At 43.3% G+C, this 288,358-nt stretch overlaps 2 protein-coding genes across 4 annotated transcripts in view; one reads left to right on the top strand and one right to left on the bottom strand.

Moving 5' to 3' along the window:
* The window catches only part of LOC142049907 (junction-mediating and -regulatory protein-like), a 107,461-nt gene extending 18,230 nt beyond the window's left edge, over nucleotides 1-89,231 (top strand). The window contains exons 3-10 of the mRNA XM_075078099.1: nucleotides 29,564-29,714; nucleotides 31,930-32,099; nucleotides 47,930-48,095; nucleotides 62,123-62,310; nucleotides 76,390-76,476; nucleotides 78,184-78,279; nucleotides 79,585-80,131; nucleotides 82,532-89,231. Coding sequence (XP_074934200.1) covers nucleotides 29,564-29,714; nucleotides 31,930-32,099; nucleotides 47,930-48,095; nucleotides 62,123-62,310; nucleotides 76,390-76,476; nucleotides 78,184-78,279; nucleotides 79,585-80,131; nucleotides 82,532-82,839 — 1,713 coding nt within the window. The 3' untranslated portion in view covers nucleotides 82,840-89,231. The remainder of the gene's footprint in view (nucleotides 1-29,563; nucleotides 29,715-31,929; nucleotides 32,100-47,929; nucleotides 48,096-62,122; nucleotides 62,311-76,389; nucleotides 76,477-78,183; nucleotides 78,280-79,584; nucleotides 80,132-82,531) is intronic.
* Nucleotides 89,232-111,407: 22,176 nt separating this feature from the next.
* LOC142049403 (homer protein homolog 1-like) lies at nucleotides 111,408-238,367 on the bottom strand. 3 transcript variants are annotated; one of them, XM_075077097.1, is made up of 9 exons: nucleotides 237,543-238,367; nucleotides 226,652-226,808; nucleotides 186,963-187,094; nucleotides 183,234-183,326; nucleotides 158,817-158,959; nucleotides 139,815-139,971; nucleotides 122,161-122,271; nucleotides 120,466-120,546; nucleotides 111,408-115,065 (listed from the first exon to the last, which is right to left on the bottom strand). In XM_075077097.1, exons 1-9 carry the CDS (start codon nucleotides 237,545-237,547, stop codon nucleotides 114,877-114,879), a joined length of 1,068 nt encoding a protein of 355 aa, XP_074933198.1. In that variant the 5' UTR covers nucleotides 237,548-238,367; the 3' UTR covers nucleotides 111,408-114,876. The 3 variants fall into 3 exon arrangements, with proteins under 3 accessions (XP_074933198.1, XP_074933199.1, XP_074933200.1); XM_075077098.1 differs by lacking the exons at nucleotides 111,408-115,065; nucleotides 120,466-120,546; nucleotides 122,161-122,271 and adding an exon at nucleotides 125,581-126,278; XM_075077099.1 differs by lacking the exons at nucleotides 111,408-115,065; nucleotides 120,466-120,546; nucleotides 122,161-122,271 and adding an exon at nucleotides 126,212-127,152.
* Between the last annotated feature and the right edge of the window lie 49,991 nt (nucleotides 238,368-288,358).

The raw sequence follows: 288,358 nt of genomic DNA, 5'->3' as shown, positions 1-288,358 counted from the left end.
ATTGCAGCGCACGTTTCACATTCGTGGATAACCTGCGCAATAGCGTCCATGGTCAAGTCCACCCCTCGATCACGAGCCCATCTGTATGTTGCATTTCTCCCTTGATGGCCTGTGGTGTCATGGGCCCACCGAGCTAGAAATAATTCACCCTTATGTCGGCAGTCCAGATGCACCTCAGCCACTTCAATCTTGGCAGCCTGATCTACCTGCTGGTTGTTCCGATGTTCTTCAGTGGCCCGACTCCTGGGGACGTGAGCATCCACATGATGTACTTTTACAACCAGGTCCTCTATCCGGGCAGCAATATCTTGCCACAATGTGGCAGCCCAGATGGGTTTGCCTCTGCGCTGCCAGTTGTTCTGCTTCCATGGCTGTAACCAGCCCCACAGGGTATTTGCCACCATCCAGGAGTCAGTATAGAGATAGAGCACTGGCCACTTTTCCCGTTCAGCGATGTCTAAGGCCAGCTGGATGGCCTTTAGCTCTGCAAACTGACTTGATTCACCTTGTCCTTCAGCAGTTTCTGCAACTTGCCATATAGGACTCGATACAGCAGCCTTCCATCTCCGGTGCTTTCCCACAAGGCATACTGCTTTTCATCTTCTGGCAGTTTGTTATACAGTGGGGCTTCTTCAGCACGTGTCACCTCCTCCTTTGGCAATATTCCAAAATCTTTGCCTCCTGGCCAGTCCATGATCACTTCCAAGATTCCTGGGTGACTGGGGTTTCCTATTCGAGCCCATTGGGAGATCAGTACGATTCTTCTACTCCACGTAGCATCAGTTGCATGTTGTGTAGAGGGGCTGTTTCCTTTGAACATCCAGCCCAGCACTGGCAGTCGGGGTGCCAGGAGCAGCTGTGCTTCAGTACCAACCACTTCTGGAGCAGCTCGGACCCCTTCCAATATCTCTTTTTCAGTTGCAGTATAGCAGGCTCTGGACCCTCTGTATCCCTGACTCTTAAAACCCTAGGGGTCGACCTCGGGTCTCCCCATGTGCTTTCTGCCAGAGGCTCCAGGTAGGGCCATTCTCCCTGGCTGCAGTGTAGAGCACATTTTTTGCATCTTGTCCTGCCTGGACTGGCCCATGGGCTGCTGCATGAACTATTTCCTGTTTAATCTGTTCAAAGGCTTGTCGTTGCTCAGGGACCCATTGGAAATCATTCTTCTTCCGGGTCACTTGATAGAGAGGGCTTACGATCAGACTGTAATGTGGAATATGCATTCTCCAAAAACCTACAACACCTAAAAAAGCTTGTGTTTCCTTTTTTCTAGTTGGTGGAGACATGGCTGCTATTTTGTTGATCACATCCATTGGAATCTGACAACGTCCAACTTGCCATTTGATTCCTAAGAACTGCATCTCTTGTGTGGGTCCCTTCACTTTACTTTGTTTTATGGCAAAACTGGCCTTGAGAAGGATTTGGACTATTTTATCTGCTTTCTCAAAAACTTCTTCCTCTGTATTGCCCCACACGATGGTGTCATCAATGTATTGAAGGTGTTCTGGAGCTTCTCCCTGTTCCAAAGCATTATGGATCAGTCCATGGCAAATGGTAGGGCTGTGTTTCCACCCCAGGGCAGTTGATTCCAGGTGTACTGGACACCCCTCCAAGTGAAAGCAAACTGTGGCCTGCACTCTGCTGCCAGAGGGATGGAGAAGAATGCATTAGTGATATCAATTGTGGCATACCACTTGGCTGTCCTTGACTCCAGTTTGTATTGAAGCTCTAGCATGTCTGGCAAAGCAGCACTCAACGGTGGAGTGACTTCGTTCAGGCTACAGTAGTGTACTGTGAGTCTCCACTCTCCGTTTAGATTTCCGCACTGGCCATATCGGACTGTTAAAGGGTGAGTGGGTCTTACTGATGACTCCTTGGCTCTCCCGTCAGTGAATGAGCTCATGGATGGGGATCAGGGAGTCTCGGTTGGTGCGATATTGCCGCCAGTGCACTGTTGTGGTGGCGATCGGAACCTGTTGTTCTTCGACCTTTAGCAACCCTTCAGTACAAGGGTCCTTCTAGAGGCCAGGCAAGGTAGACAGCTGTTTAATTTCCTCCATCTCCAAGGCAGCTACGCCAAAAGCCCACTTGTACACTTTTGGGTCCTTGAAATACCCTCTCCTGAGGTAGTCTATGTCAAGGATGCACAGAGCCTTGGGGCCAGTCACAATGGGGTGCTTTTGCCACTCATTCCGGGTTAGGCTCACTTAGCCTCCAATACAGTTAGCTCTTGGGATCCCCCTGTCACTCCAGCAATGCTGATGGGTTCTGCCCCTATATAGTTTGATGGCATTAGGGTGCACTGTGCACCAGTGTCCACTAAAGCTTTATACTCCTGCGGGTCGGATGTGCCAGGCCATCGGGTCCACACAGTCCAGTAAACCCAGTTATCCCTTTCCTCCACCTGGCTGGAGGCAGGGCCCCTCTAGTCCTGATCGTAGTATTTGTTACTCACTTCCTGTAAATATGAATCACACGTGTCTCTATTAAGATCAGACAGAAAATCAGCGCTTCTGCTCTTCTGTCTGAGGAATTGCTTCCTGGAAACTGGAGCAGCAGCTCTCCTAGAGAAACTCCCCTGTGTGATTGTTTTCCCTTGCAGCCTTCCCGTGCCTCTAGGGCTGAGGTAGGTTTTCCATCCCACTTCTTCATGTCCTCTCCGTGGTCACGCAGGTAAAACCATAGGGTGCCCTGTGGTATGTATCCCTTCTCTTGAGCAAAGGGACACTTTGTCCTAATGGCTGAGATACTGGTCTGTACTGGTGGGGAGGAGAACATAGCGTCTTTGAATTGCTGGACCTCTCGGGATAGTTTCTAAACAGCAGAGACGAGCAAGGAAGAGAGATTTGCTTCATACTCCTGGAGTTTATCAATCAACTTCGCCCCCATTGGTGTCTCGTCATCTTTCCAAGACATTACTGCCAATGAGTTTGCATACGAGGATGGTGCGCTCCGTACAAGCTTCTGCCACATGGGTCGTGTGCACTGGGCTTCATCTGGATCTTTGGATGACTGTTGATCGTCCAGGTCACTATAAATCACCTCAAGAATTTCTAGTTCCCTCAGGTATTGGATACCTTTCTCCATCGTTGTCCATTTTCCTAGGCGAAATACAGTATATCTTTCTTGAAGGGGTACCTTTCTCTCACACCTGACAGGAGTCGCCTCCAGAGGCTGAGGGCTTGTGTTCCTTTTCCAATTGCTTTGTCAATGCTCCCTTCCCTGGAGTGGGATCCCAGTTGTTTGGCTTCCTTCCCCTCTAATTCCAGAATACTTGCCCCGTTATCCCAGCATCGGAGCAGCCAGGTGACAATGTGCTCACCTGAACGACGGCTGAAATCTTTTCGCATATCTCGCAACTCACTCAAGGATAGGGATCGGGTACTTTCTGTTTCTTGTACGAGTTCTTCCTCCTCCTGTTCTTGTGATGGCCCTGGTTCTTCATAATCTCTTTCTAAACGAGTTGACTTTCTCTTCCAAGATTTCTTCTTGAGTATAGGGGTAACTGATACTGGCACAGGTTGGTCCTCTGATTTAGCTGCTGTCGTGGTTTAGCCGGCAACTCAGCCCCACACAGTCACTCGCTCACTCCCCCACCAGTGGGATGGGGGAGAGAATCAGAAGGGTAACACTCGTGGGTTGGGATAAGAACAGTTTAATAATTAAAATAAAAAAAACCACAACAGCAAAAATGCAGTGGGAAGGAAAAAAATGAGAGGCGTGAAAACCGGGAGGGGGGAGGAGAAGAGAGGGGGGAGGGGGATGAACCACCAAAACAAACCACATGCAGCACAGTCACTCACCAACCTGATGCTGCACCTCCCCGAGCCATAATTGCCCCCCTTAATATACTGGTTATGGTGTCACATGGTATGGAATGAACATCCCATTGGCCAGTTGGGGTCAGCTGCCCTGGCCGTGGCCCCGCCTCTCCCAGCCTCCCTCTGACGCAGCAGAATGTGGGAAGCTGGAAAGGTCCCTGACCACCACAGTCACCACAGTGAACTAACCCCTTCTCAGCCAAAACCAGCATGCTGCAACACTTGTCACCAGGGCTTGAGTAGCTGCAGTGTCTGTCATGGTGGTTTGAGTGGCCGCAGTTCTTGTCGCTTTACTTGTCTTTGTCTTATTAGGTACAGAGGCCTTCTCTTCCTCTTGGGGGTAGTGAATGTTGTTAAATAGGGCTTGATAGGCATGGGCCAGGCCCCAGCATATTGCAGTGATTTGTATCTCCCTGGAATTGCCAGGGTAACAACATACTTCCTCCAAATATTCTGCAAATCTTTCAGTATTCTGCACTTGTTCAGGGGTGAAGTCCCACAACACTGGGGGTGCCCACCATCTTAGGCACTTGCCCATACTATCCCACATACCCTGCCACGCATAGCTATCGAGCCTTGGGGCAGATCTCTGGATTATATTCTTAACTTGCTTACTAACCTTAGACAGAACTGACACCGTCTGCCAAAGCAATACCAACAGATGTAACTTAACTACCCAAGGATGTTCAAGATACTGAAAAGTTGTTGTAATGAAGGAGGAGACATTATATAAGATGGTAGCTAAGGTGCCATTCTGTATTTCCTCCATAAAAAGCCTCTCAGAGGAGGAGGTCTAATTGCTTATTGTCTCCATGATGTGGTAGCCGACGTACAGTAATGGCTTCCATGCAAGTCCCAAATAACCGATAACGGTCAAGGCCAGTGTTTTAATAACAAATCTCCTAGGCAAAACATCTCTAATCACTGCAGAGCACAGCAAAGTACAAAAACCAACAGCAATTTTTAACATGTACTTTACAATCAGCATGGTGTAGTCTGGACAAACTAATATTGAGAGCTGATGAATCAGTCCTGTGACCAGCAACTGTTATTATCTCAAACCCTTCATGCCCTACGTTGGGCACCAAAATGGACTGTCGTGGTTCAGCCTCAGTCGGCAACTGAACACCACGCAGCTGCTCACTCACTCCCCCCACCCCTGTGGGACGGGGGAGAGAGTTGGAAGAGCAAAAGAACTTGTGGGTTGAGATAAGCACAGTTTAATAATTACAGTAAAATAATAATTATAATAATGATTATTGTAATAATAATGATAATATAATAAAATGGAAAAGGAAAAAAAAGGAATAAAACAGAAACACAAACGATACAACCGCTCACCACCTGCCGACCGACGCTGCCTGTCCCCGAGCCGCGATTGCTTCCTCTTTCCCCGGCCAGCTCTTCCCAGTTAACATACTGGGCATGACGTTACATGATATGGAATATCCCTTTGGCCAGTTTGAATCTGCTCTCTTAGCTGTGCCCCCTCCCCTCCTGGCTTCTTGTGCACCCAGCAGAGCATGGGAAGCTAGAAAAGTCCTTGACTAGTACAAGCACTACCCAGCAACAACTAAAACATCTGTGTGTTATCTCAACGTTTTCTTTTTTATACTAAGTTCAAAGCACAGCACTATGCCAGCTAGAGTGAAGAAAATGAACTCTATCCCAGCTAAAACCATGACAGTGGTGTATCCTGAGGTGCAAGTGGTATGGTAAAAAACCAGTCCTTTAAATCAACCACTGTAATATACCACATTTGTGGTATCATTGTTGGGGAGGGGACTCTGGGTTGTACGGCTCCCATATCTTTGATGACTTCATTTACTTTTCTTAAGTAAGTCATGTAATAGTCTCCAAGAATTGTTTTTGTTTCGGATCACAAAAACTGGTGTATTCCATGGGCTTGTGGTAGGGCTGATATGGCCATCTTCCTGCTGTTCATTTACTAGTTTGTGCAGTTGCAGCAGCTTTTCTTTTGGGAGGGGCCACTGATCTACCCACACCGGTGTATTAGTTTTCCAAGTCATTGGTGGAACCTGCTGCTGAACAGTGGCCCCTATGAAAAATCCATGCTTAGCTGCATGCCCCATTGACTTAGTTCCTTCCCCAAAGGGTAACAGATCCAGGCAACACAAAAGGCCTTATAGTGGCTCTTCTGCCTTCTGGTCCAATGATATTAATGAGTATTTGGCTCTGTTTGGGTGATGTCTGCCCACCAATTCCCGATAGGGAGGCCTGAGCATCCATTAATGGCCAAATATCAGGCCACAGGGATGCAGGAATGATTAATATCTGCGCCACTATCTATAATCCCTCGTACAGTGAGTCTCGTTCCTCTTGCCTGTAGAGTACATGATAATTGCAGTCGACTCACTGTCAATTGTTGGGTCCAATAAATTTCAGGCATCTCTGTAGATCCAAAACAGCCTGTACCCTGCACAACTTGACTTGCATTTGGTGTCTGGGGTGAAAGATAAACTAATTGTGCGATTTTACTTCCTGCAGGTATGGTATATGGTGGCACTGGAGTCCATGCCATTATTTTAATTTTGCCTTTGTAATTGGCATCAATAATTCCGGGTGATACAAAAAGCCCTCTTAATGTTGTGGAGGACCGCCCGATTAATAATGCTGTCATTTCATGACCCAAAGGTCCATAAGTGCCAGTTGGAATTAGCACAACTGAGGTGTCGCTAATTATTGTTTCTGCTGAGGTGGCCAATTCCACTCTGGTGCTGCCAGCGGTGCTGGCGCATAAGCGGCGGCAGCTCCTTGAGGGGGCCACTCTGAGGGGTGACTTCTTGTCATAGCATGTCCCCTCCTTGCGCTTTGCTTGGGGTTTCCCTGCAAGGTCAGTGACTGACTGGTTTTTTTCAAATTTGGATCGACATCGGTTGGCTTAATATCATCCTTTACGACAGCGTGGACAAATACCCAGTGCTCTACCCTTATTTGTATTTGCCTTGGGGTAATTTTTTTTTAAATGCCCATATTGGCCATAGGAATAGCATTGTTGCAACTTCACTGTCATTGCCGCAAACACCTCAGCGAGTAAAGACAATTCATGCTGTCTGGAGCCTATATTCATACATGCAGTAATCATATCATCAATGCTAGGGTTTTTCAAAGGTCGTAAAATCTTTTGACAGTCTGGGTTAGCATTTTCAATTGCAGGTTATTTTAAAATATAATCCCAAGCAGCCTCATTCTCAACTTGTTTCTGTAGAGCATCATTAAGTCTATCCAAAAATTTCATAAATGGCTCCCCTGATTCCTACTTTATACGAACAAAAGGTTGTCTTTGTTTTCCAGCTTCTGGAACACATTTAAGAGCGTGGAGCGCAAGTTGTTTGATCTGCTGCAAGCCTTTGGGAGGGATTTTAGCTTGAGCTGCAGCTGTGCCATGATCACCCTCTTCCATTAACATATTCACATCAACACCTTGCAAAGGGTTTCACTGACCCAGCGCCAGGTTTTCTGCAGCTTGAGTTCTAGCAAGCTGTCTCATTTTTGATTCCCACAGTGTATTGCATATCAGTCATAATAAGCTGAAACATAGTTTTGAAATCATGTGGGGTAAAAATAGAAGTATCACGAAGAGACTGGTACGCAACAGTGATCTATCCTATCTTTCAAATATCCACAAACCCCACGTTCTTTTAACAAAAGCATGTCTAGGGCCATTCTGTTTTGTAATGTCATTGTAGACATCGCTTGTAGCTGCAAATTTAATTGTTTAAATCCCTTTTTTGTGGCATTTGCTAGGCGTTCAACTTGGCCTGTTAATTTATATAGCCAAGCTCTATTTCTGTATGTAGATAATGGAGCTAACAGTGATTCTAAAGCTCAACCAATCTTTACCCCAGTTGATGGTTCATTCCAATCTTCATCTTCAATTTGGGACCTCTTGACTTGTTTAAGTTTTAAACTTTCTAAGTTTCATTTAAAGGGGGCCTTTTTCCAAATGGGACATAATGTAGGCATTCCCAATGTAATCTGTTTAATTTTCCATCTAACTGCAAATGAGTGGTCCAAGTTCCGTCACTCATTGCCCAAACTAAATGTCCTGGACTCAGAATTGTAGATTTCTCACAGCTTATTATTGTCCCTTTCTTAGGTTCATATAAGTCAGATTTAAATGGTTTTTCAACCCTCTACACAAGCAGCTGTATTTTAATGCTGCTGCTAAAGGCGGGACATCCTGGATTGCTTTGCTTATTATACTACAATTGTATATCTTCTCGCAACTCCACCAAGGCACTGTAATCTCTTTTTCTCGAGATGTAGTCTCTTTGTCTTTTACTGCTAGAGAATTTTCAAGGGTCATTCCATTTCAAGCAAAACACCAAGAGGCATTTGCCATATATTGGAATTGGGATAGAATGGCCATTGACCAAATCAACTCCCATGTTTCTTCTTTCTGTTTGGTCCGATTATCCTTTCTACATTTCCATTCCATTATCATCCAGCTGACATTTGTTTTAATTGATTTGAGATAAAGATAGAGTCCTCTCCCAAAAGGTCTCCAAGGGTTATAGTAACCACTTGGATTACATTGAGGATAATTTTGTGGTTTTATTCCCAATTTATCACATTCTTCCTTATTGTTTACATATTTCTGCTCTGGCTTTGGTTTAGGGGTTATTTTATCTACCCATTCAATTTTAGGAACTTGTTCACAGTAAATACTGTCATTATCAGGTTTTGTCTTATTCAAATTTGTTGTCAAAATTCCCCATGGGTTTGATTCACCTACAGCTCTCGGAATTGGAAGGCATGCAGTAATTTGGGTCACATTTTGCAAATTAGCAAACTCTTTTATCAATCCAATCATCAAATTTTCCTCTGGGATTTTCTGTGGGATTTCGACCGTTTGTTCTACAGTTGAAATTTCTGAATCCTTTGTATCCACAGTTCTGATCATCAACATGATCAGTATCCATTTCCCTGTCATCTTGTAAAGGTAACTACCTCTTCTCGATATTCTACATCTATTTCCCCATTTCTTATAAAAGAATTTCCACATTAAAACAAACACCCATTTACAATAAAACTTATACATATTTTAGAGTAAATTTAGCAGTTTCAGGGTCTCTATTGATGATTTTCCATGATGGTGCTCTCTTCACTCGCGTATAGTGTATCCAAGGTTCAATTCCTTCTACCTTGACTGCAGCGTAAGTTGTTAACAGCGCTTGAAAAGGTCCTTTCCACTTCTCTTGTAAGGGTTCAGAGTTCCAAGTTTTTATGTACACAAGGTCACCCGGTTGATATTGGTGAACTGGTGTGTCCAAAGCAGGTGATCTGGTCAGCACAATATATTTTCGGAGAGCATAAAGAGTTTTTCCTAGAGAAATCAAATATAATTTTAAATCTGTTTCCCCTACAATTTTTATCTCACCTGGGATTTTAGAAGTTTGGTATGGTTTTCCATACAAAATTTCATATGGACTTACATTACTCTTAGACTTTGGTTGAACTCTAATTCTCAGAAGTGCTAATGGCAAAGCCTGCGGCCATTTTATAGACACTTCTTGACATATTTTGCTAATTTGTCTTTTCAGAGTCTGATTCATTCTTTCAATCTTTCCACTTGACTGTGGTCTCCAGGGAGTGTATAAGTCCCATTTTATTCCCAAAATTCTACTTACTTGTTGAACTACTTCTGCTATAAAATGCGGTCCTCTATCTGAGGACATACCCAATGGTACCCCAAATCTCAGTATTATTTCTTTTAACAATATTTTCACTGCTTCCCTTGCTTTGTTGGTGTGACATGGAAAAGCTTCTGGCCATCCAGAAAAGGTATCAACTAGTACCAATAAGTATCTATATCCATTTTGTCTAGGTAACTCGGAAAAATCAATTTGCCAGTAGTCCCCTGGAGAATTGCCCTGCTTAGTTACCCCTAAAGGTGCTTTCTTCTGATGTAAAGGGTTATTTTTAAGACAAATCGGACATTTTGCTATTACAGATTTGATTATCCCTATCATTCCTACACATAATACAGAGGATTTTAAACTAGACACCATAGCATCGATTCCCCAATGTGTTTGAACGTGTTTTTCTTTCGCTAATTCTACCATAACTTGGGGAGTTACAATTACCTGTCTTTCTGGTGTTGCCCACCATCCTTCTTTATTCTGTGATGCCTTTAATTGTTCTGCCAATTGTTCATCCAATTTATTATACTTAGGTTTTAAATTTGGAATTTCCAGTTGTTTTACCAGTACCAATGTGAGAATACCTTTTTCTGCAGCCTCCTTTGCGGCTTTATCTGCCAACCGGTTACCTGTGTTCACAGCTGTTTGTCCGAACTGGTGAGCTTTACAATGCATTACCGCCACTTCCTTTGGTTTCTGCATGGCTTCCAAGAGTTGGAGTATTTCTTTCTTGTATTTTATTGGTGATCCTTGAGCAGATAACAATCCTCTTTCTTTCCATATAGCTCCATGGGCATGGATTACACCGAATGCATACTTAGAGTCAGTCCATATGTTTGCTCTTTTTCCTTCCGCCTTTTTCAGGGCCTGTGTTAATGCCACCAACTCCGCTTTCTGTGCTGATGTATTTGTTGGGAGTGTTCCGGATTCCAATACCTTAGTGGTAGTAACGACAGCATATCCAGCCATCCATCTCCCTTCTTGTATAAAACTATAAAACTGCTTCCATCCGTAAACAGCTCCAGGTCAGGATTGGACAAAGGTTCATCCTTTAAATCAGGCCTGCTGGAATAAACTTTTTCAGCAGTTAGCAGACAATCATGTTCTAAATTGTCCATAGGATTTTCTGTTGTCAAAAACATAGCTGGATTCACTATGGCAGTGGTTTTCAATTCCACATCATCTTGTTCTAATAGAACATCTTGGTACTTCAACATTCTACTAGGGGATAGCCAATGACCCCCCTTTTGTTCTAAAAAAGTCACCACCATGTGCGGGACATATACTGTGATCTTTTGTCCCATTGTCAGTTTTCGGTCTTCTTGAATCAGCAGTACTGTTGCTGCTACTGCTCGTAGGCATCCAGGCCATCCCTTACTCACATTGTCAAGCTGTTTGGAAAAGTAACCCACGGGTCTCTTCCAGGCTCCCAGTTGTTGTGCCAGTACTCCAAGTGCTAAATGTTGTCTTTCATGGACAAACAACTCAAAAGGTTTTTTAAATCAGGTAGGCCTAATGCAGGGGCCATCATCAAGGCTTTTTTAAGTTCCTTAAATGCTGTCTGGCATTCGGGTGTCCAGGTTAAATACTTGTCCTTTGATTCTTTCAGTGCCTCATAAAATGGTTTCACATATAGTCCATAATTCAAAATCCAAAGTCGGCACCACCCAATCATACCCAAAAAGGTTCTCAATTCCTTTGGGCTACTTGGTTCAGGGATTTGGCAAATAGCTTCTTTTCTTTCACTGTCTAATTGTCTTTGCCCTTGGGATATTCGGAATCCCAAATAATTCACTGCTTCTTTTCCAATTTGGGCCTTACTTTTAGAAACCCTGTATCCTCCTTGGCCCAAAAAGTTCAATAGGTCAATAGTAATTTCAAAACATTTTTCTTTACTTTCTGCCGCTACTAAGATATCATCAACATACTGCAGCAGCACACCTTCCCCTTGATTTTGCTTCTTCCAGACTTCTAATTCTTTTGCCAACTGGTTTCCAAATATTGTAGGACTATTTTTAAATCCTTGTGGTAACACAGTCCATGTTAACTGAGTTTTTTGTCCTGTAGTGGGACTTTCCCATTCAAAAGCAAATATATTCTGGCTGTCTTTATCTAGAGGTATGCAGAAAAAGGCATCTTTCAAATCTAGTACGGTAAACCACTTATGTTCTTCCTTTAGGGCTGTTAATAATGTATATGGATTTGCTACTACTGGATGTATATCCTGTACAATTTGATTTATAGCCCTTAAAGCCTGGACTATTTGATATTCCTTGCCTCCAGATTTCTTTACTGGCAATATAGGAGTATTATATTCTGATTCACATTCTACCAATAATCTGTACTCCAAAAATCTTATAATCAACCCTTCCAGCCCTTTCCGGGCCTCCCATTTGATTGGGTATTGCTTTTGTCTTACCGGTTTTGCTCCTGGCTTCAAACTCACTCTTACTGGTTCTGCTAATTTAGATCGTCCAGGCACTCCATCTGCCCATACCAAGGGGGTTACAGCATTTTCCACTTCTTCAGGAATCTGGGATTCTTCAAACGTATGCTGTAAAATAAATGTTCTTGCCTCTACGGCTTTTGACTCTGATACTAATAATTTAATTTCCCCGTCTTTAAAGTTATTTCAGCCTCTAATTTACTCAACAGATCTCGTCCTAACAGTGGCAATGGACATTCTGGCATATACAAAAATTGGTGAGTTATCCATTGTTTTCCTACTTTAAATTTTAAGGGCTTTAAAAATGGTCGATTTTCTTTTTGCCCTGTCGCACCAACAACATTTACAGATTTATGACTCAATTTTCCTTTACATATATTTAACACCGAATATGTAGCCCCTGTATCTACTAAAAATTCTATTTCTTCATCCCCTAGCTTTAATGTAACCAGGGGTTCAGCTAGGGTTGATTCCCCCGGTCCCCTTCACAACATCTCATCCAAAGTCATCAGTTTTATTGCCTGCAGTGAAGGGTCCAATTCCCTTAATTTGGGACATTCCTTTTTCCAATGTCCCCGTCCTTTGCACACTGCACATTGATCAGCTGCCAATTTAAACACTCTTCTTCTGTCATCTGAATGTATCTCTTGACCTCTTCCTCTGTCCCTTTGATTATTTTCAGCTAAAACTGCCAGCAATTTTCCATCCCTTCCGGATTGTCTTGTTTCTTTTTCTTTCTCCCTATTATTATACACTGTCCAGGCTATTTCAAGCATTTTCCCCAAATCCCTGGACTCGGGTCCTTCCAATTTCTGTAATTTTTTTCTAATATCTGATTGCACAGCCTCTTCTGGTTTTTCTGGATCCAGATTAGTATATTTTCTGGCAGTCACCTTCAGCCTTTCCATAAAAGCCAAAGGGGACTCATTCAAATCTTGTCTCACTTCATAAATTTTAGACCAATTTATAGCTTTTGGCATAGCATGTCTTACCCCCAACAAAACCCACTTTTGATATCGGGTTAGCATTGCCCTTCCTCCTGATTGGTTCGGATCCCACCCAGGATTTGTGGATGGAAAATTCTGGTCTATCGTTCCTTGCAAATCTCCGTTTGCATGTGCTCCTTCCACCTGTTTCCTAGCAGTATGCACTACCATCTTTTTCTCAGTGTCATCCAATAGAGTATCCAGTATTACTTGTAAATCATTCCAATCAGGATCTTGTGTTCTAATTATTGTTTCAACTACTTTTGCCACCCTTTCAGGGTCTTCCCAATAGATACCTGCAGTTTCTTTCCATGATCTTAAATCAGTTATTGAGAAGGGGACTTTTACCACTACTGGGCCATCGTTTCCCACAGCCTCTCGGAGAGGGGCTTGTAGAAATGTGGGTTCAGTTCCTCCCTTTCTCCTTCGGGTTCACCCTGAGATTGGACTGAATCCTCCTACTTCTTCCTCCGGGGGAGGAGTGGAAGCACCCTCTTCCTTATCTCCCCATTTTTGCTAGGGTGCAACCAATAAATCATTATCTTCTTCTTCTGGCTCCTCTCTCAAACACTTTTTCCCCAGATTACAATTAGAACCACACTTGTTATCTCTTTTTAGGGCCATCATTGTTATACTTTTTGTGCTGTCATGTGGATGTATTCCACACTGTTTCTGCCATTCTGGATGGTTTCGCAGTGTAAAGAACAAATCCACATTAGCCATTTCATCCCATTTTCCTTCCCGCTTACAAAACAGCATTAATTGCAAGATGTTATTATATTTTAATGTTCCGTTTTCAGGCCATTTCTCTTCATCCTCTAGCTTACACACTGGCCACCAATGATTACAATATTCAATTAATTGTTTTTGAGTCAACGGGTCACCACCCCCAATGTCTTTCCAATGCTTTAAAATGCATCCCAAAGGTGTTCTTTGTGGGATAGGTTTCTTACTCAAAAATGCTCCCGTCTCCCAATCGACCAGTAGTTGTGATTGTGCACTATCACAAGTACTAGTCAGAGGGACTCCAACCTCCGTTAGAGCTCCTTCTGGGATTCCACTCTCACTGGAAATCCCCCACTGGGATTTCTAGCCCCCTGTTAGATATCCCTGGAGATTTCAACCCCCTGTTGAAGACTCCCCTACCCTTGGGCCCCACTCCACAGGCTTTCGCCTAGCAGAGACTTACCAACCGAGGTACCTCTTGGCCTCAACCCTGCGTAGCTTTCGCCACACCTTACAGGCAGGCCTGTGGGACTCTAACCCACTATCCTATCCTATCCTATCCTATCCTATCCTATCCTATCCTATCCTATCCTATCCTATCCTATGTGGGAAGCTAACCCCACGAATTATTCTATCTAAATTTCTTCTTAAAAGAATGCCTTGTTTACCTTAATCCAGGGGAACTTGATCAGAATTCTCTGGTCTGGGGATCAGAAGTTCTCCCCGAGAATCCCTCGGTGCCGGCTGGAGGTCCCACGATCCCGCAGATCCGTCGATATTCAAAAGCAGGGTCCCATCTGGGTCGCCAAAACTGTTACTGAAAACGCGGTAAAGTCGGAAATAACTCTTTAATACCAATTTAGTGTTAAAGAGCAGGCATTCTTTATTGCAGCGCTGGATGCACAGGGGATCGCTCCTCCAAGCGTGCATACCTTACACACTCTTCTCATGTGATTTATAGATCAAAAATATACATATTCATTTTATCCATACATATTCAATATTATTCTCTTTGGTGATTGGTACAAACTTGCTCATTCCATATGTAAATTACTGCGCAGGCTCAGTTGTCCTTTCCCGTTGTTCTCTTTTGAGTAGGTGGTATTACTTGGGTCGGTGGTCTGTGAGTCGGTGATTGCGATCTCCCCCAGCCGGAATTACCTTTTACCTACTTGGCTTTTAATCTTGGCAGTCCTGGCCAGTTTTCTCAGTCTGCTACACGAAACCACATTTTGTCATCCTTTTCTGACAGCAACACATTCCTCTACTGGCAAAAAACACATTGTCTATTGTTTTGTTCACATAAATGATTACCTAGATACTAAAATGCAGATCAACAGATACACTGATTCGTACACTCCATGCTCCTATAATATAGCAACATCCCTGGTTGACTAATTTCATCACTTTGGTTACAAATTCATCCCCATAGTTCTCAGCTGCTTACCTTCGTCCTTTGAAAGGTAATTGAGCGCACACTTAACACTTCCTTGCAGCATCCTGTCCCGAAGTTCAGCTGAGGTACGCCACCGGATCGACAGCTAGTTGTTTAAGGGTCCCACATTGGGCACCATTTGTGGTGTATTAAAAGGCACAGACTCCGACTGTGGTGAATCAAAGACAACTTTATTAAAGCTAAGCAAGCTTTTATACCCTCTAGCTGGCTGAGGCAACAGCCTGTAGTCGTGCTTCAGTACTTTTCCATTGTTATAAAGAAATACCTTATACATGATAAGTAACTTCTTTATCTACAAGATGAGGGTTTAATTGCTAACAGGACACCTGGGTACAAAACCCACAACATTCTATGCATTCATTCTTGTGTGTTACTGCTTTATCTCTTCCTCCCAGGGCCTTCTTCCAACAAGCATAATTGTGTCTTTTTCCCAGGGTCGTTCTTTGTTTGGTAAACTTGCTCCAGAGATATCCACACCCTTCAGATATCTATAAGCATTGATTAGATCCCCCCTCAGTCTTCTCTTCTCCAGGCTGAACAAACCCAGGCCTCTCAGCCTTTCCTCATAAGGGAGATGCTCCAGTCCCCTGATCATCTTGGTAGCTCTCCACTGGACTCTCTCCAGTAGTTCCCTGTCTTTCTTGAACTGGGGGGCCCAGAACTGGACACAGTACTCCAGATGTGGCCTCACTAGGGCAGAGTAGAGGGATAGGAGAGCCTCCCTCGACCTGCTGGCCACACTCCTTTTTATGCAACCCAGGATACCATTGGCCTTCTTGGCCACAAGGGCACAGTGGTGGCTCATGGTCAGTTTGTTGTCCACCAGCGCTCCAAGGTCCTTCTCAGCAGAGCTGCTTTCCAGCAGGTCAACCCCCAACCTGTATGGGTGCATGGGGTTGTTCCTTCCAGATGTAGGACCTTACACTTGCTTTTGTTGAATTTCATGAGGTTCCCCTTGGCCCAGCTCTCCAGCCTGTCCACTTCTTGATGAATGGCAGTGCAGCCTTCAGGCATATCAGCCCCTCCTACCAGTTTTGTATCATCAGCAAACTTGCTGAGGGTACACTCTGTCCCTTTGTCCAGGTAATTAATGAATATGTTGAACAGGACTGGACGCAGCACAGACCCCTGGGGAACACCGCTAGTTACGGGCATCCAAACAGACTCTGCCCCGTTGATCACAACCCTCTGAACTCTGGCGTTACACCAGTTCTCAATCCACCTCACTGTCCTCTCACCTAACCCACAATTCCTAAGCTTGTCCGTGAGGATGTTATGGGAGACAGTGTCAAAAGCCTTGCTGAAGTTGAGGTAAACAACATCCACTGCTCTGCATTCATCTACCTGGCCAGTCATGCCATCATAGAAGGCTATCAGGTTGGTCAAGTATGATCTCTCCTTGGTGAATCCATGTTGACTGTTTCTGATAACCTTCTTTTCCTCTACATGCCTGGAGATGATCTCCAGGATGAACTGCTCCATCACCTTTCCCCAGGGGTGGAGGTGAGGCTGACTGGCCTATAGTTTCCCGGGTCCTCCTCCTTGCCCTTTTTGAAGACTGGTGTGACATTGGCTACCTTCCAGTCCTCAGGCACCTCTCCTGTCCTCCATGACCTTTCAAAGATGATGGAGAGTGGCTTGGCAAGAACATAAGCAGCAAAGCAAACAACATGTGATGCAACCGCTCACCTCCTGCTGACCTGACACTGCCCATCCCTGAGCCGCTATCATTCCGCACCCCGGGCCAGCTCCCCCAGTTAATATACTGGTCATGATGTCATATGATATGGAATATCCCTTTGGCCAGTTTGGGTCAGAGTGACTTGGCTGTGGCCCCTTCTCTCCCAGCATCTTGTGCAGGTAGCAGAGCATCGGAAGCTGGAAAAGTCCCTTAATTAGTATAGGCACTACTTTGGAACACTTAGCAGCTACTTAACAATAATTAAAACATCCATGTCCCATCAGGACTATATCAGCTACAGGGAAGAAAATTAACTCTATCCCAGCCAAAACCAGCACAACCTTATAGCTAATTTGACTTTGATTTGTGTAAAATTAAATACTTTGAAATAAAATGTTCAGTGCAACATAATTTAAATTTTGGTTAAAAAAAAGTTTTCAGAAAGTATGAAAAAAATTCAAAGGAGAACATAAGTTTAGTGATGAGGATAGCTTGCAAAATAGAGAGAATTACTTAAAAATACTTAAAGAGAAGTACTTGGGAAAAAAAAAACTCTGAGTTCACTGAAGATGTTTTTGGGAAGGGACTGAACATCAGTGCTTCAGACTCTTAATTTGGAGCCTTGCTCCCATACATCAAATGGATGATTTCTGTATTACTAAATCCATGTTTTTATCATTGGCTCTAGAATAACTGATGTTTTAGTGAGCCAGTTTTTGAAATGTTGTTATCCCAAAAAGCGGGTTTGTTCGCCTGGTGTGCAAAATGCCAAACTACACACAGAGCAGAGGTATTTTATTCAAGCCATTTTTGTGTAAAGATTGGTGCTAGGTGGTAACCCACAAAGCTAGCACCCCACACCGAGAAACTACAAGGCTTTTATACAGTTAAATATGTCAGTCACAGCTAATATTCACACACCTCAGCTAATAACTGGTTACTTTTTTTCTTGCTTGGATGTAACAGTACAACTCACTTTAATTTACTGCACATGCTCAGGGAGTAAAGGACTTACTAGAGGGGGGGCAGTTCCTGGCCTATGGGCCTGATTTTCAGTATTATCACAAGGATAGTTCCCCTCCTGGGCATTTTGTTTTAGTTCTTATCTACATTCCAATTAGTTGTTCTCCTTGACTATGCACTTTATCACCCCTTCTCAGTGGCTTCTGAGGTGGGATGTTTGCTTTCATCCGTCTCTCAGCTCTCCTCAAGGATATAGTCATGAAACAGGTGCTTCCCTATCTCTCTCTGTTTCTGTCTCTGGCCCTCAACTTCTGTTTTGCCAGGCTCATATAGTTCATTGTTATGTCTTTAGCAGACAGTTTCAAAAATTCCGTTTTCTTAGGGATATCACTGTGCGGGGTTTTTTTGTTTGAGTTTTTTTTTTTATTAAGAGGTCCCAGATGACTGGAGGCTTGCCAATGTGACGCCCATCTACAAAAAGGGCTGGAAGGAGGATCCGGGGAACTAAAGGCCTGTCAGCCTGACCTCGGTACCAGGGAAGGTTATGGAGCAGTTCATGTTGAGTGAGCTTACCAGGCAAGTGCAGGGCAACCAGGGGATCAGGCCCAGTCAGCATGGCTTCATGAAAGGCAGGTCCTGCCTGACCAACCTGAGCTCCTTCTGTGACAGGGTGACCCACCTTGTAGATGAGGGAAAGGCTGTGGATGGTGTCTACCTGGACTTTAGCAAAGCCTTTGACACTGTCTCCCACAGTATCCTCATAGAGAAGCTGGCAGCTCATGGCTTGGATGGGTGTACTCTTCGCTGGGTAAAAAACTGGCTGGATGGCTGAGCCCAGAGAGCTGTGGTGAATGGAGCTAAATCCAGTTGGTGGCTGGTCACGAGTGGTGTTCACCAGCGATCAGTGTTGGGGCCAGTTCTGTTTAATACTTTTATCAATGATCTGGATGAGGGGGTTGAGTGTACCCTCAGGAAGTTTGCAGATGACACCAAGTTGGGTGGGAGTGTTGATCTGCTTGAGGGTAGGAAGGCTCTGCAGTGGGGTCTGGGCAGTCTGGATTGATGGGCCAAGGCCAATTTTATGAGGTTTAACAAGGCCAAGTGCCGGGTCCTGCACTTGGGTCACAACAACCCCATGCAATGCTAGAGGCTTGGGGAAGAGTGGCTGGAAAGCTGCCCGGTGGCGAAGGATGTGGGGGTGTTGGTTGACAGCAGGATGAACATGAGCCAGCAGCGTGCCCAGGTGGCCAAGAAGGCCAACAGCATCCTGGCTTGTATCAGGAATAGTGTGGCCAGCAGGACTAGGGAAGTGATCGTGCCCCTGTACTCATCACTGGTGAGGCCACACCTCGAATATTGTGTTCAGTTTTGGGCCCCTCAGTACAAGAAGGACATCAAGTTGCTGGAGCATGTACAAAAAAGGGCAATGAAGCTGGTGAAGGTTCTAGAGAACAAGTCTTATGAGGAGCGGCTGGGGGAACTGGGGTTGTTTAGTCTGGAGAAGAGGAGGCTGAGGGGAGACCTTATCTCTCTCTACAACTACCTGTGAGGAGGTTGTAGTGAGGTGGATATTGGTCTCTTCTCCCAAGTTACTAGCAATAGAAGGAGAGGAAATGGCTTCAAGCTGTGTCTTGGGAGGTTTAGATTGGATATTTGGAAAAATTTCTTTACTGAAAGAGTGGTCAGGCATTGGAACAGGCTGCCCAGAGAGGTGGTGGAGTGTCACCATCCCTGGAGGTGTTCAAAAAACCTGTAGACGTGGCACTTGAGGGCATGGTTTAGGCAGCATGGTAGTGTTGGTTTGACGGTTGGACTTGATCCTAGAGGTCTTTTCCAACCTTAATGATTCTGTGATTCTATGATAATATTTTCGAGTGCATGATGGTCTTGCAGTGAAAAAGATGAAAACAAAGCTACATAAAGTGCATTAGAGAACACTAAAGCAACGATGATTTAAAATGTATAGATTACTTGCCTGGCAGTCAGCTCAACTTTGTTCCTAAGTTGCTTTTTGTATATATGTAGCTTAAGATATGTCTTCACATCATCAGAAATCATAGATAAGCATGCCTTTTGAAAAACCTGTAAAGTAGGGAATCAATGGTAATCTAAGTTTATGCAAAATGGCTAGATTTGCAAATGAAGGTAGTAAACTTCGTTGAAACTATTGCTTTCTTGTTTGAGGAACTGCTATAATATGCTGAATTATGCTGTGATAGTCATTATAGTCTCAAAGTCTGTTTAGGATGGGCTGTATGCCAGTTTCTGTTTGCGTTCTAAACTATAAATCCTGCAAATTTATGACATAGCTTTTCTTTATGTGAACTCATACCAAAATGTTTTGCTGACTGAAAAACAGGATTTTATGGTGTTTTAGTTTAGCCCCAGTCAGGAACTAAGCGCCACACAGCCAGTCGCTCACTCCCCGCACAGTGGGATGGGGGAGAGAATCAGAAGAGTAAAAGCGAGAAAACTCATGGTTTGAGATAAAGACAGTATAACAGGTAAAGCAAAAGCTGCAAAAACAAGCAAAGCAAAAGGAATTCATTCACTGCTTTCCATCGGCAGGCAGCTGTTCAGCCATCACCAGGAAAGCAGGGCTCCATCACACATAACAGTTACTTGGGAAGACAAACGCCATCACTCTGAATGTCCCCACTTCCTTTTTCTTCCTCCAGCTTTATATGCTGAGCATGACATCATATGGTCTGGAATATCCAATATCCCTTTGGTCAGTTGGGGTCAGGTGTTACAGCTGTGTCCCCTCTGAAATTCTTGTGCACCTGGCAGAGTACGGGAAGCTGAAAAAGTCCTTGACTAGTGTAAGCGCTACATAGCAACCACTATAACATCTCCGCATTACCACCAATGTTTCCAGCACAAATCCGAAACAGAGCCCCATACTTGGTACTACAAAGAAAATTAACTCTATCCCAGCTGAAACCAGGACAGTATCTACCCCTTATTCTATACCAGTTATGTCATGCTCAGGTACCACACTATCCAATAGAACCTCATTACCCACCACCCCTCTTCCCATCCTTTGATATAATACACTGTGCTGGTTTTGGCTGAGAAGGGGTTAATTCTCTTCACTGTAGTGCCTGTGGTGGTCAGGGACCTTTCCAGCTTCCCGTCAGCGGGAGGCTGGGAGGGGCGGGGCCACGGCCGGGGCAGCTGACCCTGACTGGCCAATGGGATGTTCATTCCATACCATGTGACACCATGACCAGTATATTAAGGGGGGAGTTGCGGCTTGGGAAGGTGTGGCTGTTGGGTCAGTGGGTGGTGAGTGGCTGTGTTGTGTGCGGTTTGTTTTGGTGGTTCATCCCCCTCCCCCCCTGGGTTTCACGCCTCTCGTTGTTTTCCTTTCCATTGCTTTTTTGTTGTTGGGGTTTTTTTTAATTTAATTATTAAACTGTTCTTATCTCAACCCACGAGCATTACCCTTCTGATTCTCTCCCCCATCCCACTGGTGGGGGAGTGAGCGAGCGGCTGTGTGGGGCTGAGTTGCTGGCTAAACCACAACACAGGGGAACAAGAAGCCAGGAGGGGAGGGGGCACAGCTGGGACAGTTTATCCAAACTGGCCAAAGGTATATGCCATATCATATGACATCATGCCCAGTATATTAACCGGGGGGAGTTGGCCAGGGGAAGCAGCGATCATGCCTCGGGGACTGATGGCGTCTATTGGTGGGTGGTGAGTGGTTGCATAATTTGTTTGTTTGTTTCTCCCTGGGTTTCATTTCAGTCTCTGTTATTTTCATTTGTTATTATTATTATAATCATCCTTATAATTACTTTTTTTATTATTACTATTTTAACTATTAAACTGTTCTTGTCTCAACCCACGAGTGTTCTTGCTTTTGCTCTTCCGATTCTCTCCCCGATTCCACAGGGGTAGGGGGATTGAGTGAGTGGCTGTGTGTCGCTTAGTTGCTGACTGGGGCTAAACCATGACTTGAACTTAGATTATAAAAATGACATTAATTACTTGCGGAAAGGTTGCTAGCACTATTATCTTTTACACTGGTTTTGGTTTGGGGTTGTTTTGTTTTTTTAATAACTCACTTTTTCTTTTTTATATTTCTTGATGGAGAAACTGAATCAGATGGAATGCACTGGCTGGATGGGAAGAGATTGCTTTTCCCCTGGGGAGTGCTGTAGCATGTTCAGGTCAATGGAGAGGCTCTCAGAGACCACAGAGTGTGTATGTCAGGCAAGCCCAGAAAAGGAAGCCTTGAGCTTGGGCAGGAACACCACTTTGGTACCTTGGAAGTTGCAGTCTCTATTCTGTTCTATTAGGTCAATGACTTTCTGAGTGGTTTGCAACTTCCAAGGTACCAAAGTGGTTTGCTGCCACTCAGAAAGTCATTGACCTAATAGAAACAAAGATGGGAATCAAGGACCTGCCTTTAAAGACACATTGCAGAGTGGGTTCTTTGAATACCTTTCTGGAGTCTCCTTCTGACAGTCTGCTTTCTACAAAATGAGATTGTCTCATGAAGTAAAATACTAAGGTAACTTGTTTGCTTTCCTTCCCCTTGCATGAGAATATCTCTGGCTGCTCAAGGTAAGACTATTTATGTTTGTAATAAACAATGTCAAGCTTCTGGTGTGCTGATAAACACTTAACTTCCCTGAATTTTGTTTGATTCATTTGACTCCTGCTGCCCCATGAGTGGTCTGAGATGCCTTCTGCTGGCAGTAAGTGGCCACAGTATGTTACCCTGAACTTAACTAGACTATCCAAAGAGTGTCAAAGGTCTCTGTGGCTGAGGACTCTTACTCCAGGAATCAGGCCAGGAGCCTGGATCTTCTGAGCATTTGCAGCTCTTGATTTCCAGGACTCTTGTCCCTTATTCTTGAACTTTCTCATTCTGAATTTGTCACCTTGAACCTCAGTTGCCTCTGGCTGGCATATCTGTTAAATGGTTGTTGGGACAAGCAGTGTACTCTGGTCTCTGGTCATGGATATCCTAAACAATAGCAGTAAGGACTAAACTTAGCATTTCTTAGTGGTCAAATGGTCCAGGTTCTTTTCCTAGTAACCTAGGCTACTTGTCAGATGTGAAGGAAACAAGCTTTTCAGTTTAAAGTTCATCCTCAGCTCCTACCTGGCCACCTTTCTTAAGGAAGCAGCTGGGGTTTTTCACCTGGCAAAGACTGTTACCCACTGGTACTTAGATTCTGTCTTCATTTGTTGAATGGACATTCCCTTTTGAAACAACGAGAGCCTGCTCCTTCCTTCATCATTTCATGGCTTTGGAGTCAGGAAGTTAACATTGTGTGTGTGTGTACGCGCACACGTGTGCGCCTTATCCAAGTTGCAGAATGCAAAGGCTGAAGTGTCCCTCTGTATTGTCCTTGCATATCATGAACAGTAGATGTGCTTTGATCTTTTGCTTGTACTACAAGACACTTGAAGAATCCTCATCTATTCATGTTTACGGTCAATAATTCTAAGCGTTTGACTCTCTTGCTAGATAACAAGCTGTGTAGGTATAGGCTATAAGACTGCTAAGCATCAGTGCAGGTCAGCTCAAGCAGCACTAGGGAAATGCTTCTGTCCTGTGGTATCTTTCTGGGGCTCTGTTCAGGCTTTTGTTAAGCATGCCACTATTGCTGCAGCCTCAAGGCATGATGTTGGTCTGTTCTTGTTCATGCAACTACTTGGGGGCTCCCTTCCAGACAGTAGTCATTTGTGAAGTATGCTGCTCAGTGTCTTTTAAATGTGAATGTGTATATGAACAGATGCATAAAGGGAAACGTAAGGTATTCATCAGTAATTGTATCACCTTGAACTGGTCCATCCTCATAAATGTTTACAGCTCCATTATCTTCCTTCTTTCCACAGTTTCTAAAGCTTTGCAGGACTGTGATCATCTGCTTAAGGTCGCACATAAATATGCATACTTGTATGGTTATTGCTAAAACAAAAGGTTCTTGGGTTTTCTGTGCCTTGCCATATGAATGACTGCATATGAATGACAGCATGAATGACTGTATGGATGACATACTCGTCATTGCAGTTCTTAAAAAGCTGCTTCCGTTTTTTGTTACTTGTAAATACTTGCTCTAGAAAACAAAGATACAATTGTATTGTGCTTTCATAAATCTCTCTAGCATGCACTGTGTATGAATGATGTTTTGGCAGGCAAAGCTTTATTAAGGACTGTTACTTTGAGGCTTCTTATGCTCTTAGAAATGATGCCTAACAAGAATGTTAGCTGGACACGCTAGAAGTGCAATATGAACTGGAGTCAAAGGCAGCCAAGTGGTATGCCACAACTGATATCGCTAATGCATTCTTCTCAATCCCTCTGGCAGCAGAGTGCAGGCCACAGTTTGCCTTCACTTGGAGGTTGTGTCCAGTACACCTGGAATTGACTGCCCCAGGGGTGGAAACACAGCCCTACACCATTTGCCATGGACTGATTCAGCCTGTACTGGAACAGGGAGAAGCTCCCGAACACCTTCAATACATTGATGACACCATCGTGTGGGGCAATACAGAAGAAGTTTTTGAGAAAGGAGAGAAAATAGTCCAAATCCTTCTCAAGGCCAGTTTTGCCATAAAACAAAGTAAGGTGAAGGGACCCACACAAGAGATCCAGTTCTTAGGAATCAAATGGCAAGATGGTCGTAGTCAGATCCCAATGGAGGTGATCAACAAAATAGCAGCCATGTCTCCACCAACTAGCAAAAAGGAAACACAAGCTTTCTTGGGCGTTGTGGGTTTTTGGAGAATGCATATTCCACACTACAGTCTGATCGTAAGCCCTCTCTATCAAGTGACCCGGACAAAGAATGATTTCAAATGGGGCCCTGAGCAACGACAAGCCTTTGAACAGATTAAACAGGAAATAGTTCATGCAGCAGCCCTTGGGCCAGTCCAGGCAGGACAAGATGTAAAAAATGTGCTCTACACTGCAGCCGGGGAGAATGGCCCTACCTGGAGCCTCTGGCAGAAAGCTCCAGGGGATACCTGAGGTCGACCCCTAGGGTTTTGGAGTCGTGGATACAGAGGGTCCAGAGCCTGCTATACTCCAACTGAAAAAGAGATATTGGCAGCATATGAAAGGGTTCGAGCTGCATCACAAGTTGTTGGTACAGAAGCACAGCTGCTCCTGGCACCCCGACTGTTGGTGCTAGGTTGGATGTTCAAAGGAAATGTCCACTCTGCACATCATACAACTGATGCTACGTGGAGTAGAAGAATCGTACTGATCTCCCAATGGGCTCGAATAGGAAACCCCAGTCGCCCAGGAATCTTGGAAGTGATCATGGACTGGCCAGAAGGCAAAGCTTTTGGAATATTGCCAGAGGAGGAGGTGACACATGCTGAAGAAGCCCCACTGTATAACAAACTGCCAGAAGATGAGAAGCAGTATGCCCTGTTCACTGATGGGTCCTGTCGCCTTGTGGGAAAGCACCGGAGATGGAAGGCTGCTGTATGGAGTCCTACATGACAAGTAGCAGAAACTGCTGAAGGAGAAGGAGAATCAAGCCAGTTTGCAGAGGTAAAGGCCATCCAGCTGGCCTTAGACATTGCTGAATGGGAGAAGTGACCAGTGCTCTATCTCTATACTGACTCATGGATGGTGGCGAATGCCCTGTGGGGCTGGTTACAGCAATGGAAGCAAAACAACTGGCAGCGCAGAGGCAAACCCATCTGGGCTGCCCCATTGTGGCAAGATATTGCTGCCCGGATAGAGAACCTGGTTGTAAAAGTACATCATGTGGATGCTCACATTCCCAAGTGTCTGGCCACTGAAGAACATCGAAACAACCAGCAGGTAGATCAGGCTGCCAAGATTGAAGTGGCTGAGGTGGATCTGGACTGGCAACATAAGGGTGAACTATTTCTAGCTCGGTGGGCCCATGACACCTCAGGCCATCAAGGGAGAGATGCAACATACAGATGGGCTCGTGATCGAGGGGTGGACTTGACCATGGACGCTATTGCGCAGGTTATCCATGAATGTGAAACGTGCGCTGCAATCAAGCAAGCGAAGCGGGTAAAGCCTCTGTGGTATGGAGGATGATGGCTGAAATATAAATATGGGCAGGCTTGGCAGATTGATTATATCACGCTCCCACAAACCTGCCAAGGCAAGCGCCATGTGCTTACAATGGTAGAAACAATGACTGGCTGGCTGGAAACATATCCTGTGCCCCATGCCACAGCCTGGAACACTATCCTGGGCCTTGAATAACAAATCTTATGGCGACATGGCACCCCAGAGAGAATTGAGTCAGACAACAGGACTCATTTACAAAATAATCTCATGGACAGCTGGGCCAAAGAGCATGGCATTGAGTGGGTGTGTCACATCCCCTATCATTCATTTGTCTCTGGGAAAATCGAAAGATACAATGGACTGTTAAAAACTACACTGAGAGCAATGGGGGGTGAAACCTTTAAACACTAGGATACACATTTAGCAAAGGCCACCTGGTTAGTCAACACAAGGGGATCTGCTAGGCAAGCTGGCCTTACCCAGTCAGAACTCTTACGTACTGTGGAAAGGGATAGAGTCCCTGTAGTCCAAGTTCAGAAATATGCTGGGCAAAACAGTCTGTGTTATTCCTGCCTCAGGCAAAGGCAAACCCATTTGTGGGATTGCTTTTGTTCGAGGACCTGGTTTAAGTTTTTAGGTCGTTCGTGGGGATAGAGGAGTCCGGTGTGTACCCAAGGAGTATTTGATTTTGGGTGAAAACAGCCAATGAACTGAATGGTATGCTGTTAATTGCTATATAATGTTCTATGTCATCACTAGTGTGGTTGCTGTATGTCATATCAATGGTATCATAGTAGTAATCTCCCAAATTAATGAAAAATGGACTTTGATTGAACCAAGCAAAGTGCAGCAGTGAATGGAACAATAACTGACATTGCATCAGTGATGGAACGAGGAATCACTTCAGCATGCAACAATCCAACACCACACACACCATTTTTCCAGGACTGAAAGACTGTTATGACAGATGGAGCCCAAAGTCATGGACTAAATTAACTCAATGGACACTTTCTGGACAACTGTGGATATCTTACAGACATTTTACAGGGGTGGTCCATAATTTAAGGGGATGATAAATGATATCTATGTATTTTATGAAAGGATGGGAAGACGGGTGGTGGTTGTTGTGGTTGTATTGGATAGTATGTGACTTGAGCATGACGTAAATGGTATGGAATAAGGGGAGGATACTGTCATGGTTTTAGCTGGGATAGATTTAATTTTTTTTCACTGTAGCTGGTACAGTGCTGTGCTTTGGACTTAATATGAGAGTAATAGTGATAACACACTGATGTTTCACTTTTTGCTAGGTAGTGCTTGTACTAGTCAAGGACTTTTCCAGCACAAGAAGCCAGGAGGGGATGGGGACAGCCAAAATAGCTGATCCAAACTGACCAAAGGGATATTCCATATCATATGACGTCATGCTCAGTATATTAACTGGGTGGAGTTGGCCGGGGAAAGCAGCAATCACGGCTTGGGGACTGGCGGTGTCAGTCAGCAGGTGGTTAGCGGTTGCATCACTTGTTTTCTGTTTTTTTTCCCCCCCCGAGGTTTTGCCTCCCTCCCTCTCTCTCGTTATTTTCCTTTTTACTATATTATTATTATTATTATTACTGTTAGTGTTCTGTTTTAATAATTAAACTGTTCTTATCTCAACCCACGAATTTTCTTTTGCCCTTCCAATTCTCTCCCCCATCCCACTAGGGTTGGGGGAGTGATCGAGTGGCTGTGTGTTGCTTAGTTGCTGACTGGGGCTAAGCCTTGACAGTTACTCCCATTACTCAGTTATCCCATGTCAACTGTAGTATCAAATTACCTCATCTTTACTAAGGAAAATGAATAATTTAGCTGCATTTTTTTTATCCTCCTTCTCAAAGGAACTTGCTGTTTCAGTTTTGCGTAAATGGAAAGCATTAACTTCACCAGTCATCACTCCCTGGTACATACATACAGTTTGATGTTTATTTGAAAATTCTTTTCTTTCCATTCATAAGCATTCCCTGTGGAAATCACGGTACATATGTGCTTCATCAAATTACATGTTACAACCTATCTAGTAAAATTATTTTTCACTTATCATTTGTTCACTTTTTTTTTTTTTTCTGGCCTGTTGCCTTTCAAAGGGTTTTGGAAATATATAAGTAGATTCGAATATATTATTAAACAACTTCAAACATTTTTCAAGAAAAGAACAATTACATGGAAAGCATCTATATATTTTTACTTTTATAAGTCATTCCTCTAAGAAATGGAGTAAGTGGATATGCAGAGGTAGATCCTGAACAGTCACTTAAAAACCTACTGTTTGTAGTTTAACTAGGGAGTGGAATGGCTCGCTGAGACCGGATTGAAGCTTTGTGAAATGAAGATGAATATTTGAGGTATTAGTACTTCAAGTTATATAATATCTGGTGACATAGAAGATTGTGAGCACTTTTGGGTTTGGGGGTTTTTGTTTATGCTAGTGAGGTGTCGTCTTGACTGATGTAAATGAAAAATATTAAAAATTAAGGCTTTGGTGCAGGAGCAGGCTTGAGTACTTCATTATTATATATATAGTCTGTTATCTGCAGTGGGACTACTTAATGTATTAACTTTTAAAAAGTGTGTAAAAAGTTTTCAGTTTTGGGAGAGAAAGCTATATTTTTAAAATTAATTTTTACAAGAAACTCCAAATCTTTTACTGGCTTCAGATAGTTGTCTTTTCAAAATAAAATTGATTTGGTCTTAGCAATGAAAAGATATTTGAACTCCAGTCACCAGGAAAATATGTTTTAAAAAGTCGTCTATAACAAAGGAAAACTACTAAAATGTTGATGACTACTTCCCATTATCCCAGCACATCTCCCTGTTTCCAGCTTCATTCTGACTAAAGAGCATTCATTTACTTCAGAATGGAATCATAGAATCATAGAGTACCTCAAGATGGAAGGGACCCATAAGGATCATCGAGTCCAACTCCCTGCTTCTTGCAGGACTAACACTAACCTACTTAACACTAAACCATATGACTAAGAGCATCCAGGTGCTCCTTGAACTCTGACAGGCTTGGTGCCATGACCACTTTCCTGGCGAGCCTGTTCCAGTGACCAGCCACCCTCTCAGTGAAGAACCTTTTCCTAATGTCCAGTCTGAACTTCCCCTGACACAGATTCATTCCACTTCCTCATATCCTGTCGCTGGTCACCAGAGAGAGGAGCTCAGCACCTTCCCCTCCACTGCCCCCCTTGAGGAAGCTGTAGACTGCGATGAAGTCACCCCTAAGCCTTCTCCAAGCTGAACAAGCCAAGTGACCTCAGCCACTCCTCATAAGTCTTGCCCTTGAGACCTTTCACCCTCTTGGTCACCCTCCTCTGGACACACTCTAATAGTTTTATATCCTTCTTATACTGAGGCACCCAAAACTGCACACAGTACTTGAGGTGGAGCCCCACTAGTCCAGCGTAGAGGGGCACAATTGCCTCCCAAGTGAATATTTCAGGCTGGAAGAAAGCCTGGATGAAGCATACTTGTTATCTGGAAATAATAAGATGTTTAACAGAAAGACTGGCAGATGAAATTTACATTTTAGTTTGTTGTGCTTCCAGTAAGAATAGTAATGAAACCGTGGATGTACTTTTTCAACAGAAAGGAGCACTTCAAAGAGGTTTTTCTGTTGAATGGAAGCCATGGTGATTTGCTGGTAGTTTTTTCTCCTTTATGTTTTTCTTTTTTAGCCACCCTAAAACTGGTTGCTGTTGGGAAAATAGCAATGATTGTGTTGTTGATTATGGTCTGATTTATTTTCAGATCTCTGTAGAGAATGACTACCTAGGCCCCAGAAGAATTGAGAGTCTGCAAAAAGAAGATGCTGATTGGCAGAGAAAAGCCCACATGGCTGTGCTTTCTATTCAAGATCTTACAGTTAAATACTTTGAAATAACAGCTAAAGCACAGAAAGGTAGCTATTTTCTACCTATCCTATACTTCAAATAACAAATCTTTAAAAGTGTATTTAATGTTTACCATGTTCTGTATTGTACTGTGTGATTGATTTATATTTTCATCAGTCCTCAGTGAGGAAAATGGAGTCATCATTCCCATTTGTTTTTTTCTTCTGTGTCTATTTGAATTTTTCACAAATAAGCCTTTTCTGCTCATCATCAGAAGCAGGCAGAATAGAAATTTTTAAATATAGTTTCACAACCACCTTCTCCACATGACTATATTAGCTGCACTGTACATTTGCAAAGGATTTAGGGAGCATAGAGTCCCTGATGGATTCTGTCTTCTATACTGGATATGGCAGACCACCATAGTAAGTGTTTATTACCTTTCAATTAATTTCCTTTTTCTGTCTCCCCTGCCTTTCAGTAATTTTTTTCATAGCTCTAAATATTAATCAACAACTAATTTTAACTACTCAGTGAAAGCTGCTCTGTTCAGAAATCTTCATGGATATAACCATGTCATTTCTATACTTGAAGAATGCAGCAGTTTTACTAAAGAGTTGGTGCAGTTAAACCAGATCATATGACTTGCATATTCATCTGTGCTCTCATCCTTGTACTATTTTAACCTAAATAATCAGTTTATTAGGGCAAACAAACCTGAGGATGTGGTTTCATGTCACCTCTTAATTTGACTGTGGGCTACCACTGACAGTTTGTCCCACTTTCTTCCCTGCCTGAGTGTGGGTTCCTGTTTATTTCATTGCCTTGGTGATAGTGACTATGCAACCACATAAATGATCTGTACCCCTGGGAGAAAATATTTTTTGATGGGTAGGTTTCCTGTCCTCTCCCTGCATGACTGCTATATCTGTCTCAAGAGAAGCAGTCACTGCAAAATGATTCAGTGACAACCCAAGTTAAGGATAACATGAAACTCTACCTTATTTTGAAAAAGTGACTAAACCAGTTCAAGCATGTTGTAATGAATTTAATTAGAGCAAATTCTAAATGTCTTTAATCAATTTAGTGCCTTTACTAGTATGGCAAAGGCAAGTAAAATACCCTATTAGTTGATAGAGAATGTATATTTACAGTTACTTAGTTTTCATTTTGTTTACATGCTCTGTTTATGTACAGCAGTCAGGATTGTGGGGAAAAACAGTGGGAAATGAAACACCTGGAGACTGTTGATAACTGTAGACCTTTGGTGTACAGATTGCTTGCCTTTTTTGTTATGTTTTGGGGTTTTTTGGCCTCCTGCTGATCACAGGGTGGTCTTACATACCAAAATATTAACAGATGACAGAGGAAAAACACATGAGAACAAAAAGGTAGGTATTTTTTATTACCTAACAACAGCATGTAATATCTTCTAGCACCTAGGGACTGAATGCTACCCCTTTGGTTCTGTGACTCTCATGACTTTTGCTTTGTAAAGCTTAGTGTGCAGTATCATGTGATTGTTCTGTATATTAAAAATGGTGAAAATCTTACATGTGTCAGCCTAGATGATGTCTGGGGCTCAAGAAGAGAAAGTCTGAATCAAGCAAGGGACTACTGCTACTCTGAACTCTTACTGAAAAGATTCTCATTCACCTCTGCATATTAAGGGCAGATTGTACTTTGCTTATTTAATTTGAATTAATTTTGTAAAGCAACCTGCATTTTGAGGAAGAAAATAGATGTTATTATTTAAATTCAGTATTCTTTCAGAATTGCACTTGAGGTCAAGCTGAAATTCTTGTTTTAAATTGAAATTCTTATTTCACTCTGCAAATTTGTGTTAAACTTCTGACTGCATTTTACAAGTTATCAAGGGAGACTTTAGTAGCTGATGATTGGGGCTTTCAGAAGCAGGGAAAATTTGGGATGTAGTTTAAGGCCCCATGGTAAAATTAACCAGATATTTTTATTAAGTCAAGAGTTGTGAATGTGTGGTTCAAGCGTTCAAGTACTGTGTATTCAGAATGGTTCCTCTGCGGGTAACAAAAATTGGAATTATAATGATAAAATTATCAACAAATAGCTAATTGCATATTTACACAAATCCTAAGGATACTTACATCTTGAATGTGAAGGTTAATACTCTATAGAATGACTACTCTCTGCTAAGAGAACTTTGTATGGTTTTGGATACAAATGTGTGCATAGGCTCTACAGTAGAATCACTAGTGATCTGAAGAGTAGACTGGTAAGCTGTCTGCTTTTTCTTCCCTTCTCTAGCTGTGTATGATCGAATGCGAGCAGACCAGAAAAAATTTGGTAAGGCAGCATGGGCAGCAGCAGTGGAACGTATGGAAAAGCTTCAGTATGCAGTTTCTAAGGAGACTTTGCAGTTGATGCGTGCTAAAGAAATCTGTTTGGAACAGAAGAAACATGCACTGAAGGAAGAGGTAATTTTTCATACCAATTAATAGAAAAGTAAAACATGCAGAAAGAAACAAACTTTGAAGAATGCTGATTTACTTGGGGTGGGGGGGAACCAAAAAACCCAACAGATTTGAAAGTCATTATTTTTCAGCTTTTAATAATAAAAGTCTGTATTTTAACTTTTAGCATATTCTACCATGCTAGGCAAATGGAGTTGCAGTGTAGGTGTGGTGGTTTTTGTGCCACTTATATTTTCTGTTCACCTTTTCCTGGTTAGTCAACCAGGAAGACAGTTTTTACTGTTAATGTTTACAGCTATCCACTGAGATGAATAAAATGAAGAGAAGGGATAGGAACAGAAATCTGCTGCTATGTAGTCTCCACACTTCAGCTCTTGGAGGCATGATCACCTTTTTAGAGTAGTTTTGACATTCTACATGGAAGGTATCTGAACATTAGTAAATATACAGATAACTAGACTGTTGTACTGCACTCTCTTTGTCTCTGCTTACCCTAATTATTAAGGCAGTCTTCCAGAGGGGGTTGTGCTAGCTACAGTTTTCCTGAGGAAAGAGTGCATATATTAAACTGTGTTTAAATGTCTTAGCAGAAAATCCCCCACACTTAATGGATTTTATGACACCTCCTCAAAAGAAAAAATGCTACAAATCCTCTTTTAAAATTTGCTATCATATGGATATTCCGTGCTAACAGCTTTCTGTCATACTAATGTTAATTTACATTTTATCCAATCAGTTACTTTTTTAAGGCACTTTTCAAATCTTTCAGCAAAATTTGACTAAACTGGTGGCTCTGTTATGAAAAGGTTATCCAGAGAACTCACAACTTTAGCACTGTATAGATTGGTAGGTTTCCAAGCCTGATAGACTATGTACCTATTTTAGGAGCTTCTGTAGAAGACAGCTTGATCTGCAAGGAAGAGAGAGTACATGCAAGACCCAGAGCACAAAAATAAGTAGTTTGCTTCATTTCAATGCTCTTTATATTTAGAAAGCCAACAGTTGTCTGGAAACCTGAGTTTATCAGGATGCTGCCATCCTTGGCTAAGAGTTGATGAGACAATCCAGCAGTATCAATTGTAAATATTATATTTATGTTCAGATGTTTAGGGCAGCCATGCATTGTCTTTTCCCTAGCACATCTTATTTTTCTCCCAGTGGAGTCCTTCTGTGAATTTTTGTTGAATGAGATCTCAGTCTGGTAAATGAATGATTGTTTATTTTGATGTGCAAAAGCATTAGGGGTTGGACAGAAAAAGGAGAGATTTGTTGCAGTATAGTGAGGATGGAGGGCTCTGGATGCAGAGTTGGATGTGACAAAAGTGACTCAGAATCCCATATTGGAGAAGAAGGGTTGCAGTCTTATCATAAAGAAAATATTTGGTGATTACATTAGCTGATGTATTTGGAAGAGATGACAGTAAAAAAAAAAGTGATACAGTTTCTCCTTTTAAGCTTAAGAATTGAAGACCTTCCTGCTGTGCTTGTTCATATAAATTTGCCTCCACTGAGTAGGAAAGGGAGACACATGGGAAATAATATACTTGTTTCTCTTGCACTTAATAATTCCCTCTTTTCCAAACCTAAAGCCACCTTGCTGATTGATTTTTTTTAAATTGTTTTTATTTTTTTCAAGATGGACAATAAAAATGTCCTTGTTTCTGTAGTTTTTAATCAGTATGTTAATTGGGCACTTTTTTTGTTTCCTAAAATGTGTTCACACTGCAAATATCTAGAAAGCTACTACATTTTCCAAGTTATGATATGCAAATCACCTCTCTCTCACCTGAGCAGTAATAAAATGGATTTCTCTGTGTAATATTGAAAAAAAAACTTCTATGAATAATTGCCTGTGCAGGAACAGCATCTTCTGGTTTTTATTTCAATACAGAGTTTTCCAAATGCTGTGTTAGTTTAGTTGGAGAAGATGGAGATAAGCACAAAAATTTGCAACTTTGATAAAGCCTATGTAAGCTGGAGTTAAGGGAAGGCTGTGTTGGAAGGAGCACTGTTGGATCAGAATGCAGGCCATTTGTTAGTGTAGCACAGCAAGGATCAATCTCGGAATTGTTCTTTGTGTTTATTAGTGATTATCTCTGTGTTGGTGTGAATGTATCTTTTGGATTAAAACTTAAGGAGCCGTATTGGATATCGTGTCACCCCTGACTCTTGACAGGCCTACAGAGACCTAGTACCACCTGTTCTTCTACCTTCCACTTATATCAGCAAGTATCTGTATCACTATGACAATCTGGGACCAAAATTTCCTAAAGCCATTAAAGCTGTACCTCTGCTGGACATGCTACAGCATCTCTTCTGCTCTGTGCGCCTGTTCAGTACAGAAAATATTTGGTCTGCCAACTAGCTGTACTGGGTGTGTACGCTTCAGGGAGACTCAGTCCTTCTGTTTGGAGGGAATAGATACCTGTGATGTAAAAGAAACCCTGCTAGAAAGTAATGTGCAAAGTCTCATTAAAGGGTTATATTGATTATAAAGTTATTTGCTTGGAATTACCTGTAGTTTTTAGGGAAGAACAGCTGGTCTGCTGCTATTTGATTCTTTTGAATCTTCATGGATGTTATTAAGTGGATAAGATAATATAAAACTGCTGAAGTTGGCAGCTGAACTTAAAGAAGAGTCTCTTTTTAATAGTTCACTTAATTTATTTGTCATTGTGACAAGCTCTTATAAAAAGTAAACCAAATAAATGTGTCATGGTTTTAGCTGGGACAGAGTTAATTTTCTTCACTCTAGCTGGCATAGTGCTGTGCTTTGAACTTAGTATAAAAAAGAAAATGTTGAGATAACACACAGATGTTTTGGGCTGTTGCTGGGTAGCACTTGTACTAGTCAAGGACTCCTCTAGCTTCCCATGCTCTTCTGGGTGCACAAGAAGCCAGGAGGGGAGGGGGCACAGCTAAGAGAGCGGATTCAAACTGACCAAAGGGGTATTCCATATCATGTAACGTCATGCCCAGTATGTTAACTGGGAGGAGCTGGCCGGGGGAGGGAGGCAGCAATCGTGGCTTGAGGACAGGCAGCGTCAGTCGGTGGGTGGTGAGCGGCTGTATCATTTGTGTTTCTGTGGGTTTTTTTTCTTTTTTTTTCCTTCCTTTTCCATTTTATTATGTTAACATTATTATCATTATTATCATAATGATTATTATAATTCTTTTATTGTAATTCTTAAACTGTGCTTATCTCAACCCACAAGTTCTTTTGCTCTTCCAATTCTCTCCCCCGTCCCACAGGGGTGGGGGGAGTGAGCGAGCGGCTGCATGGTGTTTAGTTGCAAGCTGAGGCTGAACCACGACAGTCCATTTTGGCACCCAACGTGGGGCATGAAGGGTTTGACATAATAACAGTTGCTGGACACAGCATTGATTCATCTGCTCTCAATATTAGTTTGTCCAGTCTATACCATGCTGATTGTAAAGTACGTGTTAAAAATTGCTGTTGGTTTTTGTACTTTGCTGTGCTCTGCAGTGATTAGAGATGTTTTGCCTAGGAGATTTGTTATTAAAACACTGGCCTTAACTGTTATCGGTTATTTAGGTCTTGCATGGAAGCCGTTACTGTACGTTGGGTACCACCTTATGGAGACAATAAGCAATTAGACCTCCTCCTCTGAGAGGCTTTTTATGGAGGAAATACAGAATGGCACCTTAGCTACCATCTTATATGATGTCTCCTCCTTCATTACAACAACTTTTCAGTATCTTGAACGTCCTTGTGTAGTTAAGATACATCTGCTGGTATTGCTTTGGCAGACGGTGTCAGTTCTGTCTAAGGTTAATAAGCAAGTTAAGAATATAATCCAGAGATCTGCCCCAAGGCTTGATAGCTATGAGTGGCAGGGTATGTGGGATAGAATGGGCAAATGCCTAAGATGGTGGGCACCCCCAGTGTTGTGGGACCCCTGAACAAGTGCAGAATCCTGAAAGATTTGCAGAATATTTGGAGGAAGTATGTTGTTACCCTGGCAATTCCAGAGAGATACAAATCACTGCAATGCGCTGGGGCCTGGCCCATGCCTATCAAGGCCTATTTAACAAAATTCACTTCCTGCAAGGGGAAGAGAAGGTCTCTGGATCTAAAAAGACAAAGACAAGGAAAGTGACAAGCACTGCGGCCACTCAAACCACCATGACAGACACTGCAGCTACTCCAACCCCAGTGACAAGCGTTGCAGCCAAATCAGAGGACCAACCCATGCCAGTATCAGTCGCCCCTATACTCAAGAAGAAATCTTGGAAGAGAAAGTCAACTCATTTAGAAAGAGATTATGAAGAACCAGGGCCATCACAAGAACAGGAGAAGGAAGAGGAAGAATGTGTACAAGAAACAGAAACTACCCGATCCCTATCCTTGAGTGAGTTGCGGGATATACGGAAAGATTTCAGGTGTCATTCAGGTGAGCACATTGTCACCTGGCTGCTCTGATGCTGGGATAATGGGGCCAGTAGTCTCGAATTAGAGGGGAAGGAAGCCAAACAACTGGGAACCCTCTCTAGGGAAGGGAGCATTGACAAAGCAATTGGAAAAGGAACACAAGCCCTCAGCCTCTGGAGGCGACTCCTGTCAGGTGTGAGAGAAAGGTACCCCTTCAAGGAAGATATATTGTATTTCACCTAGGAAAATGGATGACCATGGAGAAAGGTATCCAATACCTGAGGGAACTAGCCGTGCTTGCGGTGATTTACAGTGACCTGGACGATCAACAGTCATCCAAAGATCGAGATGAAGCCGAGTGCACACGACCCATGTGGCAGAAGCTTGTACGGAGCGCACCATCCTTGTATGCAAACTCATTGGCAGTAATGTCTTGGAAAGATGACGAGATGCCAACGCTGGCTGAGTTGATGGATAAACTCCGGCAGCATGAAGCAAATCTCTCTTCCTTGCTCATCTCTGCTGTTGAGAAACTGTCCCGAGAGGTCCAGCAACTGAAAGAAGATATGTCCTACTCCCCACCAGTATGGACCAGTATCTCAGCCATTAGGCGTAAGCATCCCTTTGCTCAAGAGAAAGGATACACACCACAGGGCACCCTATGGTTTTACCTGCCTGACCACCGAGAGGACAGGAAGAAGTGGGATGGAAAACCTACCTCAGCCCTAGAGGCACGGGTACGTGAGCTACAAGAGAAAACAATCACACAGGGGAGTTTCTGCAGGAGAGCTGCTGCTCCAGTTTCCAGGAAGCAATTCCCCAGACAGAGGAGCAGAAGCGCTGATTTTCTGTCTGATCTTAACAGAGACATTTATGATTCATATTTACCGGAAGTGAGTGATTCATACTATGATCAGGACTAGAGGGGCCCTGCCTCCAGCCAGGTGGAGGAAAGGGATAACTGGGTTTACTGGACTGTGTGGATCCGATGGCCTGGCACATCCAACCCACAGGAGTATAAAGCTTTAGTGGACACCGGTGCACAGTGCACCCTAATGCCATCAAACTATATAGGAGCAGAACCCATCAGCATTGCTGGAGTGACAGGGGGATCCCAAGAGCTAACTGTATTGGAGGCCGAAGTGAGCCTCACTGGGAATGAGTGGCAAAAGCACCCCATTGTGACTGGCCCAGAGGCTCTGTGCATCCTTGGCATAGACTACCTCAGGAGAGGGTATTTCAAGGACCCAAAAGGGTACAGGTGGGCTTTTGTTGTAGCTGCCTTGGAGACGGCGGAAATTAAACAGCTGTCTACCTTGCCTGGCCTCTCGAAGGACCCTTCTGTTGTGGGGTTGCTGAGGGTCAAAGAACAACAGGTGCCGATCGCCACCACAACAGTGCACCGGTGGCAATATCCCACCAACAGAGACTCTCTGATTCCATCCATGAGCTCATTCACTGACTAGAGAGCCAAGGAGTCATCAGTAAGACCCACTCACCCTTTAACAGTCCCATATGGCCAGTGCGGAAATCTAAACGGAGAGTGGAGACTCACAGTACACTATTGTAGCCTGAACGAAGTCACTCCACCATTGAGTGCTGCTTTGCCAGACATGCTAGAGCTTCAATACGAACTGGAGTCAAAGGCGGCCAAGTGGTATGCCGCAACTGATATCGCTAGCGCATTCTTCTCAATCCTTCTGGCAGCAGAATGCAGGCCACAGTTTGCTTTTACTTGGAGGGACGTCCAGTACACCTGGAATCGACTGCCCCAGGGGTGGAAACACAGCCCTACCATTTGCCATGGACTGATTCAGCCTGTACTGGAACAGGGAGAAGCTCCCGAACACCTTCAATACATTGATGACACCATCGTGTGGGGCAATACAGAAGAAGTTTTTGAGAAAGGAGAGAAAATAGTCCAAATCCTTCTCAAGGCCGGTTTTGCCATAAAACAAAGTAAGGTGAAAGGACCCACACAAGAGATCCAGTTCTTAGGAATTGTCGTGGTTTAGCCGGCAGCTCAGCCCCACACAGTCGCTCGCTCACTCCCCCACCGGTAGATGGGGGAGAGAATCAGAAGGGTAACGCTCGTGGGTTGGGATAAGAACAGTTTAATAATTAAAATTAAAAGAAACAACAGTACAAATGCAATGTAAAGGAGAACAACGAGAGGCGCAAAGCCCCGGGGGAGGGGGGAAGGGAGGGGGGAAGGGAGGGGAGAGGGGGAACGAACCGCCGAAACAAACCGCACGCGCCGCCTCCGCGCTGCCGCTGCCCCCCCTCAATATACTGGTCACGGTGTCACATGGTATGGAATGAACCTGCCATTGGCCAGTCGGGGTCAGCCGCCCCCACCATGGCCCTGCCCCTCCCAGCCCCCCCCCGCCACGCGGCAGAGCACGGGAAGCTGGAAAGGTAGCCGCCCCCCCACAGTGAGGAGAATTAACCCCTTCTCAGCCAAAACCAGCACAGGAATCAAATGGCAAGATGGTCGTAGTCAGATCCCAATGGAGGTGATCAACAAAATAGCAGCCATGTCTCCACCAACTAGCAAAAAGGAAACACAAGCTTTCTTGGGCGTTGTGGGTTTTTGGAGAATGCATATTCCACATTACAGTCTGATCGTAAGCCCTCTCTATCAAGTGACCTGGAAGAAGAATGATTTCAAATGGGGCCCTGAGCAACAACAAGCCTTTGAACAAATTAAATAGGAAATATTTCATGCAGTAGCCCTTGGGCCACCATGGGCAGGACAAGATGAAAAGAATGTGCCCTACACCGCAGCCAGGGAGAATGGCCCTACCTGGAGCCTCTGGCAGAAAGCGCCAGAGAAAACCTAAGGTTGACACCTAGGGTTTTGGAGTCGTGGATACAGAGGGTCCGAAGCCCACAATACTCCAAGTGAAAAGGAGATATTGGCAGCATATGAAGGGGTTTGAGCTGATTCAGAAGTGGTTGGTACTGAAGCACAGCTGCTCCTGGCACCCCGACTGCCAGTGCTGGGCTGGATGTTCAAAGGAAAAGTCCCCTCTATACACCATGCAACTGATGCTACATGGACTGAATGGGTCACCCAACGGGCTCGAGTAGGAAACCCCAGTCGCCCAGGAATCTTGGAAGTGATTATGGACTGGCCAGAAGGCAAAGACTTTGGAATATTGCCAGAGGAGGAGGTGACACATGCTGAAGAAGCCCCACTGTATAACAAACTATCAGAAAATGAGAAGCAGTACGCCCTGTTCACTGATGGGTCCGTTTTGCCTTGTGGGAAAGCACCGGAGATGGAAGGCTGCTGTATGGAGTCCTACATGACAAGTAGCAGAAACTGCTGAAGGAGAAGGAGAATCGAGCCAGTTTGCAGAGGTAAAGGCCATCCAGCTGGCCTTAGACATTGCTGAACGAGAAAAGTGGCCAGTGCTCTATCTCTATACTGACTCATGGATGGTGGCGAATGCCCTGTGGGGATGGTTACTAGCAATGGAAGCAAAGCAACTGGCAGCGCAGAGGCAAACCCATCTGGGCTGCCGCACTGTGGCAAGATATTGCTGCCCGGGTAGAGAACCTGGTTGAGAAAGTACATTGTGTGGATGCTCACGTCCCTAAGTGTCGGGCCACTGAAGAACATCGAAATAACCAGCAGGTGGATCAGGCTGCCAAGATTGAAGTGGCTGAGGTGGATCTGGACTGGCAACATAAGGGTGAACTATTTCTAGCTCGGTGGGCCCATGACACCTCAGGCCATCAAGGGAGAGATGCAACATAGGGATGGGCTCGTGATCGAGGGGTGGACTTGACCATGGACGCTATTGCGCAGGTTATCCACGAATGTGAAACGTGCGCTGCAATCAAGCAAGCGAAGCGGGTAAAGCCTCTGTGGTATGGGGGACGATGGCTGAAATATAAATATGGGGAGGCCTGGCAAATTGACTATATCACACTCCCACAAACCCATCAAGGCAAGCACCATGTCCTTATAATGGTAAAAGCAACCACCGGCTGGCTGGAAACATATCCCGTACCCCTTGCCACTGCCCGGAACACTATCCTGAGTCTCAAAAAACAAGTCCTGTGGCGACATGGCACCCCAGAGAGAATTGAGTCAGACGACGGGACTCATTTCCAAAACAACCTCATAGACACCTGGGCCAAAGAGCACGGTATTGAGTGGGTGTATCACATCCCCTATCACGCACCAGCCTCTGGGAAAATCGAAAGATACAATGGACTATTAAAGACTAAATTGAGAGCAATGCGGGGTGGAACATTTAAACACTGGGATACACATTTAGGAAAGGCCACCTGGTTACTCAACACAAGGAGATCTGCCAATCGAGCTGGCCCTGCCCAATCAGAACCCTTACGTACTGTGGAAGGGGATAGAGTCCCTGTAGTGCACGTAAAAAATATGTTAGGCAAAACAGTGTGGGTTCTTCCTGCCTCAGGAAAAGGCAAACCCACTCGTGGGATTGCGTTTGCTCGAGGACCTGGGTGCACTTTGTGGGTGATGCGGGAGGATGGAGGAGTCCGGTGTGTGGTGTGTGCCTCAAGGGGATTTAATTTTGGGTGAAAACAGCCAATGAACTGAATAATATTCTGTTAATTGCTATATAATGTTGTATGTCATCACTACTATGGTTGCTATATGCCATGTGTATGGTATCATGGTGGGAATCTCCAATTAATAATAATAAAACAAGAACTTTAAATCGAACCAAGCAAAGTGGAGCAGTGAGAGAACAAGCACTAACATTGCAGCGGTGATGGAAGAAGGACTGACTTCAGTATGCAACAATCCGACACCACACACAGCACCTCTCTGAAAGACTCTTACAATAGATGAAACCCAAAGTGATGGACTAAATGAACTCAATGGACATTTCATAGACAATTTACAGGGGTGGTCCATAGACTAGGGAATGATAAATGAAATCTGTATATTCTGTTAAAGGATGAGAAGGTGGGTAGGGATTATTGAAATTGTATTGGATAGTATGGGACCTAAGCATGATGTAAATGATATGGAATAAGGGGTGGATACTGTCCTGGTTTTAGCTGGGATAGAGTTAATTTTCTTCACTCTAACTGGCATAGTGCTGTGCTTTGAAATTAGTATGAAAAAGAAAATGTTGAGATAACACACAGATGTTTTGGGCTGTTGCTGGGTAGTGCTTGTACTAGTCAAGGACATTTCCATCTTCCCATGCTCTGCCAGGTGCACAAGAAGCTGGGAGGGGAGGGGGCACAGCTAAGAGAGCGGATTCAAACTGACCAAAGGGATATTCCATATCATGTAACGTCATGCCCAGTATGTTAACTGGGAGGAGCTGGCCAGGGGAGGGAAGGCAGCAGTCGTGGCTCGGGGATGGGCATCGTCGGTCGGCGGGTGGTGAGCAGCTGTATCATTTGTATTTCTGTGGGGTTTTTTTCCTTTTTTTCCCTCCCTTTTCCATTTTATTATATTAACATTATTGTCATTATGATCATAGTTATTATTATAATTCTTTTATTGTAATTATTAAACTGTGCTTATCTCAACCCACAAGTTCTTTTGCTCTTCCAATTCTCTCCCCCGTCCCACACGGGTGGGGGGAGTGAGCGAGCGGCTGCGTGGTGTTTAGTTGCCAGCTGAGGCTGAACCACGACAAAATGTATTTCCTTTTTTCGTTTATGGGTTGTTTGAAGACTACTCCAGTCACACATCAAAAACTGCTTGCAGAAGCTGTCCATGTCAATTATGGTGTCTTTTAAATAGTGATAGTGTCTTCTAAATTTTAATAAAATGACAGTTTTAATATTTTGATTTATATAGGAAAACTAGAGATTCTAATATATCACTAATGTATCTCCATGATGTGGAAGGAGGGCAATAGCAAGTATACTGTGATAAGGGATTTAAGCAATTCAGGTACAGTAGGAGGAGCTGCATATGGGCTGTAACTTTGCATACGTAGATACTTGAAATTTGAGCAACATCTGTGAAGTCTGAATTGAAGAGAAAATTAGGTTAGTTATAATTTTTTAAATTTTATTTTTGTTAGCCCTATGCTTATGTTTTTTTAAAAATTTAAAGAAATGACACAAATTACATATTGCGCTTTTATATTTTCCTGATTTGTACCTCTTAAGTACCATCTGTTATTGTTCTAAATTTTGTTTGGTCTAACTCAGAAGGAAAGTTTTCATCGTTCCCATCTCCCTCAGAGTGCTTTCATGGATTGGTTGTGGAGTCTTGTCCTCATGACAGTAAACGGAAACATGAAATCACAGTGAGAATCCTTTGTAATTCTCTAATCATGTAGAAATGTTTGGACAAATGGAAGTGAGTGACTGGACACTTAAATTCCAACAAGCCCCTTCTTGCATATATAGGATTCAGTAACTAGTTTTCTCTTTTTTTCCTTTTAGAAGTGTATAGTTGAGTTCTAAAGATACACTTCAAAAACAATTTTTAATTTACATAAATGTTCTGTGATATTTTCATAAAATCATATTCCAACAAAGTACTGCTCAGGATTTTTAAGAATGTTTTCCATAGTTTCATAATTCTAAGAGTACTTTCCTGTACATTAAGCATGAATCAAAGATGTATTTGCTTCCAATGACTTTGAGTATTTAAGCATATCTTGGATTTCATGACTGTCATTTTACTTTTGTCTGAGTTGGATGCATCGGCAAAAATAAGAATTTTATTAAGGATTCTATTCAAGAAGGCATGAATAGCTATTTTTTGAAAATTAATCTTCTGTAAGAAATGGACAGTGATTTTGGTAAAGATGCAACATTATATTTTTCAGAAAAGTATGTTTCACTTTGGTAGCTTTCCTTGTCTTTTTTTAACTTTTTATTTCTGTGACAGCTTTTTGGAAAGGCTAAGTAAGAAACTGAAATTGTGAAATCTTTGAAAATTTATTTAAACATAATTATATTTTTTAATAACAGATTAGTAATGCTTTTGCTTTCTTCTCTTTAAGTGTTCAAATTGGCAAACTAAAATTGGCAGTAAAAATGAAAATTTTATTCTTTAACCTTACATTAAATATTTGTGTAATATTCTCCAGTTCAATCAAAAGTTAAAAAACCTTTGAAATAAAAACTATTTTAAGTGGCCATTGTGTTTTAAAGAAAATAAAAAGCAGACGGTTTTAAGGACCTCAGGTCAAGTAATGGGGTGCATTCTATAGACAAAACTTGTAGTCATAGTTAGGCTTTCAATAATGGAGTAAGAAATTATTAGAAAATGACTCATAAAATTATAACCTACTTTGGATATAATTAATAAAATCCCACATAAGTTTTTTTAAATACCATAAATACAATAATTTATATTTTATATTTATATTTTTATACTGTGTTTCCCAGAGAATGACTGGGTAATCTAATTTAAAGACTATTAAAGAGGGCAAACCCTAGCATTTGAAGATACTTTTTTTGTTTGAAGGATTTCATGCATCACTGATGTTTAGTTCCCATTTGCCAAGAGAAAGAAAAAGATCAGATATTTATGGTCACTTAAAACTGACTCACTGTAGTGTTAGAAAATCAAAACCGAAATACCTTCTCAGGCAAACCATTTAGCTAATGTTCTAGGCATAGAAAATATTCTTTTAAAAATATTAAAATGCTCAAGAAACTAATTTATAAGAGTTTGAGTTGAGAATTAATAGACTGAAAGAATGAAAATTCAGAGCAAAGACCAGATCTGACTGAGAACACTGTTGGTGTTTAGTAGGTTGTCTATGGATTTTTTGAACACTTAGCCTTGGAAAAAAGTGTTTCTAAAAATAGTGGTACACCCTTTTCATGGGGGGAAAGATGTTTCTTTTAGTGTCTGAAATTTTTCTGATTGCCCAGGATACTAATTGTGAGTGATCATCTTAACCTCATTTTTTATAATATTATATCCTGTACTATGGCCTGACTATAATTGACTCCTGATGCTTAACTGGTTCAAGGAATACTTCTGTTTCACAAGTTGCTAGATATGAGCCTTTTATCAGTGGTCAGAGTGCTCCTTGTTTCCCATAAAATAATTTAGAAATTCTTTAAAGTTATTTTCTGTTGGTTTTGAGGATGAGCTTCCATATTCACACTTAAAGACCCGAGCTTTTTTGTGAATTTTACTCCCTTCTGAGATTTCTCAGACAGTGATGGTGATGAATTAAAATTAACATTTGAATTAGAGAACAGTTAGGATTCACGAGATGGATTGAAACATGACTTTTTATTCTATTTAAACAATAACAGATTATTTAAAAGACTGGATAATAGCTATTATTAAATTTTCTATTAATATGTATTGCTAGGGAAGAGTATTACAATTTTTTTACCATGAATTACTTTGTAAATGACAGCACATGAGAATGACCATAGTCTTATAACTTGGTAGCAACATGACTGAGCCACCAATGCAACAGGGTTGTACAGCAGCAGATGCTCTCCAGTCTGTCAAATCAGGTATTTCCAGCAAAAGGAGAGGTGTTAGTGTCTGCACATGGACTTGTGAGATTTCTTTTATACCTTTCTTCCATGTGTTTCTGATTACCCAAGAAAGATCAGTTCTAACTGGAGCGGTTGCAGGGAGGGCTATCACGATGATGCCAGGAACAGGTCTACTTTACGAGAGGATTTGAAGTTGTTTCAACAAATAAAGGCTGAGATGATACAAAATTTCTCTCCACAAATATACTAAAGGGAATAAATATTAGTCAAGAAGAGCAATGCATGTTGCTGTTCAGTACTGGCACAAGAACAAATGTTATTATTTGATTGTGAATACATTGGAAATATGGAAGAAGTTTTCTGGCAGTTAGGAGGGAGTATCTGGAACAGACTTCCAGTGGGAGTAACAAGCAGAGTTTTGTGGAAGCTTTTTGTTTTGTTTTTACAAAAGCAGAATAAGAACAACAGTAACATAGAAATTATTTTAAGAACTCAGTTTATGAAAGCAGTTAACTTTAGATTAGTCTAAAAGCATTCCATGGTGGTGGAAAGCCGGATTTGATGGCCCTCAGTTCTGTATTCCATGTTTGGCTATTTTTCTATTAATTTTGACACTTGTCCTTTTATTATATGTGTTTATCGTTCTTGTCAGAGGCTTTCTGTTTTAATCCATTATATCTTTGTTTACCTGTGTGTGTGTTTACAGATTAGACTTTTCTGCCATAGAACTATTAAGAAAGCTAAGTTCCTGCTTAAATTCTTCTCATTCATAGTAAGTGACAACAAAGACCTTAAACACTGTTACTTGAATTAGGGCCAGAGAGATTAAATTATTTGCTTGAGTTAATGCAGTAAATTGTGGCATAGCAGGAAATTGAACTCAGATCTCAGTTATTTGTCCAACTGCAAAATGTTTCTTTCCTATAATTACATTCTCACTTTAAAGTTCTTCATGTTGCTTTCACTGTGTTGATCAGCCTGAGACCTCTTTTACATGCATATCTTTCCTACCAAGGATGCAGCAAATTACTAGTACAGATTAGATAGCAATTTGTAACATGAAGAATTGAACCACTCTTAAATTTTTAACAATGCTGAAACTTTCCTAAAAGTGATAATGTTGGTTTGAATTATCACACATATATAGTATCTCACATAAAGTTTTAACATAAATGGTTGAAATTAAAGGTCCCCATTTTTCTTTTTTATGAGGGGCTTTTAAGTAGCTAGGATATCTGGCTGAGGACCATACAACAATATTAATTTCCCATTAATTACTGTTGCACCTGAAAATGGAATACAGTGATGTACCCCTAAAACAGACCAGGTAGCTTGTAGCATCTGTAATGTACACTTGTAGGGCTAAGATTTGGTTGTCAGACAGGTCCTTTATCACACAGATACTAGTACGGCTGAATGAAATTTTGAGCTGCTATAACATGATTAGCTGATACTTCTGAAGACAGCCCATTTATGTCTCTGTGCAGTCATTATGCAAAGTCTGTGGACTTAAATTCAGAAACATTTTTTAAAGAAAAAAAATTTATAAATTTATGTGAATTTCACAGTCTACTGACAAAACAAAAGTGTGGTAGAAGTTTGAATGATGTTGCATTAATTTGAAAAAAAAATTTTCCTATGATTGTTTTTTACAATGAGAAAATCCTTTAAAAATGCCAAAACCCAGGATACCCTACCTGACAAATGAACATTATAACTCTCATATGAAAAACTGGAAGGTTCTAGAGAATCAGTCCTTTTGTCTTGAAAACTAGCCTCTAATTCACTCCAAATATCCTATCATCGTGCCACATACTGTTTTGGACACAATTAGTAATTTAATATGGATGCAGAGTAATAGAATGGCATAGCAAGACATTTTAGTGTCACACTGGGCTGAAACAAATTATACATTATTGATTGTAAGATTTAGGATATTCACCTAAAGACTTATTGATCCTTTCAGGCTAATAATTGATATACAAAAGATGCATTCAGTAAGTATACAGTAAAGTAAAAAAAATTTAAAATAGAAATTACAAAAATTAATTCGTAAGCCTTCCATCTATCAATCTCATATGGAAAGAAGCATAATTTAGAGAATTGTTTCCTTAAGTGTTTAATTAAACCATGAAATCCCTGTATCCCTGTCAAACAATGATGCAGGTGCTAAAAGCTTGCATGCTGTAAAAAAGGGATAGGACAATTTATAAGCACTAAAATATGTATATTTTAATATAGACCTTTTTTTTTCCCCCCTGTGAAAGACTCCAGAAACAACAATACTGTAAAATTCAGTACATTCTGATTAGATAGAACTTGGTGTTTTCTTAAATTTTCTTGTGGTGTTCCTTTCAAACTGCAGTGCTAGATAGAGGTTATGAGAATTTTGGAGGAAAAACTGGGAAAAGTAATATAAAGGCCTGTGGCTTGACAGATGTTCTGCTTTGTTAAGAAGGTTAACTATGCAATAAAATATATAAAACGTGCACTGATTTATCCCCTTCACTTTTTTTTAAAGTAATTTGTTGAGAAACTCCTCAAGTTGTAATGATAAGAGGATCAGTGCATGTAATTTCAAGTTCAACTTAAGTGACAGTTTTATCTGTAGTTTTCTATATGCCATTAGCAAAACAGCTTTTAGTCTTTTTGGATTGAAGACAAGAAAATACTAATTTCATTATCTATGCTCAGAGAATCAAGTAGTAGAGTAAAAGAGCGGTAGGGATGTTTCACACTACTCACTATATGACTTGTCAGTTTGACAGTCAAAGTAATCCAGTGCCATGGATTTTTTTTATTACCATGCAGAAAAAGTGTCAAGTATTAAAGGTGTCTGAAAGTGTGTGGCTGCTCAAAACCTTCTCTTGATGTGTTCAATTTTAACATGGTATATTTGTTGCAGTACCAGACTGTATCTAGCTGTAATCATGAAGTCTGTGGGTTTGTTCTCCTTATTATCCTGGAATTGTGTTTCCTTTTTTCTCTTTCCATTTAGATGCAGAGTCTGAAAGGTGGTACAGAAGCTGTAGCCCATTTGGACCAGTTAGAAGCTGATTATTATGATATACAGCTTCAATTATATGAAGTCCAATTTGAGATCTTGAAATGTGAAGAGCTGCTGCTGACAGCACAACTTGAAAGCATCAGGAGACTGATATCAGGTGCTTTTTATGCATTTTAATTAAGACGTAATCTGTAAAAGATAATTCTCTTCCTAAGATTCTAGTAAAGCCTGTGAGAATGAAATGAGAACAGGGTTATTTTTTTGCCACGTGAAGAGCTGGATCTTCTAACGTAAGTACTGTTAAATTAAAATTTACACTTTGCAGGGATGAATGTCAGACTCCTGACAGATGTTCTGCAGACAACCTTTATTGTCAGCTTTTCACTGCTTATATATCTTTGACACATTCCTCACGCGATCACACGCACAAACAATTTCTGTTATTCATCAGCTAACTCTAAACACACGCCTTATGCTACATTCTAATAGGCTGTTTTATTTGCGCTACCTCATTTGTTTTTGCTTACTTAAATCCTTCTTAGCATTCCCATGCTCCTGTGTTTTTTTACTGCCGCGTTGCTTCAGTTCAAGGACGTGTCAAACAGTGCTAAGTTACTTGCAAATTCATAGAATCGTTAAGGTTGGAAGAGACCCTTAAGATCATCGAGTCCAACCGCTAACCTATCACTGCCAAGTCCACCACTAAACCATATCCTCAAGCACCACATCTACCCTTCTTTTAAATACCTCCAGGGATAGAGACTCCACCACCTCTCTGGGCAGCCTATTCCAATGCCTGACAACCATTTTGTTGAAGAAGTTTTTCCTAATATCCAACCTAAACTTCCCCTGGCGCAGCTTGAGGCCATTTCCTCTCGTCCTATCGCTTGTTACTAGCGAGAAGAGACCGACCCCCGCCTCGCTACAACCTCCTTTCAGGTAGTTGTAGAGAACGATAAGGTCTCCCCTCAGTCTCCTCTTCTCCAGGCTAAACAGCCCCAGTTCCCTCAGCTGCTCCTCATAAGACTTGTTCTCTAGACCCTTCACCAGCTTCATTGCCCTTCTCTGGACACACTCCAGCACCTCGATGTCCTTCTTGTAGTGAGGGGCCCAAAACTGCACACAGTACTCGAGGTGCGGCCTCACCAATGTCAAGTACAGGGGCACGATCACCTCCCTGCTCCTGCTGGCCACACTATTCCTGATACAAGCCAGGATGCCATTGGCCTTCGTGGCCGCCTGAGCACAGTGCCGGCTCATGTTCAGCTGGCTGTCAACCAACACTCCCAGGTCCTTTTCCTCCAGGCAGCTCTCCAGCCACTCCTCCCAAAGCCTGTAGCATTGCATGGGGTTGTTGTGACCCAAGTGCAGGACCCAGCACTTGGCCTTGTTGAATCTCATACCGCTGGCCCCGGCCCAATGATCCAGCCTGTCCAGGTCCCTCTGTAGGGCCTTCCTGCCCTCAAGCAGATCGACACTCCTGACCCAGCTTGGTGTCATCTGCAAACTTACTGAGGGCGCACTCAATCCCCTCATCCAGAGGATCAATGAAGATATTGAGCAGGACTGGCCCCAACACTGAGCCCTGGGGAACACCACTCGTGACTGGCCACCAACTGGATTTGACTCCATTCACCACCACTCTCTGGGCTCAGCTGTCCAGCCAGTTTTTAACCCAGCACAGAGTGCACTTGTCCAAGCCGTGAGCAGCCAGCTTCTCCAGGAGAATGCTGTGGGAGACAGTGTCAAAGGCCTTACTAAAGTCCAGGTAGACAACATCCACAGCCTTCCCCTCATCCACTAAGCAGGTCACCTTATCATAGAAGGAGACCAGGTTAGCGAGACGGGACCTCCCTTTCATAAACCCATGCTGGCTGAGCCCCGTCCCCTGGTTGTCCGGCATGTGCTGCGTAATGGTATTCAAGATGATCTGCTCCATCTTTCCCAGCACTGAGGTCAGGCTGACAGGCCTGTAGTTCCCCAGATCCTCCTTCCAACCCTTCTTGTAGAGGGGCATCATATTTGCTAGTTTCCAGTCATCTGGGACCTCCCCGGTTGACTAGGACTGCTGATAAATGATGGACAGTGGCTTGGCAAGCTCCTCTGCCAGCTCCCTCAGTATCCTCGGGTGGATCCCATCCGGCCCCATGGACTTGTGAACATCCAGGTGAAGGAGCAGGTCAGTGACTGCCACCTCTTCAACACCTGGGACGTCATTCTGCATGCTATCTCCATCTCCCAGCACAGGAGCCTGACAATCCTGAGGATGACCAGTCTGACTATTAAAGACTGAGGCAAAGAAAGCATTAAGTACCTCAGCCTTCTCCTCATCTTTCCTGGCAAGGTTACCTTCCACATCCAACAAAGGAGGGAGATTCTCCCTGGCCCTCCTTTTGTCACCGATGTATTTATAAAAATGATTTTTGTTATCTTTAACGGTGGGAGCCAGTTTAAGTTCCAACTGGGCCTTCACCTTCCTGATCTTTTCCCTGTATAACCTCACAACATCCTTGTAGTCCTGAGTCACCTGCCCCTTCTTCCAAAGGCAGTAAGCACTCCTTTTTTTCTTGATTTCCAGCCAAAGCTTCCTATTCAACCAAGCCAGTCTTCTCCCCTGCCTGCTCGACTTAGAGCACATAGGGACAGCCTGCTCCTGCTCCTTTGAGACATCCTTCTTTAATAACATCCAGCCTTCCTCAACTCCTTTGCCCTTCAGGACTGCCTCCCTGTTGCTGTACACTTCTATGGGAGAACTTATCTTGGGCCGCATATCTCCAGGACACAGGGCTCTACCCACCCTGGGGACAGTGATGCACAGACATCAATATGATGGATACAAAATGTCCGTTTATTTAGCTGCATCACATGCTTATATAGCTCTTGCGCTTCCTGTTCCTGCCACTCCTATGGGGAGGAGTCTATCTTTCTGTCACATCCCATGATCTTCCAGTCGCCGATCCCTGTCTATTCCCCTACATCTCCCCCTCCCCATGCCGCTAAAAGTTCTACAAAGCTACTTGCGTAAGCGGATACATATTGCGGTCAGGTCTATATTCATGTAACTCTTGCAGGCACTCTTTGATTTGTCTTATAACACAGCATAACAATGGCAGCCCACAAGTAACCACGGTTACTACGCACAACAAGATCCCCCCAATTATTACTATCCAATCCCAGTTCATATCTCTCTTTTGCCGCCCTTTCTCAGTGTTGTTCTCGTTGCAATATTGCTTGCGATCTTGTCAAGGAGCTCATTTCTTTTCCCAATGGTACGGCTAGCATGAGGATCCATGTCAGCAGACCCTGCAAAGAGACAACTCAAAGGGATTATTCATTGTACATCCTTGCACAGTTCTGCCTTCACACACTTTGCAGGCACCCACTCTATGCGCCCTTCATTCTCAACCGCAGCGTAGCCCCTCCCCAGGCATCTCAGTTTCCATCCTCTCTCCCATTGCTCACTGCCTGGGAACCTTACTCATACCTGCGGATAGCGCTCGCCTGCTTGAGCTTTGCCAAAGTGCTTCTCCACTGCTGTAACTTGCTCCTGCCCGCGTATAAAATGATTAAGCGAATATAGCGCACGCATTACAATAGTTTGCAGAGCTGCTACGGGTATAGCTCCCTTATACCCCTCCCCCTCCCCAAGCTGTATTATTTTTGCTTTCAAGGTGCGATGAGCGCGTTCAACTATTGCCTGCCCCGTGCTATTGTAAGCAATGCCGTGTTTTAATACAATATTCCAAGCTTTACACCATTCTTCGGTACTTCGAGCCCGAAAGCATGGTCCATTGTCTGTTTTTATCTCGGTGGGCTTTCCAAGCCACGCCATCACCGTGGTCCAATGCGCAGTCAAGTGCGTTGCGGTCTGTTTCCGATGTTGAGTAGCCATGATGACTCCACTATATGTATCAATTGTAATTGCCAGGTGCCGTCCGGGGGCCAACTGTGGACATTCAGTAAAGTCAGTCTGCCAGATAGCATTTGCTTCCAGTCCTCGAGGGTTGACTCCTGCCTCCCACAATGGCAAGTGCTGACAGTAAGGACAGGTGGCTGCTACTTCTCTTGCTGCTCTTATTGAGATGCCACACTCCTTTGCCAAGGCTTTAGCACCCAGGTGCAGTTGTTCATGCAGTTTCTTTGCCTCCGTCAATGTCCAGACTCCCACGGCTGCCTCATCAGCCATGCAATTCCCCTCAATCAGTGGTCCAGGCCCCGTCTGATGACTGCGAATGTGAATTACTGTCACAGTTGCTCCTCGCTGCGATAAAGCAACGTCCAGCATCAAGGCAATTTCCGTGTGTGGTACACCCTCTTGTTTCATGGACGTGACTAATTTATACACATATAAGGAGTCCGTGCACACATTTGTATGCCGATCTATATCCTTTCGCAGGGCCATCTCTAGCGCTTTCGCTTCTAGCCACTGCACACTTTTACCCCGCTCCTCATACATCTGGCACATCCAACTATTCTCTTGTTTCCACACTACCGCCGCTCTGTTCGTCTTCGAGGAAGCGTCTGTGAAATATGTTGGTCCTGGGTGAGGGGTATCCAAAACTCTACTATCCACACTCAAATCCACCACTTTGGCTGTCTCGGCCCACCTCTGTACCGTGCCTGTGACGATTTTCCCTGGGTACGAGTATACCGCCAATTGTATATCCTCTTCACTCTCTACCACCTTCCACCATTTCTCCCCATTCCACGGCACCGTGAGCTTATCTGGCTCCTTCCCAAAGATTCCCTTGCTTTCCCGTCGCAGACGCCAAATCATTCCCCCAGCTACCTTGACTTTTGTGGAGAATGCATCCTTGGGAACCTTCTGATATACCCATTGCAGTGGTTTTTCTTCCCCTGCCCGTATTTGATATAGCAATCCTAATCCTCCACCGGCAGTCAGAATCCAACCTGCAATTAATTCCTCCTGGGGGTCCCACCGCCATACTCCTTCCTTTTGCATTCGACGTTCTATCATCTGCAACTGCTGGACTGTCTCAGGGTCTAAACTCCTGGGCTCCCATGGGTCGGTCCCTTTCAGCAACGCATAGAAAGGTTGCATCTCCTCACCTGTGATGCGCATGAATGTCCACAACCACTGCAGTGCTCCTACCAGCTTCTGTACATCGTGTAAACTTTTAACTTTAGGTGTAAGTTTAATAGGCTGAGCTTGTCTGCAATCCCCTTCTATTCTAGCACCCAGAAATCCACACACTGGTCCTCGCTGTACCTTTGCCTCAGCTACCTTGAGGCCCTGTCCCGCAAGGCCCCTTTGGGTGTCTGAAAAGACTTGTTCACACAATGCCTCGGTGGGCGCAGCTATGAGGACGTCATCCATGTAGTGGATCATGTAGATTCTCTCCTGATACTGTTGCCTTACTTGCTGCAATGCAGAAGCCACATACCTCTGGCAGATCGCTGGAGAATTTTTCATCCCCTGCGGAAGTACTGTCCACTGCCATCTACTACCTGGTTCTGTGCGGTTCACCGCGGGCAGAGTAAAGGCAAATCTCTTTCTATCATCTGGATGTAGTGGAATGCTGAAGAAGCAGTCTTTGATATCTAAAACAATGACTCGCCATCCTTTCGGGACAGCACTCAGATCTGGTAGGCCGGGTTGGAGAGGCCCCATGTCCTCCATTTGCTGATTTACTGCTCTAAGGTCATGCAGCATCCTCCATTGGTTTTTATCTTTCTTTTTTACAGCAAAGATAGGGGTGTTCCACGGGCTCATCGAGGGCTCTAGGTGCCCTGCTTCGTGCTCTCGTTTTACTATAGCTCTTACAGCCTCTGTTTTCTCTGTTCTCAGGGGCCACTGCTCCACCCAGACGGGCTGTTTGGTTTTCCACACTAACTTGTGGTGACGAAGCCCCTCTGAGGCAGTGGCCCTTATGCTAAATTTTTCAACCCGATCCCCATCTGGGCAAGGGCGTCCCGCCCCAGCAAGGGGCTTGCTACCCCATCTGCTACTAGTATGGTCACTACGGCCGTGAGGAGCTTCCCTGCCTCCTCGTCCATGACTTCGAGTTTTACAGGGCAAGTACTAGTCCTCGTCTGTTGTTCTCCTCCTACCCCTATTATACGCTTTCCCATGGCGAGGGGCCAAGTTGGTGGCCACCGTTTGAGTGGCATCACTGTGACATCCGCCCCGGTATCCACTAACATTCCCAGGCATATCCGTGCCGGGCAACTCAGCTCTTGCGGGGTAATCATCACCGCTGCCATGGGTCTCTCGTCACAGCCTATGACCAAGGCCATGCAGGGGCTGTAACCTGCAAATCTTGCTGGTTCTGCTCCCCTGCCTGAAGGTTCACTCCCCCTTGGCCTGCTACGGTGGGCCAAGGTCCTGGCACTGGCACCATGACGGGGGCCATTTGACTCACAGGAAGCGCAAATCCCCCTCGCTTCGCCCTCCTTTGACCGTTTCCCGGCTTTGTGGTTGGACAATCTCTTGCCAGGTGTCCTGGCTTCCCACACACCCAGCACCTCCCTACTGGGCGCGCTCCTCCTCCATTACATCCTCCCCTTTCCCCTAGCGGGCACCCAGCTTTAAAGTGCCCTTGCCGTCCACACAAGTGACATCTCAGCCCCACCCCGGCCACTTGCACCAGCACCCTTTCTTCGCTTCCACAGTCAGGGTTCTAGCAGATGTGCGCTCCCACAGCACCATGCTGATTCAACGTCTCCTGGCGCAAGACATGCCTGATGGTTTGACCCAATGATGCCCCCACCGCCAGGGTGCGGAGGACATCTTGTGTTTGCGGATTTGCTTGACTTTGGAGGCAATCCATAAGGACTGCCTCCTTGGCTGCTTGTGGCAATTCTGATTCTATAATAGCCTTCTGCAACCTGTCACAAAACGTTGTAAATGGCTCTGCTAGTCCTTGCTGTATCTTTTGCCAAGGTTCTGCTTTTTTTTCATACCTGCCCACTCCACTATACGCTCTGTGGGAACTCTCCGTTACCGCTTGCAGCTCCCTGCCCCTCCTCCAGGAGCTATCCGGACAGGGAATATCCCAGGCATCTCTATCCTTACTCCATCGAGGCTACAATCTCTGGCTATCAGCCGCCAGTTAGGTAACTCGACTGACTGTCGCTGGGGCGCACCCTTCGTTAAGAGTCCTGCCTGCCGCCGAGTTACTTCCCCTAGTGCGCCCATAGCCTGCTGCAGCTGCCGCAGCACGTCCTCCGCGGACCCCTCCGGAGCTGCAGCGCTCCGGACCTCCCCTTTTGGCGGTCCCTCTCCTCCCTCACTCTGACTGGTCCTCCGAGTCCCTGCTGCCTTATGCCTCTTTTTTGAGCGCTGCAGGCAATCTGCCCCATCTTCCCACATGTGGACATCGGTTTCTCCCCCAACTTCTGATTCGCTGCTACTCGAGGTTGTTCTATACCCACCCTGTCCTCCCCTCCAGTCACTCCAATCCCCCTCCTCGTCCGACTCCCATCTCAAGGGTTGCCCCGGGAGCCAGTCTCGAGGGTCGGGCAGAGGGCGGTGCCGCTGCCGGCGCTGATAATCTTTCTCCTTCCGCTCCGTCACTCCCGCTGCGCCCGCCGCCACGTCCCCCTCCCCGCGCGCAAGTACCCGCGCCTGCGCCAAATCGTCCCAGGGGTATGCAGGGGGGCGTTCCAAAGGTCCTGCTGGCTCAACAGGGAACACCGCCGCTTCCCGATCCACCTCTTTGGGAGCCTCAGACTGAGTAGTTGGCCAGGCTACTCCGTCCAAACTCTCCGCTTCTTCCCCATCCCCCGCAATGCTTGCCCCTGTCTGCGTCCCCACTGCCCATCCTGGGTCTATTTCCGGGCTACTGTCGCCTGTAGCACCGTGCAGGCACAGCCGCGCCTGCCGCCACGTCTCCTGATCATCCTGAGCTTTCAATAGTAGTCGGTGTATCTTTCTCCAGAGCTGTATGTACTGGGGTTTTCCCATCATAGCCCTTTCGGCTAACTCCTCTTTAATTCTCACCCAATTATCCTTATTAAATATGTCTGCAGGGCTCCGTATGAGCCCCTGCATAATCACCCATTGGATGGCCTTTGAGGTAGGCGCCTTCGAAATCGAAGTTCCATATTCCTTCCCCAATCCCTTCAGTACCTTTACGACTGATTCCATGGCGCGCCCGCCGTCCTGCGGCTCCCCGTCCCGCCCCTGCGTGCCCCAAGCTATCTTTTCCCCCTGGCGAACTTGCCATGCCGCCCCGCTGATCACATCGGGGTCACCACTTGTTGCTGTACGCTTCTACGGGAGAACTTATCTTGGGCCGCATCTCCGGGACACAGGGCTCTACCCACCCTGGGGACAGTGATGCACAGACATCAATATGATGGATACAAAATGTCCGTTTATTTAACTGCGTCACACGCTTATATAGCTCTTGCGCTTCCTGTTCCTGCCACTCCTATGGGGAGGAGTCTATCTTTCTGTCACATCCCGTGATCTTCCAGTCGCCGATCCCTGTCTATTCCCCTACATCTCCCAAGGGACTCTGTTAACCAGACTCCTTAACAATCCAAAGTCTGCCCTTCTGAAGTCCAGGGTAGTGGTTTTGCTGACCCTCTTCCTTACTTCTCCAAGAATCCAGAACTCTATCATGTCATGGTCGCTGAGCCCAAGACAGCCTCCAAGCACCACATCACCCACCAGGCCTTCTCTGTTCGTAAGCAGCAGGTCCAGCAGGGCACCTCCCCGGTTGGCTCACTTACCAGCTGCGTCAGGAAGTTACCTCCCACACACTCCAGGAACCTCCGAGACTGCTTCCTCTCTGCTGTGTTGTATTTCCAGCAGACATCTGGTAAGTTGAAGTCTCCCACGAGAACAAGGGCTAGAGATTGTGAGACTTCAGCCAACTTCTTGTAGAGTACTTCATCTGTCTCCTCATCCTGGTTGGGTGGTCTATAACACTCCCACCAGGATGTCTGCCTTATTGGCCTTCCCCCTCATCCTTACCCATAAGCACTCAACCTTATTACCATCATTAAGTTCTAGACAGTCAAAACACTCTCTAAAATACAAGGCTACCCCTCCACCTCTCCTTCCTTGCCTGTCACTTCTAAAGAGCTTGTAGCCATCCATTGCAGCGCTCCAGTTGTGCGAGTCATCCCACCCTGTTTCCATGATGACAACCACATCATAGTTTCCCTGACGCACGATGGCTTCCAGCTCCTCCTGTTTATTGCCCATTCTGTGTGCATTGGTATAAATGCACTTCAATTGATCTATTGATCTCTTCTCCAACACAGGTATGCCACCCCTAGGCTCATTCCTAGCAAGCCTGGTTTTATCCCCTTCCCCCTTCATATCTAGTTTAAAGCCCTCTCAACAAGGCCTGCTAACTCCTGAGCCAGAATCCTTTTCCCCCTTTGCAACAAGTGAACCCCACCTGTCTCCAAGCAGGCCTGGTGCCATGTAAACTGCCCCATGATCAAAAAAACCCAAAATTCCACCACTGGCACCAGCCTCTGACCCACATGTTAATGAGATGGGACTTCCTTTCCATATGTCTCCCAGCTACCAATAGGATAGAGGAAAACACTACCTGTGCTCCTGATCCTTCAAGCAATCGCCCCAGTTCTCTAAGGTCCCTTTTGATTGTCTTTGCACCTCTCTCAGCTACCTCATCACTGCCGACTTGAGCAACCACTAGCAGATAATAATCAGATCCTTTTACTAGCCTAGGGAGGTTCCTGGTAATGTCTCTTATCCTTGCCCCAGGGAGGCAGACTTCTGTATGGGATGGGTCCAGTTAGCATATCCGGCCCTCTGTCCCCCTCAGAAGGGAGTCACCTCCAACAATTACCCTTCTTTTTTTCTTACCAGTGGCCGTTGTAATGCATGGGGCTGACTGGTTCCCTCTAGTCAACCCCTTGGGTGGATCACTGTATCTTCATCCTCCTGGCCCTCAGGTTCCAGAGCCCCATACCTATTGTATAAGGGCACCTGGGGGGGCAAAGTCAGCCAGGAGAGGATTTGCCTACTGCACCGAGCAGGAATCTGCATCCATCTTGTCTCTTGGGTCCCCTCCCTCTGCCTGGCAGCACGAGGGCAGGGGGGCCACTCCTCTTGATGCTTCTATCTGGTGTGCTTGTCTCAGGGATGGTAGGGAGTGGCTCCTCCAGTCTATCTCCCTCTCGCATTCCCTGATACTCCTCAGTCTCACAACTTCCTCTTTCAGCTCTGCCACCATGCTGAGCAGATCCTCCACCTGCTCACACAGGTCCTGTCTCAGGAGCCCTCCATAACTGGAGGAAGGCTCTGGCACTCCCTGCAGCCAGAGACCTGGGTGGCTGCATGTTTTAGTGGGAGTTCTGTCTGCGTTGCCACATGCCTCCTGGCAATAGCTCTTGCCCGAGAGGAGACCATGGCTAAGTCTATTCCGGGGGAGCATAGACCACGAGGAGAGCTCACCAGCTGCCTGCTCGCCCTGCCTGCACAAACTACCACACCACACCCTGTTCGTCACACTCCTTAGGGAGCCGTTTAAATCTCCCGCCGTTGCCCCAGCAACGCCCAAGCCCCGTCTGCCTCGCTCATCCCCCACAACATCTGTTCATAAGGCATATACATACACATACAGAAGTTTTGGTCTGGTTCTCGTTGTCCACGTTTGGAAGTAAGCATATAAGATACTATGTAAGGTTTGGAAAACTTTAGGGAGGAGGAAATGTTTTAATTACTGGACTTGTCTCATTAAAAAAATTTGCATTGGCATTATTCATTTCTTTGAAGTGATTGGTTTTCAAAAGATATTCCTGCAAATCAGAATCCTTCAGCTAAACTTTGAAGCTTGTTGTATTGCTATGTCATTGATTTAGAACCTACTATATCCTGTGTACTTACAAACTATGGAAATGGTACAGGTAAATCATACAGCATTTTGAATCCAGTTCTGTCCTTTGGACCTTTCTATACTTAATGTTTTTATTCATGCAAGCTCTGTTTTATTGTTTAGTGCATAGGGCTTGCATAGCAAATTTTGTTATGGATAGAAAAGTCACTTAAGAGAGAGATTTGAAGCTGAGTTGTATTGCGAGTTGCCTCTGGAAAAAGAGAAAACATAGGTATCACGGATTCTTCTCAGTGTTCTGTGAATCTCCTCTCAGCCCTGTGATGGCAACATTAACTGCATGTATGGAGGATGAGGACTGAAAGTTCTGTAAATGACTTCAAAGAAATGTGACAGCTTTGCCTCTGTGGAGAGCTAGTTTAGTGCTTTAGAGATAGATGTTTGTACTTGGGAAATCAGACATTTAATTTTGGTACTGAAGACGCTGTATGGTTTTCTTACCTGCAGACCAAAGGAAATCCCTTGAACAGGAGGCTGAGAAAAAATGTGTATCAAAATCCTTTCTCTTTGATGTAGTGATAGTAAAACCTAAGGGCCCTCAGAGATTAAGTTTGCTGTAAAAACACCATAGGTCATTATGACTTGTCACTAATATTTTCCCCAGAAATCTCAAAAGAAACCCCCAATCTGACTGAAAATAAAACCCCCAGTCAGCTAAACAACCAACCCTCTCCTTCCCCCATGGGAACAGAACAGTTCACTGTTCTGGCTTCCTTTGCTGTTTTAAGTTTGTTAATTTAAATTATTCTTTAATATAAAATCTAAAAGGATTTTTTTTTAATCAGTTGTCGATGTTAGATGGAGTTACTGTTTTTTAACAACTCTCAGTTATATCCCATAGGACAGAAAGTGAAAAATACAATTCCTAAATTGTATTTTGCTCAAGGGGTGAAATTATCTCTTCAGACTTTACTCAGGCAGGGGGAATAAAACAATCTTGTGAGGAATGTTACACTGAATTGGCTACATCTCTTCAAAACTGTTCTGTACCTAATCTGAATGAAAGCATCTCCAAAATATAGTGGTCTTTTAATATGTGTTGTTTCCTATGGAGTCAATTAGAAAAGAATGGTCCATTGCATCTTCTGTTATGCTTCTTTTTTAAAGTGTAATTATAGTCAGTAAAGTAATAGCCTTTTAATTGAGCACATCTGTATGATTTTAAATACATGAGTCTTAGTGACTTCTAGAGGCTGTTGCTATTCTTTACTCTTTGACTGTATTGGTTCTGCAGATATATTTCTGAGAGTTTTGGATTCTGTTCTGATTTGAGGAACATCTGCAGAACTACTAATGAAGTCCAAACTGAGAATTTTTTGAGAGCATAATTTGATTTGACTGCCAGTTTGAATTTGCAAGGTCATAAGCTAGAATAAAAACATTTTCTTTTGCAAATTCAGCACATTGGATCTGAAAAGTATCAAATGATAATTGTCATACTATAAACAACAGTACTAGTTTTTTACTGTCATTAACCAAATACCTGCACTGTAATTCACAAAATGTGAATTTACTACGTTAGAATTTTAAAGGGTCTTATCCTATCCGTACAAACTATCCATACATCCTTGTAAGATTTTTTTTTTGTGGTGGATGCATTGCTGTCAACAGAGAATGTGATAGTTGGTTCCTGCTTTGGTTGGGGGGTGGGTTGAACAAGTGCAAATGGTATCTAAAGAGGAACAATTCTAATCTTTTTATTGTAAGTGGTGGAGTCGTTAGGAGCTTAAGCACTTGCCAAATTTATAGGCATTTGAAAAACTCAAAAGCTGTTTGTAGAAAACTCCTGGAATGTTTGATGGAGGTTCCAAAAGAGTTGCCAATGGTTTTTTTTGTTGTCTTGGGTTGTTTTTTTTTCAAACAATAAAACATAAACTAGCATTATATTTTAGAACTGGGAGATTTGACTCATTTGCAGCTGAGCTATTGGGGTTTCACTTGTAAATTCCTATCTTTAACTCTGCATGAAAGTGTTCTAAAATAAAAATTCCATGTAAATTCTTCCATTTTAAGAGTGTGTTGCAAAATATAGTTGTTAGCCATGAGTTTTGTTTTTGCTCACTGTCTCAAAGTGGGTTCTAATGACTTGCCTGTTTTACAAATGGATGAAATTTTATGTATTTCTTTTTTTTAACTGAGAACTAAAGTAAGGACTCAAGTAGGTCTGTTTCTATTAGTTTTTATTTTAGGGTTAACATAGTGATGTTCTGCCATATCCTGTGCTGAGCTGAAATTAGCATGACACAATCAGAATTTTGGTTGTAGCAGAGACCTTACACACAAATAACATGGAGTGACAACAGCTTTTAAAATAGACAGTGTTCTCAAAAAAGCTCTGCCCCTCTCCTCAAATAATCTAGTAGCAGAAGTAGGAGGAAGTTACAGTCTTCCTGAAAGGTATTTGATGAAGGTGAAATTAGAAGGTTTGGTGGTGCTGCAGAGTAGGCACTTGACAGTCATGCCAGCTGTATCTACCTGTTTCAGCCAGCAGTAATGCATATCCCTCTTGGTGTATTACAAAAATATCCTACTTGGTATGCCAGTGAAATAAGGAATAAGAGGTCTTTGCTTCTTCTTTATCCCAACATTCTGCAAGGACTTAAAATAATCACTCTTTCCTTCTTGGCAAGAGATGAGAAGGCAACATTCAGAAATGAGCTCAATGTTATACTGAATGCTTCACTCAGGAGGCTAAAAATGATGAGTGTTGATAGAACTATTAGTAATGACCTCCTTTTCAGGCCTGTAATGCTTTGAAGGATTGCCTTGAAGTTACCCTCCCACTGCAGCCTCTTAGCAGTAGTAATGACTGGGAGGTCAAAAACCTCCGAAGAGGATTTTTGGTGTTTTGTTGTCTAATTCCCCTTTCATTAAATTAATAGTAGGTTTTGGCAGGAGAATCTCATGCCAAAGACTTAAGAGAGTCTGTATATCCCGAACTTTGTAGTGAAGACCAGAGGATATTGCTGCACATTGTGGGTCCCTTGTGTTAGTTAATAGACCCAAAGACATGTGTGGACATTGTGATCGAGTTAGACTACAGACACAAGTGTACATTTACAGTTGCATTTGTTCTTTAATGCTCTGAGCTTACCTGAATACCAGGCTGTGCTTCATTGGTATTGATTTCTGTTCATCATAAAAAATTTAAAGCCCTACAGTGCTTTGCTCTTTAGTGCTTTTCCTCTGACCTTTTGGTTTTGCTCTTCCTCTGAAAGGACTACAGCGTTCTTCTACATTAAATCTTGCAACTCAGTGGGGGGGTTGTTGTTGAACAAAACAAAATGTTAATCAAATACAAACTATTGATTTGACTTTTTCATTGCTGACGTTTTTAAAACAGAGAAGAGAGATGAAGTGGTATATTATGACACTTACGAAAGTATGGAAGCCATGCTTGAAAAAGAAGATATGGCAACATCTGTATGCTTGCAAAAAGAGGAGCTGCAAAAATTACAACAAAAAATCCGCCATCTGGAAGCAAGGCGTGGACGTATTTCAGCCAAGAAAGCCTACCTCAGAAATAAGAAGGTATTATTAAATTGCAAATTCCTAGCATAATTAGCAAATTTATTAAAACTTCAAAAGATTTCATTTCAGATACAACTTCCAAGTCTCAGAATTTTCGTGGATTATATTTGCTACTTACTAAAAGTTGTTTTACAGAGTACCAAGTACAATAGCATGTATTATTAAATTGATATATTTAAGATTCAGTTTACCCTTTATCTTTAAAGGAGCTTTTAATCACTTAGACGTCAACAAATAAGCTTGTTTCTGTTAACTAATTGGAATACTTTCATGTGGAAAGTACATGCTAGAATGCATGTTTTTACAGAGAGTAGTATTTGCGGAAGAGAATCAAGCATGTTTTCTCACTAATGAGTTCTATTTTCATTCTCTCATCTTATCCTTTTAAACTTATGTCATGCGTCATTGATTCTCTATATTCAGGAAATATACACGAAATCCAGTATATATTCTTAATTTATAAAACTAGGTGTGCTATTTAGGGCCACTTTTCTTTGTGTTACATGGTTGGGATGTTGTGCAAAAAATTGTTTTAATATAGCTAATGTTTTGAAATTCTGTATTGAATGTAGGTAAATATGTTCATTCCTTTTTTTCCCAGAATGACTTGTTTACAGTTCCCTACCAGTTTATGGTTACTTCAATACGCATTATTAATAAACAAGATAGATAGCTTAATGAGTAGAATAGATCAAAGTTTTGAGAGAGCAGCGTAATACTTGTTAAAAAATAGGTTTTCACCCCATGCTATATACTATAAGGCAATGTAGATAGACGTCTCAGTTGAGACCTCATTCTAAATTAGGATCAGGGGTTGGGGTGGTTGTATGCTCCCAGTCATGTCACTTGATAAGGGAGATGACACCGTTATGTAAACAGTTCTAGTAGGTTGAGGGTAAAACATTCAGATCTTTCCTCTCCTTCATAAGTAATATATCTATTTTTATACCTATATCTGAAGCAAAACAGTAGTTGATACATCTTATATTTTGGATTTTTATATTTCTTCAGTCACTGTCTTGTCGCTGATTAACACAATATGGAGAAGACTGTAAATAAATTATTATAAAAGAAATCTCTTGTTAGCCAGTTATGGAAAGTAGTTTGCTCAGAGTCATTGAGTATGTTTTATGTGATTTTGTAAAAAGAAAAAAGTATCAAGAAGCTGGGCTTTTTAGTACTTTAAGGAATAGATCCTGTCTGTCATGTTATGCTAATCAATATAGGCTACGTTAGAATAGTTATGCTGTTTTCTCCTGAGTATCAAAAGACAATACTGGCACCTTCTGGAGTACACAAACCTGTTTAAAAGCAAAAGGCTGGTTGCTGTTCCTCACTTAACTTACAGGAGTTAACAAGTTGAGAAGTGACCCTGAAGCAGGAGCAGAGTTGGTTTTTTTTTAGCGTGCCTTCTTAGCTATATAATTAACTAGTCACCTTCAACTGGTTCATTTGTTTCCAGGTTATTCTATGATAAAATACCTTATTTAAGCTGAAGGAATTAGTTGTTCTAGGTTGTATCAATAGTTGCAGCATGCCTACTTGTGCACAGAGACATGATGTAGAGATGTATATGGTAGTAATGCTCATGTGAGTCTGTGTGCAGGTGTGATCTAGTCATGCCTGCTCAACATTCTGCTGGAAGAATGTGGCTATACTGCTTTCAGGACCTGAGGTAATGTGTCTATGTGGAACTTCACTGCTGAACATCACAGCACTCTCAGAACTAGTTCTAGCTCTCTACTGATTTCATTGACCAATGTATCATTATCTGCAGTTGAGGGCTGCAGTGAGATACTTAGCTTTCAGCTAGTAAAGAAACCACAGATTAGAATAACATGTATTTAAACTTGCAGGAGGAAATCAAAGATTCTGATGTGAGCAAAAAGAATAAGCTGAATCAGTTGTGTGCCATTTTGCAGCACTTGTTGGGGAGAAAAGAACATAGCCATTTTGATGGACATTTACATTAGAGATATTTACTGTAGCTGCTCTTAATACTGCTGAATAATGAGGAGCCCTACTAAACTTATGTGGTGGGTTAACCTTGGCTGGATACCAGGTGCCCACCAAGCCCATCTATCACTCCTCCTCCTCAACTGGACGGGGAGAAAAATGTGACAAAAGGCTCGTGGGTCAAGATAAGGACAGGGAGAACACTCAGCAATTGCCATCACAGGCAAAACTTGGAGAAATCAGTTTAATTTATTACCAATCAAATCAGAGTAGGATAATGAGAAATAAAACCAAATCTTAAAACACATTCTCCCCACCCCTCCCTTCTTCCCTGACTCAACTTTACTCCCAAATTCTCTACCTCCCCCCCCCGAGCAGTGCAGGGGCACAGGGAATGGGGGTTGTGGTCAGTTCATCACGTGTTGTCTCTGCTGCTCCTTCCTCCTCATGCTCTTCCCCTGCTCCAGCATGGGGTCCTTCCCACGGGAGACAGTCCTCCACAAACTGCTCCAGTGTGGGTCCTTCCCACAGGCTGCAGTTCTTCACAAACTGCTCCAGCATGGGTCCCCCATGGGGTCACAAGTCCTGCCAGAAAACCTGTTCCAGTGTGGACTCCTCTCTCCATGGGGTCCCAGGTCCTGCCAAGAGCCTGCTCCATCACGGGCTTCCCATGGGGTCACAGCCTCCTTCAGGCACATCCACCTGCTCCCACATGGGGTCCTCCATGGGCTGCAGGTGGATATCTGCTCCACTGTGGACCTCCATGGGCTGCAGGGGGACAGCCTGCCTCACCATGGTCTTCACCATGGGCTGCAGGGGAATCTCTGCTCTGGTGCCTGGAGCACCTCCTCTCCCTCCTTCACTTACACTGGTCTCTGCAGAATTGTTCCTCTCACATATTCTCACTCCTCTCTCTTCCAGCTGCTGTTGCACAACAGCTTTTTCCCCTTCTCTAAATATATTATCACAGAGGCACTACCACCGTTGCTGATGGTCTCAGCTTTGGCTAGCGGTGGGGTCCATCTTGGAGCTGTCTGGAACTGGCTGGAAGCTTCTGGCTTAAGAAACATTTATCGCTGAACTGAGATGAGATTCTGCTTAATGATTTTCAGATTGTATTCCTGACACCACCACTATTCCTCTTCCTCACAACTGAAGACTCCCTTAAGGAGAATGCCTCCTTTCTAGCAGCAGATATTATGATTAAGGAAACAATAGCAAAAAATTCTTTATTGTTGGTTTTTATTTTTTGGAGGAGGTAGTTTCATCATCCAGGTATTTGAAAAATCTTGTCTGTTGAGGTGATAGTGCAGTGAAAGGGAATCAATTACTGTGTGTAGAATAAGATTTTATGTAATATAAATATAATCTTCTGTGACTATAGTCTCTATTTTTCTTTTTTTAAATTCTTTCTCTGTTTTTACAGTTGATGCTTTTATTTTTAATAATGTCATCCAATAATTGTACCAAACCTTTATTTAGAAACTTTTGCTAAAGGTTTGTTAGAAACCTCTTTCAGTTGTGATTCTGAATTACTGAGCCAGAGTTTTTTAAATGTATGGTTTTACTGAGATTGTTGTTCTTTCACTGTACTAACATGATTATAAACTGTTGATTCTCATAATTTTTTTATACAAACCTATTTACATTTGTTAAGCAATCATTTCCTGATGTTCCTTTGTGTTGATGACTTAGTTATTCAAAAATAAGATTATAATAGCAGTCTCAATACTTGAATTTTCTTATTTCTTGAAAGCTAGTTACGGATTTTTCATGCACAATATCTCTCTATTGTTATCCAGGTCTACCCCCAGCTGGCTGCACAATAGTATTAATTAGGTTATCGTATAAAACAAACAGCTGTTTTATTAGGGAGCTAAATTTATAGCAAAGAGTCAAGGTGTAGTGGTTTCGGCCCAGTCAGCAACTAAGCACCACACAGCCGCTCGCTCACTCCCCCAACCCCTGTGGGATGGGGTGAGAATCAGAAGGGCCAAAGTAAGAAAACTCGTGGGTTGAGATAAGAACAATAAGAACAATTTAATAATTAAAATTAAACTGTAATAACACTAATAATAATAATAATATTATGAAAAGGAAAATAACGAGAGAGAGAGGTAGGGAGGGAGGTGAAACTTCTGGAGGAGGGAGGAAAACCAAACAACAAGTGATACAACCACTCACCACCTGCCGACCGATGCCGCTGGTCCCCAAGCCGCAATTGCTGCTTCCCCAAGTTAATATACTGGGCATGACGTCATATGATAAGGAATATCCCTTTGGTCAGTTTGGATCAGCTCTCTTGGCTGTGTCCCCTCCCCTCCCAGCTTCTTGTGCACACGGCAGAGCATGGGAAGCTGGAAAAGTACTTGACTAGTATAAGCGCTAATTAGCAACAACTAAAACATCAATGTGTTATCAACATTATTTTCATACTAAGTCCAAAACACAGCACTATACTAGCTACAGTGAAGAAATTTAACTCTATCCCAGCTAAAACCATTACAGTATCCACCCCTTCTTCCATACCATTTCCATCATGCTCAGGTCCCATACTATCCAATACAACCAGCACCCCGCCTTCCCATCCTTTAATAAAATACACAGATATCATTTATCATCCCCTTAGACTATGGACCACCCCTGTAAAATGTCTGTAAGATATGCACAAATGTCCAGCAAATGTTCATTTAGTCCATGATTTTGGGCTCCAACTATTGTAACAGTTTTTCAAGGCAGGAGAGATAGTGCGTGTGCTGTTGTTGCATACTGACCTCAGGCTTTGTTCTATCACCACTGCACTTTCCTTGGTTCAATCAAAGTCCATTTTTCATTAATTTGGGAGATTACTACTATGATACCATTGATATGACATATAGCAACCACAGATGAGATGACATACATTATTGTGCTGGTTTTGGCTCAGAAGGGGTTAATTCTCTTCACTGCAGTGCCTGTGGTGGTCGTGGACCTTTCCATATTCCTGCGCTCTGCCCCGTCGGCAGGAGGCTGGGAGAGGCGGGGCTATGGCTGGGGCAGCTGACCCCGACTGGCCAATGGGATGTTAATTCTATACCATGTGACACCATGACCAGTATATTAAGGGCGGCAGTTGCAACGCGGGGAGGTGTGGCTGTTGGGTCAGCGGGTGGTGAGCAGCTGTGTTGTGTGCAGCTTGTTTCAGTGGTTCATCCCACTCCGCCCACCCCCCACCCCGGGGTTTCGTGCATCTCATTATTTTCCTTTCCGTTGCATGTTTGTTGTTGTTTTTTTAATTTGAATTATTAAACTATTCTTATCTCAACCCACGAGCATTACCCTTCTGATTCTTCCCCCCCATCCCACCAGTGGGGGAGTGAGCAAGTAACTGTGTGGGGTTGACTTGCCAGCTAAACCACGACAATTATATAGCAATTAACAGCATACCATACAGTTCATTGGCTGTTTTCACCCAAAATCAAATCCCCTTGAGGCACACACCGGACTCCTCCATCCTCCTGCATCACCCACCAAGTGCACCCAGGTACTCGAGCAAACGCAATCCCACGAATTAGTTTGCCTTTGCCTGAGGCAGGAATAACCCAGACTGTTTTGCCCAGCATATTTTTTACGTGCACTACAGGGACTCTATCCCCTTCCACAGTACGTAAGGCTTCTGATTGGGCAGGGCCAGCTCGATTGGCAGATCCCCTTGTGTTGAGTAACCAGGTGGCCTTTGCTAAATGTGTATCCCAGTGTTTAAATGTCCCACCACCCATTGCTCTCAATTTAGTCTTTAACAGTCCATTGTACCGTTCAATTTTCCCAGAGGCTGGTGCATGATAGGGGATGTGATACACCCACTCAATGCTGTGCTCTTTGGCCCAGGTGTCTATGAGGTTCTTTCAGAAATTAGTCCCATTGTCTGACTCAGTTCTCTCTGGGGTGCCATGTCGCCACAGGACTTGTTTTTCAAGGCCCAGAATAGTGTTCCAGGCAGCGGCACGGGGTACGGGATATGTTTCCAGCCAGCCGGTGGTTGCTTCCACCATTGTGAGCACATGGCACTTGCCTTGGCAGGTTTGTGGGAGTGTGATATAGTCAATTTTCCAGGCCTCCCCATATTTATATTTCAGCCATCGTCCCCCATACCACAGAGGCTTTACCCGCTTCGCTTGCTTGATTGCAGCGCACATTTCACATTCGTGGATAACCTGCGCAATAGCGTCCATGGTCAAGTCCACCCCTTGATCACGAGCCCACCTGTATGTTGCATCTCTCCCTTGATGGCCTGAGGTGTCATGGGCCCACCGAGCTACAAATAATTCACCCTTATGTTGCCAGTCCAGATCCACCTCAGCCACTTCAATCTTGGCAGCCTGATCCACCTGCTGGTTGTTTTGATGTACTTCAGGGACGACTGATACTGGCACGGGTTGATTCTCTGATTCAGCTGCAGTGCCTGTTGTTGGGGTTTGAGTGGCTGCAGGATCTGTTTTGGGGGTTGGAGTGGCCGTAGTGCTTGTTGCTTTCCTTTTCTTTGTCTTTTTAGATCCAGAGGCCTTCCCTTCCCCTTGAGGGTACTGAATAGTGTTAAACAGGGCTCAATAGGCATGGGCCAGGCCCCAGCACATTGCAGTGATTTGTATCTCTCTGGAATTGCCAGGGTGACAACATACTTCCTCCAAATATTCTACTAATCTTTCAGGATTCTGCACTTGTTCAGGGGTCCCACAACACTGGGGGCGCCCACCGTCTTAGGCATTTGCCCATACTATCCCACATACCCTGCCACCCATAGCTATGGAGCCTTGGGGCAGATCTCTGGATGATATTCTTAAATTGCTTATTAACCTTAGACAAAATGGCTTCCATGCAAGACCCAAATAACCAGCAAAGCTGAAGGCCAGTGTTTTAATAACAAATCTCCCAGGCAAAACATCTCTAATCACTACAGAGCACAGGAAACTACAAAACCCAACACCAATCTTTAACATGTACTTCAAAATCAGCATAGTATCTATCTGATAAACTAATATTGAGAACAGATGAAGCTCAATATGGGCAAACAGGGTGCTGCTGCAGCCAAGAAGGCCAACAGGATGCTGGGTTGCATCAAAAAGGGCATCACCAGCAGAGAGAAAGAAGTCATTATCCCGCTCTGCTCAGCGCTTGTCAGGCCACACCTGGAGTACTGTGTACAGTTCTGGTCCCTGCTATACAAAAAGAATGTGGACAGGCTGGAAGGGGTCCAGAGAAGGGCCACCAAGATGATCAAAGGACTGGGAAGCCTGCCATACGAGGATAGGCTGGGAGAACTGGGTTTGTTCAGCCTTGAGAAAAGGAGGCTTAGAGGGGATTTCCTTACCATGTACCAGTACTTAAGGGGTAGCTACAAAGAAGATGGAGACTCCCTTTTTACAAGGAGTCCCACGGAGAGGACAAGGGGTAATGGACACAAGTTGCTCTTGGGGAGATTCCGATTGGACATGAGAAGGAAATTTTTCACACTGAGGATAGTCACCATTGGAATAATCTCCCCAGGGAAATGGTTGACTCAGCCACATTGGACACTTCCAAGATTCGTCTGGACAGGGTTCTGGGCCATCTTGTCTAGACTGTGCTCTTCCTAGAAAGGTTGGACTAGATGATCCCTGAGGTCCCTTCCAACCTGGGATTCTGTGATTCTGTGAATCAATGCTGTGACCAGCAACTGTTATTATCTCAAACCCTTTGTGCCCCACGGTGGGTGCCAGAAAAGGACTGTCGTGGTTTAGCCCCAGTCAGCAACTAAATACCACACAGCCGCTCGCTCACTCCCCCTACCCCTGTGGAATCGGGGAGAGAATCGGAAGGGCCAAAGTAAGAAAATTCGTGGGTTGAAATAAGAACAGTTTAATAATTAAAATAAAACAGTAATATTAATAATAATAAGAATAATAATATAATTAAAAGAAAAATTGAGAGAGAAAGAGGTGAAACCTTGGGAGGAGGGAAAAAAGCAAACAAGTGATGCACCTGCTCACCACCTGCTGACCGACACCACTTGTCCCCGAGCCACAATCGCTGCTTCCCCTGGCCAGCTCCCCCCAGTTAATATACTGGGCATGACGTCATATGATATGGAATATAACTTTGGCCAGTTTGGATCAGCTGTCTTGGCTGTGCCCCATACCCTCCCGGCTTCTTCTGCATCTGGCAGAGCATGGGAGGCTGGAAAAGTCCTTGACTAGTATAAGCACTACTTAGCAACAACTAAAACATCAGTGTGTGTCATGGTTTCAGTTGGGATAGAGTTAATTTTCGTCACTGCAGCTGGCATAGTGCTGTGCTTTGGACTTAGCATGAAAACAATGTTGAGCTAACACACAGATGTTTTAGTTGTTGCTGGGTAGTGCTTGTACTAGTCAAGGACTTTCCTAGCTTCCCATGCTCTGCCGGGTGCACAAGAAGCTGGGAGGGGACGGGGCACAGCCAAGAGAGCAGATTCAAACTGACCAAAGGGATATTCCACATCATGTAACGTCATGCCCAGTATGTTAACTGGGAGGAGCTGGCCGGGGGGGGAAGGAAGCAATCGCGGCTCAGGGATGGACAGCATCAATCGGCAGGTGGTGAGCGGTTGTATCGTTTGTTTTCTGATTTTATTTTCCTTCCCCACCCCTTTCCATTTTATTATATTTTTATTGTTATTATTATCCTAATCTTTATTATTATAATTATTATTTTTATTGTAATTATTAAAATGTGCTTATCTCAACCCACAAGTTATTTTGCTCTTCCGATTCTCTCCCCCGTCCCACAGGGGTGAGGGGATTGAGCGAGCGGCTGCGTGGTGTTTAGTTGGCAACTGAGGCTGAACCACGACAGCATGTTAGCAATATTATTCTCATAGTAAGTCGAAAACACAGCACTATACCAACTACAGTGAACAAAATTAACTCTATCCCAGCTAAAAGCATGACACAAGGTTAAAATAAATTATGTGGAAGGCATCTAGAAAAATATCTTTGAAAAAAATTATTATGAAGTAATCAAATTATTTTACATCCAGGAAAAGTATTCCTTATCATGAGCAGACTGGGAGAAGCAACTGGTGGGTGAAACTTTTGCGGGCATGTTCATAACACATGCTTTGATCTAGGAAGCTTCCTCACATGTTGTGTCCATTTAATAGGACACCTTTACTACTTTTCAAGCCCACAGTTTAAAGCATAGCCCATACCAGAACAGGTGTTAATTAGTTGCAGTGACAGCTGATGTAGGGTTACTTGGTGTGCTTGATTATTGTTATTATTATAATATAAGGTCATAACTACATAGAATGCTTATAATAAAATATGGTCTCTGCACATACTGAGCTTACTAAATGAGAAGCTAAGATTTTACTTGAGATGCTTTTCAATCTGAAAGCAAGACTCACTGGAATTAAATATAATACTAATACAGATCTCTTGTACATATACTTCACATAACTAGTCTTAAACATGGTAGTGTATCCAGTGATGAGGGTTGAAATGGTTGCTCAGCTCTTCCTTTCTGTCCTTTCAATAGAAGTACAATTTGATACTACAGAAATCAGTCAGGAGATTAAAAGATAAATGAACATTACTTCTTGATGTTGTCTGAATTCTATACAGTTGGTCAACATCTTTCTTGAACTTTGTCTCTGACTGGACATAATACTCCTGCTTTCCCAGCGCTGAGAAGGAAGGATTAATTCACATGTGTGGCAGGCTGTGTTTCTGCTCATACACCCAATTATGATTTCTTTTTTTGCCAGAATATGAGTTTGTTGGTTTATGTTCAGCTTGTCATCTGCCATAATCATCCAAATAATTTTTTTTTAATGTTGCTACCTAGTTATTTTTTCTTCATCCTTTGTTTGCAGTCACTTAATCTTGTCTACAGGTAGAACCCCATATTTGTCCCTATGAAATTGCAACCTTTTTTTTTTAACCATTTCTGTAATTAGTTAAGAAAATTCAGATGTGCTGCAACATGTTTTCAGCCCCTCCTAGTCTTTTTTATTATTTCAAGTTATAGAGACTTAATTACATTAAAGTAGGTTGTTTCTTCATTAGTGCAAAGAGGTATTGTATCAGGAATAGTGTGGCCAGCAGGACTAGGGAAGTGATCATCCCCCTGTACTCAGTACTGGTGAGGCTGCACCTCAAATACTGTGTTCAGTTTTGGGCCCCTCAGTACAAGAAGGACATAGAGTTGCTGGAGCATGTCCAAAGAAGAGCAACAAAGCTGGTGAAAGGTCTAGAGAACAAGTCCTATGAGGAGCAGCTGAGGGAACTGGGGCTGTTTAGCCTGGAGGAGGCTGAGGGGAGACTTTATGGCTCTCTACAACTACCTGAAAGGAGGTTGCAGTGAGGTGGGTGTTGGACTCTTCTCCCTAGTAACAAGCGATAGGATGAGAGGAAATGGCCTCAAGCTGCACCAGGGGAGGTTGAGACTGGCTATTAGGAAAAATTTCTTCACCAAAAGGATTATCAAACATTGGAACAGGCTGCCCAGGGAAGCGGTTGAGTCACCATCCCTGGAGGTATTTAAAAGACGTGTAGATGTGGTGCTTAGGGAGATGGTTTAGTGGTGGACTTGGCAGTGTTAGGTTTATGGTTGGACTCAATGGTCTTAAAGGTCTTTTCCAACCTAAATGATTCTATGAAAGTCAGCACCAAATATGTTTTGGTCTGGTTTACCCTCTTTCTTTACATGCTTAAAATATCCTTCATTATTGCTCTTAATCAGAAGGATTCAAATATTGATGCTAAAGAGAAAATGTTTCAGAAGAGTGTGTCCCCCAAGTAATACCAAAAACAAATAAAAAAATCCACAAAACCAAACCTAACATATGGTTTTTCTTGTTACCTTAAACATTCTTTTAATCTAACTTAACATGTAAATAGAGAATAAACTACAAAGGTAAATCAGTAGTAGTATTACAATAAGCCTTTCAGATTCTCTAATAATGTTCAAAAATTATTGCTGTCTTCAAGACGCAGAAATTAAGTAGTTTGTAATTTTTCAGTTGCAAATTAAATGGATTAACTTTTCCAGCTATATTAAACTCTTTTCATCAAGGAAAAAACCCCACAAACAAACATAAAATCATTGAATAGAATAGTTTGGGTTGGAAGGGACCTTAAAGGTCATCTAGTTCTAACTCCCCTGCAGTGAGCAGGGACATCTTCAACTAGATCAGGTTGCTCAGAGCCCCATCCAGCCTGACACGTAATGTTTCCAGGGATGTGGGGCATCTACCACCTCTCTGGGCAACCTGTTCCAGTGTTTCACCACCCTCATCGTAAAACATTTCTACTCTAAATCTATGCTTCTTTAGTTTAAAACCATTACCCCTTGTCATATCCAAAAGGCACTGTTAAAAAGTTGGTCCTCACCTTTCTTGTAAGCCCTCTTTAAGTATAGAAAGGCTGCAATAAGGTCTCCCTGGAGCCCAACTCTCTCAGCCTTTCTTCATAGGAGAGGTGTTCCAGCCCTCAGACCATTTTTGTGGCCTTCCTCCTGACCTGCTCCAACAGATCCATGTCTTTCCTGTGCTGAGGGCTCCAGAGCTGGATGCAGTTCTCCAGTTCAGGTCTCACCAGAGTGGAGCAGAGGAGGAGAATCGCCTCCCTCAACCTGCTGGCCATGCTTCTTTTGATGCAGCCCAGGATATGGTTGGTTTTGTGGGCTGCAAGTGCACATTGTTGGCTCACGTCCAGCTTTTCATCCCCCAGTACCCCCAAGTCCTTCTCTGCAGGGCTGCTCTCAATCCCTTCATCCCCCAGCCTATACTGATATCAGGGGTTGCCCTGCCCCAGGTGCAGGACCTTGCACTTGGCCTTGTTGAACCTCATGAGGTTCACATGGGCCCACTTTTCAAGCTTGTCCAGGTCCCTCTGGATGGCATCCCATCCTTCTGGAGTGTCAACTGTACCACTCAGCTTGGTGTCATCTGCAAACGTGTTGAGGGTGCACTCGATCCCACAGTCTATGTCACTGATGAAGATATTCAACAGTACTGGTCCCAGTACAGACCCCTGAGGGACACCACTGGTCACTGATCTCCATCTGGACATCGAGCCATTAACCACTACTCTCTGGATGTGACCATCCAGCCAAGAACAGTTCACCTATCAAATCTCTTCAATTTAGAGAGAAGGGTGTTGTGGGGGACTGTGTCAAAGGCCTTACAGAAGTCTAGATAGATTACATCCGTAGCTCTTCCCACATCCACTGATGTAGTCATTTCACCATAGAAGGCCACTAGGTTGGTCAGGCAGGACTTGCCCTTGGTGAAGCCATGCTGGCTGCCTTGAATCCCCTCCCTGTCCTCCATGTGCATTAGCATAGCTTCTAGGAGGATCTGTTCCATGATCTTCCCAGGCACAGAGGTGAGGCTGACAGGACGGTAGTTCTGAGGGTCCTCCTTTCTACCCTTCTTAAAAATGGGCACAATGTTTCCCTTCTTCCAGTCCCCAGGACTTTGTCTTACTGCCAGAACTTTTCAAATATCATGGAGAGTGGCTTGGTAACTGCATCAGCCAGCTCCTCAGGACTCATCAGGTCCCATAGACTTGTGTATGTGAAGGTTCCTCAGGTGGTCACAACCCTGATCTTCTCTTACAGTGGGAGGGACTTTGCTCACCCAGTCCCTGCCTTGAGGTCCATCCACTTGAGAGGTGTAGGAAGAGAGATTGCCAGTGAAGACTGAGGCAAAGAAGTTGTTGAGTACCTCAGCCTTCTCCTCATCCACTGTTACCAATTTGCCAGTCTTTCTCATTGGGGGAGGTATGCTTTCTTTGACCTTCTCAACCCAGCAGAGTTTATATATATATAGAGATATACACACACTCCCTTCTGATGAAGCTGGGACAGTTTCTACAGAAACTTGTGGTCTTGTTGGAGCATTACCTGTATACAGTAGCAAAATTGATGGTCTTACTCTTTAGAAACATTCCAGACAGCATGGTATTTTTTTCCTTTACAGGAACCCTGATCACAGTACATCCATAGCTTTTAAGAGAACGTAGCTTTTTCTGCAGTTCCCAGTGTCCAAAACTGTGGGCTTTTTAATCCCTCCCCTCCTTGGTTTTTGTGTCTTTCTGCCACTACTGTAGTATCTTGCTTGATGGTTGATACTCCATCAGCTGCTCCAAGCAATGCTTGCAACAGCAAAGCTCCTGTCTGGCTCTACCCAGTAAATCAAGCTGACTGATGCTGGGAAAGCCCATCATTTTGGTTTTCTAGCTGTAGTCATGCTTCAAACTGTTTCCTAACATTGCCCTCTCTTACACAGCCATGAGTCCTGTTTCTAACTGCACATCTGACCTTGTTCTAGTTCTGTCTGGTGCTTGTACCGGGCTTAATTTCATTGCCCATACTGTCTGATTTCTTGGCCCTCGGTCCTATGAGCTTGTCTGTCTCTTTGCTACTATAAATTCCTGCATATGCCTTTTCTTTGCAACTGATACTTAATTCAGTTCTTTTTTATAGAACCTATCTTAACTTTGAGTGTCACTCTTCTTCCTGTCATCCCTTGTAACATGTCCTGTTTTCTTTTTAACCTGTTCTTATTTGCAGGCAATGTAATACATGCTTGTTTTTAAACCAGACATTACAGGCATGACCTTGGTATAATAAGCGAACCTGCTTGTGCATGCATAAAATTTTAACAAGTTTATTAATGTTTGTGCTTGAAAATTGTACATGCAAAAGATGAACTGACACTTGTAAATGGGAAGCTGCCTAGTCACTTAAACAGAAATACATAGCATATTTGAGAGTTAGTTATTATCCATGTATACAAATACATGGAGTTGCACAACAGTTTTCTGAAGTATTTGACAAATTGGTATTTCTTGCCACTTTTGTACTGGTATTGTAGAATAAACTGTTCAAGCAGCTGTTACTTGTGTATATTCTTTTGCCAGTTAAAAGTAATAGGTTTGGGTTTGTTTGTCTTGGTTTTGTTTCCATTTTATGGTTTTCCTGTAAGTTAAATTAGCTTGTCTGAGATGGGCTTTGTAATTTTTATTTTACTCTTAGTGCTGTTTGCTAAATGTGACATCATACACTGTAAATTGATATTTGAAATTTATATTTTATAGATAACATTTTATGTCTCTACAGGAGATCTGTATTGCAAAGCATAATGAAAAGATCCAGCAACATCACCAGAGTGAGGAGGAATACAAAATGCACCATACTGTTCAGCTAGTAAGTTTGAGTTTCCTGCTGTTGAGTTTAGCCTTTAGTTAATAGCTTGCATTCCTCATTATACATTAATTAGTAGAACATTTGGAGTGAGAGCTGTTTTAAAAAGATGGTGTGCATCCTTGACCTTTGGACCATGGATTTCTGTATCATATTATGCTGGTAAGGGGGAGTATATAGCTGTGTTAGGATGACATTAAACCCAAGCAAATAAAACAGTTCATTAATACTAGGTTCACAGTCTAAGTGATTATTGCTAGGGTTAGGCTGCATGCAGTTTGTTATCATGTGCACATAGACGATTCCAGACATCTCTGAGTACAGTGTCAAATATGCTGAAATGAGTAAAGAAACCATGCACATTTATTCTTGAATCTTAATAAGCTTGTTGGTTCTTTTCTTTACAAAAGAAAATGCTTGAATTCTGTTGTATAAAGTATGTATTTCTAGCTGTATGCTCCATGATTCTCTGCACAGTCTCATCACAGAGAATAGGTTAGCTAGTCTGACTATTGTGTTAGACTTTATCTAGTGATAGACTTTATCTTAAAGAATATTCAAATACTGGGCTAGGTCTTGGGAGCTGATATATTATCAATATTTAATAAAGATCACTGACACTTTTCAGACATGTCCTTCTCTTCCTCTCCCTAATGCATCTATACTTATCTCCCTTGAAATCACAGGACTTGGCCCTTTATAAAGGACATAACTTTTTTTAATGATGATGATCATCATCTTTTAAAAGTAATACTTAATGCTGTGAGTCTTTTAAGAATTAAAGCTGCTGTTTCTGCTCAGGAGGTTTGCTTCATAGTCACCTGTTCTATCACTTTTCCTGACAACTTCTGAACTTATGTATACAGTGACTTTTGCGATGTGATAACTAGTGCCCACTTTCAATAAATTTGACTGAAGTGTAGTGTTTTGTTTCAAAGATGTAGTAACTTTGCTGAAGTTTTGTGAAAATGGATGACTATATAAAGGAGGTGGATCCAAATGTGTTTTTTCACTGAGGTAAGATCCCCGAACAAGAAAAAATATAACTGTCTTAGCTGCAAGGAAGAGCTTCAAACCTTTATTTAAAGATTACAGAAAATCAAGTTGGATTAAATAATGACAGCTTAAGTTAATTAAATACAAAACTTTAGTGTACTAATGTAAATTATAATGAAAATGTTTACTTAATTTGCTCAATATTGGCTTCAAAACTTTGTGGCATTGAGTTCTGTGATTTCTTTCACTGTAAAAAATTTTAATATGACTTGTTTTAAATGTGCAGCCTTGCAATTTGAACTGTCATTTTGTTTTTGGAATGAGAGAAAATGGATACTGGTTTGCTGTCTGGTTAATTTATACAAGTTTAAATTTATGAGATTTTTTTTTCAGTATAGTGTTCTGTTACATCTCTATTTATTTATCATCTTTCAAGGTAACAAGTTCTAGTCTTCAAGTACTCCAATTCCAGATTGAAATCTTTATTTATTGAGCTTTGTATTTCTTCAAGGTTATAAAATATGAAATGCATAATATATTTTTAAGGGGAAGACAAAGGCAAAGTTTTGAAGGTCAGAAACATGTTTATTTGAGAAGTAGATTGTTAGGTAATTCCTAACAATTAGTAGAAGAGTTGCTTTAATTAATTTATTTTTATGATGCTAACTATAGTATTGGATGTAATATTTACATGTTTTCCATATATTTTCTCAGAAGCGAGATCACCTACAAGATGAAGAGGAAAGAAAGAGCTCCTGGGTTAGTCAGGAACGACAGAAAACACTGGACAGACTTCGCACATTTAAACAGGTAAAGAACAACTCTTCTGTTTCCACCAATTTCTTTTGCAAAAGAAATTTTCACTTATTCCAAGACTATACTATGCTATTAGATATTCTCTGCCATTTTATAGTTAACTGTTCTTTGGAATATTTACGACAAAATATGGCATTGGTGGTAGCGAATTTCTCTGGCCGTTGCATTCCTGGTGCCGTAATAAGCTTCTGTTTGCTGTCACATCTACACATTGTGACAAGACACATAGCAAACTTTCCGAAAAGAAGTATAATCTAAATGGTATTTCCCGCAAAGACCATTATCATCTGACATACCCCCACTACCACTGACTGGAATAACACCTGTCAATACCTGCCTCTTCCTATGACAATATAAGTATCACAAAATGGATAGAAGATGGAATGAAGGGGAGATAATAAGGAGATGGATGAAAGTGCAAGAAAACAGAGACACTATTAATTGGTGAAGACTTTTTTGTTTTGCTTAGTTTTGCTGAATACATAAAAAATATAGGTATGAGAAGTTTCTTTACTGGAAAGCTGTCTTGCTTAGCAGTACATTCTTCATATCATTATTGTTTGCAAGGCTTTTGAATTGCATAGATTCTCTAAATTAAAGCATATTTTACTTATTTTAACCAGCACCTGTTAATGAACTGACTTTATGTATGAGCACGTTTATATTGACATGTTCTCTATTGCTTTAGGCCTGCCACAATTGCCTAAAATGTTTTAGACCTGCATTTTGGAAGCAGTTTTTACTTTTGCATAAAAATGGCTATGGATGAAGCTAATTTGAAAAGACAGATACTGAAGCAGCAAATTTAAGAACTAAATTAAAAACACTTGGGAAATTCTCAAAATGTTTGATATTTTCAAGAAATACCTTTTTAAGCAGTATGATTCACATCTAAGGCTAGCATATTAGGTCAGAGAGGACTTTGCTGCAGAGCGCACCAGTTTTAGAACAGGGAAGCAAGAGGGAATTTTGAATTTTAGTTTTCAGAAAAAAACAGTTTTGAATGTACAATGTGGTTCTTAGTGAAATCCTAACTTTAACCCATGTGTATCCCTGACTACACAAATCACATGTGAATTATGGCTTAACCATGAAAAAAAGTTATGAAAATGGATCATTTTTGCATAAAGGTGAGGATTGGTTTTATGCCCAGGGCAAAATGAATGAAAATAGTAAATGAAGAAAAAAGAGTCGATTAATTGTACTTGTCATTAGGGTTTGCCTTTCTAATGAGTACTTAGTATCTAAAATAGCGTGTTGCATGTACTTATCTAATTGTAAATAACTTTTTCACTTTAGCGGTACCCTGGGCAAGTAGTACTTAAATCAGCCAGACTACGACTGGCTCATGCAAGAAGAAAATGTGCAGCCAGCTCTGTGTCCTGTGTAGATCAGCCTCAATCTTTGCCAGCAACCATACAAATCCAAGAGAAAAGTGAAGAGGTGGAATTGGAAAATGCCGTTCAGCCTTTGCAAGTGCAGGAATCCACAAGCTTAGAACAACTTCAAGATATCTCGTTACCTCCCAATGGTGTTACCTCTGAACTGCCTCATGTTAGTACTTCTCCACTCACCAGTAATGAGCTTCAAACGGAGACTATTACTGTAGTACCGTTTCCACCCCCTTTGCCTCCACCACCTCCGCTTCCACCTTTGTCCACCAAGGAAGATTACACCAAATACTTAGAGAAAAGCAACAGCTTTGTTAAACATCAGAGTGAGGAGAAGGGAGTCCAGTACTCTTCCAGTATCCCAACAGCACATTTATTTGACAGCAGTCAGCTAGTTAGTGCCAAGAAGAAGCTTAAGAAGACCGGTGATCTAGAGGGTTTACACAGGAGGAGAGGTAATGTTTTAATTTCTGTGTATTTAATTGTAACACACATCAATTCCTATTTTGAATTGCTATATAGAGAAGTGTATGCTGTATTTTATTTATAATTATTAATGGGAAAGTTGTTAAATCTTTTTCAGTTGCCAAATTTTGGCAACTCAGAAAAATGTTAGGACCTGTATGACAGCGTGCGGTATACTTGTTCAGTTAGATAGAAAACACTTGTGAAACTGATCCTATGATATACCACATTAGACTAGCTGGAAAATGGAGCTAAACATTGCCTAAAAGATTCTTTTTTTAACTATCTTGTTTACAGCTAGCACTGCAAATATTATATGCTTCACCTGAGGATGCAGTGGTTTTTTTTTAAGAACAGAATTTTACATAATTTATGGCCTAGTAAAACGAATACTTGTCTTAGAACATAGGAAACCTTGAGAATACTTTCTTCAAGGTTTCTTCAAATTTTCCTACAAAAATCCACAAACTCTCAAGTCCCCTTGAGAGCTGAGTAAGAATGTATACATTTAACTACAATTGAGAATTAAATCTATAATCATTCAGCAAAGCATTTAATAAATAGTTAAAAGATCAAAAACTTTTTTGGAAATTGAGACGAGTGAATAGCGCATAGGGCTGAGCTGGGAGATGTTACAACTTCACTGTGGTTCTGTGCTAGTTGGTTTTAACTGTTTATCCTTTATCCCATATATAAAATGGGGAGAATGGCAGCCATGTTTGAACAAAATAATCTTGATGTTTTGATGAAACATGCTATATTAGAGCAAAGCTTTTATTTGAAAATCAGAGATGGGATTTTCAAAAGCGCTCAGCTGAACTGTTTTACTGGAAGTCACTGAGAAAAAGTATCTCAGGTGGGCCTTGGGTCACACTACTGTAATATGGTTGTAATAACCTTTTAATAAAAGTTCTGTCTGGCTCTGTCAGTTACAACTACAGAAAACATCTCTCAATTGGAATTTTCCCTCATCCAGATAAAATCAAAATTAGAACTGTTTTCATCTATCAGGCAGAAACAAGGAGTGTTTCTTCTAGAATTGTCTTTAAATTACTGAGAAACCTTGAAGCAACTGAATAGTTATAGAATTTTAAGCTCTTACGAGTCTTGCAAGTCACAGGTACAGTGTCTTAAGTTCATTATCAATTTTGATGCGCTGTGCTCCATGTTTATTTTTCTGTAGTCCTACTGTTTATTTTTATTGTGTGTACAATTTGATTATACATCATAAAATGACAAATATAAAATCAAATTATATCCTCCCTCTTAAGAGTATCATTAATATCTGCAGCAGCACTCTACCTGCTGCTCTGTATTCCCTGAGATGTACCAAGTCTCTAAGTGGCTTCAGAAATTTGTGTCTCTGACAAATGAGTATTTTACAATCCTTCCTTCCTCCTTCAAATATGCAGTCCTGTTTTCTTCTTTTATTTCTCTCTTTTCCTTGTGACTATTCCAACTGTCTGGGCCATTAGTTTGATGGACAAAGTCCACTCAAAAATGCAAAACAGGTTTTAAAAATATACAAAAATATAAAAAAACCTGGAGATGGATATTCATCTATTGATTGATATGTGCTGCACGTTGTATGTGCTAGTGTGTGGGAGCTATTTTGGACTATTGTACTTTATTATATTGCATTCTCTGACAGAGATCTTACCTACTTGTAGCTCTTCAAAGAGCCAAAGCCTGATTTTTATTTCTGCAGAGACCTAGTTTCAAATTGGTGATAAAGGAAGGTTTTGTGATAAAGTATTAACTCTTCTCTGTTTTCATTAATTATAAAGGAAGGAAAGGCACGCTGTGACTAGGTGCTGATACATACATGAATCCAGAGAGGCAGGAAAATACATGCTGTTGCAGTTGACTGTACCGCTGCTTCCCTCACTGGCATGTAGTAATAGTCATACAGCAGGTAAAATCAGCCACAAAATGCAAGTTCTGAGAATGTAGGCTCTCCTCTGTGCTTGCATTTTTGTGACTGCACAGTCCAATACTTAAGATGCATACTCATTACCTGAGTTTCAAAGTCAAGAAATATAATGTAATATACACTTTCATTATGTTTTGATTTTCTTGAGTACAAACAGGAAAGCCATCTTGTTCGAAAGGTTCTGCTACCTGCCTGATAGTAGGTTACTTGGTTTCAGAAATTATAATTGTCTGTATAATCCAGTTTTGACCTGGTAATAGGGAATATAACTTTGGAGGCTAAAACAATAATAGAGCTACAGAATGATAAAATTGAAAATGCTACAGTCTCCTTTATACTTATGGTAATGGAACTATCACATTAATTGCACGTGGCTACTTTTTGGTCTGTAGGAAATACAAAATAAGACTGAATTAATCTAGTAAAAATAATACTGAAGGTCTCGATTTTTCTGCAGTGAGTTCCCCAATGGATGAAGTGCTGGCTTCTTTGAAGCGTGGCAGCTTTCACTTAAGAAAAGTTGAGCAGAGAAGTCTCCCTCCTTTTCCCAATGAAGATGATAGCAATAACATCTTGGCACAGATCAGGAAAGGGGTGAAACTGAAGAAAGTGCAGAAAGATGTTTTGAGAGAATCCTTTACAATTCTGCCTGATACTGACCCTCTGACAAGGAGCGTCCATGAAGCATTGCGACGAATTAAGGAAGCATCACCTGAATCAGAGGATGAAGAGGAGAGTTTGCCTTGCACAGACTGGGAAAATTAACCTGTAATTAACCTCCATTAAAAAAAAAAATTTATTCAACACTTTGTGTATAGCAATAGCTGCCAAGACTCAGGTTATGCATTTTAGGAGACTTAGTATGAATGTGACTAAACTGTCTGACATCCAACGTGATAAAACATGCACATATGAATTTAGTATCACTGACTTTTCAGAGAAATTTAAAGTGTATAGTAAGGAAAACTTCTTTTAGGCAACATCTTAGCCTCTTATTGTTTGAATACTTTTGCTGAATAGTGACAGGACTGCTCCTGTAAAAAACTCTATTTAATTTAGTAAATTTGAAGGGACTGTTTGCAGCTTATCAAAATGCTTTAAAAAGCTTTTAAGTAACAAAGCAGCATAATCTCTCTTGGACACACCCTGTACTTATTTTCTAATTACTTCAGGCCTTGTAAAAATTTAGCATGTTTATCACTTCAGACTGAATAGCTCCAAGTGAAGTGAAGGATGATTAGATTTGACTGCTAAACACATTGAAATCTCATTGGTTACCCTGTGTGACTGACACTTTGATAGCTTGGTGTTTCAATCTGTAAATACTCTGATTAATTGAATTTCTAGACTATAAACAGTAAACATACAAATGTAATTTATACTTGTGCTACTCATATGAATCCCGTGAACTTGCATTATACTAAGTTACAGTGCCTGAAAGCACAGATATTAGACTTCAGGAGATGAAATTAATGATTTCAGAACAAATCAGAAACCGGCAAGAGATTAGCTTTCAAAACTAAAGGCTGCTTCAGTACAACAAAGAGATTCGTAATTATAACGCCACCAATACAGCACTAGTCTTCTGTGGTAGTTCTTTTCTGATACAGGCATATGAATGAGCTTAAGTCTGAATAAAATATCCCAGTAAACTTATTTGCAAGTACCTAAATTTGGAGAAAAGAGAGCATCGTGGTTTAGACCCAGTCAGCAACTAAGCACCACACAGCCTCTCGCTCACTCCCCCCACCCCTGTGAGATTGGGGGAGGGGATTGAAAGAGAAAAAGCAAGAAAACTTGTGGGTTGAGACAAGAACAGTTTAATAATTAAAATAAAATACTAATAGTAATAATGGTAAGGATAATGATTATAATAATAACAATAATAATGATGATGACAATATAATGAAAAGAAAAATAACAAGAGAGAGAGAGAAATGAAACCCGGGGGGAAAAAAACCACAAAAAACAAGTGAGGCAACAGCTCACCACTCACTGGCTGACGCTGCCAGTCCCTGAGCCATGATCGCTGCTTCCCCCATCCAACTCCCCCCAGTTAATATACTGGGCATGAAATCATATAATATGGAATATCCCTTTGGCCAGTTTAGATCAGCTGTCTTGGCTGTGCCCCCTCCCCTCCAGGCTTCTTCTGCACCTGGCAGAGCATGGGAAGCTAGAAAAGTCCTTGACTAGTAAAAGCACTACTTAGCAACAACTAAAACATCTGTGTGTTATCAACATTATTTTCATACTAAATACAATACACAGCACTATACCAGCAACAGTGAAGAAAATTAACCCTATCCCACCTCAACCATGACAGTATCCTCCCCTTATACCATTTATGTCATGCTCAGGTCCCATACTATCAATACAGCCACAACAACCACCACCCTGCCTTCCCATCCTTTGAGAAAATACACAGATATTTATCATCCCCTTAATTTATGGACCACCTCTGTAAAATGTCTGTAAGATATGCACAAATGTCGAGAAAATGTCCACTGAGCTCATTTAGTCCATGCCTTCGGCTTCCATCTATCGTAACAGTCTTTCAGGGCCATACAGATGGCGTGTGCTGTTAGATTGTTGCATGCTGAAGTCAGCCCTTGTTCCAGCACTGCTGCACTTTGCTTCGCTTACTCAAAGTTTAGTCTTCATTAATTTGGGAGATTACTGCTATGATACCATTGATATGGCATATAGCAACCATAGTAGTGATGACATACAACATTACATAGCAATTAACAGCATACCATTCAGTTCATTGGCTGTTTTCACCCAAAATCAAATCCCCTTGAGGTACACACCAGAGTCCTCCATGGTCCTGTATCACCCACCAAGTGCACCTAGGTCCTCGAGCAAAAGCAATTCCATGAACGGGTTTCCCTTGCCTGAGGCAGGAATAACCCAGACTGTTTTGCCCAGCATATTTTTTACGTGCACTACAGGGACTCTATCCCCTTCCACAGTACGTAAGGCTTCTGATTGGGCAGGGCCAGCTCGATTGGCAGATCCCCTTGTGTTGAGTAACCAGGTGGCCTTTGCTAAATGTGTATCCCAGTGTTTAAATGTCCCACCACCCATTGCTCTCAATTTAGTCTTTAATATTCCATTGTATCTTTCGATTTTCCCAGAGGCTGGTGCATGATAGGGGATGTGATACACCCACTCAATGCCATGCTCTTTGGCCCAGGCGTCTATGAGGTTCTTTCAGAAATTAGTACCATTGTCAGACTCAGTTCTCTCTGGGGTGCCATGTCGACGTAATACTTGTTTTTCAAGGCCCAGGATAGTGTTCCAGGTGGTGGCATGGGGCACAGGATATGTTTCCAACCAGCCAGTGGTTGCTTCCACCATTGTGAGCACATGGCACTTGCCTTGGCAGGTTTGTGGGAGTGTGATATAGTCAATTTGCCAGGCCTCCCCATATTTATATTTCAGCCATCGTCCCCCATACCACAGAGGCTTTACCTGCTTCGCTTGCTTGATTGCAGCGCACGTTTCACATTCGTGGATAACCTGCGCAATAGCGTCCATGGTCAAGTCCACCCCTCGATCACGAGCCCACCTGTATGTTGCATCTCTCCCTTGATGGCCTGAGGTGTCATGGGCCCACCGAGCTAGAAATAATTCACCCTTATGTTGCCAGTCCAGATCCACCTCAGCCACTTCAATCTTGGCAGCCTGATCCACCTGCTGGTTGTTCCGATGTTCTTCAGTGGCCCGACTCTTGGGGATTTGAGCATCCACATGATGTACTTTTACAACCAGGTTCTCTACCCGGGCAGCAATATCTTGCCACAGTGCAGCAGCTCAGATGGGTTTACCTCTGCGCTGCCAGTTGCTTTGCTTCCATTGCTAGTAACCACCCCCACAGGGTATTTGCCACCATCCATGAGTCAGTATAGAGATAGAGCACTGGTCACTTTTCCCGTTCAGCAATGTCTAAGGCCAGCTGGATGGCCTTTACCTCTGCAAACTGGCTCAATCCACCTTCTCCTTCAGCAGTTTCTGCGACTTGTCGTGTAGGACTCCATATAGCAGCCTTCCATCTCGGATGCTGTTATTTTGTTGATCACATCCATTGGGATCTGATGACATCCATCTTGCCATTTGATTCCTAAGAACTGGATCTCCTGTGCAGGTCCCTTCACCTTACTTTGTTTTATGGCAAAACCGGCCTTCAGAAGGATTTGGACTATTTTCTTCCCTTTCTCAAAAGCAACCTCTGCTGTATTGCCCCACACGACGATGTCATCAATAGACTGAAAGTGTTCTGGAGCTCCAAACTGTTCTAGTGCAGTATGGATCAGTCCATGGCAAATTGTAGGACTGTGTTTCCACTCCTGGGGCAGTCGATTCCAGGTGTACTGGACACCCCTCCATGTGAAAGCAAACTGTGGCCTGCACTCTGCTGCCAGAGGGATTGAGAAGAATGCATTAGCGATATCAGTTGTGGCATACCACTTGGCTGCCTTGGACTCCATTTTGCATTGAAGTTCTAGCATGTCTGGCACAGCAGCACTCAATGGTGGAGTGACTTCATTCAGGCCACAATAGTCTACTGTTAGTCTCCACTCTCCATTAGACTTCCACACTGGCCATATGGGACTGTTAAAGGGTGAGCAAGTCTTGCTGATGACTCCTTGGCTCTCCAGTTGGTGAATGAGCTCATGGATGGGGATCAGCGAGTCTCTGTTGGTGTGGTATTTTGCTGGTGCACTGTTGTGGTGGTGATTGGCACCTGTTGTTCTTTGACCTTCAGCAACCCCACAACAGAAGGGTCTTTTGAGAGACCAGGTGAGGTAGACAGGTGTTTAATTCCCTCCTTATAGTCCTGGGTGTCTGATGTGCCAGGTCATTAGATCCACACAGTCCAGTAAACCTGGTTGTCCCTTTCCTCCACCTGGGTGGAGCCAGGGCCCCTCTAGTCCCGAACATAGTATTTGCTACTCAGTTCATGTAAATGCAAATCAGAGGTCTCTCTTTTAAGATCAAAAATAAAATCAGGGCTTCTACTCCTCTGTCTGGGGACCTGCTCACTGGAAACTGCAGCAGCACCTTTCCTGAAGGAACCCTTCTGTGTGATTGTTCTTCCTTGCAACTCATGTACCTGTGCCTCTAGGGTCGAGGTAGGTTTTCCGTCCTACTTCCTCATGTCCTCGCCATGGTCACACAGGTAAAACCATAGGGCAGACTGGGGTGTTTATCCTCTCTTGTGAGCAAAGGGACACTTACTCCTAATGGCTGAGATACCGGTCCGTACTGCTGGGGAGTAGGACATATCTTCTTTCAGTTGCTGGAGCTCTTGGCACAGTTTCTCCACAGCCAAGACGAGGGAAGAAGAGATATTTGCTTCGTAATCCCCGAGTTTATCAACCGCATTCCCTACTGTTGGTGCCTCATCATCTTTCCAGGACATTACTGCAAATGCGTTCCCATGCGTCGATGGTGCACTCCATACAAACTTCCACCACATGGGTCGTGTGCACTGGGCTTCATCTGGATCTTTGGGTGACTGTTCATTGTCCAGGTCACCGTAAATCACCTCAAGCACGGTTAATTCCCTCAGGTACTGGATACCTTTCTCCATGGTTGTCCATTTCCCTGTGCAATATATAACATCTTCCCTGAAGGGATACCTTTCCTTTACACCGGACAGGAGTCGCCTCCAGAGGCTGAGGGCTTGTGTCCCTTTTCCAATTGCTTTGTCAACACCCCCTTCCCCAGAAAGGGATCCCATTTGCTTTGCTTCTTTTCCCTCTAATTCCAGGCTACTGGCCTCGTTATCCCAGCATCGGAGGAGCCAGGTGACAATGTGCTCACCTAGATGGCAGCCAAAGTATTTTTGCATATCTCAACTCACTCAAGGCCAAGGATCAGGTGGTTTCTGTCTTTTTATGAGTTCTCCCTCTTCTTCCTCCTCTCCTCATGATGGCCCTGCTTTTTCATCATCTCTTCCTAAACACGTTGATTTTCTCTTCCAGGTTTTCCAGGCGACTGATACTGGCATGGGTCGGTTCTCTGGTTCAGCTGCAGTGCCTGTCGTGGGGGTAGGAGTGGCCTCAGTGCTTGTTGCTTTCTTTTTCTTTGTTGATTTAGATCCAGGGGCCTTCCCTTCCTCTTGGGGGCACTGAATAGTGTTAAATAGGGCTCAATAGGCATGGGCCAGGCCCCAGCACATTGCACTGATTTCTATCTCTCTGGAATTGCCAGGGTGACAACATACTTCCTCCAAATATTCTGCAAATCTTTCAGGATTCTGCACTTGTTCCAGGGTGAAGTCCCACAACACTGGGGGTGCCCACCATCTTAGGCATTTGCCCATTCTATCCCACATACCCTGCCACCCATAGCTATGGAGCCTTGGGGCAGATCTCTGGATGATATTCTTAAATTGCTTATTAACCTTGTACAAAAGCAAAACAATATTCCCAAGCGATATCACCAGATGTATCTTAACTACCCAAGGATGGTCAAGATACTGAAAAGTTGTTGTAATGAAGGAGGAAGCATTATAGAAGAAGGTAGCTAAGGTGCTAGTCTTTATTTCCTTCATGAAGAACCTCTCAGAGGAAGAGGTATAATTGCTAATTGTCTCCATGAGGTGGTACCCAAAGTACAGTATCGGCTTCCATGCAAGACCCAAATAACCAGCAAAGCTCAAGACCAGTGTTTTAATAACAAATCTCCCATACAAAACATCTCTAATCACTACAGAGCACAGGAAACTACAAAACCCAACACCAGTCTTTAAAATGTACTTTAAAATCAGCATGGTATCTATCTGATAAACTAATATTGAGAACAGATGAGCCAATGCTGTGACTAGCAACTGTTATTATCTCAAACCCTTTGAGCCTCACGTTGGGCGCCAAAAATACTGTCATGGTTTAGCCCCAGTCAGCAACTAAGCCCCACACATGCTGTCGCTCACTCCCCCCACCCCAGCGGGATGGGGGAGAGAATCAGAAGAGCAAATGCAAGAAACCTTGTGGGTTGGGACAGGAACAGTTTAATAATTAAAATAAAATAGTAATAATGGTGATGATGATGGTAGTAATAATAATAAAATGAAAAGGAAAATAATGAGAGAGAGAAATGAAACCCAGGGAAAAAAAAACAAACCAGGACGTGATGCAACTGTTCACCACCCACCAACGGACACTGCCAGTCTCCGAGCTGTGATTGCTGCTTCCCCCATCCAACTCCCCCTAGTTAATATACTGGGCATGACGTCATATGGTATGGAATATCCCTTTGGCCAGTTTGAATCCGCTCTCTTAGCTGCACCCCCTCCCAGCAGAGCATGGGAAGCTAGAAAAGTCCTTGACTAGTGTAAGCAGTACTTTAACAACAACTAAAACATCGGCGTGTTATCAACATTGTTTTCATAGTAAGTCCAAAGCACAGCACTATGCCAGCTACAGTGAAGAAAATTAACTCTGTCCCACCTAAACCATGACACAGAGTAACTTTGGGATTCAGCTGAGACATCAAACCAACTATAAAGCCTCCCTTTTACTGTACTGAATAACCAATTGAAAAACCAATTAAATAGCTCCTTGCAGAGAAGCTTGATACATAGTAATGTGATGTTCCAGAATGAGCAGAATTCCTAGTTGCACTACAGTAGCTGAAATTCAGTAATGTGCAACTAAGATTTTTTTTCTTCTTAGTTTGAAGTGTATTTCAGTATGAGAAATAATAAGTGACTACAGTGTAATGAAGGATGAGAGTTGAATACAGTACATGTTCAAGTTCGTGTTTGCTTCCAGCGTGGTACATTTAGCAAGATATACTGCAGCACCTTTTTTAGAAGGCTATTTATAGTCTTACACCTTTTTAATGTAGACATTTTCATGCTTTTTAAAAAATAATATTTAGCTATGCTGAACCAAGTTTGTTATACTTTATCATTTGTTATAAGAAGAAATTTTTTGTAATTTCATACTTAAAATTATTTTCTCTTTTGATTTAAAATGGCTTTTGATTACTGTAAACAGCCTTTAAAAAAGATCAAAATACATATACATACTGATACTTCAGTTGTGAAAATCCTACTTCTCTTGCTGCCTTTAGTGGCTGCAAAAATAGTTGTATTTCATACCCAAAAGCCTATTGGCTGAATAAAAAAAAAAAACCCTTTTGATCCTGATGATTTTTTTTCTTAAAGGAGAGTTAGAACTTCCTCTGCAGTGAATACTTGGAAGTAATCCTAAACTGGCTGGACTAGACTGGCTGCAGGCAGATACTCTTATGATATAACAGCACTAAGAGTTATGTCAGTACAGAAATACAAATAGCCTTGTACCATCTAGAAACTCTGTGTGATACTACGGTAAAGTCAGCCTATTACAATTCTAAGAAAACTAAATTTTCACTAGCATTTTATTTTTATTGGCATGACATATGCTGTGTTTGAGAAGTACACAACCCATGTCCTTTGTGTAGCATGTTTGATTCACCATTCCTCTCATGAAAGACAAACTACTATGTGGATTTTTATTTTCTTTTTTTAAGTAGAGTTATGCATTGGTGCTGTGATGTAATAGATCATGTACTGTGTTAACTTTTATAACAGGAGATTTCATGTCTTGCCATTTACTTTTATAAATAGAAACAGGAGAACTTACCTTAGCAGTAGGCTATGTAACCTAAAGGAAGCTCAGCTGTTGGACCCTTCAGCTGTTTTTCTGTGGCTGTCCTGAAATTAAAGCACTATCAAACATCTTGAAAGGATATCACTTTACCCTTGCTATCAACAGGCATTTTCTTAACCTTGTTGCCTTATTTATAAAGTTCGTGAACATTCATTTTCAAAGCACCTGTGAGCAACGTTATTTCAGAGTTGTATTAATTTTGCTGTGTGTATTAGTTGTCAGGTCTGTATTCTGTCCTGAGAAGATCAGCTCTAGGAAACACTTGATACTGGCTTTCCAAGGGCCTAAAACTACATAACGTTTGGGGTTTTTTTTCTTAAACTGCTTCTCTGAACCCTGAGTTACATGGTGTGGTTATAAGCTAATAATGTGTTCACGCAGCAATAACAGCAATCTCAAAGTCTGACATTGCCTATACCATAAGCTGTGGTGCATTTTTGCTCTACATTTGTCTGTACTTCCAGTCACACCACACTTTAAAACCAAGTTAATCAAATTTTTGTCTGTAGCACAAAGCAAAACTATGATGTAGAATGGTAATTCAGATTATACAGTTCATCTGAAACTTAGTGCTAAATTAATAGTGGTGATTGAGCAGCATTTATGTCCATTTTTTCCTATTTTCCAGCCTGCATTTTTATTCCTTATAGTATACATATGGGACACTAAGAAAATTCCAAGCCGAGGAAAAATAGTGTCATTTAAAAATATAGGTGTAATTGTCCTCTTGCACAACATTTGTGTCTACAGTTTACCACTGTGTTATGATTTATCTAAATAGCTCCATGCTGTACTGTACTACAGTTTTCAGATGTTTGCCATGTGATCTGTCAGCTTTGCCTTGAAAATATGTGCATGACTGAGAAAAATTGTCCTTAATCTGTTTTATATTTAGCTGAAATCTTAGATTCCTGTAATAGTTTAGTTTATAGAAATTAAGTTCTCATAGGAACACAAAAAGTGGTTATGCTGAGTATAGCAGTTTATATCAGTTCAAAACTGCCATCTTCAATGTGGAAAATAAATGAGGTTTTCTCCACATACTCCTACAAAAAATAATCCTAGATTGTAATCTCCCATGAGTCACTAGATGTCTCAATTTCACATAATTCACCACTCTTCTATGAAAATTGTGCATATATCATGTACAGGCTAATGCATAAAACTTCCCATCCTCTGTAATGTGAACTTTTGCAATGTGATGGCTGGAGCACCAAATGAGGAAAGTTTAAGTATATCCACAAGAAACTTGTGGAAATTATGACAATCTTGCATTGAGATCGGCGAGAAAAGCTCTAATAATTGTGTTGGTCCTTGAGAAATCTTTGCAATCATCACTACAAAAAACCCACTTATTCTTAAACATATGCAAGGAAACAGAGATATGGCATAAATTTGGGGTTGCCCTGTGCAGGGACGGGAGTTGGACTTGATGACCCTTGTGGGTCTCTTCCAACTCAGGACATGTTTCTGTGATTCTATGAGTATAAACACTATATTCTGTAATGACTAATATTAAAGCAATAACAGGTATGTTATTAAGATGCAACTTATTGAAAAGAGGAAGTAGAAACTATTGGTTAACGTTTACTTTTATTCCATTTGTTGCACTGAATTTCAAGAGTATAATTTGTAAATCAAGCTTGCTCATGTGTGTAATCAGATTTTATTTTCACTGTAATGCTTATGTGATTAACTTACCTGTATATATTTCTGGTAATGATTCCATAAGCATGGACAATATATTGTGTTTAGCACTACATAGTTAATGTAACATGTTAACAAGCGAAGCCTCTTGCAAAGAAAAGGAGTAAACAGAAGCACCTTAATGGGAGAGTGTGTTGCCTAATTTCAGTGCTACCAGAGCTGACAGACGACTGCAAATTGCTCTTTGGTGTAGTGAACATGTTGACATACTGCTATCAGTGCTGTTAAAAGTACGGCAATAGCTGGTTTTAACCTATAAACATACTGCAATTTAAATTTTTACTACAAAATAAATTTATATTTAATTGCTGCCTAATACATGTACTTAGAATTTTAGAAGGGTTGAGAGTGGATGGGCATGCCAGTCTATTTTGAGGAGGGGCTGTTTCTTTGCACTTCCCATTCAGTTTGACTATTGTTGCTGTACGCTTCTATGGGAGAACTTATCTTGGGCCACATATCTCTGGGACACAGGGCTCTACCCACCCTGGGGACAGTGATGCACAGACATCAATATGATGGATACAAAATGTCCGTTTATTTAGCTGCATCACATGCTTATATAGCTCTTGCGCTTCCTGTTCCTGCCACTCCTATGGGGAGGAGTCTATCTTTCCGTCACATCCCATGATCTTCCGGTCGCCGATCCCTGTCTATTCCCCTACATCTCCCCCTCCCCATGCTGCTAAAAGTTCTACAAAGCTACTTGCGTAAGCAGATACATATTGCGGTCAGGTCTATATTCATGTAACTCTTGCAGGCGCTCTGATTTGTCTTATAACACAGCATAACAATGGCAGCCCACAAGTAACCATGGTTACTACGCACAACAAGATCCCCCCAATTATTACTATCCAGTCCCACTTCATATCTCTCTTTTGCCACCCTTTCCCAGTGTCGCTCTCGTTGCAATATTGCTTGCGATCTTGTCAAGGAGCTCATTTCTTTTCCCAATGGTACGGCTAGCATGAGGATCCATGTCAGCAGACCCTGCAAAGAGACAACTTAGAAAGGGATTATTCATTGTACATCCTTGCACAGTTCTGCTTTCACACACACTTTGCAGGCACCCATTCTATGCGCCCTTCATTCTCAACCGCGGCGTAGCCCCTCCCCAGGCATCTCAGTTTCCATCCTCTCTCCCATTGCTCACTGCCTGGGAACCTTACTCGTACCTGCGGATAGCGCTCGCCTGCTTGAGCTTTGCCAAAGTGCTTCTCCACTGCTGTAACTTGCTCCTGCCCGCGTATAAAATGATTAAGCGAATATAATGCACGCATTAAAATAGTTTGCTGAGCTGCTACGGGTATAGCTCCCTTATACCCCTCCCCCTCCCCAAGCTGTATTATTTTTGCTTTCAAGGTGCGATGAGCGCGTTCAACTATTGCCTGCCCCGTGCTATTGTAAGCAATGCCGTGTTTTAATACAATATTCCAAGCTTTACACCATTCTTCGGTACTTCGAGCCCGAAAGCATGGTCCATTGTCTGTTTTTATCTCGGTGGGCTTTCCAAGCCACGCCATTACCGTGGTCCAATGCGCAGTCAAATGCGTTGCGGTCTGCTTCCGGTGTTGAGTAGCCATGATGACTCCACTATATGTATCAATTGTAATTGCCAGGTGCCTTCCGGGGGCCAACTGTGGACATTCAGTAAAGTCAGTCTGCCAGATAGCATTTGCTTCCAGTCCTCGAGGGTTGACTCCTGCCTCCCACAATGGCGAGTGCTGACAGTAAGGACAGGTGGCTACTACTTCTCTTGCTGCTCTTATTGAGATGCCACACTCCTTTGCCAAGGCTTTAGCACCCAGGTGCAGTTGTTCATGCAGTTTCTTTGCCTCCGCCAATGTCCAGACTCCCGCGGCTGCCTCATCAGCCATGCGATTCCCCTCAATCAGTGGTCCAGGCCCCGTCTGATGACTGCGAATGTGAATTACTGTCACAGTTGCTCCTCGCTGCGATAAAGCAACCTCTAGCATCAAGGCAATTTCCGTGTGTGGTACACCCTCTCGTTTCATGGACATGACTAGTTTATACACATATAAGGAGTCTGTGCACACATTTGTATGCCGATCTATATCCTTTCGCAGGGCCATCTCTAGCGCTTTCACTTCTAGCCACTGCACACTTTTACCCCGCTCCTCATACGTCTGGCGCATCCAACTATTCCCTTCTTTCCACACTACCGCCGCTCTGTTCGTCTTCAAGGAAGCATCTGTGAAATATGTTGGTCCTGGGTGAGGGGTATCCAAAACTCTACTATCCACACTCAAATCCACCACTTTGGCTGTCTCGGCCCACCTCTGTACCGTGCCTGTGACGATTTTCCCTGGGTACGAGTATACCGCCAATTGTATATCCTCTTCACTCTCTACCACCTTCCGCCATTTCTCCCCATTCCACGGCACTGTCAGCTTATCTGGCTCCTTCCCAAAGATTCCCTTGCTTTCCCTTCGCAGACGCCAAATCATTCCCCCAGCTACCTTGACTTTTGTGGAGAATGCATCCTTGGGAACCTTCTGATATACCCATTGCAGTGGTTTTTCTTCCCCTGCCCGTATTTGATATAGCAATCCTAATCCTCCACCGGCGGTCAGAATCCAACCTGCTATTAATTCCTCCTGAGGGTCCCACCGCCATACTCCTTCCTTTTGCATTCGACGTTCTATCATCTGCAACTGCTGGACTGTCTCAGGGTCTAAACTCCTGGGCTCCCATGGGTCGGTCCCTTTCAGCAACGCATAGAAAGGTTGCATCTCCTCACCGGTGACGCGCATGAACGTCCACAACCACTGCAGTGCTCCTACCAGCTTCTGTACATCGTGTAAATTTTTAACCTTAGGTGTAAGTTTAATAGACTGAGCTTGTATGCAATCCCCTTCTATTCTAGCACCCAGAAATCCACACACTGGTCCTCGCTGTACCTTTGCCTCAGCTACCTTGAGGCCCTGTCCCGCAAGGCCCCTTTGGGTGTCTGAAAAGACTTGTTCACACAACACCTCGGTGGGCGCAGCTATGAGGACGTCATCCATGTAGTGGATCATGTAGATTCTCTCCTGATACTGTTGCCTTACTTGCTGCAATGCAGAAGCCACATACCTCTGGCAGATCGCTGGAGAATTTTTCATCCCCTGCAGAAGTACTGTCCACTGCCATCTACTACCTGGTTCTGTGCGGTTCACCGCGGGCAGAGTAAAGGCAAATCTCTTTCTATCATCTGGATGTAGTGGAATGCTGAAGAAGCAGTCTTTAATATCTAAAACAATGACTCGCCATCCTTTCGGGACAGCACTCAGATCTGGTAGGCCGGGTTGGAGAGGCCCCATGTCCTCCATTTGCTGATTTACTGCTCTAAGGTCATGCAGTATCCTCCATTGGTTTTTATCTTTCTTTTTTACAGCAAATATAGGGGTGTTCCACAGGCTCATCGAGGGCTCTAGGTGCCCTGCTTCGTGCTCTCGTTTTACTATAGCTCTTACAGCCTCTGTTTTCTCTGTTCTCAGGGGCCACTGCTCCACCCAGACGGGCTGTTTGGTTTTCCACACTAACTTGTGGTGACGAAGCCCCTCTGAGGCAGTGGCCCTTATGCTAAATTTTTCAACCCGATCCCCATCTGGGCAAGGGCGTCCCGCCCCAACAAGGGGCTTGCTACCCCATCTGCTACTAGTATGGTCACTACGGCCGTGAGGAGCTTCCCTGCCTCCTCGTCCATGACTTCGAGTTTTACAGGGCAAGTACTAGTCCTCGTCTGTTGTTCTCCTCCTACCCCTATTATACGTTTTCCCATGGCAAGGGGCCAAGTTGGTGGCCACCGTTCGAGTGGCATCACTGTGACATCCGCCCTGGTATCCATTAACATTCCCAGGCATATCCGTGCCGGGCAACTCGGCTCTTGCGGGGTAATCATCACCACCGCCATGGGTCTCTCGTCACAGCCTATGACCAAGGCCACGCGGGGGCTGTAACCTGCAAATCTTGCTGGTTCTGCTCCCCTGCCTGAAGGTTCACTCCCCCTTGGCCCGCTATGGTGGGCCAAGCTCCTGGCGCTGGCACCATGATGGGGGCCATTTGACTCACAGGAGGCGCAAATCCCCCTCGCTTCGCCCTCCTTTGGCCATTTCCCGGCTTTGTGGTTGGACAATCTCTTGCCAGGTGTCCTGGCTTCCCACACACCCAGCACCTCCCTACTGGGCGCGCTCCTCCTCCATTACATCCTCCCCTTTCCCCTAGCGGGCACCCAGCTTTAAAGTGCCCTTGCCGTCCACACAAATGACATCTCGGCCCCGCCTCGGCCGCTTGCACCAGCACCCTTTCTTCACTTCCACAGTCAGGGTTCTGGCAGATGTGCGCTCCCACAGCACCATGCTGATTCAACGTCTCCTGGCGCAAGACATGCCTGATGGTTTGACCCAATGATGCCCCCACCGCCAGGGTGCGGAGGACATCTTGTGTTTGCGGATTTGCTTGACTTTGGAGGCAATCCATAAGGACTGCCTCCTTGGCTGCTTGTGGCAATTCTGATTCTATAATAGCCTTCTGCAACCTGTCACAAAACGTTGTAAATGGCTCTGCTAGTCCTTGCTGTATCTTTTGCCAAGGTTCTGCTTTTTTTTCATACCTGCCCACTCCACTATACGCTCTGTGGGAACTCTCCGTTACCGCTTGCAGCTCCCTGCCCCTCCTCCAGGAGCTATCCGGACAGGGAATATCCCAGGCATCTCTATCCTTACTCCATCGAGGCTACAATCTCTGGCTATCAGCCGCCAGTTAGGTAACTCGACTGACTGTCGCTGGGGCGCACCCTTCGTTAAGAGTCCTGCCTGCCGCCGAGTTACTTCCCCTAGTGCGCCCATAGCCTGCTGCAGCTGCCGCAGCACGTCCTCCGCGGACCCCTCCGGAGCTGCAGCGCTCCGGACCTCCCCTTTTGGCGGTCCCTCTCCTCCCTCACTCTGACTGGTCCTCCGAGTCCCTGCTGCCTTATGCCTCTTTTTTGAGCGCTGCAGGCAATCTGCCCCATCTTCCCACATGTGGACATCGGTTTCTCCCCCAACTTCTGATTCGCTGCTACTCGAGGTTGTTCTATACCCACCCTGTCCTCCCCTCCAGGCACCCCAATCCCCCTCCTCGTCCGACTCCCATCTCAAGGGTTGCCCCGGGAGCCAGTCTCGAGGGTCGGGCAGAGGGCGGTGCCGCTGCCGGCGCTGCTTCCGGCGCTGAGCATCTTTCTCCTTCCGCTCCGTCACTCCCGCTGCGCCCGCCGCCACGTCCCCCTCCCCGCGCACAAGTACCCGCGCCTGTGCCAAATCGTCCCAGGGGTATGCGGGGGGGGGGGGGGGGCATTCCAAGGGTCCTGCTGGCTCAACAGGGAACACCGCCGCTTCCCGATCCACCTCTTTGGGAGCCTCAGACTGAGTCGCTGGCCAGGCTACTCCGTCCGAACTCTCCGCTTCTTCCCCATCCCCCGCAATGCTTGCCCGTGCCTGTGTCCCCACTGCCCATCCTGGGTCTATTTCTGGGCTACTGTCGCCTGTAGCACCGTGCAGGCACAGCCGCGCCTGCCGCCACGTCTCCTGATCATCCCGAGCTTTCAATAGTAACCGGTGTATCTTTCCCCAGAGCTGTATGTACTGGGGTTTTCCCATCATAGCCCTTTCGGCTAACTCCTCTTTAATTCTCACCCAATTATCCTTATTAAATATGTCTGCGGAGCTCCGTATGAGCCCCTGCGTAATCATCCATTGGATGGCCTTTGAGGTAGGCGCCTTCGAAATCGAAGTACCATATTCCTTCCCCAATCCCTTCAGTACCTTTACGACTGATTCCATGGCGCGCCCGCCGACCTGCGGCTCCCCGTCCCACCCTTGCGTGCCCCAAGCTATCTTTTCCCCCCGGCGAACTTGCCATGTCGCCCCGCCGATCACGTCGGGGTCACCACTTGTAGCTGTACGCTTCTACGGGAGAACTTATCTTGGGCCGCATCTCCGGGACACAGGGCTCTACCCACCCTGGGGACAGTGATGCACAGACATCAATATGATGGATACAAAATGTCCGTTTATTTAGCTGCGTCACACGCTTATATAGCTCTCGCGCTTCCTGTTCCTGCCACTCCTATGGGGAGGAGTCTATCTTTCCGTCACATCCCATGATCTTCCGGTCGCCGATCCCTGTCTATTCCACTACGGGCTATTAAGCCAAAACTCCCAGCTCTGACTGTGGTGAATCTGCAACCTGACATTTATGTATTTTTATTGATTCAGGTATTCTATATTCTTTGGCCCAGACCTTCAGAATTTGACAGAAAAGGTCATCTTTCAATTCTCAAATTTGAATGCTCTGATGTACCTCTAATATGGAAAATAACCAAGCAACGATTTTTACACTGCTGAGTTTCTAATATTAATGTAGAGTATTATTTGAAGCTGATATCTAAGGCTATTAACCAGTAGTGTGTCCATTTGGAAAGAGTAAGAAGGATGATGGCCGTTTTGGTGAGTACAGTCCAAACTCTGCAGAGATTTTATTCCAGAGACTGTCACCTATTCAGTAATTAGTTTGCTATAGACTGGCTTGATTTCTCAGATTCTTTTAGGAACATTTTTTTTATTTCTGAATTGGGAAATAGGTGTTGGGGATTAGGGACACTCACTTAACATCTCCCAGCTGTGTTACAGTGATTGCTGTACATTTTGGATTACATCTTACATATATACAAATACAGCATCATAAGATGAAAGCTCAAAAATACAGATGGCTGCAGATGGTCTCGCATGAATGAAGCCAGTAAAGGTTAATGAAACTAACTTCTTTAAGTTTGCTGAATAAACGAGAACTAATCAAAAGAAAACCAATTTGCCATTCACTAGTTTTGTGAAATATTACTGATAGACTTAAACACTTGCACATTGTGCTCAGCTATAAGAAAGTTCTTTAACTCCATTATATTCAAAAGGACATATTAAATGCATATTTTATTGTAAACAACTTTGTAAATTTACAAGACCTAAAAATGCTCAACATTTTAAAGTATTAAGCAAGTATGTTTGTAAACAAACATTTCTAGCAATATCTAACAACCAAAAAAAGTTTAACTGTCTGCCTTTTTTTCTTTACTGCAGCTTTTCTGCAATGCAAGTTTATTGCTGTGTAGTTCGTGTTTTTTAATATTATGACTCAGAAGTTTAAACCTGTACACAAAGCACTGAACTCACCTTGTCGTAGTTTAGCCCCAGTCAGCAACCAAGCACCACGCAGCCGCTCGCTCACTCCCCGCTGGTGGGACAGGGAAGAGAATCGGAAGGGTAAAACTGAGGCAACTCATGGTTTGAGATAAAGACAGTTTAATAGGTAAAGCAAAAGCTGCGCATGGCACAAAGCAAAACAAGGAATTCATTCGCTACTTCCCATGGGCAGGCAGGTGTTCAGCCATCTCCAGGAAAGCAGGGCACCATTACACATAACAGTTACTTGGGAAGACAAACGCCATCACTCCAAACATGCCCCCCCCTTCTTCTTCCCCCAGCTTTATATACTGAGCATGACATCATATGGTATGGAATATCCCATTGGTCAGTTTGGGTCAGCTGTCCCAGCTGTGTGCCCTCCCAGCTTCTTGTGCACCCAGCAGAGCATGGGGAGCTGAAAAAGTCCTTGACCAGTGTAAGTGCTACTTAGCAACAACTAAAACATCTCTCCATTATCACCACTGTTTCCAGCAAAAATCCAAAACATAGCCCCATACTAGCTACTATGAAGAAATTTAACTCTATCCCAGCTGAAACCAGGTCACAACTTCTTGTACATGCAATGTAACATCATACTTGCAGTGTTGGTGCTTTAAAATTATTTTTTTTAATTAAAGGATATGTATTTGACTGATGTCTTGTTTTAACTTTAAATATGTACCAATGTTAAAAAAAATATTTTTAGCACAGTTTGGTTCCCACAAAAAAAAAATGATATATTGTTTACTTACGTTTCCATTGTTATTCTTTTAATGCCTTGAGCTGCTTATCTGTCAGTGCTTAGTGGCAGATGGTTGTGCCTAAGCTATGTTGCAGCAGTGAATAATTATATTTAGGTAGCATCTTTGTAAACTAAGTCACAAATTATTTAGGTGTTATAGGAGAATCTTGCTCTTAAATAATGCAGGATAGGTGAGCTTAAATACAAATCAAATCCACTTTCCATCTCTTAATCAAAAGACAAAAACACTATGAAAAGATCAGAAATTTAAACCCAGAAATATTAAGAGCTTAGCTCCCTTATTATACTCTCCTACCCTTTTAGAGCTAGCTAGTGGCAATACCATTACATGGAGAGAACAAGCCTCCACCTGCAATTACTTAAAAAGACAAGTAATGATAATAGAAAAGCTCGACTCAAAAACATGTGACTTCTCCACTATTTGCTTTTTTGGTATATGTACAATATAATATTTCAAAAACAAACTAGATTGTATATTAAGAACTTAGATATTTTAGAAGTACCTTTATTATGAGTGTTTTGAAGAGTTAGCTTTTTTTGCGTGTGTGTGTGTAATTAGCCAACCAATTATTTCCCAGACTAGAGTTGCCAGCTGTTTGGTTTGGTTTGTTTCTCCTATAGTCATTTTGCATTGTTATTTATCTAGAAATAAGACTTATGAAAATATTCATGGTGTGCAGAGATATGTTTGTACTGTGTATCTTTTTCCTTTCACTCCTGTGTTTCTGGTACAAGAACTACACTGCATGTAAGTCAGTGTACGCAGGTTCTATGCCCAGATGGTCCCTTAACATACAAGAAAAATAAATCCATGTATTTATGGAACAAGAACTTCTCAGTGCAATTATAATCCTGAGAAAACAAGAAAAAGGTACGCCATGTCTAATAGCAATGTGAAACACAGGTTGCATTTGCAGTGCAAACCTATACTGCAAAGTATCTTACCAAAATCCGAGGCCTGTCTGGCTCAGGTTTTCTAGTATTGTTTTTCACTTCTGGTGATAATGGCATATGCTATTAATTTTGGATTGTGGGAGAACAAGTAGGAAATGTGTTTTGAAATAAGCAAGTTCTTTGATCATCACTGACTTCTCTTTTGAAAGAAGAGGGTTATATTTGTAGCTAGGGTCTGTTCCTAATGCTTTCACTGTGCCTGCAGCAGTGTGCATGCCTCCACACAGTCTGATGTGCAGAACAAACTTCTATTTAAGAATATTTGCTACCATCAACTGGTGTCTACTTTGGCATTGGCTGGCTTGAGTAGTTAAGTAGCTGCTTTTTTATTACTTTTATGGATATTCCTACAGTTTGGAAGTATATTTAATGTATGCATCAGATTTGAAAATTAGTGAATAAATCTGTAGGTACACTTGGAAGGCAGTGATATGCTACTCGGAATAAGGCCTAAATGCTTGTACAACACATAGAAGATGGGAGATGGGTAGAACCATCTTTTTTTTTTTTCATGTCAGATGTAAAGGAAAGGTACACTGTAAGTAAATATTCATTGGGCCACAGTCCTCAAACTTATAGAAATAAAACAACACCTCTTTTTCACAGAAGCCATTGGTATATATAGGGTTTGTTTCTGTCACACCAGTTATTACTCAGCAGATGGGATGTGGGGAAGGGAGAGAAGATAGAAGGTGAGTTTGTCAGATCCCTTTTTCCAAAACCTATGAACTGTTCCTTTTCTCAGCAGTTCTTACTGCTGCTTCCCATCATAGCGAGAAGCTCATTTTACAAGTTTTACTCTTCCTGCCATAGGAGGGAGCTTATGAGAATCTCAGAGTTCTGCAGCAATTCTGAATCACCAAAGCACCAGCATTTTCCCACCACCACCAGAGTCTGAGCTTTATACTCACATCACAGATAGCTTATCTAGGTCTAATGCTATAGAGTTTTGCCATGGTGTTTTTATCTTTTAGGATGGAGGGATGTAATTAATCTAACTATAAAATAGCCTCTGTAAACTTTAGATGTATCATGTAGACTGTTTAACTGTTACAAGCATCACTTTGCTGATACAAACTGCACTATAGCAACTATTCCAACAGTTTTACCAAGTAGCTATAGCAGCATTGCCACATAACCCGCTTTGGTCACAGAAGTGCTGCAAGTTTCTGTCCAACTTTCCATCCTGCAGAACTGTAGACCTGACTCATTCCCACTGAGATGCCTTCCTGCCCTTTCTGCCTTTGCTCTGAGACTCTCAGTTCTGTTACTGTCTCTAAACTTTATGCAAATCTTCACCACTGTCATGCTGACTGTCCAGACTTTCATCAACTCAGTAAAAGACAGCACATCTCTCTCAAAACCTTGCCACAACAGGAAGGGCTGGTGGGTAAAAACAGGCAGAGATTCTTATCCATGCTGTTATAGTTGATGCCTGTCTGCATTAGTGCTGGGGTTCACTCTCTCCTCATTAATCAACCAAAACTGGTAAAACAAAACAAAAATTACATTCAAGATCAGTCCCTGTATCTGCTGCCTTCTCCCTTTGTTCCTACTATATTTGTGTGCTGTCTGTGGGATATGTTTGTTGGAGTCTTGTGCCACAGACTGTCACCTGTATTATCTTCTTTTCACTTTCTCCTCATAACAGAAGGCAGCAAACTTGACTTCTCTGAAACAGCTCACCGTACCCCACATTGCTTATATAACACCAAGTACATTCATGGTCTTTCAAACATAATTCACTGTTTACATCATTCTTTTATCTTAATCTTCTCTAATTTTCATCACACTCCCTCTGTATATTACTGTTTGAAAGTCACAGGAATAAGAAAAAAATTGAAGAATCATGCAATTCATACAAAGAATTTATATTAACTACAACTTTTCTTCCTCTATTTTAAACCCATTAAATTGCAGCAGAAATGTAACTGAGCTCTTAGCATACAAAAAATCATCAATGCATGCTCAAACTGCCATGCATGTTAACTGCACAACTTAATGCAAAAAATGTTTTATGAATCAACTTCATATGAAGCATCATAAAGCGATGTGTGTCCCCCCACTTGCTGGAGTGGACAGAGCCCTGCAAAAGCAATTTGACAAAGAAGCCATTGCAGTCTGCTCTTGGTTTCTAATGACATGTCAAAAAAAAAAAAAAAAAGGCTTGACTAGGCATAAAAAAAATAAAAATCACATAGCCTATCCATTTCTTGCAGGACCAGGTATGTCACTCCCATAATTGTTTTCTGAAAGGTTCTTCTGATGGAAGGTCACAGTTTCTCTAAGTGATCCATTGCAGTGCCTACTGGCTGAAGGCTTCTCTTACTATCTGAAACATAAGGTCATTACTTCTTGTCCTGCCTACTGTCACTGTCTGAACAAATTATTTCCATCCTCTCTGCAATAGCCTTTTACGTGTCCCATCAGCCCCCATCCTACCCTGCCTTAGTCTGTCACGGATCTTTAAACATGGGTCAGCCTGGCACAGGCCATGCAGATGGAGTTCACCTATCTCAAAGGGGGAAAAGGATTCTTGCACATGAGTTGGTGGGGCTCATTGAGAGGGCTTTAAACTAGGTTTGAAGGGGGAAGGGGATGTAGCCAGGCCCACCAGAGAGGAGCCTAGGGGTGGCGTGCCAGGGTTGGGGGTGAAACGAATAGCCCACCTCAAGTGCATCTACACCAATGCACGCAGCATGGACAACAAACAGGAGGAGCTGGAAGCCATTCTGCAGTGGGATAGCTATGACTTAGTTGCCATCACAGAGACATGGTGGGATGACTCTTATGACTGGAGTGCTGCAATGGATGGCTATAAGCTCTTCAGAAGGGATAGGCAAGGAAGGAGAGGTGGTGGGGTGGCTCTGTATGTTAGGGAGTGCTTCGATTGCGTAGAGCTTAGTGACTTTGATGATAAGGTCGAGTGCTTATGGGTAAGGATGAGGGGGAAGGCCAACAAGGCAGATATCCTGCTGGGGGTTTGTTATAGACCACCCAATCAGGAGGAAGAGGTAGATGAAGCGTTCTACAAGCAGCTGGAGGAAGTATCACAATCAGTTCCCCTTGTTCTAGTGGGGGACTTCAATTTACCAGATGCCTGCTGGAAATGCAACACAGCAGAGAAGAAACAGTCTAGGAGGTTCCTGGAGTGTGTGGAAGATAACTTCCTGACACAGCTGGTAAGTGAACCTACCAGGGGAGGTGCCTCGCTTGACCTGCTCTTCACAAACAGAGAAGGACTGGTGGGAGATGTGGCAGTTGGAGGCCATCTTGGGCTTAGTGACCATGTTATGATTGAGTTCTTGATTCTTGGCACAGTAAGAAGAGGGGTCAGCAGAACCACTACTATGGACTTCCGGGGGGCAGACTTTGGCCTGTTCAGGGCACTGGTTGGGAGAGTCCCTTGGGAGGAAGTCCTTGAAGGACAAAGGAGTCCAGGAAGGCTGGGCTTTCTTCAAGAAGGAAGTCTTGCAGGCACAGGAGCAGGCTGTCCCCATGTGCTGCAAGATAAACCGTCGGGGAAGATGACTGGCCTGGCTGAACAGGGAGATTCTGCTGACACTCAGGAAAAAAAAAGAGAGTCTACCACTTTTGGAAGAAGGGGCAGGTAACACAAGAAGTGTACAGAGACCTCGTTAGGTCTTGCAGGGAGAAAGTTAGGCAAGCAAAAGCCCAGGTAGAGCTCAACCTGGCCACTGCTGTAAGGGTTAACAAAAAATGTTTTTACAAACATATCAACAACAAAAAGAGAGTCAAAGAGAATCTCATTCCTTTATTGGACACGGAGGGGAACATTGCAACTGAGGATGAGGAAAAGGCTGAGGTACTAAATGCCGCCTTTGCCTCAGTCTTTAACAGTCAGACCACTTATCCCAAGGGTATTCAACCCCTGGAGCTGGAAGGCAGGGATGGACCACAGAATAAAGCCCCCATAATCCATGAAGAAGTTGTTTACGACCTGCTGCTCCACTTGGACACTCACAAGTCTATGGGGCTGGATGGGATCCACCCAAGAGTACTGAGGGAGCTGGCAGAGGAGCCAGCAGTCCTAGTTAATGGGGGAGGTTCCAGATGACTGGAGGCTTGCCAATGTGACACCCATCTACAAAAAGGGTTGGCGGGAGGATCCGGGGAACTACTTGCCTGTCAGCCTGACCTCGGTACCAGGGAAGATTATGGAGCGGTTCATCATGACTGAGCTCACCAGGCAAGTGCAGGACAGCCAGGGAATCAGGCCCAGTCAGCATGGCTTCATGACAGGCAGGTCCTGCTTCACCAACCTGAGCTCCGTCTATGACAGTGTGAACTGCATACTGGATGAGGGAAAGGCTGTGGATGGTGTCTACCTGGACTTTAGTAAAGCCTTTGATACTGTCTCCCACAGTATCCTCCTAGAGAAGCTGGCGGCTCGTGGCTTGGATGGGTGTACTCTTCGCTGGGTAAAAAACTGGCTGGATGGCCAAGCCCAGAGAGTTGTGGTGAACGGAGCTAAATCCAGTTGGCGGCCAGTCACAAGCAGGGTTCCCCAGGGCTCAGTGTTGGGGCCAGTTCTGTTTAATATCTTTATCAATGACCTAGATGAGGGGATCGAGTGTACCCTCAGTAAGTTTGCAGATGGCACCAAGTTGGGTGGGAGTGTTGATCTGCTTGAGGGTAGGAAGGCTCTGCAGAGGGACCTGGAGAGGCTGAATTGATGGGCCAAGGTCAGTTGTATGAGGTTTAACAAGGCCAAGTGCCGGGTCCTGCACTTGGGTCACAACAACCCCATGCAACGCTAGAGGCTTGGGGAAGAGTGGCTGGAAAGCTGCCCGGCAGAAAAGGACGTGGTGGTGTTCATTGACAGCCAGATGAATATGAGCCAGCAGTGTGCCCAGGTGGCCAAGAAGGCCAACAGCATCCTGGCTTGTATCAGGAATAGTGTGGCCAGCAGGACTAGGGAAGTGATCGTGCCCCTGTACTCGGCACTGGTGAGGCCACACCTCGAATATTGTGTTCAGTTTTGGGCCCCTCACTACAAGAAGGACATTGAGGTGCTGGAGTGTGGCCAAAGAAGGGCAACGAAGCTGGTGAAGGGTCTGGAGAGCAGGTCTTATGAGGAGAGGTTGAGGGAACTGGGGTGGTTTAGTCTGGAGAAGAGGAGGCTGAGGGGAGACCTTATCGCTCTCTACAACTACCTGAAAGGAGGTTGTAGTGAGGTGGGTGTTGGTCTCTTCTCCCAAGTTACTAGCAATAGAAGGAGAGGAAACGGCTTCAAGCTGTGTCTTGGGAGGTTTAGATTGGATATTAGGAAAAATTTCTTTACTGAAAGTGTGGTCAGGCATTGGAACAGGCTGCCCAGAGAGGTGGTGGAGTCGCCATCCCTGGAGGTATATAAAAGAGATGTAGGCGTGGCACTTGAGGGCATGGTTTAGGAGTCATGGTATTGTTGGGTTGACGGTTGGACTTGATGATCCTAGAGGTCTTTTCCAACCTTAATGATTCTATGCTGGGCTGGATTGTGCTATTGAAGCTTCTTTGCGAGATCTGGTCATTTGGCCACTTCCTCTGGTGCTCATGGCCAGCAGACAGAATCAAGAAAATTCCAATGCTAGCAAGTGATGCTTACAGCTTGTCTACTCTCATTTCATCCTTTCCTGGAAAATATGGGAGAAGGGAAGAGTTCAGGGCTTGTCCTCAGTCAAAGGTAGCTTTATTTAAACATGGTTGATTGATACAGTAAATTTCTCTTCAGGAAATTTTGTCACTTTTCTAAAAAAATTTGTGTACTCAGGTTATGTTTTTGGGGAAAACGTTAGCTGCAGGTTGCCTACATGACATGCTTTGTATACTCCCTAACATCTATTACGTCTAAAACACATTTAAATACTCAAAAGCCGTTACAGTCCCAAGTCAGTACTTTGTCCCATTGCACAGAAAATAAAAAAAACAAACCCCTTCAAGTATTTTCCTTTTAGTATCAATTTGCAATAAGAAATATTAAACAGAAATTCTGTCCCCCAGCCAGCATTTGTCAAGGCTGCATTATCAGCCATTTGGGATAAACCTGGATTCTCTTTCAGCCATCAGCTACCCAACAGGTCTAAATCTTTATGCCTTATGAGGCCCAGATACACAAATTTGCTGAAATTTTTAGTGGATACTCAGTTTCAGGGATGCTTCTGAATAAGAAAGCGTTTGGTACTGTCAGTACTGTGGAGTAAGTGAATGTGGCCCCCCATGATCTCATCGCCCTTATTGGATGCAAGCTGTGGGATAGAAAAACAACCCACAAAACCCACAGAACTGAGGCCTTGATATGCGGGACAGAAGGTCAGGGGCACAGCTGGAGCACCGAAGCAGGAGAGCGAGTTTACCTATGTTCATACCATATGTGGAGCTAGTATGATAGAACACATTCAGAGGTGGAGAGAAGGGAAAAATACTAGCTCAGGAGGCAGACTATATTAAGGCTTCTCTTTTGTGAATAAATGGCTTTTTGGCTTTGCTTGTGCATGGATACGGAGTCTGTGTCATGAATCGCCACAAGTACTGGCTTGGTTAAATGATTGAATGCAAAATTTAGCTCCTGCTCCCTTTGGAGCTCATCTAGTGGAAGGGGCCTAGCTGTTTCCAGACTACACTGTTTTCCATTATCCCAGCAACATGTCATTGCAATAAGAAGTCAAGGGGTTTCCTTAAAAAAAAAAATTCTCAATAAAGATACTGAAATTAGAGTAAATTAGAGTAAATTAGAGTTTCTTCACTTATATCTGCCAAGACCTTCCAGATGATGAAGGCCTGAGTCCTTGAAACACCACTGTCACCATTGCTGCCAGTTAACTATTTTCCAAGTAGATATGCTCCAGCTTTTAGCCAATAGAAGACACAGAGCTAGTTTTACAGGGGTCATGGAGGTCAGCTTACAACTTCATCAAATAGTGGCTTCCTTTCCTGGTGCAGTACACTGAGAGTGATATACAATGTCATGGTGAATTCCACAGCCACCTATTAGCTATTCCTGAGCTGTAAATCCAGCTTCAGTGGAAGGTTGATCTGTTGGTGTTTTATCCCATAAGTAAACCCTCCACTCTGCCACAGTTATAGAGGTGATCTCATATGTTTGGCTGTACCAAGAGTCCCTGGTGTGGTTGCTTGCTCAGCCATGGGGCTGACTTCTGCTATGTTCTGTGATGCCTTGATTCCTTTCTAAATTTTAGTTTTAGATACATATGTCCTTGTTACAGCTTCATTGTTGTAATTCGGCCAAAGTGTCACAATTTCCTTAAAAGCCTTTGAACCTACAGCACATTTTGCTACCTACCCCTCCTGCCAGTCCAGACTGGAAGTCTCGTAGCTAGATTTCCCAGTCTGACTCAGGCACATTGCAGCTGCTGCACAGAGCTCTGCTCTCATCTTTGTACAGGTTCTCTTCAGGGAAATTTCCAAATATTTCTTTAATTCTTTTGAAAAATACCTGTCTCCTATCCTTGGTGATGACTGAAATCCTCTGGCTTGACAGGAAGTTTTGCTGCTTGGTATAAGATTCCTTTGTTTTAGCAGGAAAATCAGCTCAGTTTCTTCTGAAAACAGCCTGCCAATCCTGACACATCACTGCATTTTGACTTGAGGAATTAAACACACTTTACATTAATTTTCTATTTCTGAAACTCAGTCATTATCAATAAAGAGCATACAGACTCCTGTATTCTGAAAGTACTTGCATTGGTCACTGCTTTAGCCAGCTTCAAAATACTTCCTGATGCTTCCTTGTTGCCTCATCTCAGCTTCTTTGGCTGACTCCTTCACTGAGGCTAAGAAATGTTCAGACACAACAGGCAGCACCCCATACCTACAGTTGTCTTTTATGTGCTTTTCATTTGGGTTGCTGATGTGCCAGCCTGGTGAGCAGGGCACTGGATTTTTATGTATCTGGTTCCAAAGCAGTATAGCACTTTCTTACATTTATTGTAAACATGTACTTAGCTGTTCTATGTTATGCAGGAGAAAAGAACATAGACACAAAAAGTGAAAAATACAAGAAAAATAGGATTAAAAAGTTTTTACTTTGTAGGTTCAAATTATAATAATAACCACCCCAAATAATGCTTTCATAATTTCTTTTTCTTTCAGAGAGGTGGGGAAAAGGTGCTTATATCAAACCAACACATTATTCTGATTCTCTCAGATCTGTTGAACAAAATTCTCCTCCATTTTTGCACCCTGCATGCAAATCAGCAAATGTGTAGAACACTCCGGAGCAAAAGGGCTACACCATGAACCAGCAGCTTCTGAACAAAGGACAACAAACCCTCTGGGGATGCCTCTAGGACAGACAGCAAGTGCAGCCATATTTGGGCTAGCTTCCACATGGCTAGCAGCATGTAGTAGTGAGGCTGAACAGTAGGGACTTTGGTGCAGGATGCTCATGCTAGCTATTACTTGAATTGCTCAACTACACGTTGCTATTCTAGCTCCTCTCACTAAGTGAAAGTCGAAAAGAGCGCTGTGCCTTTCACTGCTTTTTAAGTCATATTTCTGGTTCCTGAGAAACACTGCTGGAATTATAAAAAAGAACTGTATATTCAGATGCAGAGAAAGTAGATTTAGTTTTCACATTTTTCCATCCACAGTTAAGGGCTGTGATATCTCTCTTGCAGGGAAGTACAAGATCATTTTGCTTTCCATTTCCTTTGTTTTGTTTAGAGAAAACTCCTGTCATCATTTAATAAAATACAATCCAGACTCAGACTTTCAAAGGTCTTGTTCCCTCTCTGAAAAACTTAAGCTTGCAAATATCTGCATGACCATATTTAATTTAACTCAAAAGGGGGAAATCCATACATGAAGATAACACTTAAACATACTTTGTCAGTGTAGGTCTTCCTCTCCCCTTAGCATCTGGATACACGTACTGTTTGTGAAGGTCCATGTAAGGCAATCTTTTTGAAAACTCTACATTTTCCCCCAAAAAACTAAAACATCTTTGATGGTTACTACTCCTTCCCACACCTGCATTTGAAAATGACACAAACTGCCAGATGTATTGTTGCAGCTGAGCTTTGCTTGTGCAAGACCAGGCAATAAGGAAGAAAGTAAGTATAAATTACACTTGTGTTCCTTTGGTCCTAGGATGAGCTACCAACAGTGCAGAGGCAGCTAAAAGGCCCTGAGAGGTTGTGACAGGCAAGCTATGAGACTCCATATGGTGTGAGAACCCATACTACCTAGAGGTATTGCAGGTCTTTTGATACAAACACTTGCACCTGCTTTCCAGCTATGTTGCATGGCCAAAAAACTGGAGATGAGCTGAACTGACTCCAGGATCTAACACAAAACTCTTCATCATTCCCAAACATTTAACATAACAGGGAAAATTAATCCTACTTGTGTGAAGTAAGTGGAGTATAACAAGGAACTAATGCTACTAACCAAAAATGAGAGTTGTTGGGTTTTTTAAAATACCTATTATTCTGTGATATGGTCTCTGCTTAGCACCATTCAGAGGTAGTGCACATATGCAGCATTATTAAGAAAATGTAAACAAGACAATTTGAACATTGCTTTGCAGAGTCAGGTCCATTCCCTGAAAACAAAGTCAGTGTATAGCTGTGCATTTAACTGGCATGTCCAGTTACTGAGACTGAACTACGTGCATTTAGGCATAGTTTCTTGATGGTTAGTTGGGTTTTTTTTTTAATTGTCTTTTGACATTCAGACCTAATCTCTAATCAGATTTATATTTAGCCTCAAGATCCAAGATTTCTGTAATCAACTAAATTAAGTGCTTTTAGCGACATCCACAGTTCTGTAGAGTGTTAAGGTCTGCAAGTTTTCCATTCCTCTTTCCATGTGGTATTTCTGAAAAAGGCTTTGATTTTGCCTTTGAATTAAACCTCCTAATGAATGCAGTGTTCAGAGTGCTGTTCAGTAGCCACTTCAGTACAGAATATAAAAGATGATAAAACAAAATGAAGTTTAGCCTCTTATTGAAAATAAACATGAAGTTAGTCTCTAATTGGTAGAAAAATGAGCAGAAATCAGAAACCTTCCACAACTGACAACTGAAAAGACACATCCCAAAATATTCATCTTTAATTGACACATTGGTCATTCTTGCAGGGTTTTCTTTAAAGGGATTATCCTGGGAATGACACCGATAGCATTAAATGATACTTATTTGTGTTACATCTCATTTAGCCCTTTATACATACATTTATTATACCTGAAAATGTATTTTTTTAGATACCTTATAACAGCATTTCTGCATTATCAGTTCATTTTCTCCTCTTTCCTGGATATATTAGTTAGGAAAAGGAATTCCCAGTTTGTAACAGACAGATTAATTTACATGTTTTACTTTGTCCACATAGAAAAATGCAATTTCTAGATCATTGAGGCATATGGATTATGAACAAGACACTCCAAAAAATGACTATCCAGATGGGGATATAATTGCAAAAATCTTTTATGTCAAAGTCAGGATTTCACAACATAACATGCTAATGAAAAATCCAGTAGCACCTGAAAGATCAAGGTAGCTGCTGCTATCACTTGCACATACTTGAAAAAGATTTAAGAAAAAATTAAAGAGTAAAAGTACATTCTCCAGAGAACAGCAAGTGTATTTCAGAATAAAAAGTGTATTTTTGATTATTTTTTTTTTGGGAGGGGGTGGTATTTTTCTTATTTTTTGGGGTAATTTTTTTTTTACAAGACTGTAGTTGCCATATAACAAGTTATACATGATGTGACTGCTCTCCCCTCCTATGCAAGTTCACATTCATGTTTTCAGGTTATAGTACTCAACACTGTTTTCTGGTATACATATTCCCATAGTTTCATCAAAGATAGATACAATGCATAATACCTGTCTCTGGGAAAAGTAATGTTTCAAACAGGCAAACTCTTATCTTAAAACAGAAGTGAAGAGGCTACAGTAGGTATAACCACCTAAGTATGAACTTTAGGTTGCAATTTCTAAACACTAACCTACTGTAAATAAATATTAGCAATACTCTTTGCAATAGGATTTTATTTATATGTGCACGTATGTCCACCTTAGCCCATATTTATGTTTGACAACTATTTGGGAATTCAAAGGTGCATCCCTCAGTAACAGTATTATTTAAAAAAGGAAAGGAAGGATATCTACAGAGAAAAGAAATTCTCAAATATCAATTTCCAATTTTAAATTTAATTTCAATAGGAAAATATTAAAAATGTGCACATCTAAATTTTTCCATGTTCTGTATATACTTATGTGTGTACATATACATAGAAATACTCATGTACCACACATATTCACAAAATTTAAGTGGAAATATTTCTATCCACTATTTTCCCACATGTAAATGACATCATATCATATAATTTTAAATAATATTACATTTATTCCATCATCAGCTTTCTGTGGTTTTATTCTTTCTTCATCCTTATTATGTCCACTGAGCATTAACAGGACAGATTCTCCTTGCACTTCCACAGATGTTATGCCAACTGAATGTTGCTGACATCACATCAAGGTTTACAGCAGTGCAAGTGACAAGAGAATCAGGCCCAAATGTCCCCAGGTAAATTAAAAACCAGTCATATCTGCTCATCTGGACCTGATGAAGATATACACACCACCATCTAAAATCCACCAAATGAAAAACACATAGCTCACCACAACCAGTAGCATGCTGAACCAAGCTCCCCCCATCCCTTTAATAAATAAATAAATAAATTAGTTGAGAAAATCCCCTAAAAATATGGAGAAAACATAAACATACAGTGTAATACATGATGGTTTAGCATTTGACCTAAACCATTTTTCCTGACTAGTCAGGGGACACCTGATAAATTACTGGCAAAGAAAAAACCCCAGTATTTCAGAAATAAAGCATGTATTTCTGATATAAATGAGAACCTGTGTGTATTATATGGTATATACACAGTACATGCATAAAACCCAAACTTTTCTAGTTTTGAATAGCAGTGTCTAAGTGGAGAAAATTGTGTTGTACAAATTTAATAAGTAGCTAGATTTCATGATTAACATTCAAATTAATTTGGGGAGCAAACAAAGGTTGGTGCATCTTTCAACTTTGAAGCCTGACATTCATACATTTTTATAAAGCCCTCTTCAGCATTACAAGCAATTTATGGAATGTACTTTGATGCAAGACACCTGATACTTGGCTTACCTTTCAAAGAGGGTAAATAAATCTATTATATAAAGAAATGTACATTTGTCAAAAGTCTGTTAAAATTACATCAAAACAACTTTAAAACCTGCTCACTGAGGATAATTAAATTAGATTTCCTGTTTTTAAACATTTAGTTAGCAGTTCACAATATTGCCTGGTGCAGTTTCAATAAAGATGTGATATGAAGACTCATAAAAGAGTAACCATGTTTCCATTTCAATTTGTTATGACAACAAAACTTCTAGAAACAGATTTCTTGGCTGGACAAATTCAGTGTATGAGTAATCCCTTGCAATAACTCTATGCCCTTAATAAACAATGCTCTCCATAAGCCATTTTTCACAAAACCTGAAATTCATGTGACATTCTGAAAAAGTCTCACACAGAATAGGTTAACAGTTAATTGAACATAGATGGTCGATATACGTGTCATGGCCAGAAAAAAAAGCAACTGGCTAGTTCTTGTTGTCTGTGCATGTAAAATTTTACATTTAAAATTCTCAGGGGTTTTTTGTCTTTTTTTTCCTGGGGGACTCACCTGCCATCATTGGTTGGCTTCAAAATATAGTTAAGTGGAAGATAGTATCTCACTGTAATTACATGGAATTCATATGAAAAAGTTAACCTTACATTGGACAATATAGTGGAACATCAGAGTAAGCTCCATAAAGAAATACGATATCTTCCAGTATTCATATATGTGTATACATATATCAAAAAATCCCTCAAAAAACCCAACTAACCAAAAAAAAAATCCCAAAAGGAAGAACTTTATACAAGCTGTTATAGTAACTTTGTTTCAATTAAAGATGCAGCTCTCACTCCTGGCAAGAATAAATTGGTAACGGCACTGCTGCTCCACAGTGGAAAGTATCCTGAGAAATTATTAAGAACAACAAAATACAGGCCTGTCATCACTAAATTCTTGCACAAAACACAGCAATTAAATCTCTTAAATAAAACAGCAGATAACCTATATTGTATCTATCACAAAAAAGGGATGTGACCTGGGACACCTATAATTCTTCCATCACTGATAATGAGAAAAGGATTGCATTCAGTTACTGTTAATATCTTTCAAGTTATCTATGGCCAATAATGTACAAGGAGGAAATTTGTAATTCAAGTTTGTTATTTTTTTCTTCAACTAGCTACAAGCTGAGTTCTAAATTTTACATTGAAAAAGGACTCAAATTTAAAACAAGCCCTCTTAGAGGAGCATTTTCTAATTTTGTGCAACTTTGTTGTAGAGCCCAACACAGTCCTATGAAGAGAGACAGTGCATTTTTAAGCTGATTGGCACTGAAATCCCATTTTCTTTAGCTGCATTCTATTAGCTTGGCCAAGTTATCTCGTAACTCTGTTAGTTCAAATATTTTTCCATCAAGAATATCTAAAAGTGTCTTCAAGTTATTGCGAAAAGCTTCTTGCTCATTCCGACTTTTCTCCAGACGTTGCTCTAGATCAGACAGCTGGCCTTCCAGGTCTTTGTTTCGAATTTCTACTTCCTTCAGAGAAAACACATAACATGTTAATGTGTTGTCTGCAAACAGAAAGCAGTCTAGCCTCCTTCTGGTATTTGTGTGCTATTTTTGTCAACTGGTTTTTGAAACAATTTGTGACCCTTTAGAGTTTCCACTAAGCCAAAGCCTGACCCCAAATTGTTATTAGGATTGCATATGTACTGTCATTTCCTCCATGTTTTTCAGTAATTCATCTGAAGGACAGAAACTTTTGGACAGGGATAAAATTTAGTCAGTGACCAATGGATGTGATATTTAGGTAAGTTATTGCTTCTATCATTCAGAAATATGCCACCTACTGAAAAAAAGCTTCTCAAAGGTTTACTTAAAGTCAAATAGTCCCTTATTTAGACTATATGAATTGCTCAAGTACATAGGCCCCATTAAATGGTCTCATATAGAAGCTCATCTGGAATACTGCTTTATGGATGGAGGAGTACTACCTTACTCCTGTCCCACATTACAAACCTTTTCACCCTGAAAATTAAGACAGAAACATAAACTAGCAAGACTGAAGTCAAAGTGAAATAGATTATAACAAATTTAAACCAGCAAGTGCAAGCTGAATGTCTTGTCTCATTGCACTGTGCCACAGAGCTCACACCTGCAAGCTCTGCAGTAGTGCAGCTGTGGGAGCAGGGAAAGCGCATGAGCCACCAGTGCTGTACAGACAAGCTGTTCCCATACAGTGGGTGGAAAGACAAAGCAGCAGCATGTTACACATAGCTGAGGGGATCCGACCCTGAGCAAGCTCAGCTCTCATTCACGAGGAAGAGAAGCCCCCTCATGCCAGCCAGCAGGAGGGGAGCACTGTCTGCTGGGACCCCTCACAGCTCTGGCTTGTGCATGATGGTAGGGAGGTCACAGCTGCTTTGCTTTGTGCAAACTGGATGCCCTCTCTTTTATCAAATTACTAATGTAGCAGTCACATGGGTCTGGAATAGCATATTGTTATTTGTCTCATTCATTGCGTGTCTCATAAATTCATGCTGAATTTCATAATTTCACTTATGAAAAACAGTCTCAAAGGTAGCACAAGGACAGTGCATTTAATACTCCATACACCCTGTGCAGCCATTCTCTGGAAAAGTGCACAGTAAAATCATATTTACATACATTAACCTTTTTTAAACACCGCTTACCTTTACAGCGTCTTTGTGTCACAAAGCTTTAATGGGCCTGCTCTGAGTTTTTACAACTAGTTTCACACAGCCATAGGGTAGGGGATTTGGCAGCAGCCATTCCTCCCAGCACAAGCTTTCTTTCTGCCCTCCTGCTCTCCCACTGTTTTTGTTATGATTCTTCTGTCTCCCTCAAAGCTAACAAATACATTCATGTTTACATTAGAGAGATCTCAGCTAACCATAAGAAACAACCTGAGCCATACAGAATATGTATTTGGGCAGTCAAGAGTAACAGGTATAACTTGGCAGCTTTGTGTCAAAGTCTGTGGCCTTTCCATCTGTGAGGGGTGTGATGGCAGCATTCAGCACCATCTGCTGCACCCCTGTCCAGAGGAGGATGTGGCCAGAGTTCAGTGTCAGCTCCTAGCCTCTGCAGGGGGGGAGAGCTCTGGGACACCCAGCAGCAGTGCAGGTGGACAAGGCAGAGCCTTGGGGATCTGATCTCCTCATAGCTGTGGTTGCTTGTGCAGCCAAGGGTTGCATCCAAGCTGAACTGGAATACCTTCCTTATTTCTTGTTTGTAAATGAGCAAGTTAAAAATTACAGAATTTTGGCCACTGGCCTTGAACAGCAAAGCTGAGAGCAAGAATTACCCCTTGCTGCCAGGACCAAGAGAAGAATTAATCTGTTTAACACTGAATAATATAGTTGTCAAAGCATTAAAGGAAGCTAACTGAAAAGAGTATTTGTAGAAACAATATAAATTAAAATATATAAATGATTATGTAAGGATTAACTACCCCACCGTTGCTATAAATGAACAAGCTAACTGATTATAACCCAGTCCATACACTCTGTAGACTCTCCTTCATTGACTCCTGCACTCCAAATAGTACTGACAAGCACTACCCAGAGTAATGACTGCATGGGTTCAAGACCCTCTGAGGCTGAGTGACTGTAGTACAAGAAGAAAAGGGAAATTCAGGGTCCTCTCAGCTCTGCAGGAATGACCTAGTCCTTTCTTTAGCTCACACAAAACTGATTGCTGTTTTTCCACGTTTGGTCACGCTTCTTGCTTCTCCTGTCACTGCTCCTCTTCTACTCACCAAATGCATGTGCTCTAGGAAGTCTCCTTGCCACTGCTCTTGCCCCAGAGATAATTAATTTTTGTAAGTAGGCAAGCCAGTGATGAAAGGGATCACTGTGGAACAACTTAATGGATATGTATATGGTTTTATTTCATGACATCTGAGCCTGAAGAGCAGCCCATTGGCCTGTATCTAGCACTGAACATCATCTTTTAGGCCCTCCTCAGACACTCTTAAACTGAGGAATTGTTCTGCTCTGAGCTGTTAGGTGGGAGCACCCAGGTGAAACCAAAAGCTTTATGTTAGATGTAGGAACTTCTACCCATATTCAGCATAAGGTGTTTCCCTTTAACTCTCCATTGCTAGTCCTTGCCTTGTATCTCTTCAAACCAGAAGAGTTCCCTTCTTTTGTTTAAACTTCCAGCTTGCATACTTTATATTCCATTCTTGATATCTCTTTCCTAATCCATATATATTTAGCTTCCCCAAACACTGCCTCAGATATACTTTCTCCCATACTTCCTTCTGTTTTATTTGCCCTAACCTGTGCTTAACATATTTAATGACTTCTGGGTAGTAGAACTAACTGAAATATGCCATGAGCTGTTGCTTTTAATTTCTGGAAAATACTTCTTCTCAAATTTTACATTTGATCCTTTTACATATTTACCCTAGATTAGTATTATTGATTTTCGCAATAGTATTGCATTACAAATTCATGTCCAGCTCATGTGCAGTTTCCTATTACAAGTCAGTGTACCTCAAAACTGTTGCTTCTTGATGGGAAGAAATGGAGAGGTGTCCATGTGATATAATCTATTCCCCTAGTTGTGACATTTAACTTTATTTGCAATTAATCTCATCTCATAATAAACTAACTCTTCTGATACATTCAGGCCCTTTACAAGGTTTATTTTGCATGGTTTTTTTCAAGCTTTTCTTACAGCAGAGACAATCATTTGTCATACATTGTTTTCTTTTAGAAAAGAAATAAATTATTAACAAGTTATGTTTGTTGTTTGCACTGTAATAATCTTTTATAGAATTCAGTGCAAGGATCTGAATAAAATATTCAAACCATACACAACAGCTATATTTAGAAATCAGCCACAGTAATAAAGATAGCCTGACTTACTGTAAGAGTCACACTGATCATAAATCATTGATAGGTCTTCTCTACATTGCTAATGAAATTAAGTAACAAGGGCCCTGATACTTATCCTTCACAGTGATAACATACTGCTCTTCACTGGAATTTGTCAATGATGGATTTCTGATTCATTCCCTGAAATGAGTGTGTCAGAAATGTAATACACCTTGAAATAATAATTTCTTTGCATAGAGTTTTTCATACAGGATATATTAAAAATATTTTAGAGTTACATAATCCATTTGCAAACACAAGAGGGAAAAAATCAAGCAGAAGAAAAAAGAGCAGGATAAACAGATACAGACCCTGGAAACAATCACCCTGAAAACAGATGATGAGTCAACTAAGTGAACAGATGTGAGATGATTAGTCTGGAGCTACAGAAGAAAACACCATTTCACCGATGTCACAGATGTAGGGTGAAGTGGCTCAGAGAAAGTCAGTATTATCAAAGCAGGAAGATTATAGCAAAGCATAGATTCAGTGTCTTTTAGACAGGCTGCATCAGGTCAGTAATAAGCTTTAAGCTGAAGAAAGACAGCTTTTAACTTGGATCCTAAGACAGCTTTAAATTTATTTGAATAGATATCATATAGAACCATTTTCAGAAACTGATCGCCTACAACGTGACATATGGAAATATATACATAATATATCCATTTGGTTACTAAAGATATAAATATACCAAAAGGAAGCTACTGACTTTATAAAGTATAATTTTTAATAAAACCATAGCATTTTCTAATTCTAAAACATCTTCCATCTCTTACTAGTCTCATAATTCTAATGATAGCTAGTTCTCAGCTCATTATTAATTTTCATGTGATCTTATGCTGAAATTATTGCATATGCTAGTGCTAGAACAATTTACAACTTTCATTATAATCTTCCTTTTAAGTCTCTCAGATAAGTTTCTTTTCAGCTGAAAACTCCCATGCTTAGTCTAAAGCCAGCAACAATTTCTGGAATAGTGGAATAGGCAGGCTCATGTATATTCAAAACAGTCTTTAAAGGAACACTGTAGTAGCATACTTTTTCCAAATGATTTGTCTTAAGAATGGGGAAAAATGAATAAACTAATTTTGTTCTTATGTGGTTTATTCTGTAAGTTAAAATGAGATTCAGGGAAGTTCCAATTCATGTAATGCATTTCAAAGAATATCTGCTTAACGATTTTTAAGCTGTGGATAGTCGGACAGGGCTTGTTTTCAGTATGATTTAGGTCAAGCCACAGAACAGCGAGGGTCACCTTTCAGCACTTTGGATTTGGAGCTATTTAATGCTTGAGTTTCCAGTCCTATCAAAACTCTGAAGTCTGAATTCAGAGTTTAAACCCAACTAAGCTTTGGGTCAGCCTCATTCAGAAGACAGGTTTCACAAGGGAAGCATGTCTGTGCTGGCTGGTCAGCCCAGTGACAGAAGGACAGGAGCTCAGATGTAGCAAGTAAGGGTATACTGAGGGCATACTGCTTCCAGTAGGCTGAGGTATCTGGCTTTACGCAAAGTAAAGAAACAACCCAGAAAAAACAAGTAAAACACAATGCTTCTAATTCCAAGAAAATGTCAGCGTGTGTTTTTGAAGTCTGTACTACACAAGAACACTTTAACCTTTACTTTCTCAAAGCACATTTAAAAGCTGAATACAAACTCATCCCAACATGATGATACATGGCCTGACAGTTCAGTGACACACAAGACCTATGGGAAGACACTGCAGTGAAAATGAGACCAGAATTGCCTAGAACATGTATCAGTGAATCACATCTGCTAGCCCAAGTGTATTCTGTGGACTTGTAAATGAAATTTGGGTCTGTCCCCTCGGGAAAAAATAATGACTTACAGCAGGTGGAAATTTTGGTACAAATTCCCAAGGAGCATCCTGACTCACCACCTTGCAACACAATGTAACTTACATATTTATCTGGCACCTTCGGTGAATATAGCACAAGTTGCTGATGTGAACTGATCACTTGATGATCATTTTTCTCTTCTGTCTAAATTAAGATGATACACTATAGCTCACCTGTAACTTCTGGGTCAAAGAATCCCTCTGTGCCTGGAGCTTTCCGACACTGTCAATTTCTTGCTTCAATCTTTCTATTTCCTAGAGGAGAAGAAACAACCTCACTAGCAACACATTACCTGGCTTGGCCTCAGTGCAGGTAAGCTGGCTGCTGCTTCTTCTCCTGAGCAAGCCATTGCAATGATATAAAAACTGGCAGTTAGCTACTGCCCATCATAGCACATGAAGTTTAAGCCCTGCTCCCAATATTCCTGAATCACAGTCCCAAAACAGCAATTCTGTTGTGAATAAACAACAATACAGATAAGGATTTTCTTTGCTATAAAAGTCCAAGTCTTTCTCTCCCACACAAAAGATCTGAAGTAATGTTTTCCTAAAAAATTAAGTCCTTGTAATTAGAGAAACAATGTTATACTTTAAATTCTATTATAATCTATCCTCCATTTTTCCAAGAAAAAAATCCAATTTTCATCTGTGAGCTGCTTATTATGTCACTAGCAGCAGGGCTAAGCATCAAAAAATTGCCTGCTTTAACCATTGATTTCTGTAAAAAGAGAGTATAAGAAAAACCTTTTCTTAGCTTACTTTCAGGATACAAGAATAAAAACAGTTAATGAAACTAAAAGGTATCAAACTTAAAACTAATAAATACTTTTCCCCAGAAGGGCATAGTCACCTACCAGAACTCCTTTCAGAAAGATCTCTTTCCATCCAACAGCTCAGCGTAATTCAAAAGCACATGGGCACCAAAATGGGAAACATTACCAACCTGAGGCTAACCTCTTAAGTATGAGGGAGTTTGGGAGGGTATTCTGTAACTATGGTGCCTCTCACGCATCCTCCTCGGAAACACCTAACAGCAGCCCCATTGGAGGCAAGACCCTGCAAGATACACTGCCCCTCTGAACATGCACACCAGTGCCCACTGTGTCTGTCGTTAAGGACTCAAGGGATCTGGTCTTACATGGGGCAAACAATCCTTCATAAGCAGCTCCTCTTCCACCTCTTTTTTCTCATCCATAAAGGGGCGATTCTCAATCACTCTGTGGCACAAATCTGCTTTCCTCTAGGACCCATTCCCAGCACAGGTGTTACTCCAATTCCTTTTATTTTCCTGCTGCTGGTCCAGTCCAAGGCAGATGGCACAATAAATATCATCAAGTTACAGGCTGGGGGTTTGGCATATATTTAGGGAAAGGGCTGATCTTAGGGATCATAATAAAAGTCAGCTATATTAACATAGCCTGAAAACGACATTGATCTATTACTTGCTCCAAACTCTACTCTCCAGAAAAAGGAAAGCATGCTTATGACTGCTTCCCTTCTTCATGAATTTGGACTGTATCAGTGTGATGACTGCTCTGTAGAAACTACATATGCCTCAATGCAGACTTACTTTTGCAAAGAGAGATGCTTGGTAAAAGCAAACATTTAAAAAACGATACTTTTTTTTGTTGTTCAGATACCCAGCTCTGTATTGGACTGATGTAATTATATACATGGGAAAATATTAATAATTTAATTCAATTAAAAAACAAAAAATAGATTTAATCATTTCAAAGAAGCTGAAAAATGGATTTTACTTTGTAACATCTATAGGAAATAATACAGTATTTACCAGCCATCACAAGTTTAATATTGAAAGCCTTTAGAAATGACGTAACAGAAAAGACAAGAATAAATGTTAGTAAATACCTCTTCTTTTTTCTTCAGCATAGACTCTAACTCCTGTATTGTCTGGTTTAATTCTGTTTTATGTGTGTGGACTGCATTGGCTTGACTGCTCACACACTCTAGCTCAGTCACCTGTTGAAATAAGTAGAAGCAACACATACAGAATTAATTGCAACAAATTCAAGGTATTATTCTTTGCATAAATAGCTGCATTTGAAATATACCTTTAGTTCTGGGTGATTTATGTTGATTAAAATGGTGAAGTTAACATAAAATTCCTTAAAAAATTGTTTTGCATAAAATGGTTGCTATGACTTCTAATGTTTACTGCAATATCTTGGAAACAATAAATTTAGTATGTTGCAGGCTGAAAAAACATTAATTAAAAGTTATACTTACTAATTATTGAAAAATTTATGAAAGAAGCTGAATTACCATTTCAGAAACAGTAATGATTTAACACAGATCTGTCTGCCTAACTAGCCGCTCCATCTGACGCTTTTTAATGTTGAACTATCTTAATCAACTAAGCCACAATGCTCATCTACTTCCTAGCAAGCCAATTAACATTTCACAGCCTCAATTTCTGACTCAGCATCAACAATGAAATAGCAGACACTCGGCCACCAATGTACAGCTGCCAACTTCTTACTTCCTCTACTTTCAGATCTCATCTCTCAGTCACAAAGCCAACAGCTAATGGCACAATTTGGATTTGTACAGTTCCTCCCTCTTTATTAGCAGGCAGTAAACACATACCTGTAAGGATGTCTGCACTAAAACCTTTTTCTTTAGTAACAAACTGTTAAAATATTAAAAATAGAACTAATTTTTTTCCCAGAAGATATGTGCTTGTCAATCTTAGTATATAGTCTTCAACAGAGCTGCATCATCTACCCACAGTAACTAACAAATCTGGCCCCAAAACTCCTTTGAACAAAGTATATTTCTGTTCTACTCAATTCTGCAAGAAAAACCTTAAGGTCTCAATTTACCTTTCTCAGAGAAGTAGCACCTAGACAGAGGGCATGTATTCTCCAGGACAATTTTATTTCTTAGATAAAAGAACATCGGTGCCCCTCCAGCACCGATGTAGTCTAGCTAGTGAAGCCATTGTGATGCCAGTAATTTCAGACTCTGAACTGTTTGTAGGCTAAAAAGGTAGATTACTGAGTGCAGGGAAAAGTCGAAGGAAAGTCAAGATGAAATAGAAGAAAATTTAAACAAAATCCCTATCAGCTTCTCCTTTCTGAGTCACAGAGCATGAACTTCCCCTCTAACAGCTATGACAAGTCTAGTTTCTCCTACTGGAAAACTATGATTAGACATTTTTGCACATCAGGCATATAAATTGAGAGAAACTGAGATTACAGCAAATTCTTGGGAGGGGTAAGGGGAATGAGGGATGAGGAGATAGCTTGGTAACGCAACACCCTACCCCTCACCTCCAAGAACTATCATCTTATTGGTTGGAATTGTCCCAAAAGAAATATCGGTGCTAGTGGCAAAAAAAGTAATAGCAGTTTGCTCAGTTTTATATGCCACTGAGCATTACAACTGAAGTCTTGGATAATTTTCTCAATTCACTTCAATTACACAAAAATATATCTATTTAGATTATTTTTGTCTGCTACCAATTGTGACTATTACAGTATTTGCCACTATAATTACACAAAAAACAAACAAGCATAATTGCAACACACCGACTGGGATAAACCTATATCTAAACAGTGTCTGAACTAACACCTAAATACAGCAAGAATCACAGAGGCATAGAATAACTTCGGCTGGAAGGGGACCCTGGTGGTCATCTGGTCAAAGCCCCCTGCTCAAAATAGGGCCAATTTTGAAGTTACATTTGGTTGCTCAGGGTCTTGTCCAGTCAAGAACCCTTCACCATCTAGCAGAGCTGCCGCAGTTGTATGTAGGTTCCTGTACTTCTGCCAGTGTGGCTTTATGCAGAGCTCTAGTTCATTCCTAAGTTTTTCTGGAACTGTCAAATTCATGCACCTTCACTCCTTCTGAAGTTCAACTTGTTAAACATTTCCATGCTTTTCTGCTGACCTGAGTCTTGGATTGGAGGTGGAAGCCTCTGTGAACCCAGGGCTAGGGTTGTTATGGGAACACAGGGTCAGACCCTCTCCTAGCCATTGGTAAAGACTGGAATGTTGCATGGTAACCTCCAAGAAGGTCAATTTCTCTTTTAAAGCTGTTGCACTTGGCAATACTGGCTGGCTCTTACCAAGTACTGGCACAGTGAATACTCACACAAAGTGGAAGAGCCTCAACACGAGAGACACAAGAAAAGCCGGTCCCTGAACCACCTCTGCCCTAGCACCCAGTGCCCTAGAAGCAGGTACAGAGGTGTCCCATCCTGTGACTAAGGAAGGGCTTGGACCCCACTGCTCTCCACATGGTGTCCTCTGGGCTGCTACACGTGGTGAGGATACACATGTTGGTGAGAGCCTGGGGTCCAATGAGGCTGGTGGATTGAACTGGGGTGGATGAAATGTTATGGCTCTCAGCTGCATGTATTGTTGCTGGCTGAAAACACCTCACACTGCAGCCCTGCCGGCTGCGTGGCTCACATGAACACTCCCCAGTGTACTCCGGTCCATACTAAGTCAAGATACCTATTGAAATTGCTTAAGCAAACACAGCTAATTTTGCTTGAGCATAGAGGGAGTGCTTTCACAAACCTTCTTGCCAGCAGAGGCAACCACCATCAGAAGGGCAATTAATTACCCACACTAAAGGAGCTGTGATGTCTTACTCTGGTCCAGCTTGTCTCTGGGCAAATGTCCATCTCTTACTGCTTATGCAAGAAAATAATGCATTGTTCAACTGTTTTGTTCACTGTTCATTGAAAAATCAGTAACTTGGAAAAAAAGAACAAATTCAATTAAAAAAACCAGGTTTACTTTAATCACAGTCATATTTAAATGCCTGTTCCTACAGAGATCTGAAAAAAAGTCGAATATCTTAATGATGTTCTCTTCTTGAATGTACCTATATAAATGAAAACTGTATTGTGATGCTTTCAAAAAATCTATAGAGTAAGATGGGCTGGAAAATGATGCGATATAAAAAATATGCAATTGAAAACAGAAGCAACAAAACATAAAGATCTAGGCAAAAATCTAGATAGCATTTACTTGTTCTATTTCCTTGTTTCAAATTGAATTTATTTTTGTCATGACCAGTGGACCAAAAGTAATTAAAAATAACTGTTTATGTATTATGCACAGAAGGGAGCTGTCGTGGTTTAGCCCCAGTCAGCAACCAAGCACCACGCAGCCACTCGCTCACTCCCCGCTGGTGGGACGGGGAAGAGAATCGGAAGGGTAAAAGTGAGGCAACTCATGGTTTGAGATAAAGACAGTTTAATAGGTAAAGCAAAAACTGCGCACGGAAACAAAGCAAAACAAGGAATTAATTCACTACTTCCCATGGGCAGGCAGGTGTTCAGCCATCTCCAGGAAATCAGGGCTCCATCATGCATAATGGTTACTTGGGAAGACAAACGCCATTACTCCAAACGTCCCCCCCTTCCTTCTTCTTCCCCCAGCTTTATATACCGAGCATGACGTCATATGGTATGGAATATCCCATTGGTCAGTTTGGGTCAGCTGTCCCGGCTGTGCCCCCTCCCAGCTTCTTGTGCACCCAGCAGAGCACAGGGAGCTGAAAAAGTCCTTGACCAGTGTAAGTGCTACTTAGCAACAACTAAAACATCTCCCCATTATCACCACTGTTTCCAGCAAAACTCCAAAACATAGCCCCATACTAGCTACTACGAAAAAATCTAACTCTATCCCAGCTGAAACCAGGACAGTATCCACCCCTTATTCCATACCATTTACATCATGCTCAGGTTCCACACTATCCAATAAAACCTCATTAACTTCCACCCCCCTTCCCATTCTTTGATAAAATACACAGATATCCTTTAGTCCACGGCTTTGGTCTCCATCTGTTCTTGTGGTCACTCAGGACAGGACAGGTGGTGTGTTGCATGGAGTTATTGGGCACCAAAGCCAGCTCAGGTCAGGTCACTGCTGCACTTGCACTGCTTCTTGAAAGGCTTGTCCTCCATTGATTCGGGTGGTTCCTGCTGTAGTAATGCCTATAACATGCAACTCAAATCACAGGTTACAACAATTTAAAGGTATATCCATTACAATCTCCACCCCTGGCCCCTTTGGGCCAGGTTATAGGTTTTAACATTGCAATGAACTCCTCCCCTTGCTCCCAGCCTAGCTAGCAACAAGTGGTTTCTGCTATAGTAATTTCCATAATAAGTAACTCAAATCCTGGGTTAGAACAATTTAAAGGTATTTCCATTACAATCTCCACCCCTGGTCCATTTGGACCAGACCATCAGGTTTAACATTGTAATGAACTCCTCCCCTTGCCCCTGCTCTGGTTTGGACTTATCCAAAAGACAGTAAAATGCTTTAATCTGATCCTCCCACATGCTTCTTTTCAGGGACATCTCCTCATTCAGTGTTTCATGTTTAAGAGCAAGGCTCAATCAGTCATTCAAGCCTTTGCACAGCAACACTAAGCAATGTACCTGTGATTAAGCCTTTTTTCCAGTACAGAATTCATACTGAAAAAACAGTCTTTGAACAATAACTGATTAAACAAGGTTCTTCTATTGTGCTATCGTAAGACTGCACTGACTTGCATATCTGAAAAAAGTCAATACTGTGGCTTTGTAGTTGAGACTAAAAAAAATATAATTGTTCTTAGCTTCTGCTTCTTTACTTTTCATTTATCATCCAGGTAAGGATTGTACATAGGGAAAAAAATTCTGAAAGGGCTTTTTAGTGACTATTTAATGAGCTAACTGTTCTTGTATATGGCCATTATTATACTTAACTGCATATTTCAGTGTGAAATGCATAAGCTGAAATGAGACAGCAAGGCAACTTCTTCTGGAAGAGCTTAGAACTTCTCAGCAGAGGCCATTCAAGAGTTTTCTGGAAATTTTGATCTAGGGTCAACAGCCTATAAATAGAGGGGGATACCAGGCAGAAGTTTTCATTGTAGCAGATAGCTAGCACATGCTGGGTTGCTGGGAAGACTGGAGGACTGAGACTTTGGGCCCCACATAACACAACAAGGAGTTACAGACTTGATGTGAACTTAAGACCGTGTGCTGGTTTTGGCTGAGAAGGGGCTAATTCTCTTCACTGTGGTGGTTGGGGAACTTTCCAGCTTCTCGCACTCTGCCGCGTCGGCGGGATGCTGGGAGGGACAGGGCCACAGCTGGGGCAGCTGACCCTGACTGGCCAATGGGATGTTAATTCCATACCATGTGACACCATGACCAGTATATTAAGGGGGGCAGTTGCAGCTCAGGGAGGTGTGGTGTTGGGTCAGCTGGTCGTGAGTGGCTGTGTTGTGTGCAGTTTGTTTTGGTGGTTCATTCCCCCCCCCCCCAGGTTTCATACCTCTCATTGCTTTCCTTTCCATTGCATTTTTGTTGCTGTTTTTTAAATTTTAATTATTAAACTGTTCTTATCTCAACCCACGAGCGTTACCCTTCTGATTCTCTCCCCCATCCCACTGGTGGGGGAGTGAGCGAGCGATTGTGTGGGGCTGAGTTGCTGGCTAAACCACGACAGACAGTTACTGCTCAAAGCATCAGAAGACTGAAGAATCTCTCAAAGAACACAAACCAAATCAAAGCATAAAGAAACCAAGAGAGGAGTTTGCACCAAATCTCAACACAGACAACTGCTTCATGAGTGAAATGACAGAAATATTTCTAGTGGTAACCCTCCCTGAGCAATTACAGACGGAATGAATCTGAGCTGTTTGCTGCAGGTTGATTCATTTTTTTAAACCACTTTCTTGAGATAAATTTGTACACTTCTGATCTCAAACAACAATATTTTTTATTCAGCCTCTTAAATTCAGTGCCAGCAGATCATGAAATTCCTTCTAAACTTCATACAGAAAGTACTTCAACTACCACAGAAACACAAAGACAGATTAGAACATATTTTCAGTGTAGCTGTAGCCTATTTTATAGATATACCTGACACTATTAACTTATTCCCTAAAGATATTTTTATCCCTTATATTTATTGTGGAACGCAATATCCAAGGTCTACTAATCCAGGCTACAGTGCAGAACAGGCAGAGTGCTCACATGCAAGACTGAACTTAAGTATTAATTATGTATTTTTATCTGGTTGAGTTACATCCCTAAATGGATCATAACTGTGACTGTGATATTATTATTCCATCAATAATTCAAGATGAACCTCCTACAAAGAAGAAAAAAAGCCCTTTGCTTTCCACAATGAGAAGAGAAATTATGTTTGTGCTGGTTTATATTAACTGGGGAAGTTGGCGTGGCACGGGGCAGCGTGGTTGCAGCTCAGGGACTGGCGGCATCGGGTCGGCGGGTGATGAGCGGCTGCAGCAATTGTTGTTTGTTTTGGTTGTTTATTCCCCCCCCCCCGGGCTTCATATCTCTCTCTCTCATTATTTTCCTTTTTGTTATATTATTGTTGTTGTTGTTATTATTATTATTGTTTTATTTTAATTATTAAACTGTTCTTATCTCAACCCACAAGTTTTCTCACTTTTACCCTTCTGATTCTCTCCCCCATCCCGTCAGTGGGGGAGTGAGCAAGCTGCTGTGTGGGGCTGAGTTGCCAGCTGGGGCTAAACTACAACAATATTGCACAGCTCAGCAAAACTGGGAATAACTGCATAAAGGTTCACATAATTTATGCAGAAGAAGCTTCTCAGTTATTCATGGTGGACAGTAAGATGCAAGACAGCATGCAAACAAGCTGATCATAAAAATACTTTTAGCATAGCTTTCAAGAATAAAAGCTCTGGAAAGATTTTTGGTGCTAAGAAATGTGAAAATGCAGAATACAAGGAAAATTGCTTTTCAAGGTTGCTGTTGAAAGAACAAAAAGTGCACCATAGTATTATTCATATACATCACTTTGACAGCAAATTAATTATTGTAGTTTTCCAAAATTTACCCATAGATAAAATGATAACCTGGGGGCAGGGGGAGTTTTGTGCATTACCAACACTATAGTACTTTTTTCAACTGAGAAAACAGTTAAAGATTTTGCTGAAAAGGACACCTTTTTCTATGTGGGCACTGATGCTTCAAGCCACAGAAATATCAAAATGTTTTCCACAGTTATTCATTCCTACATGGATGAAAGAGGATTAATCCATCATCTGCTTGATTTTTGTGAAGAAAGTAATGAAACTGCAGTTGGAATATTTGAAAATATAAGAAGTGTACCAAAATCGATGCTTTGAGCTTCAGCTATGCCTTATTATTTGCAACTGATAATGCTAATATTAACTTCAGGTGACATCCTTTTCTCCGCAATCTAATTAGCAAATATTTTTTCCAGCTGTCTGGCCAGCTCATGAAATACATGCAATAGCAAACATGATACAGATATGTCATCCTTTAATCCTGAGGATTTAAATCCAGTAATTTCCTCATTCTCCAATGGAGTTTTGGAATTATAGGATATATTTTATTCTACAAAGCTTTGACTACATAAAAATGTTGTGGCATGTTTGTGTATGTTTTTTATAACTTGCAAGTAAAAGGATCTTAAATAATTTCTTAGTTTTTTTAGAAAGATGATTAAGATGGGGGTGAGGGACCCTTCAGTTTGGTTGGTTCTTTTATTTCTTTTCCAAATTATAATCTTGTATATGACACTTTTGTATCACCCCACATTTATTGAAAGTGAATTCCCAGAACAAAAACCCAATTAAATAGTCTTGGGTCCTAAATGCAAATCTGCTCTAAAAACAAATCAAGGCAAACAGAAAAAGACAGAAAGGACTTGCCTTCAGGTCACCATCCATCAAAAAAAGCCAAATTCACATTTTGATTTCAGAAAACAAAACCACCATAACCTGATTCACCTGCTCTGTCTGAAAAGGGGCCATCTTTTCAGTAAGCTGTATTAACTAAGGGGTGAATCTTGATAAAGGCTAGATGTGGATTATTTATATTAGGAATCATGTATAGAAAGGGGGCTGAGAGTACATGCTGGATTTCAAAAATCCTGTTCTAGGAAATGCTCTGATACTCTAACATAAAGACTGACAACATGTACCATTTCAAAATTAATATGGGGCTTATGATATGAAATGGATACTGGAGGAGCAAAAATGTACATCTGAGAGAAAAATACATATCCCCTGAAATAAAATGCTCGTATTTTTTCTTTGGTATCCCCTAATTCCATGCAAAGAAGGTGGCCAGCCTCCACAATGGTTTTTCTTCTCAAGGATTTTTAGAATATTACTCTAGATTTCTTTTTATTAGGAACTAGTTCCGCTGTAAGAAGGATAACGGACCTCATGCAGATAATTACAGCCTGCTCTAAAACATAAACTCTTTTTTAAGGCAAGATTGTAATTTCAAAAATAAATATTAAAAAGTCACTATATTCCCATGTCTTCTAAAAACTCAACTATCAGTTAGAACAATAAGCCTTTCCAGATCTTACTGTGTTGTAGAAAACCCTAATACTCTCCAGAACATCTCTCTCGAACATTTGGTCAGTATTTAACATTATGATCTTACTTGGGCAAGAACTGCCTTTTTTTTTTTTTCCCCTTTTAAGGAGTTTCTAGTGCAACGAGAATTTGCTTACAATTCCAGTTGAGAGAACTGCATATGTAAAAATATGGACTTAGTTGTACATTTTTTTTTTGCACTCAGGATTGGTCCACCTGCACACACATTTGTTTCAATTAAATGCATAGACAAATACAAGCAAAATGGTAATCCCACTGTTTTGATTAAATTGACAAACTAACCATATTTACCCTGCAAAATGCTCATCTATTTTCTTTATTAGACAAATGGTACCAAACTACTATCTAGACACATGCTAATTACAATATCTTAAGAAGGAAGTTATACTTGGATAACTTTTTTCTTTAATGAGTCAAACCAAATTTAAATATGTTTGGATTGTTCAGTGGGAGTAGGAGGGACACAGTCTTAAAGGGAGGATGACAAGAGATAGGCATCACATTAAAAAGGTGCATTGCCAATAAATTTTTGCATCATAACTCCATTAATAAATTTCTTGTTACCACACTTTCTGCCACCTTATTTCATAGTTCCACTTTTAGAAAATATCCTTCCTTGGTCATATAAAACAGTTATTCACAGTAGTCCCACAGTGGTGCTAATAAATTTTTCAATAAGCACTGACTTCTCAGCAAGTAAGAAGCCCACAATACGGGCTCTGATTCAGCAAGCAACTTTATCACACACCTCCATGTTCAAAATTGAGTTTTAGTTATTCAATTATTAATGCATCTGGTGAAAACATGGAGGTGACTGCTAAGGGGTTTGCAAAGATTTTCTGTAGAAATTTTTTTGATAATATGAGCAGATGGCTTATATGGCATCTCGTACTCCTTGTGGACTTTAATAACTGCTTTTATAGATTCTTGTTTTCTTTAAGTAGCACAGAAATAGCCCAGTAAAATTGCCATGGTTTTATTTCTCTATGTTCATGCATTTTTTTAATATCCACTTTAAAATTTCTTTTAACAGGAATGAAATTAGGGTCCATTATTTGTCAGGTGTTTCTGATGACTACATAAGATGTCCTCATACTTATTTGATTCATTGAATGAAAGAACTGGAACATAATAATCTAATTTTAACTTATTTCTTAGGAAATCCTGGTAAACAAACAAGCTAGAATTCAAGAGTTTTCCTCTCTGTTCTTTCAGGAATACCCAAGAGCTTGATCACTTGCCTTAATCTCTTGTTATCTCAGGTTTCTTATCCTGCAGATGAATGATCTTCAGGGACCGCAGCTCTTTTATTATTGCACAGGTGTTATTACTATGCGTTACTGCCCAGTGTCATAGGATGATTTACTTTAGCAGTTAGCATGCAAGAAAAAAATGTATAGTTTTCTTTTTTTTCACAACAAAATTGAAACTTTGGGTTACTTTCCATAATTCATATCACCATACAATCCTTTCCTTTCGATGATATCAGGATTAATGCTAGTACCAATGCTATTCTGTTTGTCTGAAGTAGCTCACTTCAGGTTTTTTTTTTCTGTAACTGAGCTGTTCTAAATTCATGAACCCCTTTTTGACGTCAAAAAGCTATGCAAGGTGTGTTGGAGTGCTCCCCAACCCTGTTTAAGGGAAATCCTTGCTAAACTGCTTCTGAGCAGATTAGAAGAGAGAAGGTTGAGAGCTCTAAGTTAAGCTCTTGACTGGGCATCACATCTCCCCATAATTATTATCTCTTTGTATTTTAGAGGGAAAAATCCATACACTCATTTAGTAAAGTTTTGAAAAATATCATGTCTGATAAAATATCAAAGTGCAGTATTTCTGACTTAAGCTCACAATATATCAGAAGAGAGCACAAATCTTTAATTTATTGAGAACTTTGCACTCAGCCACACTGAATGTGTACTCTGTTTCTTCTCAGCTCTAGGCATTATTAACACAGAGAACAAATGGGAGAAGGAAGATAAAGGCCTCAGAGAAAGCAAATAAATGTAGGTTAATATGAAAAACTGGACTGATGGATGAGGAAATCTTATACTTAATCAGAAATGGCAAATAATAAATGAAATTAATTTTTAAAACTTCAATCAAAATCAGAGGGGGCTTTTTAGGTTTGTTTCTGTATTTTAAAAAGTGTAAACAATGTGATACACAAAAAATATTTCAGTCAAATTTGAAAACAAGTATAGAATAAAAAAATGTTGGGTTTAAAATAATTTAAAACAAATTAAAAAGCAAAGTTTACAAGAAATACTACACAAGCTGAAAGATGGTTTATCACAGTGAATGAGGAAAATAGAAAATAGAAGGGTGAGATATAATGTAAAATCAACAGATATTTATAAATAAAAGATGACAAAGTTCAAACTGTGGAAAAAGGTGCCGTAAGAATTTGACTAAGAAGACAGTATTAGCAATAAAAAATATTTTTTTTAATTTAAAGAGGAAACTATTTATGTAAATAAGGATATTTATAAGGCTATTTATGTAACAAGGAAACTAAAGATGGAAATAATAATGTGTCGTGGTTTAGCCCCAGTCAGCAACCAAGCACCATGCAGCCGCTTGCTCACTCCCCCCTGGTGGGACGGGGGAGAGAATCGGAAGAGTAAAAGTGAGGCACCTCATGGGTTGAGATAAAGACAGTTTAATAGGGAAAGCAAAAGCTGCACACAGAAACAAAGCAAAACAAGGAATTAATTCACTACTTCCCATGGGCAGGCAGATGTTCAGCCGTCTCCAGGAAAGCAGGGCTCCATCACGCATAACAGTTACTTGGGAAGACAACCACCATCACTCCCTATGTATGTATGTATGTATGTATGTATGTATGTCCGTCCGTCCGTCCGTCCGTCCGTCCGTCCGTCCGTCCGTCCGTCCGTCCGTCCGTCCGTCCGTCCGTCCCCTCCCCCCCTTCCTTCTTCTTCCCCCAGCTTTATATACTGAGCATGACGTCATATGGTATGGAATATCCCATTGGTCAGTTTGGGTCAGCTGTCCTGGCTGTGTCCCCTCCCAGCTTCTTGTGCACCTGGCAGAGCACGGGGAGCTGAAAAAGTCCTTGACCAGTGTAAGCGCTACTTAGCAACAACTAAAACATCTCCGCATTATCACCACTGTTTCCAGCAAAACTCCAAAACTTAGCCCCATACTAGCTACTACGAAAAAATGTATCCCAGCTGAAACGAGGACATAATGCAAAGTTTACTAATCAGTATGTACTACTACACCACACTTGACACAGGATACGAGTCTCCTGTAGCTTGCAGACAGATGACTTGGGAACCAAAACTTGTATATAAACCTAAAGCACGTAAGGAGCGAATGCCACAATTATATATAAATCACATAATTCATTATTAAATTGAACTAAATATAGCGGCTAGTGTTGACAGTACCATTGTTCATTTTGGAGGCCGCTCTATTTTATAAAGGACTATGATCTTGTAAGTGAGCGTATCCCTCCAATGCATATGTATCTACACACATTCTTCTTCTCCAGTGGGCAAGATGCTGTGACAGCCAACTTTTCCATATAAAACAAGAACCAAATTAAAATTGAACATGCAAATTAATTTCCAAACTTTTGTTTCTCCTTGAAATATTTTCTTTTCTATGAGCATTTCTATTCAACTTTTCTCAGCAAAGCTTCTTTTGTATCAAAACCTATTTTTCTTTTGAACTAGCAATAGATGCGAGTTGCAGCATGGCAAATTCCAATTAGCTATTAGGAAAAATAATTTGACAAGAAGGGTGGTCAAACATTGGAATAGGTTGCCCAGAGAGGCTGTGGGATCTCCATTTTTCGAGACTTGACTCACAACCCTGGGTAACCTGACCAAACTCTGGAGTTGGCTCTAACTTCAAAGCTGGCCCTGCTTTCAGTGAGGAATTGGACCAGATAACCTCCAAAATTCCCCTCCATGCTAAATTATTTGGTGATTCTGTGAACTAAGGCTGGGGTTCCTTTCATCTGACTATATGTATGTTTCTAAGACTGTCTTGATGATTATCCTATGGAGAAAGACGAGCACTTACAGGAGCAAATTCAACTCAGCACCTTAGTAAATTTTCTTAGACTGGGATACTTATTGTTCATGCTTTTGTCTCTCCATGAATTTCAAGAAAAAAAGATTACCATCTTAGACTCGATGTATAACTTCTACATAATCTCAGGTGAGATGGATTCCAATTTGAGGAACATTTTTTTGATCAGTTGCAGCTATGTGTTTATACTGAGTTTAACAGATAAACCTAACAGAAAGATAACATAATACAGTGACTTAACACTGCTTGCTGCCACATATACCATAACCAACAGTCTCCAGATCTGCCATTTCAAAAGCACATTTTCTATCTGTGTAACAGATGCATCTGAGTCGCATTTTCTTTTTGAATGGGGCACTATTTCAGTTTGAAAGATCAGCCTCCAGCATGTAGGTTGGAACAGCTCTTGTATCATACTGCATGGATAACAGATTTAGATTTATTTTTTTTTTAAACATAATCTGGATACTTTTGCCTAGAGTTAGCCAAGTCTATATTTTTCTAAAAGCAATTCTAATAGAGGGCAATACTCTTGATGAACTGTCCTGTCATAATTTACAGGCATGCCCAGAGAGCCATAGGCACAGAGCATTCCTATATTCTATGTGAGCTATCAACAAGCCCTGAGGTCACAGATTACAGAAACATTTAATAAAGGCATATAAAAGGTGATCAAAAATAGTGCAGATGATCCCATGTTGTAAGATTTTGCAAGCCATCAGCAATACAAAATAATTGCAGGAAATTTGCTGGGCAAAGGTTATAAAAAATAATCAACTCTTAGTGAATGTAGCTGCAAAGACTTGGTTGCTACTTCTGTTAACTGTAGTATCAGGTACAAGCAAAGTGACATGCTAAAAATTCCTTTATTCATTAATTGTATTTTCCAATAACAGATTTTAAATACAATTTTATTAAGAGTGAGAGTAACATCAAGAAAAAGGGAACTTCTACCACAGTGCCTTGCCTGTCTTATCTGATTGGGTCTCCCCACAATAGGGCAGGCAAATAATTCAGCTGCTGTATTGTCTCAGCTTTGCAACAAAAGCTGATAATACATTTTAGTATTAAGAATGCTACCACATTATGTCCACGTTTTAGCAATTTCTTTACTGTAAAACCTGAATCTGGTGATCAAATCCACCTGAAATTTTGCACTACAGTAATTATAATATAAGGTTATAATTTAAATAATTTTATCAACAATGACTACTATAATCTATTCACAAACCTGGAACACAGGTTAGAACTTCCACCCTTCCAGAGGAGAAGTTTAAATGAGATGGTAAAGTGAAAATCTCTATATATACAAACACACATGACAAACTTGTTCCTGACTGGAAAATTTCTGAAGCAAAGCAATTTTGTAAGTAACTGCCAATTTCTTGAAATTAAAGCACTTTGCAAAAAGCACCAGTTTTAATTACACTTCATGCATTTTGTCCAGCCAGCTATGGCACATGCAATTACAGTCCAATGGAAACTGTCATTCTTCCCTATCAACTCATTTAGCTAGGATGTCAACATCCCCATCTGCAAGTCAGTCTAGGTATAGGACAGCCCCAACATCCTGCCATTTCCCTAGGTTTCTCAAGCTCAAAGGAATTCTTGCTTTTCTTCCAGACCTCCAGGTTAGATGCAGCTTGCTGGATTTCTCCTCCTCAGATCAATATGATCCTTGTTCCTGGGACTAGTAGCCTCCAGTTTGAAAGATCCGGCAGATGTCTGAAAGAACCCTTCACACTGTAATTGCCATATATTATTTCATCTAAGAGAGTACAGCATTGTCATGGTTTTAGCTGGGATAGAGTTAATTTTATTCACTCTAGCTGGCATAGTGCTGTGCTTTGAACTTAGTATGAAAACAATGTTGATAACACACAGATGTTTTGGCTGTTGCTGGGTAGCGCTTGTACTAGTCAAGGACTTTTCTAGCTTCCCATGCTCTGCTGGGTGCACAAGAAGCTGGGAGGGGAGGGGGCACAGCCAAGAGAGGGGATTCAAATTGGTCAAAGGGATATTCCATATCATGTAATGCCCAATGTGGGGCCCGAAGGGTTGAGATAATAACAGTTGCTAGTCACAGCATAGACTCTGTTCTCAATATTAGTTTATCCAATCTGCACCATGCTCTTGTATTTGCTGTGTCTGTTAAAGATCGGTGTTGGTTTTTGTGGTCTGCTGTGCTCTGCAGTGATTAGAGATGTTTTGCCTAGGAGATTTGTTATTAAAACATTGGCCTTGAGTTTTATTTGGTATTTGAAGATTATACTGAAGCCGTTACTGTACATCGGGTACCACATCATGGAGACAATAAGCAATTAGACCTCCTCCTCTGAGAGGCTTTTTATGGAGGAAATACAGAATGGCACCTTATCTACCATCTTATATAATGTCTCCTCCTTCATTACAACAACTTTTCAGTATCTTGAACATCCTTGGGTAGTTTAAATACATCTGCTGGTATTGCTTTGGCAGATGGTTTCAGCTCTAAGGTTAATAAGCAAGTTAAGAATATCATCTAGAGATCTGCCCCAAGGCTCCATAGCTATGGGTGGCAGGGTATGTGGGATAGAAAGGGCAAATGGCTAAGACGGTGGGCACCCCCAGTGTTGTGGGACTTCACCCCTGAACAAGTGCAGAATCCTGAAAGATTTGCAGAATATTTGGAGGAAGTATGTTGTCAACCTGGCAATTCCAGAGAGATACAAATCACTGCAATGTGCTGGGGCCTGGCCCATGCCTATTGAGCCCTGTTTAACACTATTCAGTACCCTCAAGGGGAAGGGAAGGCCTCTGGATCTAAAAAGGCAAGGACAAGGAAGGTAACAAACACTGTGGCCACTCAAACCCCCATGACAGACACTGCAGCTACTCAAACCCCGGTGACAAGCGTTGCAGCTGAACCAGAGGATCACCCCATGCCTGTATCAATCGCCCCTATACACAAAAAGAAATCCTGGAAGAAAAAGTCAACTCATTTAGAAAGAGATGATGGAAAAGCAGGGCCATCACAAGAAGAGGAGGAGGAAGAAGAAGAACTCGTAAAAGAAATGGAAACTACCTGACACCTATCCTTGAGTGAGCTGTGAGATATGCGAAAAGATTTGGGCCATCATTCAGGTGAGCACATTGTCACCTGACTCCTCCGATGCTGGGATAATGGGGCCGGTAGTCTGGAGTTAGAGGGGAAGGAAGCCAAACAACTGGGATCCCTTTCTGGGGAAGGGGGAATTGACAAAGCAATTGGAAAAGGGAGACAAGGTCTCAGCCTCTGGAGGCAACTCCTGTCAGGTGTGAAAGGTACCCCTTCAAGGAAGATACTGTGTTTCTCCTAGGAAAATGGATGACTATGGAGAAAGGTATCCAGTACCTGAGGGACCTAGCCGTGCTTGAGGTGATTTACAGTGACCTAGACGATCAAAAGATCCAGATGAAGCCCAGTGCACATGACCCATGTGGCAGAAGTTTGTACCGAGTGCACCATTGATGCATGGGAACTCATTGGCAGTAATGTCCTGGAAAGATGATGAGGCACCAACGGTGGCGGAGTTGATTGATAAACTCCGGGATTACAAAGCAAATATCTCTTCCTCCCTCATCTCTTTTGTTAAATGACAAAACCCATTTCTGTTTCTAACTTTGCTTTGACTGTTCAAGAGAGTGGGGGAGAGACTGAAGAAATTTCAGTTTCATTACCTAGGTGTCATGGTTTTAGCTGGGATAGAGATAATTTTCTTCACTGCAGCTGGCATAGTGCTGTGCTTTGGACTTAGTATGAAAACAATGTTGAGCTAACACACAGATGTTTTAGTTGTTGCTGGGTAGTGCTTGTACTAGTCAAGGACTTTTCTAGCTTCCCATGCTCTGGCGGGTGCACAAGAGGCCGGGAGGGGAGGGGGCACAGCTAAGAGAGTGGATCCAAACTGGCCAAAGGGATATGCCATATCATCTAACATCATGCCCAGTATGTTAACTGGGAGGAGCTGGCCAGGGGAGGAAGGCAGCAATCGCGGCTTGGGGATGGGCAGCGTCGGTCAGTGGGTGGTGAGTGGTTGTATCGTTTGTGTTTCTGGTTTTTTTTCCTTTTTCCCTTTCCCTTTTTGTTATATTATCATTATTATTATTATCACAATCATTATTGTCATTATTATTTTATTTTAATTATTAAACTGTTCTTATCTCAACCCACAAGGGGTTTTTTTTGTGCTTTTGCTCTTCCGATTTTCTCCCCTGTACCATGGAGTGGGGGGAGTGAGCGAGCAGCTGCGTGGTGTTTAGTTGCTGACTGGGGCTGAACCATGACAACTTTGTGCAAAAGTATGTCCTAAACTATGAGAAATTTATATGAATAAAGATTAATAAATTTTACAATATAGAAAGAGTTACATGCAAATAGAGAAGAGAAATAAAAAAATTATATACTTGTTTTCATAATGCAGCCTTCAGCCTTGCAAACACTAGTATTTCTGCCCCCATTGTGCTCTAATTTCTGGATTGCCAAATGACCTCTGCAAACAAAATTTGCAGTGAAGGGAACAAGACCCTGCCCCTCTTTTATGAAACCAGAGGCAGATCTCCAATTTTGTTTAATGAGCTTGATTCTACATTAAGTTTTCTTTAGGGTGCAAGGGTGAAAGAAAGCTATTGGTCTTTATTATATGTGGAAATTACAACAGGGTTCCTTTAACTTACAGATCTGATGTCAAGTTTCTATGGGCTTAAATCCAAGAGGGACTGAAGTGTAATGCTATGAAGAAGGTCCTGAAACATATATGATGCAGCTGGCAGCAAATGAAGAGTGAATGCTGGCAGACATGTCCTAAGTATCACAGGTTAGATAACTGTTCCTGCAACAAAACCCTCTGCAGAAAGGGAACTGCTACAAAAGAAAGAATTTCCCAACTGAGGAACCCTGTGTTCTTTAAAGTCATCATTAATTTCTGTCTCAAAGATTAACCTAAAGCCCCAACAATAAGTTTATTTTACTTCAAAATGAGTGAATACAGTCACCAGTACTTCCACCTCAAGGATCCTGGCCATTTGCTTTGACTTACCCGCTTATGAAGACGTTCTGCTTCCTCCTGATATGCAGCAAGCTGTTGCTTCCATTGTTTTACATTGGCAGTGGACTCCAGCAGGGCTGCTGTGAGTTTAGCATTATTACCCTTGAGCGTGGCCAGTTCTGCCTCCCAATGCTTGCTGATTGTCGAACTGCACAGACAGAATGAAAATGGTCAGAGCCCTCAAATCTCTTCTTTCTCTTTTTTTTTTTAAATCTTAAAATGACTTATAATTTTTTTTTCAAAATAACCAGTAAAAATAGAATTATGAAAAAAATCCTATGACTGAATGTTCAATGAGAATCCAAGTGCTCAAATCATCAAAATTTTAAATTAAAAAAATATTAATCAACAGATTTTTTTAATATAGATATATCATCATTGGAAAAAAACCTCTACCCTCCCAGTTCAACAGGGTACTTCTTTTTAATAAAATGCTAAGGAAATCCATATCAGCTTCCCAAAAGCAACAGTGTGTAATTCTAAAATATGTATATGATTACTCACCATTTTAATATATATATATTGAGAGTGCTTTTTTAATCTACTACTTTATGAAATATATTGCAAAAAAATTTGTCACTAGCTTGATTAGAGAGCTGATGTAGTGCTTTAGACCCACAGTTTAATTGTCTTAATGCAAATCTTCTATGCCTGAGATATACTTTCTTTATTAAATACCATATTTAATTTCTACTTAAAATACAGAAGTCTTGAATTTCAGCACCGTAATACTGTTAATGTGCCTTTCTTCAGTAATATCAGTAAATAGACCAAAGATCAAGGAGCATAGAGGTATTATTGCTTTACTGCAAAGAGGAAGCTGATAGTGGGGTCTCTTGAAGTAGCCTATTCTCTGAGGAAACACAGGGCTTTGTTGGCATTTGTTTGCCAACAAATAATTTGTTTGCCATTTGTATCCTTGTACTCAGTATGCAAGGGAAAAACATCTCAGACACACCTGTGAATGTATTAGTATGCAATTAGTTCATTAATGTTTACTTTTATAATGTCAACAGCATGTGAGGTGCACACCTATATGGAAAATACATATAGACAATAATTCATTTTGTTTAATTAGCTTACTGTTAAAGGCATAATCGAAAATCAATGATCTGTAACTCTGGCCAAAATTATTTTGTATATATGTTTATGGTTAATTACAAGTAATTAGTATAATATAATTATTTATTATAAGAAATATATTTTAGAATCATAGAATCATTAAGGTTGGAAAAGACCTCTAGGATCATCAAGTCCAACCGTCAACCCAACAATACCATGACTCCTAAACCATGCCCTCAAGTGCCACGCCTACATCTCTTTTATATACCTCCAGGGATGGCGACTCCACCACCTCTCTGGGCAGCCTGTTCCAATGCCTGACCACACTTTCAGTAAAGAAATTTTTCCTAATATCCAATCTAAACCTCCCAAGACACAGCTTGAAGCCGTTTCCTCTCCTTCTATTGCTAGTAACTTGGGAGAAGAGACCAACACCCACCTCACTACAACCTCCTCACAGGTAGTTGTAGAGAGAGATAAGGTCTCCCCTCAGCCTCCTCTTCTCCAGACTAAACAACCCCAGTTCCCTCAACCTCTCCTCATAAGACCTGCTCTCCAGACCCTTCACCAGCTTTGTTGCCCTTCTCTGGACACATTCCAGCAACTCAATGTCCTTCTTGTAGTGAGGGGCCCAAAACTGAACACAGTATTCAAGGTGTGGCCTCACCAGTGCCGAGTACAGGGGCACGATCACTTCCCTAGTCCTGCTGGCCACACTATTCCTGATACAAGCCAGGATGCTGTTGGCCTTCTTGGCCACCTGGGCACACTGCTGGCTCATATTCATCTGGCTGTCAATGAACACCACCACGCCCTTTTCCGCCGGGCAGCTTTCCAGCCACTCTTCCCCAAGCCTCTAGCGTTGCATGGGGTTGTTGTGACCCAAGTGCAGGACCCGGCACTTGGCCTTGTTAAACCTCATACAACTGACCTTGGCCCATCAATTCAGCCTCTCCAGGTCCCTCTGCAGAGCCTTCCTACCCTCAAGCAGATCAACACTCCCACCCAGCTTGGTGCCATCTGCAAACTTACTGAGGGTACACTCGATCCCCTCATCTAGGTCATTGATAAAGATATTAAACAGAACTGGCCCCAACACTGAGCCCTGGGGAACCCTGCTTGTGACTGGCCGCCAACTGGATTTAGCTCCATGTTTTATCTTTTATGTTTTTTAATATTGGATTTGCTCCTTGAAATGAATTAATTTTAAAATTGCATTTCTTACTCTATTGTAGTTATGGTTTTAAAGACCTACAGTTGTTACTCAAGAGCACATAAATTCTTTTCTTCAGGTGTCACTGTGATCTGCACTGCAGATGTATGTTGAGCAGTGCTGTCTTGGGATAGCAGAAATGAGGAGGAATTCAGCTGAGTAGAGACCGGAGCACTTTCACTACAAAATTTGGCATCTGGTATAGTAACTAAACCATAGGACTTAACAAATATGAAGAGAGCAGAGTCCCTATAGCTGCTGCACAGATTATAAATAATGGCATGCATTGGAAGCAGACCAAGAATCTGGCAGAGTGAGCGTTACCAATGTCAATCAGCTGGTAACAATACATTAGCTGTGCTGGCAGCAAGGAGTGATCCTTTCTGACAGCCTTGCTGGTTAGCCTTACAGAGCAGGTCTTCATGCTTAAGGAAACAAAGGGGGATTGTGAATGATTTATTCTGTTACAGTAGTATCTGAGAGCTCTAGGGTAGCAGCGTACCTTCTCCACTTTGGAAGTGTAAGGCAAGCATTTGGGTTTATGTAAAACTGGCAAATTTGGGAAGGAATTCTGCACAAGGTCCTTATGAAATCCTCCACAGAAAATAAAGCCACAAAAGTGTTCTTCTACAGTGGCCTTAACAGTCCTGGCTGCAATAATGAAAACTTGAAAATGGTGCTGTGAGAATAAGATGGTAAACTTTAATGGGTTAAAGGGTGCCTTAAGATAGCTCCATAAGCTTCCAATAATGCTGAGGTCCCAGGCTGGAAGGGCAAGATCTCTGCAGCGGCCTATGCTTGCTATTGCTTACACTGGAATGATGTGACTGTCCTCTTAGATGGAGGTGATGACTCTGTTGGCACAGAGGATGAGTACAGCATCCCTCAAGGTATTCCTAAAAGCTCCCAAGAAGCCTCCTCTCTCATTCATGCTGAGAATGAGAGTTAAGCTCCTCACTTCATGGCCTGATTTAGAAGAAATTTTAAACAGGCATTTGGGGAATTTCACCCTTTTTCAGAAATTTCAAAGGCATTTGCTGTGATCATCTATTAAATGTGAAAAATTGCATCATGACAGAAAGGATTTAAACATGATGGTTTTAGAGTTTGTCCTGCTGCTAGTCCAAAGTACCATATGCCCTAGTGTCATGGTTTAGCCCCAGTCAGCAACTAAACACCATGCAGCTGCTTGCTCCCTCCCCTCACCCCTGTGGGATGGGGGAGGGAATCAGAGGAACAAAAGCAAGAAAACTTGTGGGTTGAGATAAGAACAGTTTAAGAATTAAAATAAAATAATAATAGTAATAATGGTAATGATAATAATAATGATGATGATAATATAATAAAAAGGAAAATAACAAGAGAGAGAAATGAAGCCCGGGGAAAAAAAAGGAAAAACAACAAAAAAAACCCACAGGCAATGCAACTGCTCACCATCCACTGACCAATGCTGCTGGTCCCCGAGCCGCGATCGCTGCCTGCCCCCGGCCAGCTCCCCCCAGTTAATATACTAGGCATGATGTCATATGATATGGAATATCCCTTTGGCCAGTTTGGATGCACTCTCTTAGCTGTGCCCCCTCCCGGCTTCTTGTGCACCTGGCAGAACATGGGAAGCTAGAAAAGTCCTTGACTAGTACAACCACTACTTAGCAACAACTAAAACATCGGTGTGTTATCAACACTCTTTTCATACTAAGTCCAAAGCACAGCACTATGCCAGCTGCAGTGAAGAAAATTATCTCTATCCCAGCTAAAACCATGACACCTAGGTAATGAAACTGAAATTTCTTCAGTCTCTCCCCCACTCTCTTGAACAGTCAAAGCAAAGTTAGAAACAGAAATGGGTTTTGTCATTTAATTATACCTAATTAGGAGTCCTGAAGTAAGTGGGAAGCTGAAGAGCGAGCAGTGGAACATATAGCTATCTGGTCCTCTTCCATTCCAGGAAGAGGCAAGAAAGAAGTGTGTTGAGTTGTTCTGCCATTTTAGTCTTCATACAAAGCTGCCTGCTTGTACAGGCCCCATTCAGCCACTCAGACTCTGAACTTATGTGCATGAGGGACAGTCATCTACATTATAAATAATTTAAGTAAAAGACCAGCAAGAGACAGAAAGCTATGGTAAGAATGAAAGCTTTTGTAAGAAGGAAACTTAAGAAACAAAACAAAAATACCTCTTTACAGCTACTATTTATTGTCTTTTTATTTGTAGTTGCGATTAACTGGACACATGCAAAAGGAAATCTTATTTGATAAATTGGAATTTATTAAAAAAGGGTAAGTCCTCTCAGAGCTATAATCAAGACACAATTACTAGGAAATTGCTCTGAGTTACATATTTTGAATGAGGCCAATGAAAAACTAATTAATATTCAAAGAGATCCTTATCCTTAATCAGAGTATTCAAAAGAATTTTTAGCAAAGGAAGATAGCTCCCCTGGGGAGAGGAGTAGAAACGTTAATGGAGCATGAAAGAGCTGTTCTCCCCTTTGGGATAAGGAATATCTACATGATCTCAGTCGAGTTACATCAGCATAAAACCAGGGAAACATAGCTGTGAATCAGCTCTTTAGATTAGAATAATGTGAACAGCTTAAATGACAAATTTGGTCATAGCAAAAAAGATGGAGGCCCTTGAAGCACATTGTATTTAAAGTGCGGTGACTAATAACAAAGCCGAACACACCTACTGGAAAGTGAGAAAGGCAGCTGAATGGCTGAAATCAGCAGGTGAGAGCATGACTTTTCTGATTCTATTGTTTTCTACAAATGTTGAAGGCTTATCCCACTCCAGGATGTATTGTTTTGTTTTGCACACCCCTTTGCTCAACTCAGAGCTACAATGTGCTTGAACACCCAATTCCTATGTCAGTGTAGAAGATAAGAAATGCAGAAGCTTTTTCTGCAAATTTTGGAAGAGGGGTGCTTATGGAGCTATTACAGATTCCTCTTTCAAGGTGTTTCATATATGATCTTTCATTTGCATTTAGCCTTTCAGTTTGACCATGCTCTCAGATTCTGAATCACCCAAAGCACACATGCAGCCTGTGGACAGAAGAGTTGGCTATCCAGTTCTGTTACAGACAGTCCTGTTATTAGGCATCTCTTGTTCTATGCTTTGATCATCAGCTCACTGGGGCAGGGTCCAAATCTTTGCAGACTTGACAGATGAAGCTGACCAAAGAGGTTGAGTAATGGTACAGACTCTTTCCACTATATGGCAGACCACTATGCAATGCAAATAAGTAGCTATATTCTATTTAGATCTACCACCTAAATTCATGTTCTGTATTTTATAATATAGCCTTAATTCATCACAGGGCCCATAGAAACCACCACAACACAAACAGAGACCACCTTTCAATATGAAAGGTTATCACTGAGGAATAGGCTGGAAATTAAATTCTTTTTAAGGAAGGAAAATTCCACAGAAATATTCTCTATGGTAACCCAGCATGGTACTCCTGCAGAAGATAACAAAGCCAGAGAAAAAAAAATGCCTAAGTATGGTGGTGTTTGCTGCTTATTGAAACACTAAGAGCTCTTGAAAGGCACTCCATGGGATGCAGAAGATTGGGTATTAACACAAAATTAATGCTTCAGCTACAGTCCTTATCAATCAGGGATTTAGATCCCAGTCCTGACCCAAGTTAAAGTGGGGAACAAAGAGAAGAGTCACTCTTCTCTACAACAAACAATGAAGTTTCCAAGCTTCTTGTATTGTCCGCTAGTATATGCTGGATGTGTTTACATAGGTGACATTTAAACTCTGTTTCTCATTAAAATGACAGTTAACAACAGTTTTATGCATGTCTTTTATACACTGTATCACACTGCAAATGACCTGTATTTAACCTGAATCATCACAGTAGCACTAAGAAAAAGCCTGATTTCTCTGAAGAGACTCAACTTTTATTTTAATTCTACTCTTTTAAAAAGAGCTCATTTTTGTCTTGTCATTTAATTTTATATAGTAAAGAGACAGTAGGTTATCTCTCTTCATGAAGGCCATATAGCATAAACCAAAACTGATAACTCTGTCTTATAACTTCTAGCTCTTTGCAAGAGCAAGCATAGCTAATTAATTTCTAGCCATACAGTTACTTAGAGTCAATAGCCTATATATAAAGCCCAAACTAAACCATCTATGGAGCTGTCAGAAATGCTTTGAAAAACAAACAGCAAGTTGCATGAACTATGTGATCACAGTAAACCATATATTGACTGCATAGGTTTGAACAAAACAACTTGCTAGTGAGTTGTGACATTTATCAGTGGATACTGCCACTTGGTTTTTTTCTCTCTCAGCTTTTTAAGAGAATGGAAGTAATAAATTTGCCTTGTTTAAATGAAATCTGAATCCAAGACTAAATTTCTTGCACTATGTTGATCCTAGAGTCAAATTTACTAAAAGGAGGTTAAATGGATGGAAAAAAGAGAAATTTGATACATGGGAATTCTCTGATACTCTCTATGAACTACAGATTAACACTCAGAGGAAACAGTTCCTATGTAAGTTTCTCTTTCTTCCCTACTGTAAAAATCACTAGTTTTTCTTTAAGAAATAAACCAAACATGGCACCATCCCTTAATTCACTGGTGGTTGCTAGTTCTTATTTACGTAGTCTAGACTTGTGGGATCTAAGTGATCTTAGGTTTCCTTCAGCTTCTTTTCAGAATAATGCATAGGGCAGATGATTTGCGGTTGAACTCGACAGTCTTAAAGGTCTTTCCCAACCTAAATGATTCTATGATTTGGCTCATAAGTCAGCTGGAAGTTAAAAAAATTAACAACTTATAGACCAGTTCTTCCCAATTCAACACTTAATTGAAGCAACAGTTTCAAAGAAGAATATAAAGCTTTGCTCCCCACTTCTCTTCCCTCCAGTTTACAGAACTCATCACAGACCCAATAGGCATGCCAAGAGTATGAAACTGCATGTGAGTTTTGCTAGTTGTGATTTCACAGACAGCAGAACAGATGCTAAGCTCCCATCCTTTCATGAGGCTATGCCTATGTGCCATGGCACCGTTAGAGCACATTTGTTTTCTAACATTGCGAGCTCTATTACACTTTCCCTGGTAAGGCACCTAGACTAGGAAAAGGGTAGGGCAAACAGCATGATGTGAAGATGTTTAAAAACCAGCTTTCCTGAGCTGAATGCTAAGCCCAGCACAAATGATTCCTAAAGTGTTAAAGTAAAATTAAACAAGAATACTATAATCTCTGGAGAGTACAGAAAGAAGGTGCTATACAATCAGTGTTGTAATGTAATTACATTAGTTATAAATTTCAGAGTATTTCCTAAATAAAGAGAACATGTTAAGTCTCAGTCATACGCAGTGATCAGATCACAATTTGTGTATGCAGGAAACTATTTTAGCTAGCCTCTTAAAATTCAGGCCAATTTAATCTGAATGTATTGCCTACATAAAAAAGCATTTGGCTTCAGACAGTGAACCCATATCTTATTCCTATACCTATTCTTACCATAGTGAAGGAAAAAAAAACCCTTTTATTTTTTTTTTCTTTAGCAAACTACAGAGTTGGATAACTTACTACAAGTATGAAGCTCAATTCAGTTTTAGGGTTTTGGTTTGGTTTGGTTTTTTTGTCTGAGCCATGTTGTTTAAATAAAATTACTTTCTAATTTCCAATGTGGTCACAGTCTTCCAGAAGAATGGTTTCCACTACTCTAGCTTTAATTTAGAAACAGAACCTTTTGCATTTCATGACAGGAAGACAGAACATCATTATATCGCAGTGCCACAGAGTAAAATCTGCAAAGGCAACAACCTTACAATTGATGTTCTTCAGAATGAATGGACCACTAGTAAAATTTCATTATTGTGTACCTGAGAAAACAGAGTCCTAGACATCCCAAACATTTTATTTCAGCACCTTCATCGAGCTCCAGCTTCCTTCATTTGCCAAATATCTTGAGAGCTGATAAAAAACCCAAACCTCTTATATTTTACTTCCTTACTGACAAAACTTGATGGCTGTTTGGTGTCACTATGAAATACTTTGAAGCTGCTTATGAATTGCCAGTTGTCCACATCTCACCAAATTGCTATTCAGCAGCTTGAATTTATCTCAGCAGAGCCCCCTGTTATATGATCAAAACACTGATCAACACAAACTTCTTTCTGTCTGTACTACAAAATCAGTGGCATCTACAGTGATATTAAAGGAACTCAAAAGATGTGACACTTTAGGTACAGAAAGCTCCCCTAAAGCATAAAGCTGATGTAAAATTACAGATGTTGGTCTCCATTTAACTGTATTCCCCATTTTATTCTTCAAGCTAACTCTTCCCTCAGAAAGAAAATATATTAGGTACTTCATATTTTTGACAGACAAAAATATTCCACTTCTGTGTTTATGTGTGCCTGTCCCTAACCTTTACCCATGTCTGCAGGAAGTAGGTCAATGCTATTGAACTTCCACTGCAAGGGGTCTGCCTACCACAATGCAACAGAAAATAATCAACATGACACAATTATTTTCAATAACACAGTTTCTGCAGGTGGAGCCTGAACATTATTTGTGCATTCAAGCACATTCTGAAATGGCTCACAATAAAGCAACTTTGGACTTTTACTTGATCAATGAGCGTTTACTCTAGTCTTCTGGGGGCTTATGCTATCTGGATAGGAACCATCACCTGGAAAGCGGGCTGAGTGAATGAAACAGCCCACCAGGGAGCCACAGCAGGGTGACAGCAATGCCGGGGAACGCGACACTGTGTTGCCTCCATAGAAAACAGGAAACACAACTCTGGATCATGTTGGCAGGAGGTACAATTTAAGGATGGACCTGGTAAAAAGAGCTTAGTGGATGAAATCCATCTTCCCCAGGTTTAGATGTTTAAAAGTTAAGACAAGTAAGTATCCTCAGATGGCACTTCATCTGACCCATCTTGGGTGCCTATCTAGGAAGAAATGCATTAAGCACAATGGAAACCCCTCAGGCGTAATTTTTTTGGTCCCAGTGTCACATGAATGTGGCAGAATTTGCCAGTTCTCCCCCAGAGGACTCAGGCCACAGCATTCTCCAAAGGAATTACTACCTTAACTAGGTTTACTTGTAAAGCCTACCTCTAAATAAGGGAGAGATCATCAACAATCTTAATTCATCTGACAAAAATGACACACTCCAAAGAGTATCATATTAGTAAGACAGCACGGATCTTTTGGATTAGACTTAAACCCAAGCTTTTTACTTCATGTGAAAATTAAGAGCTCCTGGTCCTTGGTCCTACATCTCTTGCAGGGATACAAAGTCAACCCTCAAAGCATACACAGCTACAACAGTTTATGAAATTCAGTCAGCTCTAATCCAGATAAATTCTGGAAAAAAAAATACAAAAAAAAAAAACCTTTGGTGAAAGTTATTTCTCGTATAAGGGTTTAAGTTAAATATGAAACAATCCTTTAAAAAATATATTAAGTTAGTACTTGTGCTATGTATTTTTAATAAAGTTTTCTAAACTGCTTTTCTGTTCTTTGTCAAACTTAAGTTTTAAAATATATGTTCTTTCAAGAAGTGGGCAGAGGTAATCCATTTGGCTGAATCCTATCAATAAACATATAAGATCAGCAAATGGCATCATCAAGATCACCATGATTTCTTTGCACCATGCAGACAACTGTATGTTGGCAATGAATGGGAGAAGTCAACAGACACAGTACAATTAATTCCTAAGCCAGGCTCCACATGTGCCTGGGAGTGAAAAATATTCCAGGGGACAGAAGTGTTCACTCAGCTCTATCCAATCATCCTTTCTGTGTAACTGCTGGAGGAGCCCATATCAGCTGCTCAAGGTACAGTTGCTAATTCTGAAGCTTTAACTATGGCATGAGAGGGGTAGCAAAGGAATAGGAGCTATAGCTACCTCCTAAACTCATGCTCTGTCTCTTCTTCCTTTTAACCCAAGCAGAATTTGGCACAGCAGCACATCTATCTCATACCTTCAACAGGAAGAGAATCCATAACTTAAATATTTCTTGCCAGCTATCATTGGCTCTGACTTCCATGGTCAATCCTCTAGGAGAAAGTTATCCAATTGATTAAAAATTTGCTAATTTGTACGTCCATATGGGCTTCGCTAATACAACCTGAGCACTTTGCAAATGGCAAAACACTCCTCCATGGATCTACATAGCATATTTTAGGTGAATCCACAATTAATAATTCACCAAGATTGAAAGTGGAAACACTCCATGACTTAAGAGGTTTGGCACCTTCTAACTCAGGTCAGATGTAATGTAGATTCCCTTGCTTCATATCTAATAATATCCTTATTAATGCCAGCAGGAATAAAATAAATTATTAATTCTTAAGATCAAATAACTGCAGAGGATGGTGATAGCCAGACTGATTTCTGCTTCCAGAGTGTCCCTCTTCTCCAAGGAGAGGGGGCAGTTAAGAAGGGAGTAATACAGAAAAGACTAAAAAGAATATAGAGATCCATCAATTGTTTCATCTCCAATGTGATTTGTTAAAGGATGAAAGTACATTTATTTATATTCTGCTTGGAAGTTTGAAAAAAAATTAGTTCTACAGTGTTTCAAGAACAGTAACTTTTTAGTCATTAACATTGTCACCATACTTGTATGCTTATCATTAGGCATTCCAGACAGCAGTGATACTGTAACCACACAGTATATAGATACCCAGTTATAAAATCTTCTATCTATATATACGTGCAGCTTCTCATATGAGAAGTCCATGTTTCTCATTATTCACCACTACACCAGGGACAACACAGAAGGCAAGTAACTTGTTGGTATCAATAAAAGGACTAAATTGGTATCAGTCAGATGCATTCAATGGAGCTTCAGCTTCACTAAAATGTACTTGGCTACAGACTTTTCTTTTTTTTCCTCATTTAAAAAAAAAATGTATTCCTCAAGTACTCCACTGGGTTTGGCCCTGCTGCCAAAAAAAGCTTAATATATATCCTTTCTCTTAAAGAGAATAAAGTGGACAGATGAGGTACAGCAACACAGATATCATTCAGAAGAGCAGGTGAGCAGGCAAAACAGACACTACACCCAGTGTAGGGTGCAGGGGCCAAGTGACTTTGAAACACAAAGTGCCTACATTTGAAAAGAACCACTAACTGAAAGGTTTGGGCTTTTCTTTTTGTTTTGCTGGAGGGTTTTTTTTTTTCTTTCAGGTGACTTAATTTTAGCTCCTGTATTCTCAGTGAAGCAGGAAATAATTCCTGATACAGAATCACAGAATGGTTTAGGATGGGAGGGACCTTCAAAGATCATCTAGTTCCAACCCCTCTTCCATGGGCAGGAACATTTTTCACTAGATCAGGTTGCTCAAAGCCCTATCCAACCTGACCTTAAACACTTCCACATCCACAACTTCTTTGGGTAACCTGTTCCAGTGTCTCATATCACACTCATAAAAAAAAAAATTGGGTGAAGTTGAGCAATTGAACAATTGGAGATATTTCTTCATTAAAAACACACACTTTAAAATCATTCAAGCATAGGTTTATGTGGGCTTTAAAAGAATAAAGCTGTATTTTTAAAGTATATCATTATGAGTTGTATACTGCTATGAGTTGTAACAGATTTTAATATACCAAAACTGACAAAAAGCCAAGTTTTCACTTGTTTTCTGAGATTTTTTTTTAAAGCTGTTTTTTAGCTTGTAGACTTTGAACTCAAAATCGTTCAGTAACAATTAATTTTCCTGTACTTCTAAGGAATATGACAGAGGTATTCTACCATGACTACAATCATGACTACTAAGTTACACAAGTTCATCCATGTTCTGTATACTGATTTTACAAAATAATGTAAAGTTGACAATAAGTGAACCTTGAGATGAGTAAAGTACACAAGAATCAAAATAAGATACTGATGCAGATTGTTCTGCAGCATACTTAAAAGTGATCAGAAGGCCACAAATCTTCAATTCTCTTTAATTTCCTTTCTCTAAAACTGTGTAAACTTTTCAATAATTTATATGTGGATGGGAATATGTACCCTGAAACCCAAGTCTAGACTGTTCTCCAGTTTCATAGAACCAGATTATGACTACAGAGTCCATTTAAAGACAGAAAATAATAAATGAACAAGTCTGGAGAAATTTCTGCAGCATTTGTCTAACAAAATAAGCGTAAGTGGACAAAGTCTTGCACTTGAAATGAAGCAGCTACATACCAGCTATGAGGAGCTTTTAATCTTCTAACATTATACTTTTGACTGGCTGTTGGGGCGTAATTTGAAGAGGTCCATTTTTGGAGAGGCAAAGCATGTGTGTGTGCAGATGGGTGCAAACTGTGTGATACTCTTACCTGCAGAACAGACTGCCATAGGAAATTCTTGTTATGAATAGTCAAAATTCCAGACTCTCAAGAAAGCCCCCCATCTCCTCATCAAGAATTAATCCCAAACTGAAGGTATGAGCATGAATTTTTCACATTATCTAGGTCGTGAGATACTTTCACACATCAACTTCCCTAACCAACCAGGATGAGACAGTGAAGTTTGAGCAATCAAGACTTTGTGAAAAATATGTTCATATTTGTTCTGCAAAGCATCTCCTCTGCCTTTGCTTTTCACAAAAGGCTTCTCTTTTCAAGGTCATGACTGTTAGAAGATTCACTCGAGACTCGGGGGATGAATAGCTATGTGGGTTTTTTTTTTCCTGGCAACTTCAGATTATCAGTTATTGGCTTTCTGTTTCTGTAGAAGATTTGTTTTTAAATGGGTGGCTGAAAAATATCTGTAAGTATGCACTGAGGCTTCCAATACAAACAAGGCATGACATTTGTACTTTCAAAGTATTAAGTCTTTCCACAGATTATTTTAAGATATAAAAAACAATTCCACAAAGTGGCTATTTCCTCTCAAAAATTTTCACTGTGCTTTTACTGGAGAACAGTGCATTGAGACCTGTAGCATTTCTTTGGTGTCTGTTCTCTTTGATCCTAATGACACTTCTCAGTTTTGAAAAAAATGTGCAAGAGGTTTCTGTTATAGTTGGAAATGCTGACCTAACTTCAGCAAAATTTACCCAGAGAGATCTCTGGTGTATTAAAGACAACACACCTTGGACTCCTTCATGGTGTCTGGGGAAAGTTCAGTTTGTAGCTTATCCCTGCTTACTGGTTGAAAGGTTTCCTATGATGACTTTCAGCAATAACAAAGACACTGAAAGATGGAAGTATGAGTGAAGAAAACATGAGGTATCAACTGTCTACATAAGATCTCCTATAACTATCATTTTATTTCTTCTTGAAAAGCTCTTGTTTGAGCTTAGAACTAACAAAATGTAAAATATTCTAAATAATATATGTACAAATCATCCCATAAAAGAAACCTCACAGACACTGCTGACAAATTTAAACAAGCATACACACCTGGTATCAAAATGCACACTAGAAAAAGTTCATTATTCAACTAAATTACTAGGAAAATCTAGAATAGAGTAGGTCCTCCGCCAATGCCTAAAGATGACAACAAAAAGTCACTGTGTGCTAAGAGTAGACTCCTAAAAGGAATAACACATTTCAGAAAACTGTATTATTGAAAATACCTAACAAAATTAATGATTGTGAATTAATGGATGCAACAGCAAAAAAAAAAACACACCACAGTACACCCCACAGAATCTGATTTAGTGTTAAGTATCACATGCCCCAATTTATAGAGGCAATGTTTATAGTTGCTGAAGTATTAACACACAATCTTTTAATGTCATCCATATTTTTGATTGGTTGAACACAAGGGATATATTCTTTCAGAAAATGAAAGTTCCTTCCTTAGCAAGACAGTTCCTTTTTTTTTTCATTTTTACTATGCTTTTTAAAATTCTTATGTATGTGATTAAAGGAGGAAAAAAATATGTTACAAGTTGCATCTTTTTAATATAAATTGCATAAGGATTATATTCTAAGAACATACTTGACAGATATGTTAGAAGAGTGCTCACTTGTCCATGAGGATGGTATTTATATATTCTAATTTCAAGCACCCAGCTCACATCTTCTACATCACCCCTTGGAGTTCTCACTAAATAAACAGCAGGAAGTAGGTAACGTGCTCCAAACTAGAACTTCTTTAGATGCACAAAGGAGATGGTGATATTACTCTAAGTGTATTTTTAGTTTTGGCCCTCATCCATTCCCAAGCCATTAAAATTAGCTTTATCAATTGCAGAGTTGCTTCATTTTAAAGAGCTAAGCAACGCATACACAATGACCATTCTTCTAATAGCAGATATGAGTCCTCTCCACCTCTCCTTCCATTACTAGAGATATCTTATGAAAATGTTACAGTATGAGCTGTATTATGCTGTGTTTGACAATACTGGTTTAAAAACATGTAATGGTTTACTATGTACTCCAGAGATTCCCTACAGAATTTTCAGAAATTGTCACAATCAGGAAAATCAGACACATGAAAAAATTTACACAAACACAAGATTTCCCTTTCAAATTAATAGTTTAGTAGCAAGAACTTTTATTTTGAAGGATAGCCTATTTGAGCTAAAGCCCATCAGCTTAGGCAAAAGTGCAGGGGTGCTGGAAGCAGTAAGAATTAGGTCAAGGAGGGAGGGGAGAACAATCTCTTCAGTGTGCTTCTTCCTGGGGCCACCAGGCTCTTACTGGTGGAGCACAAGAGGCAGAACAGCACAGCTAGGACCTTCACAACATCAAACAAATGTTGGTTGAAGTGAAGTCAAGACCTACTTCTAAGTTGCTATATTAACCAGTTCTTTGCTTACACTGTCAGAGGAAACATATCACCTTTGAGTTACTTCTCTTAGTGAATTTACCAGAGGTCCTCCAGTGTGCACAGTCACAGTTCATTATAGTACTGTGCAAAGTGAAGACAGTTATTGCCTTTCATGTTATAGAGAAACCTTTTTAAAAAGCCTAGTTTTATCATGCTCCATTCTAGGAGGTTTTGAAAACCCAACTGGATAAAGCTTAGAGCAGCCTGGTTTGATCTCATAGCTGACCTTATCTGAGTGGAAGCTTGGATTAGAGACTTCTTGAGCTTCCTGTCAACATGAAATTATCCTGTCATCACGCTAAAGAGCATTCAAAAACAAGAATTAAAAAAAAAGAGTAATACACACCCCCAGAAATACTTGGTAAGGAAGCTATGCATAACACTATAAAGAACATTCAAGTACTAGGATTTGAGTATAAATTCAAATTACAAAATGCCACAAAAATTATTAACTCAAAACTTTTCTTTAAAGCCAAATTAACAGATCAGCATGATTCACAAAGTATCTTTACTGCAACATAAGTAAAATATTTAAGCTTCTAGAAGTAAGTAGTTGCAATAAAGTGAAAAATCTGCTAAACAGATTTCTGCATACAACTTAATGAAAACTCAGTGAAGGAACATGAGCTAGCAGCAAGATTTTTGGGTTTTTATTTTATATTACAGCATTGGATTTACTTGCAGCATTATTAAATGGTAAGCTATCTGGACAATAAAATAACTAATATATAAACATCACAAAATAAATCCATTTTCACTAAGGCAATGAGTCAAAATTTCATATTAAAAACTTTTTTGAATACAAAAATAGGAATTTTAATGACCAAGCAACAAACACACACATATATATTGTCTAATCAAAACAATATGCAATAGAAATTCCAAGTTTCATTAAATTTAGATGGAACATCTTTACGTATTACATGAAAAAATGAGGTAAAAGGTACAAGTCACAGTTGACAGAAAGTTGAAGACTTTCAAGATTTGTCCCAGAAGAATCCTCTTATTTTAAGTTTTGTTTCTGAAAGTGTTTTATCCCAGTTTCATGAGGTGCCAAAAATGGAATAAAACTTGTTATAAACAAATGTATTCTCTTCAAAGGCAAAAGAGCAAAATCACCAGTTACCAAAAAGTCCCAAACAGCAGTTGCAGAGCTCACCAGACACACTATTCAACTTTAATATTTGAATTATATTCTAAGGCTAAATAAGGTCAGTATGGTATTTCTTTGGGCTCATTCAGGCCATCAGGAATTGTATATTATGCACTAGCAGGATTAAAACTTACATTTAAAAGCCAGGTGCAGTCACATTGGAAATAGTTACAAATTTTTTAACAATATTTTTCTCCAAACACCTTTTTATGGTCAACTTTTTTTAGATGGGGAGGGAAGAAAATCACATTTTAAAGAATGCGAAAAATATTTTTAAAGAAAGGAAGATGTCTGAGGAAACTAAGATTTAGTTAAGAAAATACACACTTTTTAGTCTTAATTATTTTAAATATTAGATTTCATTAGCTAGCTTTTGTTAGAAAAAAGCCTTCCTGTACTAGCCACTGTTCAGAAAAATCAGACTTGATCAGAGTCTCAGCCAAGATTTTTAAAAATTATAATGCCAGGCTTATGTTACATTTTACTTTCATTTGTTTTGGCAACGTTTACTAATGAGAGCAGTGCTCAGGCTATATTATAAGATGTGGGAGTTCCCAAGTAATATTACTTCATAATTCAACATTAACCATCATAGTTTAAAAAGGTAAGAGGCTTAATTTCAAGAGTTTTTCTTTCTGTGCAAGGCTCATAACCATTTAATATCCTTATCTCTCAACCAGTTGACTAGAGTCACACTACTTGTGAACAGCATTAGGACTTTCCCAATAAGGATAAATTGAACCAACTAGACTTTTGCTCTATTATGCTCATGGGATATGAACTGGACAATGTTCATTTCAATACTTACAATTATGTAAGCAGCTGATTTCCAAACTAAGTTCTGTCATCAACTTGGAAAACGTAATGGTGCCTGGGAAATAACTGGAATCTTTTGGAATATACATTTTTTTTAAATGGTAGTTTCCCTCTGGCTGAGAGTGTTTCTTGACACTCATACGCACACAAAAGGATTTTTTTCTTTCTATATGGAAAAATTGTCATAAAGCACCTGAAAGCATTTTCTGTCTGGGTTAAATAATAATATATAAAAGTCTTCACTTGGCTTTTCAGTATTAAAAAAAAGTAACCTATATGAATCTTCATTTATTTATAATAAAAACCGTATCTAGTCCAAGATTCAATTAATTTCAAAGTGTTTGAAAAAATTTGCATTTTCTTCAGTAATAGCTCATGAACAAACTTGAAGCTACCATTAGCAAGACAAATGATTCTCATAAGAATCATCATGAAAAGTGTCCCTCAAAATGCAGAGTTATTGTTGGAAGACCAATTCTAGCTAGTGGTATTTAATAGGACAATAAACTAAAACCAGGCACCCACACTGCATACGTGAAGTAGATAGAAAAATGCAAAATGTAAAAATTTTGTAACCTCTGTTCTATTCTATACCATCAAAAATTACAACTGGGTAGTTTCAAAAAATATTTTCAGTCATGGTCAATGCAGAGCAAAGCATAGTTACTATACTGGCATACCAGAAAACATATTTATATATGCAAAGCAAGAGGGAAGATTTTGCAGCTGTCATTTAAAAAAAACAAACAACAAACCAACCACTACTACTCTTCTGAGGACTTTATCACAACTCCTTTTCACAAAAATATTGATAGAGAATTCCAGCACACAAACAGCAAGTTTAAATGAACTTGTTACAGAACACTGATGTGCAAAATTTGTAATACTCCTTCAACATGCACAGAGCTCTCTTACAAAGCACCGTTTCTTGTAAAACATGTAATAGATGCACTGGTGACAACTGAAGTATAAAAATAAACACAATCACTCTACTGAAAAAGTATAAATTTTTTCTCATTTGAAAATGAAAATTATTTTTTCCAGATATGTTTAATAGTATTATTCTCTTACATAAAATTAGTCTTGAACAATTCCAATTCCATCTCTGCTCATTCTGAATTATTTGCATGACATATCTGACATCCTAGTGTTCCCCAACCTTTGATCAAGGGCTCTTAAACTCTATTTAAACTTATTCAGACCATGTTTATAAAAAAAAAAATCTTATATTTCTATCCTTGCTCAAAGTTTATTAAATATTTAAGTTACTCTCTTTGGTCTCAGTACATAATGTGTTTTATTGAGTGTCCTGTTTACAATAATTTCTAATAGGTGAGATATACCCATCTTAACTCATCATTTGTATCATTAAATTAAAACTCCTGGTTTTCTTAAAGAACAGAGTACATTATTCCTAATGCAATGAATTATAATTCAGTCTGAAGCAGAACTACACTTGTCTCGTGTTTCAAAAAAAAGTTGAAAAATGTTTTCAACTGTTCAATTAAAGGCTGCTTTAAATTTTATAATCCAAAAGTGTTGTAAGAGTCCCTTTTCTTCCAAAAACTCATCAGTGAAAGGCTGACATCCAATCCTATCAGTCATTTAAAGAAAATTTGTGCAAAAATAATTTAATTGGAATATTCTACGAAGCAGTTAACTTTACTAAGATCTCAAACATTGAAATAATGCTTCCTGTTAAAGGGACACCTGCACTAACCAATGTTCAAGGGCTCGCATCCAGCTGATTAAACTATAAAATAATGCCCCCCAAAATCTCATTTGAAGAAATTTCCTCTTTTTTTTTTTTGTGAAAACAAAGATTACACTGCAAATCTGAAAGCCAGTACTTTTTTTTTTAAATATCACGTAATTTAATTCTTAACTTTGCTAGGTGTAAGCCACGACATGGGAGAAGGTCCCTTTAACAAAGAAGGAAAAAGGTATCACTTAGGATGTGGGAATAGAATCTGTACCTATGGGTAAATGGCAATGCATTCTGGGTTGGTTCAGCCCTTGGTTCTGAGTTCTGCGTCACTTCCGGCATCACTCTTTCGTCATCTGTCCCATTAATACTTTCTGGCGTTAAAGGAGACTGAATATCCCCTCCAGCTGATTCCTTAAGTAAAACAAACAAATGACACATTAGAATTACCAAGTGACCTGCTCAGGAAGGCTATGTGTATATAAGTGCTAACATTATTTCTTAAATGAGATACGAACTTTAGGCAGTATTAATGTGAGGCTCACAGATTTCCAGCATCCCTCATGTGAATGCAATTTAGACGTGTATTACCATAGGATTCACATTATCTTGTGCTAAACACAACTGACCTATGATTTATTTGCAAGTATTCAGCCTCCTGCTTATTACAGATCTCTCCCTCTTACCTGGCTCAGCCAGCTACACAACAGGTGACTACTGACACCCAGGATTGTTATCTCTTACTTTATATTCTAACACAGTGAACCAAACAATTCCGATACTTGTTTTAAAATCTAGCTTTCATTTTGTGTATTAACCAAAGCGAACAGTGGAAGGTGGTACATTCACAGTTTCACCTAATGTGTAAAGAAAACTTGTTTGCACAGTCCTTGCAAAACTTTTGTAGATATGTCAGCCTGCCCTAGCTCTTGCTGGTCATGATATTATCTGGGAAGGAGAATACTTCAGTTATACCCAGGCAGCTACTGCTACGCAACCGGACACCTGAAAAACTTATTGGCTGTCTTCCTAGCAGAAGGCACTGGTGCAGTTTTAATCATCCTTCATCACACCAATATGTACACAGAATCACAGAATGGTAGGGGTTGGAAGGGACCTCTGGAGATCATCTTGTCCAACCCTCCTGCTTGAGCAGGCACACCCAGAGCAGGAGGCACAGGACCACATCCAGGCGGGTTTTGAATGTCTCCAGGGAAGGAGACTCCACAACCTCTCTGGGCAGCCTGTTCCACTGCTCTGTCACCCTCACAGTAAAGAAGTTTTTTCTCATATTGAGGTGGAACTTCCTGTGTTCCATCTTGTGCCCATTGTCCCTTGTCCTGTCATTGGACACCTCTAGAAAGAGTCCAGTCCCATCGTCCTGACACCCACCCTTTAGATATTTATAGGTATTGATGAACTCCCCCCTCAGTCTTCTCTTGTCCAGGCTGAACAAACCCAGGCCTCTCAGCCTTTCCTCATAAGGGAGATGCTCCAGTCCCCTGATCATCTTGGTAGCTCTCCGCAGGACTCTCTCCAGTAGTTCCCTGTCTTTCTTGAACTGGGGGGCCCAGAACTGGACACAGTACACCAAATGTGGCCTCACTAGGGCGGAGTAGAGGGGGAGGATAACCTCCCTCAACCTGCTGGCCACACTCCTTTTTATGCAACCCAGGATACCGTTGGCCTTCTTGGCCACAAGGGCACAGTGCTGGCTCGTGGTACTTCCTTTTTAAAAAACAAAGTACACTGTGTAGCCCACAGCCTAAGATAGAACATTATAGGCTTTTCAGTCCCTGTATGTGGTTTAATTTTAATATTTTCTTTCCTATTATATACTTTTTCAAGTAATGATTTTTGCAGGAGATAAGCAAGTCATATAAGCTAAGTAGCTCATCTTGATTTTTAAATGTCTTAGTAGGCTTTTAGTAATCAAGTGGTAACATTTAACTCCAAGATAGAAGACTTTAATTAATGGAGTTCAATGAATGTCACAGAGGGGTGTCTGTACAGCAGAGAACTGGTTGAATTACAGTATTTCCAAAAGTTAAGCACCTCCTATGGCCACACAGCCTTTTACCATATGCATGAAGAAGAGCTAAACCTGCTATTTAATGTTATTAAACTGAAGCACAAGCACAGTCTCTGGAAGGCCAGCAGCTCCTCTTCCCAGCTCTTTTTGACACTGCATAGAAAGAACAACAATCTCAGAAGAAATTGCAAAGTATCTGAAGATGGTCATGATCTTACAAGAAGAGGGTCTAATTTTGAGCCTCCACTTGTAGCCTTCAACTAGTTTACAAGGATAAGGCTTTTTGAAAGCCAATACTGAATCTGATCCTATATCTATAAGAAATGTTGCCCTTGACTTCAAGACTTGACCAGATGAAAAAACTCAGTTCTTTTAAAGAAAATAAGATCTGGCTGTCATCATCACCTTCCACAAAGCATTGGTGTCACTTAACCAAATATATTGTTGTTCAATGTTTTCATTACACTTAAAATTATATTAAGCATTTGCAGCACAACAACTGTCAAAATTTTGCTTTTATTCTACTGTACTTCTCACATAGTGAGAGACTCTACAACTTGAATTAGTGGGTTACATGGAATTATATTAAAACATTTTAATAATGACTTCAAGTTCTATTATATTTAGCATTCATCAAGTTATACAATACACACGCACAAGTGTCTCCATTCTGCATCTTATTAAATTCCTACTGATTAAGAAGCAGAAAATAATTAGCTTACACTGATTTATTACACAAATATAAACTGTTATTTATAGTATAAATCTAAATTGTTACCTACTTTCAGGAAGAATCCTCTTATTTTATACTCAGAACTATTATCTCCTCAAAACTATTATCTTAAGTGTTAATACTTTAGAAGCCAAAATTAAATGTTGATTTTTACAGAACAACTTTACTGAACTGAAACTGAATTGAAATTAAGTGTCAAAGGAGAGCAGAGTTGGCAAGATAATCAGGCACATGAATTATTTTATACAAATTATGTGGTTTTGTCTATTATTATCCTCTGATTTGATAAAGAGTTTCTACTGCCATTAAATGAAAGGCATTATGGAGCCAAGAATTTCTCTTTTATTTCCTTCTCTTTCCAAACTACACTAGATGTTCTAAAAAACATATAACATCCCAAAAAATCTGGCTTGCTTGTATCTTTAAGCTAAAATTCCTACAACACTATTATTAGATAAACAAAGGCAGAGCTTTATTAAAATATTTTAAGTATGAATGCATAAAAATTATTTCAAGCAGAAGAAAAAAATGCAAGTCCCATCTAGGCTTATTTTTCAGTAAAGTACTTTCATAGACATTTAATTTGAATGAAATTCAAGTGACAAAAATTAATGCAGACAAACATCACAGTCTATGTAATACCTAAAGGTTTACTCCCTGCAAATTCATGAAGGGCTGATCTGTATGTACAAGAGAAGCATCAGATTCTAGTATGTATTTCTTCCACCAATACAGGTTAATCAGTGCTCTCACACACTCACAACTATCCCTGCCTGGTAAATAATTATGAAGCTGGCTATGAATAAAGCACCAAATACAACAGAAAAAGCCACTTACACGGAACAAAACTAAGTTTACAAATAATATATATTATCTTTTTATATTATTTAGACATAATAAAAGAATTCTAGAAACATTTTTGTGAGACAGTCATAAGTAATGAAGTTTTTATTCCATATCATTATAGCTTCACACCTCCACTTCAAATTGTACAGAGTTGGTCAGCTGAAAAAGATTTTCACCCGTCCCTCCTAGCTGTAAGAGCAGGTTAACTAAGATTCAACTGTGTAGACCCTATATGGAAAAAAAACAGTGCTTAAATTGAAAGTCTTCCTGTAAACCAATGATATATTTTAAAGACTGATATTTCCCACTCATGACAGCTACAAATAGATATCTGATACATTTGAGAAGAAAGGTTTAATGGCTCTCCTGTGGTATAAAACCATTATTATAACATATATAGGTTTTTTGAGGATATTGAACTTCAAGTCACTCGCCAGTCCTGGACTTACACATGGACTGAGGATTAATATTTTTCAACGTGACAACTAAATGTGAGAGTCTGCTATTTAAGAGTTTTTCAGAGATCTGTACTGTCTAAAGGAGCCCTGGCCCTACTAATAAGTATCCAGGACTGATGATGTCAAGCAGTATAAAAATGACAGTTGCCCACAATATACAAACTAAGCATAATAGAGGGGAATTCATCAAAAGATGCTTTAAATTTCAAAATCTTATAAACAAAATGAATGCACTCACAAAAGAGTCTCTAAAGTAAAACAAGCAGACTTCACAGCACAGATCAAGCCACGTTTTAATGGTGACTAAATACAGAATAGAAGAAAAGAGGGAATAGGTGATTCCAAAACCATGACCAAACCAAACCAAACCAAATTAAAGCAAAGGCTGCTGGCAAATATGGGGAGAATAAGTAATATTAAAGAAACAGTAAGAATGCGGAGTTTAAATTTAGCAGCAGGATAGCTTAGGGAAAAAAAGGAACTCCTGCTATTAAGTAATTGCAAATTGGGCTATGTATTGTTTTCCTTCTACTATATGTTTCACCAAAAAAAACCAAAAAGAAAAAAACAAAAAAAACCACCCAGTAGCCAAAGAATACACACCATCAAACGAAACAGCATATCCAAAAAATAGCATGGAGCTACTACTTCCTGGCCATAGAGGCACTTTTCTGGTGGAAATATCTAGCTAAATAGTACCAATACTTTGTTAAAGCTCGTAACACATTAGAGCAACAGCCTAACTTCAGTGGACTTATACAAGATTGTTTTCAAGTCTTAATGTGGCTAACTCTGGGAAGTACTCAAACTATAAATACATATTCTATTTATGAGTGTTGTGGTTTAGCCAGTGACTCAGCCCCACACAACCACTCGCTCACTCCCCCACCAGTGGGATGGGGGAGAGAATCAGAAGGGTAAAGCTCGTGGGTTGAAATAAAAACAGTTTAATAGTTAAAATAAAACAACAACAACAAAAATGCAATGGAAAGGAAAACAATGAGAGGCGCGAAACCCGGGGGGAATGAACCACCAAAACAAACTGCACGTGACAACTACAACACCCCCAAGCCGCAACTGCCCCCCTTAATACACTGGTCATGGTGTCACATGGTATGGAATGAACATCCCATTGACTAGCCAGGGTCAGCTGCCCCGGCTGTGGCCCCGCCCCTCCAAGCCTCCGGCCAAAATGGCAGAGCGCAGGAAGCTGGAAAGGTCCCTGACCACTACACTGAAGGGAATTAACCCCTTCTGTGCTGGTTTTGGCTGAGAAGGGGTTAATTTTCCTCACTGTGGGGGGGGGGTCAGCTACACTTCTGATTCTCTCCCCATCTACCGGTGAGGGAGTGAGCGAGCAACTGTGTGGGGCTGAGTTGCCGGCTAAACCACGACAGTCTTTTTGGCGCCCAACGTGGGGCTCAAGGGTTGGAGATAATAACAGCTGCTGGTCACAGCACCATGTTGTCCTTTTTGCAGTTGGTGTTAAAGATCAGTGTTGGTTTGTTTAGTCTGCTGTGTTCTGCTGTGATTAGTAATGTTTTGCCTATGAGATGTGTTATGCAAACACTGGTTTTCAGCTTTATCTGGTATTTGGGGTTTTTGCTGAAACCGTTACTGTACTTTGGATACCACCTTGTTGAGGCAATTAGCAATTATACCTCCTTCTCTGAGAGATTTTATATGGAGGAAATACAGAATAGTATCTTTGCAACTTTTTCTGTGATGTCTCCGCCTTTATTACAACAACCTTCTTGTATCTGGAACATCCTTGGGTGGTTAAGGTGCACTTATTGTTAGTTTTTGGGCACGCTGTTTTGGTTTTGACTAAGCAACTTCAGAATATCACCCAGAAATCTGCCCCAAGGCTTGATAGTTATGAGTGGCAGGGCATGTGGGATAGCATGGGCAAATACCTTGGGCAGTGGGCACCCCCAGTGTTTTGGAGTTTCACCCCCGAACAAGTGCAGAATCCTGAAAAACTAGTAGAATATTTGAAGAAAGTATGTTGCTACGCTGGGAACTCCAGAGAGACACAGATAACTGCAACATGCTGGGGCCTGGCCCATGCATACCGAGCGCTGCTCAACAGTATTCAGTGCCCCCAAGGGGAAGAGAAGGTCTCTGAATTGAAAGGCAAAGTGACATGAAATACGGCCACTCAAACGCCCAGGACAAGCACTGTGGCTACTCAAACTCCCATGACAAGTACTGGAGCTGGCTCAGAAAACCAACACATGCAAGTATCAGTCGCCCCCATACACAAGAAGAAATATTGGAAGCAGACATCAACTCGTTTAGAATGGGATGATGAAGAAGCAGGGCCATCACGAGGAGAGGAGGAAGAAGTCATAAATGAAATAGAGACCATCCAATCCTTATCCATTAGTGAGTTGCAATATATGTGAAAAGATTTCATTCGTCGTTCAGGTGAGCACATTGTCACCTGGCTGCCCCAATGCTGGGATAATGGGGCCAGTAGCCTGGAACTAGAGGAAAAAGAAGCCAAACAATTGGGATCCCTTTCTGGGGAAGGGGATGTTGACAAAGCAATTGGGAAAAAAACACAAGCCCTCAGCCTCTTGAGGCGACTCCTGTCTGGAGTGAAGGAAAGGTATCCCTTCAAAGATGATGTTACATATCGCACAGGAAAATGGACAACTATGGAGAAAGGCATCCAGTATCTAAGGGAAATAGCTGTGCTTGAGGTGATTTATGGTGACCTGGACGATCAACGGTCATCCAAAGATCCAGATGAAGCCGAGCGCACACGACCCATGTGGCGGAAGTTTGTACGGAGTGCACCATCTTCGCATGCAAACTCATTGGCAGTAATGTCCTGGAAAGATGACGAGACACCAATGGTGGCGGAGGTGAGTGATAGACTCTGGGATTACGAAACAAATATCTCTTCCTCGCTCGTCTCTGCTGTGGAGAAACTATCCCAAGAGGTCCAGCAACTCAAAGAAGATATGTCCTACTCCCCACCTCGACAGAGTAGTGTCTCAGCTGTTAGGAATAAGCATCCTTTGGCTCAAAGGAGGGGATACACACCACGGGCCACCCTATGGTTCTACCTGCGTGACCATGGAGAGGACATGATGAGGTGGGATGGCAAGCCTACCTCGACCCTACAGGCACGAGTGCATGAACTGCAAGGAAGAACAGTCACTCAGGGAGGCTCTCCCATGAAAGCTGCTGCTCCAGTTTCCAGTGAGCAAGTCCCCAGACAGAGGAGTAGAAGCGCTGATTATATTTTTGAACATAATAGAGAGACTCCTGATTCAAATTTACAGGAAGTGAGTTGCGAATGCCATGATCAAGGCTAGAGGGGCCCTGCCTCCAGCCAGGTGGAGGAAAGGGATAACCAGCCTCTCCTGGACTGTGTGGATCCGATGGCCTGGCACGTACAACCCACAGTAGTATAAAGCTTTAGTGGACACCAGCGCACAGTGCACCTTAATGCTATCAAACTCTATAGGGGCAGAACCCATCAGCATTGCTGGAGTGACAGGGGGATCCCAAGAGCTAACTGTATTGGAGGCCGAAGTGAGCCTAACTGGGAATGAGTGGCAGAAGCACCCCATTGTGACTGGCCCAGAGGCTCCGTGCATCCTTGGCATAGACTACCTCAGGAGAGGGTATTTCAAGGACCCGAAAGCGTACAGGTGGGCTGTTAGTGTAGCTGCCTTGGAGACAAAGGAAATTAAACAGCTGTCTACCTTGCCTGGTCTCTCGCAGGACCCTTCTGTTGTGGGGCTGCTGAGGGTCAAAGAACAACAGGTGCCGATCGCCACCACAACAGTGTACCAGCAGCAATATCGCACCAACTGAGACTCCCTGCTTCCCATCTATGAGCTCATTCACCAACTGAGGAGCCAAGGAGTCATCCGCAAGACCCACTCACCCTTTAACAGTCCCATATGGCCAGTGCGGAAGTCTAATGTACAGTGGAGGCTAACAGTAGACTATCAAGGCCTGAATGAAGTCACTCCACTGTTGAGTGCTGCTGTGCCAGACATGCTAGAACTTCAATACGAACTGGAGTCAAAGGCGGCCAAGGGGTATGCCACAACTGATATTGCCAATGCATTCTTCTCCATCCCTCTGGCAGCAGAGTGCAGGCCACACTTTCCTTTCACATGGAGGGGCATCCAGTACACCTGGAATCGACTGCCCCAGGGGTGGAAACACAGCCCTACCATTTGCCATGGACTGACTCAGACTGTACTGGAACAGGGAGAAGCTCCAGAACACCTTCAATACATTGATGACATCATTGTGTGGGGTAACACAGTGGAAGAAGTTTTTGAGAAAGGAAAGAAAATAGTCCAAATCCTTCTGAAAGCTGGTTTTGCCATAAAACAAAGTAAAGTTAAGGGACCTGCACAAGAGATCCAGTTCTTAGGAATCAAATGGCAAGATGGATGCCGTCAGATCCCAATGGATGTGATCAACAAAATAGCAGCCATGTCTCCACCAACTAGCAAAAAGGAAACACAAGCTTTCTTGGGTGTTGTGGGTTTTTGGAGAAAGCATATTCCAAATTACAGTATGATTGTAAGCCCTCTCTATCAAGTGACCGGGAAGAAGAATTATTTCAAATGGGGCCCTGAACAACGACAAGCCTTTGAACAGATTAAACAGGAGATAGTTCATGCAGTAGCCCTTGGGCCAGTCCGGGCAGGACAAGATGTAAAAAATGTGCTCTACACTGCAGCCGGGGAGAATGGCCCTACCTGGAGCCTCTGGCAGAAAGCACCAGGGGAGACCCGAGGTCGACCCCTAGGATTTTGGAGTCGGGGATACAGAGGGTCCGAAGCCCGCTATACTCCAACTGAAAAAGAGATATTGGCAGCATATGAAGGGGTTTGAGCTGCATCAGAAGTGGTTGGTTCTGAAGCACAGCTGCTCCTGGCACCCCGACTGCCGGTGCTGGGCTGGATGTTCAAAGGAAATGTCCCCTCTACACACCATGCAACTGATGCTACGTGGAGTAAATGGGTCACACAGATCGCCCAGCAGGCTCGGGTAGGAAACCCCAGTCGTCCAGGAATATTGGAAGTGATTATGGACTGGACAGAAAGCAAAGACTTTGGAATATCACCAGAGGAGGAGGTGACACGTACGGAAGAAACTGCCAGAAAATGAGAAGCAGTATGCCCTGTTCGCTGATGGGTCCTGTCATCTTGTGGGAAAGCATCGGAGATGGAAGGCTGCTGTATGGAGTCCTACACAACAAGTAGCAGAAACTGCTGAAGGAGAAGGTGAATGGAGCCAGTTTGCAGAGGTAAAGGCCATCCAGCTGGCCTTAGACATTGCTGAACGGGAAAAGTGGCCAGTGCTCTATCTCTATACTGACTCCTGGATGGTGGCAAATGCCTTGTGGGGCTGGCTGCAGCAATGGAAGCAGAGCAACTGGCAGCGCAGAGGCAAACCCATCTGGGCTGTCGCATTGTGGCAAGATATTGCTGCCCGGGTAGAGAACCTGGTTGTGAAAGTACGTCATGTGGATGCTCACGTCCCCAAGAGTCGGGCCACTGAAGAACATCGGAACAACCAGCAGGTGGATCAGGTTGCCAAGATTGAAGTGGCTGAGGTGGATCTGGACTGGCAACATAAGGGTGAACTATTTCTAGCTCGGTGGGCCCATGACACCTCAGGCCATCAAGGGAGAGATGCAACATAGGGATGGGCTCGTGACCAAGGGGTGGACTTGACCATGGACGCTATTGCACAGGTTATCCATGAATGTGAAACGTGCGCTGCAATCAAGCAAGCGAAGCGGGTAAAGCCTCTGTGGTATGGGGGACGATGGCTGAAGTATAAATATGGGGAGGCCTGGCAAATTGACTATATTACACTCCCACAAACCCACCAAGGCAAGCGCCGTGTGCTCACAATGGTAAAAGCAACCACCGGCTGGCTGGAAACATATCCCACGTGTCCCACACCACTGCCCGGAACACTATCCTGGGTCTGGAAAAACAAGTCCTGTGGTGACATGGCACCCCAGAGAGAATTGAGTCAGACAGCGGGACTCATTTCCGAAATAACCTCATAGACACCTGGGTTAAAGAGCACAGCATTGAGTGGGTGTATCGCATCCCCTATCATGCACCAGCCTCTGGGAAAATTGAAAGATACAATGGACTACTAAAGACTAAATTGAGAGCAATGGTTGGTGGAACATTTAAACACTGGGCTTCACATTTAGCAAAAGCCACGTGTTTAGTCAACACGACGGGATCTGCCAATCGAGCTGGCCCTGCCCAGTCAGAACCCTTAGGTACTGTGGAAGGGGACAGCGTCCCTGTAGTGCATGTAAAATATATGCTGGGGAAAACAGTGTGGTTTATTCCTGCCTCAGGCAAAGGCAAACCCATTTGTGGGATTGCTTTTGCTCAAGGACCTGGGTGCACTTGGTGGGTGATGCGGGAGGCTGGAGAAATCTGATATGTGCCTCGAGGGGATTTGATTTTGGTCCAAAACAGCCAATGAACTGAATGGCACAATGCGAACTGCTATATAATATTGTGTGTCAGCTCTGTGTTGTGTCATTGATATCAGAGTACAAGCCTCCCAACCCATGGCAGATAAACTGTGAAACAAGGAAATTGCAGCAGTGATGGAACGATGACTGACTTGATATGCAGCAACCCCACGCCACACACACCATCTCTCCCACCCTGAAAGACTGATACAACAGATGGTGCACAGAGTCATGGACCGAGTGAACTTAATGGACATTTTAATGGACATTTTACAGGGAAGGTCCATAGACTAAGGGAATGATGTCTCTGTATTATGTCAAAGGATTGGAAGGGGAGGGGTGGTGATTGGTAAGGTTGTATCGGATGGTATGGGACCTGGGCATGGTGTAAATGGTATGGAATAAGGGGTGGAGAATGTGCTGGTTTTGGCTGAGAAGGGGTTAATTCTCCTCACTGTGGGGTGTCGGCTACCTTTCCAGCTTCCCTTCGCCCTCATTGGCTGGAGGTTGGGAGGGGCAGGGCCATGGTGGGGGCGGCTGACCCCGACTGGCCAATGGCATGTTCATTCCATACCATGTGACACCATGACCAGTATATTAAATGGGGCCAGTTTGCGGCTCGGAAGAGGCGTGGCGTCAGGTCGGCGGGCAGTGAGCGGCTGTGTCACGTGCGGTTTGTTTTGGCGGTTCATTCCCCCTCTCCCCTCCCTTCCCCCACCCCCCCCGGGGTTTCGCGCCTCTCGTCGTTCTCCTTGGCATTGCATTTTTGTTGTTGTGGTTTTTTTGGTTTTTTATTTTAATTATTAAACTGTTCTTATCTCAACCCACGAGCGTTACCCTTCTGATTCTCTCCCCCATCTACCGGTGGGGGAGTGAGCGAGCGACTGTGTGGGGCTGAGTTGCCAGCTAAACCATGACACCTTCTCAGCCAAAACCAGCACAATGAGATATTTTTGTTATCTCTTTTTCTCTATTTCTCCTTAGTTTCATGTCAAGCTTTTGCAGGACATTCAGAATTGAAACTCACACCAGTAATATTTGCAGGGTTACATCAACAGCAAATATCTTGTGCAGGGTTTTTATATACTAGTGGAGATATTTTAATAAAGAGTCAACCTGTAGGGACATACTGAGTGCAGAAAGAAGTGCATGTACTTTTTCTCTTTTTATCTTCTGGAATTGTGTAGCAGAAAGGGTGGGCAATATACCATAGCTGGTAATTTAATTAACTGGTAAATAATGGCTTTTGTTTTTTAAGTAGTACCAAGAGAAATGTAACACACTTTATTTACGTTTTACATGTATATTTTCCAGTTTTGATATGCAGTATCTTTCTACCCATTATTAATTTAAAGCAGAATGATATCTGCAAGTCCAAGACAAGCAGAGGGATTGACACTTGTAGCTAACTGAGCTACTGTTATAGAGGTCACTATTCACACGCTACCTCCCAATGCCTTTCCTGTCAAAGCTTCATAAAAAAGCCAGGTTCCTAAAAAGCCTTGACTGGCCACTGAAAATATCTCTCCTTCCCCTTACTCTCCCTCTCTGCAAAGGATCACTATGCAAAAGGGAAAGAAGAGCTGTAAAATGACTGAGAAAGGCAACACTGAAATTACATGCCTTGCAGTCACTTTTTGGCAGATGATCAAAATGACAGCAAGTGCTCCTTCAAATGTCTCTAGGGTCCCACCTTCCCTCCCTACCAAGAACCTGTCTTCTCCCCAGTCATAAATCTCTTTAAATAAGCCCCAGTGCTACAGAAGCGCTGCAGTCTGCCGTAAAGTCATTGCTTCTCATCTGCTCCCAACTCCCTTCTTTACAGGGGAACTTATGAGAAGCATTAAGTATGTGAAGACTGTTATGCTGATGTGTCAGCACTTGCACCAACTGTACCTTTTGGAATAATACACTAACTTATCAACACAGCTAAAAGCCAAGAGACAAAATGTAAGGCTTGAATATGAAATTATGCCTAAGTGTACAGTAAATAAATCACAGGTCTCAACATACATTATAGAATTATTCTATAAGGTAGAGTAAGGCAAGGTAACATTTCTATAACTGCCTACATATAAAATGTTAGGCTCCATGTATAAAGGAAAATCTGTACCAGAAAATGAGCAATATTAATAATGAATATAAATTAAGAGAAAGCTTTAACCCTGGGCAACTGCTAGACAAAAGCATCTTGTCTCTGAATGAGTAGTTCAAATTTATGTCCAAACCAAATGAGTCACTCCATTCAACAGTGTCAGATTTAACTTCTGAGTGCAGACTATTCATCATCAGGTCAAAATAGAAGCAGAATAATTGCTTTGCATAGAATATTGTGTAACTAGAGGACTGGCTGAAGCACTGCACTCCTTCTAAAGTACAAGTATATACTAAATTATAACATTGAAATACCTACTTCCATTATCTATGTATTTATTAATGGAAATTATTAGAAGTTTAGAGACAGCCAAAAAAAAAAAAAAAAAAAAAAAAGACTGCCTTATCTATCGTAACAGTCCTTCAGGGCTGGAGAGATGGTGTGTGTGGTGTTGCATATTGAATTCAGTCCTTGTTCCATCACCTCTGCACTTTGCTTGGTTTAATCAAACTTCATTCTCCATGAACTGGAAGATTCCTACTGTGATATCATAGATATGGCATATACCAAACACAGAAGAGATGACATATAATATTATATAGCAATTAACATCATACCATTCACTTTTCACCCAAAATCAAATCCCCTTGAATCACAGAATCATAGAATCATAGAATTTATAAGGTTGGAAAAGACCTCTAGGATCATCAAGTCCAACCGTCAACCCAACAATACCATGACTCCTAAACCATGCCCTCAAGTGCCACGTCTACATGTTTTTTGAACACCTCCAGGGATGGTGACTCCACCACCTCTCTGGGCAGCCTGTTCCAATGCCTGACCACTCTTTCAGTGAATAAATTTTTCCTAATATCCAATCTAAACCTCCCCTGATGCAGCTTGAGGCCATTGCCTCTCCTTCTATTGCTAGTGACTTGGGAGAAGAGACCAACACCCACCTCACTACAACCTCCTCACAGGTAGTTGTAGAGAGAGATAAGGTCTCCCCTCAGCCTCCTCTTCTCCAGACTAAACAACCCCAGTTCCCTCAACCTCTCCTCATAAGACCTGCTCTCCAGACCCTTCACCAGCTTTGTTGCCCTTCTCTGGACACACTCCAGCAACTCAATGTCCTTCTTGTAGTGAGGGGCCCAAAACTGAACACAATATTCGAGGTGTGGCCTCACCAGTGCCGAGTACAGGGGCACGATCACTTCCCTAGTCCTGCTGGCCACACTATTCCTGATACAAGCCAGGATGCTGCTGGCCGCCTTGGCCACCTGGGCTGCCAGGCAGTTTTCCAGCCACTCTTCCCCAAGCCTGTAGTGTTGCATGGGGTTGTTGTGACCAAAGTGCAGGACCCAGCACCTGGCCTTGTTAAACCTCATACAACTGACCTTGGCCCATCAGTCCAGCCTGTCCAGGTCCCTCTACAGAGCCTTCCTACACTTGAGCAAATCAACACTCCCACCCAATTTGGTGTGGTCTGCAAATTTACTAAGGGTGCACTCGATCACCTCATCCAGATCATTGATATTTGTGCTGGTTTTGGCTGAGAAGGGGTTAATTCTCTTCACTGTAGTGCCTGTAGTAGTCAGGAACCTTTCCAGCTTCCCATACTCTGCAATGTGGGCAGGAGGCTAGGAGGGGCAGGGCCACGGCCGGGGCAGCTGACCCCAACTGGCCAATGGGACATTCATGCCATACCATGTGACACCATGACCAGTATACTAACAGGGGCAGTTGGCACGAGGGGGGGTATTTGTGGCTCGGGGACTGGCAGCATTGGGTCAGCAGGTGGTGAGCAGCTGCGTCACGTGCGGTTTGTTTTGGTGGTTCATTCCCCCTTCCCCCCAACCCCGCCCCGGGTTTCGTGCCTCTCATTGTTTTCCTTTCCATTGCATTTTTGTTGTTGTTGTTTTATTTTAATTATTAAACTCTTCTTATCTGAACCCACGAGCTTTACCCTTCTGATTCTCTCCCCCGTCCCACCGGTAGGGGAGTGAGCGAGCGACTGTGTGGGGCTGAGTTGCCAGCTAAACCACAACAATATTAAAGACTGGCCCCAGTACTGATCCCTGGGGAACCCCGCTTGTGACCAGCTGCCAACTGGATTTAGCTCCATTCACCACAACTCTCTGGGCTCGACCATCCAGCCAGTTTTTTACCCAGCAAAGAGGACACCTGTCTAAGCCATGAGCCGCCAGCTTCTCTAGGAGGATACTGTGGGAGACAGTATCAAAGGCTTTACTAAAGTCCAGGTAGACAACATCCACAGCCTTTCCCTCATCCAGTATGCAGTTCACACTGTCATAGACGGAGCTCAGGTTGGTGAAGCAGGACCTGCCTGTCATGAAGCCATGCTGACGGGGCCTGATCCCCTGGTTGTCCTGCACTTGCCTGGTGAGATCGCTCAAGAGGAACCGCTCCATAACCTTCCCTGGTACCGAGGTCAGGCTGACAGGCAAGTAGTTCCCCAGATCCTCCTTCCGGCCCATCTTGTAGATGGGCATCACATCGGCAAGCCTCCAGTCATCTGGAACCTCCCCTGTTAACCAGGACTGCTGGTAAATGATGGAGAGTGGCTTGGTGAGCTCCTCTGCCAGCTGTCTCAGTACTCTTGGGTGGATCCCATCCGGCCTCATAGACTTGTGAGTGTCCAGGTGGTGCAGCAGGTCGTAAACTGCTTCCTCCTGGATTATGGGGGGTTTATTCTGCTCCCTGTCCCTGCCTTCCAGCTCCAGGGGCTGAATACCCTGGGGATAACTGGTCTGACTGTTAAAGATTGAGGCAAAGGCGGTATTTACTGCCTCATCCTCAGTAGCAACATTCCCCTCCACGTTCAATAGAGGGTAGAGATTCTCCTTGGTTCTCTATTTGCTGTTAATGTATTTGTAAAAACGTTTTTTGTTATCCCTTACAGCAGTAGCCAGGTTGAGCTCTACCTGGGCTTTTGCTTGCCTAATTTTCTTTCTGCAAGACCTAACAAGACCTCTGTATTCTTCTTGAGTTGCCTGCCCCTTCTTCCAAAAGTGGTAAATTCTCTTTTTCTCCTGAGTGCCAGCAAAAGCTCCCTGTTCAGCCAGGCCTGTTGTCTTTCCCACCGGTTCGTCTTGCAGCACTTTGGGACAGCCTGCTCCTGCACTTGCAAGACTTCCTTCTTGAAGAAAGCCCAGCCTTCCTGGACTCCTTTGCCCTTCAAGGACTTCCTCCCAAGGGACTCTTCCAAACAGGCCAAAGTCTGCCCTCCGGAAGTCCATGGTAGTGGTTCTGCGGACCCCTCTTATTGCGCCAAGAATCAAGAACTCAATCATATCATGGTCGCTAAGCCCAAGATGGCCTCCGACCACCACATCTCCCACCAGTCCTTCTTTGTTTGTGAAGAGCAGGTCAATTGAGGCACCTCTCCTGGTAGGTTCACTTACCAGCTGTGTCAGGAAGTTATCTTCCACACACTCCAGGAACCTCCTAGACTGTTTCTTCTCTGCTGTGTTGTATTTCCAGCAGACGTCTGGTAAATTGAAGTCCCCCACTAGAACAAGGGGAACTGATTGTGATACTTCCTCCAGCTGCTTGTAGAACACTTCATCTACCTCTTCCTCCTGATTGGGTGGTCTATAACAAACCCCCAGCAGGATATCTGCCTTGTTGGCCTTCCCCCTCATCCTTACCCATAAGCACTCAACCTTATCATCAAAGTCACTAAGCTCTACGCAATCGAAGCACTCCCTAACATACAGAGCCACCCCACCACCTCTCCTTCCTTGCCTATCCCTTCTGAAGAGCTTATAGCTATCCATTGCAGCACTCCAGTCATAAGAGTCATCCCACCATGTCTCTGTGATGGCAACTAAGTCATAGCTATCCTGCTGCAGAATGGCTTCCAGCGCCTTCTGTTTGTTGTCCATGCTGCGTGCATTGGTGTAGATGCACTTGAGGTGGGCTATCGGTTTCACCCCCAACCCTGGCACACCACCCCTAGGCTCCTCTCTGGTGGGCCTGGCTACATCCCCTTCCCCCTTGGAACCTAGCTTAAAGCCCTCTCAATGAGCCCCGCCAACTCATGTGCAAGAATCCTTTTCCCCCTTTGAGATAGGTGAACTCCATCTGCCACCAGCAGGCCCGGTGCCATGTAAACCTCCCCATGATCAAAAAAAACAAAATTCCACCAATGGCACCAGCCTCTGAGTCACATGTTAATCAGATGAGTTTTCCTGTTCCTTTCAGTATTCTTCTTCCTTGCCACTGACGGGACTGAGGAAAACACTACCTTCGCTCCCAGTCCTTCAACCAGTCGCCCCAGTGCCCTGAAGTCCCTTTTGATCACTCTTGGGCTTCTCTCTGCCACCTCATCACTGCCCACCTGCACAACCAATAGTGGGTAATAATCAGAGGGCCTTACCAGACTATGGAGTTTCCTAGTAACATCTCTGACCCATGCCCCAGGGAGGTAGCAGAGTTCCCTGTGGGATGGGTCTGGTCAGCATACTGGGGCCTCTGTTCCCCTACAATTACCCTCCTTTTCTTAACAGAGGCGGTCATAATGCATGGGGCTGACCGACTCTCCCTAGGCAACCCCCTGGACGGACCTTCACCTGCATTCTCAGTTGCCTGGCCCTCCAGTTCCAGAGTCCCATATCTGTTGTGTAGGGGAAGCTGGGAAGGTGAGGGAGGCCAGGAGGGGATTCGCCTGCCACCCCAAGCAGGGAACTGTTCCTATTCCCCTCCATTTCTTACATTCCCTCCTTCTGCTTGGTGGCAAGAGGGTAGGGGATCCTCTGCCTCTTGTGGAGCCTCCATCTGCTTCCTTGGCCCCAGGGATGGTAGGGTGCGGCTCCACCAATTTATCTCCCTCTCACACTCCCTGATGCTCCTTAACCTTTCTGCTTCCTCCTTCAGCTCTGCCACCAGGCTGAGTAGATCATCCACCTGGTCACACGGCAAGCAGCTGTTATCTCTGCTGCCCTCTGACGCGAATGCCAGGCTCAGACACTCCCTGCAGCCGGAGACCTGGACAGCTGCGTGTCTGTTCAGGGCCTCCATCTTGGTCACCACATTCCTTCTGGCGAAGGTTCTCAGGTGAGTGGAAACTGTAGCTAAGTCCTCTCCTGGGGGGCAATGACCACTATGTGAGTTACCCTTTAGAGCCTTTAGAGCCAGGAAAGGGACCACGCCCTGCCCGCACACCCTGCCTACATGAACTGCCATGTAAAATGCCGTGCCACACCCTTCTGAGGTGCCATGCCCTATTCCCCCTCCCTGTTTGCTGGGCTCCTGGTCGCTCCCACTCCCTGGGGCCTGCTTTTGCACATGAGAGTGTTTTGCCACCTTTGCTCTTGTCTCTGCCCACGCTGAGTCTGAGCTGCCTCACATCAGGAGCTCACTCCTTCCTGCTCTGGGCGGGGGCTGGGCTACCCTCTCTCTCCTTGCGCTTTTGCATTCACGCTTTTGCCGCGATTTTGCCACTTTAGGAAGGATCCTTTGTCACAACTGTCTGCTCTGAAACCTATCGTCTCGGTGGCTTGAAGTACACACCGGAATTTTCCATCCCCCTGCATCACCCACCAAGTGCACCCAGGTCCTCAAGCAAAACCAATTACATAAATGGGTTTGCCTTTGCCCAAGACAGGAATAATCCAGACTGTTTTACCCAGCATATTTTTCATGTGCACTGCAGGGACTTTATCCCTTTCCACACTACATAAGAGTTCTGACTGGGCAGGGCAAGCTCGACTGGCAGATTCCCTCGTGTTGACTAACCAGGTGGCTTTTGCTAAATATGAAGCCCAGTGTTTAAATGTTCCACCAACCATTGCTCTCAATTTAGTCTTTAATAGTCCATTGTATCTTTCAATTTTCCCAGAGGCTGGTGCATGATAGGGGATGCGATACACCCACTCAATGCTGTGCTCTTTAACCCAGGTGTCTATGAGGTTATTTCGGAAATGAGTCCCGTTGTCTGACTCAATTCTCTCTGGGGTGCCATGTCGCCACAGGACTTGCTTTTCCAGACCCAGGATAGTGTTCCGGGCAGTGGTGTGGGACACGTGGGATATGTTTCCAGCCAGCCGGTGGTTGCTTTTACCATTGTGAGCACACGGCACTTGCCTTGGTGGGTTTGTGGGAGTGTGATATAGTCAATTTGCCAGGCCTCCCCATAATTATACTTCAGCCATCGTCCCCCATACCACAGAGGCTTTACCCACTTTGCTTGCTTGATTGCAGCGCACGGTTCACATTCGTGGATAACCTGTGCAATAGCGTCCATGGTCAAGTCCACCCCTTGGTCACGAGCCCATCCCTATGTTGCATCTCTCCCTTGATGGCCTGAGGTGTCATGGGCCCACCGAGCTAGAAATAGTTCACCCTTATGTTGCTAGTCCAGATCCACCTCAGCCACTTCAGTCTTGGCAGCCTGATCTACCTGCTGGTTGTTTCGATGTTCTTCAGTGGCCTGACTCTTGGGGACGTGAGCATCCACATGACGTACTTTCGCAACCAGGTTCTCTACCCGGGCAGCAATATCTTGCCACAATGTGACAGCCCAGATGGGTTTGCCTCTACGCTGCCAGTTGCTCTGCTTCCATTGCTGTAACCAGCCCCACAGGGCATTTGGACCATCCATGAGTTAGTATAGAAATAGAGCACTGGCCACTTTTCCCGTTCAGCAATGTCTAAGGCCAGCTGGATGGCCTTTACCTCTGCAAACTGGCTCGATTCACCTTCTCCTTCAGCAGTTTCTGCTACTTGTTGTGTAGGACTCCATACAGCAGCCTTCCATCTCCGATGCTTTCCCACAAAAAGACAGGACCCATCAGCGAACAGGGCATACTGCTTCTAATTTTCTGACAGTTTGTTATACAGTGGGGCTTCTTCAGCATGTGTCACCTCCTCCTCTGGTGATAATCCAAAATCTTTGCCTTTTGGCCAGTCCATAATCACTTCCAAGATTCCTGGGCGACTGGGGTTTCCTATTCAAGCCCATTGGGTGATCAGTTTCATAATTGTAATTTTCTTAACCATGTCCATTGGGATCTGATAACGTCAGTCTTGCCATTTTATTCCTAAGAACTGGATCACTTGTGGGGGTCCCTTGACATTACTGTGTTTTATGACAAAACCAGCCTTCAGAAGGATTTGGACTATTTTCTTTCCTTTCTCAAAAACTTCTTCCACTGTGTTACCCCACACAATGATGTCATCAATGTATTGAAGGTGTTCTGGAGCTTCTCCCTGTTCCAGTACAGTCTGAGTCAGTCCATGGCAAATGGTAGGACTGTGTTTCCACCCCTGGGGCAGTCGATTCCAGGTGTACTGGATGCCCCTCCATGTGAAAGGAAAGTGTGGCCTGCACTCTGCTGCCAGAGGGATGGAGAAGAATGCATTGGCAATATCAGTTGTGGCATACCACTTGGCTGCCTTTGACTCCAGTTCGTATTGAAGTTCTAGCATGTCTGGCAAAGCAGCACTCAACAGTTGAGTGACTTTGTTCAGGCCATGGTAGTCTACTGTTAATATCAACTCTCCATTAGAGTTTCCATCAGGTTCTCTCTGATGTCCTTTGCCTTGAAATGCAAGTTTCGGCTACCATTGCATCGTGGTTTAGCCCCAGTCAGCAGCTAAGCACTACACAGCCAATCACTCACTCCCCCCACAGTGGGCTGGGGGAGAGAACTGGAAGAGCCAAAGTACAAAAAGTCATGGGCAGAGATAAGTCTTCTGTTACTCTCCCCATGAGACTTCCACACTGGCCACATGGGACTGTTAAAGGGTGAGTGGGTCTTACTGATGACTCCTTGGCTCCTCGGCTCCTCAGTTGGTGAATGAGGTCATGGATGGGAATCAGGGAGTCTCAGTTGGTGCAATATTGCTGATGATGCACTGTTGTCGTGGCGATCGGCACCTGTTGTTCTTTGACCTTCAGCAACCCCACAACAGAAGGGTCCTTCGAGAGACCAGGCAAGGTAGACAGCTGCTTAATTTCCTCCGTCTCCAAGGCAGCCCACTTGTACCCTTTTGGGTCCTTGAAATACCCTCTCCTGAGGTAGTCTATGCCAAGGATGCATGGAGCCTCTGGGCCAGTCACAATGGGGTGCTTTTGCCACTCATTCCTGGTCAGGCTCACCTCGGCCTCCAATACAGTTAGCTCTTGGGATCCCCCTGTCACTCCAGCAATACTGATGGGTTCTGCCCCTATATAGTTTGATGGCATTAGGGTGCACTGTGCACTAGTGTCCACTAAAGATTTATACTCCTGTGGGTCGGATGTGCCAGGCCATTGGATCCACACAGTCCAGTAAACCTGGTTCTCCCTTTCCTCCACCTGGCTGGAGGCAGGGCCGCTGTAGTCCTGATCATATTATTTGCTACTCACTTCCTGTAAATGTGAATCAGGAGTCCCTCTATTACACTTAGAAATAAAATCAGCGCTTCTGCTCCTGTCTCTGGGGAATTGATTACTGGAAACTGGGGCAGCAGTTTTCCTGGAAGAGCCTCCCTGAGTGACTGTTTTTCCTTGCAGCTCACGTACCCGTGCCTCTAGGGTCAAGGTAGGCTTGCCATCCCACCTCATCATGTCCTCTCTGTGGTCACACAGGTAGAACCACAGGGTGGCCCGTTGTGTTTATCTTCTTTCCTGAACAGAAGGTTGCTTACTCCTAACGGCTGAGATAATGGTCTGTACTTGTGGGGAGTAGGACAGATCGTCTTTGAGTTGCTGGACCTCTCAGGACAGTTTCTCCACAGCCGAGATGAGGGAGGAAAAGGTATTTGCTTCATAATCCCAGAGTTTATCAATCTCATCCCGCACCATGGGTACCTCTTCAACTTTCCAGGACATTACTGCCAATGAATTTACATGCGACGATGGTGCGCTCCGTACAAACATCTGCCACATGGGTCGCATGCACTGGGCTTCTTCTGAATCTTTGGGTGACTGTTCATTATCCAGGTCACCATAAATCACCTCAAGCATGGCTAATTCCCTCGGGTATTGTATACCTTTCTCCATGGTCATCCATTTTCCTGGGTGATATATAACATCTCCCTTGAAGGGATATCTTTCCTTCACATCAGACAGGAGTCGCCTAAATAGGTTGAGGGCTTGTGTCCCTTTTCCAATTGCTCTGTCAACATCCCCTTCCCCAGAAAGGGAAAGTTGTTTGGCTTCTTTTCCCTCTAATTCCAGGCTACTGGCCCCATTATCCCAGCATCGGAGCAGCCAGGTGACAATGTGCTCACCTGAACGACAGCCGAAATCTTCTTGCATATCTTGCAACTCACTCAAGTTCAAGGATCGGGCATTTGCTGTCTGTCTCATTTGTGAGTTCTTCCTCTTCCTCCTCCTCTCTTCATGATGGCCCTGCTCTTCCATCATCTCTTTCTAAATGAGTTGTCTTCCTCTTCCAAGATTTCTTCTTGTGTATTCAGCTGCAGTGCCTGTCATGGGGGTTTGAGTGGCCGCAGTGTTTGTTGCTTTCCTTGTCTTTGTCTTTTTAGATCCAGAGGCCTTCTCTTCCCCTTGAGGGTACTGAATAGTGTTAAACAGGGCTCGATAGGCATGGGCCAGGCCCCAGCACATTGCAGTGATTTGTATCTCTCTGGAATTGCCTGGGTGACAACATACTTCCTCCAAATATTCTACTAATCTTTCAGGATTCTGCACTTGTTCAGGGGTGAAGTCCCACAACACTGGGGGTGCCCACTGTCTTAGGCATTTGCCCATACTATCTCACATACCCTGCCACACAGCTATCAAGCCTTGGGGCAGATGTCTGGATGATATTCTTAAATTGCATACTAGCCTTAGACAAAACCGAAACAACACGCCCAAGAAATACAAAAAAGTATATCTTACCTACCCAAGGATGTTCAAGATGCTGAAAAGTTGTTGTAATGAAGGAGGAAACATCATAGAAGAAGGTAGCTAAGGTGCCATTCTGTATTTCCTCTATAAAAAAAAACTCTCATAGGAGGAGGTATAATTGCTAACTGTCTCCATGGAGTGGTACCCGAAGTATAGTAACAGCTTCCATGCAAGACCCAAATAACCAAGAAAGGTCAAGGCCAGTGTTTTAATAACAAATCTCCCAGGCAAAAAATCTCTAATCATTGCAGAGCACAACAAACTACAAAAACATGTACATGTACATCAAAACCAGCATGGTATAGATTGGATAAACTAATATTGAGAACAGATGAATCAATGCTGTGACCAGCAACTGTTATTATCTCAAACCCTTCGTGCCCTACATTGGGTGCCAAAAAGGATTGTCGTGGTTCATTCCCAGTCCGCAACTAAACACCACACAGCCGCTTGCTCAGTCCCTGCACCCCTGTGGGATGGGGTAGAGAATTGGAAGAGCAAAAGTAAGAAAACTCGCATGGGTTGAGATAAGAACAGTTTAACAGTTAAAATAAAACATTAATGGTAATAGTAATAATAACAATGCTAATATATTGAAAATAATGGGAGAGAGGGAGAGGGAGAGAGGTGGAGACAGAGAGGTGAAACCTTGGGGCGGGGGACGGGAGAAATCAAACAACAAGTGATAAAACCGCTCACCACCCACCGACCAACACCGCTGGTCCCCAAGCCGCGATAGCTGCTTCCCCCCAGCCACCCGCCCCTAGTTAATATACTGAGCATGACATCATATGATATGGAACATCCCTTTGGCCAGTTTGGATCAGCTATCTTAGCTGTGCTCCCTCCCCTCCCAGCTTCTTCTGCACCTGGCAGAGCATGGGAAGCTAGAGAAGTCCTTGACTAGTATAAGAACTACTTAGTAACAACTAAAACATCAGTGTATCAACATTATTCTCATACTAAATCCAAAGCACAGCACTATGCCAGCTGCAGTGAAGAAAATTAACTCTATCCCAGCTAAAACCATGACACCCTTTAATAGCAAAAGCCAACCTAGCACTTGGGCAAAATGCCTACTGGGAAAACAATGTGTGGTTAGTTCATTGTGTATTCTTGTGGTTTCCACTGACTTCTCTTGGAAGGACACCAGATGCAGCTTTCTAGTGGCACTAAACCTATTCATACAGCATGTTGCAAACTGCCTGCCATCCTCGTTCCATCAAAGATCAGGAGCATATTGCAGTGCAAAGCACTCAACAGATGCACTGATTCAATGAATGAAGATGCACTCTCCAGAAAAACAAACAAACAAGCAAACAAAAAACCTCATCTGCATTAATCCTACTCAGCTCTGGAATGCCTGCTGTAGTTTTAAATCTGCTTCATCCTCCAAGAGAAGGAATTAGTTTCATCTTCACTATTGCTTAAAATAAAGAGCTATACACACAGCCAGAATCACTGGAGGGGAGGGGCATAAAGTCTTCATGCAATTTCTCTTTTCAAAGCAAATTCAAAGTATCCATTTTCAAGTAAATTAATTTTAGGCATGACTAATGTAAATATAACTATATTAATTTATCCTGCTGTTAGGCCTATATTATCCCAGTTCATGTTTTGAGATGTCTTTTATAAACTCTTCTTTTACAACATGGCTAACTAAAATAAAACTCCAGAACCCACATGTGAATCTGTCATCTTCCTTTAACACATTTCACAAGTGAATACTACAACAGGAAGAAAAAAGTAAAAATAGTTTGCTCTTTTAACTTCAATTTTTGTTGTAATGATTATTATATAAAGTCCTTTACAGTGCATCACCTGAAGTTTCATAGATTCAAGAAGAAAAAAAACACAAAAGGTCTTTACTACAGATTTACTTACATAACTGCTAACCATCTTTACTCACAACATATTTTCTGAGGAAAGCTCAAAGAAAGGGATGGGAATAAACAAAAGGCCAATTTTATATTAAATCAAGCCCCTTTGAGATATATATCAAAAGCATTCTTAGACTTCTTGACCATTCTTGACACTTCTAGCTGACTGCTGAGAGGATTCAGGGAAACTGTGAAGTACCCTGTTCATTTTTAATACATGTGTGTATAAGATATGGTAAGTAGCAGACTATGAAATACTAGGCTTTAATCAGGCAATAAGACTCACTTGAGAGGGTGTACTTGTTAGCTCCATCTTTTCTTGGGATTTTTCCTTTGCTAGTCGTGCAGCTTCTTTGAATTCCTGAAATTTTTCTGCAAACTGAAGGTACATATGTTTTAAAAAAAAAAAAAAGAAAAAGAGAAAGAGTAGGCGTGAAGTAGTTATATTACATGCAGAACAGAATGCTGTACTTAACATTTTACAAAGTCAAGTTCTGTCAGTAGAATTTTTTTATTTTTCTCCTTATTAGGTATTCATTTAAGAGAGTTACACAGTGACATTACCTTTCAGACATACTGTAATTTGTTTATATGACAGGAAAATTATGATGCAACAAAGCTTGATTTGTTGCTGATAGTGTTAAAAAAACCACCTCATATATGGCTAATAATAGTGATAAGCTGCCTTGCACATCTGCTTTCAGATTCAGGTTTTACTGTCTTCCTGACAACGAATGATCTGGTTCTGAAGCCTACTGTGGTCACTATTAGCCTAGAGCCTTTGATGGGCTTCATTCTTTCATGAATGAAACAATACTAATTTCTTCCCAAATTTTAACAGCATTTATAATTTCAGTAGCTAATTAAGAAAGCAGCAGTGAGAATTTTGAGTCAAGTTCATTTCTTGATTGTTCATTGACATCAATCAAGTTAAAGAACAAATTCATTGAACTAAACATTCACATATACTGAACACTAAATTCAAGAATTTCACATGGAACTGCCATATGAAGCTTGATTTCTCTGTTACATGTATCTCTTCCGGATAATAGCTAAAGCAGCAATTTAGAAATACATGTACCCTTAAACTTGATAGATTAAATCAATTTATTAAGAATAGGGCCTAGATTCTCTGGCTAGAGAAAAATTTGGCTTCAGTGTAGTGTTTGGCTTGACACTACACTAATTGCTATAGTAGCCAAAAATTCATTTTTGCTTGCTACTGATTTTATACAGAACATGATCTTATTATGATCAGCTTAAGACTGAAATAATACTGCAAAAACATTGGAAACATCACCAACAGCTTCTAAATCTCTCTGGCAGCAGCATACAAAGAAAATGCTTTGCACTGCATGCATTTAGAAGGGATGAAGGCTACCTTTGTGTGACACAATCTCCTCAGCTATTTTCAATCAGAACTTCATTTGCTATCCAAGATCTAAAAAAAAACTTATTGTCTTTAAACTACTTCTCCTGATAGCTATTAGTATTTGAGGGAGTAAAATTTCCCTCTGCTGGTATCCTATATTTCAGCTGTCAGGTTATTTAAAAGCATACGCTTCCTGAATATAGAAGGAGACAAAATATACTATCCTGAAACTCTAATTCAGCATCAAAAAAAAGTCTCAGAACAGATAATAAAATTGGCAACAGATCATCAGAACTGGATGATAGTCATTTAAGAGTTGTAGATAGACCTCAAAATCTGATGGATAACCTATTATTTAAATCAGCTTTAGGACCAGAGGATTGGTTAGTGAGAAAACATGATGCTGAGGTTTAGAATGGCTGAAGACATACAAGGCAGTAAATATGATCTTCTGTATCACAGTGGTAGAAACTGTAAAAAAAAATATACATAATGAATAGACAGATAAATAGATAACATTCTAAGAAAAAGCCAACAAGGCTAACATATAGGAAGTTTTCACAAATTTACTGGAATTCCTTGAGGCAGTCAGGTGATAGATAATAGCAATTTCTTGATAAAATTCTTAAATAACAAAGATGAGATCTCATGGTATGAAAGGAAGGGTTCTCTGGAGGATTAATAATTTAAGGAAAAGACAGAAAAATCGTGGAGGGAGACTACAAGAAGATCTCACAAGTAGCTGTGATGGTCCTTTTGGCATCTAGCATACTCAGTTATTTGGAATAAATCAGGCCAACTAATTCAAAGGGATAAAACAGATGGGAATCCTGACAAGGAATATTTCTTCCCATACAGTGGGATACTATCAAAAGCACAGATTTATATGCTGGTTGAGAAATTAGCCTCAGTTTTCTCTGAATATGATGGGACATTCTGTTCCTCCTACTACAGCAGGAAGAAGGACTGTGCTAGGAAATCCTGATTCTGTGAAAGGAATATTCTTCAACATAGGAATCATCTTTTAGGTATCACTGACTTCTGCCTGACTCCTGATGGAACAATCTTGAGGTGAATTTGTGGTCTGACATATTGAGAAAAGGTCTAATGAAGATAAACAAATGTTTAATTAATTTTCTTCTATACTGTTTGCGTGTGAAGTTGATTAGAGTGTCTTTATTTTTATACTGGATAGCCTCACTCCACTAATTCTCACAGTCGCAATAATCATTGAGAAAGAGGTTACCGCTGTTTCACTCTACTCTAGTAATCAGTTTAAGAGGACAAAGGCACATGAACCAAAAAGGAATAGTACAAAAGTCAAACACTTGATGTATGCTTTGGAAAACATCTGCCTGTTTAGAGTGACATAGCTAAGCAGAAAATTATCTGAGAATAACCAGTTTATTAGAACACATGACTTTTATTACCTCTGCTCTGGTTATTTGCTTTATTAACCTGTTGATATCAGTCACAGACTAGTCTAAGTTTTTTTGTGGTTGCAGGCTGTCTTTTGCTCCCTAGAACCTGAAATATTTCATTGGGGCCCAGAGACACTACTGCAAAACAAATTACATACAACAGGGCTGTTCACTTAGGGATTTTGATAAATCAAGTACAGAAAAGAAGTTCCAGAACAAATTTTTAAGGCAACTTTTAGAAGCAACCTGTTTCTGAACAAATACATTAATACAGTTTATTTGTTAGCACTATTACTAATATCCAGTAGTACCTTGAGCTCTAAATTAGATTTCATGTCCTACAATGCTAGGTGTACCGAAGAGCACCCTGGTAAACCTGACTACAATGCCAGTGCACAGAAGTGGGAGTTAGCAATCTGAGCAGAGACACAAGACAAGAAAGAGAAGATAGATGTGATTTCTCTGAAGCTACACAGCAGATTCAGGGTTTCTAAGTCAGATTTTCTGATTCCAAGACCAACATATCTACCAATTCCAGTGACTGAATAGACTGTAATCTAAACAAAAGTCTCTTTTCCCTCCATCAAATATGTTTGCTAATTTTACAATAAGACAAAAAGTTTCACCTTTATGAATTTTAGTAGTAACGATCAGCAATTTTAATTCACATGAAAATCACAATTTGATAATTAAGATATAATACAAGGGAAACGGTTTGCTGAAAAAGTCCTGCAGATTCATCACCATAAGCTTCTGAAAATGTCTGTGACTTGGCATTTTTCTCAACAGATCTGTGTATTCTTCATGAATCACAGCAATCTGAGCAACTGCTAATCAAACGTACATCTGAAGACTACCAAAATTTTTTTCTAGACACAGAGGAAACACTACATAGTCTACTCCTTTAAATTCTATCATAAAAAACTGTAACAGAAGAACAACTTTAAAGAAGAGAAACCTAACAAATGAATACCTAGAAGGCATTAACAACATGCACTGTGATAGCTTAAATCTCCCTCCTTTCCTCAATCATTCATAGGCAACAAAGTGTTATAACAATATTGTCTTGTCTTTTTACATTATAAGGATGGATACAGAACATTTTTTGTAAACTATTTTTAAATAACAACAGTAGTGAGCACTGAGTCAAGATACAACCAGCAGGAATCAAATACTCTTAAGTTGCTTGACTGGCTGAGTACTTGTCATTGGTCATACTTACTTTTGAAAGGTGATGTTCAGATGAAAATCCCAAGCCATAGACTGTATTTGCCCTGCTGTCTGCCCATTGGCCAAACTTCTGGGATGTTTTAGTAAATGTCATGTTGGGGGTGACAGTGCTATTTATTATTGCCTGAAAAAAAAAAGTAATGGTTGTAAAAAAGGGGTTCTGTGGTTTTGATTTTTTTAAAAAAGACTTGAATTGAAAATGTCAGTGTTATAGACAAGTATCTGTGTACACTGAATGAGACAAACTTGCAACTAGGGAACAGTTTTTTTCTAATTAAATCACAGCTAAAATTACAAAAGCATATATTGACATACATTCTTTAAAAGGAGCAATTGCAAGCAGTCATTTAATAGTTACCAAGTCTAAAAAAAAAGTCCTTTAAAGCATCCACATAGGCTAATGAGATCAGAATAGAAGAACTAGCGAAGTCTTTTTTTGTCTCACAAGTGTACTTCTTTGTCCCATAAAGCAATGACTCTCAAGATCCACTGTAAGCTCCACAGTTACATTCCCCCCATTGCGTATGCATTCCTCACTGGAAAACATGCAATAAAACAAGAAGCACAATTTACTTTTAAGTTTCTGTATTGCAGGAATCTCTTTTTCCTTTATACACACACAAACGTGACTAACAGTGACAGGGTCATATACCAACTACAGAAGAAGAGCTACTCTTAGAATAGATTTTTCTTCTCTAGTTCTTGTTACATACAGGATGGAAGAAGCGCATCTTCCAGCATACAACTTCAACTAATGTAAACAAAAAACTACAACTATTCAATTATATGCTGGTTCCACTAAAACCAACTAAAGTTTTACCATGGATTTCAACAGTATTTTCATCACATTAAAGTTTGTCTAACATATTCTAAATCTGTAATGTGGAACTGTCCAGTTGACTTAAAGTATGTCAGGATAAAGTCCTATAATGACATCAAAGGGTTGCATTTAACTAAAAATTTGATGGTTATTACAGTTTATAACCAGACAACATGAACAAGAAAGACCAGCCACAAAACCAGATATGTGTATTGGAAGTGAAATGCAGGCATGCTTTCTCATCTGTCTGGTGCTACTAAGAGTTTCAGCCACATTTGTTAAATAATTCACAGCCCTTCTCATAAAACACTGGTTAGTAAGTAAGTCCTTTGTAACACCCATGTGAAACAGAACGTCTTTAAAAGTTCCCAGAAAATAGCATACACTGTGAGCAGAAGAGTTCAGGAAGAATCCTTCTTGCATGCCAGTTACTGTGCTCCAAATGTTATTGTCTACTAAAATGAGTAGTTATGGAGTTTACTTAGCAACCTTTGCTTCTGCTGAGATTTGGGTAGCACTGGAGCACAGCTACCATCAACATCAAATTTTTTCTGAATTCTACAGGGCAAGCCTCAAAACCGAAACAGCGTGCCGAAGAATTACCAATAAGTATATCTTAACTGCCCAAGGATGTTCAAGATACTGAAAAGTTGTTGTAATGAAGGAGGAGACATCATAGAAGGTAGCTAAGGTGCCATTCTGTATTTCCTCCATAAAAAACCTCTCAGAGGAGGAGGTATAACTGCTAATTTTATCCATGAGGTGGTACCCGAAGTACAGTAACAGTTTCCATGCAAGACCCAAATAACTGATAACACTCAAGGCCAGTGTTTTAATAACAAATCTCCCAGGCAAAACATCGCTAATCACTGCAGAGCACAGCAAACTACAAAACCCAACACCAATCTTGAACATGTACAGCAAAAATAAGAGCATGGTATCTATCTGATAAACTAATATTAATAGATTAATCAGTGCTGTGTGCCCTACATTGGGCGCCAAAAAGGACTGTGAGCTGCTTGCTCACTCCCCTCACCCCTGTGGGATGGGGGAGAGAATCAGAAGAGCAAAAGCAAAAAAAACCAACTTGTGGGTTGAGATAAGAACAGTTTCATAATTAAAATGAAACAGAAATAGTAATAGTGTTACCTCAAATGTATATATATTCTTCTTGGATTAAATGGAATAGTGCAGGAGTTATTAGTAATTAAGAAATGATCACAGTTAGGAGTGGAAACTAACACCTGAGAATTTTAACAAGGTAGTAAATAACATTTAGGCCAGATAAGAGGTTATTAGCAGTGCATGCCTCACTAAGGAGAACCTCCTAAAAGACTGACAGTGGAAACATCCAGTCACAGAGAAGGGTGTGAAGATAAAGGAAGGCCAGATGTGAAGACACCAGTGATAAAAGGGAACATCTTGGCCCAGAAGGCGTCGAAGCACGAAACTGAAGGGGAGATTGCGACCACTGACTCAGTTGAGGGACAAAAGTACTACACCCCACAGTCCTCTTGAGTATGTGCAGTGAATTAAAAACACACGATGGCTTTAAATTTAAGCGAAGAGGATACAGACCAGTGGAAGAAGAGGATGCTTGGTCAGGTCAATGATTATGTATTAGATAGGCGTGGTGTGTTAAATTTCATGTATAAATGTGAAAAAATGAACTCCAGTAGGTGTGCATGTTAGGTGGAAGTGTTGTAAGGGGCCTCAGGCAAGAATGCACTCAAGGATGTAATCTTCACAAGCATGATCGGGACATCCTGGAGGGATGCAAACAACCTAGCAGCAGCAGGCGCCAGTCCAAACCAAGACAAAATGAACTAAGGACATCTCCACCTAGATAAGAGTCAGAACACCAGCTGAAACCAACACACCTTGCAACACACTGTGACAAGGTTACTTGATGGGCCAACTCATGACCATATGTGGAAGAAGGACTCAGAGTTCATGGAAAGGACACACAAAACACCCCTTCAACAAACCACTAGGGACCACCGGAGACCACCTGATACCTCTTCAGGGGCTCCTAAGGGACTTAAAATGCACAGGTAATTAAGATGCAAATAGTATATAATTAGTTCCAAGAAATAGAATTAATATGTATAACCATTCCGGGAAATCTAATGCATATTTATATAACTGAGCAATATAAGCTTTGTCTGTTGTGTCTTGCGGCATGCACGCTAAAAGGAAGTGGAATTATCCCCTGTGCATCTGGCACTGTATTAAAGAATGCTTGCTTCTTAATACTATATTGGTGTACTTAAGAGGTTTAATTCCCAATTTCTGTGACAATAGTAATAATAATAACAACAATAATAATATAATGAAAAGGAAAATAATGAGAGAGAGAGGAAACCCGGGGGGGGGAATAAACAACCAACTAAACAAGTGATGCAACTGCTCACCACCTGCTGACTGACCCTGCCAGTCCGCAAGCTGTGACCACTGCTTCCCTTGGCCAACTCCCCACCAGTTAATATACTAGGCATGATGTTATGATATGGAATATCCCTTTGGTCAGTTTGGATCAGCTGTCTTGGCTGTGCTCCCCCCGCTCCCAGCTTCTTGCGCACCTGGCAGAGCATGGGAAGCTGGAAAAGTCCTAAGTAGTATAAGCACTACTTAGCAACACTTAGCAGCTACTTAACAACAACTAGAACATCAGTGTGTTATCAACACTATTCTCATACCAAATCCAAAACACACTATAGCAGCTACAGTGAAGAAAATTAAACCAGGACACATTGTGAACAACTCTTGGAAAAATTTGGAATGCCTTAAAGCTTACATTTGAATCAACAAGCCTCACGAGGTCAAGGACAAGTTTTGTTGTGTGACTAGACACTGGAGAACCATCTCCAGCATTAATTGTTCACAAAACTTCTCAGAAACTGGTCAGTGAAGTCATTGGTAATTCAGCCATCCTCCTTTCTTCAGGCACGTGGTTGGGGGCCAAAATAAAGCCAGCAGGCTGGCACTTACACCAAGGCCTCCAACTGACCTCATGGGAAACAGCTGTCTATGCCATGTAGGACAGAAGAGATAACATGAGACAGCAGAGGTGGACTTCTTAGAAAGGAGGTGTTCTAGAGCTCTCTTTTTCTTGTATGTTTCTTGTCTTCTTGTGTACTGTTATTGCTTGTAAGCCCTCCTTTTGAAACAACCTGGTGGAAGCCCAGAACAGAGCTCTGCAAGTTCATTTAATGCTCAGTCTCTCTTGGTATGGAAGCCATCAACAGTAACATGTTTAAAATTAATTATCCTGGGGACAGTGTAGAAAAGTCTTCCTCCCAACTCAGGCTCTAGCTATGTTGTCTCCTTGCTTAAGCCCTAGTTCCATCCGTTACTTGATTAATTGGAACTTCTATCACAAATTTGAGTGTGCACATAATTTTGTCATTTTGTCACAGATGTAACTTCCTCAGTGCAGAAGAGGACGCTGAGGACAGGGTCTTATGACCTCCAAGTGTAAAATGTGTTCATCTGATTCGTGTCAATATGGAACTGTTTGTGCTTGTGTAACCAAGGGCCGTTCAATTGACTTGCTAACTGTCTTAATGATTGGAATGTTGATTGGCGATTTGCTGCTAACAGTGGAAGCATCCTGATACAAAGGAGAGTGCCAAGATGGGGAAGGCCACAAATCAGCCAGTGGTGATAACAGGGAACTTCTTGGCTCAGAAGGCACTGAAGCATGAAAACTGGGGGAAAGGTAATTCCGGCAGGGGGAGATTGCGACCACCGACCCAATTCAGGACCAAAAAGACTTGCCCCCCCCCAACCTGTAAAGAGCATGCGTGCTAATCTACATGGCAAGCGTGGCTAATTTAACTACGGCTGACCAACGGCAAGTGGGATGCTTATCACTGACCAATGAGTGTAAACTTAGGCGTGTTTTTACTAATTGTTATTAATTAAGTAACTGAATATAAACCCTGTAGTATTGTATGACGGTATGCACGTTAGGTGGAAGGATCCCCCGTGCATCCAGCGCTGCTTGCTTGTCTCTATTCAATAAATTGTAAACTTTAATTGAAATTCCGTTTAAGGCTAAATTAATTATAACACAAGCAACAGGCAGGTTTAAAGCCTGCAGGACTGGCATTCACTGCACTGACAGTGGCATATCTGGTTGCAAATTAAACCAGCATAAAAACTTGGAGCAACCAACTAGTTCTCAGCTCAGACTGCTCACTGCTTCAGCTGATCACAAGGGCTGGCTGCACAAGAGAGAACCCAGAACAGGCTGTCTGGACCAATTGTTCACCTGTCCTGGTTTCAGCTGGGATGGAGTTAAATTTCTTCATAGTAGCTAGTATGAGACTATGTTTTGGATTTTTGCTGGAAACAGTGGTGATAATGTGGAGATGTTTTAGTTGTTGCTAAGTAGCGCTTACACTGGTCAGGGACTTGTTCAGCTCCCCGTGCTCTGCTGGGTGCACAAGAAGCTGGGAGGGCATACAGCTGGGACAGCTGACCCCAACTGACCAAAGGGATATTCCATACCATATGACATCATGCTCAGTATATAAAGCTGGGGGAAGAAGAAGGAAGGGGGGACGTTTGGAGTGATGGCGTTTGTCTTCCCAAGTAACCGTTATGCATGACACCTTGTCATAAAAGGAAATTAGGTTAAACAGAACTTTCCCTCATGAATCCGTGCTGGCCATGACCAATGGCTGCATACTGTCTCTCCAGTGTTTTTCAATAACTCCCAGCTCTTTCAAGTACCCTGCGATGAATCCCATTAGGCCCTATAGATTTATGTGCATCCAGCTGAAGCAGCAAGTCTTAAACAAGCTCAGAGTCAGCCGGGAGTTTAGAATCATAGAATGTCCTGAGTTGGAAGGGACCCACAAGGATCATCAGGTCCAACTCTTGTCCCTGCACAGGACAACCCCAAATTTACACCATGTCTCTGAAGGCATTGTTCAAGTGCTTCTTGAATACCATCAGGCTTGGTGCTGTGACAACCTCCCTGGGGAGCCTGTTCCAGTGCTCCACCACTCTCTGGGTGAAGAACCTTTTCCTAATACCCAACCTAAACTTCCCCTGGTGCATCTTCCTGCCATTCCCTCGGGTCCTATCATTGGTCACCAGAGAGAAGAGATCAGCACCTGCCCCTCCTCCTCCCCTTGTCAGGAAGCTGTACACTGTGATGACGTCTCCCCTCAGCCTCCTCTTCTCTAGGCTGAACAAACCAAGTGACTTCAGCCGCTCCTTGTATGGTTTCTCCTCTAAACCCTTCACCAACTTCGTGGCCCTCCTCTGGACACTCTCTAGTAGTTTATATCCTTAATGTACCATGGCCAAAAACTGCACACAGTACTGTCGTGGTTCAGCCTCAGCTGGCAACTGAACACCACGCAGCCGCTCGCTCACTCCCCCCACCCCACCCCTGTGGGATGGGGAAGAGAATTGGACGAGCAAAAGAACTTGTGGGTTGAGATAAGCACAGTTTAATGATTACAATATAATAATAATGATTATGATAATAATGACAATAATGTTAATATAATAAAATGGAGAAGGAAGGGAAAGGGAAAAAAAAAGGATAAAAACCCACAGAAACACAAACGATACAACCGCTCACCACCCGCTGACTGACGCTGCCCGTCCCTGAGTCGCGATTGCTTCCTCCCTCCCCCGGCCAGCTCCTCCCAGTTAACATACTGGGCATGACGTTACATGATATGGAATATCCCTTTGGTCAGTTTGAATCCGCTCTCTTAGCTGTGCCCCCTCCCCTCCCGGCTTCTTGTGCACCCAGAAGAGCATGGGAAGCTAGAAATGTCCTTGACTAGTACAAGTGCTACCCAGCAACAACCAAAACATCTGTGTGTTAGCTCAACATTTTTTTTCCATGCTGAGTCCAAAGCACAGCACTATACCAGCTACAGTGAAGAAAATTAACTCTATCCCAGCTAAAACCATGACAGTATCCACCCCTTATTCCATATCATTTACATCATGCTCAGGTCCCATACTATTCAATACCATTTCAATAATCCCTACCCACCTTCTCATCCTTTAACAGGATATACAGAGTTTCATTTATCATTTCCCTAGTCTATGGACCACCCCTGTAAAATGCCGGTGAAATGTCCATTGAGTTCATTTAGTCCATGACTTTGGGTTTCATCTATTGTAAGAGTCTTTCAGAGAGGTGCTGTGTGTGGTGTTGGATTGTTGCATGCTGAAGTCAGTCCTTGTTCCATCACCACTGCACTGGTAGTTCTTGTTCTCTCACTGCTGCACTTTGCTCGGTTCAACTGAAAGTTCATTTTTTATTATTATTAATTGGGAGATTCCCACCATGATACCATTCCATTGATACGGCATATAGCAACCATAGTAGTGATGACATACAACATTATATAGCAATTAACAGCATATTATTCAGTTCATTGGCTGTTTTCACCCAAAATTAAATCCCCCTGAGGTACAGACCGGACTCCTCCATCCTCCCGCATCACCCACCAAGTGCACCCAGGTCCTCGAGCAAAAGCAATCCCACGAGTGGGTTTGCATTTGCCTGAAGCAGGAATAACTCAGACTGTTTTGCCCAACATATTTTTTATGTGCACTACAGGGACTTTATCCCCTTCCACAGTACGTAAGGATTCTGATTGGGCAGGGCCAGCTAGCCTGGCAGATCCCCTCGTGTTGACTAACCACGTGGCTTTTGCTAAATATGAATCCCAGCATTTACATGTTCCACCCCCATGGCTCTCACTTCAGTCTTTAACAGTCCATTGTATCTTTCAATTTTCCCAGAGGCTGGTGCGTGATAGGGGATGTGATACACCCACTCAGTGCCGTGCTCTTCGGCCCAGGTGTCTATGAGGTTATTTCCGAAATGAGTCCCATTGTCTGACTCAATTCTCTCTGGGGTGCCATGTCACCACAGGACTTGTTTTTCCAGACCCAGGATAGTGTTCCGGGCAGTGGCGTGGGACACGTGGGATATGTTTCCAGCCAGCCGGTGGTTGCTTTTACCATTGTGAGCACACGGCGCTTGCCTTGGTGGGTTTGTGGGAGTGTGATATAGTCAATTTGCCAGGCCTCCCCATAATTATACTTCAGCCATCGTCCCCCATACCACAGAGGCTTTACCCACTTTGCTTGCTTGATTGCAGCGCACGTTTCACATTCACGGGTAACCTGCGCAATAGCATCCATGGTCAAGTTCACCCCTCGATCACGAGCCCATCTGTATGTTGCATCTCTCCCTTGATGGCCTGAGGTGTCATGGGCCCACCGAGCTAGAAATAGTTCACACTTATGTTGCCAGTCCAGATCCACCTCAGCCACTTCAGTCTTGGCAGCCTGATCCACCTGCTGGTTGTTTCGATGTTCTTCAGTGGCCTGACTCTTGGGGACGTGAGCATCCATGTGACTTACCTTTACAACCAGGTTCTCTACCCGGGCGGCAATATCTTGCCAAAATGTGGCAGCCCAGATGGGTTTACCTCTGCGCTACCAGTTGCTCTGCTTCCATTGCTGCAGCCAGCCCCACAGGGCATTTGCCACCATCCAGGAGTCAGTATAGAGATAGAGCACTGGCCACTTTTCCCGTTCAGCAATGTCTAAGGCCAGCTGGATGGCCTTTACCTCTGCAAACTGGCTCGATTCACCTTCTCCTTCAGCAGTTTCTGCTACTTGTCATGTAGGACTCCATACAGCAGCCTTCCATCTCCGATGCTCTCCCACAAGGCGACAGGAACCATCGGTGAACAGGGCATACTGCTTTTCATCTTCTAGCACTTTCTTATGAAGTGGGGCTTCTTCAGCATGTGTCACCTCCTCCTTTGGTGATAATCCAAAATCTTTGCCTTCTGGCCAGTCCATAATCACTTCCAAGATTCCTGGGAGACTGGGGTTTCCTACTTGAGCCTGCTGGGTGATCAGTGCAACGCATTTACTCCACGTAGCATCAGTTGCATGGTGTGTAGAGGGGACGTTTGCTTTGAACATCCAGCCCAGCACTGGCAGTCGGGGTGCCAGGAGCAACTGTGCCTCAGTACCAACCACTTCTGAAGCAGCTCGAACCCCTTCATATGCTGCCAATATCTCTTTTTCAGTTGGAGTATAGCGGGCTTCGGACCCTCTGTATCCACGACTCCAAAATCCTAGCGGTTGACCTCGGGTCTCCCCTGGTGCTTTCTGCCAGAGGCTCCAGGTAGGACCATTCTCCCCAGCTGCAGTGTAGAGCACATTCTTTACACCTTGTCCTGCACGGACTGACGCAAGAGCTACTGCACGAAATATATCTCGTTTAATCTGTTCAAAGGCTTGTCGTTGCTCAGGGCCCCATTTGAAATCATTCTTTTTCCGGGTCACTTGATAGAGAGGGCTTACAATCATACTGTAATTTGGAATATGCTTTCTCCAAAAACCCACAACACCCAAGAAAGCTTGTGTTTCTTTTTTGCTAGTTGGTGGAGACATGGCTGCTATTTTGTTGATCACATCCATTGGGATCTGACGGCATCCATCTTGCCATTTGATTCCTAAGAACTGGATCTCTCGTGCAGGTCCCTTGACCTTCCTTTGTTTTATGGCAAAACCAGCTTTCAGAAGGATTTGGACTATTTTCTTTCCTTTCTCAAAAACTTCTTCCACTGTGTTACCCCACACAATGATGTCATCAATGTACTGCAGGAGTTCTGGAGCTTCTCCCTGTTCCAGTCCAGTATGGATCAGACCATGGCAAATGGTAGGACTGTGTTTCCACCCCTGGGGCAGTCAATTCCAGGTGTATTGGATGCCCCTCCATGTGAAATGAAAGTGTGGCCTGCACTCTGCTGCCAGAGGGATGGAGAAGAATGCATTGGCAATATCAGTTGTGGCATACCACTTGGCTGCCTTTGACTCCAGTTGGCATTGAAGTTCTAGCATGTCCGGCACAGCAGCACTCAACGGTGGAGTGACTTCATTCAGGCCACGATAGTCTACTGTTAGTCTCCACTCTCCATTAGACTTCCGCACTGGCCATATGGGACTGTTAAAGGGTGAGTGGGTCTTACTGATGACTCCTTGGCTCCTCAGTTGGTGAATGAGCTCATGGATGGGGATCAGAGAGTCTCTGTTGGTGCGATATTGCCGCCAGTGCACTGTTGTGGTGGCGATCGGCACCTGTTGTTCTTTGACCTTCAGCAACCCCACAACAGAAGGGTCCTTCGAGAGGCCAGGCAAGGTAGACAGCTGTTTAATTTCCTCCATCACCAAGGCAGCTACACCAAAAGCCCACTTGTACGGTTTTGGGTCCTTGAAATACCCTCTCCTGAGGTAGTCTATGCCAAGGATGCACGGAGCCTCTGGGCCAGTCACAATGGGGTGCTTTTGCCACTCATTCCCAGTTAGGATCACTTCGGCCTCCAATACAGTTAGCTCTTGGGATCCCCCTGTCATTCCAGCAATGCTGATGGGTTCTGCCCCTATATAGTTTGATGGCATTAAGGTGCACTGTGCGCTGGTGTCCACTAAAGCTTTATACTACTGTGGGTCAGCCGTGCCAGGCCATCGGATCCACACAGTCCAGTAGAGGCCAGCTATCCCTTTCCTCCACCTGGCTGGAGGCAGGGCCCCTCTAGTCCTGATCATGGCATTCACAACTCACTTCCTGTAAATGTGAATCAGGAGTCCCTCTATTACACTTAGAAATAAAATCGGCGCTTCTACTCCTCTGTCTGGGGACTTGCTCGCTGGAAACTGGAGGAGCAGCATTCATGGAAGAGCCTCCCTGAGTGACTGTTCTTCCTTGCAGTTCATGCACTCGTGTATGTAGGGTCGAGGTAGGCTTGCCATCCCACCTCATCATGTCCTCTCTGTGGTCACGCAGGTAGAACCATAGGGTGTCCCGTGGTGTGTATCCCCTCCTTTGAGCCGAAGGATGCTTATTCCTAACAGCTGAGACACTGCTCTGTCGAGGTGGGGAGTAGGACAGATCTTCTTTGAGTTGCTGGACCTCTTGGGATAGTTTCTCCACAGCAGAGATGAGCGAGGAAGAGATAATTGTTTCATAATCCCAGAGTCTATCAATCACCTCTGCCACCGTGGGTGTCTCGTCATCTTTCCAGGACATTACTGCCAATGAGTTTGCACGCGAAGATGGTGCGCTCTGTACAAACTTCCGCCACATGGGTCGTGTGTGCTCGGCTTCATCTGGATCTTGGGATGACCGTTGATCGTCCAGGTCACCATAAATCACCTCAAGCACAGCTAATTCCCTTAGACACTGGATGCCTTTCTCCATAGTTGTCCATTTTCCTGGGCGATATGTAACATCTTCTTTAAAGGGATACCTTTCCTTCACTCCAGACAGGAGTCGCCTCCAGAGGCTGAGGGCTTGTGTTTTTTTCCCAATTGCTTTGTCAACAACCCCTTCCCCAGAAAGGGATCCCAGTTGTTTGGCTTCTTTTCCCTCTAGTTCCAGGCTACTGGCCCCATTATCCCAGCATTGGGGCAGCCAGGTGACAATGTGCTCGCCTGAACGACTGCTGAAATCTTTTTGCATATCTCGCAACTTGCTCAAGGACAGGGACCAGGTGGTCTCTATTTCATTTATGAGTTCTTCCTCCTCTCCCCTTGAGGGCCCTGCTTTTTCATCATCTCGTTCTAAAAGAGTTGACGTCCGCTTCCAATATTTCGTCTTGTGTATGGGGGCAACTGATACTGGTATGGGTTTATTCTCTGAGCCAGCTCCAGTACTTGTCATGGGGGTTTGAGTGTCTGCAGTGCCTGTCCTCAGGGCTGGAGTGTTTACAGTGCCAGTCACTTTGCCTTTCAATTCAGAGACCTTCTCTTCCCCTTGGGGGCACTGAATACTGTTGAGCAGGGCTCGGTATGCATGGGCCAGGCCCCAGCATGTTGCAGTTATCTGTGTCTCTCTGGAGTTCCCAGCGTAGCAACATACTTTCTTCAAATATTCTACTAGTTTTTCAGGATTCTGCACTTGTTCGGGGGTGAAACTCCAAAACACTGGGGGTGCCCACTGCCCTAGGTATTTGCCCATGCTATCCCACATGCCCTGCCACTCATAACTATCAAGCTTTGCGGCAGATTTCTGGGTGATATTCTTAAGTTGCTTAGTCAAAACCAAAACAACATGGCCAAAAACTAACAATAAGTGCACCTTAACCACCCAAGGATGTTCAGGATACAAAAAGGTTGTTGTAATAGAGGCAGAGACATCATAGAACAAAGTTGCAAAGGTACTATTCTGTATTTCCTCCATATAAAATCTCTCAGAGGAGGTGGTATAATTGCTAATTGCCTCAACAAGGTGGTATCCAAAGTGCAGAAACGGTTTCAGCAAAAACCCCAAATACCAGATAAAGCTGAAAATGAGTGTTTGCATAACAAATCTCATAGGCAAAACATTACTAATCACAGCAGAACACAGCAGACTAAACAAACCAACACCAATCTTTAACACCAACTGCAAAAAGGACAACATGGTGCTGTGACCAGCAGCTGTTATTATCTCCAACCCTTGAGCCCCACGTTGGGCGCCAAAAAGACTGTCGTGGTTTAGCCGGCAGCTCAACCCCACACAGTCGCTCGCTCACTCCCCCACTGGTAGATGGGGGAGAGAATCAGAAGGGTAACGCTCGTGGGTTGGGATAAGAACAGTTTAATAATTAGAATTAAAAGCAACAACAACAACAGAAATGCAATGTAAAGGAGAACAACGAGAGGCGCAAAGCCCCGGGGGAGGGGGGAAGGGAGGGGAGAGGGGGAACGAACCCCCGAAACAAACCGCACGCGACACAGCCACCCACCAACCTGAGCCCACCGACCCGATGCCGCACCGCTCCCGAGCCGCAAACTGCCCCCCCTTAATATACTGGTCATGGTGTCACATGGTATGGATGAACATGCCATTGGCCAGTCGGGGTCAGCCGCCCCCACCATGGCCCTGCCCCTCCCAGCCCCCCCTCCCGCCACGCGGCAGAGCGTGGGAAGCTAGAAAGGTAGCCAAGCCCCACAGTGAGGAGAATTAACCCCTTCTCAGCCAAAACCAGCACAACTGTTCTTATCTCAACCCATGAGTTTTCTTACCTTTGCCCTTCCAATTGTCTCCCCCATCCCACTGGGGTGGGGGAGTGAGTGAGTGGATGTGTAGTGCTTAGTTTCTGACTGGGGCTAAACCATGACACCTGGCAACACATAAATGGGTGTCCTGAATGCTATGGGGGATGATTTCCATGCTGATCCAGTGAAGGTATTCATAATACCTTAAGGTTGTGACTGATTTTTTTCAGTATTTCCATGCATTATAAAGATTGTATAGACCAGCTCTCTGTGTGAAATCCTTGTTCTGCTGAAAATAAACATTTCAGTTATTCATATTCACCATGTTGAGATTGTTTTTATTCTCAATGTCTCGAGGCAAGCATCAGATGAATGTTTTGTGTGTGTACATGTGATTTCTCCCTCCCAAACAGTGCTTACCCTACCACAATTCCTGTTATCTTGGCAGATGTTGAGCCAGTACATGAGGAAGTATTCAGTCTCAAAGGCATAGAGACTGCAGTAGCTTGAAATACTGTAACAGGCCATCACTTCTAATCGGGGGAGGCAATGACACCTAACTCGCTTTAGAGCATTTCTGCTTGCTAATTAGTATAAGTAATAAGTAGAATTCAGATATCACTTTTATGGGAATTTTGTTCAAAAACATTTTTCCTTTATGATAGTCTCTTAAGACTGTAACTTGATTTAAAGCTCTTAGCTGATCACTCTTTAAATCGCAGCTTTCCAAATCTATGTCTACATGTTGGTGTACTACAAAGAGAAGAGCATTATCTCATGATGTAACACTAATTTGCTTCTAATTTCTCATTAGTATGGGTGCCTGGGACATGATTTTAGCTGAGCCTATGGTTTTCCAATGTATTCCAGATCAGTGACCATCTAAACATTGCAAACACTTCATATAGATTAGAAACTTAGCTCTTTCACTCTTTTAGGTATCTTTAATTCTGAAGCTGCTTAGGGCTAAAGTAATTGAAAAGAAATGATGGCTCTTCTAGTCCAGTAGTTATAGTTTAAGAGGCATCTGGCAAGGGAGTGAGTGTGGTGTTGAGATATCTAATGAGGTTGAGACCAGAACTGGAACTCGCATGAGTATATGTGTGTATATATATATACACACACAGAAATTCAGTGTGCCTGTGTTTTAATAATGTGCCCTTTGTATCAGAGACAACCCTGCATGCTCTCAAGAGAAAAATCTTAGGCTTCCCCGTGTGTGTGGTTATAGTCTTAGTAACAGGAAACTAACAATGAACAAAGGGACAAAGTATTCTGTATTTAAATTAAAAGTAAAAATCGGAGTACTCAGACCATCTTTTTCTTAAGATATCACATTAAGTTTAAATGTTTACTTAAAGGCCCTACTTATGTGAAAGCCCTCTGTAAAAAATTTTGCAAGAACATAGTTTCTAGTTCAGGGTTTTGTGCTGCTCTCCCTGCAAGGCTTTTTCATATGTATTCAGTTTTAAAGGTAAGGTGCAGTGGGTGTGGAAGCATTGCACTATGAAAAAAGAATCTGCTTTTCGATCTAATTTTGATAACAGGTTTCTCTTCCCCATTCTGTCGTGAGTATCTTAATTTTTATTTTTTCCAAGGCTGGGCCATTTGGAATCCACCAAAATTAGTATTGTGCTCAGAACAGGGAGGTTAGAGGGAGCTGTGGTTTTATTTCACCTGGGCCTTGCACATGTGGTGTTGGGCTCTTGCATCTACACAGAGCTGTGGTAGTAGTATTAATGTCATCTACTCCATTCTGCAAAGTAGTGGAACTGTGGATACTGTACTGATTTTCTGGAACTGCATGACAAATATGCTTCTGGCAACACACTGCATTCTGACACATTTTTCTGGTGGCAAGTAGTGGTGAATGACTGGCATCATTAAAAAAATTAGTCTAGGGAGACACTGTTTAAACATGCAATAGATCATGCTAGATTGTGAGATAAAAGCATATATTGACATTTCCAGTATCTTGTAATGATTTTTTTCCCCCAGTTATAGATATCAAGTTAGCTAACTTAAGCAGTCAGTATCACTGGTTTTGACTAATGACTTCTACCTGAATAAAGAGGGAAGAACTTGAAATGCATAGTTCCTCTTGGGTTTTTCTTCTTCCTCCATATACTTGCAAATGATTCACAGGCACTGTCTTGTCCATCTTTGTGGTTGTATGCTTTGTCAACATCTTGATCATGAAGTTTTCACTGAGCTTGCCAGCAAAAAGTGGAGACAAGATGGGGGCTGCTTTTTTCTGCTGTCTGTACTGCAGCACAAACATTTGACTATGCAGTGAGCTACATAAGTACTGTAACCTAGATGACTGCGTGGCTGTACAAATGCAGGGTTGACACAAGGGAAGTGTCATTACAGGTGGGATAGATCTACCTTTTGCTACAGCAGTCTGTTTATCTCAACAGAAAGTGTTTAAAAAAAAATCCAGTTTCATAGCTATTCCTCTCTGAGTTTGCTCCTCAGTTTTGAAGCTGAAGTCTGGAAAGTTTCTTTTGAGACTGTCAACTAAGTTGAGTCTCAGCTGTTTGAGAAATGGCATTTTTTCCCCCTTTCATAGTGTCTTTCATAGTAAAAACCATAATAGGTAATATTGCCATGGTTTTAGAATTTGGGGTTTTAAAATGCTTTTGAATGACTTATTCTGTAAACAGTATGCTATAGTCTCGAATCCATAGTTAATCACAGAATGGTAGGGGTTGGAAGGGACCTCTGGAGATTATCTTGTCCAAACCCCCTGCTTGAGCAGGTACACCTAGAGCAGGGGGCACAGGACTGCATCCACAACCTCTCTGGGCAGCCTGTTCCACTGCTCTGTCACCCTCACAGTAAAGAAGTTTTTCCTCATGTTTAGGTGGAACTTCCTGTGTTCCAACTTGTGCCCATTGCCCCATGTCCTGTCGTTGGGCACCTCTAGAAAGAGTCTGGCCCCATCCTCTTGATACCTACCCTTTAGTTATTTATAAGCATTGATGAGATCCCCACCTCAGTCTTCTCCAGGCTGAACAAACCCAGGTCTCTCAGCCTTTCCTCATAAGGGAGATGCTCCAGTCCCCTGATCATCTTGGTAGCTTTCTGCTGGACTCTCCAGTAGTTCCCTGTCTTTCTTGAACTGGGGAGCCCAGAACTGGACACAGTACTCCAAATGTGGCCTCACTAGGGCAGAGTAGAGGGGGAGGATAACCTCCCTTGACCTGCTGGCCAAACTCCTTTTAATGCAACCCATTGGCTTTCTTGGCCACAAGGGCACAGTGGTGGCTCATGATCAGCCTGCTGTCCACCAACACTCCCAGGTCCTTCTCAGTGGAGCTGCTTTCCAGTAGGTCAGCTCCCAACCTGTACTGGTGCATGGGGTTGTTCCTCCCCAGGTGCAGGACCTTGCACTTGCTCTTGTAATAGGACATATAATGAGTTCTTCCTTGAATTTTGAAAACTGAAGAATGACCTTTAAATAGTCAACACTTCACAGTGAAGTGTTGGTGAAATAAAGCATCTTTGACATGTGTTCCTGCAATTTCTACTTTTTGTGTCTATTCATTTCCAGTAGTCTGCTAGCCCTGGCTTGTCTGTACAAAAAGCTAAAAGAATGTACTGTGTGATATATGAAAAAAGACTCCCAGGATCTTTGGGAAGTTTTCTGGGAAAAGACGCAGGTGCTGAAGCACATGGTTAAGTAATGATACATTTTGATGGGATTTCTGTGAAATGTGATCGCTAAACTCTAGATTCTGCAGTTACTTCACATCTGAATGCAAATGCTGTCCACATCTCTTACAATAGATCTTAATGGGCCACCCAAGATCTGAGATAATTTTTACTGATAATTATGTATTTGGTGACCTTCAATGTGAGATACAGCGCTTTGAAAAAAAAATAAATCCTCCCTTGTTGTCCACATTAGCTATTAATTTTTAAAATCAGGTTGGAGCAAAAGCTAGAATATGTCTATTATTGGGATGGATTAGAGGGTATTATAGGGACCTTTTCTATAACATCTATGACTGACATCATTGGCAGGATTTGAGAATTAATATAACTCTGGAGCTAAGTTCTTAGACAAAGGAAAATGCTCTGCTTCTTCCCCAATTGTTCTTAAAGTATTACCTTTACTTAGCATGAAAATAAGTTTAAAGAGTCCTTCTCGTCTGCTCCTCAGTAACATCCTTAAATCTTATATTTAAAGAATACTGCTGCTCTTGAGTGCTCAGAGATGAACATGGTAATCCTCAAATAGCTTGCAGTAACTCAACCATTACAGATAGGACCCAAGTTTAGATCTTGTAAAGATTACCTTCTGTTTCACCTTCTTGCTTTTCTTGTTACTCCTGCCACTGGCTATTGTTTTTGTAAAACTCAAGACCTTCCTGATTCAGAGGACTTTGCTGTCACTTACAGCAATGGGTAGGATGCTGCATATGTATCTGGAGCAATCTGGAAAAGAATAGTTGAACATCTTGGCAGGAGGATTCTCTCAAGGAAGAATATTAGCTGTCAACACCATGTTCAAGTTCAAAGTGGTTTTACAAAATCCAACCATCCAAACATTTCTGCAACCTTTGAAAAATGCTAGTTATGTAGTAGGAACCTGGATCAGAGGTTTGATTTGATGTCCTATAAGGCTCTGGACAAACCCTAATGAGTCTATTTAGACCCTAAAAATGGCTGGCTTGATGATCCTGAAACTTGCATATGAAACTACTTTTCTGAATTCCCTCAGTAAGAATATGGGTGGTATTTACCCATTTATTAAAATAAAGACTTGTCTTTACAATGAGGAAGCTAGCAGGACTTCTACAGGGTAGAAGAGAAATATTGAGAGGGATAGAATGATGATTTCAGACTGTGGGTAAATTAACTGATTTTTGGAAAACCAGATCATTGAATGCTACCTCTCATATGAATACCAGTTTTGCAGCAAAGTAGATGACTCTGTGCTGCTATTAAGAACTTGATTGGAACGCAAAGTTTATGATTAACATTGCTGGTTATGATCACAAAGTGAAATTTTGTCTTTCACATTTGAAAAATGCAGCTGGTATTCTTCTATGAGAAGCTTGTATTGAACAAGCAATATCCCTAACCAGAGCGGCACAATAGCAATCAACCTTCTTAATTGAAACTTGACAGTCATGGTGACTCACTTATGTCACCTGACACCTTAATGAAGGCGATTAACAACAACAACAAAAACCCAAACCAAAACCGAGACTTCTGGTTTCAGATACCATTGAGCTTATAAACAAATATGCTTGTATGCCAGAGGTTTGGGAAATTAGTGGTCATGATCAAACTTCACACAGAGCAGACTAACTAATGATTAAAACTGATATTTTAACTGGCAAAACCAAAATTTTGTTCTAAATCATCTTGTCATATATAGATATGTTGCTTATCTTCCTAAAGAACCATTCATCTTCATTTGCTTGTAAACACTGAGGGTGAGGGTTTTTTTTAAATTAAGTATGATTTTAGTACTTCCTGGCATTCTGTTTCTAAACACAAAACCTGTTAGAGTGGGAAATGGCAGTTCCTGCTACATGGACTTGTATTTGATGCTTCAGTTAAGCCTCTTTTGGACATAAACATGTGAGCATCTAAGTGCTCCAGTTATGCAAAACATGGTATAGTCTTCCCTAAGTAAGTAAAACGTTTTAAAATACATCTTTCTTTAAAACTGACTTTGCAATGGTGAGCATTCTGTAAGTAAACCTGCTCATTTCTGGTCACTGTTTATTTCAAGGACTTGGCTTCTTTTGTTTAATATCTATTCTGATATTTATGCAAAGAAGTGAGGGAGGGAGGCTTTTTCTAGTTCTTGGTTTGTACATAGGTTTTGAATGCATTGAACCCTACCAGTTCATTCAGGTACCGTACTGTTCATAAAAAGAAGCCATACTGAAATAACTAACTAGCACTTAAAAAGCACTGGTTCCTGGTCTTTGATTAGATGCTTCCTAACTGTAGTAGCATGTATTTATTGCTTGAACCATTAAGTATAGGCCTTTAATGTAGTCAGTTCCATGTGAAATAAGCAAGAAAATTCCAGTTTTATCTGTCACGCAGGCACTTGAGCCAACACTTACACACAAACTGTATGGTGTGCATTTTGTTGCTTAGTTTATCAAGATGCTGGGCAGTTTCCTGAGATCTGATGATGTCCTGTAATTACACTTCCAACAAGTAAACCAACTTCCATCTGGTAAAGACCTGATACCTATCTGCTATCTTGGGGTTAGAACTACAGTAATTGTAGGTGCCTTTAAAATATAGTTTATACTTCAGAAAGTATCCTTTGCAAATAGTTGATAATCTAGTTCCAGTACAACTAACACATGATACTTTGCCTTTACCAGCACAATCAAAGCAAGGGCATGAGCTGTCAGTGAAGAAATGTTTCTTTACGTTATTTGGATAGCAATACCCAAGGGTAGTACTGATGCAGCCATTCTGCTTCCAGCATGGTTGTCTTCCCTATGAGCTACTCATCAGTGAGACAGTCTAGTACAGGTATGGCTGTTCCTCTCCAGCAGTTGGGGCCTGTCCCCATGGCACAGTATTTGGCACAATCCCTTGGCTGACATTTACTGTGCAGACCTGTGTACCTATTCCCACATCAGCCTCTGTAGCAGGCTGTGCAAGTGTTGTGGTTTAGCCCCAGTCAGCAACCAAGCACCACACAGCCACTCACTAACCCCCCTGCCTCCAGTGGGATGGGGGAGAGAATCAGAAGAGTAAAAGTAAGAAAACTTGTGGGTTGAGATAAAGACAGTTTAATAGGTAAATGAAAAGCCATGCGCACAAGCAAAGCAAACCAAGGCATTCATTCACTACTTCCCATGGGCAGGCAGGTGTTCAGCCATCCCCAGGAAAGCAGGGCTCCATCAAGCGTAACAGTTACTTGGGAAGACAAATGCCATCGCTCTGAACGTTCCTCCATCTTTATATACTGAGCATGACATCATATGGTCTGGAATATCCCTTCGGTCAGTTGGGGTCAGCTGTCCCAGCTGTGTCCCCTCCCAAATTCTTGTGCACCCGGCAGAGCATGGGGAGCTGAAAAAGTGCTTGACTAGTGTAAGCACTACTTAGTAACAATTAAAACATCTCCCCATTATCACCACTGTTTCCAGCACAAATCCAAAACATAGCCCCATACTAGCTACTACAAAGAAAATTAACTCTATCCCAGCCAAAACCATGACAGCAGGGCACTGTTTGCTCCAGGCACAGTGTATGGTCGTACTAGTATATTTAAAAATGAATTGTGCCCTGTATGCTTGCTGTGAATCCCACCATCATGGTGGGAAGTGGCCTGATAGCGGAAGGTACGTTGTTGGGGAAAACGGGTTTTGGAGCCATCCTAGGAATGCCTTGAGTGATCTGATGAGCAAACTGCTCTGAAGGCCTGTCAGGGACAGGATTTGGGTGTCCAGCCTTAGGTCTTAGGCTCTTAGGTCTCAGAGCTTGTTTGGCATATGTCTGGTGTGAACAATCAAGGAAACGGTGATCTGCCACTTCCAGTTATAGCTCTATATAGATGCAACCACTGCTTCGTCAAGCTTCTTCAAGCCACTTTAATGTCCTCAAGCTGCGTCAGGGGAGGTTTAGATTGGATATTAGGAAAAATTTCTTTACTGAAACAGAGGTCAAGCATTGGAACTGGCTGCCCAGAGAGGTGGTGGAGTCACCATCTCTGGAAGTGTTAAAAAAACACGTAGACATGGCACTTTAGGACATGCTTTAGGAGGCATGGTGGTGGTGGGTTGATGGTTGGACTTGATGATCTTAGAGGTCTTTTCCAACCTTAATGGGTCTACTGAAATTTGATAGTGTTTACTAGGCTGTAAGTTATCAAAAGGGAGGGACTTGCTGGTATGGTAATAGCATACTCAATGTGAATTAAAGAGGCTTTATAGTTCCTGCAGTGCTCAGTGGGATGCTTCAAATTGATTTGTTACTTATGAATATAAAATTAATTTGTTTACCTTCCTAGGAGTCTAATTCAGTTCCTTGATGCAATTCAGTTCTCATCATGTGATGTGGACCAATGATTCTTTTTGAAACTTAGCATGCAGCTGTAGTAGTCTTGAAGGGATTATGAATTGTTTGAAGGTCAGTCGATGGTGATAGTGATGAAATGCATGTTTATTCAGCCTGGTTCATTCTACTCGCTCCATATGTAAGTTCTGATACTTCCACTGGTGCTGGTAAAGGCACAACTTCAGCTTTGAGCTGTCTGCAGCCAAAGTGCAGGTTGCGCTAATAATTTATTTAAAGGTGTTTATTTCTGAGGGTTAAGTGTAAAAGCTCTCAAAACTGACTGTTAACTGACAACTTCTTAATGTTAAATAAGGGGTTTGTGGGTTTTAAAGTAGAAATGAAAGGAATGACAAGTGCCAGGCCTGCTAAAATAAAAAGCATTTTCACATGTAGAAGGCATGTCAAAATTATGAATTTGGAGATGCAGAAAAAGGTGAGGTGGTCTTGGTTGATGGAGTGTTATGGTTTAGCCCCAGTCAACAACTAAGCACCACACAGCCACTTGCTCACCCCCCCTACACCAGTGGGATGGGGGAGAGAATTGGAAGGGCCAAAGTAAGAAAACTCATGGGTTGAGATAAGAACATTTTTAATAATTAAAAATAAAACAGTAGTAATAATAATAATAGAATGAAAAGGAAAATAACGAGAGAGATATGAAACCTTGGGAGGAGGGAAAAAACCCCAAACAACAAGTGCTGCAACCACTTGCCACCTGCCGACCAATGCTGCCGGTCCCCGAGCTGTGATCGCCGCTTCCCCTAGCCAACTCCCCCCAGTGAATATACTAGGCATGGCATCATATGATATGGAATATGCCTATGGTCAGTTTGGATCAGCTATCTTGGCTGTGCCCCCTCCCCTCCTGGCTTCTTGTGCACCTGGCAGAGCATGAGAGGCTGGAAAAGTCCTTGACTAGTACAAGCACTGCTTAGCAACAACTAAAACATTGGTGTGTTATCAACATTATTCTCATACTAAGTCCAAAGCACAGCACTATGCCAGCTGCAGTGAAGAAAATTAACTCTATCCCAGCTAAAACCATGACATGGAGTGAGAAATAGTAAGAGGTTGTAATCATTTCTGTATGAAGACCTACAAGGAAGCAAATGGAAGTTTAAAGCCAATAAAGAAGGTAATGAAAGAAATCTAGTAAGAAGCATTATAAGGAGGGGTTGCTAAAGATTGTGGTGCCAAGTGAGGAAACCTTATTTTGTTACAGAAATATCTTAGAGACAAATTCCAAGTGTCTTATAATAAACAAGGAAGATATGTATTCCTTGTTTTTTCTGTTGTGAACAAGTTGCTGAGAGATCTAGTCTTTAGAATAGCAAAATTATTACTAGTATTAGTTGAGGGTTTTCTTTCAAAGATGATCTGAAAATCAGTTAAACTCTATTTAAAAATTAGTATTTTTAGATGCTATCACTGTTTACCACATAATTGCTGGTTTATCTTAGTGGAAACACTTGATGAATTGATTCTATGATTTTTGTCTTCCTTCTATTTCTTTTTACTTTCCAAAATCCTCATCTGTCTCTGTCAAATGCCTCAGCTTTGTCTCTATTGACATATACCTGTGAAATACAGTGCTAGTCCTAGTGCCAACCCTCTGTTCTTGGTTACTTCTTGCTGTGCAGTGACATTTGTCACTTGAAGGATTTCATTACAGCAACCAAATTGATCTAACCAAACTTTAGAACAGACGGTGTTGAATTTTGGACAGTCTCATGCTTTCATGTCAGGATAAAGCAGGGGGTTTCAGTCTGTCAATTGTTTGAATGTGCTACTGTGGGTGGTACTTCTACCACTGTTGTCTTATGACCCTTATATCCCACCAAACAGCATGATTAACATCACAGAGTCTTCATGTGTTCGCAGAGTTCTATTTCCCCCCATCTATGCCTCAGCAACAGCACCTAAGTAGCCCCATCCAATTTGGCTTAATTCTCACCTTTTTCAGTCAGCATCAATTGGTCTAATTAGTCGTTTGCAAGCAGCAGTAACAGCCCTTCTCACAGGCTGAAAATAGTTTTGCAAAGGAAACTACTGAACTTCAGATCACAGAGTCCATGAACCAACTTTGTGCTCTCACCCTGTCTGCATCTATGTCTGGAGAGCTGTGCTTGTTCTGCTGTTGTAGGACTTCCCTTTGTGTTCCCCCCCACTTTTTTTCCCCCCAGGGGCTGCAAGGGAATCTCTGCTCCGGTGCCTGGAGTAGAATCATAGAATTTATAAGGTTGGAAAAGACCTCTAGGATCATCAAGTCCAACCATCAACCCAACACTACCATGTCTCCTAAACCATGCCCTGAAGTGCCATGTCTACACATCTTTTAAATACCTCCAGGGATGGTGACTCCACCACCTCTCTGGGCAGCCTGTTCCAATGCCTGACCACTCTTTCAGTAAAGAAATTTTTCCTAATATCCAATCTAAACCTCCCCTGACGCAGCTTGAGGCCATTTCCTCTCATCCTAGCACTAGTAACTTGGGAGAAGAGACCAACCCCCACCTGACTGCAACCTCCTTTCAGGTAGTTGTAGAGTACCTCCTCCCCCTCCTTCTTCACTGACCTTGGTGTCTGCAGAGTTGTTTCTCTCACATATTCTCACTCCTCTCTTCCAGGTGCTGTTGTACAGCAGGTTGGTTTTTTTCTCCTTCTTAAATATGTTATCCCAGAGGCACTACCACCATTGCTGATTGGCTCAGCTTTGGACAGTGGTGGGTCCATCTTGGAGTCTGCTGGAACTGGCTCTGTCCAACATGGGGGAAGCTTATGGCATCTTCTCACAGAAGCCACCCCTGTAGCACTCCCCGCTATCAAAACCTTGCCACACAAACCCAATACAAGATTTCAAAGATAACAGATTTCTGAGAATTTTATCAAAATAAAGAGACGGGTCAAAAAGACTTCTAGAATGCTTGTTGAGAGAGCAAGCGCTTAATTTCTAATAGTCTCAAGGGAATCTGTTGGCTCAGATGTTCTGCCTCAAAAGTCAGGAATGTTTCAGGTGGAAGTTTGTTTTTGTTAGACGCTGGAGGTCCAACTGCAACTTAGAAATTGGTTTTAGGCTAATTTTTATTAATTTTGCTATTTGTACAAATACTTAAAAAACAAAATAGACAACACTTGGTAAAGAAGAGGAAAAGGGGTTGCCAGCATTGCCAACAACTCCTTATTAAATTAACAGTGTGGGGGCTGTGTGATATGCTGTCTCTTTAGGATGATACAAAATGATGCAGGTATAAAATTGGATGAATATGAAGTTCTCTGTCACATTTCCATTGGAATGGGTACCGTGGTATTTCTGTTACATCTTTATTCTCTCTTCTTGTTCTGTTTTCCACAGGCCTATCTCCCTCTCTTAATCCCTGTACTCAGACTGTTTTTCTGACATTAGTTTGTACTTATCCACGTGGTAATTTAAGGTCACCATGGTCAAAACCAAATGCATAATTGTCTGCCTTCACTAGAAGTAATACTGTCACAGAAACTGGGAATAAACCTCTTAACACCAATGCAGTATTAAGAAGCAGGCATTCTCTTTATTGCAGTGCTGGATGCATGGGGGATCCTTCTGCCTAACGTGCACACCTACTGGAGTTCACTTTTGACATTTATAAATGTACGTTAACACACCATGCCTATCTAATACATAATCATTGACGTGACTGAGCATCCTCTTCTTCTGTTGGTCTGTACCTTTTTTGCTTAATTTTAAAGCTACAGTGTGATTTTAAGTCATGGCACATGGTCAAGAGGAGTCTGGGGGGGGTAGTCTCATCACCATGTACCAGTACTTAAGGGGCAGCTACAAACAAGATGGAGACTCCCTTTTTACAAGGAGACACATGGAGAGGACAAGGGGAAATAGACACAAGTTGCTCTTGGGGAGATTCCAATTGGACACAAGAGGAAAATTTTTCACAGTGAGGACAGTCAACCATTGGAATAATCTCCCCAGGGAAGTGGTTGACTCGGCCATGTTGGACACCTTCAAGAGTCGTCTGGACAGGGTGCTGAGCCATCTTGTCTAGACTGTGCTCTTCCTAGAAAGGTTGGCCTAGATGATCCCTGAGGTCCCTTCCAACCTGTGATTCTGTGATTCTGTAGTCCTTTCATCCCTCAATTGAGTCGGTGGTTGCAGTCTCCCCCTACCGGAATTACCTTTCCCCCAGTTACTGTGTTTTGGCAACTGTCCAGTTTTTCAGCACCTTCTGGGGAAAAATGTTCCCTTTTATCACTGCTGACTGATTTGTGGCCTTCCCTTATCTTCACACCCTTCTCCATAGCAGGATGTTTCCACTGTCAGTCCTTGAAGTTATACTGATTTCTATTCTTTTGAGGAGGCTCTTGTTAATGAGGCATGCATTGCTAATGCCCTCTTATCTGGCCCAAGCATTATTTACTACCTTGTTAAAATTCTCAGGTGTTAGTTTCCACTCCTAACTGTGATCCTTTTTTAATTACTAATAACTCCTATGCTATTCCATTTCATTCAAGAAGAATTTATTATGCTTGAGGTAACAATAGCACTGCCCTGTAGTCTTTTCCTGTAAGATATTTTCCAGGGACTTCTATATGAACCAGGTGCAAAATCTAGCACTTGCCCTTGTTAAACTTCATACGGTTGGTGATTGCCCAGCTCTCCAGCCTGTCCAGATCTCTCTGCAGGGCCTCTCTGCCCTTGAGAGTGTCAACAGCTCCTCCCAATTTTGTGTCACCAGCAAACTTAATTAGTATTCCTTCCAGTCCTACATCCAAGTCATTTATGAAGAGAGTAAAGAGTACCGGCCCCAAGATGGATCCCTGCAGAACCCCACTAGTGACTGGCTGCCAGCCTGATGTAGCCCCATTTACTATAACCCTCTGAGCCCGACCTATCAGCCAATTGCTCACCCATTGCATTATGTGTTTATCCAGCTGTATGCTGGACATTTTGTCCAGGAGGATATTGTGGGAGGCAGTATCAAAAAGTTTACTGACATCTAAAAAGATCACATCGACTGGCTTTCCTTGGTCAACTAAGTGGGTAACCTTGTCATAGAAGGAAATGAAATTTGTTAGGCAGGACTTTCCCCTTGTGAAGCCGTGCTGGAGAGGACCGACGACTGCATTGTCTTTCAGGTGTTTTTCAATAACTCCCAGAATAACCTTCTCCATAATTTTGCCAGGCACAGAAGTGAGACTGATGGGCCTGTAGTTACCAGGGTCATCCCTGTTGCCCTTCTTGAAGATTGGGACAACATTTGCCAGCTTCCAGTCAACTGGGACCTCTCCAGATTCCCAAGAGCACTGAAAAATCATTGAGAGGTCTCGCTATGAGATCAGCCAGCTCTTTAAGTACCCTTGGATGAATCCCATCAGGCCCCATCAACTTATAGGAATCTAGCTGGAGCAGCAAGTCCTGCACAAGTTCAGGGTTTATTAGGAGTTTATCATTCCCACAGTCATGGTTGTCTAGCCCAGGGCTCTGGCGGTCCCTGAGCCCACCATCGGTGTTGAAGACCGAGGTGAAGAAAGCATTAAATGTCTCTGCCTTTTCTATGTCCCTGCTAGTGAGGTGACCATTCTCATCAAGCAACGGGCCAATGTTATTTCTGGCCTGCTGTGCTGCTGTTGGCTGAGAAGGGGTTAATTCTCCTCACTGTGGGGGTCGGCTACCTTTCCAGCCTCCCCTGCTCTGCCGCATGGCGGGGGGAGCTGGGAGGGGCAGGGCCATGGTGGGGGCGGCTGACCCCGACTGGCCAATGGCAGGTTCATTCCATACCATGTGACACCATGACCAGTACATTGGGGGGGGGCAGTAGCAGCACGGAGGCGGCGCGGCGTCGGGTCGGCGAGCGGCTGCGGCGCGTGCAGTTCGTTTTGGCGGTTCGTTCCCCCTCTCCCCTCCCCTCCCCCTCCCCCGGGGCTTTGCGCCTCTCGTTGTTCTCCTTTACATTGCATTTCTGTTGTTGTTGCTTTTAATTTTAATTATTAAACTGTTCTTATCCCAACCCACGAGCGTTACCCTTCTGATTCTCTCCCCCATCTACTGGTGGGGGAGTGAGCGAGCGACTGTGTGGGGTTGAGCTGCCGGCTAAACCACAACAGTCTTTTTGGCGCCCAACGTGGGGCTCAAGGGTTGGAGATAACAACAGCTGCTGGTCACAGCACCATGTTGTCCTTTTTGCAGTTGGTGTTAAAAATCGGTGTTGGTTTGTTGAGTCTGCTGTGTTCTGCTGTGATTAGTAATGTTTTGCCTATGAGATTTGTTATGCAAACACTCATTTTCAGCTTTATCTGGTATTTGGGGTTTTTGCTGAAACCGTTACTGTACTTTGGATGCCACCTTGTTGAGGCAATTAGCAATTATACCTCCTCCTCTGAGAGATTTTATATGGAGGAAATACGGAATAGTACCTTTGCAACTTTGTTCTATGATGTCTGTGCCTTTGTTACAACAACGTTTTTGTATCTTGAACATCCTTGGGTGGTTAAGGTGCACTTATTGTTAGTTTTTGGCCATGTTGTTTTGGTTTTGACTAAGCAACTTAAGAATATCACCCAGAAATCTGCCGCAAAGCTTGATAGTTATGAGTGGCAGGGCATGTGGGATAGCATGGGCAAATACCTAGGGCAGTGGGCACCCCCAGTGTTTTGGAGTTTCACCCCCGAACAAGTGCAGAATCCTAAAAAACTAGTAGAATATTTGGAGAAAGTATGTTGTTACGCTGGGAACTCCAGAGAGACACAGGTAACTGCAACATGCTGGGGCCTGGCCCATGCATACCGAGCCCTGCTCAACAGTATTCAGTGCCCCCAAGGGGAAGAGAAGGTCTCTGAATTGAAAGGCAAAGTGACTGGCACTGTAGACACTCCAGCCCTGAGGACAGGCACTGCAGCCACTCAAACCCCCACAACAAGTACTGGAGCTAGCTCAGAAAATAAACTCGTACCAGTATCAGTTGCCCCTATACACAAGACGAAATACTGGAAGCGGATGTCAACTCGTTTAGAACGGGATGATGAAGAACCAGGGCCATCGCGGGGAGAGGAGGGAGAAGTAATAAATGAAATAGAGACCACCCGATCCCTGTCCTTAAGCGAGTTGCGAGATATGCGAAAAGATTATAGCCGTCGTTCAGGTGAGCACATTGCCACCTGGCTGCTCCGATGCTGGGATAATGGGGCCAGTAGCCTGGAACTAGAGGGAAAAGAAGCCAAACAATTGGGATCCCTTTCTGGGGAAGGGGGCATTGACAAAGCAATTGGAAAAAAACCACAAGCCCTCAGCTTGTGGAGGCGACTCCTGTCAGGAGTGAAGGAAAGGTATCCCTTTAAAGAAGATGTTACATATCGCCCAGGAAAATGGACAACTATGGAGAAAGGCATCCAGTATCTAAGGGAATTAGCTGTGTTTGAGATGATTTATGGTGACCTGGACGATCAACGGTCATCCCAAGATCCAGATGAAGCCGAGTGCACACGACCCACGTGGCGGAAGTTTGTACGGAGCGCACCATCTTTGCATGCAAACTCATTGGCAGTGATGTCCTGGAAAGATGACGAGACACCAATGGTGGCAGAGGTGATTGATAGACTCCAGGATTACGACACAAATATCTCTTCCTCGCTCGTCTCTGCTGTGGAGAAACTATCCCAAGAGGTCCAGCAACTCAAAGAAGATCTGTCCTACTCCCCACCTCGACAGAGTAGTGTCTCAGCTGTTAGGAATAAGCATCCTTTGGCTCAAAGAAGGGGATACACACCACGGGCCACCCTATGGTTCTACCTGCGTGACCACGGAGAGGACATGATGAGGTGGGATGGCAAGCCTACTTCGACCCTACATACACGAGTGCATGAACTGCAAGGAAGAACAGTCACTCAGGGAGGCTCTCCCAGGAAAGCTGCTGCTCCAGTTTCCAGCGAGCAATTCCCCAGACAGAGGAGTAGAAGCGCAGATTTTATTTCTAAGTGTAATAGAGGGACTCCTGATTCACATTTACAGGAAGTGAGTTGTGACTGCCATGATCAGGACTAGAGGGGCCCTGCCTCCAGCTGGGTGGAGGAAAGGGATAACCGGGTTTACTGGACTGTGTGGATCCGATGGCCTGGCACGTCCGACCCACAGGAGTATAAAGCTTTAGTGGACGCCGGCGCACAGTGCACCTTAATGCCATCAAACTATATAGGGGCAGAACCCATCAGCATTGCTGGAGTGACAGGGGGATCCCAAGAGCTAACTGTATTGGAGGCCGAAGTGAGCCTAACTGGCAATGAGTGGCAGAAGCATCCCATTGTGACTGGCCCAGAGGCTCCGTGCATCCTTGGCATAGACTACCTCAGGAGAGGGTATTTCAAGGACCCAAAAGGTTACAAGTGGGCTTCTGGTGTAGCTGCCTTGGAGACGGAGGACACTGAACAGCTGTCTACCTTGCCTGGTCTCTCAAAGAACCCTTCTGTGGTGGGGTTGCTGAAGGTCGAAGAACAACAGGTGCCAATCGCCACCACAACAGTGCACCGGCGGCAATATCGCACCAACAGAGACTCTCTGATCCCCATCCATGGGCTCATTCACCAACTGAGGAGCCAAGGAGTGATAAGTAAGACCCACTCACCCTTTAACAGTCCCATATGGCCAGTCCGGAAGTCTAATGGAGAGTGGAGACTAACAGTAGACTATCATGGCCTGAATGAAGTCAGTACACCATTGAGTGCTGCTGTGCCAGACATGCTAGAACTTCAATACAAACTGGAGTCAAAGGCAGCCAAGTGGTATGCCACAACTGATATCGCTAATGCATTCTTCTCAATCCCTCTGGCAGCAGAGTGCAGGCCACAGTTTGCTTTCACATGGAGGGGTGTCCAGTACACCTGGAATTGACTGCCCCAGGCGTGGAAACACAGTCCTACCATTTGCCATGGACTGACTCAGACTGTACTGGAAAAGGGAGAAGCTCCAGAACACCTTCAATACATTGATGACATCATTGTGTGGGGCAACACAGCGGAAGAAGTTTTTGAGAAAGGAAAGAAAATAGTCCCAATCCTTATGAAAGCTGGTTTTGCCATAAAACAAAGGAAGGTCAAGGGACCTGCATGAGAAATCCAGTTCTTAGGAATCAAATGGCAAGATGGACGTTGTCAGATCCCAATGGATGTGATCAACAAAATAGCAGCCGTGTCTCCACCAACTAGCAAAAAGGAAACACAAGCTTTCTTGGGCGTTGTGGGTTTTTGGAGAATGCATATTCCAAATTACAGTCTGATCGTAAGCCCTCTCTATCAAGTGACCCAGAAAAAGAATGATTTCAAATGGGGCCCTGAGCAACGACAAGCCTTTGAACAGATTGAACGAGAAATAGTTCATGCAGTAGCCCTTGGGCCAGTCCAGGCAGGACAAGATGTAAAAAATGTGCTCTACACTGCAGCCGGGGAGAATGGTCCTACCTGGAGCCTCTGGCAGAAAGCGCATGGGGAGACCCGAGGTCGACCCCTAGGGTTTTGGAGTCGTGGATACAGAGGGTCCGAAGCCCGCTATACTCCAACTGAAAAAGAGATATTGGCAGCATATGAAGGGGTCCGAGCTGCTTCAGAAGTGGTTGGTACTGAAGCACAGTTGCTCCTGGCACCCCGACTGCCAGTGCTGGGCTGGATGTTCAAAGGAAACATCCCCTCTACACACCATGCAACTGATGCTACGTGGAGTAAATGGGTCACACTGATCACCCAGCGGGCTTGAGTAGGAAACCCCAGTCGCCCAGGAATCTTGGAAGTGATTATGGACTGGCCAGAAGGCAAAGATTTTGGATTATCACCAAAGGAGGAGGCGACACATGCTGAAGAAGCCCCACTGTATAACAAACTGCCAGAAGATGAGAAGCAGTATGCCCTGTTCACTGATGGGTCCTGTCGCCTTGTGGGAAAGCACCGGAGATGGAAGGCTGCTGTATGGAGTCCTACACGACAAGTAGCAGAAACTGCTGAAGGAGAAGGTGAATCGAGCCAGTTTGCAGAGGTAAAGGCCATCCAGCTGGCCTTAGACATTGCTGAATGGGAAAAGTGGCCAGTGCTCTATCTCTATACTGACTCCTGGATGGTGGCAAATGCCTTGTGGGGCTGGCTGCAGCAATGGAAGCAAAGCAACTGGCAGCGCAGAGGCAAACCCATCTGGGCTGCCGCATTGTGGCAAGATATTGCTGCCCGGGTAGAGAAACTGGTTGTTAAGGTATGGCATGTGGATGCTCACGTCCCCAAGAGTCGAGCCACTGAAGAACATCGAAACAACCAGCAGGTAGATCAGGCTGCTAAGATTGAAGTGGCTGAGGTGGATCTGGACTGGCAGCATAAGGGTGAACTATTTCTAGCTCGGTGGGCCCATGACACCTCAGGCCATCAAGGGAGAGATGCAACATACAGATGGGCTCGTGATCGAGGGGTGGACTTGACTATGGATATTATTTCACAGGTTATCCACGAATGTGACACATGCGCTGCAATCAAGCAAGCGAAGCAGGTAAAGCCTCTGTGGTATGGGGGACGATGGCTGAAATATAAATATGGGGAGGCCTGGCAAATTGACTATATCACACTCCCACAGACCCGCCAAGGCAAGCACCATGTGCTTACAATGGTAGAAACAACGACCGGCTGGCTGGAAACATATTCTGTCCCACACGCCACTGCCCGGAACACTATCCTGGGTCTTGAGAAACAAGTCCTGTGGCGACATGGCACCCCAGAGTGGATTGAGTCAGACAATGGGACTCATTTCCGAAATAGCCTCATAGACACCTGGGCCAAAGAGCATGGCATTGAGTGGGTGTATCACATCCCCTATCACGCACCAGCCTCTGGGAAAATTGAACGGTACAGTGGACTGTTAAAAACTACACTGAGAGCAATGGGGGGTGGAACTTTCAAGCACTGGGATACACATTTAGGAAAAGTCACGTGGTTAGTCAACACGAGGGGATCTGCCAACCGAGCTGGCCCTGCCCAGTCAGAAATCCTACATACTGCGGAAGGGGATAGAGTCCCTGTAGTGCACACAAAAAGTATGCTGGGCAAAACAGTCTGAGTTATTCCTGCCTCCGGCAAAGGCAAACCCATTCGTGGGATTGCTTTTGCTCGAGGACCTGGGTGCACTTGGTGGGTGATGCGGGAGGATGGAGAAATCCGATGTGTGTCTCAAGGGGATTTGATTTTGGGTGAAAACAGTCAATGAACTGAATGGCACAATGTAAACTGCTATATAATAAATACTGTGTGTCACCTCTGTGTTGTATCAATGATATCAGAGTACGAGCCTCCCGACCCATGGAAGATCAACTATGAAACAAGCCGTGCAGCAGTGATGGAACGATGACTGACTCGGTATGCAGCAACCCAATGCCACACACCATCTCTCTCACCCTGAAAGACTGATACGACAGATGGAGCCCAGAGTCATGGACTGGGTGAACTCAATGGACATTTTAATGGACATTTTACAGGGAAGGTCCATGAACTAAGGGAATGATGTCTGTGTATTATGTTAAAGGATGGGAAGGGGAGGGGTGGTGGTTGGTACGGTTGTATTGGATTGTATGGGACCTGGGCATGGTGTAAATGGTATGGAATAAGGGGTGGAGAATGTGCTGGTTTTGGCTGAGAAGGGGTTAATTCTCCTCACTGTGGGGGTCGGCTACCTTTCCAGCTTCCCACGCTCTGCCGCGTGGCAGGGGGGCTGGGAGGGGCAGGGCCATGGTGAAGGCGGCTGACCCCGACTGGCCAATGGCAGGTTCATTCCATACCATGTGACACCATGACCAGTACATTGGGGGGGGCAGTGGCAGCACGGAGGCGGCGCGGCGTCGGGTCGGCGAGCGGCTGCGGCGCGTGCAGTTTGTTTCGGCGGTTCGTTCCCCCTCTCCCCTCCCCCTCCCCCGGGGCTTTGCGCCTCTCGTTGTTCTCCTTTACATTGCATTTCTACTGTTGTTTCTTTTAATTTTAATTATTAAACTGTTCTTATCCCAACCCACGAGTGTTACCCTTCTGATTCTCTCCCCCATCTACCGGTGGGGGAGTGAGCGAGCAACTGTGTGGGGCTGAGCTGCCGGCTAAACCACGACACCTGCCTTTTGCCATTAATGTATTTTAAAAAAGCCCTTCTTATTGCCCTTCACAGTACTGGCCAGCTTCAACTCAAATTGAGCTTTGGCTGCATGAATTTCCTCCCTGCAGTGGCAAACAGCATCCCTATAGTCCTCCCATGTTGCATGACCTTGCTTCCACTGGCCATATACTTTCTTTTTTCTCCTTATTTCTAGAAGATCATCCCTGGTCAGCCAAGCTGGCCTTTTGCCTTGCCTGCTTGACTTCCTACTTTTTGGGATTGCCTGCTCCTGTGCTTTTAGGAGTTGGTACTTAAAAAGCGACCCGCACTGATGGACCCCGGCACCTTCAAAAGCTTTTTCCCAGGGGACCTTACTAAGAAGTTCCCTGAGCAACCTGAAGTCTGCTCTCCTCATGTCCAGAGTTGAGGTGTTGCCGGCAGCTTTCCTGCTGTCACCATAGATTTTGAAATTGACTGTTTCATGGTCACTGTGGCCAAGGCGGCCCCTGATCTCCACTTCACCCATGAGGCCCTCTCTGTTAATAAGCAACAAGTCAAGGGAGGCACCCTTCCTGGTCAGTTCCCTTAGTACCTGTACCAAGAAGTTGTCATCCAGATGGTTTAGGAACCTTCTGGACCTGTTTGTCCCAGCCATGTGGTATTCCCAGTTGACATCTGGCAAGTTGAAGTCCCCCATAAGGACAAGGGCAGATGACTTAGAGGCATTCCTTAGTTCCTTAAAGAATAGCTCATCGGTGTCATCCTCCTGGCTGGGTGGCCTATAGTAGACTCCCATGACAACATCTGCTTTATTTGCCTGTCCTTTAATCCTTACCCAGAGGCTCTCAACTGTGCCATTGCCAACTGCAAGCTCCGTGCATTCCAGCTCCTCTGCTACACACAGTGCCATTCCTCCCGCCTTGCCTGCCCTGCCTATCTCTCCTAAAGAGCTCGTAACCCTCCATCATGGCACACCGGTCACAGGACTTGTCCCACCAGGTTTCACTTATGCCAATGATGTCATACCTCTGGGAATGGGCCAAGGCTTCCAGCTCCTCTTGCTTGTTCCTCATGCTGCACACATTTGTGTAGAAACACTTAAAGTGTGGCTCCTTGTGCCCACTGCCACATGTAGCAAGCTGAGGAGTCTCACTAGCATGCAGCTCCTCCAACTTTGGTGTGTCTACCCGTTGCCTGTCACTGACTAGCTTGGTACTGCCCCTTTCTCCCTTCCAATCTAGTTTAAAGCCCTGTCAATCAGCCCTGCTAGCTCCTGAGCAGAAAGCCTTTTTCCCCAGTTTATCTTCCCCCCAGCCACGGTCTTCCCACACAGGGCTCCAGGAGTCCCAGGATCTATCATCAGTGTTAATGACAAAGATGAAGGCGGCATTAAACGTCTCTGCTTTGTCTACATCCCTATTTGTGAGGTGACGGACTTCATCAAGTAATGGGCCAATGCTATCTCTGATCCTCCTTTTGCTGTTAAAATATTTTTTAAAAGCTCTTTTTGTTGTCCTTCATAGCGCTGGCCAGCTTGAACTCTAATCGAGCTTTGGCCATACAAATTTTCTCCCTATGGTGGCAAACAGCATCTCTGTAGTCCTCCCATGTCACCTGTCCTTGCTTCCAATGTCCATACACTTTCCTTTTCCGCCTATGTTCTAGGAGACCACTGCTCAGCCAAGCTGGCCTTCTGCCCTGTTTGCTTGACTTCTGACACTTTGGAATTGCCTGCTCCTGTGCTCTTAAGAGATGGCTCTTAAAAAATGACCAGCATTCCTGGACCCCAATACCTTCAGAAGCAGATTCCATGGGGACTTTATTAACTAGTTCCTTCAGCAGCCTGAAGTATGCTCTCCCACATCCAGGGTCAAAGTTTTGCTGGCAGTTTTTCTCCTGCCACCAATGATTTGAAACTCAGCTACTTCATGGTCACTGTGACCAAGACAGCCACCAATCACCACTTTGCCCACAAGTCCCTCTCTGTTTACAAACAAGACCTGTGCTTACAGGCCTTACTTAAAACCTATATTAGCATTAAAAAGATTATCACTGTGTGACTAATTTATTTTACAACAGTCATTAAAATGTAAAGATCATCTATTACAATAACACTGATGGGGGACTTTACTCAGAAATAATTTATACAAGGCTCATGGAACCTACAGACTGAAAAAATCACTCTCTTCCTGAGCCTTCTCTTGTTTTAGATGCGCACAAATTATTGGGTTTTTTCCCAATCTTGCACCTGTGAAAACATTATCAGAGAGTTAACTAGTACTGCAGGAACTACACTACTTAATCTCCTTTCTTTTCTCAGTGACTGCCAGAGACTGAATGGAAAAGACAGCAGGATTCTGGGAATAATCTTAGTCTGTCTGTCTGCAATGTTACTGGGGAAATAATGGTGGCTTCCTTCCATGACCTAGGAGAAAGAAGTACTAAAACACATTTTTCCAAGGAGATATAAAATGACTATATAACTATATAACTGAAAGCCTTAGCTCAATGTTGTCATGTCATATTGCATAAGAGATTTTATTTTTCAGGTTTTCTCTTGATTCCTAGAGCAGTAGGAGAAAAAGCCTTTTCCCCTTCTGAGAAAGTTGCATCCCATCAGATGTCAGCAGACCTGGTGTTGCATATATCACCCCGTGATCAAAAAAGCCGAAATTCCACCAATGACACCAGACTCAGAGCCACGTGTTGATCAGCTGGACCTGCCTTTTCCATTCAGTATTCTTCCCTGATACTGAGAGGATGGAGGAAAATACTATCTGAGCACTTGATCCTTCAACCATCCACCCCAAGGCTCTGAAATCCCTTTTGATAGCCTTTGGTCTTCTCCTTGCTACCTCTTCTCTGCCAACATGGAGAGCCAATAGCAGATAATAGTCTGAAAAGCTTACCAGACTAGGGAGTTTCCTAGCAACATCTCTTACCCTGGCCCCAGGAAGACAGCAGACGTCCCTGGGGGTTGGGTCCAATCAGCATATCAGACCCTCAGTTCCCCTCAGACGGGAGTCACCTATGACAACTACCCTTCTTTTTTTCTTAGCATGAGTGGTTGTGATGCAGGCAGTGGGCTGCCTAGACGACCACTCCATCCCAGAAGGACCTTCATCCACATCATCAGTTGTCTGTCCTTCCAATTCCAGGGCCTCATACCTATTGTGTATGGGCACCATGGAAGGTGAGGCAGGCTGAGAGTAGATTCACCTACCACCCTGAGCAGTAACCTGCTATTTTCATCAAGATCTCCTTGACACGGGCGACAGGGATCCAGATACTGTATGTGACTATAAAATATGGCCTGTACACTGAACACCTTATGGTCCTAGAATGTTTTCCAGAGTCAAGTTAGAGGGAGATGCATCATTTCTTGTGCCAGCTATTTTAAAAGGAGACAGTAGCTTCATAAAACAATATTACACAGAATGTAGAAAGAATAAGCAGAACTTGTTTCTATAGGACCTATCTCAGCTCAATCTGGCTGATAGACCCACTGATACAGAATAAGGGGGGGGGAACCAACCAACCAAATAGAAAAACCCTCTCTCAAAATAGACCAAAGATCTCCACAAGCAAATTCAATTGGTAACCTGCAATGTATGGTAGCATCTCTCAGAGATGAGTTAAGATCACATCTTAAAAATGTTGGGACTTTTTTTGGTTTGTTTTGTTTTCAAGAAGAAAGATTTAATGATGTTCAGACAATCAGTACAGAGGTTAATTTTATCCAGAATCCTACTGGAACCTAATGACCTAAAGAGGGGGAAGGGTGTGGAGCAGAAATGGGATTATCACTAATATAAATTATCAAGTATATCTCTCTCAAACTTTCCTTACTGCAGTCTAAGTGGACATGTGCATGAGTTGCCATCACTTACTGGCTTACTGCTCAGCACCTGAGCCACTGTAACTGAGCAGCCACATGCACATCATTCTCTCCAACATACAAACCCACAGGGTGCTGTAAACCCCACCAGCACAGAGGTTTAGAAGTAAACCTAGTTGAATCATAATCTATTCCCCCCGAGGGAGGGGCACGAGAGCTGTGTTGTGGTTTAGCTGGCAACTCAGCCCCACACAGCCACTCACTCACTCCCCCACCACTGGGATGGGGGAGAGAATGGGAAGGGTAAAAGTGAGGAAGCTCGTGGGTTGAGATAAGAACAGTTTAATAATGGAAATAAAACAACAACAACAGTAATGCAATGAAAAGGAAAATAACGAGAGAGAGAGGCAAAACCCAAGGGGGGAGGGGAATGAACAACCAAAACAAACAGCACATGACACAGCTGCTCACCACCCACAGACACAACACTGCCAGTCCCCAAGCCACAACCACCTCCCCCATGGGCCAACTCCCCCAGTTAATATACTGGTCATGGCATCACATGGTACGGAATGAATAGCCCATTGGCCAGTTGGGGTCAGCTGTCTTGGCTGTGGCCCTGCCCCTCCCAGCCTCTTGCCCACCTGGCAGAGCATGGGAAGCTGGAAAGGTCACTGATTACTAAGGCGCTACTTAGCGACACTTAGCCACTACTTAACAACAACTAAAGCATCAATGTGCCATTGGCACTTTACCAGCTACAGTGAAGGGAATTAACTCTGTCTCAGCCAAAACCAGCACAAGCTGCAAAACCAATATGGCTCAGCAAGCACTTTTGGCGGCTGGCGACATGTAATTTTGAGACGTTTTCAATGTAAAATTTGTTGTAAAAGAAAAGCACAAAAACATCTTTATTCTGTTTCATTTCAAAACTCAAAACTGGAGAATTGATTTGTATAGCTTTTTCTCCTTTGCAAATTCAATGCTTTTGTCTGACCAGTCAATAATGTAAGGCATTGCAATCTCAGATGTCAGTAGTGTTACTGACACCCAACTGTATGCCGTACAGCAGAGAGACTCTGGATGCATTCTGAACTTAAGAATACTTTTTATTTATAGTTAGCCCTTTGTACATACTGTGTTATGTATGTGCAGACATGTTAAAAAACATGGGGCTATAATTAAAAAAAAATTCTCTGGGAATTACGCTTAAAACCTCCTAAAAATTATATGGGCCTCCCTGTTATTCACCTGTATATGTTTCAGAGCAATGTTGTGATGCCTAAAACAATGGCTCTTGCTTAATCATGATTGGGATCCTAGATCTTAGACATATAACACTTGGTTGAAAACATTATTAGGATTGTAGCGATCACAGAGAGAGTAAATAAAAGTGATAGATTACATTATCAATATACCTTGCCAATAGTACTGCAAGTGCAAAGGAAATGCTGCAATAGACAAAAGAGCAAACCAATAGATGAACAACTGCTTGACAGTGCAACTCAGCAGCCACTTTTCAAGAGTTGCAGCTTTGGACAAAGGCAGAGGAACCCCAGTGGATATCAGAATAAGGATTTCTGTAAACTGTGCAGATCAGTTAAGATGCTACAGATTACAACTAATAGTCTTGATTTCATACAGCATCTAGTCCCAATCCCAAAGTATTTTATGAACCGTCACACAAAAGGTATTTGAATTGTTTGACAGAATGAAAAATCATTTGAAGGAGTGCTGAGAAGGTAAGAAACAGTCAGAGTTAAACTTGGAAAAATTTTGGAAGGCTTTGATACCAGTCTCAGTCACCTAAAGTAGTAACATATAGAGACCTTTTTGACAGAAAATTCCTATATACTTCTGTATGATAGAAACTCTCCTTCCTCATTTAAAACAGCAATACTCTGGATTTAGCAAAGAAAAAAAGAAAAAAAAAAAGGCAGAGTAATTTTTTTCAGCTTTCAATAAATAGCCAAGAAATCTCTGAATACTGCTGTGCTCTAATAAATTATTTTAGTTCCAAACATCATGAACTGACACATCTCCATAAGTTGCAAATTAAAGTCTCTTGAAAGGATTATAGCTTTTGATTACACTCTGTGTATCTTTAATGCCTTTATTGCAGAGATTTCTGACATGCCATTTGTAAAGTTCCTGGTTTTATACCCACTTGGGGTAGAACCTAAGGAACAGTCAAATATTTTCGCCGAGTCTTCCAAATTAATGTCTTAGACAAGGTTTCTTACAACAGCAGCTCAACACATTACCTTTCCTAATTAAAAAAAAAAAAAGAAAGAAAAACACCCCCAAAATAATCCAAACCCAATCCAGCTGAGTTTTGATAAAAGCTTACCATGGAGAGCTTTATTAGGAGGGAATCATCATGTTGTCTACAGCAAAAATTGGAAGATTATGTAACAGACAAGGATTTACTAAGTGATTATGGGCACTAAACAGGTGTCCTTCATAATGCTGAAGCAAATGATATTGATAACATCATTGAATGTGGAGATGAAAACAGGTTACTGTAACACTATTCGTACTTTTTAGTGCATCTCACAGGGAATGCCTTTTTAGACTGCTCAAAATATTAACTAAGTAACAGGTCATCGCTTAAATTCAGCGATAGAATTATCAAAGTAAATATGAATGCATGGAAAATAGTATTTTCCAATAAACACTTAAAATATGTAATGAAGCAATGTAACCATTTTAGCACATCAGTAATCTGTTACTCAGATAATGACAAAAACATCTGATAAGATACATGAAGGACATCAGACTGGAAAATAAATACAAAAGTCAATCAGCAAGCAAGTTCTCCAAAATAAAGCTTACCTTTGAGCCATCCAAACTGATTATCCTATAGACATTTCTTGTGCTGTCATAGAAGTAGGACACAGTAACAGCATGCTTGCTGGTGGGAACCCAGTTCTTCTTAGTGTTTGGGTCAATCTGGAAGACATGAGCTCGGGTGCTGAAGATGGGTTGTTCCCTGAAGTATAGAGAGTAAAAGTCATGAATCTGATTTGTACATAATATTGTTGCACACAAGTTATCTGCTAGTTGTGCCCACTGTGATGCACACATTTCACTTTGCATGATAAATTTTTCCTACAAACTTCTGTATGTGTTGCTGCATAGAGCAGATAAATGCATTAATATACATATGCAAGCAAAATGCAAGCCTTCTAAAGCAAAAATCAGCACCCAGCTGTAGAGTCAGATAAAGACAGCCATCTCTAAATATAGATTCAGCCCTGTCCCATCACCTTCCCAGCCCTCACCCTCCATCTATCCCTTTAAACTAACCGGCATCCAATATATGTGTAACTTCATCTCATTACACTGCACTTTGCAGAATGTGTACTACTTCAAACCCCCATCTTCTCAAAAATCTTTTAATACTGATTATTCTAATCAATCTTAGGCCATAATCTGAAACTGAACTGGCTGATTCAACGCAATTATTCTAAAACTAACTTTAATTAGGGTCAGGAACATGTTTTGTGAAACCCTCAGTCTTTGGAGCTTCACATCTGAACGTTTTCATAGCAACACTAAATATGTATAACATACATGATTCAAAGTTAACTGCTTAGCAAATAAAATTATGTAAGGTAAAAAAAATTACTGTACTTCAGAATATACAATTTAATTTTCCCTGTGATCATTACCAATACATATAATATTGCATCGAAATCTAAAAATATTTTAGTATCACTAAGATGGTTGGCAGTTTAAATTTAGCTACATTTTACTGACAAATAGATTGCTGTATTCTTCAGGGAATGCTGCCATCAAATCCCAAAGATATTAAATACCAGAATTTTAAGTTGAGTTTAACTTTGTAGGTTTTTGAACTCTTTTGTTTTCTCCCATTTTCAGGATGTGAAGAAACATATCCTTTGTCCCTGCCCTCATCTCCCTTTAAGTAAGCGGTAAGTTCTTAATACATTTTTCTGCCCAAAAATAAAAGCAATAGAAAAAAAAATAGGATTTGGGGTACTCATAGTCAAAGGGTTTCAATCTGGCCTCATTACAAAGGGGTACATGTGAATTTTCAGAAATATCTCTACTGCTTGGCAGTGAGATCAGCCAAGACCAGTTGCTTTCAGCAGCAGAATCATATTACTCATCTAAGAGTTAAGGCTCCTTGAAGCCCATCTGCCAGAAGATGTGGTGTTCTCCTATGCTGGATGTTAGAAGTGATACAGAACAGACCAAAGCAAGCACCATTTCAGTGAAAGCTAAAGGAGGAGGAAGGTAGGCCAGGGGAATCAATGCATGTGCTAGTCCTCCATACAAACATCACTGTACCCTCAGCACCAACTCATCTTCTAAATCACCAAGCTATAGGAGGCTGGGTAGCTGTTTTCGTGACCCAATCCCTTGCACAAACACAAAGGTTATGCAAAGGTGACTTTTATAGCCCTTTTGTTTAACATAACCTTTACACTAATTCTTATCACTCTTTTGAATCTCTACAATTACTTCTTCAGTCATACCTTAACTTTAGTTCTTGTCTTCAGTATTAGATCCATTTTCCATTTACCTCCCAATTAAGCATACCCAAATGTAATTTGATGCATATTACCATAGTGCAACCGGTTCCTTAACTCTGGAAAGATAAAGAGCCCATCAAAACAAAAGTCTTAGAAGCCTGACAATTATTTGGATGAAGATTGACATTAGAAGGAGAAAATAAAGGCTCTGACCACATTAACTAAGAAGACAAAAGAACTGAATCCAAATCATAGATGTGTGGTTAATGAATACACATTTAACCAGAAATGCTATTCATTTCTGTCACAGTACATTATATCACACAACTGAAGCTTTCAACATACCACAGGTTAGGATTTTCATATGTAAAAGGCAGGCAAAAACTATACAACTAAAGCAAGTGGGAGTGTCAGTAAAAGTCCAATTGTTCAGCCTTGAGTTACTGCTTTCCTGTACTGTCAGCACAAAAATCTTCTATAGCCCCAGCTAAATATTCTCAGTTTGATGAGATGGCCTGCATATGCCTGCTGATTGCTCAGCACTGTTTTGCAAAGTCAAACCAGAGAACTTTGCAGGGCTCATATGTGTTTCTGGTACAGACATTACAGTTAGGTACAGAACAGCATTAATAAAGCTTACCTGCACTTTTTTTATCACTTCTGATAAACTAGAGTTACAGTCTTTTCTTTCCATGTTTTAACTGAAACTACAGCTTTGCTGAATAACTGGCTGTCTATACTCTGTGGAAAAAAAACATAGCCCTCTTCATTAAACTAGTTGGAGAAATCATGATTTTGACAAATACTGGGGACACAGTAGCGGTAACGGTAAGAGTCGCAGCTGAGTATGGGTCGATGAGGAAAAGGAGGGTTCCCAGAACCATGAGAACCTGCGGACGTGCAGAGAGACCCCACGGGAGCCGGTAGATCCCGCGAGCGGGACTGATGCAGCGGGGGCGTAGCCAGAAGCAACCGTGGAAAATTTAAACAGCCCCCAGGGAGCGTGAGCAATCAGGAGTGCCGCAACCAGCATGGGCAAGCAGAGTGCAGTGCGGCAGTTCCCACACGAGCTGCGACCCACTTAGAAGGAGCTGTGAACAGCAGGAGCCATGGTATCCACCCAGCAAAGAGCTGTGCCCTCAGTGTCCCTCACGGCCCCTCCAGCAGCAAAAAGTGACCCAGCCACACATACAGAGCCTTCGAGGCAACATGCAGCTTTCCAGGTGCGAGGCTACAGGGTGTGTCTGAGTATCAGGCCAGTATCTGATGACAGCAGTGAGCTCACTTGTGGGAGATGCACCCAGGTAAAGGAGATGCTCAGCCTGGTAACAGAGCTTTGGGAGGAGGTGTCCAGGATGACACCTTGGTATGCTATGGTATAAGGGGTGAAGAATGTGCTGGTTTTGGCTGGGATAGAGTTAATTCTCTTCACTGTAGCAGCAGTGGCAGCAATATCGCACCAACCGAGACTTAATATATACTTAGTGTTAGGTTTTGGGCATATTATTTTCGTTTGGCTAAGGTTAGAAAGCAATTTAAGAATATCAACCAGAGATCTGCCCCAAGACTTGACAGTTATGAGTGGCAGGGTATGTGGGATAGCATGGGCAAATACCTAGGGCAGTGGGCACCCCCAGTGTTTTGGAGCTTTACCACTGTTTCTACGGAGCGCACCATCCTTGTATGAAAACTCATTGGCAGTAATGTCCTGGAGAGAGGATGAAGCACCAGCAGTGGCGGATGTCATTGATAAACTCCGGGGTTATGAAGCAAATAACTCTTCCTCGCTCATCTCTGCTGTGGAGAAACGATCCTGAGAGGTCCAGCAACTCAAAGAAGATATGTCCTACTCCCCACATCTACGGAGTAGCGTCTCAGCTGTTAGGAATAAGCGTCCTTTGGCTCAAAGGAGAGGATAGGCACCACCCTATGGTTCTACCTGTGTGACCACGGAGAGGATATGATGAGGTGGGATGGCAAACCTACCTCGACAATAGAGGCACGGGTACGTGAACTGCAAAGAAGAACAATCAATCAGGGAGGCTCTTGCAGGAAAGCTGCTGCTCCAGTTTCCAGTAAGCAATTCCCCAGAGAGAGGAGCAGAAGCGCTGATTTTATTTCTGACCTTAACAGAGACACTTGTGATTCATATCTACAGGAAGAGAGTAACGAATACTATGACCAGGAATAGAGGGGCCCTGCCTCCAGCCGAGTGGAGGAAAAGGATAACCGGGTTTATTGGACTGTATGGATCCGATGGCCTGGCATATCTGACCCACAGGAGTATAAAGCTTTAGTGGACACCAGCGCACAGTGCACCTTAATGCTATCAAACTATATAGGGGCAGAACCCATCAGCATTGCTGGAGTGACAGGGGGATCCCAAGAGCTAACTGTATTGGAGGCCGAAGTGAGCCTCACTGGGAATGAGTGGCAAAAGCACCCCATTGTGACTGGCCCAGAGGCTCCGTGCATCCTTGGCATAGACTGTCTCAGGAGAGGGTATTTCAAGGAGCCAAAAGGGTACAGGTGGGCTTTTGGTGTAGCTGCCTTGGTGATGGAGGAAATTAAACAGCTGTCTACCTTGCCTGGCCTCTCGAAGGACCCTTCTGTTGTGGGGTTGCTGAAGGTCAAAGAACAACAGGTGCCGATCGCCAACACAACAGTGCACCGGCGGCAATATCCCACCAACCGAGACTCTCTGATTCCCATCCATGAGCTCATTCATCAACTGGAGAGCCAAGGAGTCATCAGTAAGACCCACTCACCCTTTAACAGTCCCATATAGCCAGTGCGGAAGTCTAATGGAGAGGGGGGACTAACAGTAGACTGTCGTGGCCTAAATGAAGTCACTCCACTGCTGAGTTCTGCCGTGCCAGACATGCTAGAGCTTCAATACGAACTGGAGTCAAAGGCGGCCAAGTGGTATGCCACAACTGATATTGATAATGCATTCTTCTCCATCCCTCTGGCAGCAGAGTGCAGGCCACAGTTTGCTTTCACATGGAGGGGTGTCCAGTACACCTAGAATTGACTGCCCCAGGGGTGGAAACACACTCCTACCATTTGCCATGGACTGACTCAGACTGTACTGGAACAGGGAGAAGCTCCAGAACACCTTCAATACATTGATGACATCATTGTGTGGGGCAACACAGCAGAAGTTTTTGAGAAAGAAAATATTCCAAATCCTTCTGAAAGCTGGTTTTGCCATAAAACAAAGGAAGGTCAAGGGACCTGCACAAGAGATCCAGTTTTTAGGAATCAAATGGCAAGATGGACGTTGTCAGATCCCAATGGATGTGATCAACAAAATAGCAGCCATGTCTCCACCAACTAGCAAAGAGGAAACACAAGCTTTTTTAATTGGTGTGGGTTTTTGGAGAATGCATATTCCAAATTACAGTCTGATTGTAAGCCCTCTCTATCAAGTGACCTGGAAGAAGAATGAGTTCAAATGGGGCCCTGAGCAACAACAGGCCTTTGAACAGATTAAACAGGAAATAGTTCATGCAGTAGCCCTTGGGCCAGTCCGGGCAGGAAAAGGTTGTAAAGAATGTGCTGTACACTGCAGCTGGGGAGAATGGTCCTACCTGGAGCCTCTGGCAGAGAGCACCAGGGGAGACCCGAGGTCAACCGCTAGGATTTTGGAGTCGGGGATACAGAGGGTCCGAAGCCCGCTATACTCCAACTGAAAAGATATATTGGCAGCATATGAAGGGGTTCGAGCTGCTCCAGAAGTGGTTGGTACTGAAGCACAGCTGCTCCTGGCACCCCGACTGCCAGTGCTGGGCTGGATGTTCAAAGGAAACGTCCCCTCTACACACCATGCAACTGATGCTACATGGAGTAAATGGGTCACACTGATCACCCAGCAGGCTCGGGTAGGAAACCCCAGTCGTCCAGGAATCTTGGAAGTGATCATGGACTGGCCAGAAGGCAAAGACTTTGGATTATCACCAGAGGAGGAGGTGACACATGCTGAAGAAGCCCCACTTTATAACAAGCTATCAGAAGATTAAAAGCAGTATGCCCTGTTCACTGATGGGTCCTGTCACCTTGTGGGAAAGCACCGGAGATGGAAGGCTGCTGTATGGAGTCCTATACGACAAGTGGCAGAAATTGCTGAAGGAGAAGGTGAATCGAGCCAGTTTGCAGAGCTAAAGGCCATCCAGCTGGCCTTAGACATTGCTGAATGGGAAAAGTGGCCAGTGCTCTATCTCTATACTGACTCCTGGATGGTGGCAAATGCCTTGTGGGGCTGGCTGCAGCAATGGAAGCAGAGCAACTGGTAGCGCAGAGGCAAACCCATCTGGGCTGCCACATTGTGGCAAGATATTGCTGCCCAGGTAGAGAACCTGGTTGTAAAGGTAAGTCATGTGGATGCTCACGTCCCCAAGAGTCGGGCCACTGAAGAACATCGAAACAACTAGCAGGTGGATCAGGCTGCCAAGATTGAAGTGGCTGAGGTGGATCTGGACTGGCAACATAAGGGTGAATTATTTCTAGCTCGGTGGGCCCATGACACCTCAGGCCATCAAAGGAGGGATGCAACATAGGGATGGGCTCATGATCAAGGGGTGTACTTGACCATGGATGCTATTGTGCAGGCTATCCACGAAGGTGAAATGTGCACTGAAATTAAGCAAGCGAAGCGGGTAAAGCCTCTGTGGTATGGGGGACGATGGCTGAAATATAAATATGGGGAGGCCTGGCAAATTGACTATATTACACTCCCACAAACCTGCCAAGGCAAGTGCCATGGGCTTACAATGGCGGAAGCAATCACCGGCTGGCTGGAAACATATCCTGTACCCCATGCTACTGCCCAGAACACTATCCCGAGTCTCAAAGAACAAGTCCTGTGGCGACATGGCACCCCAGAGAGAATTGAGTCAGACAATAGGACTCACTTCCGAAACAACCTCATAGACACCCTGGGCCAAAGAGCATGGCATTGAGTGGGTGTATCACATCCCTTATCACGCACCAGCCTCTGGGAAGATTGAATGGTACAATGGACTGTTAAAAGCTACACTGAGAGCAATGGGGGTTGGAACATTTAAACACTGGGATATACATTTAGCAAAAGCCATCTGGTTAGTCAACACGAGGGGATCTGCCAGGCAAGCTAGCCCTGCCCAATCACAACCCTTCCATACTATGGAAGGGGATAGAGTCCCTGTAATGCACATAAAAAATATGTTGGGCAAAACAGTCTGAGTTATTCCTGCCTCAGGCAAAGGCAAACCCACTGGTGGGATTGCTTTTGCTTGAGGACCTGGGTGCACTTGGTGGGTGATGCGGGAGGATGGAGGAGTCCAGTGTGTACCTCATGGGAATCTGATTTTGGGTGAAAACAGCCAATGAACGGAAAGGCATAATGCAAGCTGCTACATAATATTTTATGTCATCTCTTCCGTGGTTGCTATATGCCCTGTCAATGATATCAATGTACCAATCTCCCGATTCATGGAGGATGAACTTTGATGAAACAAGCGAAGTGCAGCAGTGGTGGAACAAAGACTGACTTGGTCTGCAGCAACCCAACGCCACACACACCATCTCTCCCGCCCTGAAAGACTGATAAGACAAATGGAGCCTGGAGTCGTGGACTGGGTGAACTCAATAGGCGTTTTTTATGGACATTTTAGAGGGAAGGTCCATAGACTAATAGAACCATGTCTATGTATGGTTCTATATGTCTAGACTAATAGAACCATGTCAAAGGATGGGAAGGGGAGGGGTGGTGGTTGGTAAGGTTGTATTGGATGATATGGGACCTGGGCATGGTGTAAATGGTATGGAATAAGGGGTGGAGAATGTGCTGGTTTTGGCTGGGTAGCTGATAAAGTGCCAATGGCACATTGATGCTTTAGTTGTTGTTAAATAGTGGCTAAGTGTCGCTAAGTAGCACCTTAGTAATCAGTGACCTTTCTAGCTTCCCATGCTCTGCCAGGTGGGCAAGAGGCTGGGAGGGGCAGGGCCACAGCCAAGACAGCTGACCCCAACTGGCCAATGGGCTATTCATTCCGTACCATGTGATGCCATGACCAGTATATTAACTGGGGGAGTTGGCCCATGGAGGAGGTGGTTGTGGCTTGGGGACTGGCAGTGTTGTGTCTGTGGGTGGTGAGCAGCTGTGTCATGTGCTGTTTGTTTTGGTTGTTCATTCCCCTTCCCCCCTTGGGTTTTGCCTCTCTCTCTCGTTATTTTCCTTTTCATTGCATTACTGTTGTTGTTGTTTTATTTCAATTATTAAACTGTTCTTATCTCAACCCACGAGCTTCCTCACTTTTACCCTTCCCATTCTCTCCCCCATCCCAGTGGTGGGGGAGTGAGTGAGTGGCTGTGTGGGGCTGAGTTGCCGGCTAAACCACAACACAGCTCTCGTGCCCCTCCCTCGGGGGGAATAGATTATGATTCAACTAGGTTTACTTCTAAACCTCTGTGCTGGTGGGGTTTACAGCACCCTGTGGGTTTGTATATTGGAGAGAATGATGTGCATGTGGCTGCTCAGTTACAGTGGCTCAGGTGCTGAGCAGTAAGCCAGTAAGTGATGGCAACTCACGCACATGTCCACTTAGACTGCAGTAAGGAAAGTTTGAGAGAGATATACTTGATAATTTATATTAGTGATAATCCCATTTCTGCTCCACACCCTTCCCCCTCTTTAGGTCATTAGGTTCCAGTAGGATTCTGGATAAAATTAACCTCTGTACTGATTGTCTGAACATCATTAAACCTTTCTTCTTGAAAACAAAACAAACCAAAAAAAGTCCCAACATTTTTAAGATGTGATCTTAACTCATCTCTGAGAGATGCTACCATACATTGCAGGTTGCCAATTGAATTTGCTTGTGGAGATCTTTGGTCTATTTTGAGAGAGAGGGTTTTTCTGTTAGTGCAGTGGTGATGGAACAAGGACTGACTTCAGTGTGCAACAGTCCAACAGCCCGCACACCACCTCTCTGAAAGAATCATACAATAGATTGAACCCAAAGTCATGGACTAAATTAACTCAATGGTCAGTTCATGGACATTTTACAGGGGCAGGCCACAGACTAGGGGAATAATAATTGAAATCTGTATATTCAATTAAAGGATGAGAAGGCGGGTAGGCATTATTGAAATTGTATTGAATAATATGGGACCTGAGCATGACGTAAATGACATAGAATAAGGGGTGGATACTGTCATGGTTTTAGCTGGAACAGACTTAATTTTCTTTACTGTAGCTGGCATAGTGCTGTGCTTTGGACTTAGTATGAGAACAATGTTGAGATAAACATCAGTGTTTTTGGTTGTTGCTGGGTAGTGCTTGTACTAGTCAAGGACTTTTCTAGATTCCCATGCTCTGCCGGGTGCACAGCTAAGAGAGCAGATTCAAACTGGCCAAAGGGATATTCCATATCATTTAATGTCATGCCCAGTATGTTAACTGGGAGGGGCTGGCCGGGGGAGGGAAGCAGCGATCTCAGCTCAGGGATGGGCAGTGTTGGTCATTGGGTGGTGAGCAGTTGTATCATTTGTGTTTTCTGGTTTTTTCCCTTTTCATTATATTATCATTATTGTTATTACTATAATCATCATCATTATTATTGTAATTATTAAACTGTGCTTATCTCAACCCACAAGTTGTTTGGTTTTTTTGCTTTTGCTCTTCCGATTCTCTCCCCTATCTCACAGGGGTAGGGGGAGTGAGCGAGCGGCTGCGTGGTGTTTAATTGCTGACTGAGGCTGAACCACAACAAGAAGCTACCACACTAAAACACTAGCAGTACTGGATGTAATGAAATAGAGGAATTAAGGAATTTATTTTTTTTTAAGTCAGGTTTTTGTTTTCAGAAGTGCTCAATTTAATTCTGGAGAAAGTACAAAGTTTACTCCTCTTCAACAGTTCTCTGTACTTGTAATATGATACATTTAACTGACATATCTACAAACACAATACTGATTTTAAATAAAGGAGATGTTTTCCATTATTTGAATTTTAAAAGCTACATAATTTTGTGTCTGCTTATCAGTTTTAAGTATATATCCCCAAAACACTATAACATTATTTAGCCTTTTGGCAGGTTTTTGAAACACACAATCACTTTCTTGATTAGACAGCTGCAAGCTTGGGTTTATTCTGTTTGGGATTTTTTTTCCTCTCAAATGGAAGGAAAGACAACAGGAAAACAAAAGCTAGCCTAAGAAGTCATTCCTTCCTACATCTTGTACAGCAAGCCCCAGTGACTAGGACAAAGCCAAGGACACAGCTGTTATCACCCTACATGCAAGGAAGTTAATATATTGGAGAATTCCAAGTGTCCTTAATGGCTTGATGAAAGAGACACTTTTAAACTTCCATATTACTATATCCATTTCACATTCCTGAATAACCAAAGTACAAATGACATGAATTACAACTTTATACTCTGAACTATGCCATAAAGTCTTAGAAAACCAGCTTCTTCTTAATGCATTAAAAGTCTGCCTCCACCTTGCAGTTAGTCAAATCATACTGGGTTTCTGTCACTTTTGAATACGGATGAGTTTCCATTCTATTCAGAAATTATCAGGCAAGCACAAGGTTTATTTTTTTGTCTCACTATACAATTTCCTAAGAATACAGCTGTGGAAAGCCTTCACAGGTATCTATATAACTTTTATAGCTACTAAATTAAAATGAACCTGATCACATCTAAAGATTTTATTCCTTCTAATTTCTTTAAAGCCTCAAGTGAATGTCCCAATTTACTTAGGGGACCTGCTATAAAGCAGATTTCTCTAGAGCCTTCTTCACTATATTGGGAAATTCACACTTTATTTTATATCCTCTGAAGACTCCAGAAGAGTTAAAACGAGCCTTCGCCACTCTTAAGTTTCACCATATCACACTGAGCTTAAAGCAGTCGTTTTCAGGACTGACCACCCTTAAAAGACATGGGGAAGGTCCTCATGGTGGGGATCCGGAAGCCAAGGCGGCTCTTCCAGCGATCCGATGTGGCTACGGCGGAGGCAAAACCCTGCAGATCACGGGGCGCCCCGCTTTTCTTTCATCAGGTTGATGCACAGCATTGATTGCAGCAGGATTCCTGCTTCTTATGCACCCAACCAATAAAACCACTCGCCTCCATGCGCATTCAGCAGCGCCCGCTTGAACATCAACAGCTCGAGCGGGCAGCCGCTTCCACCCTGCCCCGGCACCGTCCCAGCGGCATCCACGACATCCTTACCCCATGGCGACCGGCGGTGCCGCGTCTCTGGGGCTCTCCTCGCCGCAACGGCAGCTCTGCAGCCCCGTGGCGGCGGCAGTCCGCTGGCTGGACTCGCCGCGCCGCCAGCTCGCAGCTGCCAGGCCGAGCGGAGCCGCCCGCGCGCTAGGGAGCGCCCCCCGCGGGCCGGGCTCCCATGGCCGCCGGCCCCGCCAGGCGCCCGCAGGCAGCGGCTCCGGCCCTTGGACAGACGGCAGCGGCGGCTCCGGGGGCGGACGGATCCCCTCCTGCGGACGGGAAGACTTTCGCCTTCTCCGCGAGGGGCTGGCGCCAGCTTCGGCGCTTCTCGCCGTCAGGTAAGCGGCCGCCGAACGCTCCGTGCGACTCAGTGGCGGAGCGGGATAGGCCAGGCGGTGCGCGCAGGGCTCCACGCCACCGCTCCTCCTAGCGCCCCCTCCAGTAGCGGGGGGGGCACCAATGCATTCTCCCGAGGACGCAGAGCGAGCCGCGGCACCGGCGCTGGCATCGGGCTTCCGGCGTGCGGCGGCCGACGCGTCCCCCGCGGGCACCGGGGCGCCGCGCTCCCTCGATCCGCCCACCCCCGGCTGCAGAGATGCGGAGCGCCGCTCCTCCTTCCCGCGGCGGCGAGTCCGCTCCTCGTCGTCACGCCTTCTGTGGCGGGCGGGCGGGCATCGTGCTGGGCGCGCGGCGGGTCGGTCACTGCCAGCGGGAGGGGCCGCCGAGCCCGCGCGCTCAGCCCAGTCGGTGGGACGGAGGGAGGGAGCGAGCTCCGCGTCAGGTAGTACACAGCTGCTCCGGCGTCCTCGAGCCGCTGCCTGGGCTCGCCCGCCTCCTCATGGTGGGCAGGCGCAGCCGCCACGCCTGCAGCCCACACCTCGTCCCACCCCTCCCAAGGGCAGGGCAGGGCCCTACAGTCCACCGCACACGCCACCACAAGCAGCCAGCTTACTACTGCTAGCGACAACACCTACTGACTCTGCCTCCATCCTCCACCTGGGGAACTTTAAATAGCACACGTCACCGCGCTCCCCCATGCACCGATGTCACTAGGATGCAGGGGATGATGTCAGAGTGACCCAGGCCGCCGGAAGCGCTTTTATAACAGGGAATGGCGGCGGGGGGGAGGGTTCGGGGCCCGCCGCGGCGCGGCTGCCTCCGTGCACCTCTCCGGGACGCCAGCGCCGCCCGGACCGCCTTCTCCCGCCACCGCCCCCTGCGGCGCCGTCTCCATGGTGCCGCGGAAGCAGCGGTGCGCCCTGCCGATCGGCGAGGAGAGTTGGGTGTGAGCTCCTGCGCCCGAGAGCCACGGGTGAAGATGGCGCGAAGCCCGCCGTGGAAGGCGGCTGCGACAGCTTTCTAGCCCTCTGCCCCGGGCGTGGGAAGGGCAGGGTGTCCGACTCCAAAGACAGCTGGTTCCGTGTCTGAAACACATGCCTGCATCCCCCCTGCTTTGCAAACACTTCAAACTCGACAGCGTTACTGGCTAAACAGGAAAGCAACAGCAGACATTCTAAATTGCTAAAAATATGTAGATTCCAGCACATCCATGTGTCGCAGTTTAACCGCAGCTAGCAACCAAGCACCACACAGTCGCTCGCTCACTCCCCCCCTCGGTGGGAGAGCGGAGAGAATAGGAAGAGTAAAAGTGAGAAAATCGTGGGTTGAGATAAGAACAGTTTAATAACTGAACTGAAATAAAATAAAGTAAAATAGTAGTATTAACTACCTACTAAAAGTAATAGTAATAATAATAATATACAGAGTAAGTGATGCGCAATGCAATTGCTCACCACCTGCCAAACAATGCCCAGCCGGTCCCTGAACAGCGATCACTGCCCCCCGGTCAACTCCCCTCAGCTTATATACTGAGCATGACGTCATATGGTATGGAATATCCCTTTGGCCAGTTGGGGTCAGCTGTCCCAGCTGTGTCCCCTCCCGGCTTCTTGTGCACCTCCTTGCTGGCAAATCATGGGAAGCTGAAAAGTCCTTGACTAGCGTAAGCACTACTTAGCAACAACTAAAACATCAGTGTCTGTGGAATAATCGCTGGAGGTGACTTAGAAATTAAAATTATGTTTTTAGAAAAGGTACAGCATGGAAGAGGCTTTCAAGGTGAAGTGCAGCTGACGTGAGGAATCCATTCCACGGAAGTTCCCTAGTAACCTTAGATGTCAGCAGCGCCAGGAGAACTTGGCGTACTGACTCTAAGAGGAGTTGTCTGGAGGGTGGAGCGGTGTGGAGGCATCGCAGCCAGGCTCTGTGATAAATGGGAACTCGAGGTACCATGGAGCTGGTACACTGCATATTTGCTACCCTGGGCCAACAGTCCATCATACTTTTGACAAGATGCTGTCCTTTTGGTGAACTTTGCTCATTATAATATCATTATAATACCAACACACACCTCCATCCCAAAAGCTACACGCCTCTAAGGTGCAACCACCCCTCACTGGGCATGTGCTTTGAACTTTTCTAGTCTACACCTTTAAAAGCAAAGTGAGGAAATTTTACACCAATCATAATAAAGGCATGTATGACCAGAGTCACTCAAGCTCCACCTGAAAGGTGAAAAATAGTATAAAACAGTTTAAGAGAAAGAGGGTGTTGGGGAAGATACCACTCCGACTTCTGGGACCAGTTGACCGCCTGAGCCTCTCTTCCCCCCCACTGGGATGCCTTTGGGTAAGATTCGAACGCTTGGTTATAACAAGTGCTTCCCCGGGAAAACTTAGAAACCGCTATATAGGGTCACTTTAAATCTCTAATATATTAGAGTTGCTTAAATCTCTAAGGCATTGGAGTCACACTGTAAATCTCCAATACATTAGAGTCACTTCATATTTGTTTAGCATACTTGTAGCCTAGCAGTGTTACTCATATTCTTGGTATTTATGTGTGCCTTGTAACCAGCAAATTTATCACCAGTAATCCAAAGAACCCGTGTCTTTGTTGCTTTAATAAATTGCACTATTCATTAATCTAGCCATGATAGTTCTCATTGAACGCAACCGGCCTTGTAATGTTAAATTGGGCATCTGCCAAATTAGTTACTAACAACAAATACTCTGATAAGTGGAGCAGATCATCTTGAATACCATTACACAGCACGTGCAGGACAACCAGGGGATCGGGCTCAGCCAGCAGGGGTTTATGAAAGGGAGGTCCTGCTTCACTAACCTGGTCTCCTTCTTTGATAAGGTGACTCGATTAGTGGATGAGGGGAAGGCTGTGGACGTTGTCTACTTGGACTTTAGTAAGGCCTTTGACACTGTCTCCCACAGCATTCTCCTGGTGAAGCTGGCTGCTCACAGCTTGGACAAGCGCACTCTGCGCTGGTTTAAAAACTGGCTGGACGGCCGAGGCCAGAGAGTGGTGGTGAATGGAGTCAAATCCAGTTGGCGGCCAGTCACGAGCAGGGTTCCCCAGGGCTCAGTGTTGGGGCCGGTCCTGTTCAATATCTTCATTGATGATCTGGATGAAGGGATTGAGTGCACCCTGAGTAAGTTTGCAGATGACACCAAGCTGGGTCGGGAGTGTCGATCTGCTGGAGGGCAGGAAGGCCCTACAGAGGGACCTGGACAGGCTGGATCGTTGGGCCGGAGCCAACGGTATGAGATTCAACAAGGCCAACTGCCGGGTCCTGCACTTTGGTCACAACAACACCATGCAATGCTACAGGCTTTGGGAGGAGTGGCTGGAGAGCTGCCTGGAGGAAAAGGACCTGGGGGTGTTGGTTGACAGTCGCCTGAACATGAGCCAGCAGCGTGCTCAGGCAGCCAAGAAGGCCAATGGCATCCTGGCTTGTATCAGGAATAGTGTGGCCAGCAGGAGCAGGGAGGTGATAGTGCCCCTGTACGCGGCACTGGTGAGGCCTCACCTCGAGTACTGTGTTCAGTTTTGGGCCCCTCACTACAAGAAGGACGTCGAGGTGCTGGAGTGTGTCCAGAGAAGGGCAATGAAGCTGGTGAAGGGTCTAGAGAACAAGTCTTATGAGGAGCGGCTGAAGGAATTGAGATTGTTTAGCCTGGAGAAGAGGATGCTGGGGAGACCTTATCGCTCTCTACAACTACCTGAAAGGAGGTTGTAGCGAGGCGGGGGTGTTGTGGTTTAGCGGCAGCTCAGCCCCACACAGTCGCTCGCTCACTCCCCCACCGGTAGATGGGGGAGAGAATCAGAAGGGTAACGCTCGTGGGTTGGGATAAGAACAGTTTAATAATTAAAATTAAAAGAAACAACAGTAGAAATGCAATGTAAAGGAGAACAACGAGAGGCGCAAAGCCCCGGGGGAGGGGGGAAGGGAGGGGAGGGGAGAGGGGGAATGAACCGCCGAAACAAACCGCACGCGCCGCAGCCGCTCGCCGCCCGCCGACCCGACGCCGCGCCGCCCCCGCGCTGCCACTGCCCCGCCTCAATATACTGGCCATGGTGTCACATGGTATGGAATGAACCTGCCATTGGCCAGTCGGGGTCAGCCGCCCCCACCATGGCCCTGCCCCTCCCAGCCCCCCCCCCGCCACGCGGCAGAGCGCGGGAAGCTGGAAAGGTAGCCGACCCCCACAGTGAGGAGAATTAACCCCTTCTCAGCCAAAACCAGCACAGGGGGTTGGTCTCTTCTCCCTAGTAACAAGCGATAGGACGAGAGGAAATGGCCTCAAGCTGCGCCAGGGGAAGTTTAGGTTGGATATTAGGAAAAACTTCTTCACTGAAAGGGTTGTCAGGCATTGGAACAGGCTGCCCAGAGAGGTGGTGGAGTCTCCATCCCTGGAGGTATTTAAAAGAAGGGTAGATGTGGTGCTTGAGGATATGGTTTAGTGGTGGACTTGGCAGTGATAGGTTAGCGGTTGGACTCGATGATCTTAAGGGTCTTTTCCAACCTTAACGATTCTATGATTCTATGATTCCATGCTTCTACAACCCTTAGAAAATAAACCATTGACCATGTCTGAGACTAAGACTGGACTTAGCCGCAACTGGGCTCCTCTCAGAGAAGGAGTTTAGAAAGCAAGGGCGTCCTGTCTGAACCTTGTGACTCAACAGTAGGATCTCCCCCTAGCCACTCCTCAGACTCCTACTATTAACGCAACAAGTGTGTTATCAACATTATTCTCATACTAAGTCCAAAACACAGCACTATACCAGCTTCTAGGAGGAAAATTAACTTTATCCCAGCCAAAACCAGGACACCATGCTAGCAGTATTGCAAAGAAACAGCCAGCACTGTGAGCTTGCCAGATCTTACTATTATTGGCTCAGTCCTTCAATGGTATCATGCAAATAGATAGCATGTGTTGCTGCTTCTAATTCAAAAGATTAGCCCAAGCTTCAGCACTATCTACTACCTTGCTGGGCACCTACCTCATCTTAGGTTCAGCAAATATTTCCATTAACTCTCTGGGTTTTCCTGAATTTATAAATACTAGGTATAACTGCTCCTAGACAATGCAAATAGCATTGGGATACTGTATTGGGTTTCCATGGCAAGGTTTTGGTAGTGGGGGGCGCTACAGGGGTGGCTTCTGTGAGAAGATGCTAGAAGCTTTGCCTCTGTCTGACAGACCCAATGCCAGCCGGCTCCAAGACAGATCCACCACTGACCAAGTCTGAGCCAATCAGCGATGGTGGTAGTGCCTCTGTGATAACATATTTAAGAAGGGGGAACAAAAACCTGCACAACTGCAGCTGGAGAGAGGAGTGAGAATATGTGAGAGAAATAACCCTGCAACACTAAGGTCAGTGAAGGAGGGGGAGGAGGTGCTCCAGGCACCAGAGCAGAGATTCCCCTGCAGTCCCTGGTGAAGACCATGGTGAGGCAGGCTGTCCCCCTACAGCCCATGGAGGTTAATGGTGGAGCAAATATCCTCCTGCAGCCTGTGGAGGACCCCATGCCAGAGCAGGTGGATGCGCTCGAAGGAGGTTGTGATCCCATTGAAAGCCCATGCTGGAGCAGGCTCCTGGCAGGACCTGTGGAGAGAGGAGTCCACGCTGGAGCAGGTTTGCTGGTAGGACTTGTGACCCCGTGGGGGACCCATGCTGAAGCAGTCTGTTCCTGAAGGACTGCACCCCATGGAGAGGACCCATGCTAGACCAGTTTGTGAAAAACTAATCTGTGGGAAGGATGCACATTGGAGAAGTTCATGGAGGACTGTCTCCTGTGGGAGGGACCCCATGCTGGAGCAAGGGAAGAGTGTGAGGAGTCCTCCCCCTGAGGAGGAAGGAGCGGCAGAAACAATGTGGGATGAACTGACCGCAACCACCATTCCCCATCCCCCTGTGCCACTCGAGGGGAGGAGGTAGAGAAAATCGGGAGTGAAGCTGAGCCCAGGAAGAAGGGAGGGGTGGGGGGAAGGTGTTTTAAGACTTGATTTTATTTCTCATTACCCTACTCTGATTTGATTGGTAATAAATTAAACTAATTTCCCCAAGTCGAGTCTGTTTTGCCCATGACAGTAATGGGTGAGTGATCTCCCCATCCTTATCTTGACCCATGAACCTTTTATTATATTTTCTCTACTCTGTCCAGCTGAGGAGGGGAGTGATAGAGCGGCTTTGGTGGGCACCTGGTGTCTGGCCAGGGTCAACCCACCATGGATACCCAAGGTGGAACATGCATCCCAGCTCCTTGCTACTTCTAGGATCACTTTCAATATTTTCATGGTATTTTCCTGCTTAAGTGATGTTGTAGCCACCAGAGCCATATTAAACTATAATGAGTGTGAGAGGGAGATATCAGTGAGATACTAGATGTCAACCCCCACATAAAAATGGAAGACCCAAGTTTTACCAATGGATGTTATGGCACTGTAAAACACAACAAAACCAACAATGGTATGTTCACAACTGTTGCTTTAACAAAAGGTTTGTCCTCTCATAAGATCTCTACTACCTGAGACCAAGTGTATCCCAGGAAGAGGCTGGAATGAAAGACAGCAAAAGGATTTACCTAACAGTGTGATCTCCCCAGAGTAAGGACAGATATTTTCAAAAATTATTTTAATTCATGCATGCACATGTTTTACAGACCCTTGCTTCAACATTTTGATATATAAAAGTAATCAGCTATGGGAAGAGTGAAGAAGATGATGACAAATTAAATAACAAGGGAAACCTTCTCCAAACAAAAATAAGCATAAGAAACCTAGCATGAATCATTCCTACCAGTAGCAGTGAGGCAGATTGCCTCACAAGGGAGAAAAAAACAGCTTCCTCAGTTCCCCATTTCTCACACACTACCTCATAACCTAAAGTGAAGGCACTGAGATACAAAAACTTTAGACTAAGTGGCAAGTCAAAGGTTTGTTGTGGGCAATGCTCAGAACATGCATGGTTATGATGAAACTGTATTACTTTTCTAGACAGCCATTGATGTTTTTTGGTTGGGTTTCACGTGCTAACTCTGAAACATATGAAGCTCTATGTTTTTTCTACTAAAAATCAAATTAGATGTACAGGCTTCTAGCAGTAAAACTCTTTGTGGTAATCCCCAGTGGTGTTTGGGGAAAGATGAAGATCCACAACTGTTCTTTCTTCCATATGATAAGAGTGAAAGAGACCATGATCAAAAATAATTCAGTCTAGGCAAGTGTAAACAGCACACAGCCTATAAATATATTCCTTGACATCAGGTAGTTAGGAGCCTAGATTCCTTAGTTTCTAAAAGTCCAACATGACATTTTACATGCAGTAATGGCAGGTCAAGAGCAGAAAAACTAAGGCTCTAAATCCACTGTTGCATCAGTTTTGTTCTTTCAGCTCAAGCTCACACACTAATGCAAATGCTTTCGTAATTCATTATGTCCACAGTATTTTGTGTAGATATCACAGAGATAGCTCCATCTGTCTCTGTCTTTCAACTTTTTTCACATATTTGGCTTCCATGAAGTATGATGTTTTCCCACCACATGGGTGCAAAAACAGAACTCCCTGAGACTGAAGATAGAAGAAAAAATATAAAAGAATCCAAACACACATTGAACCCTCAGGGAAAGAATTGCATGTTCACTTGAGAATCAGAGATGTGAACAGATTCAGAGGCAAAGAAAAACTGCTATCTCCAGAACAACCCTGTGTGGGATACCAAGAGTGTCTTTACTCATGTGTGAAATGCCCTATATATTTCATGCTCCTCTATAAGTAATAAAATATGAGTACTGGGACAGATAAGATCCCAGGTGGGGGAACAGAGCTGTAGGGACAAAGAAAGCATCACTCCAAGTAAATCTTATGGTTAATCTTTTTTTCTTCTTGATTCTTCATTTAAACAATGTTAATTGATTATTACAGTTAAGTGTAGCAGCTCCACATAACTGATTACTTCCCTCCCTCATTTATTGTTACTGTTCCTCCAGGTCTCACCGAGCTTTCTCTAAGCCTTAAGCTTTGTCTCAATTATACCCTTTCACAAATTTGATCAGTTTCCAGGTTGATTTGGTTGAGTTAACATTATTTTTCTTGTGGAGAAAGCCTTTGTTTATGCTTGCCAAGCTTATTGAAAGCACTTCTCTGTCTTGCCATTCCCCAAATTAATATGATACAAAAACATGGTGACATCCATCAGCTAAGGCTGAACTGTACATGCAGATACAAAGAAAGCAAGCTAGGAGATTAAATTATAGACATTAACAGGAGAAATGATACACAGTCACCTCATCTTGAAGACTGAAGTAATATAACATGGAGAAATTTAATAGTGATGGCAAGAGGCTCAGCTCTAAGTTGGTTGTTTTGGTTTTTCCCCTCTGCTGTTTTAGAATACTTTTCTTTGTCTGGAGCACTCTGATGGAGGCAGTCTTCAGCTGTAGAGCATGCTGCCTGATGGAAACTATGAGCAGGTCAGTGGCTGTAACTTTGCAAGATACAAAGCAATACCACCATCAAACAAGAGATGGATGGTTTCAGGCAGGGCAAAGCACAGGATGGTGCAGGAGAAAGACTTGTTTGCTGCTCTGAAGCAGCATATTCCTGGCATGTATATTTATAGCCAACAAATGAGTTGCCAAACCCTTTTCTAACATCTTTGCCCTGAATGGCCAAACAGTTGGGGCAACATGTGTAAACTTGGCAGCAGTATCAATAACTGAAAGGAGCATTGGGTTGAACCTCCTGGTGAGATACCTGTAGATGATAAAAAAACAGATGACTGTGCCATCTGAATCTCAAGCCTGCCGAGTATTGACATGGCCATTGGCCTGGCCAAAATCCTTGAACAGCAGCAAAACAGAGCTGGAAAAGCAAGAAGCACCACAAGAGTCTACATTTTGACTAACCTTCCATTGGTACCTCTAGTCTCCATGCAAAACCAGATCTGTATTGGTTGATAATACATTGGCTATGAGTTACCATTCCTATGGAAAAGACAAAAGTGCTTGTGAGGGAGACAAGGAAATCCCATTTCTCTGGATAAAGCACTGAAAATATTTGAACTGCAATTCCTTGTTCAGCTCTAGTCAGCACATTCAAAAAAGGAATTCTAGCTGCACCAAAACGAGATAGAAACTCTAAGGATGTTTAGGGAACCTCAGACCTGTTATACGAGAGTAGAAAAAAAAAAATTGGCTTGTTTGGTTTATCAAACTAAAATCCAATGCAACATACTATTATGCTCTCCAAATATTTTGGGTGAGGCTAAAACAAGCAGGGGAGCAAAAAGAGCTATTAAAAAGCAAAAGAATAAATGGGTATAAACTTGATATAAATATTTTTTCCTGGCACTCCAAAGGTTATTGATCTTCAAGGATCTGGTAGCTTCAAGAGTAGCCTTCCAAAATAAGTACTGGGTGCAAAAGAAACAATGACTGAAAAGCAATCACAGGACTCAGATGGCAGCCATCACTGCCTCCATGTGGGAGAGGTGAAGGTAGCTGAAAGAATTCCCTGTCTAGAAGGGGCAAGGGAATCTTTGGCAGCAGGCTGGCCAACTTGGTGAGGAGGGCTTTAAACTGAGGGACTCAGGGGGTGGGGTCCAAAATGGCAATGCTAATGCCATCACATACAATGGGGGAATAAGACAGGCCAACCAGAGCAGCAACAAAGGTGCCTTAACTGCCTCACAAGAGGGCTGAGGACAACTTTTTGCCACAGGTGGTGGAGGAGCCAACAAGGCAAGATGTGCTGCTGGACCTTATACTAATGAACAAGGAAGGGCTGGTTGAGGATATGAGGGTTGGGGGTAGCCTTGGCTGAAGTGACCACAAGATAGTGTAGTCCAGGATCCTGCATGGTAGAAGCAGGGCGACAAGTAGGATTACAACCCCGGACTTCAGGAGAGCCAACTTCGGCCTCTTCAAAGACCTGCTTGGAGGAATCCCATGGGTTAGGGCCCTAGAAGGTACGGGGGGTCCAAGAGAGCTGGTCAGTATTCAAGGACCACTTCCTCCGAGCTCAAAATCAGTGCATCCCTAGGAGGAAGAAGTCAAGCAAAGGAGCCAGGAGACCCGCATGGATGAGCAAAGAGCTAGAAAAACTCAAATGGAAGAAGAAGCTTCACAGTATGTGGAAAAAGGGACTGGCCACTTGGGAGGAATATAGGAATGTTGTCAGGGTATGCAGAGGTGCAATGAGGAAGGCCAAGGCCCACTTGGAACTCAGTCTGGCAAGGGATGTCAAGGATAACAAGAAGGGCTTCTTCAAATACATCAGTAGTAAAAGAAGGACTGGGGAAACTGTGGGCCCACTGCTGAACAAGGTGGGTGCCCTGGTGACGCAGGATGCAGAGAAGGCAGAGTTACTGAATGCCTTCTTTGCTTCAGTCTTCACTGTAAGCCTGGCCCTCAGGCATCTCAGCCCCCAGAGGAGAAAGAAAAAAATCTGGAGAAAGGAAGACTTCTCCTTGGTTGAGGAGGATTGGGTTAGAGATCATTTAGGCAAAATGGATCCTCACAAACCCATGGGCCCTGATGGGATGCACCCACGAGTGCTGAGGGAGCAGGCGGATGTTCTTGCCAAACCCCTCTCCCTCATCTTCGAAAGGTCATGGAGGACAGGAGAGGTGCCCGAGGACTGGAGGAAAGCAAATGTCACTCCAGTCTTCAAAAAGGGCAAGAAGGAGGACCTGGGAAACTATAGGCCAGTCAGCCTCACCTCCATCCCTGGAAAGGTGATAAAACAGTTCATCCTGGAGGTCATCTCCAAGCATGTAGAGGAAAAGAAGGTTATCAGAAGTAGTCAACATGGATTCACCAAGGGGGCATCATGCTTGACCAACCTGAGAGCCTTCTATGACGGCATGACTGGCTGGGTAGATGAAGGGAGAGCAGTGGATGTTGTTTACCTCAACTTCAGCAAGGATTTTGACACTGTCTCCCATAACATCCTCATAGGTAAGCTTAGGAAGTGTGGGTTAGATGAGAGGACAGTGAGGTGGATAGAGAACTGGCTGAATGACGGAGCTCAGACAGTCGTGATCAACGGGGCAGAGTCTGGTTGGAGGCCTGTAACTAGCAGTGTTCCCCAGGTCCCTAGGGGTCTATGCTGGGTCCAGTCCTGTTCAATATATTCATCAATGACCTGGACGAAGGGACAGATTGTACCCTCAGCAAGTTCACTGATGATACCAAGCTAGGAGGAGTGGCTGATATGCTGGAAGGCTGTGCTGCCATCCAACGAGACCTGGACAGGCTGGAGAGCTAGGCCAAGTGGAACCTGATGAAATTCAACAAGATCAAGTGTAAGGTCCTGCACCTGGGGAGGAACAACCCCATGCACCCGTACAGGTTGGGGGCTGACCTACTGGAAAGCAGCTCCACTGAGAAGGACCTGGGAGTGTTGGTGGACAGCAGGCTGATCATGAGCCACCACTGTGCCCTTGTGGCCAAGAAAGCCAATGGTATCCTGGGTTGCATTAAAAGGAGTGTGGCCAGCAGGTCAAGGGAGGTTATCCTCCCCCTCTACTCTGCCCTAGTGATGACACATTTGGAGTACTGTGTCCAGTTCTGGGCCCCTCAGTTCAAGAAGGACAGGGAACTGCTTGAGCAAGTCCAGCAGAAAGCTACCAGGATTAACATGGGGTTGGAGCATCTCTCTTATGAGGAAAGGCTGAGAGACCTGGTTTAACAGGTTCACAGGATTCCTATGCACAAAATTCACCCAACAAACAATATTTAAAAATCACAACAGTATTTATTGCTCTGTTATAGCCTTGTATAAGTAGTTACTAGCATATTGTTTTCCATTTATGAGAGTCTTACCAACCCCGCTATGTCCAAGACACCACTGAGCAGGAGGGTGACCATTAGCGGGGTCATCATGGAGAAGGGAGGTAGGCACAGGCATCCCCTGTGGTTCATAGAGCATACTCTGTGTCCTCTCTCCTCTCTCTGCTTTGAGCTGCCCCTTTTTATACCCTCAGCAGATTCAATGGAAAAGTACTGACTAGATATTGCCGCATGCATGGCCAGCGCATGCAACAAGGTCTGCCAGGTGCACGCTCTGCTGGCTAACAGCAGCTCCCGTCTTGCAACAACATATTGTTCAATAACAATCCTCCCAGTTCCCTTCTTCAAGGTCGCATTCTCACAGCTGTGTTCAGCTTGTAATTTTTCCATCGTGGCCCTACACAGACCACTATCTAAAATCCCTCACACACCTGGGTTTGTTCAGCCTGGAGAAGAGAAGACTGAGGGGGGATCCTATCAATGCTTATAAATATCTAAAGGGTGGGTGTCAAGAGGATGAGGCCAGACTCTTTTCAGTGGTCCCCAACGACAGGACAAGGGACAATGGGCACAAGTTAGAACACAGGAAGTTCCGCTTAAATATGAGGAAAAACTTCTTTACTGTGAGGGTGACAAAGCACTGGAACAGGCTGCCCAGAGAGGTTGTGGAGTCTCCTTCCCTGGAGACATTCAAAACCTGCCTGGACGCAGTCCTGTGCCCCTTGCTCTAGGTGTACCTGCTCAAGCAGGGGGGTTGGACAAGATGATCTCCAGAGGTCCCTTCCAACCCCTACCATTCTGCGATTCTGTGATTCTGTAATGGAGACATCCTTCCTCCGGTGGCTCACAGCCTGCAGACACCACTTCCTCCAAAGCTTTGGGCTGGGGTACTACTGCTGCCCCCTTACATCAGCTGCTGTTTGGATTAATACCAGATGAGTGTAAATTCCAAAATCCCTAAGTAAACCAAGGAGGTTTATTTCCTTTGAAGATGAAGGAGCCAGCACCTCACACTTTCCTCATGTCTCATACATTGCTGCCATTCTGTGTCTCTTCCTTCCTCTTACTCTTTTATGCCTTTTCCTTGCCCTCCTTTCTCCTGTCTAATCACAAAACTCTCTCCCCACACACATGCTTCTTTCATTGAGCGGGATCACTTCATCATTTTCCCTTGCAGGATCTGTGTTTACTTTATAAATGAAGTAGAGAAAAGAGGGGAAGAGAGTAAATGGCATCCTCTTCCCTGAGCCCAAGGTTTCTGTCTGAATTTTCATCAGTCTAGAAGAATCTTCACTGTCCTAATAGGTGGTTCTGGAGGGATTCTGGAGGAGTTTAAATTCACCATTTTTTTCTCCCAGAATAGATGAAGAAACTTAAGTGTTGCCTTATATTCAAGTAAATGGGGTACTCTAAAAGTAGGACTAGATTTGCTTTTGAAAGAAACTGTATGACATAATTCCCTGAGATGCCTTATGGTCCAATATTTCTAACTCTGTCCTATTGCCAGTGGATGCTACATTTCCAGCACCCACTTCCAAAATCTCATTCTCTTACCACCAGAAATAGATCACATATCACCTACACGGCTCTGCGGCACTACACTCCTACAGGAATTTTTTTAAGATGCCGAGCCCTGAGTAATGCTTTCCTTTCTTAGTCAGGTTTATTAGTGGCTGCAATTTTCTCCTGTGTTTTTTCTGACCATAGAAAAAGAACATTTTATGCCAGTAGACTGATCATGTCAGCTTGTCATTTCTAAGTACTCCAAGTTTATCGAGATACATTACTCAGCATGGCTTCCCAAAATCCTTGCAAATATTTTTGCAGTTTCAGCTGAAGATACTGAAAATATTGTAAAAAAAACAGTGTATTTTTTACTTATGAGTTTTGAAATGTAGCAATAATGGCATTGTGGATCTGAAACCTCTCCAACAGCATTCGTTTCTTGGCAAATGATACTTGCACACAGAGTCCTCTTTTCTAGCACGTCCTCTGTGGATCACATCTGACAAACCACATCATAATTATAAAAAAGCTTTTTCAGTCATATTTACATTATAGAAAATATGGTCTGTGTTTTCAGAAAGAGTAAGTCATAGCAATCATATGGTATTTTTCTTTTCGATCACTCCTGCCAAACAAGACCAAGTTGATTTCTAGTAGAACTCCTAACAAATTCCAAACATCATCCATGATTTCTGTATCTGTTCTTCCTACTATTCCTATCTTTGAAATAACAGGTGTCCTGGTTTCAGCTGGGATAGAGAATTTTCTACCTAGTACCTAGTATGGGGCTATGTTTTGAATTTGTGCTGAAAACAATGTCAATAATGGGGAGATGTTTTAGTTGTTCCTAAGTAGTGCTTACACTAGTCAAGGACTTTTTCAGCTCCCCATGCTCTGCCAGGTGCACGAGAGGCTTGGAGGGGACACAGCCAAGAGAGCTGACCCAAACTGACCAAGGGGATATTCCATACTATATGACATCATGCTCAGTATATAAAGCTGGGGGAAGAAAAAGGAAAGGGGGAATGTTCGGAGTGTTGGCGTTTGTCTTCCCAAGTAACTGTTAGGCTTGATGGAGCCCCGCTTTCCTGGAAATGGCTCTAAACACCTGCCTCCCGATGGAAAGTAGTGAATGAATTCCTTGTTTTGCTTTGCTTGTTTGTGTAGCTTTTGCTTTACCTATTAAACTGTCTTTATCTCAACCCATGAGTTTTCTCACTTTTACTCTTCCGATTCTCTGCCCCATCCCACTGTGGGGGGAGTGAGCGAGCGGCTGTGTGGTGCTTGGTTGCTGACTGGGGCTAAACCATGACAGTCCTTTTTGGCACCCAGAGTGGGGCTCAAAGGGTTTGAGATAATGACAGATTTGATTGGAATGCACTAGATGGAATTTATAGCGGTTATTGCTGTTTAGCTATTAATCAGGTGGCTTCTGTGCTTGCCATGGGGTTGCTTGCCTTACTGTATGTTAAAGGCTAGTGCTCGTGAACGGCTGCTTTTTGCTTTTGCTGCTTGCTGTACTGCTTATCACCCTACTCTGCTGTGCCTGGGAATATTTTGATAACAGCAATGGCCAGGCACCTGGGCTGGCAGATGGCCAGGGCATCACTGCTGTACTGGACAGGCTGGAACTCCAGCATGAACTCAAGTCAAAGGGACTGTGACCTGTGGATGAGTCCACTTGGGAGCAGAACACCACAAAGTGGCTGTGGCTAAGGCCATGCCAGAGCAGGTATATCTTGGAGCATCTGTGGCTGTGGTTATGTCTGTGCCACAGGTCTACCTCTGAAGGGACTGTGGCCCAAGGATAAGGCCACACTGGAGAGGGTACATGTCAAAGCATGTATGGCTGTAGACAAGTCGATGGCTGCAGCAGTTACACCTTGAAGCATCAGTGGCTGTGCATGAGGTCATGCTGGAGCACCTCAAAGTGTGTGGCCATGGATAAACCCACAACAGAGCAGATTTACTTCTGGAGGGACTGCAGCTGTCAGTAAGGCCACGCTGGAGCAGATATATCTCTGAAGGCATTATGGCACATTGAGAAAGCCACATTGGAACAAGTGCACCTCAAAGCAACTGTGGCTATGGATAAGTCTATGCCACAGCAGGTGTACCCCTGGAGAGACTGTGGCTCATGTATAAGGCTCCACTTGGAGCAGGTACATCCCTAAGGGACTGCAGTCTGTAGATAAGTCCAAGCTAGAGCAGGAGCAAGGGGAAGAGTTCATTACAATGTTAAATCCAATGCTCTGGTCCAAAGGGACCAGGGGTGCAGATTGTAATGGAAATACCTTTAAATTGTTCTAACCCAGGATTTGAGTTACATGTTATGGGAATTACTATAGCAGAAACCCCTTGTTGCTAGCCAGGCTGGGAGCAAGGGGAGGAGTTCATTGCAATGTTAAAACCTATAACCTGGCCCAAAGGGGCCAGGGGTGGAGAGTGTAATGGTTCTACCTTTAAATTGTTGTAACCTGTGATTTGAGTTGCATGTTATAGGAATTACTACAGCAGGAACCACCCGAATCAATGGGGGACAAGCCTTACAAGAAGCAGTGCAAGCACAGTAGTGACCTGACCTGAGCTGGCTTTGGTGCCCAATAACTCCAGACAACACACCACCTCTCCTGTCCTGAGTGACTACCATACCAGATGGAGCCCAAAGTCATGGACTGAATGAACTCAGTGGACATTTTGCAGACATTTGTGGACATTTTACAGGGGTGATCCATAGACTAAGGGAACGATATTTGTGTATTTTATCAAAGGATGGGAAGGGGGGTGGAGGATAATGAGGTTGTATTGGATAGTGTGGGACCTGAGCATGATGTAAATGGTATGGAATAAGGGGTGGATACTGTCCTGGTTTCAGCTGGGATAGAGGTAACTTTATTTGTAGTAGCTAGTGTAAGGCTATGTTTTTGATTTGTGCTGGAAACAGTGTTGAAAATGTGGAGATATTTTAGTTGTTACTAAGTAATGCTTACACTAGTTGGACTTTTTCAGCTTCCCATGCTCTGCCAGGTGCACAAAAAGCCAGTAGGGGGCACAGCCAGGACAGCTGATCAAAACTGGACAAAGGGATATTCCATACCATATGACATCATGCTCAGCATATAAAACTGGGGGAAGAAGGAGGAAGGGGGGGGCATTTAGAGTGATGGCATTTGTCTTCCCAAGTAACCATTATGTTTGATGTTGCCCTGCTTTCCTAGAGATGGCTGAACACCTGCCTGCCGATGGGAAGCAGTGAATTAATTCCTTGGTTAGCTTTATTTGTGTGCATGGCTTTTCCTTTACCTATTAAGCTGTCTCTCTGTCAACCCACAGGTTTTCTTACTTTCACTTTTCTGATTCTCTCCCCCATCCCACTGTGGGGGTGTTGTAGTTTAGCTGGCAACTCAGCCCCACAGAGACGCTAACTCACTCCCCCACCGGCAGGATGGGGGAGAGAATCAGAAGGGTAAAGTTCATGGGTTGAGATAAGAACAGTTAATTAGTAAAACAATAAAAACAGCAACAATAATGCAATGGAAAGGAAAACAATGAGAGGGGCACGGAACCTGGGGAAGAGGGAAGGGGGAATGAACAACCAAAACAAACCACGCATGACACAGTCGCTCACCACCCGCAGACCAGACACTACCAGTCCATGAGCCACAACGGCCCCGCTGCGCACCAACTACCCTAGATAATATACTGGTCATGGCATCACATGGTATGGAATGAATATTGCATTGTCCAGCGAAGAATATCGAAACAACCAGGTGTGGAAACAGTCCTACCATTTGCCATGGACTGATTCAGGCTGCACTGGAACAGGGAGAAGCTCCAGAACACCTTCAGTACATTGATGACATCATCGTGTGGGGCAACACAGGAGCAGAAGTTTTTGAGAAAGGAAAGAAAATAGTCCAAATCCTTCTGAAAGCTGGTTTTGCCATAAAACAAAGGAAGGTCAAGGGACCCGCACAAGAGATGCCTTGTGGGAAAGCATCAGAGACAGAAGGCTGCTGTATGGAGTCCTACACGACAAGTAGCAGAAACTGCTGAAGGAGAAGGTGAATCGAGCCAGTTTGCAGAGCTAAAGGCCATCCAGCTGGCCTTAGACATTGCTGAACGGGAAAAGTGGCCAGTGCTCTATCTCTATACTGACTCCTGGATGGTGGCAAATGCCCTGTGGGGGTGGTTACAGCAGTGGAAGCAGAGCAACTGGCAGCGTAGAGGCAAATCCATCTGGGCTGCCACATTGTGGCAAGATATTGCTGCCCGGGTGTCACGATCCACTGTTGGGTTGCACAATTTGGCAGAAGTTGAGCCCCCTTGCTTTCTAACCAACCTCAGGTAATCCTGTGTTGTTAGGGGTGGCTGGGCTTAACTTCTGAGTGATGTTCAATTGGATGTGTTATCATGACCAGGTTTGCTGTATTCTTGGGAACAGAATTAAGACTCAAAACGGAGTCAAGTGCCACATCAATTTATTTGGCTGCCAACAAGTACGCAAGAGAAAAGGAGAGAAAGAGGAAAAATAAAAAGGAAAAAGAGAGACAGAGAGTTATAATAGCTACCACCATGGATCTGCGGCATCCCGTCAGTCCGATGTATCTTCAGTCCGGTGGGGGAACGTTCCAACTGGTCTCCTCTGGTTCTGCCTTTTATAGCATTGTCCAGTTGCATAGTCAATGAGCTGTTTTGCATAGCCACACCTCCTACTCGGCAGTGGGGTGCATGCACAGTATCGTCACTAGAGGGCGCTCAACGGTTCCACTGGGTTCCAGGGGGTCCAAGCCCCCCTCCAATATGTTGTAAGATGACCCTGGGGCCAGGCGCATGTGCAGAGGACTGGGCCTATGTGCTCCGAGACAGCAAGATACTGTTGGGTAGAACTTCCTCAGTTGCCGTGGTGGTGAAGCCTTGGTAGTAAAGCCATTCTGTCAACAATGTTGAGACAACCTTCTAGTCCCTTACACCGGGTAAAGAATATGGTTGTGAAGGTATGTCATGTGGATGCTCACGTCCCCAAGAGTCAGGCCACTGAAGTACATCGGAACAACTAGCAGGTGGATCAGGCTGCCAATACGGAAGTGGCTCAGGTGGATCTGGACTGGCAACATAAGGGTGAATTATTTCTAGCTCAGCAGGCCCATGACACCTCAGGCCATCAAAGGAGAGATGCAACATAGGGATGGGCTCATGATAGTAGGCTGGACTTGACCATGGACGCTATTGCGCAGGCTATTCACGAAGGTGAAACGCGTGCAGCAATCAAGCAAGCGAAACGGGTAAAGCCTCTGTGGTATGGGGGACGATGGCTGGAATATAAACATGGGGAGGCCTGGAAAATTGACTATATCACATTCCCACAAACCTGCCAAGGCAAGCGCCATGTGCTTACAATGGCGGAAGCAACCACCGGCTGGCTGGAAACATATCCCAAGTGTTCCCTGCCACTGCCTGGAACACTATCCTGGGTCTCAAAAAACAAGTCCTGTGATGACATGGCACTCCAAAGATAATTAAGTCAAATAATGGGACTCATTTCCGAAACAACCTCATAGACACCTGGGCCAAAGAGCATGGCACTGAGTGGGTGTATCACATCCCCTATCATGTACCAGCCTCTGGGGAAATCAAAAGATACAATGGACTGTTAAAAACGACACTGAGAGCAATGGGGGCTGGAACGTTTAGGCACTGGGATACACATTTAGCAAAAGCCACCTGGTTACTCAACACTAGGGGATCTGCCAATCGAGCTGGCCCTGCCTAATCAGAACCCTTACGTACTGTGGAAGGGGATAGAGTCCCTTTAGTGCATGTCAAAAATATGCTGGGGAAAACAGTATGGGTTCTTCCTGCCTCAGGCAAAGGCAAAACCATTTTTGGGATTGCTTTTGCTCAAGGACCAGGGTGTACTTGGTGGGTGATGCAGGAGGATGGAGGAGTCCGGTGTGTACCTCAAGGGAATTTGATTTTGGGTGAAAACAGCCAATGAACTGAATGGTATGCTGCTAATTGCTATATAATGTTTTATATTGCTTCTGGTGCACTGTTTTGGTAGCAATTGGCAGCTGTTTTTCTTTGACCCTCAGCAACCCCACAACAGAAGGGTCCTTCAAGAGGCCAGGCAAGGTAGACAGCTGTTTAATTTCCTCCATCACCAAGGCAGCTACACCACAAGCCCACTTGTACCGTTTTGGGTCCTTGAAATACCCTCTCCTGAGGTAGTCTATGCCAAGGATGCACGGAGCCTCTGGGCCAGTCACAATGGGGTGCTTTTGCCACTCATTCCCAGTTAGGCTCACTTTGGCCTCCAATACAGTTAGCTCTTGGGATCCCCCTGTCACTCCAGCAATACTGATGGGTTCTGCCCCTATATAGTTTGATAGCATTAAGGTGCACTGTGCGCTGGTGTCCACTAAAGATTTATACTCCTGTGGGTCGGATGTGCCAGGCCATCGGATCCACACAGTCCAGTAAACCCTGTTGTCCTTTTCCTCCACCTGGCTGGAGGCAGGGCCCCTCTAGTCCCCATCATGGCATTCGCAACTCACTTCCTGTAAATGTGAGTCAAGAGTCTCTCTATTAAGCTCAGAAATAAAATTAGCACTTCTGCTCCTCTATCTGGGTACCTACTCACTGGATATTGGATCAGCAGCTTTCCTGGAAGAACCTCCTTAAGTGATCTTCCTTCCAGGTCACATACCTGTGCCTCTAGGGTCAAGGTAGGCTTGCCATCCCACCTCATCATGTCCTCTCCGTGGTCACACAGGTAGAACCATAGGGTGGCCCATGGTGTATATCCCTTCTCTTGAGCAAAGGGATGCTTACTCCTAATGGCTGAGATACTGGTCCGTATTGGTGGGGGGTAGGACCTATCTTCTTTGAGTTGCTGGACCTCTCGGGATAGTTTTTCCACAGCAGAGACTAGCAAGGAAGAGAGATTTGCTTTGTAGTCCTGGAGTCTATCAATCACCTCCGCCACCATTGGTGCCTCATCCTCTCTCCAGGACATCACTGCCAACGAGTTTGCATATGAGGATGGTGCGCTCCGTACAAACTTCCACCACATGGGTCGTGTGCACTCGGCTTCATCTGGATCTTTGGATGACCGTTGATCGTCCAGGTCACCATAAATCATCTCAAACACAGCTAATTCCCTTAGATACTGGATGCCTTTCTCCAAAGATGTCCATTTTCCTGGGCGATATGTAACATCTTCTTTAAAGGGATACCTTTCCTTCACTCTGGACAGGAGTCGCCTCCAGAGGCTGAGGGTTTGTGTTCCTTTTCCAATGGCTTTGTCAGTGCCCCCTTCCCTAGAGAGGGATCCCAGTTGTTTGGCTTCCTTCCCCTCTAATTCCAGACTACTGGCCCCATTATCCCAGCATCGGAGCAGCCAGGTGATAATGTGCTCACCCGAGTGATGCCCGAAATCTTTCCGTATATCCCGCAACTCACTCAAGGATAGGGATCGGGTAGTTTCCGTTTCTTGTATGAGTTCTTCCTCTTCCTCCTCCTCTTCTTGTGATGGCCCTGTTTTTCCAGCATCTCTTTCTAAACGAGTTGACTTTCTCTTCCAGGATTACTTCTTGAGTATAGGGGCGACTGATACTGTCACAGGTTGGTCCTCTGATTCAGCTGCAACGCTTGTCACTGGGGTTGCAGTAGCTGCAGCTTCTGTCGTGGGGGTTTAAGTGGCCGCAGTGCTTGTTGCTTTCATTGTCTTTGTCTTTTTAGATCCAGAGACATTCTCTTCCCCTTGGGGGTAGTGCATAGTGTTGAATAGGCCTCGATAAGTATGGGCCAGGTCCCAGCACATTGCAGTGATTTGTATCTGGAATTGCCTGGGTGGAAACATACTTCCTCCAAATATCCTACTGATCTTTCAGTATTCTGCACTTGTTCAGGGGTGAAGTCCCACAACACTGGGGGTGTCCACCGTCTTAGGCATTTGCCCATTCTATCCCACATACCCTGCCATGCATAGCTATTGAGCCTTGGGGCAGATCTCTGGATGATATTCTTAAATTGCTTATTAACCTTAGACAGAACTGAAATTGTCTGCCAAAGCAATACCAACAGATGTATCTTAACTACCCAAGGATGTTCAAGATACTGAAAAGTTGTTGTAATGAAGGAGGAGGTGTTATATAAGATGGTAGCTAAGGTGCCGTTCTGTATTTCCTCCATAAAAAACCTCTCAGAAGCGGAGGTATTGTCTCCATCAGTTTGTAGCCGAAGTACAGTAACGGTTTCCATGCAAGACCCAAATAACTGATAACGGTCAAGGCCAGTGTTTTAATAACAAATCTCCCAGGTAAAACATCGCTAATCACTGTAGAGCACAGCAGACTGCAGAAACCAACAGCAATTTTTAACGTGTACTTTACAATCAGCATGGTATAGACTGGACAAACTAATATTGAGAACAGATGAATCAATGCTGTGACCAGCAACTGTTATTATCTCAAACCCTTCCTGCCCCATGTTGGGCACCAAAAAGGACTGTTGTGGTTCAGCCTCAGTCGGCAACTAAACACCACGCAGCTGCTCGCTCACTCCCCCCACCCCTGTGGTACAAGGGAGAGAATCGGAAGAGCGAAAGGACTTGTGGGTTGAGATAAGCACAGTTTAATAATTACAGTAAAATAATAATTATAATAATGATTATCATAATAACGACAGTAATGATAATATAATAAAATGGAAAAGGAAAGAAAAACCAGAAACAGAAATGATACAGCCACTCACCACCCGCTGACCAACGCTGCCCGGCCCCGAGCTGCAATTGCTCCCTCCCTCTCCCGGCCAGCCTCTCCCAGGTCACATACTGGGCATGACGTTACATGATATGGAATATCCCTTTGGTCAATTTCAATCCGCTCTCTTAGCTGTGCCCCCTCCCCTCCCAGCTTCTTGTGCACCCAGCAGAGCATGGGAAGCTAGAAAAGTCCTTGACTAGTACAAGCACTACCCAGCAACAGCCCAAACATCTGTCTGTTATCTCAACATTTTTTTTTCCATGCTAAGTTCAAAGCACAGCACTATACCAGCTAGAGTGAATGTCATGGTTTCAGCTGGGATAGAGTTAATTTTCTTCACTCTGTCTAGCCTCCCATGCTCTGCTGGGTGCACAAGAAGCTGGGAGGGGAGGGGGCACAGCTAAGAGAGCTGATTCAAACTGACCAAAGGGATATTCCATATCATGTAACGTCATGCCCAGTATGCTACCTGGGAGGGGCTGGCCGGGGGAGGGAGGAAGCAATTGTGGCTCGGGGACGGGCAGCGTCGGTCGGCGGGTGGTGAGCAGTTGTATCGTTCGTGTTTCTGCAGTTTTTTTCCCTGTTTTCCCTTTCCCTTCCTTTTCCCTTTTATTATATTAACATTATTGTCATTATTATCATAATCCTTTATCATTATCATTTTATTGTAATCATTAAACTGTGCTTATCTCAACCCACAAGTTCTTTTGCTCGTCCGATTCTCTTCCCCATCCCACAGGGGTGGGGGGGTGAGCGAGCGGCTGCGTGGTGTTCAGTTGCCAGCTGAGGCTGAACCACGACAGTGAAGAAAATTAACTCTATCCCAGCTAAAACCATGACACTTTTGTATATACATTATGATAAAGTAATCACATGACTGTAGATTTTTTTTGCACAGAATTCCTACCTCATTTGATGAATAGGATGAATCTGCTTGGAAGATGATCTGCAAGTGAAGGAAAAATAGAATAGAATAATTAGAAAATAGAATCTGCAAGTGAAGTTAAACCTCCCTCTAAGAAGCCTTGTATATTGCATTGCTTGGAATGCATGCATTTTCTAGTGGAAACTTAATCTCTATCTGCCTGGAACAAAAGGCTATATACTGTAAAGGCTATAGGAAGAGCCACATAATTATATTTTAAGTGGAAGAAGAGGAAGAGAAATGAAAGGAAAGAGAGGATGATTTTATAGTAACTGAATTCTCTTCAGGGGAACCTAACTCCTCCTTGCTACACTACCTGTGTAATTCTAGCTGAGGGATGAATTTAAAGTTGGCATGAGCGCTTTCCATCTTCTGGGAGACTTGAAGTTTTGGAAATGCTAACAGTTAGGATTGTTAATGGGATTTCTGTTTCAACAGACTAAAGGATATATTAAATTAGCATAATGCATACACACAAAGCAGCTGAATTAAAATTACAGAAGCAACCTCATTCCTGTAATTTCCCAACTCTGAATACTTGGCTTTACATTTGAATTCTATTGGCATAGTTTGGCATACTCTAAGATTTATGTAAAGGGGTTGAGGTTTTCCTTCTTACAAATCAGTGAAACAGAGAAATCAGATTGGGATGTTACCTTTCTCCTCCATCTCTGTTCCCATTTTCTTCTGTGATTTATTATTTCCTTTGTCTTTTCAGTGTACTTTTACACTCTTGATCCTGCTCATCTAATGACCTTAACAAGTTCTGTAATAGCCCCTTGTCAGTGCCTGCTGTTTTGCCCCACCAGCAGCCAGGACACTGCCACCCTCATATTGCTTTCAAACAGTCCAAATAAAACTCCATTTTCCCTCTCCTTCTGTGGAGCCAAATACCTTGTCCTGCCCTTTCAGCTACTCTGCCTTGTCTTCTGTTGGTCAGGCTCACAGATCATGGGCTGGGTAGGGCAGCCAGTGCAGCCTTCAGTGCAGTCCCATCCAACCTCCTCCTCCTTTGGCCATAGCCTCTTGGCAGGCCAGGAGGGGACAAGGCATTGCTGTTCAGAGACTGCATAGCGTCCCACAGTTGCGTGCCTTTTCCTGGGCCTGCATATAGCCAGACATTAGGGCCCTTAAATTTGTTTGTCCATGTATCTATCTCAGACAGAAGTGCTCAAAATCATTGCGAACCACCAGGACAGAGCAGGTTGAATCACCTTTACTAAGTAATTAGCTTTCAGCCTTAAAGCTCATCAGGTGCTGCTTGATGTTAATTTTAGCCATGTAAATGTAGACACTCCATTACGCATCAACTGACCAGTACACATAGTCTGAAAGATAAAACAGGCTGCAGTACCCTGACAGATGCCATAGGGAAGAACTCATCCTCTTCCCACCCTGTTTTCTACTGCAGTTAGCCCTTTAAATTTTTATAGCAGATTCACCTACTTCACAGGAACTACATAAACCTTAGGAAGCGTTCTTGTACAAATTTATGTCTTTGCCTTATGGGAAGCACCATAAAGCGCACAACTCACACTTTGAGAAATTTAAAAAATATCCAAGCTGGAAGGCCAAATTTGATTTTCAAAACCAGCATATTAATTAACCGCACAATATATAAGTATATAACCTTGTACTTGTCACAGAAGGAAATTTAAAACTTCTGATACATTCCCTGCAATGATATTCTGCAGTGACCTCAAGGTTAAACTGTTCCAGTTCTTGTGGTTCCACAGCTGAACAGACTGTTTTCCTAAATGCATAGACTTCCATAGAAATCCCATGGTTTGAGTAGGAAATATGCTATATTTTTTAATAAATCCAAACTGATTGAATCCTCTGCAAGTGATAAAGGTCAGAGTCTTAATGCATGACGTCTTAGTTGTTTAAAAAGAAAGTAAATCATATTTTGTTACCATTTTGGCGTTTGAGTTTTCTTTGATGTGTCCTCATTTTATAGCTAGCTCACCTCTCAATTGCTTGTACACTAATACTAAATTTATTATTTATTTATTTTCTTACCCTTTGTACCAGAATGGTGTCATGCCAGCAGTTAAGATCTTAAAGAATTTACGCCTACTCAATAGGAAAAAAAGCATATCCTGAAGATTGTCTTCTTCCAGCTTGCAGTAGTTGCAATCCAGCTACATGTATTTAGGCTTATGTTAGATCTTGAGTGTGAAATTAGTTATGAGTATAAAACAATGTTCAAATGAGGAAGGAAAATCATGATGTGTCCTTTCAAGAAGAACTAGTTTAATACCTTTTTACCACTATGGTTCCTCAAAAATAATAAAAAAAAACATATCCTTAGAAAGTGATGAGAAATAGAGAAGTCAGCACATTTACTTATGTTCTTGGACATCTAATGCCCTCAAAATTCAAATAGTTATGTACATGAATTGTCCATTATATATGATAGAAAAGTATGTGCTTACCTGTTTGTAGTATTCAGGTCTGTGTTATTTCTGAGGGTGAGCAGTCAGCTATTTTATTACCTCAGTTCTAAGAGTGAGTATATCACTGACATGCTTATGCCATAGAAAGTTATGGTTTATCCAAAGACTTGACATCATATAAATATGGACAGAAAAAATACTGCCCCCACCTGTACTCCCTTACTGGCATCTAACAAAGAGCATATTAGGATATTATTTCCTACATCTCTTCACCTCTCTGAACATGGATTACATCTGGAAATTATATGGAAAACATATAATTACAGATTACATGATTTTACCTCTTGCCTGTTAGAAGCATATTTTTATTACTTTTTGCTGTTCAAAACCTCTTACTGTATTTTTGAGTTCCCTTTGTGTAAGCAAAACACACCAGGTTCCATCACATCCCCACATCCCCAAATATAAGAGCAATCTCTCATAAAAGTAGCATTCACAGGTATGTTATAGGATTAGTAAGGAAGAATACTGGCATTAGTTTTGACCTTTTGTGGAAACTCTGATATAGAGGGAACAGGAGTTATTGTTTAATAATTTTAGCCAAAATGTTCTGGCTAGTTCAATAGCTTTCAGCAAACCACTACCCCTGAGTTCCTTGAACCCTGTGGTATCAAGAGTAACAGAACACCAAGTTCTGAAGTCCTCTTTCATAATCCTTTCTTATACTGTGGAAGACCTGAGATCTTCATGGGCAGTAAGCAAGGGGATAGCGAGGGAAATATGGGTAAATTCTGCTCAGTGAGAGAAAAATCCCAATAACCTTAAGTTGTACTGGAATGCTTCTAAACGGAATTCCATGAAAAAAAGTTATCTATCCATCCATCCATCCATCCATCCATCCGTCCATCCATACTTTCTGAAAGGTATTTTGCTTGCTTAGAACTAGGGATTTTGTGTTATGATTCATATCATCAGTGATACTCGGCTGATACATCTAATTTACGCTAACTTACCTCTTAGACCTACCTAGGCAAGTGGAGAGAACTCTACTTAATCTATAACACTTAGGTAACTATGTTACAAACATCAACCTTTTCCTTACCCACTGCATGCAATCCTAGTGTCAGGTGCATCACAGGATGAAGGACACAACTGCAGTCAGGGAAATGTAAGACCTTGCTATACTGCACACATAGTCCCATTGCTATGCAGTGCTGCAGCTTTATTTGCACGGTAGGAGTCAAATCACCAAATGAGCTATGCTTAGCATGTCCTCCTCATGACAAGCACCAAGGCTCTGTGCTACCAGTACATGAAATACGGGTTCTCAGAACCTGCATTGTGGGGGACACTAAAGAAATCTTGTACATGAGAAGGATGTGTGTGCAGTAGCTTATATGGTCATGTAACAGGTGTTGGCTAGGTATTTGTTTAATATCTTTTTTTCAGGGACACATTAGCAAATAGACTCATATGTTCCAAGTTAAATGAAAAAATGCATTTGAGGAAAAAGTATCTGCAGGATTATTCTACAGAAAAAGCATTGGCAGCTCCTCTACCCAATGCTAGGGCAGAGACAGAAAATGATAAAGGGTAATTATCCTCCCCCTACAGCAAAATGTTGGAAGACATGGCTAGATCATTTCTTCCTTCCAAGCCCTTGCTAAACTGTTCCTGACACCTTTAAGGTTTGATTAAGCAAGTAAACATAAGGTAAAGTAAAAGTGTCCTTTTTCACTTCTTCCTTTGGTCTGCTCTGTAGATTACCTTTTAAGTATGAACCTTCCTTTCTCCTGGTGATCTACACAGCACAGTAGAAATGGAAGTGGGATATAGGCTCGGTCAGCAGGCAGAGAGGGCAAAAAGATAGCTAATGCACATTAATGCCCCCTCTTCTTTCTATTTCAGCTTAAAAGGAAGGCTAGCATCTTAAACAAAATTGAAAATTGAATAATTATGACCAAAGTTTAAAATATTTTGCACAAAGTTGAACTTCAAATCTCTTGTGTGGGAACTTTGAATACAGATAGACATAAGCAGCTGCCAGACATTTTCAGAGATCACAGAATAGTGTGACCACACTCACAGTGAATAGAATTTCCTGTATTTCAGTTTGTGCTCATTGCCTCTGGTCTATTCACTGCATACCACTGAGAAGAGTATCTCTCTGTCTTCTTTAATCATACCCATCAGGTACTTATACACATTGATAAGACCCTGAACATGAGGGTTGGACAAGATGACCTCCAGAGGTCCCTTCCAATCTCAATCATACTGTGATTGTGTGACTGTGTGACTGTGACCTAGGTAAAAGGGCTCAGGAAGAATTTGCAGCTCTCAACCTTTCCTCCTACAGGAAATGTGTTTGGGGTTTGGGGGTGCCCAAACATTACGAGGGGATATTGTTCAGGGGTTTGTGGAAATGTGCAAGGCTCATGCTGGAGTTTCTGGGGGAAGGCTCAAAGGCAGGAGACTGGGATGGTTCCTGTTGGATGGGGGAGGAAGCAGTGCATTTCAGCCTGTGGCACAAGTGTGCTTTGCCTTTGCTTGAATGGCAGTCTGCTTCTGGATTGCTCCCAAAACCATGGAATGCTCAGGATTTGGAGCTTTGCTTTCCTGACTGAGACCAAGCCAAGGCATGCAGATCAACAGACAAGCCTCATTCCCCTGCAATGGCTTTTAGGAAGCAGGCAGTCAGACCCCAGAAGAGAAGAGCAACCCCCTCCTGCCTCCCATCCATGGCCACAGTGTTTGGGGCTGGAGGAGTTGGGCTGCTGTTGTAGAAAAGTGTCAGAGAAAGGCTCAGAGGGATGTGACTGGAAGATGATTCCAGGATGATCAATTTACCAGAAGTCTGCTGGAAATACAACACAGCAGAGAAGAAACAGTCTAGGAGGTTCCTGGAGTGTGTGGAAGATAACTTCCTGACACAGCTGGTAAGTGAGCCTACCAGGGGAGGTGCCTCGCTTGACCTCCTGTTCACAAACAGAGAGGGACTGGCGGGAGATGTGGCAGTTGGAGGCTGTCTTGGGCTTAGCAGCCATGATATGATTGAGTTCTCAATCCTCGGTGAAGTAAGGAGGGGGGTCAGCAGAACCACTACCATAGACTTCCGGAGGGCAGACTTTGGCCTGTTTGGGAGGGTCCATTGGGAAGAAGTCCTGCAGGGCAAAGGAGTCCAGGAAGGCTGGGCTTTCTTCAAGAAGGAAGTCTTGCAGGCGCAGGAGCAGGCTGTCCCCATGTGCGGCAAGATGAACCTGCGGGGAAGACGACGGGCCTGGCTGAACAGGGAGCTTTTGCTGGCACTCTGGAAAAAAAGAGAATTTACCACTTTTAGAAGAAGGGGCAGGTAACACAAGAAGAGTACAGAGATCTCATTAGGTCTTGCAGAAAGAAAATTAGACAGGCAAAAGCCCAGCTAGAATTCAGCCTGGCCACTGCTGTAAGGGATAATAAAAAATGTTTTTACAAATACATTAACAACAAATAGAGAACCAAGGAGAATCTCCATCCTCTATTGGATGTGGAGGGGAAAATTGCCACCGAGGATGAGGAAAAGGCTGAGGCACTAAATGCCGCCTTTGCCTCAATCTTTAACAGTCAGACCAGTTATCCCCAGGGTATTCAGCCCCCTGAGCTGGAAGGCAGGGACAGACCACAGAATAAAGCCCGCATAATCCAGGAGGAAGCAGTTTACGACCTGCTGCTCCACCTGGACACTCACAAGTCTATGGGGCCGGATGGGATCCACCTGAGAGTACTGAGGGAGCTGGCGGGGGAGCTTGCCAAGCCACTCTATCATTTATGAGCAGTCCTGGTTAACAGGGGAGGTCCCAGATGACTGGAGGCTTGCCAATGTGATGCCCATCTACAAGAAAGGCCGGAAGGAGGATCTGGGGAACTACTTGCCTGTCAGCCTGACCTCGGTACCAGGGAAGGTTATGGAGCGGTTCATCCTGAGTGATCTCACCAGGCATGTGCAGGACAACCAGGGGATCAGGCCCAGTCAGCATGGCTTCATGAAAGGCAGGTCTTGCCTGACCAACCTGATCTCCTTTTATGACCAGGTGACCTGCCCAGTGGATGAGGGAAAGGCTGTTGATGTTGTCTACCTGGACTTTAGTAAAGCCTTTGACACTGTCTCCCACAGCATCCTCCTAGAGAAGCTGGCAGCTCATGGCTTAGACAGGTGTCCTCTTTGCTGGGTAAAAAACTGGCTGGATGGTCGAGCCCAGAGAGTTGTGGTGAATGGAGCTAAATCCAGTTGGTGGCCGGTCACAAGTGGTGTTCCCCAGGGCTCAGTGTTGGGGCCAGTCTTGTTTAATATCTTTCTCAGTGATCTGGGTGAGGGGACTGACTGCGCCCTCAGTAAGTTTGCAGATGATACTGTAGCAGGTTCGCAGGATTCCTATGCACAAAATTCACCCAACAAACAATATTTAAAAAGCACAGCAGTGTTTTTTGCTCTATTATAGCCTTGCATAAGCAGTTACTAGCATATTGTTTTCCATTTATGAGAGTCTTACCAAGCCGACTATGCCCGAGAAACCAGTGAGCAGGAGGGTGACCATTAGTGGGGTCATCACAGAGAAGGGAGGTAGGTACAGCACCTTCAGGGCATCCCCTGTGGTTCATAGAGCGTGCTTTGTGTCCTCTTTCTCTCTCCGCTTTGAGCTGCCCCTTTTTATACCCTCAGCAGATTCAATGGAAAAGTACTGACTAGATATTGCCACATGCGTGGCCAGCGCATGCAACAAGGCCTGCCAGGTGCACGCTCTGCTGGCTAACAGCAGCTCCCGTCTTGCAACAACATATTGTTCAATAACAATCCTCCCAGTTCCCTTCTTCAAGGTCACATTCTCACAGCTGTGTTCAGCTTGTAATTTTTCCATCGTGGCCCTACACAGACCACCATCTAAAATCCCTAACACATGCCACCGTGTGGTCCGTAGTTGGGACATGACAGTATTCCACAACCCGTACCATTGTGAAGTGTAAAGCTGTATCAACAATAGTCCGAATGATACTGACTAGACATGGTATACAGCAAACCAGGCATAGCAAACAAATGCCACCTACACACAAGATGAATAATAGCTATTTTAACCAACCCCAGCGCCATGTCCATCCAGCAAACAGGTTCCATCCAGTTGCTTCCACTAATTGCTGGTTCAATTGGTGTATCTCTTGTAATTGTGCATGGCTGGATTTCGAGTGGTCACTTAAGTTCATGCAACATAAACCATCAAAGACCTTACATCCATGTCCATGAGCTAAAAGTAAAAAGTCAATAGTGGCACAATTTTGAAGTGTAGCATGGCATATACTATCTACATTGTGCTGGTTTTGGCTGAGAAGGGGTTAATTCTCTTCACTGTAGTGCCTGTGGTGCTCAGGGACCTTTCCAGCTTCCCATGATCTGCCACTTGGGCAGGAGGCTGGGAAGGGTGGGGCCACAGCTGGGGCAGCTGACCCCAACTGGCCGATGGGATGTTCATTCCATACCATGTGACACCATGACCAGTATATTAACAAGGGCGGTTGGTGCGTGGGGGGGGGCAGTTGCAGCTCGGGGACTCGCAGTATCGGGTCAGCAGGTGGTGAGCGGCTGCGTCACGTGCGGGTTGTTTTGGTGGTTCATTCCCCTTCCCCCCACCCCCCACCCCCCCCGGGTTTCGCGCCTCTCATTGTTTTCCTTTCCATTGCATTTTTGTTGTTGTTGTTTTAATTATTAAGCTGTTCTTATCTCAACACACAAGCATTACCCTTCTGATTCTCTCCCCCGTCCCAATGGTGGGGGAGTGAGCAAGCGGCTGTGTGGGGCTGAGTTTCCGGCTAAACCACTACAGTCTTTTCTGGTGCCCAACATGGGACTTGAGGGTTTGAGATAATAAAAGCTGCTCTTCAAAGCACCATGTTCTTGTTTTTGCAGTTTGTGTTAAAAACAGGTGTTGGTCTGTTTAGTCTGCTGTGATTAGTAATGTTTTGTCTATGAGATTTGTTATGCAAACACTGGTTTTGAGTTTTATCTGGTATTTGGGGTTTTTGCTGAAACCGTTACTGTACTTGGGATACCACCTTGTTGAGGTGATTAGCAATTATACCTCCTCCTCGGAGAGATTTTATATGGAAGAAATACAGAATGGTATCTTTGCAACTTCTTTCTGTGATGTATCCACCTTTATTACAACAACCTTTTTGTATCTTGAACATCCTTGGGTGGTTAAGCTGCACTTATTGTTAGCTTTTGGGCATGTTGTTTTGGTTTTGACTAAGCAACTTAAGAATATCACCCAGAAATCTGCCCCAAGGCTTGATAGTTACAAGTGGGATAGCATGGGCAAATACCTAGGGCAGTGGGCACCCCAGTGTTTTGGAGTTTCACCCCCGAACAAGTGCAGAATCCTGAAAAACTAGTAGAATATCTGGAGAAATAATGTTGTTACGCTGGGAACTCCAGAGAGACACAGATAACTGCAGCGTGCTGGGGGCTGGCCCATGCGTACCAAGCCCTGCTCAACAGTATTCAGTGCTCCGAAAGTGAAGAGAAGATCTCTGGATTGAAAGGCAAAGTGACAGGCACTGTGGTCACTCAAACCCCCAGGACAAGCACTGTGGCTACGCAAACCCCCACGACAGGTACTGGAGCTGACTCAGAAAATCAACACATGCCAGTATCAGTCGCCCCCATACACAAGAAGAAATATTGGAAGCAGACATCAACTCGTTTAGAATGGGATGATGAAGAAGCAGGGCCATCACGAGGAGAGGAGGAAGAAGTCATAAATGAAACGGAGACCATCCAATCCTTCTCCATTAGTGAGTTGCAATATATGTGAAAAGATTTCAGTCGTCGTTCAGGTGAGCACATTGTCACCTGGCTGCTCTGATGCTGGGATAATGGGGCCAGTAGTCTGGAATTACAGGGGAAGGAAGCCAAACAACTGGGTTCCCTTTCTGAGAAAGGGAAAATTGACAAAGCAACTGGAAAAAGAACACAAGCCCTCAGCCTCTAGAGGCGACTCCTGTCAGGTGTGAGAGAAATGTACCCCTTCAAAAAAGATATTGTATTTCGCCTAGGAAAATGGACAACCATGGAGAAAGGAATCCAGTATCTAAGGGAATTAGCTGTGCTTGAGGTGATTTATGGTGACCTGGACGATCAACAGTCATCCAAAGATCCAGATGAAGCCGAGTGCACATGAGCCATGTGGAGGAAGTTTGTACGGAGCGCACCATCCTCGTATGCAAACTCATTGGCAGTAATGTCCTGGAAAGATGACGAGACACCAACGGTGGCAGTGGTGATTGAGACTCCGGGATTACGACACAAATATCTCTTCCTCGCTCGTCTCTGCTGTGGAGAAACTATCCCAAGAGGTCCAGCAACTCAAAGAAGATCTGTCCTACTCCCCACCTGTAAGGAGTAGTGTCTCAGCTGTTAGGAATAAACACCCTTTTGCTCAAAGGAGAGGATACACGCCACAGGCTATCCTATGGTTCTACCTGCGTGACCACGGAGAGGACATGATGAGGTGGGATGGCAAGCCTACCTTGACCCTAGAGGCACAGGTACGTGAGCTGCAAGGAAGAACAGTCACTCAGGGAGGCTCTTCCAGGAAAGCTGCTGATCCAATTTCCAGTGAGCAATTCCCCAGACAGAGGAGTAGAAGTGCTGATTTTATTTCTGAGCTTAATAGAGAGACTCTTGATTCACATTTACAGGAAGTGAGTTGCGAATGCCATGATGGGGACTAGAGGGGCCCTGCCTCCAGCGAGGTGGAGAAAAGGGATAACCGGGCTTACTGGACTGTGTGGATCCAATGGGCTGGCACATCTGACCCACAGGAGTATAAATCTTTAGTGGACACCAGCGCACAGGGCACCTTAATGCCATCAAACTATATAGGGGCAGAACCCATCAGCATTCTGGAGTGACAGGGGGATCCCAAGAGCTAACTGTATTGGAGGCCAAAGTGAGCCTAACCGGGAATGAGTGGCAAAAGCATCCCATTGTGACTGGCCCAGAGGCTCCGTGCATCCTTGGCATAGACTACCTCAGGAGAGGGTTTTTCAAGGACCCAAAACGTTACAAGTGGGCTTTTGGTGTAGCTGCCTTGGAGACAGAGGAAATTAAACAGATGTCTACCTTGCCTGGCCTCTTGAAGGACCCTTCTGTTGTGTGGTTGCTGAAGGTCAAAGAACAACAGGTGCCAATCGCCACCACAACAGTGCACCGGCGGCAATATCGCACCAACTGAGACTCTCTGATTCCCATCCATGGGCTCATTCACCAACTGAGGAGCCAAGGAGTGATAAGTAAGACCCACTCACCCTTTAACAGTCCCATATGGCCAGTGCAGAAGTCTAATGGAGAGGGGAGACTAACAGTAGACTATTGTGGCCTGAATGAAGTCACTCCACTGCTGAGTGCTGCTGTGCCAGACATGCTAGAACTTCAATACGAACTGGAGTCAAAGGCAGCCAAGTGGTATGCCACAATTGATATCGCTAATGCATTCTACTCAATCCCTCTGGCAGCAGAGTGCAGGCCACAGTTTGCTTTCACATGGAGGAGTGTCCAGTACACCTGGAATCAACTGCCCCAGGGGTGGAAACACAGCCCTACCATTTGCCATGGACTGATTCAGCCTGTACTGGAACAGGGAGAAGCTCCAGAACACCTTCAATACATTGATGACATCATCATGTGGGGCAACACAGGAGCAGAAGTTTTTGAGAAAGGAAAGAAAATAGTCCAAATCCTTCTGAAGGCTGGTTTTGCCATAAAACAAAGTAAGGTGAAGGGACCCACACAAGAGATCCAGTTCTTAGGAATCAAATGGCAAGATGGATGCCATCAGATCCCAATGGATGTGATCACCAAAATAGCAGCCATGTCTCCACCAACTAGCAAAAAGGAAACACAAGCATTTTTAGGCGTTGTGGGTTTTTGGAGAATGCATATTCCAAATTATTACCTGATTGTAAGCCCTCTCTATCAAGTGACCTGGAAGAAGAATGAGTTCAAATGGGGACCTGAGCAATGACAAGCCTTTGAACAGATTAAACAGGAGATAGTTCATGCAGTAGCTCTTGGGCCAGTCCGGGCAGGACAAGGTCTAAAATATGTGCTCTACACTGCAGCCGGGGAGAATCGAGCCTCTGGCAGAAAGCTCCAGGGGAGACCCGAGGTCGACCCCTAGGATTTTGGAGTCGTGGATACAGAGGGTCCGAAGCCCGCTATACTCCAACTGAAAAAGAGATATTGGCAGCATATGAAGGGGTTCGAGCTGCTCCAGAAGTGGTTGGTACTGAAGCACAGCTGCTTCTGGCACCCTGACTGCCAGTGCTGGGCTGGATGTTCAAAGGGAACGTCCCCTCTACACACCATGCAACTGATGCTACGTGGAGTAAATGGGTCACACTGATCACCCAGCGGGCTCGAGTAGGAAACCCCAGTCGCCCAGGAATCTTGAAAGTGATTATGAACTGGCCAGAAGGCAAAGACTTTGGAATATTGCCAGAGGAGGAGGTGACACATGCTGAAGAAGCCCCACTGTACAACAAACTGCCAAAAAATGAGAAGCAATACGCCCTGTTCACTGATGGGTCCTGTTGCCTTGTGGGAAAGCACCGGAGATGGAAGGCTGCTGTATGGAGTCCTACACAACAAGTAGAAGAAACTGCTGAAGGAGAAGGTGAATCGAGCCAGTTTGCAGAGCTAAAGGCCATCCAGCTGGCCTTGGACATCGCTGAACAGGAGAAGTGGCCAGTGCTCTATCTCTATACTGACTCCTGGATGGTGGCAAATGCCCTGTGGGGGTGGTTACAGCAATGGAAGCAGAGCAACTGGCAGCGTAGAGGCAAACCCATCTGGGCTGCCACATTGTGGCAAGATATTGCTGCCCAGGTAGAGAACCTGGTTGTAAAGGTAAGTCATGTGGATGCTCACGTCCCCAAGAGTCGGGCCACTGAAGAACATCGGAACAACCAGCAGGTAGATCAGGCTGCTAAGATTCAAGTGGCTGAGGTGGATCTGGTCTGGCAACATAAGGGTGAACTATTTCTAGCTCAATGGGCCCATGAGACCTCAGACCATCAAGGGAGAGATGCAACATACAGGTGGGCTCATGATCGAGGGGTGGACTTGACCATGGACGCTATTGCGCAGGTTATCCACGAAGGTGAAATGTGCACTGAAATTAAGCAAGCTGCGGCGAGCGAGGAAAGCAAGCAGCCAACTCAACATGAGTGATAGAGCAAGCTTCAGTTTTATTTTTAAGTCACAGCGCTTTTATATGCTCTTGTAAACAAGCTTCAACAATTACTTCATATGGATTGCGACACCTCCTTAACGAACAGTCTATTTCTGTACTTCGTGCCTAAACTCCTTGTTCTTGTTTGTCAGTTGCTCTCAAGGCCGAGAGATATCCCTGCCTTTCTTCTTTGCTCTCAAGGCCGAGATATCTCTCGCCTTTCTTCCTCCTCCTGGTGACTTGCAGATTCTCTGTAATTTCCCATCATCGGGTCTGATCTCTGTAATTTTCCATCAGCGGGTCTGACACCGGGTCTGTAGTCAAGCTAGTTCCATTGCGTTCCTATAATCCTCCAGCCCGCTTTCTATCTCAAACAACTTATCATGGGACCCACATGTGGATTCAAGCCTATAGTTTCCCACATTTCCCCCTTTTTCTTTTGTTCCTTGAGAAAGGAACACGGCACTCATACTTCTTTCCATCATTCGTCGCATACATTGCGATATACAAGGAACACACATTAATACAATGATAAACAGTATAAATTTCATTAGTCCCATCTGCAAAATACTCTTAATCCAATTGCCAATGCCCCATCCATTAAACAAGCTGTTAAACCAATGCCATGGATCATCCTCCCTAAGTTCTGAGACCCTCCTTCTTAAGCCCTCAGTACTTGCATGTATTGATTCCGAATGATCTGATAGATTCATGCAACACATCCCTTCAAATTCAGCACACCCATGTCCTTGGGCTAAAAGCAAAAAATCTATGGCTGCGCGGTTTTGCAGCGTAGCGTGTCTTACAGAGCCTACATCTAGTAATAAGTCAGGTAACGCCTTTGATGTGGCATTTGTTTGCTTAGCTAGCCAACACCCTAGCTTGTTTAATGTCGTGAGGCTTTGAGCAACACCAACTCCAGGAGCCAAGAAGGAAGCAGCTATGATCTTTGCCGGATTCCAAAACTCAGCTGTAGAGTCACAGCTGTCCTCAAACTTATGAGTGCTCCTTTTGCTTCTCATCTTTCTATAATGTTGATAAATCATTGAAGTGTTAGGAGTAAGAAGTGTTAGGTGACCTATAGAGCAAGGCCCTCCCTTTATATGTGATGGGATGCCAGGCCAAGCCCGGTCTCCACAAATTAAAAACAAACCTGCAGGTAGAGCAATAGGCATATTGCTAGAGCGTGAGATATTTGCAGAGGTATAGTTACACCAAGCAGTGGCATTTTTATATACACTTAGGGTGGCATTCACAGGCCAAGAAAGAGACTGGTTTCGTCCCGTATAATTAAAGTATAAGCAAGCATCCATTGACAAAGAACCCAATAGCTCAAGCTCTTGTGGCTCGAGATTAGTTTGAGGGCGATGGACTGCCCAACCGTCCCAATTATTCACACAATTCTGGGGAGTATCACAAAGGCTCCCTAAGTGTGGTGTATTTTGTGGTATCACTAGCGTCCAATTATCAACCGGCACTCCAACCAAACAGGTGGAGAGGGGATTTCCTGGCGATGACAATGATAGGCAGATGGAATCTTGGCCTGTTAGATTTGCCAGGGTAACCCATACATTCTGTTTTGGCTGGGGCGGTATGTACATGCCCTCGGTGATTCTTATCACGATACTTACGATGACTAACGGGAGTACTATTGATTTGTCTAATCCAGTCAAGGGTGTGCAATTCATATCGTCTAGAACCCTCTATTTCGTGGCCTGTGATGATTAAAACCTTATGTGTCTGTAATGGGTGATAGTAGCAACTGTCACACCACCCCCTAGCTCGATGGGTTCTTACCCACCCGCGCTGTTGACAGCTATGACACTCTCTTAGTACCCAGGGTCGGCACTTATTACATTGGGGACATTCTATCCGTATCCTGGCTACCTCTACCGGTGCAGTCATACATCTTCACTGTCTCCTGTCACTTTGCAGATTTCGTTCTTCTGTTCATTAGGCATAGCCTTTACCCATCTACTGGGTATCCACCTTGGACCTGTGGGGGTAAGCACACACATGTAACCTCGACCAAAATATTTGACTTCTACGGGCCCTTGCCATAGACCAGTGGAAGGGTCTCGATACTTTACCATTACTGCCTGTCTTGACTCCTTCCTACCGTCATTCCCATGCACCCACGCAGGAGGGTTATCGTGTTCTGCAAATATGCACAAGTGATTTAATACAAACAAAACTTTTGCAAGCCGTTCTTGTACATCTTATACGTCTCGAAATTTGTTTAGATATTGTTTTAGAGTCTGGTGCGCCCTCTCAATTATTGCTTGCCCTGTGGGTGAATGTGGAATGCCCGTGAGATGGCGTACCCCCCATGCCTGTAAAAATTTCCTAACATTCTGACTACAGTATGCTGACCCATTGTCTGTCTTAATCTGTGCTGGAGTTCCCATTACAGCAAAACAGACTGTTAAATGGCGTATAACATGGACGGCCTTTTCCCCTGACTGTGCTGTTGCCCATAAAAACTTGCTATAAGTATCGATAGTAACGTGAACATATTTTAGTTTCCCAAATTCTGACACATACGTAACGTCCATTTGCCATATTTCCCTGGCCTGAAGGCCTCTGGGATTAACTCCTAGCCCTATGCCTGGTCCGTGATGGCTGCAGGTAGGGCAGGCTTGTCTTTGGCTGTAGGCTTGTAAATATCCATTCCAACACCCTTATCTTCTCCCCCTTTTTCTTTTTGCACTGAGTAAGTGCACCCAAAATGTGAGTAGAACCATGGAGTATGGGGAGATCGATGGGGAGATCGGGGTCCAGCCGGTCTACTGCTCTCTGAACGATCTCGGAGCTGAGGCGTTGTATCATCGAGGTTTGTTCGGCAGTCGGTCGGACCGGCGCGGCAGGGTCAGTGCCCTTTAACATTGGGCGAAGAACCTCCAAGTCATCATTAGTGATTCCGGCTACTGGCTGTAGCCATTGTAGGTCTCCTAACAGCCGTCGAGCATCATTAAGGGTTTTAATTGCTGTGTGTAACGTAAGTTTCTGTGGACTGACTTGAGAGTCACTGATGCGCCATCCGAGGTATTTCCATACTGGCGAACGTTGAACCTTCTCTGCTGCTATTACTAGGTCGTGTAGCTGGAGCTGTTGCTGTAAATATAATTCTTGCTGTGCCGAGAAGGGTTGTTGTTGCGCGAACAAGATGTCATCCATGTAATGGTAAATTATAGTGTCCGGCCATTGCTGCCGCACGTTTTTTAATGCAGCATCTACGAAAAGTTGACACAGAGTAGGGCTATTCTTCATGCCTTGTGGCAATACTGTCCATTCGAAACGTAAGTCAGGACCCTCTCTGTTGATTGCTGGTAATGTAAATGCAAATCGCTGGGTATCCTGAGGATGCAGCTTTATAGTAAAGAAGCAGTCCTTTAAGTCGATAATTAGCAAATGCCAACCAGTTGGTAACATGGCTGGATTTGGAAGGCCAGGCTGTAAAGCCCCCATCGCTTGCATTTGCTGATTTACTGCTCGTAAATCATGTAACAGCCTGTATTTCCCTGACTTTTTCTTGATAACAAAAATAGGGGTGTTCCAGGGGCTTGTTGACGGTCGGAGATGTCCTTGATCTAATTGTTCTTTTATTAATATGTGGGCTTGCTGTAGACTTTCCCATTTGAGCGGCCACTGCCCGACCCATACTGGCTCTTCTGTGAGCCATGCTGATCTTCTGTGGACGAGTGTCCATCAAAGTGACATCTACTGCTGTTGCCAAGTCCAAGCCGAGGCTTCCTCTGGTGGCGGGTTGCAAATTGGAAGCTGGCCGGAGCTGCTCAGCATGACTGGTGGCGTGGTGACGGAGTGCTGAGAAGTCACTGGAGCCGCAATTGGTGCCTGCGCGCTGCGACTCTGGGCGCTCAGCTTCCCGTTTCCCGAACGCTGGCAGGCAGTTGTATTGTGGCCTTGAGCCTGGCAGTGTTTGCACCATAAGTTAGCTTCGCTGCACTGTCTCTTCATGTGTTCTGCTTTTCCGCAGCGGAAGCATCTAAAAGTAGCTGGCCCTCTGTTAGGGTTTTTAGCTAGACCCAATGGGGCGAGAGCGGCACAAACCTGTTGTTGAACCTGTACCATTCCCTGCCCAACTTCCCTCAGTGCCTCAACTAACATAGCTTGAGGACCGGTAGGTACTCGACTCATGCGTTCAAGCATCACCTCAATGCCTGCGTCTAGGGGAAGTGTAATTAAAATACTTTTAGTAGCTTGGTTGGAGTTTTCCATAACACATTGACGCAGAAATGGGCCCTTCATAAACTCAGGTAAGTCGGTACGATCTAACGCTTCTGTAACTCGATCTACAAATGTGGCAAAAAGCTCTTCCCTCCCTTGCTTAATCGACATGTAAGAAGGGGTGATTGGTGCTGTTTTGACGCGCTGTAAGGCGTCCCTTGCTAGCCTCATTGATTCTCTTAATACATCAGGGCCTGTCTGCATTTGCATGTCTAGAGACGAGAAGGGTCCTATTCCCATAAGTTGCTCTACTATTACTCCTGCTAGCGGATCATTTTGCTGGCGCTGGGTGTTTGCCGATCTATCGCATAGGGCGTGCCAGTGAGCCTGCCATAAAAGCTGCTGCGACTGTGTCAGTATGAACTTCATAATGTTTTTAATATCCTCGGGACAAAGCAGCCCGCTTCCCCAAATGTAATTTAGCATCTGTCTGGTCGGCTCACTGTGTACACCCGATTCGCTGACCGTACTTCTCAGCTGGTTTAAGATTTTCCAATCAAGAGGAGTATGGTGTGCGAATAAATTTTGATTGTTAGCAGGGTCCGGTTGATAGATGACAGGGAAAGCCTGAGCCAACAAGTCGGCGGTCTCTAGGTCCCCATTTTGTAATGCCTCTAACCCGATTTTCCGCCAGTCAACTCGGCTGCGCACACTAGGCACAGAACGGTGACTAGACGGGGTGCTCGGCTTATTTTCCTCCACCGGAGAAACTACATCACATAAATTTTCAATATCTTCACCTCCCTTTCCCAAGCTTATTCCTTCTCCGCTAGTTTCTACAGATCCACCAGGAGGAGGAGGAGGGGGAGGAGGAGGAATAAGGGGCCTTCGAGGTATGATAACTGGGATCCCCGAGAAGGGAGGCGAAGGATTGCCTAAGCCAATTCCAATCTTTCCAGCATTGGGGTCACAATTGTCTAGCCGATCAGAGGCGGCTGTTGCTAATCTTTTTTCAGTTTTATATTTTTTCATACAGTTAATCACTTCCCGCCAAGGTTTCATTAGCTTTTTCGCTGTCTTATCGTCATCTATCACCAAGTCCCACAAACAATCACCATAAGCTCTCCACTCCTCTACTTCAAAAATTGACTCCGGTTCTTTAAAGAACCCTTTCGCTTTGCCCACTGCAACTAGCCCTGACAAGTCTTTTAACTGACTTACTCCCCGCTTTTCTAAAAAGCGCTTTAATAATTCAAAAGCTACCTCGACCTCCATCGCCCGATGTGAGGATAAATCAGCGTCGTTTGTACGGCTCTCGCTCCCGGGTTAGCTTCAACTGCAGAAAGCGGATCCCCTCTTGAATTCCGAGGTTGGATCCAGGCCGGAGGGTCGGGACGTATCAGAAATGATGCATAAATCGACTCCTCTTTTGCCCCCTGGCCGCCGTCTGCCAGCGCGTCTCCGTCTCTCGCTGCCGTATCAGAAATAGTCCTTTTCAGGTCCCTGTTCGGGCGCCAGTTGCGGCGAGCGAGGAAAGCAAGCAGCCAACTCAACATGAGTGATAGAGCAAGCTTCAGTTTTATTTTTAAGTCACAGCGCTTTTATATGCTCTTGTAAACAAGCTTCAACAATTACTTCATACGGATTGCGACACCTCCTTAACGAACAGTCTATTTCTGTACTTCGTGCCTAAACTCCTTGTTCTTGTTTGTCGGTTGCTCTCAAGGCCGAGAGATATCCCTGCCTTTCTTCTTTGCTCTCAAGGCCGAGATATCTCTCGCCTTTCTTCCTCCTCCTGGTGACTTGCAGATTCTCTGTAATTTCCCATCATCGGGTCTGACACCGGGTCTGTAGTCAAGCTAGTTCCATCGCGTACCTATAATCCTCCAGCCCGCTTTCTATCTCAAACAACTTATCATGGGACCCACATGTGGATTCAAGCCTATAGTTTCCCACAGCAAGCGAAGCGGGTAAAGCCTCTGTGGTATGGGGGACGATGGCTGAAGTATAATTATGGGGAGGCCTGGCAAATTGACTATATTACACTCCCACAAACCCGCCAAGGCAAGCGCCGTGTGCTCACAATGGTAAAAGCAACCACCGGCTGGCTGTAAACATATACCACGTGTCCCACGCCACTGCCCGGAACACTATCCTGGGTCTGGAAAAACAAGTCCTGTGGCGACATGGCACCCCAGAGAGAACTGAGTCAGACAACGGGACTCATTTCCGAAATAATCTCATAGACACCTGGGCCAAAGAGCACAGCATTGAGCGGGTGTATCACATCCCCCGTCACGCAGCAGCCTCTGGGAAAATCGAAAGATACAATGGACTGTTAAAGACTAAAGTGAGAGCAATGGAGGGTGTAACATTCAAACACTGGGGTACACATTTAGCAAAAGCCGCGTGGTTATTTCAAAAGGGGAACTGCCAGGCGAGCTGGCCCTGCCCAGTCAGGACCCTTACATACTGTGGAAGGGGATAAAGTCCCTGTAGTGCACGTAAAATATATGCTGGGCAAAACAGTGTGGGTTCTTCCTGCCTCAGGCAAAGGCAAACCCATTCGTGGGATTGCTTTTGCTCAAGGACCTGGGTGCACTTGGTGGGTGATGCGGAAGGATGGAGGAGTCTGGTGTGTACCTCAAGGGGATTTGATTTTGGGTGAAAACAGCCAATGAACTGAATAGCACAATGCGAACTGCTATATAATATTGTGTGTCATCTCTCTGTTGTATCAATGATATCATAGTACAAACCTCCCAATCCATGGAAGATAAACTTTGTTCAAACCAAGCAAAGTGCAGCAGCGATGGAACGATGACTGACTTGATATGCAGCAACCCAATGCCACACACACCATCTCTCCCACCCTGAAAGACTGATACGACAGATGGAGCACAGAGTCATGGACTGGGTGAATTCAGTGGATATTTTTATGGACATTTTACAGGGAAGGTCCATAGACTAAGGGAATGATGTCTCTGTATTATGTCAAAGGATTGGAAGGGGAGGGGTGGTGGTTGGTAAGGTTGTATTGGATGGTATGGGACCTGGGCGTGGTATAAATGGTATGGAATAAGGGGTGGAGAATGTGCTGGTTTTGGCTGAGAAGGGGTTAATTATCTTCACTGTAGTGCCTGTGGTGGTCAGGGACCTTTCCAGCTTCCTGTGCTCTGCCATGTGGGCAGGAGGCTGGGAGGGGCGGGGCCACGGCTGGAGCAGCTGACCCTGACTGGCCAATGGGATGTTCATTCCATACCATGTGACACCATGACCAGTATATTAATGGGGGCAGTTGTGGCTTGGGAAGGTGTGGTGTTGGGTTGGTGAGCGGCTGTGTTGATTGTCTTTTTTTTTTGGTGGTTCATTCCCCCCACTGCCCTGGGTTTTGTGCCGCTCGTTGTTTTACTTTCTATTGCATTTTTGTTGTTGGTTTTTTTTCATTTTATTTTAATTATTAAACTGTTCTCATCTCAACCCACAAGCTTTACCCTTCTGATTCTCTTCCCCCGTCCCACCGGTGGGGGAGTGAGTGAGCGAGCGAGCGAGTGACTGTGTGGGGCTGAGTTGCCGGCTAAACCACAACAATGAGCAGAGGGGGCTTTCCTCTATGAGGAAAGGCTTAGACAGTTGGGGCCGTTCAGTCTGGAGAAGAGAAGGTGTCGTGGTTCAGCCTTAGGTGGCTACTAAACACCACGCAGCCGCTCACTCACTCCCCCCCACCCCTGTGGGATGGGGAAGAGAATTGGACGAGCAGAAGAACTTGTGGGTTGAGATAAGCACAGTTTAATGATTACAATAAAATAATAATTATAATAATGATTATCATAATAATGACAGTAATGATAATATAATAAAATGGAAAAGGAAAGAAAAAAAAGAAACACAAACAATACAACCACTCACCACCCGCTGACCGATGCTGCCCTTCCCCGAGCCGTGAATGCTGCCTCGCCCCCCTGGCCAGCTCCTCCCAGTTACCATACTGGGCATGACGTTACATGATATGGAATATCCCTTTGGTCAGTTTGAATCTGCTCTCTTAGCTGTGCCCCCTCCCCTCCCGGCTTCTTGTGCACCCAGCAGAGCATGGGAAGCTAGAAAAATCCTTGACTAGTACAAGCACTACCCAGCAACAGCCCAAACATCTGTGTGTTATGTCAACATTTTTTTTCATGCTAAGTTCAAAGTACAGCACTATGCCAGCAAGAGTGAATAAAATGAACTCTATCCCAGCTAAAACCATGACAGTATCCACCCCTTATTCCATATCATTTACATCATGCTCAGGTCCCACACTATGCAGTACAATTTCAATAATCCCTACCTGCCTACTCATCCTTTAACAGAATATACATATTTCATTTATAATTCCCCTTGCCTATGGACCACCCCTGTAAAATGTCTATGAAATGTCCATTCAGTTAATTTAGTCCATAACTTTGGGTTTCATCTATTGTAAGAGCTTTTCAGAGAGGTGCTGTGTGTGGTCTTTGGATTGTTGCATGCTGAAGTCGGTCCTTGTACCATCACCGCTGTACTGGTAGTTCTTGTTCTCTCACTGCTGTACTTTGCTTGGTTCAATTGAAAGTTCATTTGCTATTATTATTAATTGGGAGATTCCCACCATGATACCATTGATATGGCATATAGCAACCATAGTAGTAATGACATACAACATTATATAGCAATTAACAGCATATTATTCAGTTGATTGGCTGTTTTCCCCCAAAATCAAATCCCCTTCAGGCACACATCGGACTCCTCCATCCTCCCACATCACCCACCAAGTGCACCCAGGTCCTCGAGCAAAAGCAATCCCACCAGTGGGTTTGCCTTTGCCCGAGGCAGGAATAATCCATACTGTTTTGCCCAGCATATATTTTACATGCACTACAGAGACTCTATCCCCTTCCACAGTATGTAGGATTTCTGACTGGGCAGGGCCAGCTCGCCTGGCAGATCCCCTCGTGTTGACTAACCAGGTGGCCTTTGCTAAATGTGTATCCCAGTGTTTAAATGTTCCAACCCCCATTGCTCTCAGTGTAGTCTTTAATAGTCCATTGTATCTTTCGATTTTCCCAGAGGCTGCTGCGTGACGGGGGATGTGATACACCCACTCAATACTGTGCTCTTTAGCCCAGCTGTCTATGAGGTTGTTTCGGAAGTGAGTCCTATTGTCTGACTCAGTTCTCTCTGGGGTGCCATGTCGCCACAGGACTTGTTTCTCAAGACCCAGGATAGCGTTCTGGGCAGTGGCGTGGGGCAGGGGATATGTTTCCAGCCAGCCGGTCATTGTTTCTACCATTGTAAGCACATGGCGCTTGCCTTGGCGGGTTTGTGGGAGTGTAATATAGTCAATTTGCCAGGCCTCCCCATATTTATATTTCAGCCATCATCCCCCATACCACAGAGGCTTTACCCGCTTCGCTTGCTTAATTTCAGTGCACGTTTCACCTTCGTGGATAACCTGCGCAATAGCGTCCATGGTCAAGTCCACCCCTCGATCACGAGCCCACCTGTATGTTGCATCTCTCCCTTGATGGCCTGAGGTGTCATGGGCACATTGAGCTAGAAATAATCCCCCCTTATGTTGCCAGTCCAGATCCACCTGAGCCACTTGAATCTTAGCAGCCTGATCTACCTGCTGGTTGTTCCGATGTTCTTCAGTGGCCCGACTCTTGGGGACGTGAGCATCCACATGACTTACCTTTACAACCAGGTTCTCTACCTGGGCAGCAATATCTTGCCACAATGTGGCAGCCCAGATGGGTTTGCCTCTACGCTGCCAGTTGCTCTGCTTCCACTGCTGTAACCACCCCCACAGGGCATTTGCCACCATCCAGGAGTCAGTATGGAGATAGAGCACTGGCCACTTCTCCTGTTCAGCGATGTCCAAGGCCAGCTGGATGGCCTTTAGCTCTGCAAACTGGCTCGATTCACCTTCTCCTTCAGCAGTTTCTGCTACTTGTCGTGTAGGACTCCATACAGCAGCCTTCCATCTCCGGTGCTTTCCCACAAGGCAACAGGACCCATCAGTGAACAGGGCATATTGCTTCTCATTTTTTGGCAGTTTGTTGTACAGTGGGGCTTCTTCAGCATGTGTCACCTCCTCCTCTGGCAATATTCCAAAGTCTTTGCCTTCTGGCCAGTTCATAATCACTTTCAAGATTCCTGGGCGACTGGGGTTTCCTACTCGAGCCCGCTGGGTGATCAGTGTGACCCATTTACTCCACGTAGCATCAGTTGCATGGTGTGTAGAGGGGACGTTCCCTTTGAACATCCAGCCCAGCACTGGCAGTCAGGGTGCCAGGAGCAGCTGTGCTTCAGTACCAACCACTTCTGGAGCAGCTCGAACCCCTTCATATGCTGCCAATATCTCTTTTTCAGTTGGAGTATAGCGGGCTTCGGACCCTCTGTATCCACGACTCCAAAATCCTAGGGGTCGACCTCGGGTCTCCCCTGGCGCTTTTTGCCAGAGGCTCCAGGTAGGACCATTCTCCCCGGCTGCAGTGTAGAGCACATTTTTTACATCCTGTCCTGCCCAGACTGGCCCAAGAGCTACTGCATGAACTATCTCCTGTTTAATCTGTTCAAAGGCTTGTCGTTGCTCAGGTCCCCATTTGAACTCATTCTTCTTCCAGGTCACTTGATAGAGAGGGCTTACAATCAGGTAATAATTTGGAATATGCATTCTCCAAAAACCCACAACGCCTAAAAATGCTTGTGTTTCCTTTTTGCTAGTTGGTGGAGACATGGTTGCTATTTTGGTGATCACATCCATTGGGATCTGATGGCATCCATCTTGCCATTTGATTCCTAAGAACTGGATCTCTTGTGTGGGTCCCTTCACCTTACTTTGTTTTATGGCAAAACCAGCCTTCAGAAGGATTTGGACTATTTTCTTTCCTTTCTCAAAAACTTCTGCTCCTGTGTTGCCCCACATGATGATGTCATCAATGTATTGAAGGTGTTCTGGAGCTTCTCCCTGTTCCAGTACAGGCTGAATCAGTCCATGGCAAATGGTAGGGCTGTGTTTCCACCCCTGGGGCAGTTGATTCCAGGTGTACTGGACACTCCTCCATGTGAAAGCAAACTGTGGCCTGCACTCTGCTGCCAGAGGGATTGAGTAGAATGCATTAGCGATATCAGTTGTGGCATACCACTTGGCTGCCTTTGACTCCAGTTTGTATTGAAGTTCTAGCATGTCTGGCACAGCAGCACTCAGCAGTGGAGTGACTTCATTCAGGCCACAATAGCGTACTGTTAGTCTCCACTCTCCATTAGACTTCCGCACTGGCCATATGGGACTGTTAAAGGGTGAGTGGGTCTTACTGATGACTCCTTGGCTCTCCAGTCGACAAATGAGCCCATGGATGGGAATCAGAGAGTCTCGGTTGGTGGGATATTGCCGCCGGTGCACTGTTGTGGTGGCGATCGGCACCTGTTGTTCTTTGACCCTCAGCAACCCCACAACAGAAGGGTCCTTCGAGAGGCCAGGCAAGGTAGACATCTGTTTAATTTCCTCCGTCTCCAAGGCAGCTACAGCAAAAGCCCACCTGTACCCTTTTGGGTCCTTGAAATACCCTCTCCTGAGATAGTCTATGCCAAGGATGCACGGAGCCTCTGGGCCAGTCACAATGGGGTGCTTTTGCCACTCATTCCCGGTTAGGCTCACTTTGGCCTCCAATACAGTTAGCTCTTGGGATCCCCCTGTCACTCCAGCAATGCTGATGGGTTCTGCCCCTATTTATTTTGATAGCATTAAGGTGCACTGTGCGCTGGTGTCCACTAAAGCTTTATACTCCTGTGGGTCAGATGTGCCAGGCCATCAGATCCACACAGTCCAGTAAACCCGGTTATCCCTTTCCTCCACCTGGCTGGAGGCAGGGCCTCTCTAGTCCTGATCCTAGTATTCATCACTCACTTCCGGTAAATATGAATCACGTATCTCTCTATTAAGATGAGACAGAAAATCAGCAATTCTGTTCCTCTGTCTGGGGAATTGCTTACTGGAAACTGGAGCAGCAGCTCTCCTGGAGAAACTCCCCCGAGTGACTGTTTTCCCTTGCAGCTCACGTCCCCGTGCCTCTAGGGTCGAAGTAGGTTTTCCATCCCACTTCTTCATGTCCTCTCTGTGGTCACGCAGGTAGAACCATAGGGTGGCCCATGGTGTATATCCCTTCTCTTGAGCAAAGGGATGCTTACTCCTAATTGTTGAGATACTGGTCCATATTGGTGGGGGGTAGGACCTATCTTCTTTGAGTTGCTGGACCTCTCGGGATAGTTTTTCCACAGCAGAGACTAGCAAGGAAGAGAGATTTGCTTTGTAGTCCTGGAGTCTATCAATCACCTCCGCCACCATTGGTGCCTCATCCTCTCTCCAGGACATCACTGCCAATGAGTTTGCATACGAGGATGGTGCACTCCGTACAAACTTCCGCCACATGGGTCATGTGCACTCAGCCTCATCTGGATCTTTGGATGACCGTTGATCGTCTAGGTCACCATAAATCACCTTAAACACGGCTATATCCCTCAGGTACTGGATGCCTTTCTCCATGGCCATCCATTTTCCTAGGCGAAATACAATATATTTTTTGAAGGGGTACATTTCTCTCACACCTGACAGGAGTCGCCTCCAGAGGCTGAGGGCTTGTGTTCCTTTTCCAATTGCTTTATCAATGCCCCCTTCCCTAGAGAGGGATCCCAGTTGTTTGGCTTCCTTCCCCTCTAATTCCAGTCTACTGGCCCCATTATCCCAGCATCGGAGCAGCCAGGTGATAATGTGCTCACCTGAGTGATGCCCGAAATCTTTCCATATATCCCGCAACTCACTCAAGGATAGGGATCGGGTAGTTTCCGTTTCTTGTATGAGTTCTTCCTCTTCCTCGTCCTCTTCTTGTGATGGCCCTGTTTTTCTAGCATCTCTTTCTAAACAAGTTGACTTTCTTTTCCAAGATTTCTTCTTGAGTATAGGGGCGACTGATACTGTCACAGGTTGGTCCTCTGATTCAGCTGCAACGCTTGTCACTGGGGTTGGAGTAGCTGCAGTGCCTATTGTGGGGGTTTGGGTGGCCGCAGTGCTTGTCACTGGGGTTGGAGTAGCTGCAGTGCCCGTCGTGGGGGTTTGGGTGGCCGCAGTGCTTGTTGCTTTCCTTGTCTTTGTCTTTTTAGATCCAGAGACATTCTCTTCCCCTTGCGGGTACTGAATAGTGTTAAATAGGGCTTGATAGGCACTGGCCAGGCTCCAGCACATTGCAGTGATTTGTATCTCTCTGGAATTGCCTGGGTGGAAACATACTTCCTCCAAATATTCTACTAATCTTTCAGGATTCTGCACTTGTTCAGGGGTGAAGTCCCACAACACTGGGGGTGCCCACCATCTTAGGCATTTGCCCATTCTATCCCCACATACCCTGCCACCCATAGCTATTGAGCCTTGGGGCAGATCTCTGGATGATATTCTTAACTTGCTTATTAACCTTAGACAGAACTGAAATTGTCTGCCAAAGCAATACTAACAGATGTATCTTAACTACCCAAGGATGTTCAAGATACTGAAAAGTTGTTGTAATGAAGGAGGAGACATTATATAAGATGGTAGCTAAGGTGCCGTTCTGTATTTCCTCCATAAAAAACCTCTCAGAGGAGGAGGTATAATTGCTAATTGCCTCCATGAGGTGGTAGCCGACGTACAGTAATGACTTCCATGCAAGACCCAAATAACTGATAACGGTCAAGGCCAGTGTTTTAATAACAAGTCTCCTAGGCAAAACATCGCTAATCGTTGCAGAGCACAGCAGACTGCAGAAACCAACAGCAATTTTTAACGTGTACTTTACAATCAGCATGGTAAAGACTGGACAAACTAACAGTGAGAACAGATGAATCAATGCTGTGACCAGCAACTGTTATTATCTCAAACCCTTCGTGCCCCACATTGGGTGCCAAAAAGGACTGTCATGTTTTAGCCTCAGTTGGCAACTAAACAACACACAGCCACTCGCTCACTCCCCCCACCCCTGTGGTACAAGGGAGAGAATTGGAAGAGCAAAAGCACAAAGAAACCCCCAAACTTGTGGGTTGAGATAAGAACAGTTTATTAATTAGAATAAAATAGTAATTATAATAATAATGATTATGATAATAACAACAATAATTATAATAAAAAGGAAAAGGGAAAAAGGTAAAAAAAGCAGAAACACAAATGATACAACCGCTTACCACCTGCCAACCGACGCTGCCGCTGCCTAAGCTGCGACTGCTGCCTCTCTCCCCCGGCCAGCTCCTCCCAGTTAACATACCGGGCATGACATTACATGATATGGAATATCCCTTTGGCCAGTTTGAATCCACTCTCTTAGCTGTGCCCCCTCCCCTCCCGGCCTCTTGTGCACCCGGCAGAGCATGGGAAGCTAGAAAAGTCCTTGACTAGTACAAGCACTACCCAGCAACAACCAAAACATCGGTGTGTTATTAACCTTGTTTTCATACTAAGTCCAAAGCACAGCACTATGCAAGCTGCAGTGAAGAAAATTGACTCTATCCCAGCTAAAACCATGACATATGTCTTTAGCGGAGAGTTCCAAGAATTCAGTTTTCTTAAGGATATC

This window comes from Phalacrocorax aristotelis, chromosome W, assembly GCF_949628215.1.
Source record: "Phalacrocorax aristotelis chromosome W, bGulAri2.1, whole genome shotgun sequence".
Taxonomy (NCBI): Eukaryota; Metazoa; Chordata; class Aves; order Suliformes; family Phalacrocoracidae; genus Phalacrocorax; species Phalacrocorax aristotelis.
This window is presented reverse-complemented; position numbering and strand designations above follow the sequence as displayed.

Excerpts from the sequence above, each read along its gene's own strand:
- LOC142049403 (XM_075077097.1), bottom strand. Across the intron at positions 187,095-226,651 it reads TCAGTTTGGATGGCTCAAAG|GCAATAATAAATAGCACTGT; the intron begins GTAAGCTTTATT and ends TTTTTTTTTCAG. Across the intron at positions 115,066-120,465 it reads CTTTGACCCAGAAGTTACAG|GAAGTAGAAATTCGAAACAA; the intron begins GTGAGCTATAGT and ends TTTTCTCTGAAG.